This window comes from Marmota flaviventris, chromosome 13 (assembly GCF_047511675.1).
Source record: "Marmota flaviventris isolate mMarFla1 chromosome 13, mMarFla1.hap1, whole genome shotgun sequence".
NCBI classification, from domain to species: domain Eukaryota; kingdom Metazoa; phylum Chordata; class Mammalia; order Rodentia; family Sciuridae; genus Marmota; species Marmota flaviventris.
The window spans coordinates 77,151,630-77,439,987 of NC_092510.1; the positions used below are offsets into that span (position 1 = coordinate 77,151,630).

General features: G+C 38.9%; 5 protein-coding genes, 2 long non-coding RNA genes and 1 pseudogene across 10 annotated transcripts; 6 read left to right on the forward strand and 2 right to left on the reverse strand.

The window, feature by feature from the left end:
- The first annotated feature begins 2,574 nt into the window (after positions 1-2,574).
- Positions 2,575-3,519, forward strand: LOC114098799 (olfactory receptor 13D1). Its single transcript, XM_027943028.3, has one exon. The coding sequence runs from the start codon at positions 2,575-2,577 to the stop codon at positions 3,517-3,519; it is 945 nt and encodes a 314-aa protein (XP_027798829.3).
- Positions 3,520-32,593: 29,074 nt separating this feature from the next.
- Positions 32,594-33,538, forward strand: LOC117794621 (olfactory receptor 13D1-like). The gene has a single exon (XM_027943031.2). The coding sequence runs from the start codon at positions 32,594-32,596 to the stop codon at positions 33,536-33,538; it is 945 nt and encodes a 314-aa protein (XP_027798832.2).
- Positions 33,539-48,493: 14,955 nt separating this feature from the next.
- Positions 48,494-50,392, forward strand: LOC117794622 (WW domain-binding protein 11 pseudogene; annotated as a pseudogene).
- A 4,361-nt stretch (positions 50,393-54,753) lies between these two features.
- Positions 54,754-77,729, forward strand: Nipsnap3a (nipsnap homolog 3A). 2 transcript variants are annotated; one of them, XM_071600800.1, is made up of 6 exons: positions 54,754-54,926; positions 59,773-59,983; positions 61,687-61,845; positions 63,250-63,399; positions 66,720-66,806; positions 77,701-77,729. In XM_071600800.1, the coding sequence occupies exons 1-6, from the start codon at positions 54,867-54,869 to the stop codon at positions 77,712-77,714; spliced, it is 681 nt and encodes a 226-aa protein (XP_071456901.1). In that variant the 5' UTR covers positions 54,754-54,866; the 3' UTR covers positions 77,715-77,729. The 2 variants fall into 2 exon arrangements, with proteins under 2 accessions (XP_071456901.1, XP_027798787.1); XM_027942986.2 differs by lacking the exon at positions 77,701-77,729 and adding an exon at positions 66,897-67,872.
- LOC114098816 (uncharacterized) lies at positions 67,878-83,033 on the reverse strand. Its single transcript, XR_003583789.2, has 4 exons — positions 82,872-83,033; positions 82,583-82,713; positions 74,550-74,620; positions 67,878-72,087 (listed from the first exon to the last, which is right to left on the reverse strand). It is a non-coding gene; the product is annotated as an uncharacterized lncRNA (long non-coding RNA).
- A 20-nt stretch (positions 83,034-83,053) lies between these two features.
- Positions 83,054-93,871, forward strand: LOC114098815 (protein NipSnap homolog 3A). Of its 2 annotated transcripts, none has more exons than XM_071600798.1 (6): positions 83,054-83,254; positions 86,252-86,462; positions 87,755-87,913; positions 90,123-90,272; positions 92,845-92,931; positions 93,021-93,871. In XM_071600798.1, exons 1-6 carry the CDS (start codon positions 83,156-83,158, stop codon positions 93,095-93,097), a joined length of 783 nt encoding a protein of 260 aa, XP_071456899.1. In that variant the 5' UTR covers positions 83,054-83,155; the 3' UTR covers positions 93,098-93,871. The 2 variants fall into 2 exon arrangements, with proteins under 2 accessions (XP_071456899.1, XP_071456900.1); XM_071600799.1 differs by lacking the exon at positions 83,054-83,254 and adding an exon at positions 83,863-84,045.
- A 5,645-nt stretch (positions 93,872-99,516) lies between these two features.
- Positions 99,517-234,313, reverse strand: Abca1 (ATP binding cassette subfamily A member 1). Of its 2 annotated transcripts, none has more exons than XM_071600802.1 (50): positions 234,029-234,313; positions 214,041-214,202; positions 202,607-202,700; positions 198,774-198,915; positions 197,369-197,487; positions 180,252-180,373; positions 178,057-178,233; positions 165,071-165,163; positions 160,369-160,609; positions 157,935-158,074; positions 157,489-157,605; positions 153,547-153,744; positions 152,653-152,858; positions 151,901-152,077; positions 150,295-150,517; positions 148,766-148,987; positions 147,468-147,672; positions 146,287-146,400; positions 143,745-143,916; positions 142,491-142,622; positions 141,346-141,488; positions 140,991-141,128; positions 140,046-140,266; positions 138,685-138,763; positions 137,681-137,883; positions 136,521-136,569; positions 136,172-136,285; positions 134,966-135,114; positions 133,163-133,287; positions 131,870-131,968; positions 123,346-123,535; positions 122,352-122,446; positions 121,191-121,223; positions 120,052-120,157; positions 119,117-119,191; positions 118,428-118,597; positions 116,733-116,910; positions 114,656-114,771; positions 114,402-114,546; positions 112,773-112,896; positions 111,621-111,750; positions 111,241-111,361; positions 110,203-110,265; positions 109,573-109,679; positions 106,816-106,957; positions 106,340-106,474; positions 105,202-105,305; positions 104,473-104,565; positions 103,558-103,801; positions 99,517-102,955 (listed from the first exon to the last, which is right to left on the reverse strand). In XM_071600802.1, exons 2-50 carry the CDS (start codon positions 214,104-214,106, stop codon positions 102,815-102,817), a joined length of 6,792 nt encoding a protein of 2,263 aa, XP_071456903.1. In that variant the 5' UTR covers positions 214,107-214,202; positions 234,029-234,313; the 3' UTR covers positions 99,517-102,814. The 2 variants fall into 2 exon arrangements, with proteins under 2 accessions (XP_071456903.1, XP_027798785.2); XM_027942984.3 differs by lacking the exon at positions 138,685-138,763 and adding an exon at positions 138,791-138,863.
- On the forward strand, positions 109,592-134,976 carry LOC139701618 (uncharacterized). The gene is made up of 3 exons (XR_011704141.1): positions 109,592-109,697; positions 131,488-131,595; positions 134,782-134,976. It is a non-coding gene; the product is annotated as an uncharacterized lncRNA (long non-coding RNA).
- Positions 234,314-288,358: the final 54,045 nt, after the last annotated feature.

The window sequence follows — 288,358 nt, forward strand, 5'->3', positions numbered from 1 at the left end:
CCTTGTAGGAAAACAGCTCTGTCATCTGTGACAAGCCAAGCAGTAAGTCTTTCATCTACATCTTCAAGCTTTTAGAATACAAACAAGCCAAAAGATATGTGTAGTTATCAGTGAGATTGATCAACAATTAGTGTTTTCATTCTATCATGACAACCCAGAGAACACAAGCAGTAATAGTGATGAGATAAAAGAATAAAAGATGAAATCCTTTATATAATAGTTTACACATGTTTGAGCATCTTTAAAAAATAAGTATAAAACTAGTGGAACACAATTAAGTTTTTAATGATATAGGTTAAAGTTATAAGTAGATAAAACTCGGGGCTGGGAATATAGCTCAGTTGGTAGAGTGCTTACCTTGAATGCACAAGGCCCTTGGTTCAATCCCCAGCACCCCCAAAAATTAAAAAATAAAAATAAAAAAATAAGTAGTCAGAACTTCAGAAATTATGAGTTGGGAGGGAAAAGGTAGAAAAGGTCAAACTTTGGCCAAATTATATTGCTATATTGTGCACATGTACAAATGTAACAAATCTCATCATTATGTATGACTATAATGCACCAATAAAAAATGTGAAAAAAGAAAAGAAAAGAAAGTTAATTTGTACCAGATAACTCGAAAGGATTCAAAATTCAAAGACGTTAAAAAAAAAAAAGGCCAAAACTGAAGTATATTTGTTTTTGAGAGGAAAGTCAAAGGCAAAAGATTCCAGGTGTGTGATTGCTAGAGGCAAATAAAGTGGTAAAGGTTCTCAGGCCATTATACCTGATTATGCTAATCTTCATAATTGTGAAATTCCTTCCTACATGTGGAAAATTAAGGAGGCTATGATCCATCCTTCAGAGCTTTCTGTCATAACACTTAAGGTCAGAAATAAAACAAACTGCCTTGATTCCTATATAAGTGTAACACATTTTTCTAATAGTTTTCTGTTGCTTAAAATCAGTATAGGAATCTGTGACATATAGTCTGCTCTGGTGGTTAAGAGGGCTGACTCTAGAACCATGACTAAAATACTCAATTCTAGTTTGATCTTCTATTATATCTGTGGTCTTATGAAAGTTACTTCAATTTTTGTCTTTGATTGCTCCACATAAAATGGGAGTTTAAAATGGTATCTGTATTACAGAGTTTCCCTGTAATTTAAATCAGTAAACATATTGAGTTACATCAGTGTAATGTGGTTACAACAAAGTGCTCAATAAAAATTGGCCAGTATTAGTTTAGTCACTTACAGAAGCTTCATGGCCCAAAATAAAAGTAATTAGGAAGGTCCAGGTATGCATTCCAAGGCATCAAATATTAAAAAATGAAATAATATATATTAATATGAATTTATGAAATGATATGAATATGCCTGGAAAACATGAGGTATGCAAATAAATGGTAGAGAATAGAATGGAGAATTTAGATTGACCGTAATGTGTAAAAGTTAGGAGGAAAGGTAATGTTTGGTGACTTAAACTGAAGAAGGATGAATTATAGGCACTAGAAAAATCTGCATATAGTTTGGTGTGGTGGTGCACACCCGTAGTCCTAGCAGTTCAGGAGGCTGAGGCAGGAGAGTCACAAGTTCAAAGCCAATCTCAGCATTTAGCAAGGCCCTGTGCAAAATAAAAAATAATAAGGGCTGGGGATGTGGCTCAGTGGTTAATCACTAGGTTCAATCTCTTGTTACCACCCCTCCAAAAAAAGAAAGGAAAACATGTGCATAATGACAGCCAGGTCTACTTAGTGACTACAAGTTCCTAGAGACCAAACTCCAATGAGTCTTAGAATCTTAAATGATTACATGTCCCACAGATCAGAAAGTATTCATGTTCATCAGTTATGACTCCCAACATCAATCCTCAGTTCTTAAATCAACTTTCTCCTTCTGAACCAATTGAGTAGACTTAAAAATGGTAGTTTGTGACACTTACGAATATAGAAATACATATTTAATATTGTTATATTTTATTCTATATTTTATTATGCTGTATTCTCACATAGTTTTAGAATGGCATGTTGAAACTGTCTACTGTTTCTGCCACCTAATAGATGTTATCTAATTTAATTCTCACAAAAACCTACGAAAGAATTAATAACATCCCCCCACTTTTCTAGCTGAGACGAGGAGCTTAGTTAGTTAAAACACAAAATAGTTAGGTAACTTAAAATGGATCATACTGAAGGTAAGTGGCATGACACAAAAATTTACATGGAACTTTAAATTAGAATGACCTTTATTAGAATGGTTTCATTTCAAAACATTTGATAATGTGAAGATTTTTATGTGTCCAGATTTGAATGTAGTTTGTCCTAAGATTATATGTAATCAGAAGCCTGGCATTTCTCAGCACAATTTCAAATCTATGCCGCTGTTTGATGCTAGGTAGTATTACCTATCTTTCAGTGCCTCTTTCTTCATTAGCAAAATTAATACACTATCCCTGCTGTTACTGATTCCAGGACATGTTCTAAAAATTTAAAAAATAATAATAATTGAAGAGAAATGAATAGATATAATACAACAAAAATTCAGAATTCCCCAAGTCATGTCCTCATATGAACTTTGTAGATGACAAGGACACATGAAGATGGGAAATTATTCTGCAGTGACTGAATTCCTCCTAGTGGGGCTTTCTCAATACCCAGAACTCCAGCATTTTCTCTTTGTGCTCTGCCTCATCATGTACAAGATAATCCTACTAGGAAACAGTCTCCTCATTATCATCAGCATCCTGGATCCTCGCCTCCATACCCCTATGTACTTCTTTCTTGGAAATCTCTCATTCTTAGACATCTGTTACACATCATCAACTATTCCCCCAATGCTTATTATATTTATGTCAGAGAGAAAATCCATCTCCTTTCTTGGATGTGCTCTGCAGATGGTTATCTCCCTTGGCTTGGGCTCCACAGAATGTATCCTCCTGGCTGTGATGGCCTATGACAGGTATGTAGCCATCTGCAACCCACTGAGGTACCCCATCATCATGAACAAGGTGTTATATATACACTTGGCTGTGTGGTCCTGGACTATAGGCTGCATGACCTCCTTAGTGCAAACAGCCATGGCAATGGTGTTGCCTTTCTGTGGTAACAATGTTATTGATCATCTCACCTGTGAGATCCTGGCTCTTCTAAAACTTGTGTGCTCAGATATATCAATGAATGTGCTTATTATGGCAGTAGGAAGTATTATTTTATTGGTGATTCCTCTGCTGTTAATTTTTGTATCCTATATTTTCATTCTCTCTTCCATCCTAAGAATTAATTCTGCTGAGGGGAGAAAAAAAGCCTTTTCTACCTGTTCAGCCCACCTGACTGTGGTGATCTTATTCTATGGGACAGCCCTTTTTATGTACATGAAACCCAAGTCAAAGAACACCAAAGTATCTGATGATATCATTGGACTGTCCTATGGAGTGATAACCCCAATGTTGAATCCCATCATCTATAGCCTGAGGAATAAGGAAGTAAAAGAGGCTGTGAAAAAAGTTTTGAAAAGACACTTGCATCTAACAAAAATATGAAAGGCCTTGAAACATGTGATTCTCTCAACACAGGATCAGATTAGGTGTTTTATAGTCACAGAAAAAGTCTGCTTATAAGGCCATACATGGGACTCTGTTCTTTTCAACATGGAATGCTCATATAAAGCTTCTGAACATTGTCTTATCTGCATTCCCTGTATGTGCACAGCTCCTCTAATTAGTCCCTATACACCTTTCTATCATATAAATCTTATCCTCTCTGCCCTCTGCTATTTTTCAGCCTCATTTTTTACTCTCTCCTATTTATCCTTTTTGTCCATCCTCTCCTCTCTCCATCACCTATTTCATTTCTCTTCCTCCCTTTTGTCCTCTTAGTCTCCTTTCTCAGTCATTTTTAAATGGAACATGTATTGTTTGGGGTATTTATCTATTTATCTATTTATTTATTTATTTATTTTGTCTTGCACAGTCTCTTCCGGTGAAAGTATTCTTCTTTGGTGAGCCAACAATCCCTCCATTTAAGTTTGTGTGGTTCTACATAGGATTGATCCAATCGTTTGCAAATAGTGGTAAGCCATGAACATTGGCCTAGTCAATTAAAAATAAAATTCTTCTTGTCAAAGTCAGCATGGTGAGAAAATCCAAGAAAATCGAATTCAATCCAAGATTCCTGTCTCTTAATGAGAAAAAAGGGGAACACTTCCTGCTAGAGTTGCTAAATAGGTAGAGTATGTGTCTGGAGCCAGTCTTTGCCTTTACATGGAGAAATCCTAAATGAAAGATAAAAGATGTGAGAAGGAGGGGGAGAGGATGTCTGATGCAGTTATTTTTAACTTCTTGATTAACTTGTAAAGAAAATCAAATTCACAAATATTCTTTAGGTTATATGAGTAAATAAATTATATTTCTATTAAAAACTAACTTTCAATTGGATTCTTAATTACTTACAATCATATAGTCATAATTAATGTATTCCTTCTCCCCCTCTCCATTCTTATTTTTGAAGTAGAAATTACAAAGATAGATAATTTAATAGTCCAGTGTTCTATAGCACTCAGGGGTCCTCCTTTTTCTTTCATTAACCTAAATTATGATCATATGATTTTCTGTTCTGTATGCAAGTAAATACTCTAGTCACCTCCCTGATAATTCCTAAGCAGTGTTTATATTTTCCTACATTCTGGTTTTCATTTTTGCCCCAGATTAATATTCTAAACTTTACCACTATTCCTCTGGTAATCTTATATGCCTCTTTGTTTTAAAACTCTCAACAGTACATTTTACCCAGAAAGAATAGGCATACTCTCCTAAATACCCATATCTAAAGATCACTATATTTAACATCTCTCTTTAGGTTGAAAAATGAGATCAATGACACAGCAAGCAAAAGTAGAAATATTAAATATCACTATTTTTAAAAAATTTCTTAGCCAAGCCAATGCCCATGGCCCCTCTCGAGTCTATTTTCCTCTTTATCGTCTTTCCTGCTACCAGATGGATAGTGTCTATTCATTTTTAAAAGAACAATACGTACTCACCAGGAAATTGGGCCTTAATGATTTTAAAATATTGAAGTCCAATCTACAAGAACCTTGAATGATGAGTTCTGTTTGAAAATGTATCAAGCTGCACACTTAGGATTTGTCCACTCTCAAAAAAGATCCAATAAAGAAATATATAACCCATTGCCTGCCTCACATTATGAATATTAGGATAATCATCACAGCCCTTCTAAAACTAGGATCTACATGATTCATTCTTAACAAAGGAAGAACCATGATTGGAATATAGCAATCCAAAGCACTTCTAACATCCTTTATTTGAGTTTCTTTAAGCTCCAATACTACAGCAATATTTTTAAAAATCCCATTGTATTTCAGCTCACAGTTGCCCTGGAGCATCTCCTTCCATCATTTCCTAAGACCCAGCCTTCTTATAGTTTCTACCCTTTCTTTTCCCATCCCACACTTCCTTGATCAGGATATTCTTTTTATGTAAAACAGTGTGGGCTCTGAGGGCAAGGGATTTAAAGCAACATGGATTTTAAAGGAATTGAGCAATTGAGCCGTAAATTGTGGGGAGGGAAGCTATTAAAATTCTCAAGAAGTTTTACCTTCCTATATTTACTTATCAACACAAATCTAGCTTTTTTCACCACACTACACAGATGTTATCTTTTACCACTCTATCAACTTTTTCAAGAAGAAATTATTTCTTTCTCTTCTTTTCTAACATAGGTTTTTAGTGTGCCTCTATTACATTTCTTGTTATATGTTGTAATTTATTCAATGTAGCATAGTTGGAGAAGGGCTTACAAGTCAAGAAGAAATGATTATGAACTACAGTTTACTAGAATTATGAACTGTCATGTATTAAACTCTACCTTTCCCATGAACTAAATGTTGAATTTAGTACCTAGCTGGGGTCAGGGAGGGAGTTGTGAGGACTAAATTTAAAAATGCAAAATGTTTTATTCAATGCTTTTCTAATGTCATGCAAGAAAAATACACATTCCACATAAGTTTGCCCATATACACCTAACTCTTCTAATAAACTGAATTTCCTGAAGGCACGATATTAAAGTAATTTTGTTTAAAAGACCTTTGGTGTCCGGAAAAAAGATACATGCATTTATTGTGAATGTGTATTGAATAAATGAATGAATGTATGACTATCTTTCTTATGCTAGAGGTAAATAAGGATATTTGCAATTGCCCAAATAATCCCTACAAGTGTAATCAGCCTATAACACCTCTAATTGCCACGCTAGGGTTGTGGCTCAGTGGTAGAGCACTTGCCTAGCATGTGTGAGCCACTGGGTTCAATTCTCAGCACCACATATAAATAAATGAATAAAATAACAGTTCATTAACATCTTAAAAAAACTCCATCTGCCTCTCAAAACTGTCTCCTCTGACTTAAAGACTTTTTAAAAATCCTAGCACAACTCTCATCTCTTTCCACTAAGTTAAATTTCTATAGCAAACTATTTAGGCTTTGCAATATTTATTATGTTAAGATTTATACTCTCTTCACAATGAACCTGCTAATTTTTGAAATTTTACTAGGGGAAATGTCTCTGACTTGTTTGATCTTATAATCCCACAATTATTAACAAAGTGGGCTTTGATGAACACATTAACTGTATCATTTTATACTGCCTTTTTTAAAAAAAATTTTAGTTATAGTTGGACACAATACCTTTATTTTATTTATTTATTTTTATGTGGTGCTGAGGATCAAACTTAGCACCTCGCTCATGCTACTTGAGCACTCTACTGCTGAGTCACGACCTAAACCCCTTTATAGTGACTTTTTGTATTAAGTTTATTTACTTGGGAGAATTTCATTTTCATAGAATATGGGAAGTATGACTATGATATATGTAATACATACAACGACTATAGCAAAAATCCTGGTTAAACTAACATGCCTTGTTTTATATATAGTTTTGTTTTTTGTTTGTTTTTTAATTCTGAGCATCAGAAGATTGACTGTTAACAGATTGGTACAGTCTACCTAATCCATTTACACATACATATAATCACTGAACTCATTACAGAGCATTACACATACATAACTTGACAATAACCAAAATAAAAAGACATTAATATGAAGAACAATGAGTCCTATATGTGTACCTCAGCCCTAAGATCTAGCATTATAGGCATTTTAAATATAACCAGTCCAAAACAGAACATTGATTTTCCTATCCTCAAACTATTTCTCAAGTCTTGCTCATCTCAGGAAGTACAGCATCACACAGGAATGCCCATAACCCACCAGCACAATTTAATGTGATCACCTCCATTGCTACCATAGTATTCTAAGCCACATGGTCTTACCTATGCTAATACAAAGGCTTCCCAAATCCCATTACAGACTTTTGTTCTTCCACAATTCCACTTTGGTTTTCCCACAATTTATTCTTTACACAGTAAACAGAGTTTTGTTTTTAGAATGGCACATACTTAAGTCATAGAACAGATACAAACCTAACAATGCTATTTTTAAAATCAAAAGGCATAGGTAGAATTCAAAAGAAGATGTTTTTGAATAGCTAACCTAACTAAAATAAACACAACATTCAAAACATCAGTTAAAACTAAATATGGATTATATATTAATAAAGAAAATGCTCTTTCAGTCTGGAATGTGACTTTACAGTCCAGAGACTCAATGCAGAGATTGTACATATGTTAGAGAATTATTACATTACTAAAGATGATAGCAGGATCCTAGAATCCCTGTTTGAGCAATTCTTAAGAGAGATAAAATTACTGAAAAGGTATGTAGATATAAAGAAAAAATAAAGTATGTAAGTACAATATTCAAAAAAAAACCTAGTTAATAATAAACATGCTGAACTAATTAGATAAAAGTGCAATGATATCTATAGTTTGCTTAGAAATGCACCCAAAATATAACTGGGAAATAATGGAAGGATACAGAGATAGATAATATATAGAATGATATAATTAAATTTAGTGAAATATTCATGGTGGAATCTAGTTGATGGGTATATGATGCTTAAAAAAATTTTCACTTTTTCTTTATGTTTCAAATTTTCATAATATGGTATCCAAAAAATATATCATTAATTTGTCAAGAATATACCTCTTGAAAGAATTTTGTATCCATAAATGAGACAAGGACAGAATTTGGATACTAAATGATATCATTATAAATTCTCTTAAACTTAGTTTAAGAAAAAGTTCTACTATTTTAAAAGGGAAAACTTTTTAATAGGTTATTTACAACTCTTACAAGAGTGAAATTAAAAATAAATTTTATTGGTCCCTTTGAAACTTAATTTCCTATACTGAACTCTTGTCAGAGTTTCAGTTGCTAATCCTTAGGGAATGAGCACAAGGGGAGAAGGAAAGTGAAGAAAAGAAATAGATAAGAAGATTTACTAGAATCAAGTTCTAAGATAATAAGGAAAAGTAAAAACAACAAATTTCTTTGATATGATATGTTGTTGATGGTGGTCATTCCTGTGTCTTTGGCTATTTCTGACAGAACTAGTGATTCCCCAGGCATATCAGACTGTATAGATACTAGCATTTGGCTTTAAAGTTGGCTCTTCCCAGAGCATTTATTTTTTAAATACACTTTTTGAATACAATTAAAGCCAAGAAGTTTTGATGGTACCATTCATATATCAACAAGATATTTGTCTATAACCTTGTAACACTGCTACCTTAAAATAATCAAGTTACAATAGATGAACCCTAGATAGGGCAGAGGGGTGGGAGGGAAAGAGAGGGGGCATGGGGTAATTAATGATGGTTGAATGTGATTATCATTATTATCCAAAGTACATGTATGAAGACACGAATTGGTATGACTATAATATGTATACAACCAGAGGTATGAAAAATTGAGCTCTACATATGTAATAAGAATTGTAATGCATTCCACTGTTATAAATAAATAAATAAATAATATGAAAAAAAAAACCATTAAGGAAACCCCCCCCAAAAAAAATCAAGTTACATAATCACATTTCCTGGAGACTTCTCTGACCTGGAACCTTAATAAAATATAAGTTGAATTTAATTCAAACAAACTATAAGTTAGATGAACTGTTACTATTACATGCTACTCATATTCTCACATTTGTATAAATGTGAGTTACTATTGGGTAAGGCTAACATAAATGAACACTAGTTATATTATAATAATAATTCAGGTGATTACAGAACACAGGTGTTAATATGTAGGCTGTATTACGCATCATTATTTAAAATGGGAAATGAAACTACTCAACGTATTGAACACTAATAGTGTTAGTGATGAAAGGCCTACCGAGTATGAATTTTATGCTCCTGATAAAAGTTAAAATTTCCAAGTGTTGAGAGACAACAAAAATGAAAAAGTCAGTGATTGAATAACAAGTGAAATAAATTACTTAAGACATTAATCAAGACAATTAGGAGTTCATAACCCACTTGAATCAAAGTGTGAAATATGATATATCAAGAACTATGTAATGTTTTGAACAACCAACAATAAAAAATTTAAAAAAAAGACAATTAGATGGCAAAGACTATATAGTATAATTATCTAAATTCAGAAGGAATGATGTCTTCGTGAGAAATGCATGAAGATTTAGGTATCTTAATGTCTTTTACTCTCTCATACAGTGGAATGGTATTCAGGAACAAAAAAGCAAACATAAAACCCCAATGTAAATACCACAATAATTATATAAGAGTCATAAAGCAAAACAGATTTTATTGAACTAAGATAGAAAATTTTGCCATGTTTTTAAACTAGTTGTCTCACTATAATAGTGAAGTCATAAGAATGATTATGTAGAAATACATGATGTGTACAAAACTACAAGTATATGTATATTATGACATTGGTATTTTCCTTACATCTATCTCTTCTTTAAGATACCAATTTATGAAATACAGAATTTAATTATTAGCTTTACAACATAAAAAGTAAAATGATAACACGTTAAGACCCTGTCTGAGAAAAGGCCCAGTGGCCCGCGGCGGGACAGAGCTTCCAATCACTCCTGCAAGGTAGGCGGGCCTGCGACCCACCGGCAGAAGAGGAGCAGCGGCCTGCTGAGAGGCAGAGCCGCCCCCTCCCCCTGCCCTGGCAAGGTAGAGGGAACTGTGACCACCCACAGAGCAGGCCCAGCGGCCTGCTGAGGGGCAGAGCCGCCCCCCACCCCCCGCGCCTGCCAGGTAGGTGGAACTGTGACCACTGACAGAAAAGGCCCAATGGCCCGCGGCGGGACAGAGCTTCCAATCACTCCTGCAAGGTAGGCGGGCCTGCGACCCAAAGGCAGAAGAGGAGCAGCGGCCTGCTGAGAGGCAGAGCCGCCCCCTCCCCCTGCACCGGCAAGGTAGACAGAACTGTGACCACCCACAGAGCAGGCCCAGCAGCCTGCTGAGGGGCAGAGCCGCCCCCCACCCCCCGCGCCTGCCAGGTAGGCGGAACTGTGACCACCAACAGAAAAGGCCCAGTGGCCCGCGGCGTGACAGAGCTTCCAATCACTCCTGCAAGGTAGGCGGGCCTGCGACCCACCGGCAGAAGAGGAGCAGCGGCCTGCTGAGAGGCAGAGCCGCCCCCTCCCCCCGCGCCTGCAAGGTAGACGGAACTGTGACCACCATCAGAACAGGCCAGTCCTGCAACCGACAGACAGAACAGGCCCAGTGGCCTGAGGAAGGGTAGAGCCGCCCCGCCCCCCGCACCTGCAAGGTAGGTGGACCTGCGACCCACTGGCAGAACAGCCCCAGAGGCCTGCAGAGGGGCAGTGCCGCTGCCTGCGCCTGCAAAGTAGGCAGAACTGCGACCACCGACAGAACAAGCCTAGCGGCCCGCAGAGGGACAGAGCCGCCGCCCGCGCCTGCAAGGTAGGCGGACCTGCTACCGACCGGCAGAGCAGGCCCAGTGGCCTGCCGGCGTGGTAGGCACATTGCCCCAATTGGAGGAGGGGCAGAGCCGCCGCCCGCGCCTGCGAGGGAGACTTTGCAACTATACAAGACCAATATAAATATATAGGGGGAAAATTCAATAGCACAACAGTTTCACCAAGTAGAAAGGAAAGTGAACAGTATGAAGAGACAAGGAAAGAAAGGACCACAAGCAATGCAGGTCAACTCAACGTTAGAAGAGGTAATAGCTGCAGCAGATGGAATGTCAGATAAAGAATTCAGGATATACATGCTTCAGATGATCTGGAGTCTCAAGGAAGACATCAGACAGCAAAATCAGACAATGAAAGATCACTTCAACAATGAATTACATAAACAAATCCAAGAAGCAAAAGATCAACTATACAGGGAGATAGAGGTTATAAAAAACAAACAAACAGAAATCCTAGAAATGCAGGAAGCAATAAACCAACTTAAAAACTCAATTGAGAATACTACCAGCAGAGTAGAACACTTAGAAGATAGAACATCAGACAATGAAGATAAAGTATTTCAACTTGAAAAGAACATAGACAGCTCAGCAAGAATGTTAAGAAACCATGAGCAGAACATCCAAGAAATATGGGATAAAATCAAGAGACCAAATTTAAGAGTCATTGGGATACAGGAAGGGACAGAGTTTCAAACCAAAGGAATGAGCAATCTATTCAATGAAATAATACGAGAAAACTTCCCAGACTTGAAGAATGAGACAGAATCCCAAATCCTAGAAGCCTACAGGACGCCGAATGTGCAAAATCATAAGAGACCCACACCTAGACACATTATAATGAAGATGCCCAACATACAGAATAAGGAGAGAATTTTAAAAGCTACAAGAGAAAGGAAGCAGATCACATTTAGGGGTAAGCCAATCAGGATAACAGCTGATCTTTCAACACAGACTCTGAAAGCTAGAAGATCCTGGAATAACATATTTCAAACACTGAAAGAAAATGGGTTCCAACCAAGAATTGTGTTTCCAGCGAAATTAAGCTTCAGGATGGAAGATGAAATTAAAACCTTCCACGATAAACAAAAGTTAAAAGAATTTGCAGCTAGAAAACCATCTCTTCTAAACATCCTTGGCAAAACATTACAGGAAGAGGAAATGGAAAATAACAATGAAAACCAACAGTGGGAGGTAGGACAGTAAAGGGGGGAAAAATAATCAAAGAGGAAAACAAACCATGTTTAGTAACATAAATAAACAAATATGGCTGGAAGAACAACCCATATCTCAATAATAACCCTAAATGTTAATGGCTTAAACTCACCAATCAAGAGACACAGGCTAGTAGAATGGATCACAAAACAAGACCCAACAATATGCTGCCTACAGGAGACGCATTTGATAGGAAAAGACATACATAGGCTGAAGGTGAAAGGTTGGGAAAAATCATATCACTCATATGGACTTCGGAAACAAGCAGGAGTGTCCATACTCATATCAAATAAAATAGATTTCAAGCCAAAGTTAATCAAAAGGGATAAAGAGGGACACTACATACTGCTTAAGGGAACCATACACCAACAAGACATAACAATCATAAATATATATGCCCCAAACAATGGTGCAGCTATGTTCATCAAACAAACTCTTCTCAAGTTCAAGAGTCTAATAGACCACCATACAATAATCATGGGAGACTTCAACACACCTCTCTCGCCACTGGACAGATCTTCCAAACAAAAGTTGAATAAGGAAACTATAGAACTCAATAACACAATTAATAACCTAGACTTAATTGACATATATAGAATATACCACCCAACATCAAGCAGTTACACTTTTTTCTCAGCAGCACATGGATCCTTCTCAAAAATAGATCATATATTATGTCACAGGGAAACTCTTAGACAATACAAAGGAGTAGAGATAATACCATGCATCCTATCTGATCATAATGGAATGAAACTGAAAATCAACGATAAAAGAAGGAAGGAAAAAGCATACATCACTTGGAGAATGAACAATAGGTTACTGAATGATCAATGGGTTATAGAAGACATCAAGAAGGAAATTAAAAAATTCTTAGAGATTAATGAAAACACTGACACAACATATCGGAATCTATGGGACACATTGAAAGCAGTTCTAAGAGGAAAATTCATTGCTTGGAGTTCATTCCTTAAAAAAAGAAAAAACCAACAAATAAATGATCTCATACTTCATCTCAAAATCCTAGAAAAAGAAGAGCAAAACAACAGCAAAAGAAGTAGAAGGCAAGAAATAATTAAAATCAGAGCTGAAATTAATGAAATCGAAACAAAAGAAACAATTGAAAAAATTGACAAAACTAAAAGTTGGTTCTTTGAAAAAATAAACAAAATCGACAGACCCTTAGCCATGCTAGCGAAGAGAAGAAGAGAGAGAACTCAAATCACTAACATACGGGATGAAAGAGGCAATATCACAACAGACACTTCAGAAATACAGAAGATAATCAAAAATTATTTTGAATCCTTATACTCCAATAAATTAGAAGATAGTGAAGGCATAGATAAATTTCTTAAGTCATATGATCTGCCCAGATTGAGTCAGGAGGATATAGACAACCTAAACAGACCAATATCAATTGAGGAAATAGAAGAAACCATCAAAAGACTACCAACTAAGAAAAGCCCAGGACCGGATGGGTATACAGCAGAGTTTTACAAAACCTTTAAAGAGGAACTAATACCAATACTTTTCAAGCTACTTCGGGAAATAGAAAAAGAGGGAGAACTTCCAAATTCATTCTACGAGGCCAACATCACCCTGATACCTAAACCAGACAAAGACACTTCAAAGAAAGAAAACTACAGACCAATATCTCTAATGAACCTAGATGCAAAAATCCTCAATAAAATTCTGGCCACTCGGATACAAAAACATATCAAAAAAATTGTGCACCATGATCAAGTAGGATTCATCCCTGGGATGCAAGGCTGGTTCAATATAAGGAAATCAATAAATGTTATTCACCACATCAATAGACTTAAAAATAAGAACCATATGATCATCTCGATAGATGCGGAAAAAGCATTCGACAAAGTACAGCATCCCTTTATGTTCAAAACTCTAGAAAAACTAGGGATAACAGGAACATACCTCAATATTGTAAAAGCAATCTATGCTAAGCCTCAGGCTAGCATCATTCTGAATGGAGAAAAATTGAAGGCATTCCCTCTAAAATCTGGAACAAGACAGGGATGCCCTCTCTCACCACTTCTGTTCAACATAGTTCTCGAAACACTGGCCAGAGCAATTAGACAGACGAAAGAAATTAAAGGCATCAAAATAGGAAAAGAAGAACTTAAATTATCACTATTTGCAGATGACATGATTCTATACCTAGCAGACCCAAAAGGGTCTACAAAGAAACTATTAGAGCTAATAAATGAATTCAGCAAAGTGGCAGGATATAAAATCAACACGCATAAATCAAAGGCATTCCTGTATATCAGCGACAAATCCTCTGAAATGGAAATGAGGACAACCACTCCATTCACAATATCTTCAAAAAAAAATAAAATACTTGGGAATCAACCTAACAAAAGAGGTGAAAGACTTATACAATGAAAACTACAGAACCCTAAAGAGAGAAATAGAAGAAGATCTTAGAAGATGGAAAAACATACCCTGTTCATGGATAGGCAGAACTAACATCATCAAAATGGCGATATTACCAAAAGTTCTCTATAGGTTTAATGCAATGCCAATCAAAATCCCAACGGCATTTCTTGTAGAAATAGAGAAAGCAATCATGAAATTCATATGGAAAAATAAAAGACCCAGAATAGCAAAAACAATGCTAAGCAGGAAATGTGAATCAGGCGGTATAGCGATACCAGACTTCAAACTATATTACAGAGCAATAGTAACAAAAACAGCATGGTACTGGTACCAAAACAGGCGGGTGGACCAATGGTACAGAATAGAGGACACAGAAACCAATCCACAAAACTACAACTATCTTATATTTGATAAAGGGTCTAAAAGCATGCAATGGAGGAAGGATAGCATCTTCAACAAATGGTGCTGGGAAAACTGGAAATCCATATGCAACAAAATGAAACTGAATCCCTTTCTCTCGCCATGCACAAAAGTTAATTCAAAATGGATCAAGGAGCTTGATATCAAATCAGAGACGCGCCGTCTGATAGAAGAAAAAGTTGGCTACGATCTACAGTCGGTGGGGTCGGGCTCCAAATTCCTCAATAGGACACCCATAGCACAAAAGTTAATAACTAGAATCAACAAATGGGACTTACTCAAACTAAAAAGTTTTTTCTCAGCAAAAGATACAATAAGAGAGGTAAATAGAGAGCCTACATCCTGGGAACAAATCTTTACTCCTCACACTTCAGATAGAGCCCTAATATCCAGAGTATACAAAGAGCTCAAAAAATTAGACAATAAGAGAACAAACAACCCAATCAACAAATGGGCCAAGGACCTGAACAGACACTTCTCAGAGGAGGACATACAGTCAATCAACAAGTACATGAAAAAATGCTCACCATCTCTAGCAGTCAGAGAAATGCAAATCAAAACCACCCTAAGATACCATCTCACTCCAGTTAGATTGGCAGCCATTATGAAGTCAAACAACAACAAGTGCTGGCGAGGATGTGGGGAAAAGGGTACACTTGTACATTGCTGGTGGGACTGCAAATTGGTGCAGCCAATTTGGAAAGCAGTATGGAGATTTCTTGGAAAGCTGGGAATGGAGCCACCATTTGACCCAGCTATTCCCCTTCTCGGTCTATTCCCTAAAGACCTAAAAAGAGCATGCTATAGGGACACTGCTACATCGATGTTCATAGCAGCACAATTCACAATAGCTAGACTGTGGAACCAACCTAGATGCCCTTCAATGGATGAATGGATAAAAAAAAATGTGGCATTTATACACAATGGAGTATTACTCTGCATTAAAAAATGACAAAATCATAGAATTTAGAGGGAAATGGATGGCATTAGAGCAGATTATGCTAAGTGAAGCTAGCCAATCCCTAAAAAACAAATGTCAAATGTCTTCTTTGATATAAGGAGAGTAACTAAGAACAGAGTAGGGTCGAAGAGCATGAGAAGAAGATTAACATTAAACAGGGATGAGAGGTGGGAGGGAAAGGGAGAGAGAAGGGAAAATGCATGGAAATGGAAGGAGACCCTCAGAGTTATACAAAAGTACATACAAGAGGAAGTGAGGGGAAGGGGAAAAATAATACAAGGGGGACAAACGAATGTCAGTAGAGGGGGCAGAGAGAGAAGAGGGGAGGGGAGGGGAGGGGAGGGGGGATAGTAGAGGATAGGAAAGACAGCAGAATACAACAGACACTAGTATGGCAATATGTAAATCAATGGATGTGTAACTGATGTGATTCTGCAATCTGTATATGGGGTAAAAATGGGAGCTCATAACCCACTTGAATCAAAGTGTGAAATATGATATATCAAGAACTATGTAATGTTTTGAACAGCCAACAATAAAAAATTAAAAAAAAAAAAAAAGAAGATATTGAGGGCATCGATAAATTTCTTAAGTCATATGATCTGCCCAGATTGAGTCAGGAGGATATAGACAACCTAAACAGACCAATATCAATTGAGGAAATAGAAGAAACCATCAAAAGACTACCAACTAAGAAAAGCCCAGGACCGGATGGATATACAGCAGAGTTTTACAAAACCTTTAAAGAGGAACCAATACCAATACTTTTCAAGCTACTTTGGGAAATAGAAAAAGAGGGAGAACTTCCAAATTCATTCTACGAGGCCAACATCACCCTGATACCTAAACCAGACAAAGACACTTCAAAGAAAGAAAACTACAGACCAATATCTCTAATGAACCTAGATGCAAAAATCCTCAATAAAATTCTGGCGAATCGGATACAAAAACATATCAAAAAAATTGTGCACCATGATCAAGTAGGATTCATCCCTGGGATGCAAGGCTGGTTCAATATACGGAAATCAATAAATGTTATTCACCACATCAATAGACTTAAAAATAAGAACCATATGATCATCTCGATAGATGCGGAAAAAGCATTCGACAAAGTACAGCATCCCTTTATGTTCAAAACTCTAGAAAAACTAGGGATAACAGGAACATACCTCAATATTGTAAAAGCAATCTATGCTAAGCCTCAGGCTAGCATCATTCTGAATGGAGAAAAATTGAAGGCATTCCCTCTAAAATCTGGAACAAGACAGGGATGCCCTCTCTCACCACTTCTGTTCAACATAGTTCTCGAAACACTGGCCAGAGCAATTAGACAGACGAAAGAAATTAAAGGCATCAAAATAGGAAAAGAAGAACTTAAATTATCACTATTTGCAGATGACATGATTCTATACCTAGCAGACCCAAAAGGGTCTACAAAGAAACTTTTAGAGCTAATAAATGAATTCAGCAAAGTGGCAGGATATAAAATCAACACGCATAAATCAAAGGCATTCCTGTATATCAGCGACAAATCCACTGAAATGGAAATGAGGACAACCACTCCATTCACAATATCTTCAAAAAAAATAAAATACTTGGGAATCAACCTAACAAAAGAGGTGAAAGACTTATACAATGAAAACTACAGAACCCTAAAGAGAGAAATAGAAGAAGATCTTAGAAGATGGAAAAATATACCCTGTTCATGTATAGGCAGAACTAACATCATCAAAATGGCGATATTACCAAAAGTTCTCTATAGGTTTAATGCAATGCCAATCAAAATCCCAACGGCATTTCTTGTAGAAATAGAGAAAGCAATCATGAAATTCATATGGAAAAATAAAAGACCCAGAATAGCAAAAACAACTCTAAGCAGGAAGTGTGAATCAGGCGGTATAGCGATACCAGACTTCAAACTATACTACAGAGCAATAGTAACAAAAACAGCATGGTACTGGTACCAAAACAGGCGGGTGGACCAATGGTACAGAATAGAGGACACAGAAACCAATCCACAAAACTACAACTACCTTATATTTGATAAAGGGGCTAAAAGCATGCAATGGAGGAAGGATAGCATCTTCAACAAATGGTGCTGGGAAAACTGGAAATCCATATGCAACAAAATGAAACTGAATCCCTTTCTCTCGCCATGCACAAAAGTTAATTCAAAATGGATCAAGGAGCTTGATATCAAATCAGAGACACGCCGTCTGATAGAAGAAAAATTTGGCTATGATCTACATACTGTGGGGTCGGGCTCCAAATTCCTCAATAGGACACCCATAGCACAAAAGTTAATAACTAAAATCAACAAATGGGACTTACTCAAACTAAAAAGTTTTTTCTCAGCAAAAGAAACAATAAGAGAGGTAAATAGAGAGCCTTCATCCTGGGAACAAATCTTTACTCCTCACACTTCAGATAGAGCCCTAATATCCAGAGTATACAAAGAACTCAAAAAATTAGACAATAAGAGAACAAACAACCCAATCAACAAATGGGCCAAGGACCTGAACAGACACTTCTCAGAGGAGGACATACAATCAATCAACAAGTACATGAAAAAATGCTCACCATCTCTAGCAGTCAGAGAAATGCAAATCAAAACCACCCTAAGATACCATCTCACTCCAGTTAGATTGGCAGCCATTATGAAGTCAAACAACAACAAGTGCTGGCGAGGATGTGGGGAAAAGGGTACACTTGTACATTGCTGGTGGGACTGCAAATTGGTGCAGCCAATTTGGAAAGCAGTATGGAGATTTCTTGGAAAGCTGGGAATGGAGCCACCATTTGACCCAGCTATTCCCCTTCTCGGTCTATTCCCTAAAGACCTAAAAAGAGCATGCTACAGGGACACTGCTACATCGATGTTCATAGCAGCACAATTCACAATAGCAAGACTGTGGAACCAACCTAGATGCCCTTCAATAGATGAATGGATAAAAAAAATGTGGCATTTATACACAATGGAGTATTACTCTGCATTAAAAAATGACAAAATCATAGAATTTAGAGGGAAATGGATGGCATTAGAGCAGATTATGCTAAGTGAAGCTAGCCAATCCCTAAAAAACAAATGCCAAATGTCTTCTTTGATATAAGGAGAGTAACTAAGAACAGAGTAGGGTCGAAGAGCATGAGAAGAAGATTAATATTAAACAGGGATGAGAGGTGGGAGGGAAAGGGAGAGAGAAGGGAAATTGCATGGAAATGGAAGGAGACCCTCAGAGTTATACAAAAGTACATACAAGAGGAAGTGAGGGGAAAGGGAAAAATAATACAAGGGGGACAAATGAATGTCAGTAGAGGGGGCAGAGAGAGAAAAGGGGAGGGGAGGGGAGGGGAGGCGGGGTAGTAGAGGATAGGAAAGGCAGCAGAACACAACAGACACTAGTATGGCAATATGTAAATCAATGGATGTGTAACTGATGTGATTCTGCAATCTGTATATGGGGTAAAAATGGGAGCTCATAACCCACTTGAATCAAAGTGTGAAATATGATATATCAAGAACTATGTAATGTTTTGAACAGCCAACAATAAAAAATTAAAATAAAATAATAAAAAAATAAAATAGGAAAAAAAAAAAAGACCCTGTTTGAAGAAGATATCTGTGTGTTTTTTTGTATGTGCAATACAGCCTAGGTTTTGTAGTTAAATTTTGCAGGTTCATTTAAATTTTAAAATCTAAAACTTATGAAAGGTGGTTTCAATTCATCATTTTTATAATATGTAACAATGATTACATAATGCTTACAACTAAGTAATTCACTTTTAAAAAGTAAATACAAGTATATAAGCATGTTTATAAATAAGCAAAATGTAATGGTAAAAATAAATGCCTAAAAGGAAACTTGGAAATTGATCTAAGAATGTCATGATGCTTCCCACATAGAATAGTTATTCGAAGCTCAGTCTGCTCTTAAAAGTGAATGATCTTATTATATATTAATATCATATAATAGCATTTATTTTCTCAGATGCTACAAAATAATAAAAAATGTCAGCAATGAATACAAAGCCTCAAGTCAATGGAATAATTTCTTCAAATTATCCAAATAAAATAACTGAAAACTGGGATTTCTATATCAAATTAAACTTTCATGAGGGAAGGCAAAATAAAGACATTTTTAGGGAAAAAAGAAAAAGATTTTTACCATACAGACAGTACTAGAAAAAAAATTCCCTAAGTTAAAAGAATGAAATTAAAATGAAAATACAGTAAACAAGGAAATTGCTAAATACATAGGTGTATCTAAACTGTCACTGGCTTTGTGAAAGAAAGAAAGAAAGAGAGAGAGAGAGAGAAAGAAAAAAGAATGAATGAATGAGGGACTTAAAAACAAGGTCAAAAGAATAGATACAACATGAATGATGATAAGAAAGTTTAAATGTAAACATTTTAGGGCCTTTGTAGTCCCATCTTTAAAAGTTAATGTAATCTTGTGGGGGACGTGCTTGCATAGTAGAAAATGTTTTAAATGCAATAAAATGTTTATAAAACTGAGGATACATTAGGGGGGAAAAAACAAGTTTCAATGAATACCAAAGACATTCAAACCACAACCCATGTTCACAATACAACATACATAATAAATTCATTTCAAAAAGAACCCCTCCCACAAAAATGACTTTTAAATATAGAAATTTATGTGAATTATCAGTAGTATTTGAAAGTTAGAAGCAGCTGCAGATTGTAATTTGGTTTGTTGGATGTGATAGACATTCTAAAATGTAAAACCCAACATGATGAATGGGAAAATGAAAATGCATAAAATTTGCTGTAAGATATATGGAGATTTATTTTATTTATTAAAAATTCTTATAAGAAAACATGCATATTTATAAAAATGGTCTCCTATGTCAAGTATTTGCACAATAAGAGCTATCATATAAACTCTTCTTTTAATAGTTCATTATTTTGAAAGGTTGACATATTGAATTCTGGAGACACGACTAATAAAAGTGTTGAAACATAAAAAAGTGAGAATTAAAAAAAGAACATTGTTAAATAATTCATAGGTTAAAAAGAGGATAATGGAAACTTTAAGATATTTATAAAGTTAATAATAATAAAATTACTCTCAAAATTTGTGTTTATCAGGAATTACGTGGTCAAATACATACACTGGAAAACAAGAAGGATGGAAAATTAATGCTCTAAGAATCCAACTTAAAGATTTCAAAAAATGAGTAAATAAGGAAATCCAATTACAGGTAGAAGACTAATAAGTAGTTGAAAAATTTAGTAAGACACAACAGAAATACAAAAACAAATAAAACGTGGGCAAAGAAGTTTAATAGGCAAATTTTCCAAAGAGGACATGTGAATGACCAAAATGGGCAGGAAAGATGCTGAGTATCACTGATCATTAAAGAAATGCAAATCAAAAATACAATGAGCTACTACTTCACAGCCATAAAGATGACTACTATTAAAATAACAAAAGTATCATATGTCAGAGAGGATGTGGAGATATTGGAACCCATGTACTTTATTAGTAGGAATGTAAAATGACATAGCCACAATGGAAACAGTGTGAGTGTTCCTCAAAAACTTAAAAATGAAATTACCATATAAAGCAGAAATTCCACATCTGAGTACACAAAATAAATAAATAAATAAAGGCATGATCCCCAAGAGATATGTATATATCCATGTTCATAACAGCATTATTACAATAGCTAAAACATGGAAGTAACCCAAGTTCTCTCTAAATGGATACATGAATAGCAAAATGTGGTGTATACCTACAACTTAATATCATTCAGTCTTAAAAGGAAAGAAGTTTTCACAAAGGCTCCATAGATGAACCTTGAAGTTATGCTAGGTGAAGTAAGCTAGTCACAAAAAGTCAAATACTGTATGATTCTACTAATATGAAGTAGCTATTCCAGAAGTAAAAAACCATAGAGAGGAAGTAGAAAGGTGCTTGCCAGAATCAGAGAAATAAAAGGAGGGAGGTTACTGTTTCATAAGTACAAAGTTTTAGCTTTACATGATGAAAAGAGTTATAGAGATGGATACTGGTGATGGTTGCATCACATTATGAATGCATTTAATATCAGTGCACTGTATACTTAAAAATGGTTAGATGATAAATTTTAGGTTATATGTACTTTTACCTCAGTAAAAAAAAAATGATATTTTTTTTCATTATCCAATGATTCTAATCCAACACCTATGATATACAAATTAGTTCATAAAAGATTGCAAAGCAGTTATGGAAAGCTCTCCTACCTTTTATAAGCCTGATATAAACCTGAAGCAAAAACTGATCAGGGATAATATAAGACAGGAAAACTTATGGAACAATCTCACTTATGAACATAGACAGAAAAATACTAAATAAAATCCTAACAAAATCTATAAAGCTACAAAACAACAATACCTAACAATAAAATAGGGTTTCTTCCAAGATGCAAGGATTTCTTAACACTAAAAAATAATATAATGCAATTCATGATAATATTAATTGGAGAATGAAAAACAAATTATAATTTCAGTAAATGCAGAAAAATATTTTAATAACATTCCCTATTCATTCATAATTATAAAATGTAAATAACTTAGCAAACTAAAAACAGAAGATTTCCTTAACCTCATAAAACTTATTTATTGAAAACTTACAATTCACAAATTATTTTAAAGTTCCAAAAAAAGAAGAGAATGCCTGTTTTTACAACTTATATTCAGTGTTACAGAGATCCTACAAAGAAAGGTGAAGAGGGGAAGATAGGATAAGGAGAGTAAGTAAAAGAAGGAAAAATGGAAAGAAAATGAAAAATAGACGATAGAGAGCACACAAGGAAGACAATAAGGAAAGGTATAAAGGAGAAAGGGAGTGACAGGAAGTGTGAAGACTATACAGAGAGAACCACAATTCTCAGTCCTGACTGAAAAGGTTGTCTATGTAGAAAGAAAAAAAAATGTGTAAAAACAAAAAATTTAAACTCAAAAGAGTCTCTGACATGACTGCCAAGCACAAGATCAATATGCAAAACTCAGTAGTAGTTTTTGCAATATGTACAAATGGTTAGAGAACATACTTGGAGAGCATATTAGGAAGCTGGTCACAGTGATATATGCTTGTAACTCCAACTACTCAGGAGGTTGAGGCAGCCTCATAAGTTCAAGGTCAGCCTCAGTGAGAAACTGTCTCAAGATAAAAATAAAAAGGGCTAGGGATAAAGTTCAGGGATAGAGCATCCCAGGGTTCAATATCCAGTATCATGGGGTAGGATGGGGTGGGAAAGAAAAGGAGAGAAGAATGGGGTGGGGGAGAAGGAGAAGGATATCAACAACAAAATCCAACAAAAAGTATAAAGTACCCATGAATAAAAACTGCACAAGGAATTTTTGAAGAAAAATATAAATATTCACTAAAACTAACACTGCACAAAACCTCTCATAAGCTGGGCAAATAAACTTCATTTATGTGAGGAAACTCATATTGTATATTTACTTTGCCAAATGACAAAATCAATAAAAAAGCAACACTAATTCTGATATCTTACCATTGGCATAGTTCAAGACAGATATATCAATGCAGTAGACTACATACAGCAAGCAGGAATAATCTGGCTTTAGGTGGAATTTTGTATTCTAAACTAATGGTATTTGATTTAAGATTTCATTACAAATCAGTAGAGAATGGTCAACTAACTATTTAATAATTTTTGCTTTAGTAATGGCCTTCTAATATTGAAATAAAATCAAATTAAAGCTATACATTACTCTGTGGCCACAGTAAGTTTAAGACAGATTAAATATATAAGGACTGAAAGCAAAACTGTACAATATCTGGTAGAAAATATTAAAGTATCTTCATACACAAGGAAAGGAAAAGTATACCATAAATATGGCCAAAAGAAGCAGAAAATATAAAAGACTACAAAAGTGAAAATAGACAAATGGGATAATAATGCACCAAAAACTTGTGGAATGGTGGAATTCTCTGCATTCTTCTCTTAGGGGCCATGGCATAGCAACAGCTGAAACATAAGACAGGTAAGATGTGAACTAACTTGAGAAAGTGCAACCCTATTTCATTTAATATTGAGACAGAAAGAAATGGTTAAACTGCTACAGGAAGTAATGATATATAGCAATGAGTACCCTTGTGTCCTAAAACTCTTAGAAACTGAAGTCCCAACATCTCTCTTTAAGAGTGAAATAAAGAGGGAAGGCAGTCTTTCTCCCATTGGACAGTAACCATCTTATTTTATGGTTTAGCCTTTTTTATGTATGTGAAAACAAAATAAAAGGACACAAATATGTCTGGTGAGATTATCAGGCTATTTTATGGAGTGATAACACCAACATCCAAAAAGTCTAAGGAATAAGAAGATTAAAGAAGCTATGAAGAGAGTCCTGTAGCAAACACCTGAAAACTATGAAATAGCTTGAGGCATGATATTCTCAATGGGGAAACAGATCTTGTCTTTGTATTCTGATATTGTGATATTATGAGAGCTTGCATGCTTACACAACCAGATAGCAACTCCCATTTATTTTCAACATAAAATGTTCATATAAACCTTCAGAACAGTGTCTTATCTGCTGGATTTACAGTTGTATAGAAGTCTGCCAACTGGTCCCTTAAAGATTCTGATGCTCTTCATCAAGATAATCTCAAGTTCACACACTCCCTCTCTCTCACCACCTCATTCTATGAACATAGCCATCATGTTGTTATGTAGCTACATACAGTTGTTTTAGTTATATCCTAAGACCCCAGCCAATAGCAAACATGCTACTATCAGACCTGTAAGTAAGCCAGCATTCAGATGATTCCAACCTATACAATTCAAGCTGCCACAACTAATACCAAAAGGAAACCTGTCCAACTAAGCCCAGCACAAATTATAAGGTCAATACCAAAATAAATGTTTTCCTTGATCTAACCCACTAAGTTTTGCTGTAGTTGGTTACCTAGAAAAATAATAAAAAAAGAAAGAAAAAAATGAAATCCAGAATTTCTACAATGTTCCATTATAGAAATTTCTACAATGTACCATTCACAATATTCAAGATATATCACAAAATTACTATACACACTCAAGCAAAATGAAGTCTGATTGTGAGATAATTCAAAGGATGCAATAAATAAGAATTTTCAAGTAGACATTATAACTATTTTTAAAATAGATCATATGAATAAATAAGAAGTCTTTGCACAAATAATACTAACTATAAAAAGGACCAAAAGAAAATTCTGGAAGTGAAAACTGAAACATATAATCTTTTAAAAGCACTGGAAGTTTAACAGCAAACTCAAGATGACATTTAAATAGTAGTTACCTAATTTAAAAAGAGCGGTGAAGAGTATATGATCTGTTTCCTACCAGAATGCTAAGTGACATAATTGCCTACACAATAGCAATTTTTTTCTTTCTTGATAACAAAACCTTTTAGTTTATATTTAATTATCAATCATGCTCAGGAATGGTGGGGACAGAAGAACCATGATTATTTCAGGCTAATATGGTAAATCCTACTTCCTTTTGTGACTAATGATATGTATGCCTACCTTTAGATAGGCGTATGACCCAGTTCTGGAAAGTTAGAATGATAATGAACGAGATGGAGCTTCTGAGAATGCTTCTTGCCCTTCAAAAGAGCAATAAGCAGGGACATGCTCTATGTTCCTGATTCTTGGAATATGATTATTTGATTTCTGTCACTTCCAGCACAATAGCAATAACCAAGTCTCTTCCTCTTTTTGTTAAAAAACAAAAAGAGGAAAAGACTTGTGTCCTTGATGACCTCTCTGGATCTTGAAACTATTAAGCTATGGATTTCTTGTTTATTCAGCATTAATAAATGCTCTACTTTATAATACACTTTGAGGTTGCATTTTCCCTAAGTGGCATCTAAAGGAATCTTTGTTGACAGCAAAAACTTTGTACTGAGCCTATTGTATCTCAAATATTTCCTGTTTCTCATTACCAGATAACAATTTCTTCCTTTAAGTCACTACATTTTTCTTTGCACATATGCTGTATTTTATCTTGATTAGTTATGATGTGATTTTATTAACAATATATACTTTTATTCTCAGAAGTGCTACAGATAGAGGTAATATTTAAATCTCCATGTGTACTATGAATCTTCTCATAGGTTCATTTTTTATTATCTTCTGCTTTTTTATGATTCCCTACTAAATTTTATGGCAAGAACTTGTGTTTATCATTTTGTATATCCATACAACAATGAGTATTTGGCATCAAAACTGAGAAAAGGACCTATACATAGGTAGTAGACCCATGAATCTTAAAAGGTGAATAGAAGTGAAATAACAGAAATACACATACCATGCCACTAAACTGTAATTGATTGCTTCTCTTTCAAATTATTTGTTCTAGCCCCGCATTTCATATTGAATTTACTGTAAATGAGCTAAAGTCCTCTAGAGTAACTGTTCTCCTAATTAAGGACTACATGATTGCAGAGGTACAAAAAGACTATAACTGGTATAGAATTAAAATATTAAAGTCTGGAGGTGGCGTAGCATGGGCAGGGTCCAGAAATTTGAAATACGATAAGTAGTAGATGAGGATGCTGCCAGGGAGCCATGACAGGAGTTTATTGTTCATTCCCTAGAGGTTACATATCCACAGCTTTGGTTAATACACCCTTATGGCTATTTCACACCACCAAGATAAAAATGTATAGCACCCTCACTCATTTTACATTCTATAAAAAGGGCATTACAAAAATTTCTGATTGTGGGAATTAGTTTTTATTCACAGAGAGTAAGAATAATACCCTCCAATGTTGCAATTACTTTTAAAATGCTATAGACAAGTAGAAAATACCAAGAAATTCAACAGGAAACTATTTAATTTCTACTCATCCATTACATGTGTTTTCCTCCTCTCTATATTCCATTTTAAAATGATAAGATTCATTAAAACCCTGTTTTAAAATAACATGAGACATATCCCAGCTATTTCAGAGAATAAAGTAGGAGAATCACAAGTTTGACGCCAGCCTTAGCAACTCAGTGAGACCCTATCTCAAAATAAAAAGTAAAAGGGGCTGAGAGAGAGCTCAGTAGTAGGGTGCCCTTATGTTCAATCCTCAGTATCATAAATAAATAAAATCAGAAAATATATAAAATACATGAACTTTAAACAGAAAGTTATAAAATAGCAAGTACAACATACTATCAATTATACTTTATGCTATATAAAGTATATTCATGAAAATATGCAAAAATATCAATATTTACATCTAAAATTATGGATGACTTTCCTTATTTGGGCTTTTCTGAATAAACCAATTTCCACAATGAATTTACATTATTTCTAAAATCAGAGAAAATTAATTCAAAGAAGAAAACAATGTTATTTAATGAATAAGACATGATTAAGTCTTGAGACATTATCCTTAGTGTTTTAAAATTTGTAACCATTAGGAAGATTTAAAGATTCAACTTTAAATCACTTGTGGGATTATAGAGACTCCTAGAAGAAAACAAAGATGGGCTTAAATTAGCTGCCAGAGGCACCAATAGGCCCACTGGAAATACTAGGAACCCAGAAGTGAGAGAGTACTTAGGTGGCACATTGACTTACTACAAACTGAAATTCATGACATGGGTTTTTATTGGTGATGAAAGCTTTATTTTGATTTGTCTCCCACTGACTCCAACTACTAGCATTCATCCGGAGCTGCAGGATCCTGATATATGGATTCTATGGCACGATTACAACACAAAGAGAAGATTGCTAAGTTTATGAAGAGGAACAGTCAAGGTACTTCAATCTTGTCTTTATACTTCACCATGAAGCCATGAAGTATTTTCATACTACAACATGTAAATAGAAAAATTTAGTGATATACTAGAGGAAGTGAATATTAGCAACATCCGTGCTTATGTCTACAATGTCTTACTTGTTTTGAAGATTGTAGTCCCAATAAACCAGGTAATTTATTGTATGTGGAGAATTTGAGAACCCTACATGAATATTTAAATGAGATAGATTAAAACAGAGTTGGGAAGAGCTATTTTCAGAAAGCAAAGAGGATATAGGATTTAAGAATTCGGAATGATTTATTGTATTTGGTCAGTTTTGAATTAAATAGTGAAAAGAACATGGGAAGTAATAGTTCAATAAGGAAATATCTTTAATATTTATGAACATCATTATAAATTAGTTTTTGCTTACCTTGGAAAATTAAAAAATGGCAGTTTAGTGGTTCAGATTAAATTGACATACTATGTATGGTATATTCCGTTTGTGCCAAGATCTTCCAGGCATATTATGTTAATCATCTAAACATTACAATGAGGTTACTATTACCCTATTTTACATGACACTCATGACACGCAAGATTTTTGCAGCTGGTAAATCACAAACCCAGACGGAACTCTAGTTAGGCTGACACTAAGTCAATTGCTTTTTCTATTAAAATAAAGTACTTCTCCATAAAGATATATTACTAACAAAAAGAACAAAGAAGAGGATCAGATCACAGTAGGCTTCCATGGCAGAGCCTTGGAAATAATTGAATGGCTTGCATGTTCTAATCAATCCCAGAGTGAGTTATTGCACAGATAGAAGTTCCTACAAGTAACAGTTTAAAGCTTCCTCTGTATTCCTAATGGGAAAGTGATGCATTTTGTATTCACATGATGATGTTAAAGAAAAAAGAAAGAGAATAATTTTTAAGACTATGTAAAAAAAAAAAAAGGAAATGAGAGCTTAATTCTAACTCACCCATTACTATTTATTATCAACCTCTTTTAGGGCTCCTAGGAAGTCATTTATTTAGATAAGTACTAGAGGCCTCTTGCCAGTGATCTTTCATACTGTGAAGAACAAAGGCACTTTGTAAACATTAGGAAAAACTGGATTAAGCAAGATGACTGTTGTCATATACTGTTCAAACATTCCTTGGGGTAAAATCAGAAAATCTGGGTGAGTATGTATCCTTTACCAACTATTTCTCTTTCTTTTTGATAAACTTACAAAGAAAAAGAGTGAATGCTTCATGATCAACAGTTTGCTTTCTTTCCACAAATGATGCACAATGGTGAGGACAATGACTGGGTATTTGAAGAAATGAATAAAATATGGAGGGCAAAGAGCCAAATTTTTACTGTTTTCTGACAGAAAGATAAAAGAGGTAACAGAAGCCCCAGATCTTTCCACATGCTTCCTTTTGTCCAACAAGTGTCTCTGTGTTTGGTGTGTGAGTGTGTGTGTGTGTGTGGGGGGGGGGGGTGATGCTACAGGATGATTTACAGTGCCTCCTATATACACTGCCAAACTTGATCACATTCATGTGTGTGTATATTATTTGTTCTTTTTAGATACATGACGGTAGACTCTATTTTGACATATTTATGCAAACATGGAGTATATCTTATTCTAATTAGGATCCCAGTCTTCTGGAGGTACATGATGTTAAGATTCTAAATGGTGGATTATGGAATCTTTTTACAATAATTGAGTCTGCGTCAGGCTGTATGCTAATAGTGGGTATCTGTGTGAGATTTACTGTTTGTAACCAGAAAGCTAAATGGCAATGATTTCATCTTTATAATATAAAGCAACAAAAAATTTCTCTCCAATTTCCTGTTTAATGACTGTTTTATTTCCTTCTTGGGTTTTAAAGAAAACTGGTGTGAAAGTTCTGTATGTCCATTCCATTATTCCCTTGCAAGAAAAATTTGGAAATAGCATTTTTTATATTTATAATAATAAAACATGAGCCAATGAAGAATTATTTGGAAAATATGGAGATTACATTGTTAATGCTCCAAGTCCATGTTCCAGAGAAAACATGAAAACACACTGTAATTTCTTTATGGAGTTGTTTTGTAAAAAAACTGCATTCATTTAGGTAGTTTTGGGAAACTTCCTTTCTCAGGAAACACGTTATGAGCATTGTCTTCCATTGTTTTAACACTTCACTAACATTACAGTTTTAATTGGTGATATTACATGTGACTTTATGTCTTTACATTTGTTATACCATGGCCATCATATGCGAGAATTTTAGATAAAAAAATATAGTGGCTACTAAAGCATAATATAATTTGAAATATGATAGTATGTGCAATGTCATTTACTTTTATTTTCTGATCTGATTGCTGGACCTTTATTTAAAAAGTCAAATAATAATAATAATAATAATAATAATAATAATAATAATAAATTTTAGTGGCTTTTAGGAAAATACTTCCAGCATCTCAACACTTGAAATTATATTGACCAACACTTTGAGAGAGATGATTTTATCATCTTAATGATTTATTTTCCTCAGTCTAAATTACCAAAAGTTTGTACCAAGAATGAATACTGTATTCTATCAAATGCTCTTACACATAGAGTTAGATGGCAATGAATCTTATTTTTGTAACCGATTCATTTCATATATTATATTGACAAATTTTCAGACATTAATGTGGAATTCCAAGCATTAATAAAAATAAGTAACTTCACTTAATTGTATAATTGGATGTAACTGTATGCTTCGCATACCCAGTCATAAGTCATAAATTGGATTTATGAAACCTTTATTGGCTGACACATTTGGGTAAAATTGATATTTTAATTTGATAAAATAATTTCCAATAATTTTTCACATTAAAGTGTTAGATAGCATATAAATTATTTGTTTCTTAAAATCCCATTAGTTATTCTGCATCCAATGTCCGTTTGGAAAGTCTCATACTGGACCCTTACTATAAATCACAGTGTATATGGCATAGTTTGTGTCAAATGAATAAGTATGAGAGCAAGAAGCACAGGGTTGTGTGACAGCACATAGAAGGGGCATCACCCTCCCAACAGGAGGTGAGAAAGTTTTCTAGAAAAGATAATATCTGAATTGAAAGAAGTCCTTCTTCCAGTTTAAGAAAACAGCATGTACAAAGGCAGAAAGAAGAAAGACTATAGTGTTTGACGATGACTAATCAAATTATTGCAAATTATCTTATCAAATTAAGGTATCATTTTTATGCAAATGTGTCAGAGCTAATAAAGCTCTGGTCAATCAATTTTATGACTATATATGCAAAGAATACAAGGTACATCCAAGTATACTATTAAGTAATATAAAATTTTTTAATTAATGGTCATTGCAGAGAACTGGAAGTGTCACCAGTGGTTTCAGAATTTCTACCTCAAAGGGACCAAAGAATGACTGGAGGATGGGCCGGAGGTCTTTTAAGCTGTGTTGCATAGGCAGCACATTGTTTCCTTAGACTGTATTCCTCTGTTGGTGTGACTTTTATCAGGGTCCTGATGAAGATTATTCCAGGGCAAACCCACCCAGTAACTCCTTCCTTGATATCATCATGGGAGGAGTAATATTAAAAGTGAGAAGAGGATATAAAACTGAGGGAGTTAAGATAGACTTTTCATGATGGGTTAACTATGTTTTTGGCAACATGACTGGGTTTTCTTTCTCTTATTCATCCTTGATTTCCAAAAAATAATGCAACTTTACCTGCAAGTTTTTTGGATAGAGCAAAAGGAAGCCACTTTTCACTCCTTTCTTTCCAAGAACCCCACCCAGAATACAAATCTTTAGTGCACTTTATTTAACAGTAAATGTTGACTACTTTTCCTTCTTTTCTTCTTCTTTTCCTCTCTGTCCTCCCTCTCTTCTTCCACAAATGTCTTACAACAAATTAAAACTGCTGTCTTAACTCTTTCCTTTGTGGAATAAGTCCATGTGGCCAAAGTGAATAGACAGGAAAGGAAAGATAGGAAGAAGGAAATATTTTTCAATATACTAATACTGGTAGTATCTTTTTTTTTTTTTTTTTTTTTTTAGCCTTACCGAAAATCACTGTCCAAGCGATACTCTCTAAAAGGAAGACAAATGTCCAGGAAAAAAAATGAAGATGAAATTATTTTTCTATCCTGTCTGTCCCGTATAGGAAGACAGTCCTGTCATCTGTGACCAGCCAAGCAGTAAGACTTTCATCTACACCTTCAAGCTTTGGGGATACAAACGAGCCTAAAGAAATGTATAGTAATGTATAATATAAAGATGAGTCCTTTATATAATAAATTTACACACATGATTGAGCATGTTAAAAGAATAAGCATAAAACTAGTGGAACACAACTGAGTTATTAATGATATAGGTTATAAGGTTATATACGTTATAATGACAAAGTTATAAGTAGAAAGAACTTAGAAAAATATGAGTTGGGAGGGAGAAAGTTGAAAAGGCCAAAACTTTGGCCAAATTATATCACTACATTTTTTACATGTACAAATATGAATAAATCTCATAATTATGTATGACTATCATGCATCAATAAAAATGTGGGAAAAGAAAAATAATAAAATTAATCTGTAAAGTATAACTCGAAAGGATAAAATTTAAAAAGGTAAAAAAAGAAAAAAAAGTTCAAAACTCAGACAACTGAAGTTCCTGAAGGAAACACTGATTTTGAGAGGAAAGACAAAGGCTAAAGATTCCAGGTGTGTGATTGTTAAAGGCAAATAACATGGTAAGGGTTCTCATGCATTATTCCTGATAATGCTAATCCTCATAATTGTGAAAATTCTTCCTACATGTAGAAAATTAAGGAGGCTATGTTCCAGTCTTCAGAGCTTTCTGTCCAACACTTAAGGTCAGAAATAAAATAATAATAATAATGGAAGAAAAATGATTAGATATATCTACATCAAAAAGTCAGATTTTCCTGATTCATGTCCTCACATGAACTCTGTAGATGACAAGGACAAATGAAGATGGGGAATTATTCTGCAGTGACTGAATTCCTCCTAGTGGGGCTTTCTCAATACCCAGAACTACAGCATTTTCTCTTTGTGCTCTGCCTCATCATGTACAAGATTATCCTACTAGGAAACAGTCTCCTCATTATCATCAGCATCCTGGATCCTCGCCTCCATACCCCTATGTACTTCTTTCTTGGAAATCTCTCATTCTTAGACATCTGTTACACATCATCAACTATTCCCCAAATGCTTATTATATTTATGTCAGAAATAAAATCCATCTCCTTTCTTGGATGTGCTCTGCAGATGGTTATCTCCCTTGGCTTGGGCTGCACTGAATGTATCCTCCTGGCTGTGATGGCCTATGACAGGTATGTAGCCATCCACAACCCACTGAGGTACCCCATCATCATGAACAAGGTGTTATACATGCACTTGGCTGCATGGTCCTGGGCCATAGGCTGCATGAACTCCTTAGTGCAAACAGTCATGACAATGGTGTTGCCTTTCTGTGGTAACAATGTTATTGATCATCTTACCTGTGAGATCCTGGCTCTTCTAAAACTTGTGTGCTCAGATATATCAATGAATGTGCTTATTCTGACAGTGGCAAGTGTTGTTTTATTAGTGATTCCTCTGCTGTTAATTTTTGTATCCTATATTTTCATTCTCTCTTCCATCCTAAGAATTAATTCTGCTGAGGGGAGAAAAAAAGCCTTTTCTACCTGTTCAGCCCACCTGACTGTGGTGATCTTATTCTATGGGTCAGCCCTTTTTATGTACATGAAACCCAAGTCAAAGAACACCAAAGTATCTGATGAAATCATTGGACTGTCTTATGGAGTGATAACCCCAATGTTGAATCCCATCATCTATAGCCTGAGGAATAAGGAAGTAAAAGAGGCTGTGAAGAAAGTTTTGAAAAGACACTTGCATCTAACAAAAGTATGAAAGGCCTTGAAACATGTGATTCTCTCAACACAGGATCAGATTAGGTGTATTATAGTCACAGAAAAAGTCTGCTTGTAAGGCCATACATAGGACTCCGTTATTTTCAACATGGAATGCTCATATAAAGCTTCTGAATATTGTCTTGTTTGCAGACTCTGTATGTGCACAGCTCCTCTAATTAGTCCCTATACACCTTTCTATCATATGAATCTTATCCTCTCTGCCTTCTGGTATCTCATCTCTCCTATTTTTCTTTCTTCCTTATTTTTCAATCTCTCTGCTCCTTTTCCTTCTCCCTTTTGTCCTTCCTCTCCTCCCTCTGTCACCTATTTACTTTTCCTTCGTCCTCTTAAATCTCCTTTCTCAATGATTTTAAATTGAACATATATATATATATATATATATATGTGTGTGTGTGTGTGTGTGTGTGTGTTTGTCTTGCACAGTCTCTTCTGGTAAAAGTATCCTTCTTTTGATGAGTCAATGGTCCATCCATTTAAGTTTATGTGCTTCTAGACAGGGCTGATCCAATCTTTTGTAAATAGTGGAAAGAACCGAACATTGGCCTAGTCAATTAAAAACAAAATCCTTCTTGCCACAGTGATTCATTCAGCATTTCAATTGAGCCAAGTCAGGCTAACCAAACTCAATCCAAGGTTATTGTCCCTGTAGGAGAAAAAAAAAGGGAACACTTCCGGCTAGAGTTGTTAAACATAGAGAGAATGCTTCTGGAGCCAATCTTTGCCCATACATGGAGAAAGTCTAAATGAAAAATCAGAGTTGTGAGAAGGAGGGGGAGAGGATGTCCAATGCAGTTACTTTAACTCCTTGATCAAGCTGTGTCTAAAATCAAATTCACAAATGTTCTTTTGGTTATATGAGTAACTAAATCACCTTTCTATTAAAAACTAACTTTAAATTAGATTATTAATTACTTAGAATCAAACAGTTGTAACTAATGTATTATTTTCCCGCCTCTCCATATATATTTTTGAAGCAAAAAATTATGGGTATATATAATTTAAGTAGTCCCAAATTCTCCAGCACTCAGCGATCTTCCTTTTTCTTTCATTAACTAATTTATATAATCATATAATTTTGATTCTTCATGCAGATAAATACTCTAGTCACCTCCCCAATAATTTCTAAGCAGTGTTTACTTTTTCCTATATTCTGATTTTCATTTGTATCCCAGATTATTATTCTAAACTTTACTACCATTCCTGTGAGTAATCCGATATGCCTCTTTGTTTTTAAACTCTCAAGAGTATATTTTGCCCACAAATAATAGACATAACTATCCTAAATATCCAAATATCCAATTCTAAAGATCACAATATTTAACATCTTTCTTTAGACTGAAAAATAAGATTGATGATACAGCAAGAAAAAGAAAAATATTAAACATCACTGGTTTTGTTATCTCTTAGCCATGCCCAGGGCCCCTCTCAAGTCTATTTTCCTCTTTATCACTTTCCTGCTACCAGGTTGATAGTGTCTATTCATTTTTAAAAGAGCACTGCTTAATCACCAGGAAATTGGGCCTTAATGATTTTAAAATATTGAAGTCCAATCTATAAGAACCTGAATGATGAGTTCTGTTTGAAAAATGTATCAAGCTGCACACTTAGGATTTGTCCACTCTCAAAAAAGATCCAATAAAGAAATATACAACCCATTGCCTGCCTCACATTATGAATATTAGGATAATCATCAAAGCCCTTCTAAAACTAGGATCTACATGATTCATTCTTAACAAAGGAAGAACCATGATTGGAATCCAGCAATCCAAAGTCCTTTTAACATCCTTTATTTGAGTCTTTTAGAAGCTCCAATACTACAGCAATATTTTTAAAAATCCCCTTGTATTTCAGCTCACAGCTGCTCTGGAGCATCTATTTCCACCATTTACTAAGACCAGTCTTCTTACAGTTTCCACCTTTTCTTTTTCCATTCCATCCTTCCTTAATAAGAATAGTCTTTTTTATTTAAAATAGTGTGCCCTCTGAGAGCAAAAAAAAAAAAAAAAAAAATAGAGAATCATGGATTTTAAAAGAATTGAGCAATTTAACCCTTAAATTCTGGGGTGAAAGATGTTAAAATTCTTGATAAGTTTTATTTTACTATATTATTTATCAACATAAACTTAGCTTTTTTTGCCACACTTCACAGATGTTATCTTTTTACAACTCTACCAACTTTTTCAAGAAGAAATTATTTCTTTCTCTTCTATTCTAACATAGGTTTTATAATTTGCCTCCATTACATTTCTTGTTACATGTTTTATAGTTATTCAGTGTAGCACAGTTGGAGGAAGGGCTTAGAAGTCAAGAAGAAATGATTATGAACTACAGTTAACTAGAATTATGAACTTTTATTTATTAGATTCTATATTTCCCATAAACTAAAATGTTGAATTTAATACCTAGCTCGGGGTGGTGGGGAGTGTTATGATTGAATAAAAAAATGCAAAATATTTTATTCAGTACTTTTTAATGTCATGCAATGAAACATGCACATTCCTTATACTTGTACGCATATACAACTATCTCTTCTAATAGCCTCTGAATTTCTTAAAGGCAAGATATGAAAGTAATATTTATTTAAAAGACCTTGTTATCCAGAAAAAAAACAGGCATTTATTGTGAATGTGTGTTGAATAAATGTGACTGCCTTTCTTATGCTATAGGTAAATAAGGATATTTGCCATTGCTTAAATAATCCCTACAATTGCCATTCACTTACACTAAAATTGCCCTCCCTGTAATCTACCTATAAAAACTCAAACTGCCTCTCAAAACTATCTCCTCTGACTTAAAAGACTTCTTAAAAACCCTAGCACAACTCTTATTTCTTCTTCCACTATTAAATTTCTATAGCAAACTATTTAGTTTTTGGTATATTTATCTGGTTAAGATTTATATTCTCTTCATGATAAACCTGCTATTCATTGAAATTTTACTAGGAGAAAAGCCTCCAACTTGTCTGGTCTTGAAATCCCACAATTATTAACAAAGTGGGCTTCAATGAATACATTAACTGTACCATTATATAGTGTCTTTTTTATGAAATTTATTCACTTAAGGGAATTTCATTAACACAGAATATGGGAAGTATGACTGTGATAAATGTAATACAACTACTATAGCAAAAATCCTGGTTAAACTAACATGTCCTGTTTTACATGTTTTTGTTTTTGTTTTTAATTCTGGTCATCATAAAATTGATAACAGGTTGGCTTAGTCTACCTAATCCATTTACAAGTACATATAATCACTGAGCTAGTTATAGAGTGTATTATAACTGACAATAACCAAAACAAAAAGACATTAATATGAAGAACAATGTGTGCCTCAGCCCTGAGATCTAGCATAATAGGTATTTTAAATATAACCAGTCCAAAACAGAACGTTGATTCTCCTATCCTCAAACTATTCCTCAAGTCTTGCTCATCTCAGGAAGTATAACACCACACAGGAATGCCCATCCAACCCACTACCACAATATTCTGTGATCACCTCCATTGCTACCATACTATTCCAAGCTACATGGTCTCACCTATGCTAATGCAAAGGCTTCCCAAATCCCTTTACAGACTTTTGTTGTCCACAACTTCACTTTTGTTCTCCCACAATTCATTCTTTGCACAGCAGACAGAGTGTTGTTTTTAGAATAGTACATATTTAGCCCATAGAACAAATAAAAACCTATCAATGGTATTTTTAAAATCAGAATAGTGGCTGTCATTGTGGGGGAGGGATGATTTCAGGTATCAACTGGGCTGGGGCATGAGGGAACTTTTCTGAGGTTATGTTAATATTCTATAACTTGATATGCATTTCAGTGAAACAGGCATGCATTTGTCAGAATGTTGTTACATTCATATTTGTTGAATACAATTGATTAAATGAAAAACTAATATTAAACTCTAGTTAATAATAAACATGCTAAACTATTTAAAGAAAAGTACAATGATATCTATAGTTACAAATACACTCAAAAAATTACTTGAATTAATGGAGGGATACAGAGATGGATAAATACACAGAATGATATAAGAAAATCTGGTAAAATATTGATGGTAGATGTAAGTTGATGGGTATATAATGTTTAACAAATATTTTTTCAGTTTTTCTTTATGTATCAAATTTTCATAATATGGTAAACAAAAAAATATATCATTAATCTGTCAGGAATACACCTCTTGAATGAATTTGGTATCCATGATGACACAAGGACAGAATTTGGATCCTAAATGATATCATTATAAATTCTTTTAAACTTAGTTTAAGAAAAATTTCTACTATTTTAAAAGGGAAAACTTTTTAATGGATTATTTACAACTTTTACAGGAGAGAAATTAAAAATAAATTTTAGTGGTACCTGTGAAACTTAATTTCCTATACTGAACTCTTGTCAGGGTTTTAGTCACTAATCCTAGGGGAATGAGCACAAGGGGAGAAGAAAAGTGAAGAAAAGAAGAAGATCAGATGATTTACCAGAATCAAATTGTAATAACATAAGAAAAAGAGAAAACAATAAATTTCTTTGAAATGATGGAAGTTTGATGGTGGTCATTCATGTGTCTTTGGCTATTTCTGATGGAACTAATGATTCCCCGGGCATATCAGACTGTATAGACTTTAGCAGTTGGCTTTAAAGTTGGCTCTTCCTACAGTATTTACTTTTTAAGTATACATTTTCAATACAATTAAAGCCAAGAAATTTTGATGATGCCATTCATGTTTACACAAGATATTTGCCTATACACCTTGTAACACTGCTACCCTTAAAACAATCAAGTTACAAGATCACATTTCCCAGAGTTTTTTCTGACTTGGAATCTCTATAAAAAATAAGTTGAAGTTTATTTCAAGCAATTAATATATAATCTGGCTGAATTATTTCTATCCCATGCTACTCACATTCTCACACAAGATAGGTGACAAAAATTATTATAAATATGAGTTACTATTGGGTGAGGCTAACATAAATGGACAGTGGTTATATTATAATAATAATTCGGGTGATTACAGAACACAGGTGTTAATATATAGGCTGTACTCTATATCATTATATAAAATGGGAGATGAGACTACTCTACATAATGAATACTAATGATATTGGTGATGAAAGGCCTACCGAGTATAAATTTTATGCTCTGGGTTCAGAAGGAATGATGTCTTTGTGAGAAATTCATGAAGATTTAGGTATCTTAATGTCTTATACTCTCTCATATAGTGGAATGATATTCAGGAACAAAAAAGCAAACAAACAACCCCTGGCAAATACCAAATTAATTATGTAAGATTCATAAAGCAAAACAGATCTCAAGAGAGTGACCTATATTTTCTAGCTTTGAACAAGGCTAGGAAATTTTATTATGTTTTTAAACAGCTGTCTTATTACAATAGTGAAGTCATAGAGTGATTATGTATAAGTATATAATGTGTACAAAACTACATAATGTTTTGATATGTACATTATGACATTGGTATTTGCCTTACATCTCTTCTTTAAGATGTTTAAGATGCCAAGTTATGAAATATAGAATTGACTTTTTAGCTTTGCAACATAAAGAGTAAAATGATAACACCTAGAATAAGATTCTGTCTGAAGAAGACACCTTTCTGGTTTTTTGTATGTGCAATGCAGTCTAGATTTGTAGTAAAATTTTGTAGGCTCATTTAAATTTTAAAATCTAAACTTATGAAAGGTGGTTTCAATTCATCATTTTTATAATATGTAACAATGATTACATAATGCTTACAACTAAGTAATTCACTTTTAAAAAGTAAATACAAGTGTATAAGCATGTTTATAAATAAGCAAAATGTAATGGTAAAAATAAATGCCTAAAAGGAAACCTGGAAATTGGTCTAAGAAAGTCATGATGCTTCCCACATAGAATACTATTCCAGCTTCTTGATAACTGAAACTCAGTTTGCTCTTAATAATGAATGATATTATCATATCTTAATATCATATAGCAGCATTTATTTTCTGAGATGCTTCAAAATAGGGCCTCAGGTCAATGGAATAATTTCTTTAGATTATCCAAATAAATAACTGAAAACTGGGAATTCTATATCAAATTAAACTTTCATGAGAGAAGGCAAAATAAAGACATTTTTAGGGAAAAAATAAAAAAGATTTTTACCACCCAGACAATACTAGCAACAAGAATTTCCTTAACTTAAAGAAATGAAAATACAGTAAACAAAAAAATTACTAAATACCTATCTAAACTGTCACTAGTTTTGTAAGAGAAAGAAAGAAATGAAAGATGTACTTAAAAACAAGGTAAAAAAAGAATAGACACAATATGAAAGATGATAAGAGAGGTTAAATGTGAACATTTTAAGGCCCTGTATACCCATCTTTAAAAGTTAGGGCAATTGTGTGTGGGAGGTGGGGGTGGAGAATGTGCTTGCATAGTAGAAAATGTTTTAAAATGCAATAAAATGTTTATGAAATTGAGGATACATTAGGAAAGAAAGCAAGTTTCAATGATTACCAAAGACATTCAAACCACAATCCATGGTTACAATGTAACACACATTATAAATTCACATCAACAATACCTAACAATAAAACAGGGTTTCTCCCAAGATGCAGGGAAATCTTTACTTTAAAAAATACAATAGCACAATTCACCATAATATTAATTGAAGAATTAAAAACAAATTATAATTTCAGTAAACGCAGAAAAATATTTTGATAACATTCCCTATTCATTCATAATTATAAAAGGTAAATAACTTAGCAAACTAGAAAGAGAAGATTTCCTTAATAACCTCATAAAAGATATTTAACGAAAACTTACAATTAACAAAATTTTTTAAAGTTCCAAACAAGATGAGGATGCCTGTTTTTACATCCTATATTCAACGTTGCAGAGGTCCTACAGCACCATAGAGAAAGGGGGATGAGGAGGGTAAAATAGGAAGAGGAGAGTAAGTGAAAGAAGGAAAAATGGAGAGAAAAATGAAAAAGAGAATGATAGGGAGGACATAAGGAAGAAAATAAGGAAAGGCAAGAAGAAGAAAGGAAGTGACAGGAAGTGTGAAGACTGGAAAGACAGAAACAAAACTGTCATTACTGGCTGAAAATAAGTCTGTCTACATAGAAAGTCAGAAAATAAAAATCTGTAAAAAGAAAAAATTTAAACTCATAAGAGTCTCTGGCATGGCTGCCAAGCACAAGATCAATGTATAAAATTCAGTAGTAATTATGCAACATTTACAAATGGTTAGAAAACATACTTGGAGAGCATATTAGGAAACTGAGCACAGTGGTAAATTCCTATAATCCCAACTACTCAGGAGGCTAAGGCAGCTTCACAAGTTCAAGGTCTGCCTCAGTGTCTCAAGGTAAAAAATAAAAGGGCTGGGGATAAAGCTCAGGGGTAGAGCACTCCTGGTTTCAATATCCGTACCATGGGGTAGGATGGGGTGCGAAAGAAAAGATGAGGGGAGGGGTGGAGGAGAAAGAAAGGATATCAAAACCAAAAACTTACAAAAAGTATAAAGTGCCCCTGAACAAAACTGCACAAAGAATTTTTTAAGAAAAATATTAATTTTCATTAAAAAACACTACACAAAACCTCTCGTAAGCTGGGTGAAGAAACCCAAAAATAAATTTGCAAATTCATCCCAATTTTCTCTATATTCAATTAACACAATTTCAATCAAAATACACTTGAGAGATTTTTAATTTCTTAAGTTTAACAAGTAATTGTTTACAAATAATTGATTGTGAAGTAGGATCAATCAAGAATAGCCAAGACAATGTTGTAATAATAAATGAATATATACTCTGCCAAAAGACAAGATGGATAAAAAGCAACAGTAATTCTGGTTTCTTACCTCTGGCACAGTTCAACAGGAATATAACAATGTAACAGACTACAGCCAGCAGAAATAATCTGCGTTTAGGTGGAATTTTGTATCCTAAACCAATGGTATTTGATTTAAGTTGACATTACAAATCAGTAGGGAATGATCAACTATTTAATAACTTTTGCTTTAATAATGGCCTACTAATATTGAAAAAAATCAAATTAAATCTATACATTACACTGTGACCACAGTAAGTGTAAGACAGATTAAATATTTAAGGACTGAAAGCAAAACTGTACAACATCTGGTAGAAAATATTAAAGTATCTTCATACACAAGGAATGTAAATGTATAACATAATAGGGCCAAAAAGAAGCAGAAAATATAAAAGACTAATAAATTTAGAAACTTTTATATGGCAAAATAAACTCCTAAAAAATTTAAATAATAACCACAAATAAAAGCCTAGATCAATAACACGTAGATATTAGAATCCATATTTTTTTGTTTTGTTGTTTGTTAATTTTTAGTGCTGGAGACTGACCTCAAGGCCTTGCGCATCTTAAGCATATGCTCTGCTACTAAGCTGACCTACCAAACTTCAGAACATTAAAAAAAAAAAATTCAAATCAATATGAAAAACATGACCAGCAAAACGAATGTGGGAGAAGAATATAAACAGGGACCTCAACAAAAAGGAAAATAACGTGGCCTATAAATGTGTGAAAAGATGCTTGATCACAGGAAATCCGAGAAATAGATATTATACCAATAAGACATTTCTAACCCCTATGGTGTGCAAATATGAAAGTCTTACAAGAATTGGCAAAAATGTGCAGAAAGAGGAAATTCTCTTTACTGCCTGTGGAAATATGAATAGAAACTATGAACAGAAATTGACAAAATAATTCTACTTACATCAGTGTTGCCAAGAATATATCTATGAAGTTTCTCATTAAAACACTATTTACAAAATAAATATACAAGATCACTTAACAGAAAAGGGGAAGAAATAAATAAGAACCAGCTCACACACTCAAGCACTAAATTATAGGAGCACAATGAAAATGCCTGAGCCAATTCTAAACTATTTTGCTGTCCCCAGCAAGCTACTTAATATCTTTGAGCCTGTTTGCTGTTTGTGGGTTAAATCTGTAAGATATAAACAGCAACATCACGAAGTGAAATGAACAAGAGTATGAAAGGATTAAGTAAAAGACTCGTTAACAGATCTATAAAATATTACGTATAATAGAATCTAATTTTCTCATCTGTGAAATAGGTATAAGTGATATTCTATGAAAGAAAAGGGGACAGATATATATGCTTATAAAATATATTTTTATTACAACCACTGTTAAAAAATGAGAAGGGCAGCTAAATAGGTCTGAGGATTAACCAATCAAATGAGGGTTCAGCACATGTTAAACACGTAATTATGAAAGAGCCTCTATAACATGGATTGTCAGAAATACCTCTTTCCAAGAAACAAAGGCTTAGAAACAACTGATTTCCAATTAAAAGGGGTATAAAACAGGAATTATACCGAAGTAGCCTTTAAAGTTATGACTTTCACTTTCCTTCTTTTTGGTTTTTAATTTATGCTAAGTGAGAGAAGCCTCCAAAATCTCTAAAGGAATAGGAAAATTGGGAAATATATATTTTTCTCTTTTTAATTTATTTGTTCTTTTAAAATATACATAACAGTAGAGTGCATTTTGACATATTACACATATATGGAGTATAACTTCCCATTCTTGTGGTTGTATATGATAAGGAGTTATACTGATCATGTATTCATATATGAACTAGGAAAGTTATTTTTAACAATAATTGTCCAGATATGTGAAGAAATTCATTTTGAATATGAAGCCTACTGTTAAGAGCCCTATTACACTACTTTGAAAACATAATTTGAAATGTTTTTCAGTCAAAATTTTTATCTAAAGCATTCTGATTTTCCACAAATTATGTCTGTCAACCTTCATAAGAGATAGAACATCTGAACTTAGATCATAGAGTGTATGGACACATCCCAGGCAGTATCCTTAAACACCTAATGAGTCCCACAAGCACATGAATTGATGCTCCATTCCTCAACACAATATTGAGACTAGGTAAAACAGAACAAATTATAAAAATGTAAAAGTGTTCATGAGGGCCAAGAGAAGCTAAAAGAAGTTAAAAATTGAATTACTAGCCCAGGCACGGCGGCACACGCTTATAATCCCAGTGGTTTGGGATGCTAAAGCAGGAAGATCTTAGAGTTCAAAGCCAGCCTCGGCAAAAGTGAGGCACTAAGCAACTCAGTGAGACTCTATCTCTAAATAAAATACAAAACTTGGCTGGGGATGTGGCTTAGTGGTCAAATGCCCCTGAGTTCAAACCCTGGTACAATTAAAAAAAAAAGAAACAAGAATAAAAAAGTTAATTTCTCAGCTATTAGGTACCTAGGACAACTTGTGGAGGTAAAGAGAAATATATACTTTGGAGAGTATTGGATACAGGTGTTTTGGGGGGTGTTCATGAAAAAATGTTCCAGGCTGTGTACAAGTGCATAAAGACAGAAGGAATCTCAACTTATACCTAGGAAAGAAACAAGCCATATTTAATTAAATAAAAATCTAAAAAAAAATAACAAAAGATCTAGTCACAGATTATTCAAAGCAAAAGATGTGCAAAGCCATATTTGGAAAATGTTTGCATTTATTGATAACAAGTTTTAAAATGTCATTGGCACTAAAATTCACTTTCCAAAGCAACACCTAAAGAAAGTTAATTCATTTTTAATATTTAAAAATGATACAATGCATATCCATTCAATGCATGTTTTAGTAATAAAAAATACTTTGTTGTAATAATAAAAACATTAGAAATTTTACAATTCAATATTTAAATTTTTCTATCACTTATTCTAATAATAGCAACAAAGAAACTGACAAAGACATACCAAGACTTGTTGACAAACTCAAGAACAGGGATACATGTATGAATACATCACAATGAATTCCACTTTTAATCTAAAAATATCTGTAAATAAATGAAGGAAGACCTGAAAAGTAAAGCAAGGATTACGGGGTTTGGAAGGAGCACTAGGAAATGTATTGGAGCAAATGATGTAACGTACATTTCTGAATATGTCACAATGAACCCCACTGCTATGTATAATTATAGTACACTAGTAAAATACATTTTTAAAAAGAAGAGGAGGGATGCAGTGGCTAGTTTTATTTTCCTCCCAAAAACATTTAATTCAATATTCAACACACAACAGTTACCTAACAAATATCTAGTGATTCGAGTAAGATTCTGTAAGGAAAAGTGAATGTAAGATTTTATTTTTTTAATACCAATTACTGTTAATAATAATAATGCAACTTCTAACTTTAGTGCAGTTTTTTAATATAATCCAGCATTACACACACACACACACACCTGAAAGTAAAATACCCAGTCAATATCTGTAGCTTTTATCAAGGAAAATTAAAAGACACAAACATATACACACACATACACCAAAAATAGATACACATGCTCAAAAGCCTAATGAAGGAAGGGTTGGTCTATGTCTCCATCTACTGACTACATAATAACACTAAAACCAAGAAGGTACTTACCTAGGGATATAGCTCCAGAACATAAACACCTAGAGTTGGACTGTGGCTGCTGCCCACCTACTCAGTTGGGCAAGGATTGAATCCACTCTCCTGCTTCCTTCTGTACAGTTGTATAAGTCCAGCCTTTGGATGAAACCAAGCAGGAACATCATCAAGTAGACTACACCCTGCACCACCTTATAATTTACACCACTTTGCAATTCATACCTATTTGTAGTAACAGGTGTAAAATGTATCTTCACACTTATAAGACCAAATTGGCAAAAATAAAAAATTAGTCAGATAAACCTCATACACTGCTATTAAGAGTATAAATTTCTAAAATATTTTGTCACTACTTGGTAAATATTAATGTGAATATAATTTATGACCCAGGATTTCCACTGCAAGGTATATTCTAGAGCAGTAGTTTGTAATCTCTAGTACATACAGAGCCAAAGGGAGTCTATTGAAGACTCTCTAGATCTAGTAACTTGCATAGTTAATGGTTGTGTATTTATTGTCACTTACTTCTAATTGAAATGGAGCATTTCCTTTGTTAATAAAGGGAGGTAATAAACCATAATATTATTAGCAGAACTTCTTTCTTAGTCAATAAAATCATAGATATTGTCAAACTTCATTTACAGGTCCTGCAAATACAACAACATTTTTAGGCTCATCATACTTCAAAATTATGTCTCTTACACCCACCACTAGATCTTTTTATTTAGTGCCCTGATAAAGATACATGTCCATTTCTTCTTGAAAAATTTAATGTTATATTTTAATTATTCTAGTTCAATTTTTTAAGTATTTGTTTTCTTTGTAACCTATGCATTTTCCATATACTTAGAAACCTAGACATGCATAGGCTCACAAGTTTGACAAAGGGTTTTATTACACAAGAAAAGATTAGGAATACCTACTCTAGAGAAATACTTAATGAGTATGTAATAAATTACAATGCAACAGAAAAGTAAATGAATTACTGCAACTGCACTAATGTGCACAGTTTTCAAAAGCCTAAAGTTAAAATAAAGAATCATGCAACAAATAATAAAAGCAGTCTGATTAGATTTGAAGAACAATCTAAGATAAACAAAATAATATAATGTTCAAAGTTATATACCTATGTATTTGAATTTTAAGGAAAATCAATGTAATGATTAATTCAAAATTCAGGTAGGGTGTGGTAGGGAGAATTGACCAGAAAAGAGAACTGACCAGAATTGAACTTCTAAGTTGCTGGCAATATCTCCTATTTCTAATAATGGCAGGAACACAAGCATTCACAATGACTCAGTAAGAAAGAGATATTGAATCCATGAAACAAAAGTAGGATAATATTTCTGATGACAGTCAAAATAGGGGGAAAAAGAGAGATATTCTGGAGAAAGAAGTTTAAAAAAGGAACTACTGAAAATAAATATTATAAGACTAGAGGTTTAAAATTTTTGCAAATAAACTAGAAGGAAAAAAAGTGGGACATTTATGACTCCCAAAATACACACACACACACACACACACACACACACACACACAATTTTTTAAAAAGTTTTTAGTTGTTAATTGGCCTTTATTTACTTTATTTATTTATATGTGGTGCCAAGAATCATGCCTCTCTACCACTGAACTACAACTCCAACCTCTCCACATGCAATTTAAAAAAAAAAAAAAAGGAAAAAAAATAGAGGATCAAGTAACAACCTAGTGTTTGAATATCAGAAATTCCAGAGACAAGGCAGGGGGGAATCCAAGATCCAAATAAGAAAATAAGTTTTTCAGAATTTAAGATTTACAGATTGAGAGGATCTATTATACAAGGAATGATGGATTTTTAAAAAATCCTATTCTGAAGAACATGATTGTGAAATTCTAGATAATGGACAAAGAAAAAATCATAATAGCTTACAGAATGAGGAACAAATCATATACAAAGAATTAGGAAGCAAAATGACATGAATTTGTCACCACAACTTATAATACAATATACATTGCCTTCATAAATATGAGGAAAAATGATTTTCAATATAGAATTTATGCCCACTGAAACTATAAATTAAGGAGTTGGTAATGTATTATTATTATTATTATTATTATTATTATTATTATTTAGAGATACAACTCTGTAAAGTTTCATCTCCTTTTCCTAAAATTAGAAGTTAAAAAAAAAATTCCAAGATCTTGGAAACAAAAGGTCCAGCATAATGCAAATGAGATTCCCAGTAATGCTAGTGAAAGGACATCCCAGAATCCCTGTGGGACCTCTTAGAGAACAAGAAGCTGACACCTGCGCAAGAGAACTAGGAGACCTGAGATGTTGACACTGATAAACTGATTAATCATATTGAAAGGAAATTTATGCTTTTGGCAAAGAATTTGGTGATTAATGTCAGAAGTAGAGCTAGGGATATAACTCATTGGCAGAGAGCTTGCCTAGCATGTGCGACACCTTGAGTTTGATCCCTGGTACCACAAAAAATAAATAAATAAAATGAATGTCAGAAGTAAGGAAAACAATACAAACAAAATCAGACAGAGACAGAAACATACACAGAGACAGAGAAGGAGACAGAAAAATAGCCTCCTCCTATTTATTTATAGTCATATAGAAGATGATTTATTTTTATTATTATTAATACATGTTAATTATACTGGGTTTCACTGTGGCATTTCCTTACTTGGATATACAGTACCTTGATCAGGACTGTCCTCTCTTCTACCCTCTCCTTCTCCCCTCTCTCCTACTACCTCTTACCCACTTATTCTGATTTTTTCCCTAATAGCCCCTCTTCTACTCTGAGGACATCTTTTTGTTTGTTTGTTTTTGTTGTTGTTTTAGTTTCCACATATGAGAGAAAACATGCAATACTTGTCTTTATGCAACTGGCTTATTTCACTTAACATGATGTACTCCAGTTCCTTGCATTTTCCTAGCAGATGATTTCTCATATAAAACAAATCCAGAGAAGGGCAGTCAGGGCTCCTAGTAGAGTTCTCCAGGGCATCAGAAACCTAAGCTTCACCCCTTATTCCACTGTCAAGAGCATGTGCCTTCCACCTCATAGACCAAAGACCAAGCCACTACATCCACATTTCAGCAAGCAGAAATGAGGAAGAAATGAAAAAGGAAACAACACCTTCCTTCTTCCCCCATCCCTCTAGACCACTTACAGATCATTAATGCACTGATATTTCTCACTAGCCAGGACTATCACATGACCACACCAAACTAAGGGTTCAATTACTCATTTAAGAAAAGATTCAAACTATACAAAGAACTAAAAAACAAAACAAAAAATGATGAATGAGCAAAAGAACTGGCATTTCACAAAAGAAGAAATACAAATGTCCAACAAAAATGTATGCAAAAAGGAGGTGAAGGCCCCTACGAAGTGAAAAGGGCCCAGAATCGCCCCCTCCCCGCTTCTTGCAATCCTGGGAGCCCAGCAGTACTGTTGTTTTTTGTTTGTTTGTTTTTTTAAGTGAATAAGTGAACCATACATATTGTCAACATGAGACGGAGATCAACATCATCCACCAAAAGTGGAAAATGTATGAACCCTACAGACCAAGCCCAAAGGGAAGCCCGGAAGAGAGAATTTAAAAAGAACAAAAAACAGCATATGATGGTACAGCTGCAGTTTTGAAGATGAAAGATCTCAAACAGATTATCCGGGACATGGAGAAATTGGATGAAATGGAGTTTAACCCAGTGCAACAACCACAGTTAAATGAGAAAGTACTGAAAGACAAATGTAAAAAGCTGAGTGAAACTTTTCAACGTATTCTGACTTTATGAAAAAGAGAATCCAGATATTTACAAAGAATTGAGAAAGCTAGAAGTAGAATATGAACAGAAGAGGGCTCAACTTAGCCAATATTTTGATGCTGTCAAGAATGCTCAGCATGTGGAAGAAGAGAGTATTACTTTGCCAGATATGCCATATGCTCCTTCTAATATCTTGATCCAGGACATTCCACTTCCTGGTGCCCAGCCACCCTCCATCCTAAAGAAGACCTCAACCTATGGAACCCCAACTCATGCAGTTTCTATCCTTCCTCTTCTTGGACATGGTGTTCCATGTTTGCCCCCTGGCAGAAAACCTCGGCCCTCTACCTGGTCCACCTCCTCCCCAAGTCATGCAGATGTATGGCAGTAAAGTGGGCTTTGCTCTAGATCTTCCCCCTCGTAGGTGAGATGAAGACATGTTGTATAGTCCAGAACTTGCTCAACGGGGCATGATGATGACGTGTCCAGTACTAGTGAAGATGATGGCTATCCTGAGGACATGGATCAGGATAAGCCGATGACAGTAGTGATGACAGTGACACTGGCAGATCAGATGGAGAAAGTGAGGGGGATGAATTTGTGCACGGTGATGATAGTGAGAGAGACAATAATGAAGAAAAAATGTCAGGTCTGAGTGTACGATTTGAAGATATGCCTGGAAAATCAAGGAAGAAAAAGAAGAACATGAAGGAGCTGACTCCTCTTCAAGCCATGATGCTTCGAATGGCGGGTCAGGAAATCCCAAAGGAAGGACAGGAAGTAGAGAAATTTTCAAAGGATGATGATGAAGATGGTTCTGATGATTCTGAAGCAGAAAAACAATCACAAAAACAGCATAAAGAGGACCCTCATACTGATGGCACGTCTACTGCTTCTTCACAGCAGCAGGCTCCCCCGCAGTCTGTTCCTCCTTCTCAGATACAAGCACCTCCCATGCCAGGACCACCTCCTCCTGGACCACCACCTGCTCCACCTTTACAACCTCCTGGGCCACCCACGGGCCTTCCTCCTGGACCACCTCCAGGGGTTCCTCCATTTTTGAGACCTCCTGGAATGCCAGGACTCCAAGGGCCTTTACCATGAATTTTACCTCCAGGACCACCACCAGGCCGACCCCCTGGCCCTCCCCCAGGTCCACCTCCAGGTCTGCCTCCTGGCCCTCCTCCTCGGGGACCCCCACCAAGGGTACCTCCCCCTGCACCTCCAGGCATCCCTCCTCCTCTCCCTGGCATGATGTGCCCACCTTTGGTGCCTCCACTTGAACCTGCCCCACCTGGGCTTTTCCACCGGCTCCCTTGCCGAATCCGGGGGTGTTGAGTGCCCCACCCAACTTGATTCAGCGATCCAAGGCGGATGATACAAGTGCAGCCACCACTGAGAAGAAAGCCACAGCAACTATCAGTGCCAAGCCACAGATCACTAATCCCAAGGCAGAGATTACTCGATTTGTACATCGGGAGAAAAAAGGGGCTACTGCTACTCCCAAAGAAAGTCAGAGGATGATTCTGCTGTGCCTCTTGCCAAAGCAGTCCCCAAATCTGGTCCTTCTGTCCCTATCTCAGTACAAACTAAGGATGATGTTTATGAAGCTTTCATGAAAGAAATAGAAAGGCTGCTATGACAGCTTTTGATGTCAGAACAGGCTTCTGTTCACCACAGTGGTTTGTGGAGCAAGAGGCTCTTATTAAACTTAGGTGAAAGAGCTACTTCCACTGTCAGGTTACTTTCTAATTTCAGTTCAGAATTTACTGCACATAAGAGGTTATTTCACTCAGAATAGATTGGCTATTGCAGCAGTGCTGCTAACATCCATTTCCTTTCACACTACCATCTTCGTCCAGTTTTTTCCCCTTCTCCAGTTCTTTGGAAATTTGTGATCAGGGGAGTCTTAGTTACTTATTTGTTTTGACTCTCTTCTTGTGTGCTGTGGGCACTGGAGTAGAGATTTCTGAAAACCCAGTTTATTTCATCTTGCCTTTTGTGTTTGGGTTATTTTTAATATTTTCCTGTAAATATTTTGTAATAATTTTACTTGTAGTGAAATGGATCACAATGTCATTTCCTAATACAAAGCAGGATATGTGGGAAGAAAATGTACAATTCTTTGATTAAAATTATTTCCCACAGATCTGAACTTTTGAGTGTTTCATGGAAAAAAATAAAATAAATGTTCTACACCAAGAAAAAAAAATGTATGAAAAAAAGTTCAACATCCCTGACAATCAGGAAAATACAAAACAAAACTACACTGAGAGTTCACCCTGAACTAGGTAATAACAAATTCTGGCAAGGACGTAGAAAGAAAGGTACACTCATACACTGTGGGTGAGGTTATAAGTTAGTACAATCACTTTGGAAAGCAGTTTGGAGATTCCTCAAAAGACTAGAAATAGAACCATCATATGATCCACCCATCCAATTCCTAAATATTTATCCAACAGAACTAAAATCAGCATACTACAGTGATATAGGCACATCAATGTTTATAGTAGCACAATTCACAATAGCCAACTTATGAGACCAGCCCAGGTGCCCAACAACAAATGAACTGATTAAGAAAATGTGGTATATATACACAAAGGAGTTTTATCAGCCATAAAGAAGAATGAAATTATGGTACTTAATGGTAAATGGATGGAAATGGAGAACATCATGCTAAGCGAAATAAGCCAAACTCAGTCAATGGTCAAATGTTTTCTCTCATATGCAGAATACAGAGCAAAGTAAGGGGGGAAAGTGGTCGGGGTGGTGAGTTCCATGAAAATAGAGGGAATATCAGTGGAGGAGAAGAAGGAGATTGAGAGGTGGGGATGAGGAACCAGAAAGTAGAAGAAATGTGGAATGAAACTGACAAAATTATGCTATGTACATATATGAGTGTACCACCGTGAATTCCACCTATATGTGTATCTAAAAATTTCACCAGTATGTGTATCAATTTTTAAAGACAATAATTTAACAGAAGGAAGCCCAGCAGAGTAGAGGAAGGGAAATGGAGGGTAAAAGGGAAGGAAAGAGGAAGCACTGAGAACTAAAATGGAGAAAATTATATTCCATGCAGGTATGATTGTGTCAAAATGAACCCCACTATTTTGTATAACTATAATGCACTAATACAAACATTTAATAAAGAAAATAAAAGGTGAAAGGAAAGAATATATATTGAGAAATAGCCAGGAGTCTCTCTTATCTCCTCCAGTACTTTCTGCTCTTCATATTCTACTGTATTTTCTTCACACTATTTATTAAACTCTGATAGACAGCTGACCCACAGTATCTGTAAGTTACTGGATTCAGGATACAAAGAGGATAACAAAATTCACAGATGGCCAAATTCTTTTTTGGGGGGTTAGGGGGAGTGTACCAGGGATTGAATTCAGGGGCACGAGACCGCTGAGCCACATCCCCAGCCCTATTTTGTATTTTATTTACAGGTAAGGTTTCACTGAGTTGCTTAGCACCTCACTTTTGCTGAGGCTGGTTTTGAACTCCTGATCCTCCTGTCTCAGCCTCCCAAGCTGCTTGGATTACAGGTATGTGCCATCTCACCCAGCCCAGATCCTTTATATAAAATGCAAACAACATTACACTTATCTTCCTGAATGCTTTCAATCATCTTTAGATGATTGTTAAACTATATCGTTTAGTTAATAATGTCCAGGGGGAAAAAATCTGTATATATTCAGTACAGACACAACATTTTTACCAATATTCTCCTTCCCTCTTTGGTTGAGTCCACCAATTCTGGACTTGTGAATATGAGAAGTGACTGTATTTCTGTTTTGTGCTAGCTGAAAGTTTCAAGAGGAAATGAATTATGTCTTATGTAAAGTTCTGGATCCATTTCTGGAAAAGTACCTAGAGAATAGAAGGAATTTTTAAAATATTTTATCAATGAGAAAATGAATTGTTAATTTCAGGATGAAAGAAGGCTAAGAAAATGAACTTACTTATAAAATCCATTCTAAAACATCCTGAAGCACCTCCACCAGAATTACTACTTTTAAAAAGTCTTTTTTTTTAAAGAGAGAGAGAATTTTTTAATATTTATTTTTTAGATTTCGGTGGCACAACATCTTTATTTTATTTTTATGTGGTGCTGAGGATCAAACCCAGCGCCCTGCGCATGCCAGGCGAGCACACTACCGCTTGAGCCACATCCCCGGCCCTAAAGAAGTCTTAACAATCAATTACATGAAGAGAGAGCCTACAGAATGGAAGATTACCACTCCAATCTCATATACAGCAGTGATATCCAGGATATATAAAGAATTCAAAAAACTTAACACCAAAAAAAAAAAAAAAAAGCCCAAATAACCCAATCAATAAATGGGCTAAGAAACTGAGCAGGCACTTCACAGAAGAAGATATACAATTGATCAACAAATATATGAAAAAAAATTCAACATGTTTAGCAAAGAGAAATACAATTTAAAACTACTCTAAGATTTCATCTCATTACAATCAGAATGGCAAATATTAAGAATATAAGCAACAATAAGTGTTGGCAAGGATGTAGGGGAAAAGGTACACTCATACATTGCTGGTGGGACTGCAAATTGGTGCAACCACTCTAGAAAACAGTATGGAGATTCCTTAGAAACTTGGAACAGAACCAGCACTTGGCCCAGCTATCCCACTCTTCAGTTTATACCCAAAGGACTTAAAATCAGCATACTACAGTGATGCAGCCACATCCATGTTTATAGAAGCTCAATTCATAATAGCTAGACTATGGAACCAACCTAGATGTCTTTCAACAGATGAATGGACAAACAAACTGTAGAATATTACTCAGCCTTAAAGAAGAATAAAATTATGGCATTTGCAGGTAAATGGATGAAGTTGGAGAATATCATGCTAAGTGAAATAATCCAAAAATCCACAAAAATCCAAAGGCCAAATGTTTTCTGATTATGTGGATGCTGATCCATAATGGAGGAGTAGAGCTAGGGAAAAATGGAGGAACTTTGGATTGGGCAGAAGCGAGTGAGGGGAGGAGAGGGAGTGTAAGGGTGGGAAGAATGGTAGAAGGAGAGGGACATCATTACCTTGTGTATATGTATGATTGCAGCACCGGTGTGACTGCATCATGTACAGCCAGAGAAATTAGAAATTGTGCTCCATTTGCATACAACGTATTGAAACGAATTCTGCTGTAATGTGTAACTAATTAGAACAAATAAATTTTTTTAAAAAGTCTTCCTTTCATAAGCACAGGTGGTAAGGTTGTAATAATTACAGCTTCATGATGTAAACAATGTTGCTTAAACATGTGCATAAAGTGACTACTAGCAAGAGTAATGTAAATATTAATATAATGTATACTAATATAAGTTAACAAGAAAATTAATTTTAATATGAACATTAATGAGAATAACAGCTTTAAAATTGTTAAACCAAGATGGGGGGAGACCAATAATCAGAGGACCACCTGAGAAGTCAGCAGTTCTATTTCAAGTATTATAGAAATATTTTATTTCAATCTATGCAAGTTTAAATTTGAGTTTCATATGTCAGGTTCAGTGCACCCATTCTTTTGGCTCTTGGAAAGTTTAATTCAAACCTTTGGGAGCCTTCAAAGCCATGCTGGGCTGGCAAGTGGGATGGAGAATACCTTCAGTGAAGACAAGTTAAGACTCCCAGCTCTGCTCTCAGTCAAAAAAAAAAAAAAAAAAAAAAAAATGATTAAATGCAAAGCCCGCACATGCAGGCATCCATACAGCACCTTCCTGCTCATAGACACGCGCTCTACCCGGAACGTTTACACAACAGCGCCCTGAGGAGGCGATACACCAGAAGGTGAAACAAGCATGAACTCAGCTTTCAGCTACTCCAACATCAACTCTGACGTCTGGGGCACAAACCATCGAGGAAACAAAGGGGAAACCCTGAGTCAGGGCTGGCACCACACTCCTGCACACTGGCCCCAGGGATGCGCCTCAGGGCAGGGGCGGAGCTGACCCGCCGAGTCCCGCCCCCGCCCACGTCCTCTAACTGTCCCCTCGCTGCGCCTTTCCAGTCAGGAAGCCGTAGGAGGAGAGCGTCACGTCGGACGCCAGCTGGCTGCCTTCCTCAGCGGCCCACGCTGCGCCATGCTGCCCCTCCGAAGCGTCCTGGCCCGGGCTCTGACCTCGCGAACGCTCGCGCTTCAGGTATCGGCCTCCGGATGGGCGCGCCCTTTGCCAGGCGCAGGGCTGGGAGGGCGTGAGCCCTGCGCATGCGTGCCACGCGGTCAGCTCTGTCGGCTGAGGGTCCGCGCCCGTGGAGGAGGGGTCCTGGCGGGGCAGGGTCGTTTACCCACCGGAGCGAGGCTTTCTCTGGCTTGGGAGCCTGACCGCCCCGAGGTCGCTCCCGAAGCGCTAGCGGTTGCGGCTTTGCCGCCAGCACTTTGGCAGCTGTGGCTCCGGGAGCACTCGCCACTTCGTGGCGGGGCCCAGGCGCCGTTGGCCTCGCGTAGGTGTGGGTTTGAAGAGCCTTCGCTCCGTCCACACTGAAGGTGCTGGAAGAGGACCACCAACAAGGAGTGGCGACCCGACCGGCCTTCTCCTTTGTAACGAAGTGCACAGCTTGCGAGCATTTTGCCGAGAACCTTGGTGTAGGCCAGGGTCCCAGTGTGGGGCATCTTGCCCGCCCTCCCCGTGTCCTGCGGTGATCCCCAAGCCCAGCAGGGACCTGAGCCTGAAGACCCTAAACGTGACCTGCTTCAGCCTTAGATGAGAAAGGTCCAAAATGGAGCCAGGGATCAAGCCTGAACTGTGGGCACCTGCTTGTTCCGATTCATCCTAGGGAGTCTCTCCTTTCCATCTTGAGGCTTTTACTCCTTTCTCAGCCAGCAAGATGCTGGGTGTGGGCTTAGCCGCTTCTGGAGACAGACTTTCAGGAGAAGAGTAAGGAAGAGCCATTAATGGCCTTTCACCCCGTGTTAACAATGCAGTCTGTTCTGCTCTCTCTAGTGGGGCAGGGCCAAGAATTATTTCTTTGCGACTTTTCTATTCTAGCAGCATTCTCGTATAAGTGAATTCTTAGTAATTGCTCACAAAAATTAATCCTAACTTGGTGATAAGGGAAGGTCAAATGGTGAAGATTTCTGCCCCAGCATATTTCTAACTAGCTTTGCAACAAAAACCTACAAAATCTCTTCACTTCCTCACACATACACCTGGTATCACTACGGTGTCCCTTCTGTGTATCGTCTCATTGAAAAATAATACAAATGCCCATTAGTCTACAGCTGATATATCTTACTTGTAATTTTTAGATTGTACATATTAGGTTATTGTTTATTCTACTAACATTATTATAATCTGGTTAAAATGCACAAAAAAAGAATATCTACCTGTGGCAGAGACTGCTGCGGTTGTTTTTGATAGAAAGCTTTGTCCTTTGGGCAATAGGAAAATAACTTAAGAGTTATGACAGTCATGAGTGGAATAAACTCAATTGAAATGATTATATTAAGTCTATACTCAACAATATAAGAATATATAAGAACAAAGCCTCCTGTTTCTCTAAACATGCAAGGTGGTCAGTGTAAGCACTAATTTGTCCATAGTTTTGTAGGGACCAAGTCTTCTTTAACAGATTTTTCTGGTATAATTACTTTGGAAATAGGCACCTACACCTACTAATCACACTTCATGAGTTTGTAAAGTGGAATGCTATATAAGTATCTGTATGTGTGCATTTTTAATATACACATATACGTACACAGATGATAATTCTGGCAAGTTATGATAATTCTGCCTAGTAAAAATTAAGTTCACTCAGAAATAGATTTAGAAATTTATATAGTGAGCATATAAACATTTTAACAAGTTAACGGTTCTTAAAAAAAATAATTCCCATCAAACCAATATAACTGGATGCATTAAATGCACTTTACATTGCATCTGTCTTAAGAACCTAATGATGATTCTGAAAATCCTGACTCCTTGAATTAAATCTTTTTCAGCATTCATAAAGTCTATCACTATATTACAATGGAGTTAGCACATAGTTTCCTAATGCTTACTTAAAATTCCAGTCTTATTTTTGGCCACTGGTTTACTTCATTTAATGTAGGAAATACTTTGACTTGAAGAGAAATTTCCATTTTTTAAGAAAATAAAAGTGGAATTTTCTATTAGTACTATATTTTAAAATAATTTTGCCTGCCAAAAGCATGCATACTGAATTTATAAAGTTCTTTCAGATGCATAACTCTACACATATGCTATCAACTAAAAATCAAATATTGGCTGAATAAAGGAAAGCTCTTTCTAAATTTATGGGAATTCTAATTATAGTTCTCCAGTACAGGAATATCATCAAGACACCAATGCCTTCATATGAGCAACTTCTCATGAAACAAATGACTAAAGGTTGTAAACCCTTTCCAGTAAAGCAGCAGATATATATTCTGTGTGATTTTTATCTTTTTTAAATTTATTTTTTCTAACTCGTTATACATGACAACAAAATGCATTTTGATTCTTAGTACACAAATGGTGCACAATTGCACAATTTTTCATTTCTCTGGTTGTACACAAAATAGAATCACACCATTTGTGTATTCATACATGTACCCAGGGTAATGATGTCCATCTCATTCTACCATCTTTCCTACCCTTATGCCTCCTCCCTTCCCTACCACTCCTTTGCCTTATTCAAAGTTCTTCCATTCCTCCCATCCTGCCGCCTCCCCCACCCCACACACACCACGCATTATGGATCAGCATCCACTTATCAGAGAAAACATTGGTTTTGTGGGCTTGGCTTCACTTAGCATGATATTCTTCAACTCCATCCATTTACCTGCAAATGCCATGGTTTTATTCTCTCTTAACACTGAGTAGTATTCCATTGTGTATATATACCAACTTTCTTAATCCATTTATCTATTGAAGGGCATCTAGGTTGGTTCCACAATTTAGTTATTGTGAATTGTGCTGTTATAAACATTGATGTGGCTACGTCACTGTAGTATGTTGATTTTCAGTCCTTTGGGTATAAACCCAGGAGTGGGATAGCTGGGTCAAATGATGGTTCCATTCTAAGTTTTCTAAGGAATCTCCATACTGCTTCCCAGATTGGTTGCAATACTTTGCAGTCTCACCAGCAATGTACGAGTGTGCCTTTTCCCCCACATCCTTACCAACACTTATTGTTACCTGTATTCTTAATAACTGGCTTTCTGACTGGAGTGAGATGAAATCTTAGTTTTGATTTGCATTTCACTAATTGCTAGAGATGTTGAACATTTTTCATATGTTTGTTAACTGACAGTATATCTTCTGAGAAATGTCTGTTCAGTTTCTTAGCCCATTTATTGATTGGGTTATTTATGTTTTTGGTGCTAAGTTTTTTGAGTTCTTTATATACCTGGAGATTAGTGCTCTCTCTGATGTTTGTGTGGTAAAAATTTCCTCCTATTCTGTAGGCTCTCTCTTCACCTCACTGATTGTTTCTTTTGCTGACAAGAAGCTTTTTAGTTTGAATCCATCCCATTTATTGATTCTTGATTTTATTTCTTGCACTTTAGGAGTCTTATTCAGGAACTCATGGCCTAATCCAACATGATGAAGATTTGGGCCTACTTTTTCTTCTTTTGGGCATAGGGTTTCTGGTCTAATTCCTAGGTCCTTTGTCCACTTTGAGTTGAATTTTGTGCATGGTGAGAAATAGGGGCTTAATTTCATTTTGATGCATATGAATTTCCAGTTTTCCCAGCACCATTTGTTGAAGAGGCTATCTTTTCTCCAGTATATGTTTTTGGTGCCTTTGTCTAGTATGAGATAACTGTTTTTATGTGGGTTTGTCTCTGTGTCCTCTATCTGTACCATTTGGTATACCAATCTATTTTGGTGCCAATACAATGATGTTTTTGTTACTATTGCTCTGTAGTATAGTTTAAGGTCTGGTATTGTGATGCCACCTGCTTCACTCACTAAGTATTGCTTTGGCTATTCTGGTCTCTTATTTTTCCAGATGAATTACATGATAGCTTTTTCTATGAGGAATGTCATTGGAATTTTGATTGAAATTGCATTAAATCTGCATAGTGTTTTTGGTACTATGGTCACTTTACAATATTAATTCTGCCTATCCAAGAACAAGGTAGATCTTTCCATCTTGTAAGGTTTTCTTTAATTTCTTTCTGTAGCATTCTATAGTTTTCATTATAGAGTTCTTTCACCTCTTTCATTAAGTTGATTCCCAAGTTTGTTTTTTTTTTTTGAGGCTATTGTAAATGGAGTAGTTTTCCTAATTTCTGTTTAAAAAAAAATAGTGTACCACAATTAAGTGAGGTTCATCTGAGAGATGCAAGGTTGGTTCGACATAGAGAAATCATTAAATGTAATTCATCATCCCATCAATAGACTTAAAGGTAAGAATCATATCATCATAACAGATGCAGAAAAAGCATTTGACAAAATACAGCACCCCTTCATTTCAAAACACTAGAAAAACTAGGGAAAATGGAAACATCTCAACATTGTAAAAGTTATCTATGCTAAGGCCAAGGCCAACATCATTCTAAATGGAGAAAAATTGAAAGCATTCCCTCTAAAAACTGGAACACGACAGGATTGCCGTCTTTCACCACTTACATTTAACATAGTTTTTGAAACTCTAGCCAGAGCAATTAGAAAGACAAAAGAAATTAAAGGGATACAAATAGGAAAAGAAGAACTCAAACTATCACTTTTGGCTGATGACATGATTCTATACTTAGAGGATCTGAAAAATTCCACCAGAAACCTTCTAGTACTTCTGTAAAGTAGGATATAAAATCAACACCCATAAATCAAATGCATTTCTGTACATCAGTATTGAATCCTCTGAAAGAGAAATTAGGAAAACTACTCTTTTTACAATAGCCTCAAAAAATGATTTTTATTTTTAATCTCTGCATAACAAAAAGTCTATAGAGAATTGACAAGTACAAACATAGATTTGGTTATAACATAATAAATTCTCTCTCTCTAAAATCTTTAAATTTGTCTTATCTTTCTTCAGGTATGCTCATCTTTTGCTACAGGCCCCAGACAAAATGATGGAACATTCTATGAGTTTCATACCTATTCACTTAAACCCTCGAAGATGAATGAGTTCCTGGAAAACATCAAGAAAAACATGCATCTTCGGACAGCTCACTCTGAATTGGTTGGATGTTGGAGTGTAGAATTTGGAGGCAGAATGAATAAAGTGTTTCACATTTGGAAGTATGGTAGGAGTCATTCCACTTAAGTGTTTGTTATAGATTTTCATTCTGTTCCATGTTTCATGAAATTTAGTTCTTAAATCTATATTTATAAACTATATTTATAAATCTATATATTTATAGATATGTACAGGTTAAGTAAAATCTTAATTTAAAAAGGAATACAGTACCAAAAAAGTAAATTCAGTGATTACTCTCACCAATGGTCTACTTCTAACAATTCCTTGCTCAAAGTCTTATATTACCATAACTTGGAAAACATTAATTCTCATATATGAAATGATAAAATTATAAACTAGCTTTAACACTCAGAAAATTTAGAATGGTTTATTACAAAGATGGTTGATAAAAATTTTAAGGTGGTGTTTGAAAAAGCCCAAACGTGTTAAGATCACAAAAGGAAAGAGGAAGTCTAATAATTTAAAAATTTAGGGCCATTAAGTAAATTGAGATTTAGAGAGGATCACAGATTTTAAACTTCATTCAACCATGAGATTTAATATTTCCATTATGTTTAGAAACCAATTTTTTGTTTCATTTCTTACACCCCAGAGTTTCAAGGAATTTACTTTCATACTACTCAAAAGGAAAAGGAATCAGTTCTTCCCATGTCACACTGACCTACCCCTGAGGAAGGAAAAGAAGTTTCAAGAGTCACCAGAATGTTTGTTTCTCCACAATCTAGTCTGTTAGGGTCATATCAGGACTTGTGGATATCCAAAGACCTGGTAATAATTTTATTTACAATTTGATCATCAGTGTCCAGATTAATATTCATAAATGTTTTATTATGAAAAATATTCATTCTACACCTAACTATGGGCACAGTGTAGGGTTTTTACCTAGTGTAGTAAAACAAGCCCCATTAAAACACAACTTGTGCTTTAGATGTGCTACAAGTTAAATCATGGCCCACTAAGAAAACTAATGAAGTCCTGATATACCTCACTTAAGCTGTGAGATAGGTGTTATTCATTATCACCATCATAAACCATATAAAACTTTTATCATTAGTCTTATAAGGTCTTCATAGTAAATACAGTGCTAGGCCCATATATGGGTAAATGTCGATACCTGTTGGAATAACTCAGAAGAAAAATAAGTGCTGGGGGGAAAATGGCTGGTAATAAGTAAGAGAATCAACACTATTTTTTGAAGGCTCTTTGTTCAAAGGAGAAGAGACTCACCAAATACATTTTAATTTCATTTATTGTAATTTGATTCAAGGTTTATCTTGACCTGGGCACCTGCCACCACCAAAGAAAGATCTTTCTCTGAACTAGCACTATCAGTTAAATGCCTCAACTGAATTAATTAGTCCACAAATGTTGATACTAACTGGGTGCTAAACATTGTTCTAGGCTCTTTTTGTGTATTAATTCAGTTAACCTTCACAACAATGTTATATTCTCTCCATTATACAGACTGAAAAACAGAATGCAGAAAGATACAGTAACTTACCTAATTCACACAAGTTTCTGCAAAGTCATAGAACCCATGAAGCCAATTCTGTGACATTTTGTATTTCTATTCCCCTTAAGCCCAAGAACAACTTGAGGACAGATGTCACATCTTTTCGTGTTGATATCTCCAAAGGCATAACAATGTTCCTCTATGCTGCAGGTGAATGTTGTTTGGATGAAATCCAGAGAAGCATAGGAGATTTTAAGTTGTAAATGTTTCTTTTTCTTAATTCTTTTCTCCCATAGAGAATTTTGCTCATCGAACTGCAGTTCAGAAAGCCTTGGCTAAAGATAAGGAATGGCAAGAACAATTCCTCATTCCAAATTTGGCTCTCATTGATAAGCAAGAGAGTGAGATTACTTACCTGGTGCCATGGTGCAAATTAGAAAAGCCTCCAAAAGAGGGTAAGTCACTTTCCTTCTTCACCACTTAGAATTTAGATGAATGAAATACTAAAGATCTTAAGTGATAAAAGGTGAAGTTCCACTGGCAAACAAGGAAATTAATCCTTTGTTTTATGGGAACATACTGTGGTTATTAAGATAAAACGAAGTTGAATCTTCCAGCTTATGCTTAAAATGAGAATTAAATAATGAGGAATTTTTCCAAATTGAAATTTTACACATTGCTAAGTTTAGCTGTTACAGAAAAAGTCTACATAGTCAGTTAAAGATGAGAAATTGCACATTAGAAATAGGGACCACATGTGGGAAAATAAAGAATAATTTTAAGATAACATAAATATTTAAATAAGAATATTTTCCACAAAATATAATTAATCTTAAGTCATTAGTACACCTTTGCTTATAAAATTAACTATTTGAGGGGGGTGAATTAACTGAATCTACCAAGCTATATCACTATAGTTTTTGTGTCTAACTTTTGTGTCTTCCTCTTTCTTCTCAGTTTGAAAATAATTCCTTAAGATATATCTTCTTGCTGATTTCACTTCTTGATGATTTAAAGAAACTATTGCTTCAATCCAGTATTAAACCAAGGTCAGAATAGAAAAATCAATTTAGATTTATTTTATTTCCAACTCTGTTTTTAGACTACACTACAAAGAAACTTGACAAGAATTATTTAGATCCTACTTAGATCTCTTTCTCTGTCAGCACTATCTAGATAAAATAGTTGACTTCTCAGTGTCTAACTTTGATCCTCTTCCTCTTTTTTATTAACCTGAGTAATCTTTGCATGTTTTCCTGTACCTTTCAAATCTACTTGTCTCTAGTTTCTTTCTACCAGTCCTTTATTTCTGTCCAGAAGATAAGATACATTTCAACTACATACTTGGATATTTAGGGACAATAAAATCTCATTAGGTTTGTTTGGGTTTTTTTCCTCCAAAACTTAGAGACATTTCTTTATTTTCATTGTTTTCTATGTTCTTCCTGTTAGAAAAAGAAACTTAAGGAGAGAGAAATATAAATGGAAAAAAGTACAAATTGGAAAGAAGAATGAAAATATAGGAGACATTGGAAAATTATTTTATTCTTTTCTGAAAGTATAGACTTGGCTCAAAAATCCAATTTCATTATAAATTCTTAATATCTGTTTTATTAATAGATTTTTATATTAAAATATTTCAGATCATAGTTTATATATTTATAACTCCAGACTTTTTATCATCTGCATGATAACCAAAGCAAAGAAAAATAATGCAAATACAATAAATATGTCTATGTAACCATATATGATCCTCTAAATCTGTATTTGTAGATTAGTTTTCCATGGAAACAAGACAGACATGATTAGAAAATGCTGGAATGTCTTCTGTAAAATAGTCCTTTTTCTTTCTATTTTAGGAGTCTATGAATTGGCTTCTTTTCAGATGAAACCTGGCGGCCCAGCTCTGTGGGGTGATGCATTTAAAAGGGCAGTTCATGCCCATGTAAATCTAGGCTATACAAAATTAGTTGGTGTTTTCCATGCAGAATATGGAGCACTCAACACAGGTATAGTTATCTGTTTCATCTATAAAATTTCAGTGGTGATCTACTAATAAGTTCCTTGGATACGTTTCTCTCTCTCATACTGTACATTTTATTTTTTATTGCCAAATTTTTGTATTTTTGTCAATTTTAAGGGTTGAAAAAAACCTGTGTCACATCTTTTTATTTAGAATGTTAACATCTTTATGAAGCCTTTTCAAACACAAAACTGCTATTTTCCTGATTATCAAAATGATTAAATTTTAATAGGTGCCAGAATCTCAAGAAATAACCTATTCCTTTTAAATATTTTTTCTTCTGAATTTTTTTATTGATTTTTGAAACAACATTTCTGGGGAGATTGTTTCTGAGTAAAAACATAATTTATTTATTCATTCCTGTATTAATTAATTTATTTATACTAAAGTCGCCCCATAAAAATTCACCCATTTTTATTTGGGGCATGTATTTATATACATGTATGTACATATCCATTGGTAAATTTGTAAATATAAATTTCTTTAATAAAATACGTATTTGGAGTATTTAACTTTTAAATGTATTTTTTTGTGTGCATAGCCCTGGTGATTGAACTCAGGACGATGCACATGCTAGGCAATGCTCTACCACTGGACTGTATCCCCAGCCCAGAGTATTTTAACTTTTAAATCTGAAAGATATTACCATCAGAATTTCAAGATTTTTTTTGACAAATTCTGAAAATACTTGTAAAGCTTATCTGAAAGGACAGATGACAAAGAATAGCTAGTAAATATTTGAAAGACTGATAATACACAGTTACCTTTTATCTTCTCTACTTTATGTACAATGGAAATCTGAAACCTAATATAGTCAGTGCTGAGCTTCCAACTCAACACAGAAAATTCATCTCTTTTCTGAAATGCATGGACCAGAAGTATGTCAGATTTTTGATTTTTGGATTAGGGATATTCAGCCTGTTTATCATAAGAAAATGGTCATATATACAAAAACAGATGTATATTTACGTTGGAAAATAATGGAGGAGAAAAATTATTATAAAAATTATCTCATACTATATGCTAAAATAAAACCAAGACTTTAATAGATTTCAATGAGAAAATTTAATTCATAGAGTTGCTAAAACTTTATGTAGATGAACTTACTTAAAAATATGAATGGGGACTATATTCCTAAGCTAAAAATGGAAACAAAAATGAAGAAAAAAATTGATGACTTTATTATAAAAAGGCTCAAACTCTCTATATGTGGAACAAATCATCATAAGTTAAATTCAAAAGGAAATGAAAATTTTGACATATGACTGTCAAATATAAAAGAAGAGGCAGATTAAAAATAGTAAGCAGATATCACTTTTTACTTAATGTAGACTTGCTTACATGGGTATAATGTTAGATCAGGAGTAAATAAGTACTCATATAATATATAGGGTTCACATTATTCTTTCCTTCCCAAATTGGGCCATATAAATAAAAAATTATTTTCATTGTCTTTGGCAGTATTCTAGAAAATATGCAGGAGTGCATATATTTATAAGGGCTTTCAGTTATATACGAAAGAAATTTGAAAGTATGTAAAGTAGTCATATTTGAGTGATGAGATTAAAGATTACTGAAAGTCTGTCTTTTAATCTCTGATATTGTGTATGTATGATTTTTATAACTTTTTTATTCTTAAATTCATTTTCAGTATCCTAAGAAAATGTGGCATGATGAGTATAAATCAGTACAGCTTCTTTTTATATTTATCTTCCATTTTAGGAAGACAGTGTATAATACATACAATATATAGACAGTATAATATATACACTATTTGAAAATTTAAAATATATATGTATATAAGATATACTCCTTGGATCTCTCACTTTACATTTTAGGAGATTTTGTTAAGGAAATAAACAGATATAAACAGCCTGGATTTAATCCCAGCACCATTGCTTAGTAATTTTATGACCTTGGGTAAGTTAACCTCACTGGGCCTTAGTTTCCTCATCTATACAATGATGATAGTAATAACCTACCATCTAGATTATTATGAGGACTAAATGAGTTAACACATGAAAAATGTTTAAAATCAAGCAAGGTATTACACATGTGAAATCCTAGCTATCAGGAGACTGAGGCATGAGGATTACAACTTCAAGGCCAGTCTGGGCAACTTAGCAAGATTCTATCTAAAAATAAAAATAAAAAGCACTACAAATATAATTCAGTGGTAGAGCACATACTTAGCATGCCCAAGGCCCGACAGGTTCCATCACTAGAGACAAAACACATTCCAGGCAATTAAATGTTAGCAGTAGTAGTCACCATCATCATTATTATAGATACATACATAGGTGTGTTCAAATGAAATTTATGTAAATATTGTTTATATAATAAATAATGTTGTATGACCTTCTTTATGTAATATATTTTGTGATATAGAAATATGCTATATATATTTGTAGTATAAAATGTATGCATAGATATAAATATATGTATAGATATGTCTATAAATATTCATATATTTCATACACATAACAACGTATATATAATATGTATTAGTATGGAAAGACATAAACCAAATATAAAACTAGTTATTTCTGGGAAGTACAGAAATGATTCCTAGCTTCTCTTTGTGTTTATCTGTATTTTTCTATACCTCTACTTTGTATTACATTGCAATTATAAAAAAATGTATAAATAATTATATACAAGAATATTTATTCCAGAATTTTATAGAATAGTGAAATATTGGAAATAATCTAAATGGCCAACAATAAAGATTAGTATAAAAAGTTGCTGTGTATTATGAAGGAATCCATATCATCATTAAAAAATAATATTATTGCCACAGAAGATAATCACTGTTAATTTTAAAGAATCTGTTAGTAAGCATAATATACAATAGACCCTAAGTTAACTTTTAAAGGAAATGCCCTAGGGGTTTTCTCTAGGTAGTTAACATTATGCTATTTTTTGTTTTCCTGTTTGTTTCATATAAATTTTCTATAATAAACACAATTTTTTATAACCTTGGTTTTTTGCAATAAAGTCAACTGTAGTGGGAAGTCATGAAATTTGAGTGTGTCTTTAACTGTCTTACCTTACTTTCCTTTTCCAGCTTTCTGTTTTTACACCTAAAAAAAGAGAGAGAGAGAGAGAGTTTGATTAATTCATGTATAAATTTCTTTCTCAAGTCTCTGATTCCTCTGAAATCTTATCATCTAAATATTTATTTACTGACATTTTAATTTAAAATAATAGGATTTTTTTACTCACTCTCACTTTAAGAATTATTCTTTTGCCCATGGCAATGGCAATGTCATACTCTTTAGAAACAATTTTGGTTTATTTCTGCAGTTCATGTTCTTTGGTGGAATGAGAGTGCAGATAGTCGTGCAGCTGGGAGGCATCATTCCCATGAGGATCCCAGAGTCGTGGCAGCTGGTAAGCTATTTCACTAGGCATGGGTTATTTTTACAATAAACTTGATTTGCTCAATAACTTTATATGCCTTCTTATGAAATGTTTTTCCAGTTCGGGAAAGTGTCAACTACCTAGTGTCTCAGCAGAATATGCTTCTGATTCCTGCATCATTTTCACCATTGAAATAGTGTTCTACTGAAACACAAAAGATTTCATTAATTGGTATAAAATGTGTCTGCTAATGGTGTTTAAGTTCTCCCAAGAGAATTATTCTCACTTTTATTTTAAGGAGGTGATAAATTAATTTACTATGTCCCTTGCATTTTATAAAGCTCTCCCTTGTTTGTCACCACCACTTTAGGAAGTAAAAAGTTCATTTTTCCCAAGGCATTTCAATATCTATCACACATTAAAAATATCTACCATTTGGAAAATAATGTTATTCAGTCCTGAGATTAAAAATCTTTGAGGACTCTTTGGTTAACATGCTGAAATGCCTTCATTTATAATTAATTGTACTAATATTTACTTCATTTTGCATTCTACTTAACAAAGATACTTGCCACTATTTCAAGATCTTGATTTTTCATTCATTTCAGAGGATGTCTTCTGTATGTTGACAAACCTTTATTCAAATACTAATGTTATATTTCCATGATTGAAACAATAGTTTTAAATTATTAATATACATTGTCAAACTTTTAATCGTGTCTGTTTTCCTGATTTTCCAAATTTTTGTCAAGTAAAGTTTATTTTGTAATATCAAATGGTATTCATGAGAATATTAAACATATTTATTTGTCATGGAAAAGTACATTATCATTTGTGTCATCTGTGTTAATTATGGTCACACATTAGCTCTATTGTCACTGAACTGGAAAATAGAATTATTAGGTCCTGGTATTTAAAGTCTTTGAAGACTCTTTGGTTTGTATGCTGAAATGTCTTCATTTATAATTAATTTTACAAATATTTACTTTATTTTGGATCCTACTTAACATAAGATGCTTGAGATATCTTTGTTTGAATGTGATCTTCATGGATATGGAAATGTTTGACCTAATAAAAGCCTACCTGTATATTCTGATTATTTTTCTAAGTTTTATATTTTTATCATCTCTGAAGCTGTTGCTTTAACAGTATGCTACCAAACTCAGGATGAGACTTCTTTAGTACTTCCACAGATGTGCTACAAATTTAGTTTTTGTTTTGAGTGCTTCCAACTTAAAAGAGATTTCATACTTCCAAGTTTCCTCATAGCTGTATTTACAACTATATTATTTTAATTTTTTATTGATTTTATTATGTTAATTCTTAACATGTATTGAAAATATAACATAATGAATTATGTCTGAGATAAAATTGAAAAACAAGAAGTATGTCACTTCTCACTTATTGAGCCCTCAGAAATCCAAAGGACAGATTAATTTCATAGTAAGGCAAAGAATACTTTTGACTCTGGAGGTAAAAACCTATCAAAGACATTAGAGCCATTAGCTCTGATTTATATTTAAGAGTTTTTTTCTTGATGTTCCTTTGAAAAGATTTCACATAGGAAACTGGGTGGTGGAGGTAGTATTAATTGCAGTCACTGTGGACAGACTTTCTCTCTAGTATGAGACAAGCTTCTATATCCAAACCATTGGGGTCATGGAAGTGTACAACTGCCTCTGCCTTTCCCTTTTCCATACATCTTGTGTTCAGTTTGAACACTTGCTGGTAAGAGCCAGTCATTCTTTGCTTATACACACCAATTTATGGCCTTGATGGAGATTTATAGACAGGCAGTGTTATTAACATACAGACAAAATAGGAAGCTAGCAGGCTTCACTCCATTGATGAACTTCAATCATCCCTGGCATGAGAGTAACTATAAGGGTCTGCTTCTGTTCTGCTCAAGAGTTCTATGGGTCCTGGACCTTGGGGAAATGGCACAAAGGAAAGCTGAGAAGCAATAATAGAGATAATTTTTGAGGCAGCCATGTAAGGTACTTCGTTTTCCAGTGGTATAAATTGACTTTAAGAATTATTCTTTTCCCTAGTCTTCCTTAGTTCCTGATGGTCCTTCAAAACCCAGAAGGAAAAGAAAGGAATATAGGCAGTTTTGATACCTCTATTATTCCAGTCCTGCTTGGGCCCATGCCAAAGGCCTGAATACTTCTTGAGTCCCTATGATCAACTGGAAATCTGACTTTGGGGAAAGAGTAAGTAGGAGATGAAAAACATTCCTTGAATGAGCCAAATTTTAAAAACCACCTTACAGATCAAAGTTTGACCAACTAGAAGCTTTTTCATTTCAAAGTAATATTTGCATTATACATGACATATTTGTACATCATGCCTCTTTCTCTGAAATTCATGCTCATTATCACTCCAGCACATTCTTACCATCTGAAGTCATTGAGAACTACTAACCTAGAGACTCAGCTGACCAAGGTGTTGGGAAGAAAATTTAAAAAAGCATTCTAGAGCATCAGCTAAGTATTCAACAGTGTACTATGATGTCTGAAAACTATAAGGCTGTTAAAAAAAAATTCCACAGTCAAAATAGGCTCAGTTGTCCCAGGGCTCTACTCATGATTCCATGTATTAGAGTCCATCTGTGAGAAAGGATCTAAAACACTTTATGTACATCATTTCACTTAATCCTAACAACAAAGTTTTATGAGTAACATTAACATTATATTTTATATAAACAAGAACTTTAAAAGGATAATGGGTTGTCTCTGATCAAGCAACTAGTAAGTGGCAGAAGTCAAATTTGAATCCATACTTTGTTTCATTCTAGACCAGCCTGCCTCAAACTTTTAGCTGAAAATTGAATATTCACCGATAGCTCTCGCCATCATGTCTAGTTAGGGATAACATCCTAACTTTGCAGTAGAAACATCAAGCCATAATCTGACAATCCCCCCAGGGGGTGCACTATTTGTAGGCCTTCATCTCCTCTAATCAATGATGATAAAGCATGGACTACAATTAGTAAAGAGTTACCTTTTGGCTATGATCTGCACATACATTTTCACTAGGTAATCTGAGATGTTCCTTCCCATCAGATTCTGAAGGATGTCTGCAGTGTTTTGTTTTCTCTGTCACCACATAAAAATCAAGCATGTGTGTCTTCTTAGACAAGAATTGGCACAAAAAACATATCAAGGGCTACAGTGACACATGTTCTTCCAACACATGCCATTATATGACTGGAGCCCTAACCACAGGGCCCAGGCATCACCCTCCACCAACCACCACCAAGATCTGGTCCATGCTGCCCTCAGTACTGGTCGTTCATATATAGCATGCCAAGATCTTCCCTGGGGAATTACTCTAAATAGCTAAACAATAAGCACTGAGATGTGATTTTTCTTCACCACAAGAGATGTTAAGGAGCAAAATTGTAAACTATGCCTATTGAGTTTTTGTGTTCATTGGGGTTATACTGATGTCTGGATTAGCAGTTATTTTAGGGTGGTAACCATGACTTCCCACATCCACTTAAAATCGATTGTCCTTACCTTGCAACCTATATGCTGATAAAATTGCAGAGAGCCATCACAATCAATACCCCATTCCTGAAATTGTCAGGAAAAAAAATGGCTCAGATGTCCTTCCCAAAGTTAGAATATCAGAGAATGACAGAATTGATAAGGCCTACAAAAGTTTTCAGATTCAGCCTCCCTAATCCAGAAGTGAAGAAAGAGGCCTACGTGGGCTGGGGATATAGCTCAGTTGGCAAACTGCTTGCCCTGCATGCACAAGGCCCTGGGTTCAATCCCCAGCACCACAAAAAAAAAAAAAGAGAAAGAGGCCTATGTGTTAATTTCACCTGTAGAAGGCCCATAGCTAACTTGTGGCAGTTAGATGTTAGATCTGTGACAGTCTCCTATGGCTCCACCACTTTGGAACAGGCCATAGCATGTCTTCCATAGCCCATTCATCCAGAGTATTTTGCTCTGATTTTAACTAAAACAAACCTATGCTGATCTCAAGAAGAGAAAAAAGCTAAGTTCCCTCACACAGAGACACAATGTGGTCCAAAACTCCTCCCCTCGAAGCTCATATGCTTTTTAAGATCACAGCTCAAACATGACATATTTCATTCATTCCTGATCACAAACAGAAACTACCAGCCCACCCCTCCATTTGCTCAGTTATACACTAAAGCACTACAACCAAAGTCAACAAAAGCATAGGTACAAATATCCTCAGAAAGAATGAGTTTTTATATACAAGGAACAACAGGGGATGCAGTAGGGCTAGAAGGTGATGAACTAAAAGGAGGAATAATGGGAAATGAGGAAGAGGGAAACAGAGGAGTCAGATGACACAGGCCTGTTCAATGTGCTAAAAATCTTCTGGAGAATGACAAGACTCACTTCAGTTTTGAAAATGAGTACAGAACTGGAGGAAGAGAGGGAATGAGAGTGAGCTGTAGTCTGAATGTCTGAATCTTAACCCCCAAGGTTGTGGGACTAGGAGGTGGGATCTGTGGGGAGGTGATTAGGTCTTAACAGGATTAGTGCCCTTATAAGAAGGACCCAGAGAGTGCCTTGCCCATTACAACATGTAAGGATACAGTAAAGCAGCAAATATATAAAGAGCAGATCTTTACACCAGACACCAAATCTGCCAGCATCCTGATCTTGAAATCTGCAGCCTCCAGAAGTATGAGAATAAATGTTTGTTGTTTATAAACCACTCATCTTGTTGTGTGTTGTTAAAATAGCAGCCTGAGTGGAATAAGACACAGTGCTTGGTATAGGAAAGCTAGGTTGTTTAAAATACCCCAGGAGATTTTATCTCAGACTTAAGCTCTGAATTACTGAGAAAACATCAGCAAGTCACTTGCCCTCTCTGTAGGATTATTTTCTTCACTAGTAAAATTAAAATATGAGTTGTTTCATTGAGTTGTACCTATGTCTCTTCCAGTTCCAGAATTCTATAAAGAGCCACAATATTTATGTTATTTTCATATGTATTGAATAATCCATCAAATGAATAATTTTGAGGTTTGTTATCTTTAACGTTCCTTAAATAAATAGAAAAGCCAAACTAGTAACAGTACCCTCTTGTAGTGCAAACTTTCAAAAGATGACTGGTGAGAAAAATTTAAATACCCATGGGCATGTCCTAGTCAGATTTCCCTCAATCCCAACATAGATTCAAACACTTTAACATTTGAATTTCATTCAAAGTTGTCAGGGCAGAGTCTCTTCCTTCATTTAGTCTCCAACACACATCAGTGGTGTTCTTCACTAACACAGAACTCTTCGCATCAGGTGCAGTGTCTCTTTTGTCTTTGTACCTAGGGAGTTGAAAACATGCCATCACTGGACTCATAATTGCCTACCTATTCTCATGGTCTTTACTCAGTGATCTGACTTACATTCCCCCACCAACATAGTTGGAATCCTGAGTCATCACTGAATTTATATAGGCCTTAAAAAGGGATTCTGATGGACAGTATAATAAAAATATGAAACTCTTAAGAAGAAATTGATTATTATAAAAAGTTAATGTATGATATTTTCAGGTTTCATGGGAAGAATTCAACAAAACTTCAGATTATATATAATGAAAGCTTGTTGTAACAGGTAGGTGAAAGACTTGGGAAAAGTGGAAGAAGGAGAAAGCATTTGACAAGTAAATATGAAGTGCTACATAAATCTTAATGTTCTAAAGCAGTGAAAAAAGGTCTATAATGATTTGCTTCCCAGGATGTTAGACTCTCCAAATGTTTACTCCCAGATGTTCTGAGTAAGTTACTATAGTTACTCTCTTTAAAATAAAAAATAACTCAAAGGGCAAATGATGATGATAATGTGGCATGTAGCTGATAAATTTAGTGTATCAGAAATCAAAGCAGGTGACAAGCATAAGAAGCCAGCCATGGAGAATCTCGTGGCCAACATGGCATTCTCCATACTTTAGGTCCCAAAGCAAGGGTGTTCTGGAGAGGGTATTCAAGAGTTCCTGGGAGCCTATGTCTTCAGAAGCATTATTACTGTAACTACAAGCAAATTCAGTAATTCATTCAAATCAGGAATTGGGAGGAAGAAATGTTTTTCTACAAAGAATAATCTACTAAGCACTTTCTGGGAGCCAGGTTTTAAAATCAAAATGAATAAAATATAGAAACCACCTATGAAAAACTGAGACTCTGCCCAAATATTTGGCATCAAGGTAATATAGAATACTCCAAATTAGAGGTTTTATAAATATGTATGAAGGTATGTGTATATGTGTGTGTATTAAATGTCAGTATATTAAAAATCAGTATTTAGAAGGGGCTTTCACAATTATCCATTATCGACATACATCAGGATTTTCCTGGAAAAGGTATACAGATTTTATTGACCAAGTAGTTGCATTGAAAATAGAAAGCACAAACAATAATGGGTATAGGTAACAAACACAAAATAAACTGTGTTCTATAGCTCTGGGAAACACAACCTAAGCTTGGAAAACAGAGTTCGAAGAAAGCAAATGAGCTAATAAATACATGAGTGCATGCGTGTGTGCGTGTGTGTAGGAATTTTGTTTAAAAAAGCTTCCTTTCTCTTCTGTATTACTGGCATACTTCCCTGTCAGCAGAGCCATTAATCTTACAGGACTAAAAATAAAAAGCTTGCCTAACAACATTCATATAATTCGTTTGTTCTTAATTAAAGCACTAGATTGCTATGGAGTTAAAGATATTTTTGTCTAAAGAATACAAACTAGCTAATAAGTACAGCTTAACAGATAGCAATTATGAGAATCACACTGTACAGAAATCAAGTTTGTGGAAATTTATGCAGTGTAGGAAAGCCCTGTGATGAACATGAAATTAAAGCACATTTCTAAAAATTTAATAATCATAGATTTTTATTGAGGGCAGATTACTTTACCTAAAGCACATATGGTTGTTCCCCACAACAGTATTAAACCACGACGGAAAGAAAAGACCACTGACTCCAACTTTCAATTTAAAGCAAGCTTATATTTGTGTACACAGTAGCTAGCCAGGAATGTCTCTCCCAAAACCCTGGACTAGAAATCAGTACCCCAGCTCTCTAGGAACGTAGTTTTATAGCACAAAAAGTTGCAAAGAGGGGTTGTTAACTTACAGATAAAAGGATTTCGACAAGCATAATACAAAGGCATATAGTAGGTTAATGATCTACCTGGCTTAACATTTCAAGGTAAGGAAAAAATTTAGATCCCAACATCAAAATTTATAAGGTGCCACTGAGGTTTCAGAGAGGGTTGTTATCTGGTCATGGGGAGCCAGGATTTACGAGGTGCCACTAAGGTTTTAGAGAGGGTTGTTATCTGGTCAGGGAAAGCCAGGCATGAGTAAGTTCAAGGCATGGGCAGAAATTCCAAACAAGTTTAGAAATCGCAGTAATTTATAGTAAAACAGAAATTAACTTTCCATGACTTTGTGATGAGATGGCTCCTAATCTTAAAATGGAATTAGGCTGGGTTCATCAAACAGCAGTTAGAGATATTGACTGAAGTACTCACCAGAAAACTAGACTGTTATTTCAGTAGTTCTCTATTCTTTGCATGCAGTAGTAGCTTGCATAGGGGCCTGAGCCACAGCTGGTAAAACCCCTTCCACTGTGCAATTCTTGACTCTATTCTTTTGACCCTCAGCACAGTGATCACCCTTGATCTACCTGAACCCTCCTCTCCCCTGGGCCCAGAAGACAAACACGTACCTGACAAACGTACACTGCTCATTGTACATCCAGGGCTAAAGTTCCAGGCTAGGGTACTTACCAAAGGGTGGCACAATCAGGCTGAACACCAGGGCAATGCAGACAAACACAACTGGCAGGACAATCTGTAACCTAGCAGTGGAGGGGGGTAGGGGGATGGCAGGAAAAGATAAGGTTAGAAAGAAGTCCAAGGAGCAAATCCCTGCAAGTCCAGCCAGGTTCCCAGACCAGGCAGCACAGGAAGGAGGGTGACAGGGCCCATGGCTGGCCCAAGACCTTGTGGGCAGAGTGAAAGCAATGGATCCTGAACACTAAACCTCTTCCCTCCAGGACTTTCTAGAAGCTGGCAGTACAATGCCAGAGTCTCTAGTCACCTGGCAGAAGCACTAGGCTAGGAACTTCACAGAGTAAAGAGCAACCCCACGTTAGGGTGACTCAGAATGCTGGGTCCTGCATTTCTTCCCCTGAAGACTGAGAAAGACCACACTAGGCCATGAGCCCAGTTCAGCTCAGAAGAAAACTGAGTGAACAAGCCCTGGACTAGGAGCCACAAGTCCTGAATCCGGGGTCTAACTGTACTACAAGTGTACTCACATGAAATCACTTCTCCATAAGGCCTCACTATTCTCACTTGTAATCTGAGGACTGAGAAGAAATTCTAATTCCACAGTCCTGAAACCAACTCTATAGCAGTGACTCCAATCACAGACAATAGCAGCCATTGCCTGCCATGATCACATCAAAAAGCATAAACATGTAACTCCTTGAAATTCCTCAAATTTTTTATACAAACCTTCTCTGAAAATAATACTTGCACATACTTTGCAAGTAAATTCAAAGGTTGTTCCATCTGTTGCTGAGAAATTTATTCTTTACAAACTTAAGATTCAAATGAAGTCCTTGGTTCTAGTGTTGTGAGGTTTCAATATAGGCAATTATCCTTTAATGAATACAGTCATACTGCATGTCTTGCTAATTATGGACTGCATAAACAGCAGTGATCCCATAAGATTGTATTGCCTAGTGACATCACAGCAGTCTTAGTTTTTGTAAGTACACTCTACTATGGTATTCACACAAGAACAAAAAAATCACCTACTATGCATTTCTCAGAATGTATTTTTGTTTTTAAATGACACATTACTGCAATGCTATGGGAAAATACTATATGAAAACATTTCATTGTCATTACTACCCTAAATAGTAGTATCATTTTCAGCAATCAATAAACAATGTAACTGGACTCAGAGATACTAAGTAACCTGCCCAAGGACACATAGCTAATAATTTACAGAACCAGTATTCAAAACTAAGACTGTGTGCTAGGTTTTTTGCATCTACTAGGGAAGATTCTCTGCAGACCATTATCTATATGTTTTAATTTTATAGAGTGAAATAACTTTTTCCCTCCTAATCAAGAAAGTTAGCATGCAAAATTGACTTGTGGGCAATGGTGTAATGAGTATTCTCTGTTGGCCAATTATTTTCTAATCTCCCTAACTTTTCTATCAGCTTGAGTTAAACATAAACTTTGGAAAGAAAATCAATGTTCCAATAGGTCATATGCTGAGTGCATCTAGCTAGCATAACATCTCTCATATTATGAAAGTTTAAAGAAAAAGTCCTCATTAGTATCAGTCCCCACTCTAAGAACTTACTCATTTTTCCCTCATAACAATGCTGTAACATAGGTAACACTGTTAGCCCCATTTTACAGATTAGGAGACTAAGGTGCAGAGAAGTAAATTACCAGCAGATACACAAATGGCAAGAAGTAGAACTGCAAATGAAATACAAAAAAAGAAAATCTGGTTCCAGAATTAAACTATGACCATATTCTGACTTCAGTGGTCCAACCTACAGCCCAATCATGAACCCAGATTGCTTAGCCTGGAACAACAGATCTTGTTTGAGCAAAAAGTCCTTTCCAACTCCATCTGGGAATCAGAAGCCTCTTCCATGAAAGGGCTATAACTTGTTGCTGTGTGAGTTTCTAGCTCTTCACTGGTAAGAGACTTTGCCATTCATCTACTGAGCAGGTATGTCTCTCAGGCTTCTGCAAGAAGCCAACACTAAAAGTCATTTTTGGTATTTCTAACAGTTGTTTGTTCCTCCCTCCAGTATCTTCAGTAAACCTTCAAGTCAATAAGAAAAAATATGAACTGAAAACTGAACAAATGCAATAAACTAGGACTTTAAAAAATAAAAATGCAAAAAGATGATTAATTTGCCAGAAATCAGAGAATTTATTAACAGTGAGTTACTGCAATTTAAATAGCAAATCAAGGCAAATAGTAGTCTCACATAGTAGGAAAAAAAAATGGCAAAGATGAAAAGAAAGGAAATCCTATTCACTGCCTGTCAGAATATGAGTTGATACTTAAAATAAGCAGGATCTAGTGGAATTGAGTCAGTAATTCTATTTACAGGTATGCCCAGGGAGATAGAAACAAAGTTTTTAAGTGAAGCAGTATTTGTACAATAAATATATGGAAACATGTAAATATAAGTAGAAAAGGAATAACAAAATTTTGGTATACTCATCCCCTGGAAGAGTGGAGAGTAATGAATGAACCAGCTCTAAACTGCTTATTACCTTTGGCAAGTACTTAACCTCTTTGAATGAATGTTTTCTATATGTTTAACTCCATAAAATAAAAATCTAGATTTCACAATGAAATGAGAGTAACCAAAAAAAAAAAAAAAAGAATCTTGAAAGGATGTAATGAATATATCAAATGGATATATAAATGTGTTTTAGTGCTAAAGATACTTTGTTTTATTAATAGAAACAATAACAAATAAATGTATATATAGTTAAATATTAAGATGCTCATGACTCTTTCCTACCACTGATTCTAATAAGGATATCAGCAAATAGGCTGAGACAGAAATAAAAACAGGTATTGGCAAATTCAAGAGGAAAGATTTGGTCTTTATCCTTCTACACAGCATTTCATTCAATATTCAACACCCCAAAGACACTTAGAAAATATTTGGTAACAGGAGTAGGACAGTTATTGAGGAATCCTGAATGAAACTGAGTTTTATTATAAGTGCCTTTTAATAATAATAATAATAAAAAAGCAACCCATAAACATTATGATAGTAACTCAACCTTTACTGAAATTTCTTCTCTGATACATGTGTAAGTATCATAAAACTATTAAATTATCTCCACTAAATTTAAATAAATATTGTTTAAATTACAGGAACTCAAAAATAGATGTGTGCAGTTTAACACCTAGTGGAAGGAACAATGGTCTATGCCACCATTTGGTAGCTGCAGAATAGAGAAGTGGGGGAGAGGGGACAAATCCCCAGGAATGCAGCACCAGATGCAGCATCTATAATTGACCTGTAGCTTCTACCTTCCTACTCAGCTGGGCCAGCATTGGATCTACCTCTCCTGCTTTCTTCTGCACAGCTTCATGAGCCCAGTCTTTGGACAAAACCAAGCAGGAGCACTATCACCACCCTAAGCCACCTCACAATTTCCGTCACCTTGCAAGTCATACCTATTTGTAATGAGACATAAAAATGTATCTTCACATTCATCAGCCCAGATGGGCAATAAAGTTTGTTCTTATTATAAAATAATAATAACTTCAGGGCTGGGGCTGGGGCTCAGTGATAGAGCGTTTGCCTAGTATGCGTGAAGCACTGGTTTCTATTCCCAGTACCACATAAAAAAAATAAATAAATGAACAAGATAAATGTGGAAAAAGACAACATTCTTTAAAAAAAAATAATAACTTCATCACTGCCAATAAGAGTATAAATTTACAAAACATATTGTCACTATTTGGTAAAGATGAATATGCACATAACTTATTGTCCAGGATTTCCACTGCTGCATATGTACTCTAGTGAAGAGATTTATAATCTCCAGTACACAGAACTCAAGGGACAGTACTGACAGAACTCAAAGGGACTGTTAACCTCGACAGTTAAAAATTGCATCTTTATTGTCACCGACTTCTATCTGAAATTAAGCATTTCCTTTATATACGAAGAGAGGCAATGAGCTACAAGACCTGTGACATTTTAGCCAATAAAAATCATAGATATTGTCAAATTCTAACTTGTAGTTGTAACAAGTACACTTGAATTCCTTTTATGCTCATCATGACTTCATAATTGTATCTCTTACACCCACTGTTAGATTTGTCAGTTAGTACCTTAAGGAAAAAAATAAACCTCCTCCAAGGCACATCAACTCCCATAGAGAATAAGAAACAATTTCATTTAATGCTAAGTGAAGTCAAGCCCCCAAAAACAAATGCCAAATGTTTTCTCTGATATAAGGAGGCTGATTCATAGTGGGGTTGGGAGGGGGAGCATCGGAAGATTAGATGAACTCTAGATAGGGCAAAGGGGAGGGAGGGCAAGGGAAGGGACAAGGGGGTAAAAAAAGATGGTGGAATGAGATGGATATCATTGCCCTAAGTACATGTATGAAGACATGAATGGTGTGACTCTACTTGGCATACAATCAGAAATATGAAAAACTATGCTCTATATGTGTAATATGAATTGTAATGCATTCTGCTATCATATATAACAATTAAAATTTAAAAATAAATTTAAAAAATTATTTTAAAAAGAAACAATTTCATGAATTTCTCACTAGAATCTATCAATGAAGCATTGCCTTAAAAATATGAGGACAAAAGATTTCTAGTATAGAATTTCCAAACCATGAATAAATTTGGCAGAATAAAGATAATTTTAGAGATGCAAGTTTCAAAAGTTTAATTGCTATGTACCCTCCCCTAAAATTTGGACATAGGGAAATATAAGAGTCTGAAATTGCCGCAGTCTGGCTGGGCACAAAATAACCGAGCCACCACACAGCCTTGTAGATTCAAACAGCAACTCTTTATTCCTGAACTCTCACTGGGGCTGTACACACTACCTGGAAAATACACTGCCTCTCTCTGGCTCCGCACACCAATTCTCTCAGAACCCCTCGAGAACTCAACTCAACGGGAACTCCAAAAAGCGAGCGCCTGAGGCAGCAGGATACGCCCTAATCCTGGAGCCGCCCTATTCCCAGCAGGATCCACCCTAAACCCAGGGCTACCCTAAGCATGGTCACCTTTCAACCCAAAAATGCCATGCGTCATTCCTACTTGGCTATGGCTCTTAGCATCTCCCCCCTTCTGTTTAAATAAACAACAAGCAATGTGGCTTAGGGACCGTGCCTGTTAGGTTGTCCAATTCAACATATGGTCCTTACCCATCATTGGATGAGCTGACCCAAATGCCGCAGTCTGGGTGGGCACAAAATAACTAAGCCACCACAAAGCCTTGTAGATTCAAACAGCAACTCTTTATTCCCGAACTCTCACCGGCACTCTACACGCACGTTCTGGGAAAAATATACTCCCTGCACCAGGCTCTGCGTACCAATTCTCTCAGAACCCTGCGAGAACTCAATGGGAACTCAAGGAGTGGGTGCCTGAGGCAGCAGGATATGCCCTATTCCAGCAGGATCCACCCTAAACCTGGAGCCACCCTATTCCAGCAGGATCCACCCTAAACCCGGAGCCACCCTAATCCCTGAGCAGGGTCACCTTTCAACCCAAAAATGCCATGCGTCATTCCTACTTGGCTATGGCTCTCAGCATGAAATGGTGGTACAACACAAGGAAAATTAAATTCCCTGGGACATCAGTAAAAGGAGATCCCTGAATCTCTGTTATACCATCTTAAATAACTAGTCCACCCTGAAGCAAGAGAAGTAGGAGTCCTGGGATGTTAATTTCAGAGTATCAAAATGATAAACTGATGAATGGGTTTAATCATGGTGAGAGAAAATTTATGACTTTAGCACAGAATTTAGTGATTAATAAATGATAGGTATAAAAAAAGAATATAAGCAAATAAGTAAAAGAGAAAAAGAAGAAACATTCACCCTCTCATTTAAAGTACATGGATGAACAAGGATGGTGGAATGTGATGGACATCATTATACAAAGTACACGTATGAATACTTAAATTGGATGTCAACATACTTTATATACAAACAGAAATACAAAAAGTGTGGTATTTATGTGTATTAAGAATTGTAATGCAAAAAATCAAATAATTTTAACTTAAATTAGGTAGAGGGAAATGAAAGGAGGAGAAGGCAGGGGATGTGGGATAAGAAAAATAGTAGAATGAAACAGACATTATTACTGTATGTATGTATGTGACTGTATGACCAATATGATTCTACAATATGTATACTCAGAAAAACGAGAAATTATATCCCATCTATGTAATATACATCAAAGTATATAAGTGCATTCTACTGTCATGTATAACTAATTAAAACAAATAATAAAAAATTTTAAAAAAAATAAAGTACATGTTTAAGACATACAACAGTGGCTTAAACTAGAAGGCGATTTTCTTGTAAAAGAAATCCAAAGGAGAGAAGTTCAGGATTCCTAATGCTTCATGGTATAAGAAACCTAAACTGCTCCTCTCTTATTCCATCATCAACAGCATGTGCCTTCTATCTTGTAGGCCAAGGACTCAAGCCATTATGCCTATATAGTAGCAAAAAAAAAAAAAAGGAAGGAACAAAGACAGGAACAACTCTTTTCTCCTGCACCCCTTTAGATCACTTACAGGTCATTAATGCACTAACACTTCCCACTGATCAGGATTCTATCACACAGCCTCAGTAAGCTAAGTATTCTATTACTCATCTTTTTAAAAGTGTGAGGGAAGAGTGGATATTGAGAAATAGTTGGCAGTCTCTGCTATCTTCCTCTGGTACTTTCTATTCTCCATATCCGACTGAATTAATTGCCCTATATCCTACTATACTGGATATTTATTAATCCCTGATATATTTTCTCTTCTCCTACCCTATATGCCCCCAAAGTACTAGAACTTTGACTTTTGTTTCCCTCAGTACCACAGTATCTGGAAAAAGGCCTGAAGCACAGAAGGAATTTATTAACTATTCATTGAATTAGTGAGTGATTAGTTAATCAAATTGCTAATTGGAAATAAATTTAATCATCTAGATCCAGTTCTGACAAACAATGCATTATTTAGTCTTGCTTGGTTAAAAATGGATCTTCTCTTCCGGGAAAACTGAGGCAACACATCCAGAATTAATAATTTTATAAAGGATCCTTTCCACTAAAGAGATGACTCAAAAGCCCTTCCCAAAAAACACAACTTATACAATGAGATCTCTGTAATTCTGTAGTCCTAATGACATAAACAATATTATTAAACATGTGTACTATATAACTGTTAGAAAATATAAACAGACTTAAGTACATTAATGTGACAATCAAAGAATTACTTTTAATGTAAACATTAGTAAACATGGGAAAAGAAGTGTATTTTGGGGAGTGGGATGAAGAAATCTAAATCTTTATCTTACAAATCAATAGATACTATAGATATGGAACAGACATATGTGAGTGGTGGGCCCACTATGCTGACCCCCACATGCTTCCCAAGAAAAAATTTACCTGCAACCCTGCCTGGTAAGGTAGAGGGGAAAGCTTTTGTGACTCTTAAACAAACCAGTCAGCATGAGCCAAAGTAATCTAGAGTTGTCATGTGCAATGGAGACTTGAAAGTCTGATGTCATCCTGCTGTCAGTCAAAAGTCAAGAGGTGAACCTAGGCCAGGCTTTCTGAAAACTTCCCTAGGACCCCCCCAATAAAACCAGAAGGCTGGAAGAGCAAGCCATCCTTCTTCTCTCTGAGAGGACCCACTCTCTTCCTTGAGAGTATCCCCTTTTCCTAGCCCTTCTCATAAACTCATGCTGATCACTCAGAGTGACAGGTCTCTTTATGGCTTGAATGCAAGAATCCAGAGGTGTTCCCAGCTGACAGTCTCTCAGCAGGCAGGTGCCTTGTAACATTATTTACAACTGAAAAATTATGAAGCACTACAATATGCCTGTTTGATAAAGACAGAAACACGAATTAGAGGAAACAGCTTTAAAACATAAAATAGTTACTATAGGAACCAATAATTACATAGACAGGACCACATGAGAGGTTGACTGTATTGAGTCCTACTGAATTATTTAATCTCAATCTATGTATGCTGAAATTTGAATTTTCATACCAGTTTCAGTGCCCCCATTCCTCTAAGTGCATAAAAAAACGAATCTGAATCTCTTCAAAGCCATGCTGGCCTGGCAAGTGGGATGGAGAATATCTGCAGTGAAGACAAGTGAAGGCTCCCAGCTCTGCTCTCTGTCAACAAAAGAAAAAAAAAAAAAAAAAAACACACACATCATGATTTTAAATGCAAAGCCTGCACACGCAGGCATCCATACAGCACCTTCCTGCTCATAGACACACGCGCTCTACCCGGAACATTTGCACAACAGGGCTCTGAGGAGGCGACAGACCAGAAGGTGGAACAGTACGAACTCCGCTTTCAGCTACTGCAACATCAACTCTGACGTCTGGGGCAAGAACTGTCGTGGAAACAAAGGGGAAATGGCACCACACTCCTGCACACTGCGCCCCGGGGTGCACCTCCAGGGCGGGGGCGGAGCTGACGCGCCAGTCCCGCCCCAGCCCACGTCCTCTAACTGTCCCTTCACTGCGCCTTTCCAGTCAGGAAGCCGTACGAGGAGAGTCTCACGTCGGACGCCAGCTGGCTGCCTTCCTGGGCGCCCCACGCTGCGCCATGCTGCTCCTCCGAAGTGTCCTGGCCCCACGCTGCGCCATGCTGCCCCTCCGAAGCGTCCTGGCCCGGGCTCTGACCGCACGCATGCTCGCGCCCCAGGTACCGGCCGCCGGGGGGCGCGCCCGAGCTGCAGAGTGGGGCGGGGTGGGGCCAGGGCGGAAGCGGGGCTGGTAAGCGAGTCCCACGCACGCGCGCGCCGGACGCGGCTCTGCCTAGTGGATATGGGGCGGCGGCCACGGAGGAAAAGGGATCCCTTGGGTCAGAGTCGTGTACCCGGTGGACAGAAGTCTTTTCTGGCATGGGAGCCAAGCAGCCAGCCCCAAAGTCGTTCCCAAAGCACTGGCGGTTGCGATTTTGCCGCCAGCACCGTGGCGGCTGCGGCTCCGGGAGCTCGCGCTGCTTCGAGGCGGGGCCTTGTAGCCGTCGGCCTCGCGTAGGTGTGGGTTTGACAAGTCTTCGCTCCGTCCACACTAAAGGTGCGGGAGAGGACCACCGACGACTGGCGACCCCACCAGCCTTCACCTTTGAAAGGAAGGCGCAGCTTGCGAGCATTTTGCCGAGAACCTTGGAGAGTCGGCCAGGGTCCCAGTGTGGGGCACCTTGCCGCCCTCCCTGTGTCCTGCGGTGGTCCCCAAGCCCAGCGGGGGCCTGAGCCTGAAGACCCTAAACGTGACCTGCTTCAGCCTTAGATGAGAAAGGTCCAAAAAGGAGCCAGGGATTGGATCTGAACCGTGGGAATCGGCTTGTTGTGTGTGGTCCAGTGGATTTATCGTCGAGATTGTATTCCTTTCCATGTTTAGGCTTAAAATTCCTTTCCAAAAACAATGGAAAAGGAGAAGCAGATTTTTGTTTTGTTTGTACTGTGGATTGAACCCACGGTCGCTTTACCGGTGAGGTACATCCCCAGCCCTTTTAATTTTTTGTTTTGAGACAGGGTCCCATATAGTTGCTGAGGCTGGCCTGGATCTTTCTATCCTCCTGCCTCAGAATATGGAGTCGCAGGGATTACAGGCATGGGCCACCTTGCCTGGCTAACAATGCAGTCTCTATCCTATTGGTTCTCTTCAGGTGGAGCAGGGCCAACATTTATTTCCTTACAACTTTTCTGTAAACTTTACATTTCTACAAAGGTACTCAATGAATTGTTAGTCATTGCTCGCAAGAATGAGTCCTAACTTAAAGGGAGTATGAAGCACTGATGATTTCTGCCCCAGCAAGGTTTTAGTCCTGCAGCAAAAATCAGGAAATGACGTCATTCCCCAGCCAAGCCCCTTACCCTCAATGCAGGTTCTCTACTCTGTGTGTGTATATGTGTGTATAAATACGTATATGTGCACAGACACACACACACACACATACACATTCTCCTGAGAAAGATTATACTTTAGTGTGTGTGTTTGAATAACTTTCCAAATAGAAATTCATTAACCAACCTAAAATGTGCAGTTCCTTATGTACTATTGGTTCATTTTTGACATATTTTATTTATCATATTTTTTAAACTGTGGACAAAAGTTGTTTGTTCCACTAACATTCTGTTATTATAATTTGGTTTAAAAGTACAGAATTTCCACCAAACAAGACCAGCTGCAGTTGTGATTGATGGCAAACAGTCATTTTAGGCATATGACTATAACTCCTAATAGACATGAGTGGAATGAATTCAAGTGAGATGTTGATATTAACCTTATATACAATTAAATGAAACCCATATGCTATTGTGTTTTCTAAATAAATGTATCAGAGCAGGGGCTGGGGTTGTGGCTCAGTGGTAGAGTATTTGCCTAGCATCTGTGAGGCACTGGTTCGACTTTCAGCACCATATAATAAAGTTTTTAAAAAAATCAGAGCAAAAAAAAGGGATATACAAAGTTATAAATGTCAATCCTAATTTGTAGATTTGTGGGTACCAAAACTGTTTTAAAATATTTTTCTGGTGTACATAGTTCAGGCTAGTGAAACCTACATAACATGTATTTGTAAACTAGAATGCCATATGAATGTGCATATATATGTGTGTGCGTGTGTGTATGTATATATGTGTATATATTATATACATATATATAATATATGTGTATAATATACATATATACATGTATATACACATGTACATATATGTGCCATATGAATGTGCATATATATATATATATATACACACATACACACATATGTATGTATATAGACATATACATATACAGGATAATTTATGGCAAGATGTGCCCTAATGAATATTAAGTTCACTGACAACACGAATTAGAGATTTTCATACTGAGCATATTACTATTACAAAAGGAACTACTGGCTCTTAGAGGATGTGTCCATCAAACTGGTATGACTGATGCATTAAATGTGCTTCATTTTGCATCTGTCATTAGAAACTAATAATGAGTCATACAATTCATCTTGAATTTTTCTTCTTCAGCATTCATACAGCCCACCACTATATTACCATTAATTGAATAACACATAGCACCTTCTACATTTTTGACCAATGGTTTAATTCACTGAATGTAGCAAATACTTTGACCTAAATAGCAATTTTTTTTTTTTTTTTTTTGGTGGGGGTTACCAGGGATTGAACTCAGGAGCACTCAACCATTGAGCCACATCCCCAGCCCTATTTTGTATTATTTACAGACAGGGTCTCATTGAGTTGCTTAGCACCTCACTTGCTGAGTCTGGTTTTGAACTCACCATCTTCCTGCCTCAGCTTCCCCAAGCTACTGGGATTACAGACGTGTGGCAGTTTCCACTTTTTAAAAGGTCTTCTAGTAAACATTTCATTGTGCCTGCCAAATGACATACATACTGAATTTACAAAGTTCTTTCAGATGCATAACTAGCACATATACTACCAAGTAAAAATTGAATATTGGCCAAGTAAGGAAAACTGTAAATTTATGCGAATTTCAATTGTAGTTCTCCAGTACAGAAGTATCATTGATACCAATGCCTTCATATAAGCAATTTCTCATGGAAAAGTGGCTAAGTTTGTGAACTCTTGCCAGGAAAGAGTAGCTGTATGTTCTGCTTGTTTTGTAACATGATACATCCTACCTTTCCCAAAATCTTTAAATTTGCCTTATCTTTCTTCAGGTGTGCTCATCTTTTGCTACAGGCCCCAGACAAAATGATGGAATGTTCTATGAATTTCGTACCTATGCCCTTAAACCCTCAAAGGTGAATGAGTTCCTAGAAAACTTCAAGAAAAATGTGCATCTTCGGACAGCTCACTCTGAATTGGTTGGATATTGGAGTGTAGAATTTGGAGGCAGAATAAATAAAGTGTTTCACATTTGGAAGTATGGTATGAATCATCCTGGTTAAGTGTTCAGTACAGATTTTCATTGCATTCCATGTTACATGAGTATAAGACTTAGTTCTTGGATTTATATTACTAGCGATACATACAGGTTAAGTAAATCTTTTAAAATATATGACACCTTTATGTGTGTGTGTGTGTGTGTGTGTGTATTTAGTGATTAATTCTTCCATTGGTCCATCTCTAACAACCTTTGGCTCAAATTCTTCAGTTATTATAAATGAGAACTTGTTGTGTCATAAATCATAATATGGTAAACTTCTATTCTCATAAGAAATGGAATGGTTTATTTGATCAGTGCCCAAATTAATATTCATAAAATATTTTATTATAAAAATATATTCATTCTACACTTATCATGGGCACAGTATAGGATTTTTACCTATTGTAATAGAACAAGCCCCATTAAAACACAACTTGTGCTTTAGATGTGCTACAAGTTAAATCATGGTCCACTAAGAAAACTAATGAAGTCCTGATCTACCTCACTTAAGCTGTGAGATAGATGTTATTTCTTATCACCATCATAAACCATATAAAACTCTTATCATTAGTCTTATAAGGTTTTCATAGTAAATACAGTACTAGGCCCATATGTGGGTAAACGTCGATACCTGTTGGAATAACTCAGAAGAAAAATAAGTGCTGGCGGGGGGAGGAAATGGCTGGTAATAAGTAAGAGAATCAACACTATTTCTTTGAAGGCTCTTTGTTCAAAGGAGAAGAGACTCACCAAATACATTTTAATTTCATTTATTGTAATTTGATTCAAGGTGTACCTTGACCTGAGCACCTGCCACCAAGAAAGAAAAATCTTCTTTCTCTGAACTAGCACTATCAGTTAAATGCCTCAGTTGAATTAATAAGAATATTCCACAAATATTGAAATTAACTAGATGCTAAACATTGTTCTAAGCTCTTTTTGTGTATTAATTCAGTTAACCTTCATAACAAGCCTGGAGAACAATGTTGCATTCTCTCCATTACACAGACTAAGAAACTGAATGCAGAAGGATACAAAAACTTCCTCCTGCAAAGTCATAGAACCTATGAAGTCAATTCTGTGACATTACACTAGTCATTTGCAATTCTATTCCCCGTAAGCCCATGAGCAATTTGAGTACAGATGTCACATCTCCTCATGTTAGTATATCCAAAAGCATAACAGTGTTCCTCTATGCTACAGGTGAATGTTTGAAGATTTGGATGAAATCCAGAGAAGCATAGGAGATTTTAAGTTGTAAATGTTTCTTTTTCTTAATTCTTGTCTCCCCTAGATAATTTTGCTCATCGAACTGCAGTTCGGAAAGCCTTGGCTAAAGATAAGGAATGGCAAGAACAATTCCTCATTCCAAATTTGGCTCTCATTGATAAGCAAGAGAGTGAGATTACTTACCTGGTGCCATGGTGCAAATTAGAAAAGCCTCCAAAAGAGGGTAAGTCATCTTCCTTCTTCACCACTTAGAATTTAGATGAATGAAATACTAAAGATCTTAAGTGATAAAAGGTGAAGTTCCATTAGCAAACAAGGAAGCTAATTCTTTATTTTATGGTAACATACTTTGATTGTTGAGATAAAATTAAATTATGCCTTTTTGTTTATTCTTAAAATATGAGTATTAAGATTTTTTTCCAAATTGAGATTTTTGTTGATTGGTAAATTTAGTTACACTGTAGAAGATTGCTGTAGCTGCTAAAGTTTAAGAAATTTCACTTTGGGGGCAGGTAATAAGGAATAGTGTATGAAGTTTTGTTATAATTTCAAAGTAATAAAACATTTAAATATAAAAAAAAATATATTCAATAGCTGGGAATGGTGGTGCACAACCAATAATCCTTAGCTACTTGAGAGGCTGAGGTAGGAGGATCCCAAATTGAAATCCAGCCTGGCAATTTGACTGTCACTGTCTCATAGTAAAATTTAGAAAGGGCTGGGCTATATATAGCTCAGTGGGATAGCACTTGCCTATCATGTGTGAGGCCCCAGATGGAATCCCAGTATTGCAAAAAATATTTTTTTTCACAAATTACAACTAATCTTAAATCATTAAGTATATCTTTGTTCATAAAATTGACTGGGGAGAATATATTTACTGAAACTGCCAAGCTGTATTAGTGTAGTCTAACTTTTGTGTCAAGAAAGTTTCTCAGCCAGTCCCTAAAAAACAAATGCCAAATGTCTTCTCTGATATAAGGGAGATGACTCAAAATGGGGTTGGGAGGAAGAGCATGAGAAGAAAATTACCTCTAGATAAGGAAGAGAGGTAGGAGGGAAAGGGAGGGAGAAGGGGAATTGCACGGAAGATGGAAGGAGACCCTCATCGTTATACAAAATACATGTATGGTGATGTGAGGGGTAAAAAAAAAAGAAGTGTGTCACATTAGATTGGGTAGACAGAAGTGATGGGAGGGGAGGGGAAGGGAAAGGGGATAGGAAGGGCAGCAGAATAAAATAGACACTAGTATTGCTGTATGTATATACGTGTCTGTATAACCAATGTGATTCTGCAACCTATACACTCAGAAAAATGAGAAATTGTATCCCATTTGATTCAAATGTATGATATGTCAAGATCATTGTATTGTCATGTGCAACTAATAAAAAAAGAAAAAAAAAGAAAGTTTCTCAGTTTGAAAATAATTCCTTAAGATGTCTTCATGCTGCTTTTACTTCTTACTGATTTAAAGAAACTATTACCTCAATCTACTTTTAAACAAAGGTCAGATTAGAAAAGCATAAACTAACTTAAATTTCTTATTATTTTCTATATTATTGCCAACTTGTAGTGTATTTTATATTATAAGAAATTTAAAACATCTATTGGGATTCTTATTCACTTATATTTCCCCTCTGGTTTCAGTACTATCTAAAAATAGTTGTCTTCTGTAGTACTGTCAAATTTTAGTTAACTTTCTCTGTATTGTTCATAATTCTTTAGTAACTCTGGAATTTTTTTCCTTTTATTGTCTGATCTTCTCATTCCCTATTTTCTTTGTCTCTACCCTCTCTATACTTGTGACTATAGGTATAAAACTTTTCAATATTATATGGATATTTAGGAATCATAAAATCCTCTTTCAGACTTTTTCTCCCCCCAATCCCTAAAAAACAAATGCCGAATGTCTTCTCTGATATGACTTCAGATCAACCATTTGCTTGCTAATTCCTGTTAAAATGGAATTCTGTAATGGAAAAATATACAAAGAATAAAATATCTGCTCTCCAAATTAAAAAGAGGGAAACATAGGAGATCACAAAATACTTCTTTTGTCAATTTATTTTCTTATAGACTTGAGAAACTCAAAATTTGACTTCATTATAAATTCTCAATATCTGTTGCATCAACAAAGTTTTATAGATTAAAAATATTTTAGATAATAGCTTTGTATATAGTTTCTGGTCTTTTTTTCCTTTTCTTCTCTTTGATTAAACTTAACAAGTGGCCCTTAAACATGGACAAGAACTTTCTAAACATGAAAGCAAGGAAAAATAATGCAAAGAATTAATTAATATGACATAAATATATGTTTATATAGGTTATGTAGATGTATATATATTAGTCCTTCACTACTGGAATCAAGCACAACTGATTAAAAATTATTTCAAGATCCTCTGTAAAATAATTATTTTTTTCCCTATTTTAGGAGTCTATGAGCTGGCTACTTTTCAGATGAAACCTGGTGGCCCAGCTCTGTGGGGTGATGCATTTAAAAGGGCAATTAATGCCCATGTTGATAGAGGCTACACAAGACTAGTTGGTGTTTTCCACACAGAATATGGAACACTCAACAGAGGTACATGTCTTCTATGGAGATGTAATGTACATTGGTGATCTATGTTTCTTCTGTTGGTTTAAAATTTATAAACTGGAAGGATCCTTAAGAAAATACTATTTTTGTCTTTTTTTCTCAAAATATATTTTTCTTGATTTTTTTTCAAAATAACATTACTTAGTTTAGAGAGATTTTTTTGAATGAAAATTTAATAAATACGTTTACAAATGCTAAACACATGGAGAAGCCCAAAGGAAAAAATTACTCATTTCCCATTATTTCAAAATAATGCATACATATCAGGAATGTAAAAACCAAAATGTTATCAGATATAAGAAGGATAGAAACAATGTATATCTATGACTGGTAATAACTTCATAACATTGTAGCATGGATGGATAGATAAATAGATAGAAAAATAGATATAAAGAAACAAATTTTAATAAAGCATATCTGGAGCATTTAACTCTTAAAGCTGAATATAATTTCAGTGAAAATTTCAGAGAGGTTTTTCTGTGGCTAACTCTAAAATATCTGTGTAAAGTTCACCCATTGGATAGAAGATTAAGAAGAGCTAATAAAATATTTGAAAGATCCATTGTATCCAATTGCCTTCTCTACTTTTCACTTGAATGTTCAATAGATATCTCAGGCCTACCCCAATCAAAGCTGAGCTCCTGATCTTTACCCAGAAATTGACTAGTCATATGTCCAAAGAAACTAACCAGAATATATTTTTAAAAATGTATTTTTAAGATGAGGAATATATGAAGAAGATAAGAATTGTGAATATTATTAGATTTCTATCTCCCACCATGTATTAAAATGGAATGTAGATTCAATGTAAAAGTCAGAATTGTTAAAATAAAATATCAATTAATTTTGGTAATAATACGGATGGAGACTATATTTCTAAGCCAAAACGTAAATGAAAAAACTATGTAAGAGGAAAAATATCAACTTGATGCCTTTATTATACAAAGGCCTAAACTTTCCACATGCTCCATATCAGCATGAGTAAAATTCAAAAGCAAAAAGGAAAATAAAAATTTACATCAAGGTAGACATACAAGTAACAACCACCTATATGTTAAAGAAAATGCAGATTAAGACATACTGAGATGTCACATTTTAATTAATGTGCTTATATGGATATACTATTTGGTCAGGAAAAAATAAGTATTCATATTTTGTACAAATTCATATTAATCATAATTAATCTTAATGACATTTGTATTATAGATATACATGTAGGTACTGCTCTAATGAGGTTTATGCCAGCTTTGTTTATAGTAGAAAAATACTGGAAATAACACGGTTTGACCCTGTTTATGTAATAAATAAACTCATAATTCTTAACTAGAAATATATATAAATTCTGTATATATATATGGTGTAGATACAGAAACATAAATATTAAGTGCATACATACATATAAATATGTAAAGAATATGCCAAATAGAAAAGTGGTTGTTTCAGAGTGGTAGGATTAAATATGTTTGTTATTATCTTCTTTTATTTTCCAAAAGCTATATAACTATTATAGTAAATTTTAATGATAAAAGCAGGCATGATGATGCACGCCTGTAATCCTAACAACTCTGGAGGCTGAAACAGGAAGATTACAAGTTCAAAGCCAGCCTCAGCAATGGCAGGGCATTAAGCAACTCATTGTAAAGTTCATCCACCATTTCTCTAAATAAAATAAAAAATAGGGCTGGGGATGTGGCTCAGTGGTCAAGTGCCTCTGAGTTCAATCCCGAGTAGCAAAGAAAAAAGAAATTTTTAATTATACAAAACTATAAGTAATAATGTACAAAAAAAACATTTATTTTAGCATTTTGTAGAATACTACAATGTTGAGAATAATTTAAATCAACAATAAGAAGTTGGGAGAAAAGATTGTATAGAATACTGCAATATTGAGAATAATCTAAATAATCAACAATTGAAATTGGAGTAAAAAAAGATGTTATAAGAAGAAATTTATATAGTCATTGAAAATAATATTAACATTACATGGTATGCCATTAATGTATACATTTTCATGTTTTTATGTAGCAGGCAAAATTGATTTTTTTAAATTAATATCATTGACAGAAAGTTATATTATTGCTGGTTATGGTGACACAGACTTATAATCTCAGTGATTTTGAGGAGGCTTAGGCAGGAATATTGAAGTTTGAGGACAGAATCAGCAACTTAGGGAGATCCTGTCTTAAAAAAAAAAAAAAGTGGGACTGGGGCTGTAGCTCAGCAGTAGAGCGCCTGCCTTGCACGTGTGAGGCACTGGGTTTGATCCTCAGCACCATATAAAAATAAATAAAGATATAAAAAAAATTTTCAACAATTAAAAAAAATTAAAAAGGGTTAGGGATATAGCTCATGGGTTCAATTCCCAGTACCACCATTTTTTAAAAGGAATTTCACTATATATTAACAGAGGTTTATCTAGATAGTTAAGATGATTCTAGTTTTTAGTTTTCTTCTTTGTATATAAATTTTCTACAGCATGCACAATTGTCTATGATCTATTATTTAGAACTATTATAGAGAAACTAATGTAAAACTACTGTGTGGTTTATTTCTGCAGTTCATGTTCTGTGGTGGAATGAGAGTGCAGATAGTCGTGCAGCTGGGAGGCATCAGTCTCATGAGGATCCCAGGGTCGTGGCAGCTGGTAAGCTATTTCACTAGGCATGGGTTATTTTTACAACAAACTTGATTTGCTCAATAACTTTATATGCCTTCTTATGAAATGTTTTCCAGTTCGGGAAAGTGTCAACTACCTAGTGTCTCAGCAGAATATGCTTCTGATTCCTGCATCATTTTCACCATTGAAATAGTTTTCTACTGAAACACAAAAGATTTCATTAATTGGCCTAAGATGTGTCTGCTAATGGTGCTTAAGTTCTTCCAAGAGAATTATTCTCACTTTTATTTTAATGAGGTGGTAAGTTAATTTATTATGTTCCTTGCATTTTTTTAAAGCCAACTCTGTCATCTATTTATCACCACTTAAGGAAATAGTTCTATTCATTTTCTCCATGATGTGTCGGTGTTTGTTATATGTGAGACATAGTTGTCACTACTTCATGATCTTGATTTTTCATTTGATTCAGAATATCTTCTGTATTTTGAAAGCCCTTTGCTTTATAATATTTTCTCAAATTCAAATAATGATTTACATTTCCTCGTCTGACAATATTTTTAAATTAAGTACATATAATATATCTATCTTTTCATGTTTGTTTTTTCTGATATCTAAAACTATATTTTTACCCAGTAAAGTTTACTTTGTGATATTAAATGGGATTGACAAAAATATTAAATTAAATATATTTCTTTACTTTGGAAAAGTACAGTATCATATGTGTCATCTGTATTAACTGTGGGCTTCACATTAATTATTAGGTCATTCTAGAAAATAATATAATTAGCTCACATTATTACAGTTTCAAGGAAGACTTGGTTTATATGCTGAAATATGTTCATTTATAATTAATTTTACTAATTTTGACTTACCTTGTGTCACAAAGATCTTAAGACCTTTTTTTTAAAGAAATATTTATGATTATAGACATGTTTACTGTAATAAAATATATATATATTCATTCTGATTTTTTTGACTTTGTGTTTTATAGTTATATCCTCTCTCTGGAGCCCTTACTATTGCTATAGTAACATAGTAATACTTTACCATAAATACTAAGTTACATCATGAAAACACCATTCTGACAACCCCCAGAAGCAGAGGTTCCTTTAGTACTACCATACTGCATTTTCTTTGAAACCTCTTTAATTTCCATTTTACTTAATGCCACTACATTCTAAACCAGGTTTAGTACTCCAAGGCTCTCTTGATATTCTGTATTTATAGCTATGTTATTTTATGTTTCTAAAATATTTTGAAACTTAAATAGTAAATAATTAATTAGCTTTTTAAGGAAAATGGAGAGTAGAGTTTCCTCTCATCTGTCATGCTCCATGTGCTCTGTAGTTTATCTGAACTATTATGCAAGGTGATATTATTCAGGAAAGGTAGGCCGTGGCAGTTTACATAGACTGCCTCAGTATTCTGTCCATGATGGTGTTACTGCTGTTGACTGGTGACAAGTCCTTGCTTCCCCAATGTTGAAGAATAACACCAGAGAAGCACGCAGAGGCAAGGTCAGAGTGGAAAATTATAAGTTTATTAAAGGACACCAGAAAAGACTTCTCCTAGAGGAAGAAGGGGACCCAAGAGATGGAAGTGCGGTTGTCTCTCCATTTTATAGTTTCTTTCAGTGATGGAATGTAGGTGGGAAGGCCCGAGGGGTGGGACACAGGTGGGCCAAAGAAGTAATCTGGTTAGGAAGGACTTCTGAGTTAGCACCTTCAAGTTTGCTGGGGGCTGTTCATTAATACTTCTTTGGAATAGGCTATCTTCATGTTTGCTGGGGGCTGTTCATTAACACCTCTTTGGGATGGGCTCTGGCCTTGGGCTTTTTCTTGGACTTCATTAACATTCCATGAGTTGTTTCAGGAATTCATTCTCAACATGGCCTCCATTTTAGATCTTACTGGATATTAGACCCGATTTACCTAACTACACTGACTACCTAACTTTAAATCTGGCTTCAGTGGTACTTGGAGATGGGGCCATTGGGAGGTAACTATGTTTCTGTGAGGAATTGGAACCTCCAAGATAGAATTGATGCCCTAACTTATAAGGGAATGATAAGTCCTGAGTTCTTTTTCCTTTGTGCCATGTGAAGAAACTAGAAAAAGGGACCTCATTGGAACTCAATCATGCTGGTACTGTTATCTCAGACTTCCTAGACTCTGGAACTGTGAAAAATGTTTGTTGTTTAAACTACAGTCTATGTTCTTCTGTTATGGCAGCCTAAAGTAAGACATTGTCTATCACCCCTGCCTTATTTTTGTCACTTATCATAATTAATATATTGCATATTTATGATTTGTTATTATATGTCTTCTTCTACTAGAAACTAAATTCCATGACAGTGGGGGTTATTGTTTTAATCTTTGTAGTGTCATCACTGCCTGGAACATGGTAAGCCCTCACTATTTGTTGATTGAATTAACACATGGAATGTGCTGTGGTTTAAATATGGTTTGAGTATGTCCTCCTAAGATTCATGTCCTGGAAGCTGGTTTCCCATTGTGGTGGTGGTGTTGATTCTGCCTGTTATCGATGATGAATCCTGCTTCCCCACATGTTGAAGTTTGAACATTAGAGAAGCACGCCAAGGCAAGCATATGAAGCAGGGTTTATTTTAAAAGGGGTAACATAGACTTCTCCCGCAAGGGAGAAAGGGGCCATAGCTGGTATCCTGGTATCCCCAGAGTGGAGATGTTCTGACCTTTTTATATGTCCTAGGCTTTCTTTGTTCTCCTGCCTTTTCCTCTTTATCTTTCTCCTTCCTGCATAGGTGACTAGGCCCAGGAATGCTCAGTGGGAGGGCCAAAAGGTGGGTAACAGATGGGCTGAAGCGGGGGAGAGCTGGATGGAGTAGCCAAGACACATTAACAACCTTATAGCTCACTGTAGGAAGGGGAAAATCCTGGGAAAGATTACCTGGGAAAGTTTACCTGGGAAGCAGGTTGGATCAGGAACAGATTCTTGATAAGGGTGGAGGAAGGGCTCTGAAGGAATTAACATTTTAATCCCTCAGGGGACAGTCTCCAATTTCTTAGACTCAAAATTGGCCTTCTTGATCCTACCTGACTCAATTTACCTATCTACACTGACTGCCCATCTAATTCTGGCTTCAGTGTGATGGTGGAGCATTTAAACTATGAGGCCTAGTGTAAGGTAGTTAGGTCATGGGGTATACATAAGATGACTAACGTAGTTTTCTTGGGACCTTTGTTCTCTTGAGAGTAAGTTGTTATAAAAAGAGCAAGCCTACCTCTCAATCTCTCTGGGTTCCTGTCTTGTGTGATCTCTCCCTCTTTCACATACTTCCACCATAATGCCATTTTCTATGAGGCCTTTTAACAGGGGCTTGATCAGGGGCCGCCTGATCTTGGACTTTCATCCTCTAAAACTATGAGCTTTATATATTACCCAGCTTCAGATATTTTGCTGTAACAATAGAAAACAGACTAATACAAGATGTTTGAGTTTAAAAAAAAAAAAAGTTCATCATCCTCCACACACTTTATGTTGCCCACCATCAACAGTGGTTTACCTGACTGATATTGGAGGTGCCTTACCAACCTCTGGAAAGTATTCCTGAAACACACAGTGAATGATCGATTCAATGAAAGTTCTTGCTGTAGGTGCAAAAATAATACTAATTGCCTGCTGGTTATAAGTTATTATCCCAGACTGTGGAGGAAGAGAAACAGATTATGTGACCCATCTGATCTGGTTCCACACCCACCACATAACTCCCAGAGGAAAAGTAAATGCTGTTTATAGACTCACCCTCTGAACTTCATTCTCAGCACTAGCTCCTTACCAACTGAGCAAATCCTACACAGCTGACTGTTATGGCAACTGAAATCGCAGTTGATTCAGTCTTCAAAGGAGTGTGAACCTGCAGTATGTTAGAAGAAGCATAACGCTCCTTAGAGAGACATTTTTTCATAACTTCCATCACCTAGAATGCTATTTTTCTGGGTATCATCTTAAAAGAAGCACACATTATTCCAGGAGACCATGGTTTGGTTTCTTGTTTGAGGTAGTGGCCCAAGACCCTAAGGTAAAGTGAATCATAATGTGTGTAAAGCTTCTGATGAAAAAAAATGTATATATCCTAAAGGACTAAAAACAAAGCTAAAAAAAATCCATAAAGGAAAGAAGAGATGATGCCAGCTGTAGCCTATACTATTAACAGACAAGTAAATAATCCAAATAAAAGTTTTTGTAACTCAACTATTGTCCTGTTTTTCTGCTTCTCTTCAAAACCCCCTGCAGATTTGTGTATATTCACTGTATCCTCATCTCTTGTTCTTCCTGAATCCATTCTAGATAGGTCTGCATCCTGTCAATCTGTTGCAGTGATTTACAAAAGAGACTTCTTATCAAGTGTAGTGGTCATTCTTAGCCTTTACCTTACTCATCTTCTCAGAAGTTTTTGGACATAATTTACAACTGCCTTCCCCAAACATAATGTTTTGAATTTCAATGTATGGCATCATACTCCAATTTTCCTCCTCCTCTGTGGCCAGTCCTTCTCCATTACCTTGCTGGCTTTTCTTATAAATCTCAGGCTCAAGAACATTCCCTATTTTTTGCTCACTTTACCTAAGTTCATTCAGTCTCATGACTTAAAACTCATATGTACATATGGTTGATTTGCACATTTTTATCTTCTGTCATTGTCTCATGAGCTCCATAGTGAAATCCAAATACCTTGGTGGCAAAATCCTATGAGACTTGGTTCCTGCCCTCTCTAGGATTCCATCTCCTATGACTTCTCTCCTTGCTAACTCTGCACCAGGAACATTGGAATATTCCCTCTCTTTTAATCTCCCTCAACTTGCAAAGCTTTTTTCCCCTTAGAGTTTTGTATTAGGTGTTCTTTCTTCCAGGAGTATTCTTGTCACCCACCTTCAAATGTTGCTCCTGCTTATTAAACTTGGATCTAAACTTAAAGGCCACTCCTCAGGCTGTTTCTGACTCCTTACCATCATTAACCCATCACCACATTTTTTTTTTTTGTAGCACTTATTGCATCAGATTTGTTTGTCTACACATACATTGTGCTTCTCCACCAATATATTACTTTAGTAAAGCCAGAATTCTGTTTTCAACGTTGTAGCCCCAGAATCTAGAAGAGTGATTGACACATAAAACTAGATATTATTTAAATTATGAACAATGATGGTGAAAGCAGATTTTACAAGGACAAATCTGGTATCTAACTTAAACAAAAAGAACCTATATCATTTAGCCCTATAACTTTGTACAAATTCCTTATTCTCTGAGTTACAAATTATTCACATGTAAAATGATACTACTTAACTCACAGAACAGGATCAGTTGAAGATCAAAGAAAGTGTCTGACAACACAGTAAAAACTTGAAAAAAGTTGCTGGTTTTCTTAGACTTTTCCATTCTTAATATATGCATTCCAAAGGGTCTAGAATTCTTGGAATCTAGAAAAAGTCCATATAGGCTTTTGTCTAGGTTTTGGACAGTACTGATAGGTAACCTTTATTTTCATCTACATTAACTGCTGTTTTGTTTTTCTATAGTTTTTTGTTTGTTTCCCTCTCTATTGGGATTTTTTGCAAACAGTGTTTTCTATCATTTTGTTAAAGTCACTTGATGGGAACATTGCAGGGGAGGGTGAAGTTGTGATGCAGATACAGAGGAGGCATCTAAGCTACTCAATAGCCAAGAAACTTCTGTACACAAAGTTCAGATCTGTGCCTCAGCAGAAGGACCACTTAACCATGTGTCATTGCAGCTATTCCAAAGAGATCACAGTGGAACCAGGACTCATGTGCTGCCAGAAAAAGGACTGTTTGACAGAAGTTCTTCAAGTATCAACATAAGCATACATCGGTTTATGAGACTGGTTCTTAATGAGCTATCAAAAGTACATCCGCATTGTCTCATCATAACACCCACTTGTGTATAGACTGCACAGCACTTATTTCAGGTGAAGGCATCTTGATGTTGGTATTTCTCTTCCCACATTGCCACTCTTGCTGTGTGCTCACCTTTTTCATCACTGCACCTTGCCAGTAGACATGCCATACTATGTTCTTGTATTTTTTGTTAAACAGAAGCACAACAAAGGCTGCCTTTGTAACTGCCTCAAAACCAAAGTGAAATTTTTATTAAAGAAGCTTAGCTACAGAGTATTTTCAGACATCTCTGCAGCTTAGCTCATTTTATTCCATCATCCCAGATGTGGAACACCTATAAAAACTTAAATTAAGCAACAAATATGCCTCTTTGATAACCTTGAAATAATATTTGAGTATTAAGTTATCAGAATTGAAAGCTTGAGACTTAATGGGTTAACAATCATTGCACAGAATAAGTTCATCTACAAACCTCTTAAACTTTCTTAATATCAGTTATTCTTATCTCAACTGAATCATGAAAGAGCATAACACCACTTTCTATTCAAGTGGTCCCGAGTTCTGTTTTGATTAATAAGATATTTGAACCTTTTCTAAAATTTTTACTTTTGATCCAAATAGCATCCCCAGATCTATGTGGGACATTTCTTCTTACTTTTGCAAGGCTTTATTAACACTTCAACAGCAGGTGGTGCTGTGAATCCACAAAAGTAAATTTGCATAGACAACAGAACTGTCACAGCTTTATTTCGTGACTCAATACAACATAGAAATAAGCCTTTTTAATACATCATATAAAGTTATTGACAATACAAATTTTTTTTGTTTTTTTTTCCTTTTAATGAAAATGATTTAACTTAGAAATCTATTGTGAAACTTTTGTCTAGTTTTGCAATTCTCAGATATTCCAGTGCAAAAATAGATCCATTACAGATAGCATAAAGTGCTTGGAATGAAGGGCCAATGATAAAGAAAAAGCACAAAAACAGCTTTACCCAAGGGTATAAGAAGGAATAATAGCATACCTAATCCTTATGGAAATATAAACATTCTATAAAAAGGGATGCAACAATTTTGAAAAGAATTAGAGCAGTATTAACTATGGTATTACATTATTACTAGTAAATACAAATTAATATCTCAGTATCAAAGTGGTTCATTATTACATAACACATGGCTCTTTGGAAAAAATTTTACCTGATATATACAACCATGAGAAGAAAACATAGACAAATCCCTTTAGTCAATGATTACTATACAGTGAATGAATGATGTGCAACATTTAATAGTCACAAAGAAATGCTTTCAGTACAGATATCAAAATACAGTAGTTGAGGTTTGGTTGTTTGTTTTATAACAATGAATAGTGCTGGGTATTTATATAGAGAGGACTTGTTATTTTCTTTTGTATTTTTTATATTCACAGTTAGTAAGTTTTCCAAGGTATCCAAAAGATGCAAGAGCAGAAATCTTTGAACACTTTTTGAGAATTTATGAAACTCACATAGTTACATTTCCACAGTTAATATACAGAAATTTTATTTAAGGATAGAGTTGGTAAAAATTTCTACCATAATTAAGTTTACACAGGGAACTTTAAGATTACTATTTGGATAGTCTAAAAGGTAACACAATAATAATGAAGTTAATGTAGAACTGTATATTATTTCTAGCTTCAGAAAGACTCTTTTAAATCTACATTTAATTTTTTTTTCTCAAAATAGTTCACAGTGCCTTTGAAGTTTTAAAATGTGACCTTGAAGTCAGAGTAATTAGAAGCAAAGAGTCACTCATGGATTTAATATCATGAATGAGAGTGATTCATGGTGAAATGAGAAAACCACCAGATTTTGATTTTATTTTTAAAATTAATGAGAAACTAAATTATTCTTAAAAACTAAATTATTCTTATATCTTTGAAAATGTCATGAATGTAGTAATCTCATGCTAATAGTTATTGAAAATATGCTTTATCATTTTAGAAAATAATGACATTAATTTTTTGAAAATCATTTTTCTTTTAAAGCAAGGAGTTACTTAACAGTCTATGAATCTAAATATATATGTATATATATTCACATATATATACATACACATTTGAAATATATCTGAAATTGTATACCTTTAGAGTTAATATTTAAATTTTAGAAATAGTTAAAATAAATTAATGATGATATTGAAAGTTCACTTGAACTTTGCCAAATAGCAATTCCCTCATATTTTTGTTTTGTCTCAAGAAAGATGACACTGAGCATTAGTGAAATAATATTTTTAATTTAAAAATTAAAATAAGATTAAGTCTGAAAACTATTCTTTGTGGAAGCATTTGCTGTTTTTATTTTTTTCAGGATAGTTTAATGATTAAAGAGATGCAAAATTTGAGATTGTCAGAGATTTAATGGGGTGTCTAACATTTCTGCAGAACCAATTATGTGGAGGTACTAAATGTCATAAGTACAAGTTGTATTCAACAAGTTCCCAAGCTAGCTGATTTCTCTTTGAAAGAATCCATTGTTCAGCCTTGTGACCTTTTCTGGCTTTTGCACTGTTGCTATTAAAAGAAAAAAAAAGTCTAGCCAATATTCTTTAAGTGGGCTTCCATAATCACAATAAAACAACCTATCTTTTGTAAACCAGTTAGCTGAATAACATGGCATGGGAAATCTACTGAGACTTAATTTCTCTTCTTAATTTCTCCTCTCTATCCATCCATCTATACGTACACATTCAGCTATAGCATATACTCAAAAAATACTTGATTGATGAACTGATTTAAGAGTATTCTACGTGATTTTAAATTCAACAACAATATCATGAGATCTTGACCACCATGTTGTTTTCTAGTCACTAGGCACTAGTCAGACATTCTATCTGCAAATTTGTACAGGAAAAATAAAGCTAGTGAGGCAGTGTGACCATTCTCCTCTATACCACAGGTCCTAAAAGAGGTCATTCTAAGGTTTCAGAAATCACTGATATAACTGAAAATTCCAAATGACATAATAGTACAAAGATTTTTGTCAAAATATAACTCAATCTTTTCCTTTCTAGATTAATTCAAAAAGCCAGAAATAATACTACACCTGTGTCAAATAACAAAATTTTTGAGATGCAGTGTACCGTGTTAGCAATCAGGACAAATGGGCACTAGGTTTGAATACACCATCTCTTTAATCCCATGCCTTGACTTCAGCAGCTTACAGTTCCAACAGTTTGGCTGCTGAGCCTTTGCTTCTTACCAGGATCTAAGTAGATTTAAACAGTCCCAGAAAGACCCTAGAAACCCATGGCTCCCAAGCATGGGGCAACATAACAATGGAACCAAGTTTCCTGTGTGTAGAGATATCCATACTTTACATATTACAGCCACCAAAGCAGCTCATCAAAAAGGGACTCAAAGAAGGACGTTAGCCGTACATGGCACCATTTTGTCACCTGATATTTAATGATGTTGATAGACTCTGAGAAGAGCAGCTTTACAAAGGTGTATGTTACACACTATGGTGTTTCAGACTTTCTGAGCAACTTGGCACTAGTAATTCTGGCACACTCATTGCCAGCAATGGTTGTGTCACCAGGAAACCGGTCTCCTGGAATGGGATGGCTTAATGGATGAGGATGTACGCCTTTGATTTTGATAATCACTGGCCATGGTTATTTGATGAATTGTTGCTGCAATCCCAGTGAGGATACACAGGAACAAAAAAGTATGACTTCAAACCCAAATGTCCACTGGGTTCCATACTAGAGTTTCACATAGGTAAAGGTAATAAACTAAATTCAAGTCTTTTTCACATAGAGCCATACAAGACATAGGCTACAAAGGCACTGCCCCTGTAATGGAATTTTGTTTTCATTGCATTGAATTGCATTGCATTGAATAGTATCAGTACAGTATCCAGTTTACTTCTTCCCACAAAAACTTCCAGCCTGTTCCTCTGGAACACTTCACACAGTGTAAAGGAAGATCTCGTTCTTCCTTATGTTCAGCCATCCAGTATGAACGACATTCTTCATACATAACTTTCTTTCACTTTCTCGTCCTGTAGAAAAGATGTGAGAACTGAAACATCCACTACTGTCTGGTTTTTGTGTAATGACAAGTCCTTTAAGTGGTCATCATCACTTTGGTCCTTGGCAAAGTTCACAAATACCTGTCAAAACAAAGAAGGGCTTTATAAGTACCTCTTGACTTGTTCTTTCTTTATTCTAGCTGCAGTTTTATTCTAATTGCATTGTCCTCATGTTGAAATTAGGTCAGGTAGGAGAATACAGAATTGCATAAGTAGATTAACTAGAAAACTGTGTGAGGGAAGATAAGATACTTGAAAAACATTAATAATCATTTAAAAATTCATATTCTGTGTTAATCCCACATCACCAACTTCCATTGATTAAAGGGAAGAGTGAAGAGAACATTTACTGAAAACCTATCAAATGCCAGGATCTGTTTAGTAGTTTTTGTTATCTAAATGGGACAAGGCACATAGCAAAATGCCCTATCTATGATAGGTACTCAATAAATTATAGTTGTTTGGAGTATTAATTCAGTAAATTCTCATAATAATTCTGTCAGGTAGAAAGCATTATCTTCCTTTTTGGTTCACAGAGGTTTAGTAAAATGCATTGCTAGTAATCATAGATGAGGAATTCAAGCACAGATAGTCTGAATTGTGCTCAGGCTTGTGGTGAAGGTGTGAGTAGGCAGGAATCATCAACCTGGGAAGAAAATCTATTTTTGACACTAAAAGCTTACTTGGTCAAGTGTTGTCTGAGAAACAGAGTAGTCTTCTATGTGGAGTCGCTTTTTGCTCTGGGAGAGGATACTGAATATCCTGGCCAGAGAAGATAACGAAGAGGGAAGCTGGTACTGTAGCATGTTCCGGTGTTTCTCTTTTAGGACGCTTCCTGGGAAGGCAAGTCCAAAGAATTCCTGGACAGGCTTCAGGTCAGGATTGGATCCTGCTATTCGTACAACTATTGTATAACCATCTCCAAACCTGAAAGCAGGAAAAAAAAAAAAAAAAAAAACACCCAAATGAAGTATCCCCAGGAAACTTCTCAGAAGAATATTTACCTCTGAGAAACCAACTTGTGCCATGAAAATGGGAGGTCCCTGAAAAACCCAGAGATCAGTTTCAGAGAGAAGGAACCAGTTATCATTTATTGAGAATCTATGAGCAGTGCCAGATGCTCAGTGCCCTGATGCTGAGTGCCCTGTTTCTCAGTGTCTTTAATCCTCACCTGGATCCATGAAGTCTGACAGATGTTACTTAAGCCCAGGGAGTTAGTCACTTGCCCATGATACAAAGTTCCTAAGTGGTAGAGGGGAAGCAAACCCATTTGCATAGACGCCAAAACTTGTGCTGTTAATCACACTGTCATGTGAGTTTTTTAATTTCATAAATAAAGCAACGCCAGGAAGTATTATTCTTGGGAAATAGACTCTCAGAAAGGCTAAGTAACTTGCTTATGAGTCAAACAACCAGTATATAATAAAGACAGAATTTGACTATGGTTCAGTTTGACTTCAAAGCCCTGATTCTTTGCACCATACTATTTTTCCCAGTTTAATTTCTCTTTATTTTTAAGCTACCATTTATACACCAATGAAAGAATAATCATCAAGGTTTCTAAATAGGTGCTATCCTAAAGAAATAGTCTCTTTTACCTATTTTTCAGATGTTGTACACTGCCAAGGCACCTGAACCTCCCATTGACCATAATTGCCATCCTAGTGCAAAGAGCTTCACATTCCTCCATACTGTGGGAAAACAGAACAAAGTTTTAGTTTCAGAGACATGCTCCCATAAACATCACAACATCACCATGACATCTGGCATTTCAAAGAAAAAAGTTTCCCAGCTTCCAGTGCATAATCACATCCTATTCTAAAGACATGTCGATATACAGATGAAGCTCCTCTCTGCAGTGCCATTTAGAATTGTGAATAAGTTGGAAACAATTCAAATGTCTAACAAATGGAAAGAATTAAATAAATTAGGATATATACTAATGGAATACCATTCAGCTATAAGAGATGATGACATACTTAAATTTACTGACTTAGAATAATGTTCACAATAATATTAAGTGAAAAAGATCAGAGTATATATATATATATATATATATATATATATATATATATATATATACTATGCTTGCATTTTTGTTTGTAAAAATACATACACACAAGTACACATAGGTTTGCATAGGAAATCCCTGCAAACATGCATAAGCCAATGAGAACAATAGATGTTTTCAAGTAATACAATTTCAGGTGATAAATGTAACCTTGGCCTTTCTGTACTTTCTAGCTTTTACTAAATGAACATGTATACTATTTAGCAGATTTACAAATAACACAATGTAAAAGCCAAGCCAAGACTTCACTACAGACCTATGAGATGTAAGCACTACTGATCTCCCCTCCTTGACGATGCTTAGGGCACAATTCCACAAGAATCTTCGGGCTTTGGGATCCATGCCTGTGGTTGGTTCATCCTGAAATTAAAGTAAAATAAGTTTTATCATTTGCTATAAATAAAACACCAAAGATAGACTTGTTTTTAAAAGCTGAAGCATTCTTAAACATCATAAGTTTTAACTTACTATTTTAGTTATTTTGAACCAAAATAACAGAATAAATTTCAAACTCACTTAGAACAAGTTCACTTTTATGAATGTCTCATTGAAGCAAGAAACTCAAATATTCTAAGGAAATTTTTTAAAAATTAAACAAATTTCTTCAAATAAATAGGGAAGGAAAAGAGCCATTAGTTTCAATCATCTTTTCATTACTAACAAGTATATACTAAAAATTCTCTTTGTCAGGATAAGGTTTGAGTAAAATTCCTTTTCTTCTTTTTTTATTCTAGTCTACTTCAGCTTATCTGGTTATAGTCTAGACCATTCATATGATCTAGATTATTCTATAACCTTAACCCAAGGTTTCTTCCTATAATAACTTCAGTGTTTTTCTCTAGCAAAGAAAGGAGATCAAAGGCCACTGCTGTCTAATGTATTTTTCATTTATCTCTCTTAAGGAACTATGATCCAGTGAAGAGATCTTTTTTTTTTTATTAATACTGGGGATGAAACCCAGGAATGTTCTACCCCTGAGATACACTGTCAGCCCTTTTTTAATACTTTGAGACAGGGTATCATTAAGTTGCCCAGGCTGACCTCCAGCTTGTGATTTTCCTGCCTCAGTCTTCCATGTAACTGGACTTACAGATGTACACAACCACACCCAGCTACTAAGGGGATCTGAAGCTGTGTCCTCACTCTCCATATTCAGGTTATGAACACATAGATGATCAGAAAGAATGTTCCAGAGAAGGACCAAATCACACATTCAGCCTCACAGACTTACAGGGATTCTCCAAGCCAGGTACGTGGGGTGTCTATTTGACAGTCACCCCTATTTGTGCCAAGAAAGAAACTCCCCTCTTCTTGAAGGTTGCTCTGCCACACAGTCAATGGCCTATTTTCCATTCAGGCCAGACCAGTAGTTTTCCACCCAAAGTCACACTTACCAGAAATACCACAGGTGGCCCACCAATCAAAGCCATGGCTGTTGAAAGCTTGCGCTTGTTGCCTCCACTATAGTTACCAGCATATTTTTCTCCATACTTCACAAGGCCCAGTTTCCGAATTGCCCATTCACCAACCTGGAGAGATAAAGCACCTTGACTTTTGTCTGCCTTGGTAATTTTAGCATGCTTTGTTACACTTATATGTGAAAGTTCTTTGATTAAGACTGTATTCTATAATCATGACCTGCAACTACAGAGGTACCAGAAAAAAGGAGAGGAAATTTATGTGATGGGAGCAGTACTCCCTCTCTGCACACCCCCAACCAATGCATGCCTACCCACCCCTACTCCCCCACCATTATGGGTTCCCACCCATGCATGAGGAAAACAGCCTGAAGTAGTCATATGTGGAAAATCCATAAGGTATGGTGTCAGGATGCCAAAGAGGCAGGTTGGCTTTCTAGTATCCATGGTACCTTGCCAACTTCTTTCTCTGGGACTCCTCTCAAGAGGGCAAAGAACTCTACATGCTCTCTTCCAGTCAGCAGCTCTGTGATAGCATCAAACTGAGGGCAATAGCCCATGTTCTGATGTACTTCATGGATATTTGACAAGATACTGCAAATGAAAATAAAACTTGTTAGGTTTTAATCATTTAGACATATTCTAATCAGACAATCTGGGTTAACATTCCTATAGAGTATGCTTGTGCTTTACAAAGATACCAATATCTGCTGCTTAAAGGAACAGCCTTTCTGTCCCTCGGATGATAGCTGTTCCCATCTGTCAGGGTTTCTGTCTCTACCCTGCCTTATCTTTGCATCTGTATCTCCCAGCATTTCAAACATGCATGCTTGGTCCTGTTTCAAAATCCCTGAGTCCATGCCCACTGCAGCAGTCTTTACCAACAACCTAAATAACACTATCTGGAGCTTTAACATCTTCATCCCAGACTTGCTCCTGTGGTCATATGTACCAAGTGCATTGTCAGCCCAAAGTTGTCTTCATGACCATCTGGACCCAGAAATCCTGGGTGTGAGCTCCCTTCTGCCTTCTGCTGAGCCATACATTGACTCAACCACAGTGTGCATATTCCACATATTCTGGTCCTACCAAATACCTAGCCCAGAAACCCTCCTAGCTTTTAAGGGTTTTTTGCTTGTTCCTTTATCGTAGACCCTCTGAACATGTGGAAACAGAAAAATACACCTACAATCTTACAGGTGGGGGCAATTTTTAGGTTCTTTGATGCCAATAAGGTTAAGAATCCCTAATGTATGAAAATTTCAGTGTCTATATCCCATTTTCATGCCTGCACTTCACACCCTCAATAAGATACATTAACACTCACACATATGATTTAATGAAATGTTTCATAAAATGGTACCTGTTGTTACTACTAATAGTACATTCTGATAATTCTTATTCTATTCTCTAACATGTCATTTGAAAAGTACTGGTTGTGACCTACTTGAACTTGGCCTTTTGGCAGTGGTCATTCATCTCTGCTTATCTATTTAGAACTCCCAGTGTCAGCTTTCTCCAGAATTATGACTGAGTCAGTTCTTATAACCCATTACTATGATAAACCTTAGGTTGAGCCAGTTACTGCTGCCATTGCTAAGTGCCCCAGGAGCATTAGAAATAAGCCTAGGGAACAGTGGTATTCCCAAAAGTTCTGTTCTTTTAAGGTTCTTAAGTTGCTACTGAAATGATTGATAAGGGGGAAAATAGATCAACGAGTACATCAGTTTCCTCACTCTTCAATATTATTGGCTATTCCCCTGTTCAGTGTTTTCAAATTTAGAGTCATCTCCCATTAGTGATTTATAAAATAAATCCACAACCAGCACTTTTTAAATGATATGATATGCCGGGCGCAGTGGCGCACACCTGTAACCCCACAGGCTTTGGAGACTGAAGCAGGAGGATCTTGAGTTCAAAGACAGCCTCAGTAACAGCAAGTCACTAGGCAACTCAGTGAGACCCTGTCTCTAGTCAAAATATAAAATTAGGCTGGGGACGTGGCTCAATGGTTGAGTGCCCCTAAGTTCAATCCCCAGTAACAACAACAACAACAAAATTAAATGACATGATAGAGAATAAAATAAGAGTTATTAGAGTGTATTTTAAGTAGTAACATCAGGTACTATTTATGAAAAATTTCATTAAATCATATGTGTGTTAATGTATCTTGTGTGTATCAGGCTGAAGTATAAAATATTATATCCTACATGGATCATGGTTCAGAAAAGTTTAAAGGTCACTGCCTTTGTACCATGTATCCATATAGAAAGCCTGAAGAAACCCCACATATTTAGAGCATTCAAGGTTAATACTGCCTAACAGGCCTCTAATGTGTTGCTGTACTCCCAAAGATCAGACTGCTTGGTAACTGTACAGTCTCAGAAAACAGCCTAGTGATGGCTTCATCAGTGGGTCCACTCTTTCTAGAAGATGAGCTGGCAGGTAATACCTTGTAGAAACTAATACAAAGAAACAATAAAAGTTGTATACAAGCACATATTTATATAGTAAAAAATAAAAATTAATAAATGCCCAACATTTATAAGGAATTGATTAAACAAATTATAGGTACATGTACACAGAGGAATTTTATGGAGCAATGTATTTTTAACCCACTGGAAAATATTCATAATATAACCATTAACAATAAAAACTAATTTTAAACCTATATGCAGAATAATCTCAATTTTATGATACATTTATATGTGTAGAAAGACAGATTTGGGGTAATAGAAAACATCTAAAACTGGATTGTAGTGATGATGGCACAATTCTGTGAATTCACTAAGAATTACTGAATTGTTCTTTAAAAACAAGTAATTGGGCTGGGGTCGTGGATCAGTGGTAGAGTGCTCGCCTAGCACGCACGAGGCACTGGGTTCGATCCTCAGCACCACATAAATGTAAAATAAAGATATGTGTCCACCTAAAACTAAAAAGTAATTATTTAAAAAAATAAAAACAAGTAATTTACACGTATGAAAAAGCTGATAAAAGTGATGCAGTAAGACTGAAAGAAAATGTAAAGAGTGGTTATCTCCAGGTAGTGAAATTATGGATGATTTTTTTGTTCTTCTTTAAACTTTACTATATTTAAACATTTTTATGAAATCTAAAGTGTACTATTATAATCAAAAAATAACAATGTGTTTCTTTAAAACTAAAAAAAGTCCTTGTAACAAAATACAGATCACTTCTTTTCTCACCTATTTTTGTTAAGGAAAGCATCCCCTCTGGTAACAGTGGTGTCTCCAGTTAGCATCTTGAAAGTGGATGATTTCCCAGCACCATTAACTCCCAGAAGTCCAAAGCACTGAAAGAATAAGACCAGGTGAGTTGTATAATCAAACTACTAAAACTAAATTTGAACAACCCTAGAAAATAGCCAACTGAGCTTCATTTTTATATGACGTCATCCTGAAACATCATTTTTAAATATCAATGACAAATATCTTTTTGGTTTAGGACATCATACAGATATTAAATATGTATTTTATAATGGGATCATTTTCAGCAAGTCTGTATTTTTAAGTACCATTTGAGTTGTCAGATTAAGACAAAAGTTAATGGATGTGTGAAAAACAGTAATGAAAGCCAGTTAGTCAAATTATACCACCTTATTTGACTAAAGGGCATAAAAGGACACATCAGAAATGAGAAGGAGAAAAATCTATTTGAATTTCCTCATCCTCTGAAATAGATCACAAAAGCACATTTTGGGTGTACATGCTTTTCTTAAAATGCCCGAGATTATCCAAAATCATTCTCTTGATATAAGGGGTCCCCAATCTCTTGATGACTGATTGCTTCACACAATGCAGACAAAGTGTGTTTACCTCACCAGGAGGAATGCCAACACAAATCCTGTCAACAGCAGGCTTCCTCTTCCTCCTATATATCTGCAACAGACAAAATGCAAATTCATGAGCTTCAGTGACTCACAGCTCTTCCAAGCAACTGTGGCAGAGAGGATTATAACCCAAACACGCCATGAAATAAGACTCTATCAATAAGACTAAGTCATATATGATGTGCTAAGAGCCATTTCTCTCTCTGCCAACCAGGTGTAACTTTGAAGCTCAAAATAAAAGTGAATTTCTTTTTAATTTTTAATTTGGGTCTTTTAAAAAATATATCAGTCACTAATATCTACATATTTTTTCCATGTATTATTTATAGTTCATTTTTAATTTTTTTAAAATTTTTTTTAGTTGTAGGGGGACATAATACCTTTACTTCATTTGTTCATTTTTACGTGATGCCAGGGATTAAACCCAGTTCCTCACATGTGCTAGGCAAGCACTCTTCCACTGAGTCACAACCCCAGCCTAAAATTAGATTCTACAGGATAAAATTTTGCAATCAAAGTATTTCAAATATTCTATGTGTTACAAAAAGTGAAATTTGGGATTCTGCCATCTAAGCGGGCATTAGAGACATATCAGCTTTGGTGATTATAAAATTTAAAATCAACAATTTATTCTCCATACCTCAGTTTTGACTAGATATATAATATTAGTATGTTTTTTCTTCATTTTTTATTGGTGCATTATAGTTGTACATATTGATGGGATTTGTTGTTACATATCTGTACATGCATACAACATAACAATATAATGTTTTAATAACTAACACACAAATAAATATAAGTAAAAGAAATAAATTTGAGAATGGAAATTCACATTACAAAAGTATTCTCAGTAGACTCTCTAATTAAGAAGTTTCCATGTATCTTTAAAATAAAATTAAATTGACAGTAGCTTAGTATAGATGCACATTTGGGGAAGCAAGCTTTTTCATTAAGCAACTAGGGTAGTTTCCAGCACATACAACTGAAAAATTAAGCCTGTAATAGCCCCTACTCACTATCTCACCTTAGTCAACTCCTTGATTTCCAAGATATCATTCTGTCCTCCACCATCCAGAATTCTCTGTCTTTCCCGCCTTACATCTTCATCCTCATCATTCAAAGGAGGAAGCTTTGCTTTCACTGGTCTTAGAAGAAAAATTTTAAGAAAAACAACCTTTCAAACTCTTTTTAAAAACAAAATCCAGTCTCTAAAGCAATCTCCTAAAACCTGCTTGCCACAACTTCCAGCCTTGGCAGGGTAGGCATTGCAGGATGCCCATAATAGGAAAATCAATTTGATTTTCTTGAGTTCAAATTCGATCCAACCATCCTTGGCAAGTGTTTCCCTGTGTCCCCTCTGTGACCCTCTACCAAGTGCTCCATGAGTTCTGAGCAAAAGCTTACCTGGGCCTGATGAAGAATCTGTACTGGATCAGAACTGTAATGAGGAAAAATACCACCCCTTCCACAGCCATGGCAAAAAGGTTTCGTCCTACCAAGTCCCAAGAGAGTGGTGACACAAAGCGATTCTCCCCTAGTAAACAAAATTCAGAAATCAAGTCAGAATGAAGGTGTCAAGAACCATGTCCTTCTTCAAACATGGGGTCAAGTTCACCTATTTTCCTAGAAACACCAATGGCTATTACCAAAGAAAAGGAGAAAAAATAATGAGAGTGACTACTTTTCAAATCTGACTTGTGGGAACATACTACTACCCTGTATCAATCAGAATTTTAGAGCCAACATGTCTTAGATCTATAAATTCATGTCAGATAGCTAATATCTTTTGAATGAGATAGGCCAAAAATCCTTTTAGATAAGGCAAACAATCCAGGATAATTTTTAAGGTCAGTATTTTAATGAATTCCAAGTTTTTAGTAATAAGAAATACTAGAAAGCACATTAAAAAGATGACCATTTCAACGGCACATAATGTAACCCAGTGACTCAATTAAGTCACCTGATTTTATCTAACTATTCCTTAAATTCCTTATACATCTCCTTTGTACCTCCAAGTTGAAGAAAGTCCCTCTTCTATGTCCGTCAAATGACATGGCCCATCTAACTACATTAGCCAGTAGATGAATGACAGTCATATGATGATATGAGAAATATTTTTAACCACTCTAAAGGTAGAAAGAGCTGCAGTGAATTATCTTTTTATAGATTGTGTAAAAGATAATATATGACCTCCAGGCCTGTGATTTTCCTAATAGAGTCAAAGTGTACATCTCTCCTTCTGATTCTTGTTCTGTATCTAAGTCCCAATGCTGTGTTACTTTTTCAGTAATTCCAATAAACTCAAGTAGTAGCATGAGGCACTGGGTACAAGCAAATGCCAGCATTTTCCTTACTCCCAAAAATGTCCTTTCACAGATAAATAGCTATGTCACACTACACCAGAACAGCTGTACTGGCATAAACATTCAGGGGGGCAAGAGGAATATGGACATCCAGTGCCCATTCATCAGTCCCTTTCCAAAACAAAAGCTAGGGCCCAAGGCCCATGCAATTGCCATCTCTTCTGAAACCTCTAGCAGCCACTGCTCCACTCACCAAATCTTTCCAGGGCATCAGCCATTGCCTGGTTTTTCACCATATCAATGAGCCCTCGTCCCAAGCAAAAATGTGGGAAGATCAAGAACACAGACTTCAGGATATCATTGATGTTATTCAGCTTCTAAAAAGATAACAGAGAGAGAAAGTATGGATATCAATCATAGTTTAGGCTAAAAATGTATCCAAGTCTGAAATATGGGAGTAAAGAAACAATTTGATTCCCTGAGAATAAAATGAACCTTTGAATTCGGATACCAATAAATAGGAGTAGGCATTTTCCATATTTTTAAAAAACTTTGGAGTAATGCTGTGGGTATAAAGAAATGAACAAAGAATAGCAACAAGGCTATGTTTGACCAGAAGCAAATCCATAACAAAATATTTGCTTAATATTTTAAAAGCAAATTGCTTGTGTCTGGGTCAATATTTGAATTTTAGGATTTTGCTAGAATTTTGTAAAAATCTTCTTAAATACATCAAAAATTATTATGACACCCAGCCAACATTGGCCACATATCCAGGGATTAAGGAAGTTACTGTTTGTAAGATGCATTGTGCTGGGGCATGGGAGAGGTAAAAGCTAATGAATAAATAGTCTCTGTGGTTAGGAAGAGAAACATGGAAATAGGAAATGACTATGTAACTGGATATGTGTGGTACTAGAGGCAGAACGGAGGGCTCTGAGGGCCCAGGGAAAAAGAGAGCACATCCCAAAGGGCAGAGTAGCACAACATCACCTTTGAGCTAAATCTTGAAGGGCAGGGAGAATAGTACCAGGCTCTGCAATACAAGAAGGGCATTTCAAGCCAAGCCTACAGGATTATACTGAGTTTACGGGACAACTCTGCTAAAGTTACAGGGCTTTGAGAAAGGGTGTAGTGGGAAGCGGCCAGGAAAGGTTGTTCATCTATGAAACCCTTGTGTGCTGAGCTAAGGTATTTGGACAAAGGCAGTGACAACAGGAATGGAAGGAGTCTTGTTTATGCGACGTGTAACTGAAAGAACTGATGGGACCAGTCAAACATGTGAAATAAGCAATAGCAAAGCATCAAGGATGATTCCAAGAGAGCTGGGTTAGGCAACTGCATTGGATGGTAATGCCAGCAAGTATGACAGGGATGGCAAGAGAAACACTAGGTTCTAAGGGGAAAGATGACGACATATCCAGTTCTGGGTATCTATAAGTTATTTAAATGAAGCCATCCACCAGGTATGCGAAAATGGGAGAGTAGAGTTCGAGGGAACAATCAAGGCATAAATCTGAGAGAACAATAAGACACTGAGAAAGGCAGTGGTGCACGCCTTGGGATTGAATGGCATTGCCCAGATATGGTGTCTCAAGTGGAAAGCAAAGCTGACAGAGGACTGAGCCTTGGGCAAAGTGACACTGAAATGGAAGCATAAAAGAACTTGACAGAAGAAACTGAAATGTTTGGCCAGGGAAATATAAGGCACAGCAGGAAACAAAGGTATTGTGTAGACCACGGAAGGCTGTATCTGAAAGAGGACGGAGTAGTCAGCAGAGTCAAAGTCACAGAGAAGTGGAATAGGATCATAATTAACCACTGTCCTCTGGCACCCAGAAGTGCCCATCCCAGTAGGAGGTGCTCTTTCTACAGAACTCACATTGTTGGTAAAGAGCTCTAGCACAAAAGTGGCCACACTGCCATTGATGCCGATGAAGAGGTTCACACTGGTGAGCACCACATAGGCTGTGCTGGGGATCTTGAACACAAAGGAGGCTGGGTACATAAGAGGTGTGATTGACCACCTGGTGAGACAAGAAGATAAATGTCCATTGGAGTCCTCTACCCTCCCTATGACATTGGGTACTATATGCCTTACCCACTTTTAGAGTCCTCTACCCAAAAGTGCCTTACCCATATAGCAAAAGAAGAAGGGCTAGCACAGGCAGGTTGGTGGAGGACACATAGGACTTCTGCTGAAAGCAGATGAAGATGATAATGACCAATGTAGCAGGAACCACATAATTGCACTAAAAGAGAAAACAAGGAAATAAAGTTAACTCGTAAGTCAAAAATACAGCACATTCCAAGTCTTTACCATCACCAGACAAGAAAGGGCAGACAAACATATTGGAGAATAATATTGAATTAATGAAGCCACATAAACTATTAATCAAAATACGGACAATACATTGTGACAAGCATTTTACCCTTGGTTGGTTTTATAAACTGCATGCCCTTTCTGTCTTTCTCACAACTAAGCCAAGGTGTCACGCTCAGTAAACTCACTGAACGATGGATCCTCAGTCGGAGGAATTTCAATTTCACAGGAGACAAATAAGCTTCCATTATTCTTCCCAGAGATGATTGTGTCTGTTTCATCATTAATGCTATATTATAGTCTGCCCAAGTTCAATCTCACATGTAATCTATTTGTGAGGTAAGCGCTCATAACATGAATGTCAGAATTGTTTCATCACACTGAGAATAATTTGAAAGTCTGTTCTGACAGTGCTTCAGGCATTAAAATGCAGAAATAAAGACCTGACCATAGAACGATTATGAGATTTCATAGCTGGCAGGGCAAAGCACAGGCAGGGAGGTGACAGTGATTTTTGTCAGCTGTTAAAAGAATTGCAGCTTAAGGCTACCGGACTCTGCATTAGTCCTATCCTATTCAATGTGTTTATCAACAACTTAGATGAAGATATGCTGATAGCAAACTGCAGATTCTAAACCAGGTAGAGGCAGATAATATACAAGAATATAAGTGATGTCCCTGAAGGTAGGGACTCCATCTCATCTCTGAATCTCCTATGCCTGGCATAGTCAGACACAGAGTAAGCACTCAGTATATTTTAAATGAATGAAGTAATTACTGGACCAAGATAAAACAAAAACAAAACACAATAGACACTTAACTAGATGCAGTTTAAAAGGGATAAGTGTAAAGTTTAAGTTCTAAAAAGTTAATTGTATTAGCATAACACAAAAGCTATCCAATTTAACAGTCATTTTTGTGAAGTAAGATTCCAGTTCACTATCAAGTTGCCAATAAGACAGTGCTCTTTCTAAAATGCAGAATAGAAGTATGGAAGAAAGATCAATTCCCTCTAGACTTGTAACCATTCAAACCATCGCCTGAATACAAGGTTAATTCTAGACTTTGATTTTCAAAAGGGACATTAACAATATGGAATATGGCTATGACCGGACAATCAGATCACACAGGGGCCAGTCTTAGAGTCTTGGTATAATAAGTAAAGACATCATCATCATCTCCATCATTATCACATTGTTACAGTGCTTTAGAGATGACTAAGTGTGTTCTCATATATCATCTCATCTGTGGAAGACTTTGGTTAGATGAGAGTTGTCTTTAAATATCTGAGGAGCCATCCAAAGAGGAAAGAACTAGATTTGTTCCTTATGGCTTAGAATTCATGGAATTCATAAGGAAATATAGGTCAACTTCACTTTATTATTAAATTAGAACTTCAAAATTCTTTGAAGGCTTCCATATTGGTCCAAATAGAAGCAATATATTAATTATAGCTGGTACAAAAATACATTTGCAAATGAATGAATAAGTTTATGGTAAAATGTATGGAGTTTTTAAAGAACATATGGCTTTCCTAACAAGATAAAGAATATCTTGACTCTATAGGTCAAAATTTATCAGAGAAGTTAAAAGTACTGGCTTGGGAGAGACTAAGGTCCTTCCATTTCTGTTTCTTGGGAAAGTTTTCAAATAGGAAATTAGGTAATAACTGTCATCAGTATAGTCAGATATTCTTTCCTGTGTGAAGTCAGCTCTGCATCCAGCACCATATTTGGAGTTATGGAAGTGTATAAGTGTCTCTCCCATTCCTTTTCTCATGCACCTTTAGAATAACTGGAACAATTCTCAGTGACAGGTGCTCTATCTTATATATGCCATTTCATGGCCCTGATGGAGATTCATACAAAGATAGTAGGCCTGTGCCCTTACCATATCCCAGACAAAATTGGAAAGCCAGTAGATGACAGGCTTCACTCCACTGATAAACTGTAGGTGCTTGGCTTTGCTGACCCGCTCCTGGATCAGGAACACAACAAAGCTGGCTGGGACAAAGGACATCGCAAAGATGACACATATGGACACAAGTACATCTACTGACGTGGTCATCCTAGAAAGAAAAAAGGCAGTGAAAATCAGAGATGTCTTTGATGCATTTATTGTGGAAATACAACAAATGAGGAGATATACACAGAGAGAGAGACATAAACACACACATCCAAAGAAAGCTTAGGGAAAAACATCTGTTCACCAAATATGTTTTATTCAAGGTTAAATATGATCATTTGCAAGTTTAAAAAAATGACAATTCAAATGCAAACCTGAGCCCGGTATAGTGGTGTACCCTTATGATCCCAGCAACTAGAGAGGCTGAGGCAAGAGATCGCAAGTTCAAGATCAGCCTCAGAAATTTAGTGAGGCCCTAAACAACTTAGTAAGACCCTGTGTCAAAATAAAAAGGGCTAGGGGTGTAACTAAGTGGTAAACTTCCCCTGGATTTAATTCCTGGTATTATTTTTTAAAAATCATATGCAAAGCTGATTTCACTAAGGTTAAAGAGTCCACTGCCATATGAAGCTGTTAAAGGAAGTCTGGGTGTGGTCTAACAATATTCAATTTTATCCATTGTTCTTTCTTAAAAATATTGTATTTGTAGATGGACACAATACCTTTTTTTTTTAATGTGGTGCTAAGGATCAAACACAGTGTCTCACATGTGATAGACAAGTGCTGTGCCACTGAGCTACAACCCCAGCCCCTTGTCCATTGTTCTTAACATTGTAAGAGCAGTAAATAATAAATATCCATACACACAAAAAATAATGGTATGAAACTACTCAAATAAGTTAATATTTATTGCTCTAAGTAAGTTTTAGAACAACACAATGTAGCATATCAATCTAACACATATAACAATTCTATCAGATTCTTTTTATAAGATACTTTACAAGCCAATTAAGAAGGTGTTGGTATAAAGATCCCTAGTGTCCATTATTGATATTCTATAGGAATTAAGTAGAAACTAACTGCACCATGCTCCATTTATAGAAAGGGGATCTGACATATTGAATGTCAACTCTGTGCTGGGAGCTTGGCTTGGCAATTTACATAAATGGCCTCATTTAATATCAGACATCTAGAAAGTTGACAGTCTAGATTTAAACCCAGATCTCTATAATTCCAAAGACTGTACTGGCTTTAAACTTCACACACACACACACACACACACACACACACACAAATTCAAGACAAATTCAAGTCAAACTATTTAAAGCATATTTCACTGGGTTAAAACAGTTTTAAAACAAATGAAACTGACTTTTATGTGTTAATGGTGAATATACTAATTTTAGGATTGTATTAACAATTTTCAACTTGCTTTATATGAATCACCAAATATAATGATTTTTGCATATCTGTGCCATTTTCTTCTACAATTCAAAAAGGCCCTGCTGGTCAATTTGTAAAGTGATCTTTTCTGCCCAGAGTCTGGATGGACCCAGACTTACATACTGTACTTGACTCTGCAACAGCTACCCTACAAGGAGCCTTCTATTTCCCTCTCCTGCTCCAGATTTCCCCAGTACTCTCTCCTCACCCCATTCTTTTAGACACAGCCATACTTACAGAGCCACTTCTGAAAGCTGCTGCTTGGTGAGATTCAGGGGGTGATTGAAAGCAGTAATCCCATACTGGCTAGGGTTCTCTCCCTTCTGCAGGTTGGCCCGGAGAATGGCATTGTTGATGACATTCAGGAAAGAGCTGATAGCATGCCAGCCTTTGTTATTGAACCACACCTGAGATAAAACATAGCAGGTAAAAGATAATGTTCCTAAACACTACTCTCAGAAGTAGGTACATACACACACACACACACACATACACACACACACACACACACACACACACAAAAATCATGCACCTAAATTTTAGAAACTCAAGTCATATACCAATACAAAACACTGCAGAACATGGCAGAGTGATGATAACACAAGGATACAACCACCGACCATGGGGCCCAGGGTTGTACTGAGGACCTTGTATCTTTAATTCATATATTCCCCATAACTATTTGGAGAGAGCCATGATTATTGTCCCCATTTTACAGATGAGAAAACTGAAGGTTAAGTAATTCAAGTCAAAGTCTGGCAACAAAACAAATTCTCTTAATCACTCCACTATACAGCCTCCCTAGTGGATTTAACCATTTGCTCTTTTCTGTCATGAATACCCCTATCAATTTTACTATGGCTGAAAATACTTCAGGGAACAGGATAGGTTACCAAAAAGTTAGTAAAACACAGACAGCATTTTACCTTGACATTATTTTTGGTGTCCAGTCCTGTCATGAACCTTCCCAAGTTGTTGAGAAATCGATCTGCAGAACTGTCCTGTAAACAACAGAAACCCACCTCAATTGTGATGATTCAAACAGGTAAAGGGCAACAGTCAGTCCGGAAGCTGTGGACAACAAGACACCCCTATCAAGAGCAACACCACCACTACCACACTAAAATTAAATTTAAAGCCATTAAATGATTGCTGAGAACCAACTGACCAGAAGCCTACAGCATGAATGTTTCCATAATGCCACAGTCTTAAAAATATCTGAGAAATCCTGTGGCTTGAAGTCCCAAGACTGTTGTCTGTATAACCTGGCAATGAGAATTTCTTCCAAGTGTTCCCCTGGCATCATCCCAAGAACCACAACCACAATTTATGTGCAGATGTGTCAGACATTAGGGCCTGTGTTCCAAAGGCAGAAGTACAGACTGGACTCTAGGACTATCACTGCTGTCCAGGATCACAAAATCCATGTCATATGACTCCCTCAATTCTCAGTTCAAAATGGGAAATCTGAGATACAGAGAAATGAAGTGTGTGCTCACTAGGACCTGAAAACCAGCCAGCCAACTTAAAAATGAAACTCATCCATTTCTGTTTAGTTAGTGATTGTTTTGGAAGTCTGCTTGAAAGCCAGTTTATTTACTACTGGCCAAACTGACAAACAGTTATTCTAAGAACTTTTAAATCTCTGAATCTATTTGTGGTCTACACTTTCAGGATTTTAAGTATACACTGAATAATTCAATCCCGTCTTGTTGAAGTCACAGAATACCAATGATGGCTCAGTAGTCAAAGATAATCTGAACAATGAGCTGCTAGCTGGTCAGATCTATCTGCCCACTATGCTCATGTCCCAGCAGCTCCAAGCCCTTTCTTCCAACATGTCTCAAGATGGATATACTACCTTGGCCAGCTTCAAGTGTTTCTTCATTTGCTTGATGGCATCATTAACTTCTTGACTTGGAGGAAGTGCTTGAGAGTTACTGACACCGAGGGAAAACCCACCATACCTAGAAGAACAGCCTGACATTAAAACCCAGTATGCCACATGTGATTACCAGCAGCAGACACCACATGAGTGTGGACAAGCCTCTTAGAGACCCATTTCTTATTCAACCAAAGTTTGATTCAGACAAGTTATACCTTGGATTCTAGCAAGCTATTAACTGGGTTGCTGCCCAGTAGGGAGGTCCTGGGTCTGATTATAGTTAGATATCTGAGACACTGAGAAAAGTAAGGTCATTTATTTCACATTCACTACTGTCTTTGTAGGCAAGCAGATGGGGTAGAAGGGTAGGTGGTGAGGGACACTGTCCCAAGTGGGCCAGATGGGGATAAGAGACCTTGTATCTTTACTAGCACGAGGGCTACTCTGCTCTGCCCAGAGTTTTCAAAGATCCTGGCCCTTGGGGACAAGGCAAGGAAGAAAAGTGTGAAACAGTAACAGGGAGCCTTTAAGGTCTCCTGAGGAAGTCACACCAGCCATCTCATTTCCATGATTATACAAACTGGATCCAAAGATGCTTCCTTACCCCCTCACATCTTCAAGACCCAGAGGGACAAATGGATTGAAATACAGTGAAAATGTTTTTTATTTTCTCCAAGACCTTCTTTATCTTATGCCAAAGGCCTGAAAAATTGTTCTTGAGTCCCTGGGAACCCGTGGGAATCTGATTGGGTAAAACTGCAACTAGAATAGGTATTTCCCTCATAATGTTACTAGTCCCTGGAGACCCACAAGAGATTTCTAAGTGCCCTTAAGGAAATCAGTGAACCAGATTGTTCAAAGGCCTCTGAAGTGGCAGCTGGACACTGAGTAGAAATGCTCTGGGCAGAAAATCCAAGTCTAATCTAAGCCTGTCTATACCCCACATGCTCCATAGATTCTGCAGGGCCTTTCTCTCCTCACAGTGATGTGGCACCCAGGAGTGTGTGAGGGGCAAACAATCCCGAAACCAACAGCTTCCCTCCATCCAATATGCCTGCATAAAAATCATTCTCCCAAGACTAGAAGCACCAGGGAAAATCTTGAGATCAACTTACCTAAACTCATTCACCCAGATCTTATTCTTTAAGCTGCAGAAATAAAGACAAAAACCAAAAATCAGTTCTAGAAAGACTGATGCTATACCTGATGATGCAAAAGGAGTAAACATCTACCTGAAGACAAAAGAAAGGACCAGAAGTAATCCTATCATCAGGCTGGCACTACAGGACTGTATCAATGGAAAGAAGCCTAATCTCAACATACCTTGTATTCTATCTTAAAAACCTTACATTAAGGTCATACTTGGGTTGAGCCAGTTTTAAAAACCACCTTACAAACCAAGGCATGAATTAACTAGAAGATTTTTCAATTCAAATAATACATCAGTTATAAATGACATATGGAGAAGTTATGTTAATGACTCAAGGTCATACATTTTTTAACAGCTTTATCATTTAAAGATACTGAGCTTCTAACACAGATACCCCTCTTTATCAAGCTGCTGGGAAGGGAACCAGAACACAAATTTTCTGAGCATTAACTAAACATTTGACACTATGCCGCCAGGTTCCAGAAGCTTCAAAGTTCCATAGCCACGAGCTACTGTATCTTCTCAAGGTTCTCCCCATGATATCACATGAGCATCTAAGACACTTCACATAATTCACTTCATTTAGTTCTCACAACAAACTTGTAGGAGCAACAGTAATATCACTTTTATATAAATTAAGACTTTTTTTCCACAATACTGGAGATCGAACCCAGAGTGTCGTGCATAGTAGGCAGGCACTCTACCATGGAGCTATATTCCCAGCCCCCAAATTAGAGTTTTAAAAGGATAACAAAGAGAAAATTTTGATTACTGTCACTCAGAGTTGTCCCCTTAACCTGGAGGTAAACCACCACCACTCCCTTTTTCAGATTAAGGTTCTGCCTGATAATGCTCCTGGTCAAGCAACTAGTTAGTGGTAGAATTCAAATTTGAATGCATACTTACTTTCATTCTAGACAATGCTGCCTCAACCTTTAAGCTAAAAACTGAATGCTCACAGTACCTCTACGCATCATTTCTAGTTTAGGATGACATCCTAAACTTCCAGTAGAAACATCAAGCCATACTCTGGCAATCTCCCCACCATGTGGGTCCACTATTTGTAGGCCTTTAACTCCTCTAATCAGGGATGATAAAACACAGGCCACACTGCGTAAAGAATCACCTTTTGGCTATGATCTGCACATACGTCTTCACCAGGTAATCCGAGATGTTCCTTCCCGTCAGATTCTGAAGGATGTCTGCAGTGTTCTGTTTTCTCTGTCACGACATAAAAATCAAGCATGTGTGTCTTCTTAAACAAGAATTGGCACATAAAACATATCAAGGGCTACAGTGACAGATGTTCCTCCAACACATGCCACTGTGTGACTGGAGCCCTAACCACAGGGCCCAGGCATCACCCTCCACCAACCACCACCAAGATCTGGTCCATGCTGCCCTCAGTACTGGTCATGCACTTATACCACACCAAGGTCTTCCCTAGGGAATTATTTAGAATAGCTAAACAATAAGCACTGAGATGTGATTTTTCTTTACCACAAGAGATATTGGGGCACAGAATCACAAACTTTGCCTAGTGAATTCTTGTGTTCATTGGAGTTCATTGAGTGGATTAGCTACTTAGAGTGGTAACCATGACTTCTTACATCTGCTTAAAATGCCTTATTCTCACCCTTCAACTTGGATGCTGATAAAGCAGCAGAAAGGTAGCACAAACAAGACTTCCTAAAATTGTGAGGAAGAAACAAAAAGGCTCAGATGACTGTCCTAAACTCAGAATCGCAGAAAAATTTCAGAACTGGTAAGGCCCATTGAAAGTTTTCTGGTTCAGCCTCCCTAATCTAGCAGTTAAGAAGGAAGCCCAGAGAATTAAAATGGCCTTTTGGAAGGCCACCAGTTAATTTGTGGCAGAACGAGGGTTAGAAGCCATGCCTACCACTCTCTTTCCTATGACACCAACACTGTGGGACAGGCATAGGTACACTGTGGTCCAAATCCCCTTCCCTCAAAACTCCCTTGCTTTTCCTTATGATAAGCATTAACCTCGAGGCTGAAATAAACTATCCTAATCTCACATCTCACTCATTCCTGCTCCCAGCAGATGCTGGCTGCTGACCCTGCATGAACTATGCAGTCTTACTCTGATGGGGACTCACCTGTGGAGGTGGCATCCCCCCTGCCCCCGGAGGACACACAGGCAGCATCTTTTTGATTTTGTCACTGCTACACTGGCAGGCAGGTGAAGGGTTCTGCATTGTCCAGTTCCCGTTTTGGAAGAGGTCCATGATGGTCTGGGGAACTGGGGCAGTAGTCCACTCCTCCTCCCCTGCCAAGCACGGTGTGTCTCTGCAAAGGAAAAGCATCAAGGGCGGGATTACTGGAGAGGGCCTGGCCTTTCCTATTGCCTTAAGAGCACAGGATCATTCTGTAACAACCACAAACATAAGCCCATTCCTCACCATTTACAAAGAATGGGCATAGCCTTGTTTGATTATCTGATCTCTCAACAGCCTTGCAACACTGTTTTATAGATAAGGAAAATAGAATACAAACAGATCCTAAATGTTCATAAACTGAACTCTATTTGATCCAGCCACCAACATTTGTTGAAACAACACACACACTGAGCATTGGCTATGAGCCAGATGCTTTTGTGCATGTCTGTGAGTCTGCAGTGAGCAAGACAAACTCCCTGCCTTCATGGCATTTGCATGCCAAAAAAGGAGTTAGACAGCAAATAAACAATTTAATTTTATATGACTAAAAATAAAACAAAATAAGGGGAGAGCACATGGGAAGAAGCCTCCTCCTGAAGAAACAATATTTAGCCACAACATCAATGATGAGAGAAAACAAGCCAGGCAAAGATCTGGGGGGGAAAGAATACTCCAAGCAGAGGCAATGAAAAGTCAGGTGGAAGACCCTGAGAAGCAGTGTTTCTGTATTTGAGGAACAACAGGAAGACAGTGTGACTGGAATGTGATAAGCTAAGAAGAAGAGAGATGATAAACAAGGAGAAAAGTGAGGCAGGTGCCAGAAGGAGCCTGGGAAGGGAGTCTGGATTTTATGCTCAATGTGCCGAAAATCCTGTGGAGAGTGGCAAGATCCAATCTATGTTCTAAAATGAGTAGAGAATTCAGGGGGGTGGGGCGAGTAGGGTGAGAATGCTTGGTATAAGAAGAGCTAGTATAAGCATCCCAGGAGACAAAACACATGGCCTTTATTTCTGACTTGAACTCTGAATTCTTATGAAACCATCAGCAACTTCCTTGTCCTCTCAGGGCTTATTTTTTCCACTGGTAAAAGTACAAAATGACTTGTTATTTCTAGCCTCTCTTCCAGTTTCAAAATTCTACAATTTAAAATAGAGCCACAGACTTCATACAATTTTCTTATATATTAAAAGAAATCAAATGAACAGCCTTTCAGATTGATCTCCCACTCTTTAAAGCCTGTTGACTAAATGGAAAAGTCAAACTAAGACGTTGTGTCCTCCTGAAGCTGGCTCCTAAAACCTTCAAAAGACAATTGACTGAGATGAACTTAAAGACCACTGAGAAGTACCCAGTCAAATTTTCTCCAGTCCTACCACCTTCTATAAACCTAAAATTGGAATTTCAGTGGGGGTTGCCAGGATGGTTGCCCTTTCCGGCATGCAACTTAGTTCCAGGAATCTTTGAGCATGAAAAGTTCTAAGGAATTTCTTTCTAAGGAATTTTCTGTTTTGATGGTCTATCTTTCTGGATAACTGGCCTGGAGAGGACATCAGCAACTACAAATCTGATCAGTACTGCAACAACTGTAGAAGAGAAGACACAGGAACAAGAAGCCACCACTGTCTTTACCACATGATCTCCTGACTTGCTTTCCCCTTAACTCAAAGAGTCATTTGCATATGATCACTGAATTTATTTGCCTACTCTTTAAAAAATATTCTGTAGGAAAGTAGGGTAAAAAATATGCAATGGACAGTAGGCCTGGGTCCATTCCGCCATCCGCAGACACCCCCCGGAACTCAGGCTCTGGCACAGGACCACCTCTTCAGACCAATAGAACACCATGGGAGCCCAGGCCTGGCCTAGATCCACCCACATCAACATATGTGGGACAGGCCCAGAGTAGGTCCAAGTTCACCACCCCCACACACACACCTGGATGCCCAAGCCTAACCCACTTTGATCTTGAGACACTGCAGACATCGCCATAGCCTTCCCCACACAGTAGCCCCTACCTTTTGACAACAGTCAGGGCCTAGAAGCAGCTGCATCTCAGAGCAGGCATCCCAAAGACAGTGTAAGGCCCACCCTTTCAGCCCCATCTCTGTAAGACATTGCATCCATCTTGGGGTACCCCCACTATTATCTCATGTTACCTCTGCTATTGCTGCCACCACCTTTAGTTGCAGTAGCATACATTGAGGGACACCAGCAGGGTCTGGAAGCCCAACATCAAGGTGAGGTACAGACAATCTACACGGGTACTATAAGAATATGGGGTAGAAACTGTAATATCTCAGATCCACACTGCAAGAAAGGAAGACACATAGATAAATGGCCTCGAAAGGATATCAGTAACTACAAATCTGATCAGTACTGCAGCAACATGAAAAAAAAAAGGGAGGAAAGTGCCATAAACAAACCAGGATACTACAATAACAGAACCCATGGACAGTGAAGTTGATGAAATGTCAGAGAAGGAGTTCAGAAGGTTCATAATTAAAATGATCTGTGAATTAAAGAATGACCTAAGTGAGCAAATACAGTCAAAAATTGATCACTCCAACAAAGAGATAAGAGAGCAAATACTTCAAGAAAGAGATAGAGACTCTGAAAATAAAACCAATCAGAAATCCTTGAAATGAAGGAAATAATAAACCAAATAAAAAACTCAATGGAAAGTATAACCAACAGACTAGATCACTTGGAAGAAAGAATGTCAGATAATAAAGACAAAGTATACAATCTGGAATATAAAGTTGACCACAAAGTGAAGATAGTAAGAAACCATGAACAGAACATCAAGAATTTTGGTATGGTATCCCATAATTCTTGCTATCCATCAAAAGACTTAATATAAGAGTTATTGGGATAGAGGAAGGTACAGAGTTTCAAACCAAAGGAATGCACAAAATCTTCAATGAGATAATATCAGAAAATTTCCCAAGTATGAAGAATGAATTGGAAAACCAAATAAAGAGGCTTACTGGACACCAAATTTACAAAATTACAACAGATCTACACCAAGGCACATTATAGCATACCGAATAAGGATAGAATCTTAAAGGCCGCAAGAGAGAAGAATCAGATCATGTATACAAGGAGACCAATGCATATCTCAGCAGATTTTTCAACCCAGACCCTCAAAGCCAGGAGATCATGGAACAACATATGCCAAGCTCTAAAAGAAAATGGATGCCAACCAAGAATCTTATATCCAGCAAAATTAAACTTTAGTTTTCAAAATTAAACTTTAGTTTTATTTCATGAAATAAAAATCTTCCATGATAAACAAAAGTTAAAAGAATTCACAACTAGAAAGCCTACACTACAGAACATCCTCGGCAAAATATTCCACGAAGAGGAAATGAAAAACAATGATGAAAATCAGCAGAGGGAGGTATTACACTAAAGGAAAAACTAATCCGAGGAGAAATCAAGTCAAGTTAAATAGCAAAAATTTAAAAATGGCTGGGAATACAAAGCATGCCTCAATAATAACCCTGTATGTTAATGGCCTAAACTCATGGATCAAAAGATATAAACTAGCAGACCCAACAATATGCTGCCTCCAAGAGACTCATCTCATAGGAAAAAACATTCAGACTGAAGGTGAAAGGTTGGGAAAAATCATACCCCTCACATGGAATGCAGAAACAATCAGGGGATTCCATCCTCATATTAAATAAAGTAGACTTCAAGCTAAAGTAAACCAAAAGGGATACAGAAGGACACTACATACTGCTCAAGTAAACCATACATCCACAAGACATAACCATTATAAATATATGTGCTCCAAACAATGGAGTATCTACATTCAACAAACAAACTCTTCTCAAGTTCAAGAATCAAATAGACCACAACACAATAATTTTGGGTGACTTTAAGACACCTCTTTCACCACTAGATAGATCTTCCAAACAAAAGCTGAACAAAGAAACTATAGAACTCAAAAACACAATCAATAACTTAGACTTAAAGGACATATATAGAATATCTCATCCTTCAACAAGAGAATACACTTTCTTCTCAGCAGCACATGGATCCTTTTCTAAAATAGAACATATATTATGCCACAAAGCAACCCTTAGCAAATATAAAAAAGTAAAGATACTACCCTGCATCTATCAGATCATAATGGAATGAAATTAGAAATCAATGTAAGAAATAAAATCCACTCCAACACCTGGAGACTAAATAATATGCTACTGAAGGTACAATGGGTTGCAGAAGACATCAATGAGGAGATTAAAAAAATTTTAGAGATGAATGAGAACACGGACACAACATATCGAAATCTCTGGGACACTATGAAGGCAGTTCTAAGAGGAGAGTTCACTGCATGGAGTTTATTCCTTAAAAGAAGAAAAAGTCAACAGATAAATGACTTTACATTTCAAAGTCCTAGAAAAAAAAACAAATCTATTCCAAAAGCATAGAAGACAGGAAATAACTAAAATCAGAGCTGAAATCAATGAAATTGAAACAAAAGAAACAACTGAAAAAAATGCAAAACAAAAAGTTGGTTCTTTGAAAACATAAATAAAATTGACAGACCCTCAGCCATGCAACAAAGAGAAGGAGAGAAAAAAATCAAATTACTAACATACGTGATGAAAAAGGAAATATCATGAATGACACTACAGAAATACAGAAGATAATTAGAAATTATCTTCAAAATAATTAGAAATTATTTTGAAAACTTGTACTCCAATAAAATAGAAAATATCGAAGGCATCAACAAATTTCTAGAGTCATATGATTTCTCCAAATTGAATCAGGATGATAGACACATTTAAACAGATCAATTTCAAGTGACAAAATAGAAGACGCCATCAGAAGCCTACCAACCAAGAAAAGCCCAGGACCAGATGGATACAGCTGAGTTCTATAAGACCTTTAAAGAAGAACCAACACCAATACTCGTCAATTTATTTCAGGAAATAGAAGAAGAGGGACCACTTCCAAACACATTCTATGAGGTCAATATCTCACTGATTCCAAAACCAGGCAAAGACACATCAGAAAAAGAAAACTTCAGATCAAAATCTCTAATGAACATAGATGCAAAAATTCTCAGTAAAATTCTGGCAAATTGAATACAAAAACATATCAAAAAGATGGTACACCATGATCAAATGGGGTTCATCCCAGGGATGCAAGGTTGCTTCAACATACAGAAATCAATAAATGCAATTCATCACATCAAGAGACTTAAAGGTAAGACATATAATCATATAATAGATGCAGAAATAATAGATGCAGCATAATAGATGCAGAAAAAGCATTCAATAAAATATAGCACGCCTTCTTGTTCAAAACACTAGAAAAACTAGGGATAACAGAAACATGTCCTAACGTCGTAAAAGCTATCTATGCTAAGCCCCAGATCAACATCATTCTAAATGGAGAAAAATTGAAAGCATTCCTTCTAAAAACTGGAACAAGACAGGGATGCCCTCTTTCAACACTTCTATTTAACATAGTTATTGAAACACTAGCCAGAGTAATTAGACAGATGAAAGAAATTAAAGGGATAGATATAGGAAAAGAAGAACTTAAATTAGGACTATTTGCTGACGATATGATTCTATACCTAGAAGACCCAAAAAGCTCCACCAGAAAACTTCTAGAACTAGTAAATGAATTCATCAAAGTAGTAGGATATAAAATCAACAACCATAAATCAAAAGGAATTTCTATGTATCATTAACAAATCCTCTGAAAGGGAAACGAGGAAAACTACCCCATTTATAATAGCACCAAAAAATAAAATAAAATACTTGGGAATCAACTTAACAAAAGAAATGAAAGACCTCTACAATGAAAACTATGGAACGCTAAAGAAAGAAATTAGAGAAGACCTTAAGAGATGGAAAGATCTACCTTATTCTTGGATAGGCAGAATTAATATTGTCAAAATGACCATACTACCAAAAGCACTATACATATTTAATACAATCAAAATCCCAATGACATTCCTCATAGAAATAGAAAAAGCAGTCATTAAATTCATCTGGAAAAATAATAGACCCAGAATAGCTAAAGCAACCCTTAGCAAGAAGAGTGAGATAGGTGGCATCACTATACCAGACCTTAAACTATACTACAGAGCAATAGTAATAAAAAGAACATGGTATTGGTACCAAAATAGACTTGTAGACCAATGATACAGAATAGAGGACATAGAAACTAACTCACATAATTACAGTTATCTTATATTTGACAAAGGTGCCAAAAATGTGCATCGGAGAAAAGATAGCCTCTTCAACATGTGGTTCTGGGAAAACTGGAAATCCATGTGCAACAAATGAAATTAAACCTCTATCTCTCATGATGCACAAAACTCAAAGTGTATGGGGGCGGGGCTAGGGTTGTGGCTCAGTGGCAGAGTGCTCGCCTAGCATGCACAAGGCATGCGAGGCCCTGGGTTCAATCCTCAGCACCACATAAAAATAAATAAATAAATAAAGGTAGTAAAAAAAAAGAAAACTCAAAGTGGATCAAGGACCTAGGAATTAAACCAAGAGACACTGCATCTATTAGAAGAAAAAGTAGGGCCAAATCTCCATCGTGTCAGATTAGGGCCCAACTTCCTCAATAAGACCCCTATAGTGCAAGAACTAATATCAAGAATCAATAAATGGAATAGATTCAAACTAAAAAGTTTTTTTTCAGCAAAAGAAACAATCAATGAGGTAAATAGAGAGCCTATTAATTGGGAACAAATTCTTACCACACACACGTCAGATAGAGCACTAATCTCTAGAATAGATAAAGAACTCAAAAATCTTAACACCAAAAAACCAAATAACCCCAATCAGTAAATGGGCCAAGGAACCAAACAGACACTTCTCAGAAGAGGATATACAATAAATCAACAAATATATGAAAAAATGTTCAACATCTCTAGCAATTAGTGAAATGCAAATCAAAACTAAGATTTTATCTCACTCCAGTCAGAATGGCAACTATCAAGAGTACAAACAGTAAGTGTTGGCGAGGATGTGGGGGAAAAGACACACTCATACATTGCTGGTGGGAATGCAAATTGGTGCAGCCAATATGGAAAGCAGTATGGAGAATCCTTGGAAAACTGGGAATGGAACCACCATTTGACCCAGCTATCTCACTCCTTGGTCTATACCCAAAGGACTTAAAAACAGCATACTACAAGGACACAGCCACATCAATGTTTATAGCAGCACAATTCACAATAGCTAAAACTGTGGAACCAATCTAGATGCCCTTCAGTAGATGAATAGATATAGAATGTGGTATATATACACAATGGAATATTATTAAGCATTCAGCATTAAAAGAGAAAATAAATCATTGCATTTGCAGGTAAATGGATGAAGCTGGAGAATATAATGCTAAGTGAAATTAGCCAATCCCCAAAAAACAAATGCTAAATGATTTCTCTGATTTAAGGATGCTGATTCATAATATGCCGGGGGGGCAGGGTGCAATGGGAGGATTAAATAAACTCTAGATAGGGCAAAAGGGAAAAGGGGAGGGAGGAGAAAGGAGGGAACAGAGGGGTAGGAAAGATGGTGGAATGTGATGGTCATCATTACCCTAAGTAAATGTAAGAAGGCACGAAGGATGTGACTCTACTTTGTGTACAACCAGAGATATGAAAAATTGTACTCTATATGTGTAATATAAATTGTAATGCATTCTGTTGTCATATGTAACAAATCAAAATTTAAAATAAAATAAATACTGCTTCCTATTAAAAGGCACTAAAAATCTTGGATAAATATCTGGTTCCAGATCTAGGGCAGGAAATAAGAAGTAAACCTAATACATTAAGGTCAAATGTTCCTGAATGTTCAAGTACTGTCACTGGTTTAAAGGGACACAGGAGCTAACCTGAAAGGGTTCCCATTTGCTTAATATGGGACTATCTGAGTATTAAGGAAAGACATAACAACTGTGATTATTTGGTACATAACAAATATACACTTATTACACTGAAAGTTGTTTAATAAAAGAATAAAGCATTATCCTGAAGAAAAAATATGCAATGGAACAAGAAAGTGTCCCCTCTTAGAAAAATCTATTTTATCTTTTCAGGTTGTTAAGGTGAAGAAGCTGATGAGCAAAATTGCAAATTATATACAATGGCAGCCTATTGTTGCACTAAAATACAGGAGTTGGGGGCAGAAGTGATAAAAGCATTTAGTAAGTATAAAGTGCTATTTAAATTAAATATTAATGTTCTAAAGAAGTAAACAAATGTCTTTAATGATTTCCTTTGCAGGATGTTAGAAGTCTCTCTAAATGTTCCTAGATGGGTCTGATTAGGTTATTATATTCACTTTTTAAAAATAAAAAGTGATTCAAAAGACAAATAATAGTGGTTACAATGTGGCATGCAATTGATAAATGCAGTATATCAGAAATCAAACCAGATGGCAGGCATGAGAAGACAACTTATGGCGAAAGTGACACTCACGGGATTGGGTTTCCTTCCATACACCGGGTCCCAAAACCAGGGTCTTTGGTGAGGGCTTTCAAGAGTTGCTGGGTGCCAGTGTCCTCAGGAGCATCATTACTGTGAGTACATGGGAAGCAACCATCTCAGTAATTCATTTAAACCAGGAACAGGGAGAAAGAAAAGTTTTCTAAATTAAACACTCTATTAAGTACTTCCTGGATTCTAGGCTCTTAAAAGAAAAATGAATAAAACACAGAAACTAGGTATGAGGAGCTTGGACTCTGGCCATATATTCAGCATCTGGGTAGTATACAGCACCCCAAACTGGAATATGTATGAAGATGTGTGTACCTGTGTGTACCTATGCACACATATACACACATTTACATATATATTGTAATTTGAAGTAATGAGACTCATTAAGGATCAGTATTTCAAAATTACTTTCATGATTACCCATTTGGCCCAGATAACCAGTATTTTCCAGGAAGGACAGGCAGATTTTATTGACTGTGTACACAGACAACTCGAAAGTACAAAAAATAATAGGCACAGGTCACAAACACATGCCATATTTTATAGCTATAGGCAATACAAGGTCAACAGCTAGGAAGGGAAAAAGGCAAGTAAACCTGAATTAAGAAGAAAGCATAGTTTGGAGAAAAAGAGACAAATTCATATGTTTGGTATATGTTATTTTCATTTTTAAACCTCTTCCAGATATCACTTATATATCTCTCCTATCTATACACCTATAAATCCCAGAAAACCTTTGCCAAACAATATCCAGAAATTCCTTTGTCCTTTTATTTCATGCATAGGATTACTATGGAGTAGAAAGTATTTTTGCCAAACGTTAACATTAGCCAAAACCATAAATTTAAAGAGTAGGTAATAATTACATGAATTATACTATATAGAAAATAAGAATGTGAAGCTTCTGTTTTGACATTGTATGGAAGCCCTATGACTAGATAACAAAATTAAAACATAACTCTAAAAATACAAATATTTTAAAACAATTTTAGATTTTATCAAGGGCATATCATCTAAAATATGCAGGGTTGTCCTGACACTCACAGCATAAGGAGAAGGGGTGAAATGTCCGAGAGAGGACTAGCTGCTAAGTCAAGGGTAGCTCACTGATGTTCTTGGCATGCAGTAGTAGCTTACATAGGGGCCTGAGGCACAGCTGGTAAAACCCCTTCCACTGTGCAATTCTTGACTCTATTCTTTTGACCCTCAGCACAGTGATCACCCTTGATCTACTTGAACCCTCCTCTCCCCTGGGCCCAGAAGACAAACACGTACCTGACAAACGTATACTGCTCATTGTACATCCAGGGCTGAAGTTCCAGGCTAGGGTACTTGCCAAAGGGTGGCACAATCAGGCTGAACACCAGGGCAATGCAGACAAACACAGCTGGCAGGACAATCTGTAACCAGGCAATGGAGGGGGTAGGGGGATGGCAGGAAAAGATAAGGTTAGAAAGAAGTCCAAGGAGCAAATCCCTGCAAGTCCAGCCAGGTTCCCAGACCAGGCAGCACAGGAAGGAGGGTGACAGGGCCCATGGCTGGCCCAAGGCCTTGTGGGCAGAGTGAAAGCAATGGATCCTGAACACTAAACATCTTCCCTCCAAGACTTTCTAGAATCTGGCAGCACAACGCCAGAGTCTCTAGTCACCTGGCAGAAGCACTAGGCTAGGAACTTCACAGAGTAAAGAGCAACCCCACGTTAGGGTGACTCAGAATTCTGGGTCCTGCATTTCTTCCCATGAAGATGAGAAAGACCACAATGGGTCATGAGCGCAGTTCAGCTCAGAAGAAAACTGAGTGAACAAGCCCTGGACTAGGAGCCACAAGTCCTGAATCCTGGGTCTGACACTAATACAAGTGTACCCACATGACATCACCACTGTAGGGCCTCAGTATTCTCATTATAATCTGAGGACTGAGAAGAGATCAGATCCCATAATCCTGAAACCAATTCTTAAAAGCAGTGACTCCAGTCACAAGCAATAGCAGCCATTGTCTGCAATGATCACCTCTCAAAGCATAAATACGCAACTCCTTCTTGAAATTCCTCAAACTTTCTACAAACCTACTCTGAAAACAATGACTCATACACACTTTACAAGTAAACTCAAAGGTCTTTCCATTTATTGCTGAGAAACTTATCCTTTAAAAACTTAAGGATTCATATTGACTCTGGCTCTTGGGCTTCAATGCAGAAAATTATCATTAAGTGAGCAATTCTACTGGAAAGTACTCTAATGATAATTATCTTAATTATCATTACTACCCTATGCTGTTATTTGTGGTGTTACTATCATTGCCACTATCCAAAAACTTGGTTATTAAAGATCAGAGAGTCAAGTTACTTGTTCATGGTCACAAAGCCAGCTAGTAACACAACCAGACTTCAAATCCAGGTCTGTATGTCCCAAACTCATACTCTTAGTATCATACATACAGTCTGTAAGGAAGACTCTCTATAAACTTTTCTCCACATTTCTTAATTTTTACAGAGTGAAATAATTTTAACTCTTCTAACTAAGCAAGTGAGCATACAAACTCTGACTTGAAGGGAGTAGTATGAGTCTTCTCTATTTGCCGGTTACATTCTGATCTCTCTGGGTATCTTTTTATCATTTGAGTTAAACATCAACTTAGAGAAAAATCATGTTTCTAATAAGTGCATATGTCAAGTGCATCTGAGCATAACATCACTTATGTTATGATAGCTGAATTTACCTAACAGTTTTTCTAAACTCTTACCCTTTTATGTTGTTCTCTAAAATAAAAGACATACATACATACACACATACATACCCCTAAACCCAAGCATCAGACTCCATTCTAAGCATTTATTCATGTTTATCCTCAGGATAACATGGTGTCATAGGCACATTATTATCTCTATTTTTCAGGTGAGGAGACTGAGGCCTGGAGAAGTCATTTGCTGGCAGACACACAACTGGCAAGAAATAGAACTGGGATGGAAATACAGATAATCTAGCTCCAATATCTATATCTTGACTGCAGCAGCATTCTGCTTTCACTGGTCAGAGAGTGTGTAGCCCACCCATGAAGCCAGAAACCAGCATATTTCACCTGAGCGAAGAATCCTTTTCTACTCCGTCTGGCGATCAGCAGCCTCTTCCACAAAAGAGCCACAAACTGTTGCTGTGTGAGTTTCCAGCCCTTCACCTGATAGGAGCCTTTACCATCCATCCCGCTGAGCAGGTCTGTCTCCCTGGATTCTGCAAGAAGCCAATACTGAAGGTCACCTATTATGTTAGGTGTTTTTGACATGATGTATTCCTTCTTCTAAGATCTTCAGAAACCATTTGGAGGCTTGTGTTTGAAATTGAAAGTATCTCACAGAGGTAAAGGGTTTTAATGATACCTCTATATTCAAGAAAAACTAATGACTCAACATGTCCAACAGGAGCAGTCTCTGCATTTTAGTCCTCGTTTGGTGAGTACAGAGAATGAAGGTGCCTTGAGACTACTGCAGAGATGTTCACACATTCTTACCTAGGTGTTACCGCACATCATTCAGATGAGTGGAGACATTGCTGATTTCTTACAGATTATTCTATGGAACAGGCCATGTATGCAGATGAACACACTTGAGAACACACAATGGCAGTCTCTAATCTTTTATATTTTTGTTAAAAAATGGACACATTTGAAATGATCTAAGTACTAACAATGCATGAAGTCAGGGAGAACATAAGAGCCACATGCTCATGTGCCATGGACTGGGACAGTGAGAAAATTCTCTGTTCATAAAAATTATGTAGAAATTCTTGTCTGAAATGAATGATTCCTAACAGAGACACTCTGACATCAAATTTGTTTGATTTCTTACCTCTCCTTTTCATTTCAAACACACAAGGACACAGTCATCCAAAATACCTACATCTAAGGGCACATTAACTGAAAGCAAATTACCCTCCCTGACTTTCTCAAAATCATTCATCCATTCAATAAATACTTATTCAACAATAAAACACTTAATGTATGCAAGAAACTTGAACCCTACAGAAAAGACAATAAAAGAGCAGTCCTTTTTTAATATGTGCATCTTAAGATCTCAGCTAACTGAAGGAACGATGAGGATGGGCTCTTTCATGTTTGACCTAAACACATGCACAAAGCTGGAAAAAGACAAGCGGCTTTTCTCATTTTTCCACTTCCTTCTGGACCCTCCAGGGAATCTATCATCTTGTTCATCAAAAGAAAACAGCTGAGAAGAACATAAAGGAGAAATTCTTCTTCAAACAATAGAACCTAGATCTTGCCCAAACGAACCTGGGTCTATATCAGAATCATTGGGATCAATAGCATCATCTTCAGTAAATGGGCGAAGGCAGCTCTGCTTGTCTCCAAAGGCCCGTCGGTTTCGTCTCGCTGGCAAAGTACCATCTGAAGGCAAAAGGAAGGAATCCCTCATTTTACTTTATTTGAAACAAAACAAACCTTCTCTACCTGTAACAAACATATACTCTAAAAATGGGACTGTATTAGAACAATGTAAAGGGAAAAAAATCAAAATAAAAAATAAAAAGAACAATATGAAGAGAAAGGTACAACACTGGTGAGTGAAGTTTGCCTGCTCAAGACTCTAGCCAGACTGTATAGTCCCTCTCAAAAGGGTTACCTGAGGTCTCAGCATCCACCCCACTCTCTTCAGCAACTTTGAGGAATATCTGAAAAATTAGAGTTGGTGACAATATAAGTACCAACATTATGAGAATAGCCATCACTATCCTGACTACATTATTGACTTGCATATTACCACCTCTAAGACAAAGAAAGTAGAAGCTACATTTATTAATAACACTTGATCAGAGTTATTTGGGAGGTATTTTTGCCAGAAAACATTCCCTTAGTGGTGAGAACTATCAGTCCAGACAATCATTTTCAAAATACAGCTATGACATCAGGACACTGAGACAAAGGAAATCTGTTAGGAACCTATAAGGAATGAGTAAAGTGGTTTCTTTCAGGCTGTGGCTTCAAATCTTTAAGCAGAACAGCACTGTGCTAAGTTAGTCAAGACAGAATGGTCAGGAAGACATGGACTCCCCATAAGTAGAAATATCATGGCAGAGGTCCAAACATCAGAGGAGAATCTGAATGAGGCCACTGATTTCCAAACTCTTGTCTATAGACCACTGTGTACGACATATGCAGTGGAAGTACAGAGTTAAGGCCTTACTTCCAGAAATCCTAATTCAAAGACACTAGAATTGAGACTTGGAATTTTTATTGTCAGTAATATCCTCACATGGCTACTACACAATCTAGCATGGAATCACCAGGCCAGACAACTTTTATGGCCCTTCCAGCCCTCAAAGTCTGTGATGTGTCTCTAAAGGGAGGAATTACTACTTCATAAAAACAACCTGGGTTTTGAAGCCCAAACTTACCATGCTGAATCCCAACTCAACATCCCTGATTAGTTAATTTTCTTGTCTTGTTATGAGGATTACACAAGATTACAAAGATTTAAAAAAGCAAATCAAAAAGAAACACCAAAAACGTACAGCTTGGTACCTGGCCCTAGTAGACTAAATGTTGGTCATTTCTTATGATGCATTAAGTCCAGTTAACACAACCACACCAGGGGCAATCCTAGTACTTCTTTCCTGCCTGCTATCTCCCACTATGATCTTAATTGGTTCACTGCTGCCAACATTACCTAGATATCAATGACCTAAAATCTCAATGACCAACCCCATGGTGATCCTGTTTCCTTCCTGTCTGACCTTGAGGTGGTTGGGGCTGCTATATTTGACAGTCAGCCACCCAACTTACTTCTTCCAAGGTAGTCTCTGAGATGCCATAACTGGATATGCCCAGGTCTGAGAGCCGGTCATCGATCTCATGGAAGAGTTCCACAAATGCCCCCTCCTTAGCAGCTTCATATGGTAGTATGTAGGTCAACTCATGCCCAATGTCTTCCACTAGCCGGGCTTCAGATACATGCTTCCTGATGAGGTTGGAGATGGCTGAGACATCTGCAAGGACCACAGTGTAAAGATGGTTCAGTCATTTCAGAGGCTCCACAGCAAAGGCCAGTCATCCCCTTTGCCTACTTCTCAGAAGCCTCCTGCTTATACACCATACTGTCCAAGATATTTTAGCCATTCCACATGTTCAACTCTAAGAATTCCAGGGGACAAGAACTGTAACTCATTCACTTTATATCACCACAACTAGGCACACTGTGGGTACTCCATGTGTTATAGATGGATGGATGACTTGCTGAGGTTGAAGATCTGGTATCTACAGCTTATACGCTGGGATTCTTTAGTAGAAAACTTGAGTAAGAAAATCATAGAGATTTTTCAGCCTTTCCTAAGCTTTCTTTCAAAGGGAGCTTCCCTCTATTTACCTCAATAGAGGCTAACCAAACAGTTCATAGAAGCTGAAGTCTTCCTGGAAAAAGCCAGCTGTTAGAACTGAGCAGAGATGGCCAGGTTATGATTTCTGTTCCACATGCTACTGACGACACTGGGTTCCCATATGCACTGCCAAGAAAAGCCTAAAAGGCTGCTTCTTATCTCCTGGGCTCTCACCTTCCTTATATACTAAGCTCAAATCCCTCCCTGCTGGCTTGACACTCAATGGCTCATCCGGTGTCCAGCCAGATCCACTCCCCTAAGGGATTCCCCAAACCCCAGTCATCTCAGTTCTCTGGGACACTGCCCTGCCAGCTCCCAGACCAAGCCCCAGGCCCCCCAGCAAGCATTAGGCCACCACCACCAAGCTGCATCCACTCCCACAGCCACCCAGCCCAGCCCAGCCCAGCAGCAAACCTTGAGTCAGCGCCACCAGCCTCTGCACCTCTCCTCCTCTGCCTCCACTCTGCCCAGCTGGGGGAAGCTCAGGCACCACCTGAATGAGAAACCCCAGAGTCCTTACCGATGGTCAGCGTGTCACTTTCATGGTCGCTGCCCAGGCCAGCATCAGAACTGCTCTGAGAAACACTGTCCTCCTGATGGCAAAGAAGGAGGTGAGAATGGGTCAGGGACCAAGCAAGGTATAGCCACCACCACCTTTGCCAGCGAGGGTTTCCAGAAGCTCTATTGTGTAAGAACTGTAGCAAAAGCTTTTCCTGGTGTGCATGAAGCTGGAAGCCAGGGCTTTAGAGGCCACCGTGTGATGTGTGTGCCAAGTGGACAGCCTCTCTTCCTGGGGTGAGTTATGAGCTATCAACAGAACTGTGGCTTGGCAGGAATCCTGGTGCAACCAGGATTTGCCAATCATTGCAGGCATGGGATTTATCTGGCTACTTGTCTAATTCAATGCAACCTAAGCTTTAACATATGTTAAACTATTCTAGGACCCCATTAAAATGCAGATTCTGACTCAGTAGGTCTGAATTGGACCCAAGTTACTGCATTTCTAATCCTGATGCTGCTGGTCCTCACACCACACTTAAGTAAGGAGGCTTTAGTTAAAAGGTAAGTAAGTGGACAGAGTTCAAGGTTAGGATTAAGATGTATTAGGTGCCACTGGTTTCAATCCATGAATAAATCTCAGGCATGTACTATGATAGAGGAGAGAACATGTCTGGTTTGGAGGTTCTAGTCCCACCTGCTACTTATTTTTTAGATGACCTGAAATAAGCTAACAAATCCCTACAGGTCTCACTTCCCTCATCTAGGATAGTAATCATGTACTGTCTTCCTAGGATTGCTCTGTACTCTGAGATGCCAGATGGGGAAAAAAAAATTGTGACAAAACAATAACTATTATCATTATTTTCTTTTACACCCAGTCTGTGTGGTCTGAAATAAGTGCTTCATAAATATTTGTGTTTTATAGTTTAAAAGTAAAGATCGATGAGATTTAAAGATAATAAGCAGGAATAGCAGGACATTTTGTAGCCAACTCTTACCTCTTAGCTAGTCTCTTTTCTGCGACATAATAAAGTCCTGAAAGGACATTCTCCATTGCTCATTGAATAGGAAAAAGGAAAAATGGGACTCAACAAAACTAGCACTACGAGAACAGAGGGCTCTAGAACTTTCCATATAGGCAGTATGATGTGAAAGGGTACAGAGCAGGGAGACAGTGGCCACAACTTGGGTGAATGGGGCAGAGGTGGACAAGCCATCTGCAGCCAATAAGTCCTGACGGCCCGGCCCAGCCCAGCACTGAGACTGCAGCTCACCTTTTTCAGGTATGACACAGTGCTACTGCTATTTCGGCAGGAACTCAGGGAGGATTCCACATCTTTCTTGACCAGTGTCAGGTAGTAGCCTGTTCCCAGCTGGTTCTTCAAGAACAGGGAGGAGCCCACACAGCACAACTTCCCATGGGAAATGATGGCAATCCTGTCCCCCAGGATGTCTGCTTCATCCATGTGGTGTGTGGAGAGAATAATGGTGCGGCCTGCCAGACACAAATACAAGGATGTGGGACACGTGAGTCCTGTCTTTTCTCATTGATTGTAGTAGCAAGGACTATAGAGACATTGGCAGGGGTGTAGGCAAGAAAGACTGAAAGCTGACTTCAACCCTCTGGCCATGACCCCAAGGCTGGCAACACATTTATTTGGAACTTGCGAGGTGTCAGAAAGCATATTAGGTGGTTTATGTATATTCTTTAATTAATTTTACCCTTCATGAGGTAAGCACCACTCTTATTACAGATAAGGAAATGGGGCCAAGCTAAGTGATTTTTTTTCCCAAAGCATCAGGGCTGCACAAGCTCTAAGCACACGGCCAAACGCGTTCTTGTCCTTTCCCATTCCATTCATTTATTCATCCACTCTTTCAACAAACAAAATTAGTGCAACAAGTTAGGGACAAAACAATGAACAGAGCCTCTGCTCTCAGGAATCTATCTTAGCGTAGTATAATCACGGTACACCCGTGTAAGTCTATACCATTTCTGTTCTTGCAGGCCCCTAGGTAATGAAGCATAAACTTCAAGTATCTTACAACCAGGTCTCCCATATCCATACTAAAAGCAGACACTGAGCTTTAAAAAAAGTTCCATTTTTTTCTTTGAGAAGCAATTCTGTTACCCCCACAAGAGCAGCCATGAGATACAGCCATACTTCTCAAGAACCCTTCTCTCCCCAAATCCGTGACTCAGAGTACACATTGGTTACCTTGTCGGTATTTCAGCAGCAGCTCCCATATTCCCCTGCGGGAGTAGGGATCCACACCAGCTGTGGGCTCATCCAGAATGACAACCTTGGACCCCCCAACAAAGGCCAAGGCCACAGACAACTTTCTCTGCATCCCACCTATAAGACAGAGCAAAAGATAGGCTCCAGAACCAGCCCCAGATGGTGAATGAAGGAGGAGGGGGTGAGAGATGAAGACAGGCACCCATCTGGGGACATAGCCCAGGAAAAGGGTCTGTTACCTTCCACCCTGCCTGGGACCCTGGGCAGCTTTTCCTCTGTGTATGGATAGGGGGAGGAGGAAGGGGAAAGACAGGGAAGGTGCTCAGGGCCTCACCTGACAACTGACTTGTTTTGCTTTTCAGCTTGCTAGGCGGCAGACCGACATCCAGGGCCATCTGTTCCATCTCTGCTTTCACATGCTTCCCGGAAAGCCCCTTCAGGCAGGCATAGAACCAAATGTGCTCTTCCACAGTAAGCCTGGGGACAGAGGGGCAGGTCAGCTCTGGGCCCTACAGGACACACCAGGATATAGTGTCTCCTGACCCAGAACAGAAAACAATGTGCATGTTTTTCTTCTTTCCCACTTCATTCCTACATTTCTTTTTTGACTTATCAATTTCTTTTATTTTTATTTTTAGTGCATCATAGTTATGCATAATAGCAGGTTTTGTTTTGACATATTCATAAATGCATATATCATTTTTATCCATATCAATCCCCAGTACTATCCCCTTAAATTTCTAAAAAATATAATCAAAAGGAAAGATTCAAGGTAGAACAACAGACAACAACAACATGAGCTTCTCAGGAAGTCAAAACTTAGAGGTAACAGATCATTTCCAACCTACTCTTCACAGGGCTGGCCACCAGGCATCAGCAATTGCAATTTATTTTTCAGGTCCTCAAACGTCTCACCCATAGTTCCATCAACCATGCTGGGTCAGCATTAACCTGGAGAAGCGTCCCCTGAATCTCAAAGAACCTCAGACTCTGAGCAAAAGCAGGTTCCTAGGGAGCCAGAAGCTCAAACTGCTCATTTTAGATTTAAAAAAAAAATGGGTCTTCTTTGATCAACTACAAGGGCTCTCTGGGGTCTTACCTGCTGATGGGACAAGCTGAGTGGGAGCAAATGTCATGATCAATGAACACAGGACCATGGTACCAAGTGTCCTTAGGCCCTGCTAGGGGATTGGCGGTGGAGACGGGGGTGGTCAATGAACTAGAACTTTAGGGACAGGTGCAGCAGGGGAAAGGATGGGATGAAAGACCCTCCAGAAGCACATGATGAAGTCCATTGCTTCCCAAGCCCCCATCAGCCATCTGGACTGAAGTGACATCTCCTGCCTAAAACAGATCTCAATGTGTCTAAAGAGATAAGAACTGCTATCTCCAAAGAAGGCAAAATGCCTAACTCCCATTTCACCCATGACTTCTAAATCCAAAAAGGGGCCTCTCTTCTCAATATGCTATGGTACTCACATGTCAAACAGCACATTGTGCTGGGGACAGACCCCCAGGTTCTGCCGGATGGTGCTCATCTCAGAGCGAATATCCTTTCCCAAGATGTAGGCCGTGCCAGAGGTAGGAGGGAACAACCCAGTCAGGATTGACCTGAGGACAAAATTAACAAATGCAGGCATCAGGGCTGGCCCACCCCACCACTGCAGAGCCCATCACGGTGAGCACATGGTACCAACCCCCTGCTTCTATTCCTTTCTGATGGACCCTAATAGATCCCCAACAAAGCAAAATATGAGCATTTGGAAAATGAATCCTCTAATATACAATGGAAAGTGAGCCTTAAAATATGTATTTTGTATGCCTAAGGTTATATCCATGAAAAACAGACAGATCAAAACAAATTATTCAATGATAAAAAGACAATATCTGTTTTAAATTGGGTGTAGTGGTGCATGCCTATAATCCCAGCAGCTCAATAGGCTGAAGCAGGAGGATTGAAAATTTAAAGCCAGCCTCAGCATCTGTCTCAAAATAAAAAATAAAAAGGGCTGGGGATGTGGCTCAGTTTCCCTGGGTTCAATCCCTGATACCAGTAATAATAATAATGTTTGTGTTAGATGGTAAGATTTTCAAGTGTCTTTTAAAAAATATTCAGCAGCTATACCCACAATATATTGATTTTATGTTAAAAAAAAAAAACAAGAAAAGAACATCACCCTCGAAGATCTACCCTTTGGAATGGTTGAGAGGCCATACTGAAAGCCACTGAGGCTAACTAGTGTTTTGGGGCCCTTACCCATTCCGGAAGCTGTCAGGCAGAAGGTCCTCATGGGTGCCAGGGAAGACAATGGGAGCCAACAGCCCACTTCCCACATCTGCTTAGAGACAGAGTTCCTGGAAATTGCCATCTCCCTCCAGTGTCTAATCTTTCTTTCCAGATTTTTGCTTTACAGTTCTGACCAAACCACCTCAGAAGGAGACCCTTTCTCAAAGCTGTCATAGCCTCAGATTCCAAAAACACTGCATAATTCTGAGCCCTACCTGGGAAAGGTCATCAAAACACCCACCCTGCTTTAGGCTGAAGAAAAAAATATCTAGCAAAGACTAACCCTTGGAAAGCACACTCGTGATTATGTGATGTTTTACACTTATCACCCCCTCATGTGCTCTATCCTTGCCCTAGCAACCAACCCCAATTTCCTCAGCTATGAATTTCTAAGTACACTGCAGAACCTTCTAGTGGTAGACTCTACGGCCACTTCCCCTTCTTACATGGTGGTTGTCTTCCCTGCTCCATTGTGGCCCAGAAAGGAGGTGATCTGGCCCTCATAAAAATTCAGTGCCAGGCCATCAACAGCCACCTTCATGCCGTCTCGGTAAATCTTCACCAGGTTCTGAATGGACACACCCAGCTTCAGGTGGGTGGGTTCCTCTTCCATGCAGACTATGAGAAAAGAGAGGAGAAAGGAATGAACCCATAGAATATACTGAAAGTAGAATATAAAGACACAGAGGGCTGCACTTGGACTCTTAGAACAGCTTTTGTCCATAGCCACTCTGGTTTTATAAGCAAGCAGGAAGCTATACATATTTATTTAGGGCCCCTCTTGGCACTGTTGTCAGAATTAAATGGTAAAGCAAACTTTGCAGCCTATTGAGGAAGAAAGACTTGACTGGCAATTAAAATACAGAATGCTAACTGCTGTTTTAAAAAGACATCTGAAAATGCCATGGGACTATGACATGCATACCATGGAATACCACTCAGCAAGTAAAAGGAATGAACTGTTGATACACACCACAATTTGAGTGGATCTCTAGGAAATTCTGCTGGGAGATTTTACATATATATATATATATATATATATATATATATATATATATATACAGACACACACACACACACACACACACACATATATATATATATATATATATAGAGAGAGAGAGAGAGAGAGAGATTGATTTACATTGTATGGTTCCATTTCCATAACATTCTGGAAATTTAAAAAATTGGAGAATTTGGAAACAGATGAGTGGTTAGGTTAACAGGTGTCAGGGAGCCAGAAAGAAGGGAGATGGCTGGGACTATTAAGTGATAACAGGAGAGAGCTTTGTGGTAATGGGATAGTTCTGCTTCTTGACTGAGCTAATGAATGTACACATGATAAAACTATACAGACCTAAAACCACACACGATTGAGTGCATGTCAAAACTAGAGGAATATGAAGGTGTGTGACTTGTATTAGTGTCAATTTCGTGGTTTTGATACTATGCTATAGTTACACCTGGTGCCACCACTGGATGGAGGATTCAAGGGAACCCTTTCACACAGTGAATCTACAATTATTTTAATATGAAAATGTTGAGGATGTGTGTGTGTATGTGTGTGTGTGTGTGTGCGTGTGTGTGCATATGTGTTGTTTTACACGCAACAGAAGCTCAGAGGAAGGAGAATCTAGGAGGGCTGCTCCAGGAAGGAAATACTGACCAGACCTTGAAGAGTTAGGAGTTTAAACAGCAGGAAAGCAGGAGAAAAGGTGCCCCCCCAGAGGAAACAGTACAGACAAAGGTACCAAGACAGAGAACAATGTGTCAGGTTCCAGAAGTGGCTGACAGGAGCTGGGTGCAGAGAGGAGGCAGGGAAGGAGAGTGGGAACAACAGGAGAAGAAGCAGAACAGTGGCATGTGAAGGAGCTTCGTACAATTACCACTGGCCATCAGGGGACAGACACACAAGAGATCAGCTGAAGAGGGACCTACTAACTACTTGGGAAGGATCCACACTGAGCACAAACCTAAACAGAGAACCCAGAAGGCAGAACCTCTGCTGAGCTGTGGACATCTCCACCTGCCGCTGGGAGTGGCAGGCCTCCGAGTAGTGACCAGTGAGAACATTAAGAAAGACCACCAGTGAAACTCCACATCATGTACAACCACAAGAAAGGATCCTAATTAGAATAAGTTACACTCCATGTATGTATATTATGTCAAAATACAAGCTACTGTCATGTATATCTAAAAAGATCCAATAACAAAATAGAAAGAAAAAAAAAAGAAACAGGCTGAGCTCGAGGGTAGCCACTTGGTGCCCACCTACACAGACTCTTACATGGGTTGCCAGGACAAGGCAGGTAGCAAGGCTTCCTTTACCTCTTCCTGCTAGCTTGTTAGGACAGCATGGTAGTAAGAGAGCAATAAGTGAAAGTTCAGTGATCAAAAGACACTTTGCAAGGAGCCAAGAAAACAGGAAATGTTCCCCAGGGACCCATCAAGTTCATAGCTTTGGACATGAATGGTGTGGGACAATTTGGAAGGGATACATTGTGTGAGATTTCTTTGTCTTTAAAGTAATTTCGTTTTTTTATGTGCATTCGTGTATTTATTCGTTTTTTGAATATTTTATTTTTATTGCTTCTTTTTAGTTATATATGACAGCAGAATCCATTCTGACATAATTATAGAAGCATAAAATGCGAATACATCTTATTCTAGTTAGAGTCCCATTCTTATGGATATACATGGTGGTGGGATTCACGGTGTTATTTTCATATACATGTACATGGGAAAACTATTGATTCCACTGTCTTTCCTTTGCTTATCCCCCCCTCCCTTCCCTCCCTTCCCCATTGTCTTATCTATTGCATATGTGTTCTTCCCCTTGTTGTAGCTTCCACCTATCAGAGAAATCATTGGACCTTTGGTTTTTTAGGACTGGCTTATTTAAAGTGACTTCAGCATAAAGTGCAGGATCCATCCATCACTTGCCCCTGTTAGAACTTGGTTGGAGGAGGGCAGGACAGCAATACTTACTTTCTGATACTCCCTTCTGGCTAGAACCAGGGTGGCTCTTCTCATCACTTTCCTCACCAAACCAGTAGGACTTGGTGCAAGGAAAATACCAGGGCCTGGGAATTCCATACTGGCCTGAAAGCAAAGCACAGGTGTGATCCAAGCTGAGCACCATTCCTGTATTCCTCAGGTGTCCCAGCCAGCCCACTCCCTCCTTGACACACCCTTTGGAGAAGGAATAGACTGGACTGGAATGGGGGGAAAGGGAGGTAACCTTCGCTGAAACCTACTAAAAACAGTGTACATTCTGCTTTTCTCTGAGGCCTCCCAACAACTCCCTGAGGGAGGCACCATCCTCATTTTGAGGGGTAAGCAGCCTACACAAGGACACTCAGCCAATGAGTGAAGGACTCAGAATTCAAATCCAGATCTGCATGATGCAGAATTGCATATTTAGTGAAGGAAGTTCAGGAAGGGGTGATAAACATCTCGTGTCTACCTCCTCAGAGGAGAATGAGAAGGTGAACTACATGGAGCAAACCTTCACTCTCCCACAGTTTCATCTTGTATGAAAACATATCCCAAGGCTGGTTCCTCTTGGACTTGATCAAGAGGATTTGTTAATGAAAGTATCAAAATGAGCTTTTATTTAATATTAATTTTATTTTAATCACACGTAAAGGCTTAGAGCCAACAGATTGTATTATTCACAAACTGTAATCAGAGTAAAGTTACCCTCCCTGGAGACATGGAATTACAGAATTGAGTCAGCACAGGGAGGAATCTCCTGGCTTGCTGATCCAGTATAACCCAACTGGGTTCACTTCTGAGCACCAGAACTTAGGAGCTGAGTGACCTCAGGCAGGTTACTTAACTTCTCTGAGTCATAGTTCTCTCATTTGAGAAATAACAGTTATAACAGTAAAACTTCTATGTAGTCTTTTGGGAATTAAATGAACCACAGTATATCAAACACTTCACAGTGCTGAACACACAGTACTCAAGAAATGATTGCCATAGTAGTAGTACTTTTCAGCACTGGTTGCCTCTACTGGAACTATTTGTTTGCCGTAGGTCTAAAGTCCAAACCACTTTCCAGGGAGCCCCATGCCATGAAGAAATTCCAGCACAAAGAAAGGGAAGCTCTGCAGCCAGAATTCTTTCCCTGACAGATGCCAAAGCAGAGAGGAGGCTCAGTGTACCTGGAAAGACAGCCTCAATGTACCAGGTCATCACCCCATAGAGGAAGGTGTCGAACAGCATCATGGAGACTGAAGTGGTGAGATTGAAGCCATCTTCCTCCACAGGGCTCTCAAAGAGGTTGTCCCACTGCACACCAATGCCCTGCTCCTCAAAAAGGGCAAAGTACTCACAGCCAAACCCAAAAGCCACAGGAGATAGCAGGCTCTGAGAGAAAGAGGCAAGAGTCACTTATCTAATTAATCTCATTCCTTGTCTCTCTCATTTTCCCATAACTTATAATATAAATTCCACACTTGGAGAAATTTGAATTTGCAAAATAGATCAATTATAGGATACAGAAGTATTCACCTACAGAGTCCCTTTAGGGGAGTGGGCTTCCTTACAGCATATTAAATTATTCCATTTATAACTACTCATTATGCACACACATTTTATAAATTCATGCAAGATAGCATGTGAAATTTTTGGATTTTATGCTTCCAAGGATGCTCCAAGACTCACCTATCCAGTCCCCTACTCCCACCTCCTACCCATAGTGACATTCATCAAGGTCTTTATGGGTTCCCTGCTCAGCCAGGGAACATTCAGGATCTTGTATAATAGCCTGTTTGGGGCTGCAGATGTCTATGGGGCCCAGACTGAGGCACCTGAAGCTCCTTATGAGTGACAGTCAGTTTCCCTTATAAGTGATTCAGGGGGCAGCTGGCAAGTTGCTCTCACAGGGGCTCTCATGCCCTCAAAGGCTACTCCTACTCTGTTCAAGGAAAGGAAATATCTAACTCAGGGATTTGTGGTGCACTGGCTCCTAAGTCTCCCTCAGTTCATAAAACATTACTCAAGCCAAACACCACACCGGACACGAGGAAGGCAAGAGTCAAGAATGAGCCATCTTTGACCTCAAGAACCTTCATGTCTATTTGTGGCTATGACTTTGCAGCCAGTTTAAACATGGCCAACAAAACTGGGAGGTTGAGGGTGGAGATGGCATCTATTGCCGAAAGCCATTCCCCAATGTACCCCCAACAGGTTTAAGGTTCAGTCTGATCCAGGAAACATTCCATTCAATTCAATCCAACCAGCATTCACGGAGAGAACTAAACATAAACAATTTAATAACCCATAGTCCCTGCCTTCAAAGGAATTAGGATCTAGAACTAAGATTCAACTCCTTTTATAAAACAACTCTCTCATCTTGTATTCACAGCTTGTTGCTTGGATTCATGGGCAACATCAGGGGAGGCCAAACACCTGCTGTGGCTGTGACTACAACTGCTGCAGAAAGGCCAAAGTTACTCACGGCGAAGATCTTGACTGTGAAGCCCACATAGTCCTGCCATGCCACGCACAGGACATAGGGCAGGTACAGCGTGAAGTAAATGATGCCCCCACAGGCTGCTGCCAGGTTGGCTCGGGAGAAGAGTGTGCTAATCAGGAAGCATTGCAGGATGGTCACCACAGCAAACACAGACAGGAAGACAAACACCACGCTGGGGTCGCTGTAGGGCAGCAGGTTTCCTAACTGGAAAGGAAAAGACTCGTTAAATGTGCTGCCTCCACAAGCCCAAGAACTCACTTGCATGATCTGCGGGATCATCATTCTTGACTGAGAGAGAAAGCAATCAAATCTTGATTCTGTAGTCCTGCTGTGGGCCTTGGAGAAGCTTTGACCTTCCTTAGCCTCCTTTCCTTGCATGCTAAATGGGTCATTTAATGAGAAAGTAATAAGGCAGCACATGGAATGTGTTTTAAACAATGTCTGGTGTCAGTAGCTACTTATGCATAACAGACAGTAGTCAGGGTTATAGTGAATGTCAGTTCCTGTCCCGTTGCACTCCCCACTCTTTACAAACATTTAATTTTACATGATATATCCTTATATAAATAAGTATGGAGAAAGAAAACTGGGAAGTACGTTAGTGTATGGGACAAACACAGAACGGCACTGCCTAGTCAGTTTGAAGGGAGGGTTTATTATCTGGCTGTCACAAGGTGGCCTCCAGGTGTCAGCATCTCTGGGTTTGTCACAGCTAGAGAGAGCCACCTGGCCCTGGGGCACAGCCTGCCCAGGGTGGCCCATATCCAATGAGTGACATCATGGGTAAGCTAAAGAACCGGACACTTCGGCTCAGTGCAGGATGCCTGCATCTGGATGCCCCCCCAGAGCGCCCCATGACACTGGCCCCACATCACAGCTCCACTCCTCCCTCTGCCAATTCTTCAGGCTTCATCTCTTCCACAGCTGTTGATCCCTAATGAATTCCCATGTGCCATACTCTGTCTCAGCCTCTGCTTCCAGACAACCTTAACTGCACCAACAGTTGTCCTTCTGATTATTGGTTTTATAAATTCAGTAAGAGTTTAAGTGTTAAGCTAAAGGTGGGCTACTTCAAAGCTAAAAAATAAAATCCCAACTCAATCTCTGACAGAAGTTCAGTATCTCCAAGGTCATCTCACGACTGACTCGCTTAGTTTAATTCTCATCACATTGCAGAGAAGTATTTCCAGTGGCTCAAATCACCACCTAATACATCTAAGGAAAGGCACAGCTACACTGTAAAACAGACAGTGGGTGCGGTTAGATGTTTGCCTGTCCTGGAAAGCCTCAGCCCTGGGTTCTGGTACACCTTAGCTACTAATCGTCTAGGTGGACCCTGGCAAGTCACTGACCCTCTCTGGGCCTCCCTTTCTCTAACACTAAGATGAGAGGATGGCAGGTAAGGCTCCCCCTTCCCTCCTACAGTTTTGGCTTTTATTCTTCCCCTCCTTTAGCTCATACTGGGCTGTTTGGGAGTTCCCTGGCCAGGAAGAGCAGTGAAGCAGCCTCACCTTCAAGATGACCACTAGCAGGCTGGCACTCACGAGTAGAGGGATGAGGCTACTGATGAACCAGCTAAACCAGAGGATGCCATTGTCCAGGCCCATGATCCGCATGGTCTCCTTCAGCCTCGCCTCCTTCTCATACACAATGCCCTTGATGATCACAGCCACAGAGTAGATCCAGGCCAGCGTCATGAAGAGGGGCATTGAGCGGCTCATTACCCGCAGGAAGCTAAAGGTAGCAAGGAGGAGCAGGGAAGAATAAGAGACAGGTGTGAGCCACAGGCCAAGGCCTCTGAGCCTGTATGCTAGAGAAGCACCGCATTTGGACCACTTGGGGCAGGCCCCTAGACTCCAATATATACAGGTTTGACATAGAGATAAAAGCTAGGCTAATGAAGTATTGCCAACCCAAATTTCTTTGGAGACTTGCTTTAGTAACTTGATAGCTGTGAGATGGTGTTAAGCTAAAGCTAAAAAATAAAATCCCAAATCAATCTCTGACAGAGGTTCAGTATCTCCAAGGTCATCTCACGACTGACTTGCTTAGTTTAATTCTCAACACACTGCAGGGAAGCATTTCCAGTGGCTCTTGTCAGTAACATTTCAGATTCCAAACTAGCACAGGAAATACAGTGCTACAAAGTAAGGGGGCACAGATTTTGGATCCCAAAAGCTGAGGCTCAAATCCCCTCTGTACTGCTTATGAACTTACTCATGACCATAGGCAAAGGCCCTTAGTACCTCTGAACTCTAGTACCCTCATCCTAAGACATCCTTCCTAAAGTAAGCCTTGGTGTAGGGCTCTTTGGAAAAGTCTTCCTTTGAAAAATTCTATCAAATCATTTCAGGTTAAAAAAAAAACAAAACAGAATTTCTAGTGGCCTGGAAAAGCTAGAGTTCATTATACAAGGAAATGGGTAGTTCAATGCAAGAGAGAGCAAATGCAGGAGAGGAATACTGCTCCTTCACACACACACACACACACACACACACACACACACACACCACAGAATAAGAAACTATCCAGAATTTGGAGACTTGACATATTTGAGATGCCTGCAATAACTACATCTACCTCTGCCCATTCTTTATGAGAAATCATTAGCTCCCAGGGCACAGTTCCCATAATGAGAACTTGGCTGCTTAGTGACTAAGTGCTAAAAGACTATCTAAAAAGTCTAAGATAAATAGGTTTTGTTCAGTCTCACATGCATTGTTTCAAAATGTGGTGCAACAATCATTCATAGGAAGCAGACAAATTTACAGGAAATCTGCTTTTACAGATCTGCCATTCTGAATTTGGGAGGATGTGCGTATATGTATTTGCATGTGTTTGTCATGACAAATTTTGCAAATTGGGTAAATTTTGACCAAAAGTGTAAAAAAAGAGTGTAAAAAACAGAAGTGCTGGTAACCACAGATGAGAAAGGAAGGAGGATTACTAAGTGTGTGTACATATGTGTCTCTCTGCCATGTGAATGGAATTACTGACCACTTATATCTGGCTAGTTATTTTCACTTTCTCTCTCTCTCTCTCTCTCTCTCTCTCTCTCTACCTGGAACAGAGTTAACTGGATATTCAAATAAAGCTGGTAGTTTGCTGGTAACTTACATGTCATCGACGTAACAGGGGTAAGGCATCTGCTGCACATAGACACCAGTTTTCTTCTCAGTGCCCGTCAGTACCCTGATGATTGCCTGCTCCACCACATCTTGCAAGTAGGCGAAGCCCCCCCAGACGTACCGCATATCCTCAAAGGGGTCAGCCCGAGGACCTGGATCCCAGTACCTAAAACCAAACCACAGGTGATTGAACATTCCTCAGAAACCTCCAATAAGAAAATCCCATCCCCCACAATCCCACCACCTTTGTCAAGCCACTCTTTTTATTTCCATAACTTAATTTCTGGTTTCAGTCAATATGTACACATATTTTTAAATAGACACAAGCAAAATAAACAGACTACTTTCGTTTTTATCCACCTTCCATTTAGTACCTAACACTGCATTGAGTGGATAAGCCAAAATTTACTTAACCATTTCCTTCTATTGGTTGTTTGCTCCTTTTCAGAAAAATGAATACTGTTAGCATGAAGAACCTAAAGGCTTTTTTTTTTTCCTTTTCTTCTGCTATCTTAATTTCTTGAGATTAGTTCTCTTGAGTGGAAATGCTGAATCAAAAGTTACTAATATTTTATGACCTCCGAAATCATAGCCCCCAGCAATGAATGTACCATACTGTAACCAGTGATTTTTTTTCCCTTGAAATTTCTACTAAATTATTAATTCGAATAAAGAAGCTCTAGACATAACAGCTGTCTTGACTTCCCCGAGACTGGGCTGGTGTTATGGGATTCAACTTACCCATCCTTGATTTTGTTTGTTCTCTCCACATTGTCAATGTCCATTCGGATTTTGTACTTGACATGATGGGGCAGCTCGGCACTGCCTGGAGCGATTCCTGTGAACACGATACCAGCCCAGAACTTCCTCTCATCCAGCAGCTCCATGGACTTGTTGATGAGCCGGACCTCTGTGGGTATGGGTTCCAGCTTGTTCAGGTTGACACACTGACGGAAAAACAGGCTTCATGAGAACACTGGTGGCCAGGAAGCAAGCAGTAGCCCAGGCAGACCCCACCCCGAGAGGCAAGAACTGATTGCGTGACTTAAACCCTCACGATCTAACCTCTCTAAAGTACTTTTCCAGTCTTAACCAAGAATGGGTCTTTTCGTTTTTAACTGACATTTAAGAGAAATGCTGGAAGAATCTAGAGAAAAGTTACTTATATTGATTTTTGTGGGGGAACAGAAGTTGAAGCAATCATTATATCTTATTTCCTCTGTTGAGTCATAGTAATAACCAACTAAACAGATCCCCAAAACTCTTTATTCATCCCTACAAAATGCCATAATTTTCAGGATTATATTTTTAATATTTAATCTGTCCCTAATTAAAGCTCAGCTATCTTTCAAAAATAATGATTTTTTTTAAGGAAACATTTTTACTGCCATTACGCATGCCAGGAAACCTAGAAGAAAATGGACGGAAACACTTGAATCCACACAGAATAAAGCTGGACTTAACCAACATTTATAGAATGTCTTTTGTACCCCAAACTGTTAGGCTTGAGGGATACTGCTGGAAATGGGTCTGGACACCAATTCAAAGCTTTCCTCCTGCCTCTGACTTTATTACAACACATCAAAGAAAAGAGCCGTAAGCTTTTTCTAAATGATACACACAACAGATCCTCACCTCCATGAAGCGAGATATGGTCTGGATTGCCCTGTTGGTCTCGTTGAAAGCTTCTCTCCAGGTGTACACAGAGCCATTGGCAGACTGGACATCCTCTGGGTACTTGGCCAGAAATGCCACGATGTCTTGGGCTGTCCAATCTAAGCCGTCCAACTGCTGTTCCCAGAAGCGGTCGTTGCTTCTGCTATCCAACAGCGTCTGCCATTCCAGAGGGAACGTATGAGTGGTGATCTACAACTACATCTGGATGAACACTTACATAATGCACCAAACCCTGGCATATACACTGTCTCTCTGTGTGACTTCAAAAAAATGTTTGAGGTACGTTATGGTGTCCCCATTTTACAGGAGAGAAGATTGAAGTTTAAAAATAATGATCTTAACCACAGCTGGGTCATCATGGTAATAGGCATGGGGCTGACTCAAAGTCAGATCAGTCTGAATTCACAGTCCACATGCTTCCCACTGTACCTAACAGCTCAGGCCTCCAATATTAATTGTAACAATGGAGATAGCAAGACAATGCTGAGTGATTTATATACTTTACATCTCACATAGCTCCATGAAGGAGGTAACTTTTTAATACTCCCCATTTCACACAGGGGAAAGCTCGGGTTCAGGGAAATTGTCTCTCATATAAAGACACAGTTAATAAATAGCAAAGTCCTCTGATTCTAATGCACCCATTTTATTGAATACCTTCTTCTTTTGAGGACTAGTCTGATTACCCAAATAAAACCCCTAAATCTACACTAAGCCCACTTTTATTGCTTAATTTAGTGGATGGGGGGGGGATGATGCTGGTTAAAACAAATGCAGTCTTTTCCAATCTCAGCATATATGGTTCATGATGCGAAGGAGACCCATTTTCCATTCCTTATTCCTCCCTCACCAGTTGGTTGCTTGTGTGGGTCAGTGTGAAGGAGAGGGGTAAGTCAATCTGGTGCTCAGACAGCAGACCCACATCCAAGCAGGGCTGGAGCAGAGGTCTGCAGAGGTCTGCAGAGGTATACAGCCAGGAAAATAAAGCAGTTGTAAGCTTGGCAAAGATTTGCAGCTTTCAACACAGCTTCAAGAGGGAAGAGGAAGCCCTGGCTTGGACTGGACTGGCTCTCCGAGGGTCTGAAAACTACCTTTGAAAGTCAATCTTATTTTCACTAACATTATAAGCTTTTCCTCTGTGGCCCTTCATTTCCAGGCCCTGGTGTCTGTCACATCATAATGATTTTACAGAGTACATATACTGTAATTTCATTAACTATTCCTGAACTTCTGAACATTTAGTCTATTTCTGATTTCTTGCAATAGCAATTATTATAGCAATAACATTTTCTTTCCTATGGTGACGTCTTTAAAATGATTTCTGTAGGATACATCCCTGAGGGTATATGAAATGGAGGTACATGGATGGCATGGTTTTTAAAACCTTCATTCAAAATTGTTTTCAATAAGGAATAACAATTTATGCTGTCATCAGTAAAGATTAGTACTTATTTTTGCAAACAGATACAAAACTGTACCTCCCAGAAGTGCACAGAAGCAATTCTGAAACTACTTTATTTGGATGCATGAGACAAATAAGAGTAGAGTAAAGGGATATGGCATTTTGGGGTGAGGCCTGCCCTATTAGATGTGGCTTCTTAAAGCAGTATGGCCAAGGAGGATGGCAAGAGCAGAGTGATGTGCCCAGTGACATCACTGACCATGTAATAGTTCTGGGAGCTTGAGAGGACCAGGAGACTTAAGAGTGCCCTTGGAGCATAGGCAGAGACATACCAGGGCCTGGAGATGAAATGCCAAGGGCAGCTCAGTAAAGAGCAAATCAGCATCAAAGGTTGCTGGCACTCAACAAAGAGAAGTACCTCCTGATCTACAGGGTGATGTAATAGGAGCAGACAGAGCCAGAGACCACAGAAAGAGAAGAGCTACCCCAGCAGAAGCAGAAGCCTCAGGCATTGACTCATGTACCAGAGGCCAGGCTGCAGGAGGTGCTGAAGACTGAGAATCCCATGCTTGTGAAGTTAAAGAAACACTCCTTAAGTCCAGAGAAGAAAGCCACTGGACAAGGTTCCAGTGATTCCAACCCACAGACTGACAACTTCCAAGTCAGTGTCCATAGTCCAACTGCCCTCCTGCACTGTGATCCCAGCAGCCAGCAGCCTGCTGGACATTCCCACCAGCCTGCCAGAAATCAAGAATCATCCTAGTCCCTCAACCAAGCAGTCAGCAGGCCTCCCTCTCTATCTATGCCTTGGCCACTCACTTGCACAGACACTGCCCTTGTGTTTACCCATCCTCCCATCTTGCCTATTCAATCCATGTCATATCAGAATAATTCATCTATGTCTCTACTTGCTTAAAATCCTTTCATAACTGCCCCCCCCCCCCGCAAGCTTAAAGATCCAGAGCATACCACACAAGGCCCTCCAAGGCATACTATGCCTTTCTCTCCAGCCTCCACTCCCCTGCTTCCTATCACACATCTAGGATTCTCCTGGTCATATTTCTGAAGCTGCCCTTAGAGCTCCTGATCCTCTCAAGTCCCCAGATCTGCTGCTACATGGTAATCTCACTGGGCACATCCCTCTGGTCATGCTGCCCTCTCTGGCCATACTGCCTTAAGAAGCTACACTGGGCAGGGCAGACCTTACCCCAAATGCCAACATGACCACCATCGTGTATACAAGGGTCTTTTGCCTTAAGAACTGGGAGCTTACAAACAGTTGGAGATTCCAAGGCAAACTATCAATTTAAGAGCAGGGAAACATCTACTTACCCCCCAAATTAAAGCTCATGGAATCCCTTCAACTGGGCTCTTTATCATTCTGAGACCAGAGAGAACAAGTCCAACTAATAGAAATATAAATTCCAAGAAGACCAGGGAGAAGAACTCTTGAGACCACGCTTAGCTCTACAGCACTGCTGGTGGATAGATCATGTGACTCCCTTTTAGGAGATGGACTGAAGCCCAACAGAGAGCTATGCTTAAGGGACATGAGCTATTCCTGTTATTCAGTATCAGCCCATATCAATCATTGTTCATGTTTTTCTCACTCGAGTCCCATGTTTTCAAAGGCCCCAATATAAGAATTTTGCACATGTGTGACAGGATTACTGCAGCACAGGAGGTTTGGGTTTCTCCATCACAGGATGCTTCTTCCTTAGTAACCTGCCCTCAAGGGGATAGTTCTAAACTTCAAAGGAGTTCCCTCCAGATGGGTACAGCTTCCAAAACCCCATGCCCCTCGGGTCAATGAGGTGCAAAACAAGCAAACTGGCAAGAGTCTCCTTTGCCTCTTAAAGGCAGCAGAGACAATAAGAAGCATACTCCCTCACCATGGAACAGGAAATAATCCACAGATTCTGACTCAGCCCAAGGCAGGGATGATATGATTAAATGAATCTCAGGCTCAAGCAAAGCAGACATTCTGTTCTTCTTGGGCTGCTCTGCTTTTCAATCTAATTGTCTCCAGAGCACTTATCTCCTTCAAGGGGCTCGGAAGCATTAAGTGCAATTCCTGTTCCACGCAGCAGTGGCAGTTCTGCACTCATGCAGCACCTCAGGGACCAGCATCTCCAGCAAGTCTGCATGTCAGATGACGCTTTTGCTCCCACACCTCCTTCCAAGACCTACCTCCAGTGAATGAAGCCAGAAATGAAAATAGGGTCCCGCAATCACCAAACTACTTCCCAACATCAGTCCTTTCTACATTTTGTAGGAAACAGGTATTTGACCACCCGAGGCATTGATGCTGAAGTGCACAGAGTTATCGCTACACTGTGGCCTCTGCTTCTGGATGGGGGACAGCCCTGTGGATTGAGCTATGCTCACTACATCTCAACCGATGAAATAATTCTCATCTCAGTGGCTTCTGGCAAAATGACCGAAAACTCACCTCTCCAGGATCAAGCCAGGCACAAAGCAATCAGAGGGACACTCACCCGAACAAGGTCCATTTCTTGGCTGTTCTCCATGAAGGTCCAGATCTTGGGGCTGAGTTCTTCCCACATGCCTTCCAGATCATGGAACACAGCCAACTCCTGGAAGGTCTTGTTCACCTGGAGTCAGGTAGGGAGCCAGGGGCCACAGAAGAGGAGAAGCAGAGATGGTGAGGGAGTGCTCACTAAAAAGACATTCCATCATAGCAGCCCCTGCCCAGTCCTCTCTCATCCCCAAGGAGTGCCTGCCTGAAGCTATCATTCAAATACCTAGGCTTGGGGAGCTGGTCCCCACACAGCTGTGGGCTGGATCGGACTTGAGGTTTCCACTATTTAAAAGTCCCAGAGGCCAAGAGCATATGCACACTCCATCTGAACCCACCTTTATTATTTTTGCCCCTAATTCTAACAGAACTCTGGGGAGGGAGTCTTGGGTCTGGGCAGCTTACCTCTGCCATAACCTGCCTCGTGGCCGGAGTGTCAGGTGTATACAGAATCTTCCCAACAAGCAGAGGTTTGAGAGCTTTCCAAATGATGCGGGAAAGAGGACTAGACTCCAAATTCTTCATCAAATCATTGCAATAAGGAGCTACAAAGATGATAGAAGATACTCATTCGTATACCTGGTCATATACTGGTAGGAATTTACAAAGGTTTGGGAATGAGAAAGACAGTCATGGATTCAAATCCCAGCACTACCATGTAACAGTCACATAAATATAATGTTACTTGTCTGAGTCTCAGTTTGATACTCTGTAAAAAAATAGACTTCATAACAGCTACTTGGTAGAGATGTGGGGAGGATTATCTGAGACATTTTCAGTAAAGCCTCTAAAATGATGTTTTGTAAATAATCAGAGCTTCTTGTAACATACAACTGTGCGGATCTAGAAAAATGTTTTTACCATGTACAAGACCTCATAACTCTAGAATCATACTCTCATGCCAGCCCTTGAACTCTATTTTCACTGAAAATAAACAAGATTCCCAACGAGCAACCAGAGGCCTGAATTCAGACTTTAGTTTTCAAAGAAAAGCCAAAATCATCCCTTTAATTAACAGACCTCATCACAAGTATGCTGAGATTTATAAAAACCCCAAACTGAAAAATCCAAAGTTATAACAGACCAATGGGGTTTATCTCTGATATTTTTTTAAAAGTTAATTCTGGGTTTTTCAATTTGTTTTCATTTTCATTTTGGTTTTGTGATACCAAGTAACTTCTATATGCTTCAAAGATAATAGAATTGGTATGCTGGGGATCCATCTCATGGTCACGCACATGCTAAGCAAGTGCTCTACTGCTGAGCTGCATACTCAGCCCCAGAACTTTTTATGGAGAGGATACTCTCCCAATTACAACTATTGCACAAATGAATCCTCTCCTGAGTTGATTTGCAGGCTGGGAGAGAAGAGGCCGTGGTGTTTCATAAAGCAGTTTTAATACCGTTCTTTAGGGCTTGTAAAGCAACTTGCAACTGTCTGGAGTGTTTTACTCCAGAGAAGAATAGAAGGTTCTAGTGTTACAGTAATGCACAAAAAGTTGTCTCACTCACTGTCTGAAAGACACACCAGTGGCTGGAAGAAAGGCTCAGTTGCTTCACGTTTTCAGAGAAAAGGATGCCATTGTTGAAAACTAACACTGGATCCCTGGCTGCCCCTGGTGCAAGACTCACATCCCCATAAAACTGCCCGAGTGTGGCAAGCAGATATGGAGTTACAAAGTTCTTTAACACTGCCTGTGGCTGCGGACGCAAAACAAACAGCAGATCAAACGGCCCAAGTGTGATGGTACACACATGCCAACAGGTATTTTAAAAGCAGTGTGGTTTACAGGAAAAGGCCCAGAGCCAGGAGAGTTTGGGCTTGGATCCCAGCTCTTTTGAATTAGCTATGATGTGGTTTTGACCAAGTCACAACCTCTCTGAGCCTGTGAAATGTAGGGTTATAGAACCTTCCCTGCAGGGTTATTGTGAGGGTGAAATGAGATAATTTACAAAGAAGGCATGATGCATAAGAAATTTTGCCTACATGTTAGATTCTGTATAATTATTGTTATGGCTATTACTGTGGTTGATTTTTTTGGTTTTTACTATAAAGCATAACTCAACAGTAATATTTGTAATAATAATAATAAAAGACCATCATCTCATCCTTTTTAAAAAAATTCTTTTCAGCTTTAACAAAGTATAATTGATTAACAAAAATTGGTATATATTTAAGGCATACAACCTGATATATGAATATATGCATACACTGTGAAGCAATTACCACAATTCAGCTTGTTATCCACACCTCACTTAGTTATCTTGAGTGTGTGTGTGTGTGTGTGTGTGTGTGTGTGTGGTGAGAATATTTAAGATCAATTCTCAAAGTAAATTTTAAGTATACACCACAGTGTTATGAACTATAGTCACCCTACTAGATATTAGTTCTCCAGAATATATTCATCTTGCATAAATTCATCTTGCATAAAACTGAAACTTTGTACCCTTTGGCCAACATTTGCCATTCCTCCACACCCAGGCTCTGGCAGCTTCCATTCTACTCTTTCATGAGTTTGATTTTCAAAGATTCTACAAGTAAGTGAGATCATATTGAATTTTCTTTCTGTCAGTATCTCATCATGATTACTCTGGGAGCCACCTTCCAACATCCTCCAGAAAGCTAGGGAGACTGGTTTTGGGTGGTTTTGATTAACACCACTGTGCACCTAAGATGTGTCAGGCCCCATTCAAAGAACTAGGGGAAATTAGCTGGTTAAGAAAAGATTCCTTCCTGAGCTCATTAGGAGAAACCAGACACGTCAATGTCAAAGGCTGCTACGGAGACCAAGGTAAACGTGAGGAGTGGGGACAGGCTTTGGGTGGCACAGACACTCACTTGTAGAGTTGTCATAGAAAGTGTCAGCATCTTCCTCAGTGCCATTGCCTCCAAAGAGGGCTTTGTAGTTGTTGTCCTCATACCAGTTCAGAGACTTGATCTTCAGCCCCCCACCCTCTGGATGGCCACAGACGATGCGGGACACAGCCTGGTATATCTGAGTGGAAGAGCTGGAGCTGTTCACGTTGGTCAGAAACATCACCTCCTGTCGCATGTCACTCCAGCTCCTCATGCTGAACAGCTGATGTCAGGGACAGGCAGGAAGAGGAGAGGGAAGGGGAAGGCAAGCCAAGGGCACAGCCAGGGTTGGGGACAGAGAAGAGAAAGAAACACTTTATTCTCTTGACCTCTTGAAATCCATGTCCCAGAACATATTTTGTCTGACATCATCTCAAAGCCTTGTGATGGGCTTGCTAGAACTTTCCTACCTTGTCTGTGGCCCTAGAATCAGCAGCATCTGCATTGGACTATTTGAAATGCAGATTACAAGACCCCTCTGCACCGCAGCAGAATTCACACTTGAATTTTTACCAGATACCCAAGCAATGACCCATTAAAATGCCCATTAAAGTTGGAGAAACAGAGAAATTAATGGAGCCCCTAGGATGACTTATAGCAGAAAATGCTTTCTTTAAACAGCTACTCCTGACAGTGGATGAGTCCCATCATTGGCTGAGTCCCGTCGTTGGCTGCTGACTCAGTGAGGAAATGAGGAGCCCTCTTCTGGGAGGGCATGAAGTTCCCTATCCTGGTCTCAGTTACGTGATAGGCAATGGAAAAAGTTTAAGGCGGGGGATCTGAGTCTGAATCCTAGCTACAACCCTCACTGGTTTACAGCCTTAGAAAAGTCATTGCATATCTCTGAGGACCCAACTTCTCATCAAGACAACAAAGATAAAACAGCATGGTAAGGAATAATTGCACAGAAAAGTCCCAAACAGGATGAGTCAGAAGCACTAAGCAGTCAGGGGCTGTGACTGAGACTTAGTCAATAAGCATCAGCGACATAGCCAGTGTCTGGTCTCACATGCAAATATACTCCAGCACCTCATGGGGTTCTTGGCCCAACTGCTATATGGAGTACTTTGTATTTCCATACATTTCACAATAAATCATTAATAAACTCCTAACTCATTGAAAGGTCACTGTATGTTCTCCCCACCTGGGAAGACTGCACTGTGGAGAACAGTGGGAGAGGCTGCAGGATCCCACCCACCCTGAAGAACTCCATTTGTCCAGTTTTTCTACCTTTCTGAGGCTGCTGGTTCCTGTGAGTAATACAGTCTAGGACATGGTAGCTCCTAGACTACCTTCTGCCTCCAGATGGGAACCAGCTTCTCCAGGGTGGGTCAGATGTCACAAAGATTTCTCTCCATAGAGGGAGCATCTAGCATATCCCCCAAGAACACAATTAGGGGAACAGCTATTCCTTGCTTTATCTTTTCATAACCTGTATGGGACACATAGTCAGGGAGAGGCTACCTTTCCCTTTGTCAGTCGATGGACCATCCCTAGGGATTTTTAAAATGACAAGGAATCAAAGCCATTGACTGAGCTTTCCACAGGCTGCCTCACTGCCACCTCCCAACCTCAAGAACAAAAATGCTTCCCACAAAAAGCCAGCACACCTTTGGAGACAAAGATGGAGTAACTATTGAGTTATTCCAAACTGTTGGTTTTTCCCAGCATTGCCTTAGGGGCAGACTCCTGCTCATTCTCCTCTACCTGCTGACTCACAGGGAAGGTGGCCACTCGTCCTCCAGCCCACAGATGGCAATAGTATCTGACAGTGTTTAATAACCATCCCAAGTGAATGAACGAGCCACCAACTTCCTCCTTTCTCAATCCATTGCAAGGTGTTCATTCTTCCTTGCCCCAGCCCCAGTTTCTTCTCAGACCGGCAGTCAGAGTGTAAACAAGTCGATAAACCCCAGGTCACACCACAGCCCCCTCTGCTCCAAACCCTCCACTGGCTTCCCATCTCGAGTGGTGAAAATCCCAACTGCTTCTATCATCTCATCTCTGGTCATGCTCCCACTAGCTCATGTTTTTCTAACCCCACTGATCTCCTTCCTGGTCTTTAAACAGGTCCTTAAGGGCTTAAGCATGCCCTGGAGTCAAGGTACTTAGCATCTGCTCTTCTTCCTGCAGATAGTCCCCCCACCCATCCTCATCACTCCCTTTCAGATGGCACCTCATCGCTCTCTATGCCCCTTACCCTGATTTATCTTCTTGCACATATCCCTGCTGTCACACTGCACACTGACCTGATTATTTCTGTCTCCCACCCCATGCAAACCCCTGAGGACAGAGAAGTTACTGTGTTCACTACTGAGTCCTCAACATCTAGCAATGCCAAGCCCCTGAGTGGTACTGTGCGGGTGTCTCAGACACCACTTCTCTGTCCTGCTTTCTCATTCTTGTCCAGCACACCTTCCCCATCATCCAGGTGTGAAATTCACGTCAGTCCCAACACGTCTCACTCCTAAAGTCCCCCAACTGCCAAGTCTGCTAATGAATATCTTCTTTCTTTGAAGAGTCTCCTTTCCATCTTAGTTACTATCAAGGTTTGTGACAAATTATTGAAATAGAAAGGAACAAATAAGAACATGAGCTTTGGAATCCAACAATCCTGGATTCAAATTTCACTTTTGAAATTAACTCACTGGGCGACTTTGGGAAAGTTGCCTCATTTTTCTGAGCCTCGGTTCCATAACTGTATAATGGGTACAAGAAGATCCACCTGATGCTGCTCGTGGTGGTGCACACTTGTAATCTCAGCAGATCGGGAGGCTGAGGCAGGAGGATTTCGAGTTCAAAGCCCTCCTCAGCAACTTAGCAAGGCCCTATGCAACTCAGTGAGACACAGTCTCTAAATAAAATATAAAAAAGGCTGAGGATGTGGCTCAGTGGCTAAGCGCCCCTGGATTCAATCCCTAGTACCAAAAAAAAAAAAAAAAATCCACCTAACATTTGTCATGCGGATCATCCAGGGAAATAAAGTAAAAATGCCTGAACCAAAGCAGATCTTCAAAATATGCAGGATCCCTTTTTCTTTTTTTTTTTTTCTTTCAAAGCTGGTGTTTTGGTGAAAATAACTAACCTTCTTTCCAAACACTGACCAAACACAGAAGTGCATTTTTTATCTTCTTCCCATTTGTCTCACAGAAATAGCAAGTTAGACAATGAATAACTTGTGATCAAAGTGATTTGAAGGTGTTCTATTAAGAGAAGCAGGTGCCCCTCACTTATCCTAGACCAGAGCAAGCAGAGCCCAGGAAGCAGTTGCCAAGGGAAATGCATATTGTTGGCTGTTGACACCACATCAGCAACGGGAACATTATGTGTTTTCAACTATTTTTTTACCCCAGACAAAAACTAGGGCCAGTGATGTAAATGAAAACAACTGTTAACAAACCCTGAGTTTCGAGGCAGCCTCCCTGTTACTACCCCTGCTCTGCTTTCTCTAAGGACAGGAATGAACAGGGTAGAGGAGGGCTGTGAAGGAACCTGCCAGAGCAAAGCAGGGCATGTCCACGTCCATCAAGAGGGCCCTGGGGAAACAGCTGAGGCTTGCAAAGCAGTTTCTCTTTCTCTTTCTGTCTCCTGGAAGAGCCCCAGATGGCACAGCCTTTCCACCTAGCCAAAGGTCACCAGCCTTCATAACCAAAGTACAAATAACAAGTGGGAAGAGGGGTGCTCCTAAAAGGAGGCTGCTCCGAAAGCCAAGCCTCTGCTGTCAGAGACACATGGGCAGAATTCAAAGAAAGACATACATTAAAGGGTTGGCATGTGGTAACTCGGGGTTTTCTGTATTTTCCACAATGAACATGCAATTCTGCTGTTGTCTGAAAACATAAATCATGATATTTGAAAAAATGGTCCAAGTATTTTTAAAAATGAGTCAAAGACAGCTAAAAACAAGACCGGATCAAGTTTGAAAAAATGTCTCCACATATTACTCTTTTCCTATACATTAAAGCCTACATTGTTGATGACCACTGCCCAGCTCAGCCACTAGGCATGATGGCTCCAAACAGCTCCTCCTTGCCCAATCTAACTTGAACTGAGCCTGGGAGTCAGAAACTGAGAATCAGAAGAAGGGTTAAATATTTTGCAACATCTATAGGCCCTATGGTCCGAGGACAAAGATTACTCTGACACATCTGTCAATGTGTGGACCTAAAAGGCCAAATCAACTAAATGTTCCTTAAGAGACCATATTCCCCAAGTTGAAGCTCAGAGGCCATATTTTATAAGGGAAAGAGCTGGATTAGAGATAGCTCATGATCTCATTATTAGCAAACACATTTTGATAAAATGACTGAAGGATCTTGCTACTGAATACACAGTGTAGAGATAGAGAAGTTTCTGGTCAGACAAAAGCAGGTAGAAGAGAATTCTCTTCACAAGTGTGTGACTATCAGGGACTGAGGGAACGGGGTAGGGGATAAGGGGGTGGGTTCAAGACTAGTTATGGACCCTTTAGCCACTAATTAGTTCTGAGACATCAGTGAGTCTTGGTTTCTTCTTCTCTAAAGTAAGAAGATTAAAACAGATGATGCTTTTTGATCACTTACATTTCTAAAATTGACACTAAGGCATCTAACATGATATTCCAATCTAAAGGACCCTCTTAGCCAAACTTGGAACTGACCACAGTGGATGGTCTACTTGCTGGTGCTAGGAAGGCACGACTTACCTCTTGGGCCAGACTCCCGAGACTATCCAGTAGAGTCCTGGTGGCTTCGGCCAGCTGCTTGCTTGGGAAGGGAGATGTAGAGTTCAGTCCTGTCTGGAATGAAAAACAACGCTTTGTTCCTAAGTTCAAATGGAAGCCTGAAATCTCTATTGAAAATAAACAAGTTAATTAAAACCATGCCCAATCCTGAATTAAAGAATAAGAAACCAACTCCTAATCAAAAAAAAAAAAAAAAAAGGACACAACAATTATTCTAGTTGTATGTCTGTGTGACTTTTTTTTCTTCAGATAAGAATTTCTAATTCTTTGATAAATGGTTGTAAATGCTGCGGGAATATATAGAATAAAAGAGCTATCAAACGTGCAATGGATAAAAATGGCGTGAGTGTGTGTGACCGTGCTCTGATCACAATGTCCCAAGTCACGATTCTACAAGACACACATGTGGGAATGGCCTTGAGAAGCAAGTGTGTGATGTCTCACAGAAAAGGAAGAAAATGTAAAGCTTAAAGCTGTCAAAATGGGGGAAGAAGCAATTGTCTCTTTTTGCTCTCTTCAAGTCAGCACTGTAACGCTGGAAATTCAAAGTAGAACACTTGTTTTATGTCTAGTTTGAGTCAAAGCTTTATGTTTACTAATTCATTTAGTTGCTGTTATCTATGACCAAGGTAAATACAAGAAAATAACTAATTAGGTTCAAGGGAAAGATAAGTCAGAGCAGCAAGCTTATGCTAAAGAAAGAACACAGCCAGGCATGGTGGCACACACACCTGTAATCCCAGAGGCTTGGGAGGCTGAGGCAGTAGGATAACAAGTTCAAGGCCAACCTTAGCAACTCAGCAAGGCCCTAAACAACTTAGCAAGACCTGGTCTCAAAATAAAAAGGGTCGGGATGTGGCTGTTAAGCACACTTGTGTTCAATCCCTGGTACCACAAAAAAGAAAAGAAAAAAGAAAGAACAATAATGCACAGATTCTGAAGCCAGAATAGCTGTAGTTGAGAAGCTTCAGATTGGTTGTGAGTTTTTAGGCATCCAAATAAAAAAAGATATTAGGTCAATTTCATCTTTCTCATTTGTTAAAGAGGAAAGAAAAACTCTCCAGGGAAAACGTACCTCTCCCTGGTGTTTCTATGGGCCTCGTTTTATTTGATATCATATCAGACACCCTCTAGAGAAGGTTGAATCAGGAGGACATTTGTCCTATCAGACATTGCTGTGAACTTATAATGTCGACCACACAGAATATGGCTAGAAGTGGACTATGAGAAAGAGCATCCTGGGTTGTGTTCTTTTAAGAAGATCTCCAAGTGCAGAGGGTTGGGTTACTATCATCTTAATCACCATAATATCCAAGCACAATCCTGACTGTACATTTCTGGAAAAAATGTGCCTAATAGTTCTCTTGTAAGAACTTTTCCAGCCCGATGCAGGGACTCCTGTGGAATGGCTTATTCATGAGAGTCCCAGTGTTCCCAGACTCAGTCCCCAGAGGGCCCTAACATCTCCCACAAATGCTCCACGCAGGGAGGTCTCTCTGCAGCCGCTCGCAGATGGCATCCACGATTGTTCCTTCCAGAGGGAGTAAGTCATGAGCAGAAACAGTGGGGTGTTTTGTTTTCACTTTCCCCCTTTAGGTTCACTTCCTAACTGGAGATTATCACACTGCAAGTTGAACCTCCAAAAAACTTGCAGTGAGGGAAACTCTTACAAATGGAGAAATCTTAATTGGAAGCGACAGGAAGTAAAATGTTTACCAGGAGGTCTACAGGATGATGAATGTTCAGGATTGTAGAGCAAAACCAAAGCAAACCAGGACAAAACAAAATATGCCAAATTCACTTAAGGTAAAAATTTGAGACTTTTAAGTGTAATCTGTAATGTGGTAGGTGATCCATTTCTTTTATCAAGTGTGAATGGAAGTAAGATTCTTATACTTCTTTCTTGTCACTCACCCCTGTCTCCTATTCTCAGGTCATGGGGATCTGGGGTGGCCACAGAACCCTGAGCAAATGACTTGAATTCCCTGTCCTTACATATTCCCAACTGTATAGCAGAGCTAACAATGCTGTGTATGCATCACAGTGTTTTCAGGAACACAGAATTAGAGGATATGTACACAGCACCTTGTACACTGTCTGGCACATATTAAGTCCTCTCAATTATAAACAATTTCATCTCCTGCCTTTTTCTTTCCTTCTTCAAAAGTTTATTGCCGTGGAGCAGGAGTGATGGTGTAGGCCTGTAACTCAGGAGGCTGAAGCAGGAGGATTACAAGTTCAAGGCCAGCCTGGGCAACTTATGAAGGCCCTGTCTCAAAATAAAATTAAAAGGGCTGGGGGTGTGGCTCGGTGGTAGAGAGCCTCTGGATTCAATCTCCCAGTACCTTCCCCCAATAGACAGACAGACAGATACCCACACACACACACAAATTACTGTCAAGACTGGCAGGGTCCTATCTGCAGGCTGACTTTTCCAGTTCTTCAAAAAACAAATCCTTCTTCTGTTTCTTAACTAGGCCTTTTTTCCTGTTAGGATACTCTCCCTACACCATGCAGAGAACAAGAGTTATCATCCCACAGCACATCAAACACATACCAACGTGCTATTTCTAAAATTACAAACACTTCTCACTGCAAAGTTAGATATCCTCACCCTAATTACCACAGGCTGGGGCTAAAATGCCTTCCTCTCTGCTGTAGCCCTTTTCTTTTATTCGGTGTGTGCCAAACTATGAAGAAAAGATGATGTTAACTGGATAAAATATTTCACATTTCATGCACTTAACATTATCTATATGAGTCTCTCTATATAAACACACAGAGATATATACTATATATAATACATACATATATTATATATAACATACATATATATGATATACATATACACATATGTACCATATATATATATACATATATCCCACACACACACTGCCCTGAATTGAAGTCAACATTTCTATTGAAACCCTGACAGACAACTCATTACCTAATCATATATACACGCACAAACACACACCTTCATTTCTGTGTATATCCATGTGCACCACTAACACACAGCATTGGACAATGTTCACAGAGCCTCTCCTTCAGAGTGCTTTTTGCATGACTGTGGGATTTGTGCATTCCACACCACCATCTGCTTTGAACTGTGAAGCAGTAAAGAAAAGGTTGTCAGCCCACCTGGCCCTGAGGAGACTCCAAGATGGTCCCACCATATGTGTCATGCCAATTAGGTGTACAAGTCACCAAACACAAAAGATGTTTGAAAACCTCAGACCCAATACTGGCCCACTATCACCAGTACCAGGCATCTGTCCCCGAAAGGGTATTATCAGTGAGCACTTCCTGTCACTCTCAGACTTTGTTTTCTCCATCTGCATTTACATTTTCATAGGTAATGATTTTTCTTCAAGGATTTTATTTGAATGCCTTAACTTATGCTCATTTTAAAAGTACCATAATTCAGCACACTCCATGCACACAGCAGACCTACTACATGACTGTTCAACCCAGGAGTGTAACTGACCATGGATGTCAACACAAGAACCTCACTAAATCTGCTGTCAACGTCAGACCTTTATGGAAACCATGTCCTATGATACGGTTTTATTGTCACTAGTCTGTATTTTGCTCTGTTGGCTTGTTTGATGGACTGATTTTGATTCTGGCCTCTAAACAAAGGAACTGTCTGAGCCTATCCATAAATAATGAGGTAGAACAGTCAACACCATTATAAGGATCCTTTTACACTAGTTGCTTGTTTAAGAAAAAATGCTCAGTATTCTTCAACAGTAGTGACAATACATGCAAATTTCCATGTTTAAAGGTGTGCTAGTTGGAGCTACCTATAGAGGCATGGGTTGACAAAATTCAAATTTAGCATCAAATTTCAAGCTGGGATTATTCAGATATTTTGCTCAAGACTTCACTTTACTTTTCTGTGCCTGGACACTATAAAATACAGAGAAGAGGCTGATGCAAATCATCAAAATGAATGCTACAAACTGACAGGGCAAGGATAAGCTATTCAATAACTACTGCTGCGTCAACTGGCTATTTGTGCAAGAGAAATTAAAATATTTTTCATCTCACACTCCTATTCAAAAATAAATTCTTGGTTAGATTAAAGAGGTAAAAGTAAAAGTGAAAAGTTCAAAATATATAGGAAAAACTATTAGATAATAAACTTATGAAGTTGGGGAAAGGAAGAATTTCTTAAACAAAATATTAAAAACCCCAACCAAAAAGAAAAAAAAATGAATCCACATTTTAAAAGTAAAAACTGTACATCAAAAGATACCATAAACAATAGATACACAAAAGATACATAAACAAAGACACCTAAGAAAACAAACTGAAGATTAGAAGAATGGATTTATTTTTTTTAGAATAAAAATGGGATACCATGCAACCGATAAGATGAAGCAGATGCTACATCTATCAACACTGATAAATCTCAAAAAGATAATATTTAATAAAAAGGACCAGTGGCAGGGCAGATCAATATCACATTTACCCAATGTGAATGCATGCAAGCCAAAGCTTTATCTACTATAGACAGAATGTAAGTACATATGGAATGAAGTATGAAAACACGCAGCTCAGACAGGGATTCTCTCTGAAGAAAGAGACAGGGATATATACAGGTGGAATCAGCTGAATCTACCATGTTATCTTGAACAGAATCTGAAGCAAGGGTGACAAAATGATGAATGGTAATCTAAGGGTATTCTTTATATCATTCTCTATACTGTTTTATAGGTTTAAAATATTTCCTGATTTTTAATTCAATGAAAGGCTAACAGAAGGAAGATGCTTGGATAGGAACGCAGGAAGGGTAAAGAATATATGTTGGCCTGAGCACACATCAGACCTGAAAGACAGCCGGGCTCCTTGAAGAAAATTTAACCCCAGGAATTAACTCAAGCCTCGAAACTAGATTACAAAACAAAATCCAAGAATCATGTCGGCACCCACTCTTAACTGTGGTCGGTGGCACACACTCCTCCTTGACAAAGGGGACAAAGCATGCCAAATCATATTCTCAAAGTGCTCTGGTCAATAATTCACAACTTGAAATTCCTCCTGTTATTTTTTCCTAACCAAAAACATTCTCTCCGCTATGAACTCATGCATGGGGTCTCACTGTGCACAGGAGGCAAATGATTTTCTTGTATGGAGTAAAGAAAGGGGATTAGGGGGAACAGGACCTTTATGTATGGACTATACTTCCTGTGCTAACAGGAATTCGTATATTATCTAATATATTTACATTATAACTAAACACCATAATATCTTCAGGGGAATAAAACACAAATGCTTATTGTATTACTCAAAAATCCACACCCGCTTCTTCAAAATATGTTCATCACAACAGAATAACATTTACTAATAGGATGACCATGCCCCAGCATGGCAAAGGCCACTGTGCTCCATCCTTCCTGGGTCTCACCGCTGACTTCATTATATTCTTCCTATCCTCACTAGCTTAACAGTTAAGTCATTGAAGATTGAAAAGTGGAAGAAGGCAATAACCTAGCAAAGTCGATTTTGCTTTATATTTTGAGTGGATATTTTATTTTAACACAGCGTCTAGGGCCATTGACACATCACCTAAATATCAGAGCCAGGCACCCAGCAAATGGGGACAGAAGAAAAGTTAAAAGGAAGGGAAGAGTACCTCGATGAGGTGATAGATGGGCTGGTGCCAGTCCTGCTTCAAACTGCCATGCGCCACCTTCCCCTGGCTACAAGCTTTCCCTAGCTACATCTTCTTCACTCTCAGCTATCCGCATCATGTGCAGCTCCCCATGAAAGCCACCTTCTCTCCCCTCTCCCCTCTCCCTCTGGACCTATGTGTATACCAGGTCCTTGCCTGGAACATTCTATTCCCTGTTCCTTACCCAGCTAAGATCTACTCTTCAGGTGCCTAAGTAGAGGATGCTTCTTTCCTGATCTTTGCAACTGGGTTAAGAGGCCCTGTACAGCGCCTAGCTGAGCCCCGGTGGCCCTACACAGCATGGGCTCGTTTCCTAGTCTGTCCCACAGAACAGAAATTCAGAGAGAGCTATATTTCCACACCACTGCCTCCCCGGCCCCATGTACAGCACTGATTAGGACTCAATAAATGTTGGCTGAATGAAGGAACTTGTTTACAGATTACCACTACATAAAATGAAAACTGGAAAAGAATATTGCCAATGCATTAGAAGTCACACAAATATAAATAGAGGACAGAACATCCATGAAATTAAAATGCAATCGAAAACTATTTTCAATTTACAAAATCATATCCACATCCCAATTTTTCAGAAACTCCACTACTAAATAAAGTGAGATGTAAGTGTGCATATATTTGAATCATATTTTCAATACAATTTTGTTTTCCTCCTATAATCGTACATGACAATGTGATCACTGGGACATTTCCAATTTCCCTTAAATACCTTCACAAAATAAATGCAAATCTCTTCTTATTTTTTTCCATATGCAGAAAATCCGACTTAGGGCTAGGATTTAATATGTTTTAGTTCAAAATGAAAATAAGTCAGTCACCTACCAGGTACAAAGACTATCACTGTCTCTTTCCAATGATTTCTATGACAGCAAAATTTCCTTTGAGGGATATCTTAATTTTTTTTTTAGTTAAAGTAGGAAATGATAAAAGTCATGTCTGAGGAAGGTATTAATATTCCAAAAAACAACTCAACAACTTAAATATCAACTTTTACCTTTGTGGTTCTTCATGCATTAAAATATTTCATCTTTGTGCTGCTGCTTCTAAACACGATTAGGTGTATTTACCAGCATGATTCAAGACAAAAATCAAACCTTTATTTTATAAATGATAGGTTTTTTTTTCAAGGACCAAAATAATGTAATTGAGGCAAAAATGTGCAGATGGTGTTGAGTAGTCGTACCAACACAAATGCTGAATTCACCACTTCATCCCTCAGTTCTTTGTTCTCCTTCTCCCGTGGGAATCAGGTGAACACAGAGGCTAAGGAATAAATCCACACTGCATGTTGCTGCACCAGACACCCAATGATGAGGACCGCAATTGCTTCCAGGGTAAAATCCTATTTTGTAAACAGGTGGGCAGTAAAATCAAACAAAGCCGAACAAAATCTGATCCTGTCCACAAGTATCTGAGTTTCAGGAAGGAGGAGAGGAAAAGCAAGTGTTCTCCCCTGCAAGAAGCCATGTAACAAGGTGAGGGATCTGGCCCTGGGCAGCCATGAGACAGAAGGTAACCCAAGCCCCATCTAGATTCCAAGTCCTTGTCTAAGAGTAAAGAAGGGTCTGAACAAAGACCCCTCCAGAAAAGGATGACTATCCATCCCTTACCCATATACCCCTTCAACCTATCCACAGCCCAGCAGTGAGACCACTGGTCCCGGGGCCTCAGGGGACCCTCACTTATGAGACACCTTTTGCCCTGCTGGGGTGGGCTTCTGGCACCAAAGGACACTCTAACAGAACTCTTTGTTCCAAAGAAGCAAAACTCTCCCTTTTAAAAAGGCAGAAGGTACCAACAGAGGTCAAGGCAATCAGTGCATGTAGTTGTGTGTGCAATATCTGAGTTGTTACTGCAATGAAGGACGGTAATCTTTAAATCTGTCCTTCCACCCTCAGGGATCAGACACCATTTTCACATCACGGAGACAATGGCGAGCCAGCACCCAAACCTGGCTAACTCCCATCCCACATTCTTCCCGCTGCATCTCAGTGTCCCATGTTGTCAAAGACTGCCATCAGGGAGTTGGCTGGGAGGTCATCATTGAAAGTAGGGTGAGAGGGCAGTCCTCACAATCACACCCCCAAAACCTGTGAAGAATTCCTCAAATGCCCAGTTGCAGCCTTAAAGCTAGTTCTCAGTGCCTACTAGAGGGTCCATATGTGTGTCACTTGCCTTTCCATGGCTGCACCTTCAGTCCCTAAACAGTGCCTGGTGCAAAGCAGCATCCCAGGAACATTCGTTGGGTTTTGTTGGTTGAAAATCTCCTGCCTGGTTCTCATGCTCTGCTTCCCACCTCTCTTTGTTCTGTGCATTAAAAACCTTACTGGGTAGAATTTGTCACTCTCAGAATATGGGCAAGAAAAAGTAGAGAGCTGACAAGGAATCAGTACAAGTCTAGGACACCGAGGAACACTTCAAAGACATAATGAGATACACCCTCCAATCAAAAGGCCATTGTGACAGTGAATGTTCCTCCAAGGATGTTTGAATCTCTGGAATCTGTGAATGCATGACATTATGGGGCAAAATGTGCTTTGTAGATGTACTTGAAGTGTGTACCTTAAAATAAAGAGAATATCCTGGATTATCTGGATGGGCAGGCTAATCCCATGAAAACTTAGAAGCACAGAACTTCCTCTGACTAGAGGCAGAAAGATTCCGCAGAAGGAGAAGTAAGAGTTAAAGTGTGAGAGGATTCAACCCACCTGCTGAATAGGCGCCACATGAAAAGGACGAGAAGGGACACTGGTGCCTATAGGAGCAAAGCCCAGCCCCCCAGCTGACAGCCAGCAAGGAAACAGGGACTGCTTCCTACAGCTACAAAAAAAAAAAAAACCCAAAAACTGAATTTGGCTGACAGGCTAAATGAGCTCTGAAGCAGATTCATCTTCAGAGTCTCCGAGAAGAGCAGAGCCCTTGAGAACACTTTGATTTCAGTCAGTGAGATCCTAACTGATCGCAGGTGGACCTCCACCGAATCTAGACATCTGGCCTTCAGAATTGTTAGAGAATAAATGCATATAGCTTTAAGCTGCCAAGTGTATGCTAATTTATTATAACAGCAAGAGATAAACCAATACAACCAGCAAGGACCTCAACAAGAGAAACAAATAAATCACTCCTCCTAAAATTTGCTGACCCACTATTATGGCTCCTTCCCGCCATCCAAAACGGAGTGGAGGTGACTGAGGGGCAACATAGGGAGGTCCCCACAAACACTTCTGTCTGCTCTCTGGGAAAGATGTGTGCTGCTTCAGGAAGGACCTCGGGAGAAGGCCACCTGTGGTTGCCAGGTGGCTCTGAGCTCCTACTGCAGGAAAAACACTCGGTGACATGAGCCTTCCTTAGACCCAGAGGTAATATTTCATGTATGAACCCACCCATCAGAAAGCCATCTTTCTTTCTTTTCTTTTCTTTTTCTTTTTCTTTTTTTGGTTCTTTCTAGTTATGCATGACAACAGGATTCATTTTGATGTAATTATAAAAGCATGTAATATAATTTGTTCTAATTCAGCCCCCAGTACTTCCTCTTTCCTTCCCCTCCTCCCTCCTCCTTTCCCTCTCCAATACTGATCTATTTTTTTATAGTTTTTTTTTTTTTTAAATTAGTGCCTTGTGGATGCACATATGGTGAGATGTACTGTGGTACATTCACATAGGTACATAGGAAAGTTAGGATAGATTCATTCCAGTCTTTCCCTATCCCATTCCTTCTCCCTTCCCTTCATTCACTTTTGTCTACTCCACCGATTTTTCTTCTATTCTTTTTTTTAAATCTTCCACCCCCCTTATTTTGGATTAACTTCTGCATATCAGAGAAAACATTCTACCTTGCACTTTTGGGAATGGCTTATTTCACTTAGCATGATAGTCTCCAACTTCAACCATTTACTGGCAAATGTCATAAAATCATTCTTTATGACTGAGTAATACTCCATTGTGCATATATATACCACATTTTCTTTATCCATTCATCTGTTGAAGGGCACTTAGGCTGGCTCCATAGGTTAGCTACTGTGAATTATGTTTCTATAAACATTGATACAGAAAGCCATATTTTTTGAGGATCTCAGCTAATCCAGCTACATAATAAGCAATAAATATCACTCTATGAATGAATATTTTTTAAGTAAAAAATAGAAAAATATTAATTAAAAACATCTCTTAACCGTAGAAAACTTGAAGCACTCCACCATCCAGTATTCATTTTCATGTGAGGTGTGGATTGCAGCACAGATATAAATAAGGCTCTATAGGGTGAGAGGTTTGGGTAATATCTGGACAAAAAATGTGTTTTTCATGGAAATATTCTCCAGGATCACCTTCCTTGGTATAACTATGATTCCCTACACTGATCTATGGAAGGAAATGTCTATCTTACCAGCAATTATTTTCAGCACATAATTAATATTGTGTCAATTAAATGATCAGTTTCTACTTATTGAACACCTATTATGTACCAAGTCCCATTCGAGGCTCTTCATATATGTGGCCGATAATCACAGCAAAGATTAGCATATATTTATCTACAAGTAAAAGGAGTGGAAGCTGAGGCCTACTGAGGTTAAAATAATCTTTTCAAGGTCAATTCCAGGAAACAGCAGAAGCAGCACTTGAGCCCAGGTGAGCTGACCCCAAGCCCACAGCCCTTCCAACTCTGCCACACTTCCCCGTTTTTGTCCCAACACTATTTTTGCAGAAGTCATTCAGAGACTGGAAGAGGCCCAGGAAAAAGACTCAGAATACCCTTGGCTGAAAAATGAGGAAACACCCACATTAAAAAATAATTAAATGAGAAAAAATGTTTCAAAATATGTCCCTCCTGATGATTCCCTTTTGGTACAGAAACACATATCGACAGAAGTTTCCCCCCATGATGCTGTCCCTGGCATCTGGTTGCTGCTTCTGTTGTAGTTCTTGGCATAATTAACTGGCCACGTGCGATGATGTCACGTGTCACATACATCTACCATCACAAATGTTAAAATTGCAACCAAGTGACAGGAGGAAAAGCCTGCTTACTGAAAATCAAATATCAGTCCAGGGACTCCAATTAACACTGGGCTTAATTCAATAAATAACATCCCAAAATGTTAGAAAGTCATTTTATTTCAAAGGCAACCTCTAAAATCATCTTTCCACAGAACAATCCAAACCACTCAGAATAACTCATCACTAACCCATCTTCTGACTTTATGAAGACAGGTTTCTCCGCAAGAGCAGAGGGGCAGAAGCAGAACCCCAGATGTTCTGGACACCCAGGAGATGTGCTGCAAGCATCCTCCAGCCACCTTAGTCAACACCTGTACAGCCACCACACAAGCAGATGGGATGCAACGCGGCTGACAGGTTTGAAGGTCCCTCTCCAGGTACTTGTCGTGTTGCTGATTGTCCCAAATGGAGAGGAATTTCAACTTGAAAGCTGAGCTGTTAATTGTCAGCATTCTTCTCTGAGTGTAATTCAGACATTATGTGATTGGGTGGATTTCTGTACTGGGGTTGTGTATACAACAGGTGTTTAGTGAGTAAACAGAAGTAAAACAGAATGAAGGGGCACCAGAATAAATTACTATGTCTTGTAAAAACACTCATCTTTCTAAAATATGAAGGATGAACATTCCTGTCTTGTAGTGAAGTGAAGAAGCCAAAAGCAGTCCAAGGAAAGGTTTTGTACCCCAACCTTTTGTACCATTTGTAATAACCCTGACTTTCTATGTCTCACAGTGAAAAATGCTAATAAGCTGCAAATCTCTGCACAAGTGAGCTTATCTAAAATTTAGGGATGTTACTTGGGGCTTCAAACATCCCCATAAAGAAATAGATCAAGCCAGGTGCATTGACACACGCCTATAATCCCAATGGCTTGGGAGGCTGAGGCAGGACGATCACAAGTTCAAAGCAATTTAGCAAGAACCTAAGTAACATAGCAAGACCCTATCTACATTTAAAAAAATAATAAAGAGCTGGGGATGTGGCTCAGTGGTTAAGCACCCCTGGGTTCAACCCCCAGTACCAAAAAAGAAAAGAAAAAAATAGATCTTACTTGAAATTATAATATAGAAACATTAGCCAAGAGAATCACAGACTATTGAACAAAGCACTAAGCTTATTTCTTTTTTAACTGAAATAGAATGTACTACCTCTGGAATAAAATAAAAGGTGTTCTTAAGCATCAGGCATAAGCTGGTCATAAAGACTGAGCTGAGTGTCCGCCAAGAGGCACCTAGAACCTCACAGTGTTCCTACAACCTTCTCCTCAGGAAGGGGCTGCAGCACCATAGGGTTGAGCAGTATATAAGAATTTCTCAATGGTCAGTCCAGAGTCCATAACCTGAGATATGTTTCTAAGGTCACATCCAAGGCACAGGGTCCAGAAACTGCATATTCTTAGGACCACCCTCCCCAGGGAAGACCCAACTCTCTATAGAGAAGTCATGGCACACAAAGTCCAAGAGAATTATAATTTCATTTTCTAATAATAAAGAATCTCTCTTTTCAGGCACATTCTTCTTCCAGGGCTCTTTTCCTGGTTTTAAGAGAACTTACTGACAAATCAGCTTACTCTCTGTTAAGTAGGAAACCTGAATCCTGAACATTAAGTGATATCTGGGCATTTCACCAGAACTCTCAGAAAACCCAGAGACATTTTTATTCTTGAATTCCTATCTACAGGCTCATGCTCATCCACATGATTTGGTTAAAAAGGAATGTGTATTCTCATGGAGTGCTTCTCTGAACAATGGATTCCTGAGCTGATCAAATTTTGTTGGGATTTTTTCCTTTGGATGCAATTTTGTCATTGATTAAGCTAATTACTGGGTGTGGTCCCCTCTAATTCCAGGGTTTTACTGTGACAGCCTACTGTATCTCCTTTCTGAGTGTTTTTAAAGCACCTATAAATAGCCATCTTCCCATCAATGGTTTTGAGACTCAAAAAAAAAAAAAAAATCCAGGGAACGCTTTCTTCAAAAGAACTCTGACTCATAGTTATAGTATGAAAAACATGAAAAAGCAGGTCTTCTCTGATTGAAATGGGCACAAGGGACCTTGGGCTTGGACTCAGCCACACCCTGCACATCCTTCCCTCATTCACACTTAAAATACCACTTGGCTAAACAGTATCACAAACTCCCAGCCAGCCCTATGTTTCTACAAAAACAAAGACATGTTGTCCAAGGAAAAAGTTCACATTCCAATAGCATTATTAGCACGTGAAGCTTCTTTTCCACAGAGTAAGTCCACTCACCACGATCGGCTTCAGGATGTCCATGTTGGAACGAAGCACTCGCTCTGCCGCATCCAGTTTCTCCCTTGGTAGACTGCAAAGCTCAGAAACTTCTGCATCACCAAGTCGAATCACTTCTCCTAATTTGGATCCGTTGCACAGATTGGTCAAATGTAACTGGTAACCTTGCAAAAATACCTGGAAATATTCATGCAAAGAGAGACAAGTGAAATGGGATTACAAAGATGGGAAGCAGGGTCCTTGAAGCCCTTGGGGTGCTTCCCACAGGTACAGCTTTGAAGGTCTTAAAAGGAGCACTGCTGATGATAGTTTAAGGCATCGGGTCTTTTTTCTGAATTTCAGAATAAATCATGGCATGATCAGCACATTTTAAACCTGCATGATGTGTTTGACTTAATATCTTCCACATTCTCGTCCCTCTTGCAGAAAGAAATCCAACTCTGAATCCAACTCTTTTTTTCAGTGCTGGGACACATGATTCAGTGAATAGGAATCCAGAATCTGAACTCCTGGAACCACTTTTATTAGAGTAAAACATCCTTGCTATTTTGGAATTTATGATTTCTTAAACTGGGATTGGGGTGGATTCTGAAAAAAAAATATGATTTGTCTACAGGTCTAGATATTTAATCAATGCACAGAACTAAAGGCAGAATTTGGAATTTGGAATTTACTGGAAAATAAATTTACTGGAATTTATTGGAAAGTTGGACCTCCTATCATCTCATTGATAAGAAGGCCTATCTATTCAGAATAGCAAACCCACTAGGAAGCCTCTCCTTGGTCATTTTTTTGTTTACTTAATTAGCTGTCCTAGTCTTGAATAAATTGTGCTTCTTGGTCCTTATTCCCCTGTAGACAGAATGCTTTGTAAAAAGCAGGGCCTTGACTTTCAGTACTGACTTTGTATTCATAGAACTGGAACACTAGAGTCTATAAAGATTTGTTGAATGAATGAATGAATGATACAGGCTCTTTTTTTATATGTAGAGTTACTAACTTCCCTGTTAGTTTAAATAAATGCAGCCTGTCTTGCTAATAGAACAACCTAATGTGAGTGACGGGCCAAAAGCTTCTCAAATAAACTGCAGAGTATTTGGCCTGCCACGGTTTCCAATAAATTTTTACCTATGCCAGATCCTCAAGTGCACTTCTGTTTTACTCCTTTCTTTAACCAATTCTTGCCGCCAGGCTGCCAGTCTACCCTTAGTGTCTGTGTTTAAGAACACCAACAACTCAGAAATACTAACCACCATGTGTGGACCACCTCCATGCTTAGGATGCCCCTTATTCTAAACTGATGGGATGTGACAGATATGGAATTGGCAGGGGACAATGGAAATTGTGCTAAACACAACCATTTTCAAAAGCTTGCTGCCTCTGGCCCACCTCCCAGCCACACAATTGGTAAACACAAGGCATATTTTCCTAGTTTCATAAGGGCAAGCAGTAAGCACATTTTTCTAATTTTAAAAATTCTGGATCTTGTGAAGCAAAGACCTTATTTTCAAACATAAACATTTCCACTACTTCTGCTTATTGTAAAGACAAGATATTACGCAGACATGAGACCGGGTAAGAAAGCAGTTCCCTTCCTGCCAGAGAATGCACTTGAGAAGCATCTCTGAAAACATCGATTCCAGGTCATCTGCGCAGGAGCTCCATGAGAATTAACGATGCCACAGGAAGTTCTTTCTCGAGGAATCTAAGGTTAAAATTCCGTATAAACTCTAATATTACTTCCTGCTTTTATACATTTAAAAAGAAAGCTCTCTTTCAAAGCAGCATTATGCTTTTTAAATCTCCTGTCTTAGACTGTATAGACGGAATCTCTCCAGGTCAATAATCCTTAACCCTGGTTCTTATCTCAGAACTGTGAAATATTTTTTTTTAGAAAGTTTAATTCATCTGAACTTAAAATGTAACTCTTTTGGGAGGAAGTCATCATAAATGCCAACCAATGGACAGTAAATCAGTTTTATTTCAACCAGCCGGCCCTTGACGCCAGGCTGCACATTTTGCTCTCTGGAGGGTTTCATGATGCCCAGCCTCCTCCGGAAGTCACATTAGGTGAAGATGAATTCGAGCTAACTTCTTCCTTCACCATCATTATAAAGAGAGAGGTTTATTCCTTTCTTTCTAGGCAAACAATGTAACTGCCATCAGCCGGCTGAGGAAGTGAAGCGGCCACTTACCTTCTGCAGACTGACATCAGCCCCCAGCATTTTCTCCACAGTTGGCCTTGGTAGAGAGAGATTGTGATTCAGGAATCCAGAGAAGGTTTCATTGTCCACCAGGAAATCCTGAAGCTTCAAGCCTATCAAAAAAAAAAAAAATGGTGTTTTGTTTTCATTTAATAAGTAACTCAAAACAAAACAAAACAAAAAGCACTATGAGGCAGGTGGAGAAAAATATCATACTATTGATTGCCTTGTTTTAAACTGATTGATGAGCACAGGCTTCTGGCTTAAGCACACAGCGAAATGAGCTGGGGGAGCTCTGCCTTATCAGGAGAGACAGGAAGAGACTGCCTTCTGATAGTGGAGTCTCGCTCCCAGACTCACACAGTGCCACAGTGCTGTCACACACACACACATACACAGCCTCTCCTTGCTTTCCAAACAAAAAGCCCAATCTTTTAAATGATCTCATCCTTTCCACCAGAGATTTGAGACATCAACCCCACCACTCCTGTCTCCCCAGGACCATCTCACATAGCGAAAATCTGAGCGATTTAAAGGCTTATTCCATAAGCCATAGGGGCAGATCTCATGGAGCTGGCAATGGTTCTCAAACTTTAATGTGCATCAGAATTACTAGTGGGACAGAACAGATGGCTGGACCCCAGCCCCAGAATTTCTGATTCAGTGGACCTGGGATGGGGCTGGAGAACCTGCATTTCTAACAAGCTTCCAGGGGATATTTGATGCTGCCCGCCAGGGACCACTGGTGTACACATTGTGCATATCAAAGCACTCTCCTGGTCTCATTTTAATTAGAAACAAAACATGTGATGTTAGGCTCTAAAGCCCAGGCTTGCCATGCCTTAGAACAATACATAGGCATATATTTTTAAATCCACCCTACCAAATAATTCACTTGCTAAAGGGTTTCATATAGATTCCTATTAAACAATAAGCTCTCCAGCCAGGTACATTTAGAAAAAGCTTCAATCCAGTGATGCAAATCAGAAAAAGCACTGGTCAGGAACCCGGAATTCTAGAGCCTAGATTTGGAGGCTGTTTCTGATACCACGTCACATGGGTATTTCAGTCCATTGTTCTGAACCTTAGTTTCTTCATCTCCAAAACAAGAGATTTCTAAGCAGATGCCTGGAGGGGCCCTCTGACTCTGAAATAATATCACTTTCCCGGTCTTATTTCATTTGACTGTCTACCTCTTCTCTTTTCACCCCATCCTCCTAATAATCTAAATTCTTGTTTGCAATAAAGATAAAACCAGCTCATCATGACCTCAAGGCAGGCTGGGCAGTCACTTGCCCAGGCCCAGACATAAATTGACCTCTAGGGGGCAAACTTTACAAACACAAATGATTTACCTGAAGAGGTCCAATCTGACCACAGGGTTCCAGTGTGAGGCTTAGTAAGTTAATCCTACACTAAGAGGGTCAAGCCCAGACATAAAGTAGCAGCTAGGACCCTACATATCATGCTGATTTCCATTAGAGCTGTGTGATCCAGGCATGTTCTGCCTTAAGCAAATTTCAGTAATACTGTATGGAGTTCTAGAAAAATAACTAAGAAAGATTCGCATCTCTAGAGAAATGATTCTCCATGACACCTATGTAGCCAGCTCCTAGGGATTCCTCATGACCCCCAGAAGCTTCCTGGGCCTTTTAGTGTCTTTCTCAGAATAGGTTCTCCTGCAAACTGCCGCCAGCCTGGTGTTCCCCCTCACACATGATGCATACTGCACCTAAAACTCACTTAGGGGAGTATGCTAAAATGCAGTTTTGGGGTCCAATCCTTACAGATTCTAAAAATGGATCTGGAGAGGGTGGCCCACAAGTCTACATCTTAATTAACTGCCTTGTACTTCTAAGGAAGGGGGTCGGAGAGCCATGTTTTAAGAAACACTGTTTTACTTACATGCTTCTCCACTAGACCATGCCCATAAGGTCAAAGAATATGTGTTTTATTAGTGTCCCCAATTCCCATTTCAGGGCCCAGCACAGAATTACCGTTCAGTGAATGACAGCTAAATAATAAATACCAGGAGATGGGATTAGGACTGAAAAGATTCACAAGTATCTGAGCAACAGCCCAGATTTCCTTCCATCTCTGAGCAAGCCCAGGATGAGCCTAGGGAAGTCAGGACCATCCCGAAGCCATACCCAAGGACCTTGAGCCACTAGAACAGCCTTCCTAGGGACAGAAAGTGATCCAGGACTTCCTGTTTACCCGTGACAGGGGTAAACAGGAAGGAAAGTGGTAGGTATGTGGCAACTTCAGTTGAGGCCTAGCATGAGAAGGCCAACACCGACTATCCTACAGCAACAGAAAAAAAAAACACCAGCAAGTCAGAAACCTGGGGGGTTCTGCATCTTTGTTTACCAGGTCATTTCACCTAGTTGTGCTTGCACTGCTTTACCCCCAAAATTGAGGGGCCAAAAAGAGTCCCCATAAACCCTTGACAGAACAAAATAAACATGTGAACTAACTCATCAACCGGTTCAGCCACACACTCCTCCCAAGCAGAGCCAGGGCAGCGCACAAGCACTGTGCCAAGGAACTGCAGAACAACCCCCTCCTTCCCACAAAGGGCGGCAGAAATGTGGGAGGCTGACCCAGACTGCACTTTCAATGGGTCTAGGTCATCCACCAACACTCTTGGGACCAGCAAATGTGCTCAGCATGTTTATAAGACTCTTCTGTTATGTCAACAGGCTCTGAGGATGAAAACAGCTGGATGTGATCAAACTCTAACCGCCTATCCCCTGGACGAGGCACAAGAACCAAGAGGCTGGTTAAATAGTCAACAACCTTTGTCAGTGCACGTGCGTGGTGTGGGAGGATGGCCGGGTGGGGAAGCGGCACAGAGGGCCAAAGAGCCCTGGCTATGAAGAACTCACAGTCTGGTCACATGGATATCTACACATGCTGGCTCAGTCTCACATTGCCCCTGACAGCTGCACTCATGTGGACACAGGAAGGCAACGTGGTACTGTAAGCTGATTCTCAGTCTTGGCTGCATGCTAGACTCACCTGGAAGCTTTACAAAAAAAATCCCAAAGCCTAGGCCACACCCCAGAATGCCTAATCAGAACTGCCAGGGGTAAGACTCAGGCATATCAGAATTTTTAAAAAACTTTCTAGGTGACTCTGACCAAGTTTGAAAAACAATAATATTCAGGGGGAAAAAAATCAGGGGTTAGAACTAGAAAAGCCTAAATTTAGTAGTACCCACTCCCATGAATTGGCTATATGACCACAGAAGGTCACTTAGCTTCCTGAGATGGAATTTTCCTGCCTATGAATGAATGTAACAGTCCCCACCTATTGAAGACGTGTGGACTGGAGAGATTCATATGTAAAGCATGAATAATGAGCAGCTGGCTCATGACAGGTGCTTAATAAGTGGTAATATTTTGTTATTGAAGAAACGATTTCCTTCAGGTTTACCACTGTACAACGATGCACTGTAAAGAAGACGAAGACACAGTCCTGCCTTCAAGGAACTTTCTGGGCTGATGAGGAAGACAAAGAGGCACATTTGACTCGAGAGAGCAAAAGAAGAGATAAGAAAGCCCAAGGAAGAGAATTAATAGAAGCATTTGTCCAAGATGAGGTTTATCTGCAAGTGCTTCATGGGAATTGCAGGGGACAAGTTCTAGAAAGAACCCACCAGCCCAAAATCCCCAGAAGCTGCTAAGGAAAGAGTAAGATCTCCCCTGATGGCAAGGATGAAGTCATCCTGTACTCATGTACTCAGAGTGCTGTGCACACAATAGGTGCTCAATAATTGTTTATGAATGAATGAATAAAATAGCAAATAAATTTAAAGAGAAGAGATTCCTCAAAACTTAAGATTTCAGAAGTAGGGAGGAAGAAGATAGGAGATGGGTGTGTGTGTGTGAGGACAGAGCAGGGTGGCTCTGTACCTACTGGAAAACAAGTGGGGAAGCCAAGAATAGTGTGAACACCAGATGTCTGAAGCGGCCATCCTTCTCTCACTCCTTTATGACTGGGCCCATGAGTCACCACCTCCAGGAAGCCTTCCCTGAACTTCCCACCTTCCCACCTTCAAACTAGGTTAGCAACCCTCTTCTGTCTCCTGACAGCAACTTCATTTTCCCAAAATACTGTACAGATCAAGCTTTAGTTGTCTAAAGCTTTAGTTGTGTGTACATCTTTCTCCCAGAACACTAAAAATGTGTTGAAGACCAGGATTTGTAACTCCAAAGCCAGCAATGCCTGGCACAGAGGAGCACTCGGTGAATGAATGAATGAACAAATGAACAAATACAAATGAGTGAATAAATTAATGAATTGATGTGATCTGGGAAACTGCCACTGTGGAGGGTTGGAGGGAAAGCTACCGCAGATGGAACTCAAGTTCCTCTAAGCCCACTGGGTCACATTAGTGCAGGTCAAGAGAAGAAACATCGGGTTAAGTAGTATCTGGGAGCAGAGCAGAGAACAGAACAGAGGGAGGCTGAGTCAATACATGATGAAATGAAAATGTCACTGGCATTTGCCTCACTGGGCTGAGCTTGGGATCGAATGACAGAACATACTTGTAGGCCCAGGATAGTTCCCGACACTGAGTAAGATGCTCCATAAAAGAATGGATGATATTATCAGCCTTTCTAGGAATGACCAATATCATTCCTAAATTCAATCCTAAATTAACCCTAAATGCAGGTTGTTATGGGGGCACAGAACAGGGTCCCTAACCTAGTTTAAGGGTGGGAAGGTCAGGGAAGCATATGCAGAAGAGATGGGAACAGAGAAGTGACTTTGCCAAATATGCTGACATGCTGAATTCACGGTCCAATTACGTTTATACACGTATGTGTGTGCATATGTACGGGCACATTTTGTATTTGCCTGGCTGAGTTCCTGAACTGATAGAACTGACGAATTCTTGCTGGTGATACTGTCTACAAGGCAAAGGAAAGGTTGAAGCAGACTGATTTGTCTATTCAGGACTTTATAAAAGAACAAATAAATCTAGCATTTTACAGAGAATCAACTCCTACCGATCACATCTGCTGGTCTCTGCAAGGATGGAGAAGGGTAGAAGATGACCACCTAGAAAGACCAGCCATTCCCAGCCGACTGGGAATACTTGATGCAAAGGACAGTACTAGGTCACTTAAGTTTGATCAAACATGGACCTGGATTTTGTCGTGTATAAAACTTGTGGGTGGGATCTCTGAGGTATTCTTACTTGTGGTACTGAGAGGAGTACAAGGTCAAATTAAAACTGGAGAGAGCATCAGAAGAGCTGAACTGTAACATGAAACTCTTTTCCCCCTTTTCTTGGTCTTTCTGGGCCTCAGTTTCCTTGGATGTAAACATGAAGCTAATAATATCCACAAATTATTGTGAAAACCAAAAATCAGAAATATGAAAGTGCTTGGCTCTGGGGAAGGGCTGACTGGCTTCACGTATTTACATGGGAAACTGAGAAGGTAGGACCACTGTCACAGACGCAGGGACGGGGAGCCAGGATACTTGCTAAAATAAACCTGAGTCCCTGCTTCCCTCAGGGAAGACTGAAAGTCGCTCTCCAGCAGAGGGCCAAGACAGCTCTCCTACCACAGTGTCTTCAGTACTGACCAAAGTACCACTGAGCTCAGCCCTCTTGGTTTGGTTTTGCCTGGAAGAGCAAATAGGGGCCTACCACTTCCCCAGAAACTTTTGCCTTGAGTGCAGTGTGGCAGAGCAAAGGAAAGGAGCAAGGAAAAGCAAAACCAAAAAGAACTTAGTGTCTACAAAGAACAAACAGGTGAAATGTGTGTGTTGTGGGCTGGGGAAGAGCTAGGCAGAATCCTCAGTTCCTCGCCATCCATAGAGGCCGGGCCTCTCTGCCCACACTAAGGAAGCCCTCCACAGGCAGGCAAAGGGGTGTGGAGAGGCGAGGCCCTTTCCCAGGGGATGCTTTCTTGGCCACTTAGTGTTCTTTCCCTTCTCTCCAGGCAGCCTGCCCAGCCAAGGCCAGCCACCACCTCTGAAACAGAGAGCCAAGAGGGAGAAGGGATGCAGAAAGAGAGGGAGGGAGGAGCAGAGGAGAAGGGACGTCCTCAGGCAGGCGAGCTGGCTGGGGTTACTAGCGGTCAATGCCCTCCAGGACCCAGCTCAGGTTTCAAGATCTCCCCAGCCTTGGGCTCCACGTGAAAAGGAACCACAGCAATCAGCAGCTTGAGAAGAGGGTGGAGAAGGCAAATTTTAAAAAGGAGAAGCAAAGAAAGAGATCACTCAGCACTGGAGGCCCAGATACTGGAGTGGCTGGGTCTCCCAGACCTGGCCATGTCAAATGAGCAGTGACTATGGCCAGGGGAGGGGTGGAAAGGCACAGAGGAGACAGGCTGGCTGTGCCTAAACTTGTCTGGCCTAAAAACCAAGACCTTGGAACATTTCTCTGCTACAAAGAGGCTGGCAACAAATAGGCTCTGCTGTCTTCTAGGGTATCCTTGTGTTCTGTTGGTTTGTTCTCCTGAGGCAGGGGCTCTACTTTCTTCAGGGGGTGAGATGACTGAGCCCTCTCTGGGAAGACCTTGATGTTCCAAGCTAGAGAAGGGGAAAGGCAGTGACAGGCTGCTCCCTGGTGTGACTCCCTAAGGCAGGGGCAGGAGACAGGGAGCACACAGAGATGGGGCACATGGCCTTTAGACCTCCCTGCTGGTCATCTGGGACCTGAATTAGTTTCTTTCTCTACAGTAAAGGCTTGCTGAGGAATCTCAAGGCCTGAGAGAACTCAGGCTTTGGAGTCTGGCTAACCTGGTTCGAATCTCAGTTTCAGAATTTTCCAGTTTCATGGGCTTGGGAAAGTCACTTGTTAGGCTCTCTGAGCCTCTGTATTTGTAAATGAAGGTCTACCTTCCTCCGATTGTGGGTTACGCAAGCATTAATAGCACCCAAGTGTGTTAACTACCCTAAATACTGACTCACAGGTAATGCAAGAGAAAATCAGGCTGAAAATTAAATATGCTCCAAAAAAAAAAGGTTGATAAAGTCATTATGACAATTATGTGAAGAGTTCCCAAGAGAAACCAGACTGTTTGTGGTTATGTGCCCCGAATCTTTGCAGAACGTACTAGGGAAGCCAGAGTCTTCTCTTTAGACCAATGGGAGTGATATAGCCTCAAGAACCATATGTTTCTTAAAGAATTTTACGCATGTGAATGTACACTCATTCAACCAACTCCTAAATAGCTACTGTACCCAGTGCTTTGGTTGAAAGGAATGAGACCTTTTTCAGTGTTGCCCAAAGGCAGGGCCCTGTAACAAAAGAGGTGTCATATGAAGGCACAATCCCTTCCCTTCCAAGAAGAGGTAGGCAGAGGGTAAGCAGAGTGGTGAGCCTCCAGCCCCATCTGCCATTGTAGTCTGTCAGCACTGAAATCAGGGGTAGAAAGTGTCCTCATTTTTTTTCCCCACATTCATCTCCTAAGACAGTAACACACCTGCTATGATTTGAACATTGGAAAGTTCCTCTGTTGAAACTTCACCACCAATGTGATAGTATTAAGAGGTGGGACCTTAAGGAGGTAATAAGTCATAAAGGCAGAACCTTCAATATCAGGGTAGGTTATGTCCCCCTCAGTCCCTTCTGCCATGTGAGGACACAGTGTTTGTCCTTCCCATAGGATGCAGTGACAAGGTGCCATCTTGGAAACAGAAAGCAGCCCTCACCAGACACTGAATCTGCAACACCTTCATTCCGGATTTCCCAGCCTCCAGAGAAATAAATTTCTATTGTGTAAAATTTCTCAGTTTGGGGTATTTTTTGTAATGGCAGTCCAAACTGACTAAGACAATACCCAGGTCTGACTGGTAGGAAAGGTTGTTGGAAGCCACTGGAATAACGACTGATGTCCACTGGTAAGAACCTGAATGGTTATAAGGAGTCTTTATCTGAAAGGCTTAAATCTGACAAATCACACTGGACAGAAGGCTGTGAGCACCCTCAGGCTGGTGGGGGAAGCCCAGGAGGAAAAGAAAGTTAATACTGAGGAGGTCACATGAGCCCAAATGAGTTCTAAACCTAAACAGAAAGACAGGAAGAAACAAGGGTCCAAATCACAATAGCTGAGAAGAGAACTTTACGCAGAGAACCCTTTGGGAAGACCAGAGAGGCAGAGAGAGGGAAGAGGAAGCCCAGAAGATAAAGGGGTGAAGAGAGGGTAAGAGTCTAAAGTAGGAAGAGACGCAGAGTCCAGAAATGAGAAAGGCTGAATCAAACAGAAGGGGGCAGAGAGAAGAGGAGCTGGGGAGAAGAAAGAGTTAGAGGCACTCAGTTCTCACAGGTGAGATGCTCTGACTAAACATGGGGCCAAGAACTCCAAACACCACATAACACAGGGCTAGAATTATCCTGCGAGGACCTGCAAGGTCCAGGGAACAAAAGGAAGGAAAGAAAGATGGGTCTACAAATTAGGGACTGCAATGGAATTTTGTCCAGGGCTGGTCTAGGAAGAATTGTTAATATACATAATGTACAAATAGCTTAATTTTTCCTAATTTCTAAAATTAATAACACTTGTTAAAGACATGGTAGTATTTTGTGGGCAGAGAAAGAAAGGTGATTCATATTTACTAAGCCTTGGACACCTTATATTATTTTCCAGAATCCCTAAAGCAAGCTTATAAGAAAGGTATTATTACTCCCATGTCTCACGCAAGGAAACAGATCTGGAAGTTAACATCTTGCTCAAGGTCACAGAACCAGCGAGTGGCATATTTCAACACAAACAGCTTCAGCTACAAAGCTTTGGTCCCTTCCACTTTATTAGCAATTAAATGAATTTTTCACTCTCTAAAAATGCTTAATTGAAAGCTAGTATTGCTGCCCACATTTCCTGGTGTTGGATGACATGACAGCATAGCAGAAAGAGGCTGAGCTTGGAGTCACACAGACCTGGATTCAATTTACAACTTTACTCTGTAGTCCGGGGTGGCAGACAGAACCCTCTAAAGCCTCAGTTTCATGGTCAATAAAATGGGGATGATACCACCAACCAGCTGTTTTAAGCCTTTAATTAAATAATCCATTTAAGACATAAAACAGCATCATTACCTGGTGCAACCTGGTCTGTTGTACAAAGAGTCACTCTAAGATTGTCTTTTTGGGCCTCAATGCAACAGTGATGGAAGAATGAGAAATGGGGAAGCTCTCAGCAAGAAATAAACTGGACCCCCAGGGGCTCTTTGCCACCTAAGGGGTAAAGAAATCTTACACTGGAAAAGCAGGGGACATGCAACACTGTTTTTGATGTTAACAATTCAAAAAAGTTTTAAAGCAATCTGATATTGGTGGGGTACATGCCGTTCTGTAATTGAATGCAATTGTGTTTTCTATTCTCGTCTGGGTAAAGCTGACCTTTGATTTGATTTAGTTCAAGCAATATTTCAACACTGCAGTGGAGCGCTGCACCCCCCTGCTTACAGCCCAGCTGGGGCCAGACTCCTGCCCTGATGAAAACCAATGGCCTGTACTCAGGGACACAGCCCTGGCTTTGACAGGTCTGGGAAAACCTTCTCATGGTAGGTGGAAAGGTTTCAAACCATGAAATTCTTAAGGCCTCCATCCTAAACTTTTGACAAGTGCACGCAGAATATGAATTGCAACCACCCAAAGATTTCAAGGGATTTCCATTTTGATGACAAATTCTAACACATATGTCATCAGATCTCCCTATAAGATGACACATGGGGTGGGTACCCAAGGACAGAAAATGAAGTTTAGAACTATAACCTCAACTTCAGCCGCTGCTTGAATGGAATGAGGGACTTCAGGCAAGAAAGGAGAAGTGGCTATGAGTCACAGGAAGTTCGTTATAGATGGGCCTTGGGACATGTTACCCGTCCCCGTGCCTGTTACCCATAGAACCAGGAAGGGGAGGAAGTCTGGCCCTCTGTCTCCTTTCTCACCACAGCCTGTTCATACCCAGTGCCCTGTGACCCCTCAGAGAAGTTTCTGGCTCTCCCGGGCAACTCTCTTTAGGATATAATAAACAGCACAGCACTTAAGACTAGAACTCTGTTCCTATTGTGGCCCCTTGCTAGCTGTGCTTTCTTAGGCAAGTTACTTAGCCTTTCTGAACTTCAGCTCCTTCATTTGAGTAGAAAAAAATTAAATCCCCTACATTCCATGATGACTGTGAAAATGCAGTAAATCAAGGCAGAAGCCTAGTAGTAACCATGTACTAAGTGCTTTCCCCTTCTTAATACATTTATTTGCTAAACCATCCCCAAGGAAGGTGCTGTTATCTCATTTTGGGGAAACTGAGATACAGAGAGGTTATGAAATTATCCAAGGGCAAGTAGCTGGTAAGCAGCACCCAGAGGCAGGATTTGAACCCTGGCAGCCTGGTTGCCATGTCAATTCACTAAATTGTACAGCCTAGGGGATATTTACACCATGTTAATTTTATAGCCCTTTCTTCAAATGCTGACCACAGCCAACTACCTTGCCATGTCACCACATCCACTGGCCCTCTGGAACTCATATCTTCTAGGCTTTCAAAGATTAAAGCAGAATCAAAGGCCCATACCATGATTTCTAGGTGTTACCTAGATTGACAGGCAGAAAACTATGACCCTTTTCCCTAAGTCAAGTCCAGCAAAACTTGTACAACAACCTTGAATTGAGCACGATTAGAAAGGTCAAACAAGCCAGATTGTATGCTGAATATATGGAAAATGGCGACCACTCCATTGACTCAACACGAAACCTAGCTGAAGAGATAGAAAAATCAGGATGTTGGGATCCATATGGCGCTGCCCTTCAATAAACACCATTTATTGGATGAAGCTGGAGAATACAATGCTAAGTGAAGTCAGCCAATCCCCCAAAAAACAAATGCTGAATGTTTTCTCTGATATAAGGAGGCTGATTCATAGTGGGGTTGGTAGGGGGAGCATGGGAGGGTTAGACGAACTCTAGATAGGGCAGAGGGGTGGGAGGGGAAGGGAGAAGGCATGGGGTAGAAAAGACGGTGGAATGAAATGGACATCATTACCAAAAACATGAATGGTGTGAATATACATTGTATAGAATCAAAGATATGAAAAATTGTGCTCCATATGTGTAATATGAATTGTAATGCATTCTGCTGTCATGTATAAAAAATTAGAATAAAAAATTAAAAAAAAAAAAAGCCATGTAGAGTACAATTCTCATGGAAAGTGCCATTCACATGCACCATGGGGTACATGCACATCCAGAAATGTATAACTTGCCAGCCTTGGGTATAGCTGGAAAGCATCCTTCAGCTGATGCATCTACCCTCATGGCCAAATTCCACAGGTGCAGAAAATGATCTGCAATCTCACAAAGTAACCAATGGTCTTCTGTAGTTAAAAGGTGTCTGTGTTGCCCTAACTTGGGACAGGGCCAGACACCTGTAAAAACTAAGAGCCAAGATCTTGGCTGAGTCCTACTCATAGGGGAGATTGGCTATCTGGCATCCTGCCATATCACAGAACCCAAGGCCCTATCCATATGGTCACAGCGATAAAAGATGGAAAAACTCCACAGGACCCATAAACTCTCAGGAACTATCCCCAGATCAGCATAAGCAATGGTGAGACTCGTAGAGCCACCATGGGGGACACAGCAATGGACAAGAGCCCAGCTAATTATGGAAACAGGGGGTAGGGGATTTGAGGAACTTCCTAGAGAGACCGAGAGGATGGATGATCCACCCCAGAGAGGCGAGAAGCCTCAGCCCCAGCATATGCATTTTCCAACTTCCAGGGCTAGCAGAAAGCCCTGACCGCTACACAGAGGTACCCACTCAAGTGGGGTCTGTGTCCATGGAGCCACCTGGAGTTGAAGGGGAGCCTGAAGTCAAGATTCCAGGATTTGGGAGAGGAGCAAGCACTGGGACAAATGGATGCCTGAGCAGAAATGCTCAGCAGGAAGCAGGGTAATGAGACCATTAGGCATCACTAAGCAATGCACTTGGAGTCACTGAAAAGGAAAAATAGCAGTAAAGACATTACAGACAAAAGGACACCTCCTTTTCCAGCCCCATCCTGATTCTGGAAGCACCAGCCCCACCAGGAAGGCCTTAGCTTGGGCCAGTTTCTGCTATTAATCCCGCCTGGAAAGGACAGATTCATCGGAGCAGGGACACAGTGAGGCAGGTGGCTGTGGGTGGAGAATGAGGCTGAAGGGCAGGGCCAGGGAGAAGGCTGAGGAAGGAGCCAGTTCTTCCTCCTTCCCAGTGTCCTGGCAGGAGTAGATGCAGGTTTGTGAGGCCCAGAAATGACACAATGTGGGGGCAGACTTTCTGAAAGAATGTGTAAATACATTGCTAAGACTCCTCAGAGCAGGTTGCAAGGGGGCCATGAAAGTGAAACAGTTTCCCAGTAAATGCACGTTATGCCTCTGGGTTCAAGGTAAAGTTCTGAAAAATAAACTTTGTGAAAGAAAGAAAGTTGAGACTGTTTTAAGAATTTCTATTACTAGTATTAACTTTGAGCCCTGCTGACCTGGGTTCATACAAGGGAATCAATTCTACTATTACATGTGCTGGATTTTCTTATTTTTGTAACCAGTTTCACCTGACCCTTTCAACACTGTGTGAAGGAGAAAGGGCAGCTATTTTATTTTCTCTTAGCTTCATCCCATGAAGATGAACTGATTGCCTACCCTACCTGCTATTGTGTTGTGCCTGGGATAAAACCAGAAAAAGGGCCTATGAAGGGGACAGAGTCTAGAGGTCAGGCACACGGTTTGGTCCTGACTGTCCTCCCAAGTTTCCAAGCATCTTTGGGTTGTTTTGCCAAATCTCAATTTTGAGGCAAGGAAACCTGAGGCCCAGAGAAGGTAGTCCAGGCAAAGTGTAGCCAAGGCCAAGGTCAAACAGCCAGGAACAACAGGGAAGTGGAGCAGCTCAGACTTATTATGAGTCAACTACGGGTTAGGAGCTCTCTACCAGATAGCCACAGAAATCACCTCATTTAACGTTCAACCATCCTCAGGATAGCTAATCTCCACATTTTAGGTAAATAGAGCACCAGAAATAATCAAAACTTGCCAAAGGTTCATATTTAATGAGAGATAGAGCTTGAATTTGTTACCAAAACAATCTTTACACAGGGCTCAAAACTCTTTCTCTTTTACCAGTATTTTCCAGTCTTCAATGATTCACAAATTATTCTCGCAAACTTTACCATATCCATGTAAGATGATGTTTTCTTTAATTATCTTTTTTTCCTATTTAACATCCTTTTTAGTAACAATATCTATGAAACAGTCTAAGTTGGAATTAACAGATATCATCCATGCACTGCCTGAAATCATCTCAGCTATCACTCAGAACTCACTCAGAGAAGTGAGTTCTTTGTTGATCTCCATCTCACAGGATCAGAATCTAGACATTTCTAGGGTTTCTGAAAATTAAGCCATTTTTTGTATTTCCTTGGAGCTGCAGTCATGACAGGAATTTAAGAAGAATGAATTCTTCTTACACTGACTCCCAGACATCAATGGTTCACCCCTCAACCTTGTGGTTATTCTCTGGTTCAGAAATAAGATGACCAAAAAGTTCTCATGATAAGAAAACTAGGTTAGCCACCTCGCTTAGCCTCCTTTCTTGGGCTTCTCATGAGTACAACTTCCAGAACAATTAGAAGATTCGTCTATAAATTAATTCTTCAAAACTCGAGGCCTTCCCAAATGGAAGATTACCACAACAGCACATGATAGCACTGTAGAAGGAGAACTGCATGGGCAACAGGGGTGTACAAACTTGGAGAAGTCACCTCACCTTTCAGGATACGATTATTCTCCACAACAGAAGTTTTACATTGTTTTGTACATCTCTCTATCTCAGCATCTTGAACAGCGATTGGCATGGTTGAATGATTGAATCAATCAACCCATTCATCTATGAATGAATTAAACAGTCTCTAAGGTCTCTTTCAAAAGATGGAAATTAAAAGGATGTTCTAGTCCAGGAAACCATGAGATTAGAAGAGAGTATTTGAGGAGAGACTTCCATATCCACAACTTATCTGTGGATAGTCCACTGGATTCAGCAGATGTATGTTGAAGAAAAGGCAAATCCTCCAAAAACAGGACCCAGTGACACCAACACTGGTAACAAGGAAAGCTGGTAGTTCTCTAAGATTCTAGGGGTAGTGTCTGAAGGGTTTGATAACCTCCAGGCAACTGATCCAAGCCTCAAACCTTGGTCCTAGAGTAATCAATGACTTAAATGAGAACAAAGAGAGTTATTCATCATATTCCTAGACAACAGGACACAAGCAGCAACAGATGTAACACGTGGAAAAATCAGAATGTAAAATAGTTGAGGTAGGATTAGATGGCACAGGGAATCTAAAATGGAAATTAGAAAAGATACATATTCTTCCTTTAGTTCAATAAGTCAACTGCACAATTTAGAAAAGGAGAACAAGCCACTTGCAATTCTGTATTTAAAAGAATCTGCCATTTTGGTTGGCCACACATGGGTTATGAGTCAATGGGTACGGTGAATGCCAAAGAGCCTAATGCAATCTCAGATTGCGTGAACAGAAGCAAAGCACTTAGAACAAAGGAGCCAAAAGTCCCTTTCTCTTCCACACCAGAATACTTTTGTAATTTCTGGTAAACTTTAAGAAGAAGATAAACACAATGGAGACATCATCAGAGAACAGGCAGAAATTTGGGAGGAAAAGCATTCCAAAAAAGAATGGAGGACATTTAGCCTAGAAAATTCAAAGGCTCCAGGAAGAAAGGAAAAAACAGTAGAGCCGTCTTCAACTTTCCAAGGAAAATAAAATTGGACTTGTTCCCTTGGAATGATAACATGGTAGTGAATATTTTCTGATAGAGCTGTTGACACCAAAATGCACTTTGTCCTGAGACATAGGTCACTATTTCAGGAAATGATATGTGCGGTAGAGAAGGTGAACCAGGGAAGAGCTCCGGACCAGATCATCTCCAAGGATCTTTCCATTATGCTAGGACCAGGGTGTCAGAGCAGATAAACACACGCCCAAAGGGATCAAAACTGACATTTCCCCAATGCAGATTTTCTCTGAAACAGAGTGCTATTCAAAATCAATACACATTCACTGAATTCCTCTAGGAAGAAAGAAGTAGCAAGACTGTGCATTACCCAGTAGAACGAGATTTGGCTTTTCATTGCAACACAAAGGAAAGAAGATGGTAGGAACTGAAGAAGTATCTGCAGAGCGGTAAAGGGGACAAGCTGGAGAAGAGGGAGGAGCAGGAGACGTTCTCTCTGTACAGCCATGCATTCTCCTCTCCAACCTAACTCATATCTCCTATTGCTCAAAGGAGAAAAATAGTTCCATTTCTAAGATTGTCTCTACTAGATCTGAAAATGCTGGACAACTCAGGCCATCAGACAATTTCAATAGCCCCATGGATTGAGGGGCAGAAGAGCTCAACCAGAAGGTCAAAAGGCATCACTGTCATCTAAGAGTAACACGGGCTCCTGCTTATTGAGCATCTCCAAAGTGCCAGACATTGTATTGGGTTTTACATGTTACATTGCAAGAATAGGTGTTATTTTATAGCTGAAAAAAATTAAGTCTTAAAGAGATCTGTGATCTGAGATGCCAACAATCCAAAACAATCATAGTTCGTATTCACTGAGTACTTCCCAGGTGTCAAATCGTATTTTCAAGCAATAAAATGTTTTATCTCATTTATGCCTCCTAACAATCCTAGATAGGTTATCTGTTATCTCCTTTTTACAGATAAGAAGAAATGTCCCAAAAGGGGCTAACCAACGTATTCGCAAAGTCACATAGCTACAAAGCAAAGTATGTTCACACTCTTTCCTCTGTGACACACTGTCCCTGGGTGGTACAAGAAATAACCCAGCTCTACCCTTGGTCAACCAGATAGGGGCCCTCTAGTACATCAGGAAGGACTGAGGCTTTGACCAGTGGCCTGCAGGTCAAGGAAACAGCACCCAGGGTGATCCATCCATAGAGTCAGCAATGGTCCAGTGGGAAACCACTTATAGCCGACCCAGGGGCCCAAGTACAGCCACATTTCTCCACTGTGGAGCAACACATCCTCTGTACCATCCCCAAGACAGCTTTACTTCCCTTTGTCATCAGGTCCCATTTTGCCCACTGCCTCTTCCTGCCCAAGGAGAATACACCTCTGTCTGCCCAAGAAAAATCTGGTTTAAACTCTATACCATTTTTTTCTTTTGCAAAATGAATCACAAACTGGGAGCCCCTCAGCAAAAGCCAACTTACTCCATTCTCTCCTCGGACACCAAAAAAAAAAAAAAAAGTAAAAAGTACCTCCCTGGAACAGAGGCAAGCGGTTGGCCCATGCTGGCCAGGACTGTTCATCCCTGACACGGTTTGGAACCACTGTCCATGGTGATAACAAAAAGCCAACCCGCTTTCACTAGACTTCATTATTGCTTCTGAATCCTCTAGATCATCATGCCTTTCTTGCCTGCCCTCAGTGGACTGTTCTCACTGGCCTCTGTCCCTTGGCAGGCCACAGACTGGGAGGTTGCACTGTGACTTCTTCGGCCAATGCCTGGGTCAGCAGACCGCCTGCTCCTCGGACACTTCAGTAGCATGCAATAAACCGCCTGGGCACTTACCAGATCAGAGGGAAAGATTTCACTTTTTAAAGATCAGAGTTCAAATGCCTAACAGACTAAATCAAATGACTACAGGGAAGATAAATTGCGTTTTCCTTTAAGAAGTAAACACTCAACTTTCCCTTACCTGTATCAAGTTGCAACTCTCACTGCTTATATACACAGAAGCATCCCCTGTCTGTAAATATGTCCATTCACAGCAACCATATGACTGGCCCAACTCAAAAAAAAAAATGCAGTTGGCAGCAACCTGCACCCCTAACTCCCTCTCACCAAGCCTGTGCTGTCCTGTCTAGGGATTTCTCTTCCCAGAGAAGGCCAGTCCATTCACTGTGGCAACCAGCTTCCCTAGTTTTGTTTCTAGTGCCTCCCTCAGCTCAGAGAAGCCCTAGCTCCCAGCCAGTGATGAGAAAAACCTCTTAAAGAAGAGCTAAAAGGAACAAGCCCCAGGCCACCACGGCAGGCCAATGTCCAATTCCAAAGGCTACGCAGGAAGGCTCTGCTTACTTGGACTGGAATTCTTGATCTGCTGTAATGTCCTCAGAACTTTGTGTATGTCTTTCATGCTGGTGTCTCTCCGGCTGTATAAAAGAAGCCTCCGAGCGTCTGAGAACAGGCGAGATACACTGTAAAGAGTACAAGAAAAGTGGAAAAGCCCTGATTAGGTTAGCTGCTGCTTCGAGAAAGTGACTACCATCCACCTGCCCCAGCCTGGTTTCCAGGCCCTCTACAGGCCAATCCCATCCTCTCCCCTTGCCTGGCCTCACTAACAACCTGTGCTCCCACCCACCATCCCTGCCTCAAGATGCCCTTCCTATGACCCAAATCAACCTCAAAGGCCCAGCCCATCTCTCTCTCTCTCTCTCTCTCTCTCTTTCATACACACACACACACACACACACACACACACACACACCAGCGTGCCCCCAGGGCAGACTTATCTACAAGGCACAGTGAGCTCACGATAATCTTAAAGGATCATGAAAATGGTTTCGCTTTTTATAAAAATCAAAATTTAAAATGAATATAATAAGGAAGCACATTTGGTAATGAATCTACCCTGGATTATATTTGCTTTTATGCCAACAGTCATAAAATCGAATTTTTAATATTTTTTTCACAGAAGAAAGGGCCCGTGAAGGCCCCAAAGCCTGTGGTCCATGATCTTTATAATGTGGCTCTGCCTGCCCCAGCTGCTGCTCCCTCAGAATTGTCTTCAAATGGGTCCTTAGCACACTCTAACTCATGTCAAGGTTCCAGATATCTCAAGAATCTTCAATGGCTCATTTGTTAGATGCTTTATTAATTTCATACTTATGTCCACATTGAAGCCAGGAGCCAGGAATATAAACCCAAGGTAGAATCCTGTGCTCAGGATCTCCCACCCAGGAGAGAAAGACCTGCAGACACAGTGACACTGAGGACTGAGACGCAGTGAAAGAGGTAAGAGCATGGATCTGAGAACATAGAAAAGGGCTCTGCCAGTCTGGATCCTTGGAGGTCACAACCCATCCAGGGGGCACCTTGGTGCCTGCCCCTGCACCCTAAATCTAGAACCAGCCATTTGAGATGTGCAGTAAATACTGCTGAGTGAGGCAGATTAACTATGAGATGGCGCCAGTGCACTGTGTGTACCTTCACTACTTACCAGTCTTTGTGCAGAAGAACAGCCTCCAACCAGACAGCTTAGGTTACATATTACTGTTACTCCAAAAAGACATCAAAGTAAGGTCCCACAGTCTTAAATCCTGGCAGTGAGCCTCCCTTCCCTCATTCTGCAGACTTTTCCACACAAACCTTTACAGAAGCAACTTTGCTCAAATCCAGCCATTCATAACTCTCCAGAGAGCAAGAAGGGAAGGATAAGTATTCACTGACAAGTCTGAGAAAGAAAACCTGATCTGGTACTTACATGGACTTGTTAAAGTTTCCAACAACCCCTGGAGCCTCACCAGGGGTTGGATAACGGAAACAGGGGTTGTTGGCATTACAGATAATCCCCTGAACCCAAGGAAGTGTTCCTGCAGAGGGCATGGCTTTATTTGGAAAGTGACCTGTTGAAATCAAGGAGAAGAAAAAACACACGGAGAAATATTAATTCCTTGAAGCCATTTTGAGACTCCCCCCACCCAATACTTTGTCCCATATTCTGTGTGTCCCATTCCCCTCATCCCAGAGACCTGCCCCCTCTGGATTAATCTGACCCTGAGCTGGAAACCTGGTATCAGATAATGGTTCTTGATCTACATGGCATGTCTGTAGAGTGGGATTCACAACATCAGCCTTGGAGAAGTAATGAGAGGAGTAGATTAGACCATGCACAGGAAGTGCCGGACAAGTAGCAAGTGTTTTGCCACCATTTGTTCACCTTGGACCACCAGATGGGTCTTGGGGATGACCTAGTCCAATTTCTTTACACTCTGAGAGGAAGTTATAGAAAGACAGACAGCCAATGAAGAACCCTCAAGGAGCACAACTAGGAGCGGAACCTGCATCTCCATGATCCCAGGCCCAGCCCCCTCCTCACACTGTGGCCTTCTTTGTAATCTACTCCACAGTTCCCTCTGGTACTCTCCTTGGTTGCCAGATGTCTGTCAGTTTGCTCCTCTGCCAGCTCCAAAGCTTCTCAAGGGCACCTCGAAAACGTGCTGACTTGGGGGCAGATGTCATCCATGAAGCTACTTTTGTTTCGCTGCTATTGTTTTGTCACTTGCAAAATAAGGAAGCCCCATCCACCAGGTGAGCTCCTCACCTGCCTCTCCCCTCATCGTGGGAGCTTCTTACAAACAGGATGAATGGGCATGTCTGGGCTGGCTCCGAGGTCTTGAAGGCCCAGGTTGGCATGTGGCAGTCACCCACGGGTACTGCTTATGGGGATCAAGATAAATGTGCCCTGGATCGGGGACTCTTAACCCAAGGGCCTATTTATGTTTGAACAAAAAGGCCAGGGCTGCAGCTATCCTCAGATTCTCAGGATTAACTGTGACCCTCAAAGAGTTGGCAGCCATTAAGAACCACAGCTTTAGGTAGTGAAGAGCTTGTAGTTTCACAGACTTCTGGGTCAGACCAACTGGGCTTCACATTGGGTCCCTGCAACTTGCTAAGCAACAACTTTGGTCAAGTCCCTGACAGACCCCCTAATCCTCTGTTTTCTCATCTGTAAAATGGTGATAAAAATGCATGTGTTAAGTATTATATGAGCTCTTCTAGGTAGAGCACTTTGGCAAAGTGCCTAGCACAGAACAAAAGCTCAACAAATAGGTCTGTGCAGACTCTGGAGGCCCTGTGGTGTGAGCCTGCAGTAGTAGTTCCTCTGCTGTTGCCAAACCAGAATACTCCTTCAGTCTCACAGCTACCTTCTTCCTCCAAAGTAGGACCCTCCTTTTATTCATCCTTCTATTTTCATGCAAATGGGCTAACAGAGGCTTCCCAGAAGTTAACCCAAAGCCAGAGCTTGCTGCACTTGGCATGTTCGAATCAGGGGCCTTCTATCTTTCTTCTCTCCATACTCCAACCAGAGACAACATCCAAAGCAAGGATCCAATCCCTGCAGTCACTCTCTGCAGGGACTCTGGCCTGTTGAACATTTACTTAGTTAATCTCTTTATCTCCCTGTTAACAGTTCAAGGAAAATCAAACAAAGCCCCTTGCCTAAGTCAGCTGCTCCTCATTCAGAGATTTATGTAATCCAGTCAAATACTCCAAGGACCCAGGGATTCTCCCCTTTCAACTCCGGAAGATACTGGAACTAAGAACAGATAGGTTCAGCCAAAGGCAGCACAAGGCCCTGAGGTATTTGGGGCTGTCCTTCCGTGGGGGAAGCAAAGGCCCTTTCTGGCATGTTGTCTTCTATCTCATTTGCAAACAAAGCAAGATGAGGACTAGGCACTGGGTGCACAGGATGACAGCATAAGGGACTCCTAGGACCCAGGGAAGTTAATGGGACCTTGATGACTAGGGCTGAATGGAGGTTTATGGGGAAGAATTGTATCACCAGCCCTTTGTTCCCAAGGAGGGAGTCTTCTCAGGAGAATGAGAAGCGCACTGTCCTGGGCTCCCCTAGTAAGTAACCCAAGCACACTCCTCCCACTGCAAAGACAAGACACGTCCATGCACTTCACTTTAGCTTTCAACCTGCCCTTCTAACTAGGTCCCTAGGAAGGTAGTGAGAACAGGAAGGACATGGATGGATGGGCAAAGTCTCATCTGTCTTCCATATGTTCAAGAATTTCACAGATTTCCAAAATTCTATGGTCTGGGGTCAGAGGGCTTTGGGTCAGAATTCAACGACTTACTCAAGATTACAACCCCACTGCACAGCAGAGGCAGCATCCACACAAACCCCATTTGTCAGGTGCCAAAGTCTGTGCCAATTCCATTACACTACCTTCCCTCTTTGTGATCATTCCAGAAAGAGAACTGCCCAGGGGATGAAAATGCTGAGCACGCCCTGAAACATACTTCTGTGGGGCTCAGGGTAATGTTTAAATAAAACCAAATATCCATTTGCTAATCAATCAACCTCTCTTTGAGATTGTAAAAGAGAAAGCAGAATTACCTCACAGGCCCATAAATTGAGTATAGATTTCATTAGATGTTCCATTCCTTTCTGGTGAAGTAAGAAAATCATGCCTGAGGGAGAGTTCTTCAGTTGTGTGTGTGTGTGTGTGTGTGTGTATGTATGTGTGTGTAACTTGAATATGTATGATGGTGTATTAGCAAATTAGCATGTAAATAACTTCTGCTCTGTGCTGTGAGAGATGAGGCCAGACCAAGAGAAAAAATTAAAAGTAGCCTTGGCCTCCACAGCTTTCCTAGGAGAACAGAGTCCTATAAATTTATGGGTCTGGTGGGAGACATAGATACAGTTGGCTAGTGGCAAGAAAAGTCCCTAGAACAGTGGAGCTGAGGACTCAGCTAAACGCCTACATAAATGTCGGTCCTTTAGACTTGGACTGCTCTGCCATGTCAATCTACCCATTGAGCCATGCCACAGAGAAAGACTATGGCTGTGGGTGACAACACAGACAACAATAATATGACAGGGGTATTATTATTGCCTCCTTTACAAGAAAGTAAAGTTACTCGCCCACCATGTAAGCCTAGTGAATGCTGTGCCAGGATTCAAACCCAGAAAACCATGCATTCTTCATCACTTCTCACTGTAAAGGGCTGTCCTTCAAAACACATGACTGAGAGACGACCTGAACTGATTCCATCTCTATCCTTATTACCAAGTCCCTGCATCTGTGTGAGCCCTAACTTACTTAGCAAGAAATTAAAACAAATGATAATAAAGTCTAGGAGGTTGTGACTGAATCAAATGAAATAATATCGGTCAAATAATATCAGTCAGATGTTCTGCACAAAGGCTACTTAAAAATATATGTTCTATAATTTCAACTGCATGTTTAAGACATTAATACAGTGGTAAAGACCAGCAGGACCAAAGAGAGCAGTGCCTTAAGGATGCTTTTTAGTGGCCACTGTCTGAACTCTATTTAAAGTAAAGTTACTTTATTTTCATGATTTAAAAATGTATGAAACAGATGGTAGCGATTGTTGTCATTACTCTTATCACTATTCACTAGGGATCAAAATCAAACTATTAGAAGACTAGATGTTCTGTGCCAAGCTATTTGTGTTGTTTCCTGGAGTCTTTGGGAAAGGTAAACTCAGCCCATGTTTATTGCCTGAATTTTGCATGGGAGAAGTGAGTCTCAGGCATGACCCACAGATACTCACATTCATGTTGTTCGTAGGGTGGGTAGCTCAGCCGAACAGAGATTAGGATCAGGAAGATAAACAGAGGCCAGGCCACTTCCAGCAAGAGCTGACACTGAGTAGGAAATAAGACAGAGCAATGTGAATTCAAAAAGTAGTGATACCCAACACTACTGGGTTCTGAAAAATCCACAGAGAAATTCATTAACAATTGACCATCTTCTGCAGCCTCTCCTTCCATGAGCTTTGATAACACTGAACTGTCTGCAGGTCTCACCTTGTAACATTCCATTCCACACCTTTGTGCATGGCTTAAGTCAGGAAAGATGCTTCCCTGCCAGCTTCATCAGGCTCATTTCTACTTAGTCTTCAAGACTCAACCATGGTGTCCTTTACTAATTCTCAGTTTGAGAAGCCCAGTCTCCTGGGCTCCCCCCAGTAACCCAGGCACACTCCTCCCAGTGCATCTCCATGAGCCCTTGAAGTCACCTGTTTGCATCACTGGCTTCCCCACCATAGCCTTAACATCACACTGGGAACATTTTCCATTGCAGAAAATATTCTCTTAAAATATGGCTCTTAATGGCCACTTCATATTTCCATTCTATGACAAGATCATAATTTAACCTTTCTGCTACTGCTGGTACTTCAGAGTGTTTAATGGAGGGTTTGTTTTGTTGATTATTTGTTGTTGGATTTTTTGCTGTTTCAAATAATTGACTTTTAATTTCCCAAGAACTTTGATATGGTTTCCATTAAACTCATCATTAAATCTTCTTTGGGGAAGGAAATACAAGATGATAACCATGTATGTTCTAGGGTGATAAGAACACGTGTGACTTTTTTTAAAAAATGCCTTCTTATTGTTCTAAATTTTCCACAATAACCCTGTATTAGTTCTCTAATCGGAAAAAAAAAAAAAAAAAACACTATCACCATAAAACTATAAAGGCAAGTGGATCCATCTCTGGAAGAAAACATACTGACTATGGGGTTACCAAGACCAAGATAGGGTTGGCCTTGCTAAATATTTCTGTAAATAATCCCCCAAAGACAAAACACACTGAAATGTCCAAGCTTGAAAATGACATTCAGCTTCTTCCCTTTTATTTCATACTAATTTTTATTAATGTCCCTTTATTTCATACTAATTCTAAGTCAATATATATGTATATCACAATATCACATTGCCCCCCTTAAATATATACAACTTTTATCTGTCAATTACACCTCAATAAAGCTGGAGGGAATAAAGAAAACTATTTTCTTTCTGCCAGAACAAAGCCGTGACACTCAAAATAAATGTCTCTACCAACTGAGCTGGAAGTCCCTCCTCTGGATGGTACTCAGATCCCCAGGTACTCTGTGCCTTTATCAGCTCTTGGCATAGCAGGGCTATAGTCATATAGGAGCTTCTACTCCAGTGTCACTTGCTGCTCACTAAGTCTGCCCCATGATAAAGGCTTAAAAGTGTTTCTTGGGTGAGAGAATGAACTGAAGTTTATAAAATAATGAAGATGAAAACATAAATCAAGTGGGCCCTTTGGGAAAGCAATGTGGCAATATGTATTTAAAAGTTATGTTTATCCCCTTTGACCAAATAATATTCCTGGGAATTCATTCTAGGGAACTAAATTTAAAATGCCAAAAAGCTATATCCATCAAGTTATTCATTGAAACATTATAATTGCAAAATATTGGAAACAACTTAATTGCACAGCAATAGGGAAATGATTAAATTATGGTACATCTACTTGGCAATGGATTATGCAGTCATTATAACAATGTTTATGAAACACAGATACCATTAACCAAAAATAAAATTTAAAGAAAAGGACACAAAGTCATAAGCATTCCAAGCTCACAGCTAAATAAACGCACTTACAAATATTAACAAAGACAGGAATGAAATTTTTAAAAAAATGATCAGACAAAAATGAATTCAGAAAAGAATAATGAACCTTGAAGAAAATAAAAGTAAAGAGAGTATGCATAAGATAAATAGTCATCAACCCTGAAGCTCTGAAGCTACCATTTGCACTGGTAGGATAAACAGTAGCTACTATTCACTTAGAGTCTAATATGTACTGGGCATATTTTCTATGGCTTATTTCATTTAATCCTCAGAACAACCCTGGGAGGTAGGAACCATTACTGTCCTCACTTTATACATGAAAAGGCTAAGGCTCAAGGACAGTGAATCACAGAACCTGTGAGCAACAGGGCTGAGATTAGTGGCCAGTTCTGTCCCATCTCTAGGGCACATCGAATCCTATTTGATACTGCAGGTGTCTCAAGTAGGAAATGGCCCCACTAGGTGGCAGGGACTAAAAACAGCAGTAGGTTCCACAGACACAAGATGAACTCACAGCTTGCAGATTTATAAAAGGTACAGCCAATACTGAGCACCTACTGTGCACTCAGGGATTTTTGTACATTTCATCTCCAATATTTAATCCATAACAAGACTGAGGGGTAGATTGTATCATTTCTATTTAAAAGTGAAAAACTAAGGTTCAGATAAACCACGAGTTAAAGCCTGAAAATAGACTGCACCAACGTTTGAACTCAGATCTACTGACCCCTAAATTTCTGCTCTGGTCATGCTGTCATGCTGCCTCTCACTGAACAATGTTGGGGACATATCCATTTTAAGATCTGCCCCTTAAGTGGAACCCTGTACTTGCCAGCCCTGCTGAGAACTGATCTGACCCAATGAATCAGGCCTTATGTTTCTGGACATCTCTGCAGATCCACATCTAGAACCCTGTAGAGCAGCAGATGCTCAAAATATGTTGGTTACTTGAAAAAAATGAATGGATCTTCCCCATGATACTGGTAGCAAAAGGCACAAGGAAAATCTTACAAACCACTGTTAGCAGCTGAAGCTAGCATGGGTAAGCAGACCAGGGAAAGAAGCCACATTGAAGATAGCAGTAATAACAGCTAATACTTAAAATAGGTCTTTCTATGTAACAATATGCTAAATGCTTTGCAAATATTGACTCATTTAACCTTCAAACAATTCAATTAGTAGTAGTAGTATTATAATATCCACTTTATAGATGAGGAAACTGAGGGACAAGAAGTTAATGAATTGCCCAAGAGTACAAGATTAGTAAATAGCAGAGCTGATATTCAAAGTCAATTGAGTCCCTGCTCATAGCCACTATCACATCAACCTCCTTAGGTCCTCTGCCCTCCTATGACCAGAATATGTAGACCCCTGATCTTTCAAAGCCTCTGCTAAGCAGAGACACTAACATGTACTGATGAGTGAAGACACTGCCACCAATATTCACACCACCCAAATGAGGGAACTCATGAGACAAAACGTAATCATGTCCCTTTCTCCTATACCTCTAAAAACACTTCTACCATTGAACATAGAATTCACCTTCCAAGATCAGGGGGATGTTCTAGGTATTTCTTTTCCTAATAGCCTCACTCTAGTGGGAAGGGCTGCAGGGATACTGCCACATCGATGTTCATAGCAGCACAATTCACAATAGCTAGACTGTGGAACCAACCCAGATGCCCTTCAATAGATGAATGGATAAAAAAAAAATGTGGCATTTATACACAATGGAGTATTACACAGCACTAAAAAATGACAAAATCATGGAATTTGCAGGGAAATGGATGGCACTAGAGCAGATTATGCTAAGTGAAGCTAGCCAATCCCTAAAAAACAAATGCCAAATGTCTTCTTTGATAAAATGAGAGCAACTAAGAACAGAGCAGGGAGGAAGAGCAGGAGGAAAAGATTAACATTAAACAGAGACATGAGGTGGGAGGGAAAGGTAGAGAAAAGGGAAATTGCATGGAAATGGAAGGAGACCCTCATTGTTATACAAAATTACATATAAGAGGTTATGAGGGGAATGGGGAAAAAAACAAGGAGAGAAATGAATTACAGTAGATGGGGTAGAGAGAGAAGATGGGAGGGGAGGGGGGATAGTAGAGGATAGGAAAGGTAGCAGAATACAACAGTTACTAATATGGCTTTATGTAAAAATGTGGATGTGTAACCGATGTGATTCTGCAATCTGTATTTGGGGTAAAAATGGGAGTTCATAACCCACTTGAATCTAATGTATGAAATATGATATGTCAAGAGTTTTGTAATGTTTTGAACAACCAATAAAAAAAAATAAAAAAGAAAAGAAATGCAGTTCTTGCTCCACTCATCAAAATCAGATTTCTCCTCCACCACTAAGCTTAGTACTTTTATTAAGCACAGGCTTTCAGAAATAACTTATAAATAAAAGCGGACCCTTTACCATAACCCTTTACCATAATACACTTCTGTAGAAAACTTAAGTCTTGCTTTGGTACACCACCAAACTCCACACCTCCCCACCATGGCGTTGGGAAGATGAGGAACACTGCTTCCAAAAAAGTGTTTTTCACCAAAGTCTAAGGCGCTCTGGGGAGAGCCAGAGCACTACTGTGTACTTCCCATTGATATTCCTCATCATCATGAGGGCCTGATTTCTCAACAGTGGTGCCACCAACATTTTGAGCCTGATAACTGTGTGGGAGACTCTCCTACTAACTGTAGAGTGTTTAGCAGAATCCCTGGCCTCCACCCATTCATACCAGCAGCACACACATGCCCAGGATTGTGCCAACCAAAAACTTCTCCAGATACTACCAAAAGCCCCAGGGTCAGGGAGGGAGATTGCCCCTAGATAAGAATCACTGCTCTAGAGTAACTGTGAAAATTAAATATCATTTCCTGTAAAGGATTGAGGACACAGTCCAGCTCGTCATGGCTATTATGATCATCATGTTATTCAATATGCATCAAGCCATTTTTGAATCCTCATTCAGAACTGTGCCAAGACCTCACACACTATGCATGTTCACTGTCCCCTGAGTGTTCATTGCTGCTGGTTGCAAAAGTTCATATACCACAATCCAGTCACTCTGCGAAAGCATTTAGCTACCTAGCCTGAGGACAGTCATGGAACTCCTGAATTCTCAAGATTTATGCATATTAATTCAAAGTTGGGCACAGCAAGGACCATGTTTAAAGAACACAGAAACCAGTGAAATAAAGTTTGGCCTTAGGCAAAGGTCTCCTGAATAATGGAAGCCCAAAAAATTCCCTTCATGCGGAAAAAAGAAATCACTGTTTCTTAGTACTGAGTTAAAAAATGCTTGAGATTTCAATGGGGCATGAAACAAGAAACAAAAAGAATATACATCAGAAATGCAGAGATGAAAATGCCCTTTCCATTTACAGCATGGTCACAAATCTAGGAAAGCCCACAAAATCTATTAAAAAGCTGAAATTGAAAATAGGGGTAAATTAATCAGAACCAAGGTAAATCTAAATAATGGTATTTCTGGAGGCCTGTGATAATCAGCTAAATTAGTAATATGTGATAGGAGGAAAAAAATTAGTATTCACAGCAGGAACAGACACATAAACAGAAAAGTTAGATATTCTCTTAATGTTAAATATTCCTGAACTTTGGTGAGGTAAATAAAGGAAGATGGGAATTAAGGAGAGCTAAGCCATGCTTCTTGATGGGAACATTTAATATCCAAATTTTCCAAACCAATTTATAGATTTAACATAATTTCACTTGAAATAGTGATACTTTTTAGAACTTCATATGGAAATAAGATTCAATGAGAAAAAGAAATGGATGGAAACAACAAAGGATATCCTAAGAGGTCAAATCAAAGGAACCTATAACACAAGCTCCCCCAGGTATCAGAATGGTCACCAAAGTAAGGACACTCCTGGGGCTATATTAACACACAGGTAACCAACACCTGTCAACCAAACAAAAAACTCCAGAATAGACCCCCACAGACATAAGGTCTTATGAATGTCCCCAAAATAACTAGGCTACAAAAGCTACAGGGATAACATTATATGAATGTAAAGAAAAATTAATTTTAGACCCATTCCTAACACCGTGTATGTTTCAATGAGGTGTGGGAAAACTGAAGTGAAATCTGAAAGATTAAATCAGATCAATGCTAGAGGGAAATACAATTTTTAAAACCAGGCTGCCCTCCTGGAACTACTGAGCCTGATACATTGATAATGGCTTTTTAAATTGGGTCTATCCTTTAGAAGGACATCTGGTCCTATACTTCAAGGACCATTTCCCTTTGTCCCGGTAATCCTAGTCCTGAGATTTTAGCCTGAGGAAACAATACAAAAGTAAGAAAAGTCTAAGTCTATAAAATCTTTACAGTAATTTAATTGTAACAGCAAATGCTGAGAGCAAATTAAATGTTGTCAATAGGGTTTGAGCTTATAAAATGAAAACTGCATGGATGGCTTACTAGAGAACATAAATGGTGTCATCCTATGGTTGGAGCCAAAGGTCCAGCCTTTCCTCCTACTAACTTACTAACAGTACTTTCTTCACCTGTGGAACAGAAGTTGCAATGCACAGCTCTCAGCATCACTGTGAAAACTGAGTTATAATAGGTATAAAAGCACTTCCACTACTACCAAACACAGCCTACCCTCAGGTATCCTTATTATAAATATAAAGATTATTTGGAAACATGGGATTATACACAATAAATACTGTTAAACTAAAGAAGAAAACAGCATAAGATGGTACACATGTATGTAATGATTATAATTACCCCCTGGGGCTCTTCTCACTCAAGTTCCTTAGGTGTCAAGAACCACAAGACTGATCCTAGAGATCACAGCCCACCATCAAAGATTCCTTGTGAACATAAAATCACAGCTACAAGGCATTGTATGATCTGGCCCTGCCTCTTTCCATCCATTCCCCAGCCAGTTTTCCTTAATTCCATCAGTGCCATTGGCTTCTTTTTGTTCCTTGATCCAAGAACATATACCCCTAGTCTCTTGGCCTGGAATGCAGGGCCTCTGATCTCAGAACCCCTGATCATTGGTCAACACTGCTGCTCAAATTTCAGGGCTCTATCTAAGTTAAATGTTATGACCTTCCATTCTAACTCAAGTCCCTACTCCTGTTAGTACCATCGTTCGGTTGTGTCTTTCATAACACTTATCATAGTTTATGATTATATTTTTTATTTTTGTGCAATGTGTTTCATATCTGCCTCCCTCATTAAACTGTGAGTTCTGCAAGGACAGGGACCATGACTATCTGGTTTATCAATATATACCCAGCATAATCTCCCAAAAGTAATAGATGTTAAATAAATATTTATCCAAATGAAACAATAATTAGCTATTTGTTCTGATTTTCTTCATTCCATAGAAGAGAGAACTAAAGCTTGGAAGAAATGACCCAGTGAGGCACACAGTGGCTAAGGTAAGTTTAGATCATGGCCACGGGAGCTGGGCTAAGACTAAAGTCAGGGGAAAAAAATGTGTCAATGAAACTAGAAGTCGGGAGGGGGTACAGATTATTCATCCACTGTAAAATTCTCCAATGGCTCAGAAAGGAGGAATTTTATTTATTGATTGATAATTTATTCCTTAATATTAAAGAGTACCCAAATAGTAGTACTTCTAAGTTATAAAAAAAAAATTATCTCTTTTCTTAGCCACATGATTGAAAAAGTGAACTAACTGAAAAAAAGTAATGGTAAAGGAAAAAGGAAAGAGGCCACATGGTCACCCTCACTCTGTCCCACCTGTTCCACGGAGACCTTGGCCTCTGGCTCAGCCTAACACCAGATGAAGAGCCTAAAAGCTCTGAAGGCCCTCCCCCTTCCTGTCCCAAAACCTGTTTGCACTGAATGACTGCCACCTACACAAGCTAACTGTTACTTTGAACCCAAACTGAGCTTTGCACCCAACTTTCGCAACTCAATTCAGTGAACTCTTTGCCCAACAGAAATAGTGGAAAACTAACCCTGACTGATGGTCCTCATGAGTCTGCACAATGAAGGCCCAGGACAGGGGTCCTTGGGACACATCAGCAAACAAGGACACCAAGAAGGGTAAAGCCACCTTTCAACAAGGTTGCTCTGGGATGTACTACTCAGTTCTGGGCTTTGACATGATCTCTCTATTCCTCCTGGAAGCAACAAACAAGACCCCTGACCCAGACCCCTGACCTCCTCAAGATCCACACTAACGAACCAGGAATACATTGACCGCTCATTCAGCAAACTCTCATTAATCATGTCCCAAGTTCCAGGTTCTGTGCTGGGCTTCAGGACCAAGTATATGCATTCCTGGATCTCAGGAGCAAGGAAACATGCAATATGGGCATTTATTGTGGGCAAGAGCTATCATGCAGATATCATGGTCATATCATGGTCATGCAGGTATCATAGTCAGGGCTGGCTCTGACTATGTGAGCTAACAAAGTGGCACCAAAACCTTTAGCAGGTTCCAACGTCTACACAATATAATGTAAAAACTCAAGCCAGGATTAAGAGGTATCCACCAGTCAGAATCTCAGATTCAAGAATATAAAACCTTTCATGCCGATAAAATAAACCCTGCTAAGAAGGATCCAGCCTTATTATTTGTACCCAACTGAGGCCACCAGGAGATTAGTTCTGGTGCTGCTTTCATGATGGACCCTCTCTGGACCCCTCCATCCCTCCAAACCCTAATCCCATCAAATATACAAGAGGCAAGTCAGATATTTCCAGCTCCAGCCCCATCTGACAATCTGAGCATCTGTGACTTAAACCACCTTTCTTTCTGATTCAACAAAATGGCATTTCTTTAGAAATCTTGAAGAGAAGTAACTCAAACAGGCTAGCAGGTAATGGCACAGCATCTAAAAAAGGCCTTTTGTGTCAGGGGACCGTGTTCCTACTTCCTTCTTCAACAAGAACTCTGCACAAATTGCCTTTAACTAAGCCTCCCTATCTCTCTAATCCCAACCCTTGTAAAGACATAAGTAATATTGAGCAAAAAGCTCAAAACAAGCTCAAAACCAGTGTAGACTGGCCCAGACGGGAGGATCCAGCCCACATCCTGTTCTACTCTTTTCTCTGATTCCTTTCCTGGTCAAGCACAGAAAACCTTTTCCCTGCCATTTAATCCTCTCCCAGGCTGGGCACTGCTAGGCAGCTGCTAAACATTTGGAAGACACAAGGAAAGAACTGTGATGGACGGAATGAGAAAATCACAGCCTCTGGTCCTAGCTCAGGTGCTACTTGATGACTGGGGGGATCCCTCCCATGCTCTGTGCCTCAGCTTTCTCATCTGTAAAACCACAAGTTTGAACTGGACTGTCCTTGACTCCCCGCCCCCTTTCACTGTTAATATGTTTCTTTCCATGACTCACTAATGGACACACCATGGCAAAGATAATTTCCCACTAAGAAGGCGGCTGCCACTAGGTTGAAAAGAAGTGGGGAACATGGACCACATAGTAGCTAAGAAATGAAGAGATAAGGACAAACCTACTAGAAAATGGAAATATCAGAGACTGGGAACAACTGCAAGAGGCAGGAGTTAAGGCAAGGAAGAAGTCAGAAACTTCAAGATTTTCGATGGAGGATAGAAAAATAATGATGCTACTAATCATTACTAAAATAATGATGTTACTAATAATGATGGCACAGTGGTGTAGAATATCAACTCTGGAATGAGATTATCTGGATTTGAACCTTACCTGTGTTCCTTGTCAGCAATGTGGAACTCTGTCTATCAAATCCCTCTCTTAACATCTCTATCAAATCCCTCATAACATGAGAAATGACAGCTATGAGAAAAAACAGCACTTTATGAGGCCTTAAAAGGAATAATCCAGTTAATAATCCACTTCATGCCTGAAACATGGATGCTTATGTTTGTTTTTATATTAATATTATGCATTATGTTTCCTACTATTTTGACTAAAACAGACAGGATACATTTAGAGAGCTAGTCCCTGCTCTCTTACTAGTGACCTTGGGATTCAGGTTCCCCATTTGTAACATGAGAGGCTGGACAAAATCAGTGTTTCTCAATCTCGAAGCAGTATGCATACTTTGGAAGCATTATACGTGAGTTCTCTGCAAGGATTTTAAACATTTTGTGTTTTCATTTCAATGATCATCTAAACAAATCCTGATAAAAGTATCTGGATTTTCTGAATGCTTACTTTAGAATCAAGTGCTGGCACAAGACTTCAAAGCCCAAGTTTATATTCGTGCATGCGTTTGTGTTGGCATCAGAATTACTGTAGAGGACTGAGAAAGGAACAGATGAAACTCGATTTATGAATGATGGGAATGAACCAAATGACATCAAATGAAACTTGTTCAAGCAGGAAAATGTACAGAGATTTGAATAATTAGCACACAGAAATACAGACTTGCCAAACTCAAAAGGAACAGTCCTGTACCACCCACTACTATATTCACGTTGCAGCTTAAAATATGCATTTTAGCTAAACAGAGTCAGTTGTTTTATCACATTTATTGTGTTAAATTTTAATTGTATTTTTTTTTGCAATTTTGTTTGCATTTAATTTGTAAAAATACACATGGGTCATATAGTTATATCACAGCCTATAAAAGATATATATCTAGTTATATATATGAGCAGACTTAAGTAACACTAAAATCAAAATTACATGAACAAAAGGGTATCCTGACATTTTTTGTTCTTTTAAGGAAGGTCCAAGCATCACTCTACTTTGAGAAACACTGAAATAAATTCTCTCCAAGGTTATTTACTGCTATTTGTGTTTCTGAAAGATGAACATTTTTTGGATCCAGATAAGTTGAGCTTCATTAAGACAGTGAAGTGGGGATGCAGGCTTGGAATTCGGGAAATAGGAAGAACAGGAAAGAGAGATTTAGAAACCAACTACAGAGAGATGTAGCTAAGCCAGGAGGACTAGATAGAATCACTAAGGAGGGGTAGCCAGAGGTAAAGCAGCAAAGAATTGACGCCTGAGCTTCAGGGAGATCACCCTGCCTTTTAGCCCTCCTGTTCCTTTGGAAAAATACCAAGCACCTGTGCATTAAAGATGACCTCCTCAGGATTACTCAAGGCATTACTGACCTATCTGGGAGGTGAAAGGCATAGAATCCTCCACAGAAATAAGACAGGCCTTGCTTATCATATTCCTCCAGGCCTACAAAGTTGGAAGGACAGAGCACAGTCTGACACCAAGAGATCCAGGAATTGATCTCTAAAGCTGTGCCATTATCTCACTGCACTCCCAATTCCCAGAAATACAGGGGCCCATGTGTTGCTCTTAGAAAGCCAGGAAGCTCCCAGGGCTATAGCAAAAGGAAATACTGGTGTGAGGTGGCCAGTGGCAATTATCTATTAGGTTTCAGAAGTCAGAACTCATGGGTCTAGGGGCTAGCACAAACCAAAGACAATATTCCTGCCTGGTTGCAAATCCTCCCTCTATGCCAAGCCACAAGGCCACATCAGGATCGCAGAGTCCTGGGTCCACAAGTGCCAGATCCATTCAATCTCTCTGGAAATCCAGAATACTCCCTTCCCTCCCTCCTCTAACCCGCTATGGAGGAAAGCATGAGAGAGTCCCGCAGAGAAACCCACACTTACTGTTTGTCTTCTTCTGAAAGTGAGGTTCTTCCACAGCAGCAACCTCAACTGAGGCCAATAAGCCATGTTACCTCAGCCGGCACCCAAAGCAACCTGTGTGTGGCTCAGGAGCCCTGGAGGCACTGGCCGAAGCTCACAGCAGACGCTGTGGCTGGTCATTAACTGAAAGATAAAGCAGAAGAGGAGACAGCCGTCAGTTACTGATGCAAAGTCATACACCAATGAGGGCCGTGGCTCCAGCCCTCTCACCTGAGACCGCCAAAACCCAAGTCTACGTCCTAACTGCTCCTCCATGGTCAGGTATCCTGGACTCCAGCCAGCCTCAGGATACTCCAGCAAACAGGGCTTCAAACTGCTGCTTTCTGGCAGCAGACTGGGAGCTAATCATTATAGTCCTAATCATTTGAACTCCATTGGTATGATCATTTGGGAACGAAAAATGCACTTAGAAAAACAGATTCAAGGGAGCAAACTTAGGTGATCAAAACACCGAGGACAGAAACGGCACATTGGAATCCCAGACCTGTTTCCCTTCTCTAAGAAAGTAGCTCCCCTTACATAAAGTGTCAGCAGCACTGATAAATTTTGCCTCAAGCCTGGCGTGACTATTATGCTATTTCCTAAAATTCACTGCAGACAAAATTTTCATGTGGCCACAAAGTTGGGTCCTTCAAATGATAAATGGCACCATCAATAAAGCAGTTTCCCTGTCTGGAAAGCCTCAACGTGACTTTGATGACTGTGAATAAGCACCAAAGAAATGCCACAATATCTGGCTCCCGGGTGATAAATACAACCCGAGAGCTGTGTCTCTGTGGAAAGAAAACAACATCCCATAGAGAACCAAGGGCTGCTGAGGCAGACACAGCACAGCGTCTGTGAAACTGACAAGCTCCCACGGCCCAGGCATATGCACACTTCTGGCCCTGTTCAACCTGCACCTGGGTGCACAACTGACTACTCCTTGTCAGGTGTCACAGCTGCCTCCTTTGGAGAAGGGTTTCACCACGCTGGGACAAGGAGTTCTCATAAACTGGAGATACAAGATTCTGTGTGTTCCAGCTGTCCACCCAATAGCTGTATTTATTGAATGCTGAAATAATCCCAAGGAATTATGCTAAAGTTAAAGTTGAGAAAGAGGCAAAAAAAATGAAAAGTGAAAAGAGAGAGAGAGAAGAGTGTGGCACACACAGGTTAAAGTCGTACCCTGTCAGTACTTGGTAGTCATGAACCCTCAACAGAACCAGAAACTTTATTGATATAAATAAATAAATAAATGACGATTGTGGCTTCTAGTGGCACAGGGTGGGACATTAGGCCTAAGGAACCAACAGCAAAAGGAGCTAAGGATGTAGAAACCATTTATGGATAAGAAACCAAAAACTGGACCAAAAATCCTTGAATCCAGAGGAGCTCTCAGTGTGCAAAGGTCACCCTGCAGTAGAATATTATCCTTTGTTCCCCACTCTACAAAGACTCTGATTAAAATCTTCTAGGAAAGCAAAGAGACTGGAGGAAATTTCCAGTGTCTGAGAAGAAAGGATGACCTATCATAAGTTATTCTATTTCGTTCTTTAGCAATTCAATAAAACAGGAATTCTTTCGAGATAGTCAAGATCTTTCTTTTCTTTATTATTTGTTCAGCAAACTGCTAATAGACACAAACCTCCAAAGTTTCTCATGCCACAAAGAGAAAGACTTAAACCAGAACTATCACACTGGTTTGCAGTTCCTTGTTTAAAGATGTCAACTGGACTCGTGGCATGAGAACCAGAAAGGCATCGGGAGGCCCGCGTTTATAATCTCAAATTGTTTTGTAAATGGCTAAGGATTAGGACAGGGTTTGTACTCCAGAACTGCCAAAAAAATAAATGATTAACTAGATTTTTCTCCTGCAGAAAGCTTCTCTCAGGGAATCACTTAGTTGATTTATATACTACCGGAACCTTTTCAGATCCCCAAGGTAACATTGAGGAATCTAGAACAAAGTTTGCTATTAAAAAAGGAAAAACTAACCAACAGAAAGCAGAATTAGCCCCAGTTTCCCAAGCATGTGTCCATGGCCAAGGCTTCAGGGCCGCTGAAGGGGGTGATAATACCTGCCTGCCGTGGCAATCCGAGGACTAAATGAGATAAAATAAGTTCCCAAAACAGTCCAAGGCAAAACCTAAGTTGCCAAAGAAATATGAGTTCCCATCTTCCTACTTATATTTCTCTGTTTTAGTATAACCCAGATAAATGGTTCCAACCTGTTCAAACTGGTCATTCTGTTATTTCTAGCAAATCCATTGTGAGTTCCTGGAAAGGAAGGAGAGATCAAGTAAGAAGGATGAAATCTGAGTGGCCTAGAGCCAGGGTCTCCAGGGCTGAACCCAAGTATAGAATTTCCTTCCCTCAACTATGCACGGAGAAGCTCAGAGGAAGAGAAGAACCACCAGAATGCTCATGAGAAAAGGAGGAAAGGAAAACCAGGACGGCATTTATATAAAATTGCATTTTTAGGTCTTCAAACATGGGTGCGGACCCCACAGACCCTCAAGAGACAAACGGATGGTTAGCAAGAAGTAGCCCAGGGCAGCAGGAGAAAGTTCTACTCTGGCTTCACTGTGTGCAAACAGGCAGGCTTCCTGCCCCAATTCCTCCCGCCCACCTTGGCATTTCCTGGCCTCCTACACAATCCCCCACCTCCGCCCCCCATCTCAGAGCACAATGATCAAGGCTGGGAGCAAGTCTCTCCAAAGAGAAGGGTTTGTCAATGCCTGAACCCTTCTGCCCAGGTAACAAAGCCAAAGGGGGACATTACCACATCAGTTTTCCAAGGAAGTGAACAAACAAAACCAGAAACCATAAAAAAAAAAAAAAGCCAGTACTACGTAATGTACTGGATTTCTCAATGTTTCAAAGCATAGCAGGCTCACTCCTGCCCTTCTACACATTTCCAGTTACTGGCTGGAAAGGATCCCACTTCACAATCATCACCAGTCAATAGGCTACTCTCATCTTGCTCCTGGAGAACCACAACAGCCACTTTACTGGCCTCCCTTCCTCCAGTCTTGCCCCACATCCATCCCTTTGACCCACAGCACCTAAGTTCTTTGACCAAACCAAATATGCCATTCCACCATCCTTTCCAGCTCCTCACCGCCCTGAGGATGAGGTCCAATCCTCCACAAGGTTCACCAGCCTCTGGCCTCCTGGCTGGGACTCCAGCCTACTCGCTCACCATTCCCCACCTGCTCAGCAATGCCTGGAGCTCTGAATCACAGGCTCCGGCTGTGGTACACTCAAGGACCGCTGGGAATTCTCGGGTGTGTCCCCTTGTCCTTTCTCCAGCACTGTCACCCTGGCCAAGTCTTCCTCCACCTTGGGTCTCCACTTAGTCATCACTTCCTCAGATTCCTTTCCTGATCACCTCCTTCCTAGGTGGCCCCAGGGAGACCTCTGTTTTCCCTTATATGAGTATTCCTCTTCTGGGTCCCGGTTCCTTCATGACTATTTTCAAAGACAATACAGGCAAAACTCAGGGGATGTTGACTTAATTAATTAAGAAAATGATAGACATGAGAAATAGGGTCTCAGCATTCAAGGGTGGTGACATTCACGGGCCTGTGGTAACTGATTTCACAAGCTTTACTAACTGATTCAGACAAATTGTCCCCAGAGAGGAAGCTCTGTGTACAGCAGCCTTCCACCTCACACTGAAGAGGGTCACAAAGGACTGCTGAGCTTGCCAGGTGGCTCCTGGGGCATCCTGGAAACTGTAATTGAATCTAAATCTGCTTCCCTTAAACATCAGGCTTAGCTACGGACTGAGCAACCCTCCCGAAGCCACAGGGACCGCTGAAATCCGTTTCTGCCAATCCTCAGACTCAAGTCCTAGTGGCGGGCTCTCTAGGTCTTGTCATCAGTCACTCAGGTGGGTCACTCCTGGCCAGAATTTGGTAATTTCCATATCTCAAACTTGTTTGGGGCATCATGGATCTGGAAGAAGTAACTACTCAAATGTGACAAATGTTTTTCTGAAATTTTCACTTCAAATGCCACTGATATTCTGAAGCTATTCATATCTACAGAATACCAAAGATTGCTAAAAAATAGAATCATCCCAACAAGCAAAGATGCATAACATCACACATCGCAGAGAAATGCAAGTTAAAACCACACTGAGATATCACTACATATCCACTGAAAGTTAAAAAAAAAAAAAGTGCTAGGGAATATGTGGAGTAATTGGAGCTCAGGACACTGATTGTGGTAATACACGATGAAAGAGACACTTTAAAAAGTCTGGCAGTTTCTTGTTAAGGTTTACATATACTCGGGACATCACCCACCGATCCCAGCCTAGGTATTTACCCTTCAAAAAATGAGAGTATATGTCCACACAAAGACATAAATATAAATGTTTACAGAAGTATTATACAGAGTAGCCCTAAACTGCAAACCATCAAAATGTGCATCAACAGGAGAATAAATAAAAATGAAATACTACTTAGCAACACAAAGGAACCAACTACTGATAGATGCAACATCATGCATAAATCTCAATTACCTTATGCTAGGAGAAATAAGCCATTTATTTGGCATTCTGGAAAAGGTGAAACAAAAGAGATGAAAATCAGGACAATGGTTGCCAGGGGTTATGGCAGGGGAAGAGGATAGAATGTGTAGGGGCATAGAAATGTTCTCTATTAGAAGAGTGGTGGTAGTACATCTGTGAAAACGCATCACACTGCATAGTTTACAGGGGTGAATTTTACTGTATTTAAATTATATATCAATAAATCCAACACCAAAAAAAAATCTGCCTTCTGTTATAATAATTAACATGCCTAAAGGTCAAATTACACCTTGGAAGATCTAAGAACCACAGAGTAGAAAGCCTGATTATTGTGTGATCCCCTCAGAAAAGAAAAAGTAGATAAACATTCATAACTACTTATTAATTCCACACACAACTGCAGCCTTAACTCGAAAGGCTCCCATTAGCCACAACAAATATTTGTCGAGCATCTATCATGTGCCAGGTGCTTGCAAGACCCTAGAGATTCAGCAAGGAACAAGAGACACAAGCTTCCAGCCTTCATTGGATCTCTGTTCTAGCAGAAAAGATGGAAAGTAGACAATAACTGTGGGTTGCCAAGACAGTGGGTGAAGAGGAGGAAGAGGAAGGACACAGAGCATAACAGGGAAAGGAAAATAACTCCTCTGAGGAAGCATCTTGAGGATAATGAAGTGACAGTGGCCCAGTCATATGTTACCCACAAAGAGGTCATTGAAATAACAGCCAGTATCAGACATTCTTTTTACTTTCCCTAGACCAGAACTTGGAATGTCAGTCAGGCCCAGTGATACTGCAAAAGGAAAAAATTTAAAAAATAAAATATAAAAATAATTTTAAAATAATAATAATAAGAAGAAGAATAGCTCACAAGAAGCTTGGTAAGACAGGAGAAATGATGACCCTGGGCTCCAAGCTATTCTCCTCACCTCCCTTTCTCACCAAAACATTTTTCCCTTTTGAACTTGACATGTCCAGTTCCAAGAGAGACGAAAGAAGAGTTTAAAAAAAAAAATTTTAACTTAAAAAAGAAGAAAGGAAGAGTTAAAAAGTCAAGGTGGGAGGAGGATTTATTTTCCCCCAATTTGGCACAGCAGAAAGAAAAACAGGAACTCCTTCCTGTGAGCTCTACCCTCTGTAGCACGCAGTCTATGGAAAAGGAGGAAGGGAACTTGTGCAGGAATGCCCTGCTACCAGAAGCCGTCCTCACATGTAACAAAAGGCTGATCTGGTCTTGCTCTTTCTTGCAAGAAATGGCCAGCATGAGAGCTCTGGCACCGGGCTCCTCTTGAAGGGTGGCAGTCAGTATACGTGCCTTAATCAGGCATGTTCCCAGGAACAAGATCTCCAGGCAGGGACCACATCAATGTCAGGTCCCAAGGAGACAGAAGCCACCCCTTCTGGGCAGGAGAGAAGGGCCTTCCCAAGCTGATACTCTGTCGGATTGCTGTATTAGTAGTAGATGGAGGGCCTTGGGATTTTGGAGACCCAATCCTACCACATGTCATGTAGTCATGTAGATAGAGAAGCTAAGAACCCAGAAGCAAGTGACTTAGAGCTGCTCCAAGGGAGCTCAGGAGATCACTTTTTCAATGACTCTCACTACTCCTTCCCACCAAGCTATTTTTCCTATGACTGTTTATTCCTCTGAACACATTTCTCTTATGAGTTCTATCCAAACAGTTCACATATCCAGAATGTACAGGCAGCAGTTAATTTCACTCTTCAAAACCAGTGATTATATGATAGCTATTTCTCTAAACTAAAAGTAAAAAAGAGAGAGAGAGAAATGTATATGTGAATATTGTGCTTTAAGACAAGTTTCCACATCATTACCAGAAGTGAGACAGAAGTTGCAATTTCTGACAACAGCTCAGTATCTCTCTTGATGAAACTGTTCATAAATATCCTTTTCTTACTTGAGGTAAGAAATGGACAAAGAGTGTACATATTTATAGTGTTCTAGATGTTTTATGTTAATAAACAACTAGCCAGTAAACTACAAAGCAAGAGTTTAATGTAAATGACATTAGACATGAACAGAAAGATGCTGGTGCTAAGGCTCAGCTGACCATCTATTTATGAAATGTTGATGCAAAAGCAAGAATCACAGATGTGAATCATGTGCCCAGGCTCCAGAGAGATGTACAAGGTCCTGTAATATTAGGATATGAAACTTGTAAGCCCAGCAGAGCATGCCTGCTTTGGAAAAGGCCTGTTCTCTAATTGCCTCTCTGAATTGGCCATCTCTGGATCAGTAGCCATCTTCAGGGAAAAGTCTAATGAGGTTACTAAAGGCCAGAAGATCTGGCTCAAACAGGCTCAGCACCCATGATTGAAGACAGAATGTGGCTGCCAAGGGGGCAGGAGAGGATTTTGAGTCATCCCTGATTTCTCCCTTCAGCTTTAGCAAGCCTTAGGCTACTTTGACTGCCTCCGTTTAACTCTTCTGGCCTCCAGAAGCTAATGGGCTCTCTGTCCTTAAAGACATACTTGCTAGTACCCCTAAAATTGCACCCCTACACACACACACACACACACACACACACACACACCCTATAAACTCTACAACCATCCCATGGACCATCAATTCCAATGACATCACCCTGAATTAAAAAGAGAGCTACCAAAGGGCCATGGTATAAAGGGTTGATACTCAGTCCCCCTGAAATTGTGTCCCTAAATTGTGATTTTAATACTCAAATTTGAGAAAACAAGGGCTAAGAAATCATCCAAGGTAAATGTCAAGGATAAAATGAAGTCATTCTACCATTCCAGAAGAATTCCATCATTCTAGAAGAAGCTCTACTAACACACAGCCCATTTTAAAAATACATAGATCCAATGAATTTTATTAATTCTAACTGTCTGTAACATGAGGTGGGGGGTTAAAAGTACCAAATTCATCATGCATATTTGATTATTAGTAACAATAAGATATGATAACTGCACACCCTTCTTTCACTCAGGAATACATATCCAATTCTCCAGACAAAATTATTTGTTAATAGCCAATTTTCTATGAAGTGTCTATGAAGTGAATATACAAAAAAAGAAAGAAGAAATCCAAGAATAGTGCATAAATCTATAACTAGCCTTTCTTTTGGGGGTACTGGAGATTGAACCCAGGGCAATTTACCGCTGAGCTATATCTCCAGCCCTTTTTATTTTTTATTTTTTTTATTTTGAGACAGGGTCTCACTAAGTTGCTGGAGCTAACCTAGAAATTGCAATCCTCCTGCCTCAGCCTTTCAGGTTGCTGGGATTACAGACATGTGTCACCGTGCCCGGCTGTAACTAGTGCTTGAGAGGCATAATTTCTCATGTTATCAACAATTCTGTTTTAAAGGAGATCCTGAAAGTTTAAAGCTGTTTCTATCATGCCATTGACAGTTAGACAACCAATGATTCTATGCATTACTCTCAAAAATCCAGATGCTACCAGCTAAATGGTCTTAGGACCTACAAATCTTTGAAGAGTCAGGCTTTGTGGAAGAAGGCCTGTTTTAAACCCACATCCTTGTTTCATTGTAGTAGAATTATGGAGAATTCTTAAGAGAGCCCCCTTTCCCCTACTAGTTTCCACAGAACGACCTTCAAAGGAAGATTTCAGCAAACAAAACAACTATTTGCTTTTTCTTTGGTGAGTCTATGTAGCACATAAGAAAATGAAATTTTCTCTTAGAAAAGGAACAACTATCAGCATTTTAGGTCATAAGAAAAAAAAAAATCACATTTTCCAACCATAATGATAATGCCAGAATAAAGGCAACCTAAAGAACAGGGACTCTCGCATTTACAAACACCGTGAGCTATAGAAACACCAGCAAACAAGCCCCACTCAGCAATCTGTGAGCTGCAGAAAGACTTGATGGCTTAATATTCCCTGTTGTATGGTTTTCCAAGAGTATTTTAGGAAAATGATTTTTAGCAAAAATTATTTGTTTGGCTTAATCTCTGAAAGGTCTTTAGACATCCAGCATTCCCCAAGCCTAAAGAGCGTATATTTTAAAAAATGCTCAAAGATATGAGGGATAGGAAAACCCAAATCTTTCACTCTTTCCTTTCCTTTGGATTTATTCTGCTATGCAGCAAACTCCCCCAATCCTTAATTCTTCTGTTTTCCTGAATCAACTGGTCCAGTAGGAAGAAAGACAGTTCTGGAGTCAGAGAAACTACCTTTGAATCACGACACTCCTATTCACTGGCTCTGGGCCTAGCGACTCTGAGTCCCTGTATCCTCTCCATAAAGTTGAGCTAATAATGTATAAAGCATTTATCCAGTTCCTGTAACAGAGTAAGTACAGCACACAGTAGCTATTACCGTGATGAGAAAGGCCGACCTGCAAAGTGAAGCTGTCATCAGGGTGGGGCCCAGCGAGGGTGGGGCATTAAGTAAAGGAATCTCTCTTCTTTGTCTTCACAGGATATCATTTCCCTTAAAGGCCTTTCCAGAGCAAACTGGCACTGGAAGAAGTGACAGTGTTATCTGGATATCCTGGAATCACTTTTGGCCATTGTTTTACCATAAAATTCCCTTTCAGGGGTCCCCACTCACCTGTACTGTTCTCTCCACACTTTCATGGCGTTCAGCTCCTGCTTTTTTTATACACATATTTATCTATTTGTTTTTGGTAATAGGTAGACACAATACCTTTATTTTATTTGTATGTGGTGCTGAGGATTGAACCTGGTGCCTCATGCATGCTAGGCAAGGGCTCTTCCTCTGAGCCACAACCCAGCCCTCAGCTCCTGTTTTCCTAACCCACAGCTGCTTTCCTCCAAATCTTCAGCAAATACTTCAGTTTTCCACTCCTTATATTAGAAATCTGAGCCTTGGAATTCCTACAACTTTTTTAAAGATATCTATAATAATCTTCAACAGATCAAATTATCAGATGGGCCGTACTAAATTATAAGCTGTATGCAGCAAGCTAGTGTGTCTCCATATGTTATTCTCTGCCATCCTGAGCCCAAGGATGACCTGGTGCTACATAAACATTTGTAGAATGAGGCCCTTGGGAAAAAAACCTCAGGGATGAGAAAACAGTCAGGGTAGATTTACTACAGCAACAAGCCAGAAATTTCACTGAAAGAAAAGGTTCAGGTACCCAAAACCACGAAATATTTCCAGTTGTGTTCAAAGAACAAGTTTAAACAGAAGAACATTTCTTTCAATTTCCCTCAAAAGTGTCTGTGGTTTGTTTGGAAAGTCATTCATCTTCATTAACTTTGTAAGAATAAGAGAGAATATGGAATTGGCCAGGCAGAAGCTCTGGAACCCTTGTGAACATGACATCGGACAGAGACCCCTTCCCTAGGTGCTCACCCTAAAGTACAAGACTTTCAGTCTTGCTCAAGAGCTTGAACTCTAAACCCACAGGCTCAAGTCAAGAACTCACTCAAAAGCTGTTGACACCTGTATAAGATTTTTCCGTAATAATACTTTATTCCCTCCACTTTGGCCAAACTGAGTCATCTAATCTCCAGGCTCACATCTAGTTCTAGCTCAGAGAGTGTGTGACCACTACCAGGACCCTTCTCCAGAAGGTTCTTTCACCAGCCCACTCTTGAGGCAGTGCAGGATGTCATGTGTCCCAGGCACCTCTGTTTTCACAGTCCAGTGAGAGCCAGCTGACGAGATAAGTGAGGATTTCATCAAGGTGCCAGGCAGGGCACAGAGGAACAGGTCCTGCCCTCCAAGCCTAATAACTGAAGTCCTCCTCTAAAGTAAACCAAAACAAGCCACTTTGTTGGCAGCCTAAGTTAAGAGAAGAAAGAGGAATCAGATCATAAGTTTAAATCCACATTCTACTTGTGATTCTGAAAAACAAGAACTTATAAGGCTTTCAGCTTTAAAAAAAAAAATTGCAACATGAACACTATTATTTGAGATCTGGGAGGATCCCACAAAAGGAAATACACCTGTATTACTCCAGTATTATCAAAGATTCTGTTTATTCCTTGTAAAAAGTGCCAATGTGGTTAAGATTTTCACAAGTCAAATATTCCATATATCAAAGAAAATGTTCTCAAGGAAAAATGGAACTAAATTATTAGGCGGAACTTCTGCTAGTCTCCTGTTTTTCAACTGTGGTTTTATGGTGGCATTTAAGTAACAGTGTGCTAAGTGTCTACTTCAGGAGACCGCCAACTTCCCCAGATGCAGCTCCGCCTGAGGACAAGAACTCTGTTCCTCTCTGCAGGCTCCTGGGGCAATCTACTCCCCTTAATGGAAGCCATTTGAACCAAGTGTCAGACAACCCTCCATTTGCTCCCCAGAGGAGAAAGCCATGCTGTGACCATGTGAAATGTTACTGGCACTATAAACTGGAAAATGACACTAATTCCATTAAATTTGCAAATCCTGCAGCAAGACTGACAACTGAATAAATACTACTTGACCAAAAGCTTTCTTTATTTTGAACTCAAGGTCCTTTACTACAATTAACACAGTCATCAAAATTATTATACACACACACACACACACACACACACATATCTGGCCTCAAATCACAACTAATCTTAACCAGGCAAAATTAGCACAGGATTTTATACTTTTGCATAAAGAAACAGTGCCTGGAAATTCTCAACATTCAGGATTTCTACAAATATTCCCTTCTCATTCAAATTGGCCCAACAGATAGAATAAAAAAAAATGAGACCAGCCTGATATTTAAGATTTCAGTGTCAATTTAAGCTGACAAGGACAGGATTTATAGATACAAATTCTTTTTTCTCTCCCACATGGCACTGTAAAGAATACTTTATGGGTACAGTAGAAAGAAGCCTGGACTAAAGACACAAAATACTTAAGAGACTTCCTCTTTCTCTTTTGCTCCCTAGCCATGAGGTGAGTGATTTCATTTGCCACTATCACCATGACGTGTTGCCTCGCCACAGGGCCAATTGAGGTACTTGAATCCACAAAGCAGTGAGCCACAATAAGCCTTCTCTCTTTACAAGTAGATTGTCTCTGGTATTTTGTCATAGTGATAGAAAACTAACACAAATGCAGCAAGTTAAACAGTACAAACTCAGGAATCAGCAAGACTTGAATTTGAATCCCTGGCTCTGCCATTAGCCAGATACAGGAACCATGAACTTCTCTCTGTCAGGTGCATCATGTGGAAAATGGGACTAAAACAGACAACCTCAACATTTCCTCAAATGTGAAAGAATCACACAAGACAGATTAAAGTAATACTCAGAGGGGTTTAAAAGATGGACAGGCACGGTACTAAACACTGAATCACAAAATGGGAAAATATTGTTGCTTCGCACTTCTTTAGCTCAAAACTTAATTACATAAAGGAGACAGTTTTTGTTTAGTCTTTTCTTCGGCACCTCTTTTTTCTTGATAATTTCCCTTTTTAAGAAAATGAGAACAAGTTTCTGAGTTAATTAGTGCTTTTGGAAAGCAATATTTTATAGACAGACGTCAACAAAAGTGATTCCATTTCATTCTAATTATTTTTAAATTACCTTCTATTTACAACAACATTTTTTAAATTGCAGGCTTAATGGAATGTTAATTTTTAAAATATATTGATGATTACAAAAATGTAAGCCAATTTAAATAACTTGAGCCATCTTGAATGCTACCTGTCCCGGGTGAATATTAAATGAGATAAAAAGATGATGTGCAGGAAGCCCCAACTCACAGTGGGCTTTCATTAGCCATGTGGTGTGGCTGATGGGTCAAATTTCAGTAGGCAAATATATGAGTTTAGGACACAGTGAAAACAAAGGCAAACACGAAAGATGGATGTGAGATTCTAGAACAACAAGGAGGGAGAAGTTCTCAAAGCAGAAGTCAGAGAAAAGATAAAAACTGTAGAGGGAGATTCATTTAACAGTTACTGAGCGATACAATACGTCAGTCACTCACCAGGTAGTTCCTTCTAATACACTTCTTATAATCTGGGACAAAGTTGTCAAAATAGATCTGAAGCTTGTTTTAAAGAGCCTTGAATGCCAAGCTAAAGAAGTCATTTACAGTGACAGATCCTTACACGTCTTGATGTTTGCTCAGAGCCTAGTATTTTATATGGTACGTGGTGTTTAATAAACATTTGCTGAACAAATGAATTTCAGTTTAACAATACTGTTTGGATATTAGCACATTTAATTTCAAAATACGTAAATATTTTGTAGTTGTTGTTGTGACTGTCAATCGTGTAATTCCTCTTACATCCTTTTCCCAGCAGCAGAGATCAACCACACTCCAGCTAAAGTAAACTGCCACCTCCATTCCAATGCCCTGTGTCTGAAAGTGAAGAAAGGTCTGCAGGTCATCTGAGCTCATCAGTTTGGGCCTTTGCTTTCTCTCTGCATTCCCAATAATGCTGCTTTCATCAGTATTGCCTTTATGTCAAATCTGGATCATCTAAATACCAGATCCAATCGATTTCAAACTGCCACCTCCAGAGACTCGTTTCTTTAAGAAAACAAGCTTAGTTTGACTTGTGGAGAAAAATTAAAATTAAAAATAAAAATAAATTATTCCAATCCTGGTCCCCAAAAGGAACTTCGCAAAACGAGAACAAGCAAGGATTTGACACCCAAGCAACCTCTTAGCAGCTCCTTCCCCTATCCCCTAACCCTGTCAAGAACCTTTTGTTCTTCCTCCCAGTCCTAATATGATTTCTGAAGCAACAAATTCAGGAAATATTTTAGGAAGTAATGGGTCTTATCCACCTACTCACAATGAAGTTCTTCCAAGCTCTTTAGAAATATCCCTATAAAGTTAGCCCAATTGTCATACAGCACAAGCACCTGTGCTATTTTCTTGGAGGCTGAATGAGTCTTAGCAGTCTTTTATTTTTTTCCTTTGACCTGGCTTAAGTATAAAAAGCAAAACCTATGCCCAAATTGGAGCTGTCCAAGATGGAAACATACTTTCTTTTGGAGGGGTTTTCCAAATGGTCAATCAGAGGGAAAACAAGAGTCTTCATTCAACCAAGTTTGCTCTATTGAAATTTATTAAAACTGAACCAACTTTCTTTCTTTGCATTTCAGATAAGAACCTCATTCTGAGACTTTGATCCAACTCTCTGTCCCCTCAATACAGATAAATAGGCAAATTCAACAGCTTTCTCTCCTCCACCTTCCTCTTCCATTATTTTCCTTTCTTTCATCCTCACTTCCTCAGAAATGCTCTGAAGCATTTCTGGGGTGCTTTTCCCCACCACTCCAAATCACACGAGGCATTACAATAATGCTGAATATGTCCCTTAGAACACATCTCTGGATGTCCAAAATCAAAAGACTGCCCCTTCTCCTATGTACAGGCCTGGAGTCAGAGGACCTAAAAGCTTGAAGGGCTTTTTAAAAGTCATGAAGTTTCATATCATAGGCCCACAATCTAAATCTCAGAAAAGTAAAATGACTTTCCCAGAGCCTCATGGTTTCTTAGTGATTTTGGAGTAGTTTCTGAATATACTGTAATTAAACATAGAATCTGGAGTATATGAGCCCATGCACGTTTCTTCTTAAGAGAGAATCCATAAATTTCAACACATCCTAAGGAAATTATCTAAGGAGCCCCTGTCCCCCAAAATGATAATCATTAGTAAGATTAAAACCTAATTCAATAATTATCATCTACTTTTTCCATGTGTGAGATATCAATGCAAGTAACATGCAATAAAACAGTCTGAGGTGGAAGTAAACTAAAAATCAAGTTTTTAAAAATCAGTGTAAAATGAATAGCAATATTTCAAGCATCATATCATATGCTTAACACTGTATAAACGCGTACCCCGCCCCCTGCACACACAAAAAAAAATACATATTTAACAGGTTAAATATGTATTATGAGGTAAAGAGAGACTGGCAACTTGCCTAATGCATATATTCACTGATAGGACCAGAATTCCAATATATGTTAATTTGAGTTTAATATCCATGCTCATTTTCATAATATCTGCACTGTAGTTCAAGATACCCTGAAACAATATGTCTGTTTTCTTGTTTAGAAAGAACTAAATAAATATTCTAAAGATAGCCTCAAAAGAGTATTTTATAAATGGATCACTAACAGCAAGTTCTACCTAGAAAATGGCATATAATAAATACCAGTTATGATAAAACATCTTGATTTTAAGACTAGCCAGATAAAATTCTTTGACTTCCAAATGCTTCTTGGAAGTTGTATTTGGCATAGAAAACATTGCACAGTTCAGCAAACACCAAAAAACAGAAACAAAAACAAAAGTATAAAGGAATAGATCCGATGCACACCAGGTTATTTTGTTTTTTAAAAAAGTGCTTAAATCTCTGAATTACTTGGTGAGTTATCTCCTTCTTCTCCATAAAAATAAATCAATGTACAACTCAAAGTATTTAAATGTGGAATGTCACAGACTTGCACATTTTCTCAAATCACAGCTGCCTCCAAAAGGGAAATGAAACTGAGCAAAACAGAATTGTTTGTTGTACAAGAAGTAATCTTGCCTAAATAATTTAAATACGCACTAAACTTTATCTATCATAAACCTAGCTTAAACTACAGTTGTTTGTCCTATAATTTTATTGTTAATGCTTTTCAGTGGTTATCCCATCAACTCAAAAAACTTTAAGAAAACAGGAAACAAGCATGAGGTTCCATTCCCTGTTGCATTTGTGCAAGTCACCACTTATTATTAAACCCCTTCCGTATAACTGGGAATGATTAAGGACAGGGGAGAGTGAGTCAAAGACCTTTTTTAGAGAAGCATGCGTGCAAAAGAAAGACAAATAAATGTTAACTATAATTTTAAAAAATACTAAATACAGGACATGAAGAGTACAGCGGGGCAAGAAGGGGATAACTAATTTTAACTCAGTGTTGGAAGGGAAGTGTGAACCCAGGTGAGGATGGTGATGTTCAAATCAGGTCTTACAGCAGGTTTGCAAAAACTTCTCAGGGTTTTGAATCCAAGTTCCTCTTCAGAATGGAAAAAATATAGAACTTCTAACTGTAGTTTGTCTTGGGAACCAAATGTGATGCTCCTGCATGGTTAACAGTAAAAGCTCTTTGCTTTAATAGTTTATGGTCTTAATGGGATGCAGAGTAACTGAAGGCCCTGGTTTGAAAACACTTATATATGAGATTTGCATCCACTAGCTTCATGTATTTCTAAAGTGTAGCTCTAATAACATCGGTGCTGGTAACTCAGGACACTATCTTCAAGTGAAAATACTCAAAAGGAAGATCCATATTTTTTTTCCTTTTGCTAGTACTTCATTTATCAAAACTTTTTTATATTTTAACAAAGTTTTTAACCCCAAGATTGGTAAACTCATGCAAGCGGAACTAGTTAGGAGATAACTTGGGACCATAACCAGGCTAGTTAACTCAGTTTCCCAATCTATAAAGATAATGATAGGACCCATCTCATGTGGTTCACATGAGCATGAACTGAGTTATCACATGTAAAACCCTTGAAAGGACATTCAGCACACACTAAGTCAAGAGTAAATACAAGCTGCTTTACCGAGAAGGGTTTTCAAAGAGTTTATTTCTAATTTGCTACACCAATTGAGAAGAAATGCAGTGTTCTGTTCTATTTCACTTTTATAAGGCGGACTCTGAAACTGTACTTACTTCTAGAGAATAAACCTAAGAAAAAGCTGATTTCATTTCTAGACGATAATAGCAGTAACAGAAATAGCTTACTTCAAAAGGTTCACAACCCATTTAGGGGGTAAGTGAAGTAAGAATCACACAGTATAATATCCAATTTTTTAAAAATTCACCAAAGCTAGGATTAACAGCTAAGCTAACATTTCTCTTCCCTTTTTCTTTGTTCCTTACATTTGCAGCCAAATACTCCACCATTCCATTTTCTATACTGTATATCACACAGAAAAACACTTTTGAGATTACAGATTATTCACAAATAATTGGCTAAAGCAATCATATCATTTTTAGTTTAAACCAAGTTTAAAAAATTAGAGTTGAGTAAATGTCACTGTGTGTCACGCAGTGTCACAATCCCTCTGAAACCAAGGTCTCAACAAGCTGAAGAGAATTTGGCTGGCCCACTAAAGGCAGCCAAGGAAATATATAATAAATGTTGTAGATTCTGATAAGGACTATAGCAGATGGATATACAAAGAGACCACACTGGGCATCTTTCAAAGTTCCCTTCTCATAGAAGCTGAAATTGGTCTACTTAATGTAGGAGTTAAGAACTCTGGAACTGAGTTCAAATATAAGCTTTGCCACCGGCAAGCTGTATGGCCAGGGACAATTTAGCCTCTGAGCTTCTTAATCTGCAAAATTAAGATAATGAGTTTGTTGTAAAGATTAAATTAGTATTTGAGAAGCATTTAGAGCAGTACTTGACACAGTGCTATATAAAGTGTCTACTACATAAACACTGCAATAACTTGGGCATTCATGCTAGTTTCACTTGCAGATGTGAAGATGGCTTCAGTTTTTAGTGTAGGCCCTCTCTCAGCACAGTTACATAAAACAAGCATTCAGAATGATCTTTTAAAAGTTGATGCTGGCCAGGAGAAGTGGTGCATGCCTGTAATTCCAGTGACTTGGGAGGCTGAGACAGGAGGATCACAGGTTCGAAGCCAGCCTCAGCAACAGTGAGGTGCTAAGTAACTCACTGAGACCCTGTCTCTAAATAAAATACAAAATAGGGCTGGGGATGTGACTCAGTGGTTGAGTGTCCCTGAGTTCAAGCACTAGTACTCCTCCCCGCCAAAAAATTTGATGCTGGAGTAATTACCATATGGGACATTATAATTTTGTTCTTTAATATTAGACTTAGAGTGTTTCAGAAATTTAAAAACAACATGCATTTTGGTATTTTCTAGATAGCCAAAGGTTCATGATTATAAAGAATTTGAGACCAGTGTCCATTTAACTATTTTAATAGCTAAAATTTGAAATAGCAAAGATCTAATAATTTGCCTCTACAAATATAGTAAGCACATGCATCCTGGCTTATGAAGAAGAAGATACCCTCCCCTCAAATAGTTTAAATGTAAAAATATCCAACCCCCTCTCCTATAAGGTAGGTACTACAAAGGATAATAAAAAGCTTGAGTTGCTGAGTTTCATTCATTTTTAATAATGTTTGGATTGGAACTTTTCCTGAGCAGAGGTTGGAAACAACCAAGCCCTAAGTATTCTTTTCCAATTCCAGACTAATGCATTGTCTCACATGAATTGTAAATACCCTCTAAGCCAAAATGTGCCCAAGGTCCATTATAAGCCTGCATTTAGATGCCAATCAAAATACTTGTAAGAATTGAGATTTCAAATGCTCATCTATAGGCAAGACATATATATCTTGGGTCATAGTCAGATATGTCATTTTGGGAAAACGCTGTTTTGCAAAGGGACTCTTTAATTACTTTGACTATAGTAGCAATTCTTGTCCCATAAAGGGACTGTGGTCATCATGAAGGCCAGAGACCCTCTTCCCTGGTTCCTCTGATTCTACTGCTTGTTTTCAAATAAATACTGATTCACTCTGTGAAACCAGGGTTTTCCAAAAATTCCTCATCGTGAATTATTTTAATGGGTTATGGGAACATATGGGAAACAGTCTAAAAAATGGAAATTTCGTACTTAAAAATTACTTTAGTAACTGAAGATGTTCTATTAAGGAATATTCTCCAAATATTTATTTAATGTGGGAAGAGTTTCTTAAAAGAATGCTACAAACAACAGAAAGCCTCCATTATTTTTGTGGTAAGTTTGAGAAAAGCAGGCTGAAATAAAAGGCGAGATGAGAAACTAAGTACTTTTTTTAGTAGGCATTTAAATTTTGTCTGAAAAGAAAATCAGAACTTGGTTGTAAAAGAGTCAAACTCTGCTCTTGGGGAGAAAACTTTCAGATGTTTGTAGGAGATAAGGACTGAGCCAAAATAGTGATATGGTGATTCCCATCACCAAAGAAATTTTTTTAAAAATACCAAAGCTGTCCTCTACTATATGAATACATATACCATCCACTTCTTATGTGCAGTATTATTGAAAAATCTGAGGATTTAAAAGCTGGTGATATCCATGGAAATAGAGGAAGGCCAATTACATCTAGTGCCAGATATTTGTTTCTTTCTTCTTTAACTTTAATCTTATTTCTTTCCTTCTTTCTGATAAGTGCTGATAAAAACAGGCATCTACACACAACCCGGATCCAGGCAACTCTCCAAAAACCTCTGGTTTAGCAATGGCCTGGGAGTCGAGAAATAGGCGAACACACACACACACACACACACACACACACACACACTCTCTCTCTCTCTCTCTCTCTCTCTCTCTCTCTCTCTCTCTCTGTCTCCTCTCTCTCAGATGGGCTTTCTTTCTCCTGAGCCTCCGGGTTCCTCCAGTCTGCAACCACCGGTCTTCACCAGATTCACAGTCTGAATTCGGGAGTGAAGCCCACCACTGTGGAGGCCGCCCTGCTCCAGCCACGGGCCAATACCTGGACCACCCGGCCAGGAGGCGCTGCGGGCCATTCTCCAGGGGCCACTGGCAGCCGGCGCCCAGCCCCCATCTCCTCGCGCAGAGCCCAGCCCAGCCGCCAGCTCCGAGTTCTGCGCCGCCCGCCGGGGTTACTCGCGGTCATTTCACTGCACCACCTCGCCCCAGCTTCGCCACCCGCGCCCGTCCTCAAGCTGTCCCAAGGGACGAGCAGCAAAGGGCAGAAGATGGGGCAGAAGGTGAAGCAAAATGGGTCCCCCAGCTCTGGTTTCCGCAGGCTCTTCTAAGTCTTGAAAGGAACAAAACTCATTCCCCCACCCCCACCCTCTGTGCCAGGGACAACAGCTCCGCGAGCGCACGGAAACTGCAGGCAGGACCCCCAGGTCTAACAAAGCCCCCGGGCCTCAAGCGAGCCATATCACATCCGACTCCGTTTGGGACACAACTACTCCAGTTCTGTGGATACAACGACGAGCCTCTCCAGTCCTGGGGCGCTGAGCTGATCCCGAGCTCAGAGCTCAACACCGACCAGTTTCTTAAGAAAGGAGTGAGGACTCAAAGCTGGCATTTGTCCCCGTGGGCGCCGGCTCACTCGCAGCTAGAGGGGTTTCCAGCCGGCCCCAGCGCTTCCAAACAAAGGGAAGCGCTTTGCGTCCAATCTGCCACTCTCCCCACCTCAGTAGCAGCGCCCCCAGCATGCCCAGGAAACCCCGACCTCACTGCGCCCAAGGTACTGCTCCCGGTTCTCCATGCCCAAAGATGCTCTCCGGACACCCTGACAGGGCGAGCCCCGAGGGTAGCAGCAGTGCAGCGACCCGGGGTCTGCACAGCAGGCATCCTCTCCCCCTTTACGCCGCTCCTACCCCATTTGTATTGCAAGGAGTGGGAATGTGGGGGCCGGGAACAGAGTCCCCGAAACCGGGTACTTCCCAAAGCCTCTTCCGCCCCAAAGCAAAACAATAATGTCCGAGTCTCTAGAAAGCCTCTTACCTGTTTTCCACTTTTGTGTTTGTGTCTCTTTCCCCCACCCCTTGACCAACCGTTCCGGTGAAGGGCAGAGAAAGAAGTGTGGGAAAACGGGGAGCAAAGCGCCCCTGGAAATGGGCTTCGGCTGCGCGGTCCTGCGGAGCTCCCTGCCCTGCCCACGCGCGTAGGGGAAGAGAGGTGTGGGCTCGGCTCGGCCGGTCCCGGCCCCACTCACTCTCCCTCGGAATTACTGGGTTTTGCCGCGACTAGTTCCTTTTATAGATTCGGCTGCGCCGAGCGCAGGGGTTACTATCGGTCAAAGCCTGTTCTCTCCCTCCTCCCCCGCCCCCTTCCCGGCCTCTGTTTATGTAGTTCAGTCACTCAGCAAGAAAGCACGTGGAGCTGCGGCCCGCCCCTTAAACCGGCGACGCAGACCCGGCCGGCAGCGCTAGGCTGGGGTGGAGAGTGCTCCAGACCCAAAGGGTCCGCGGTCGGTGTTCCGCACCCACTGCCCCGGCCCTGACCTGCCAGCCTCAGACGAGCGGGAAACTGGGCTTCAGCTGCGACCAACTGGGCTTCAGCTGCGACCAAGACTCGAATCTGTGTTCTGGGCAGCCAAAGGCGCTGGTGGAATCGCTTCCTCTAAACTGAATCTATCTCATTTCCCCCCACCCCGCTTTGTTAGTTTACTCAACCATGGGATTGAGGGAGAGAACTGGAGGTCAGCATCCCTCTAGGCGGGCGACCCTTTAGTCTCTCTTCCTTTCAAAGACCTAGAATGTGGGCAAATGTGGACAGTCTCTAAATAAACTTTTTTTTTTTTTTTTTTTTTTTACCCCAAACCTTGACTCTGGTTTTCAGTAGGAGACCTACTACTGCTTTTGAGATTCTCTGCTTGAGTCCCCCAGGTTCCTTGGAGTACCAATAAAGAAATCTTGCTTCTTGTCTTCCTAAATAGGGAGGAGGGACACATGGATGGGTGGGAGCAGAGGAACAGTGTGGGCCAGACTCCTTTTTACCTTCATTATATTGGCTAAGGTCCCTGTGGTAAATACCCAGGGCTTGTGTTTTAGCTTGTTTAGATTTACAAAGTTCAGGTAGAGAATCACCATCTCTAAGCATGTAAAGTTATATAACCACTCCAATTTTCCAGCCTCTTCCTTGGCTTTGGCTTTGGCAGTCAGGTACAAGATTGCCCCCAAACATATGAGGGGCAGAGGCAAGAGTATGAACGGAGGTCTACATGCTATATGTTTAAGTACTGAGGTCTTAAGTCAACAATAAATGTCTCCTACCATGAAAAAGATAACTTTGCAGAAGCCTTGAAAGCAAGATCACATTTAGACCCCCTCACCGCTTGATGTGCTTTTGGACACTAATATAGTGGAATGGGAAAGCTGTTCCCTGTCCCCTTCTCTTTACACCCTGAGTTTCATCATATTACAGAACTTTACTGCTTGCAGGTGCACCCCCAACTGCACACACGCCCTGCACAATTAACAGGCACTTTTGAGGCACAGCAAATATGAGTGGTTCTGTCAACATTCAGGATAGACCCATAGAAAAAGCCCAAGCAGTCCTCGGAAGTGCACTGGGGAGCCAGAGGGCAAGGAATTCTTGGGTCCCAGATACACAATTCAGGGTAGCTAGGTCCATTTATTCTGTAGGCTGCTTGCCCTTAAGCTGTAATGGAATTTAAGGAAGGCCAAAAGCAACCCTTCTAAAGTTGGGGCCCAGGAAAGGGACACCTTAAACCTCAATCAAAGGACAACCTGGTGAAGAGAGTGGATGCTAGCATCAAACTGGGAAAAAAAAAAAACTACATAAACCAAAATTTAAGTAATCTTTCTACCTATGCTCTTACTGTCTCAGGAGTTTTCTGAAAATGAGTTTTGTTGAAAACTTAGAGCTCCTTAGAGGAAAGCACTATAAACAGAGAAGGACACATTAGCTATTAATGTCATTTTCAGTTGCCACCTATGGCCTATAAAGTTTTTCTCCTGCCAGAGTTTTACAACACCAGTACTAGCAAAGAGTGACAATGAATCTCTCTGAATCTCTGTATATAAAGGACAACTCCTACAGGAGGAGCTACCACCCCTAGCATGATTTTAGGGAGTGATTAGATCTCCCTGAGTCTCTGTCTCCTTCTACCCTCCCCCACACATTACAGTTTAAAATCCCACCACAAAAATCATTCATTTTGGAATTTTAAAGGATATGGTTCCTAAGAACATTCCTTTAGATTGCTCTAATGGGGAATGGGAGGCGATAAGTTCTATAGGAATAAGATAAAGATAGGATGCCGGAGAAAGGAATGGAGCCCAAGAAAAAAGTGAAACCCCAGAGTGAGGACAACCATTGATTATAAATATGTAAGTCTATGGCCCATAGCCAAACTTGATTGCATTTAACTAAGACCACCTGTGGTACAAAACATCTGCTCATCCCCACAATGCACGCATCAACACCCTGCAGCGTTTGAAACATGTTTATTCGTCTTATTGATGTCTACTGTCAAAAGAGCCCAAACCCCTAAAGAGGCTCAGTGTGCGTTTCTGCCAAGTTACACAGGACATAAGTGGCATACTCTCCGAGTGTGACAGCTTCATATGATAAAAATACTGAATTTCAAAAGTTAGAACCAAAGAGAATTTACTGTCATTACAGTATTTTTAATGTAGAAATTACAGAGAAAAATATCTCAAGTTCAGAAAGACTGCTTGATTGGTAAGGCTGATGACCTCTTTTAAGTCCACCCCAAGGGCTATTTGATCTCTCCGGTATTTGACACTATTGACCACACCTTCCTTTCTGAAAACTAGTTCTTCTCTTGAATCTGGTTCTCTTCTGACTCTGCCTCGTTAGCCATGTTTTCTCTTCCTGTTTGTTTGTTTTAATATGTCCTCTAATATTGATTTTCCTCTTTTTATTTCTACATGTTCCCCAAGCACCACACTGGCTTTGTTTAAGCCCTGTATGGCCAGCACTCATGTTGCCCAGCTACCTAACACACTGGAGAACACACAGCAGGACCAGTGGTGTGCTGGAGCCTGCTCACACCAGCTCTGGGCTGCATGGCTTGTTTTCCCAGCTCCTAAGTAACCTCCCTGGGGCCACCTTAACATTACCAACAGTGTGAGTATTCACACCATTAGAAATTATACATCAAAGAATTCTTTCTTTCCTTTTATTTTGGTTTGGTTTTATTTTTCTAAAGACACTTGTTAACACCAGCACATAATTTATCAAGACATTGTACAAGTAACCCCCCCTACACACACACACACACATACACACACAAGAAGGAAAACCCCAAGTTTCTTATCTTCCCTTTAAAACTCCCTCATTCATTTGCCTTTTACAAAACTTCTTCCAATGACATCATCATCCAGATATTGTCTATGGGAAATGATACTCTATAGTCGTTCTTGCTTAACTTTTTTCCTCTTTGTCTCAATCTTCTCATTTGAAAAAACACCGAGGTCAGGTCAATTGTACCTCCCAAAATCTTTTAAAACTGTCCCTTCCTGTATTACAGTCCCCTCCAAACTCCTTTCCTGTGTCCAGTTTTTCCCCTTCCTATTTATCTTCCTAACTGTAGTGGAGTAATTTTTACTCAGGGAGGGTGGGATGGGAAGCTAAGCAAGTCAACACAAAAGCAACAACAATCTAATCCTATCTTTCCCCACTCAAAACTTCCTATGCTGTCCTTTGCTTACAAAGAAAAAACACAAAGTTCCTTAAGATGACCTTTGAAAACATGACATTTGAAAGCCTCTGAAGCCTAATTGTGTGCACATCCTTCCCTATTTCACCCTTACCCACCCCCATCCCACAAATTTACCATTTACTTTCCTGCGGCTTAGAAACTCCTCCCCCATCACCTCTGTTCTGTTCTGTCACTCTAAAGCGTGAGATAAGAGGGACAGAAATTATAAGGCCTACAGAATCCATTTCTTTCATTAAATGAGAAGTTGTGGGACAAAGGGTGGGATCTATAAAGTGTCCAAATTAATAGACAAATATTGCCCCATGCACAGTCAGATCTATTAGCAAGCACAGCAGTAGATTCACAGTGGGTAGTCAGTAGCCTTACTTTTGAGAAGAAAATATTTGGACTCAGGATTAAAAGAAATGAAGCATTTACTTATTATAGAAATGAAGTATCCATCTCTTCTCTTATTCAGAGTATTTTTCTGGCACTTAAGAATCCATATTCCTGGCTATGATTTCTTAGCCAAAAGCTTTCCTTCCCTTTGACATATTAATAAGAGAGTAAGTCATTTAAGAAAACAAAGAAATCCTAAAAAATGTTTCAGATTCCCTTGCCTATTATGCCCCTGGAGAGACAAGCCTCTTTTCCTCCCTGGACATTTGGGGACAATTCCTCCAGTAATGCATGGCATTCCCTTTGTTGTTCTTAATTGTCCTGTTTTGTTTTGACCTATCCTGTGGACCCTTCATCATGTCTCAAAAATTGTCTGAACAAAACAAATATTCATGCCTCCTCAAAGAGCAAATGACCCAAAGTTTCTTCCACCCCTGAAATGAGTTGATTATCAAATAACTTACAACTTCTTAAGCTAAATGGCATTTTATTTTTCTCCAACCTTTCCAATAAACATGATCATCAAGATGAGGGGAAGGGTAGGAATGTCCACATGTGCTGTGACTACACCACACTGGAGGGGCAGGCTTTGATTTCCCTTCCTTGTGGCCCTTCTCTGGTGACTGATGTTGCCCAGTGAATTCTAAGCCATTTCTTAGAATTCTGGCTACTTATCCCGGTATGTTAGTGGGTAATAGGCTCCCAGTTTAGCCCACCCTAAAGCAGGTTTCTACTTAATCAGCTCTTGATCAGCTCCTTCAGCCTTCAAAGTGCCCCAGGAAGTCCCCGCAGCTGCCTCCTTACCACTGGGATTGGGCAGCCCTGGATACACTTCCTAAATGGGAAAAGAAACCTAATGGGGGTGGGGGGCAGAGTGCAAAGTGGCCTAATACTCTGACAGTTTTACAACATGCATCAAGAATCTTTGATCCACTAACTTCACTTGGAGAGAAATAATCAAAAATATGATTAAAGACTTATGTTGAAGAATATTTTTCACTAAATTGTTTATGAGGGATCATTATCAAAATATGTAATTATCTAACTGTGGAAATTCTAAAATAAGTGCTGGTAAACTCATATGATAGAATATTATTGTTATGGTTTGGGTATGAGGTAGCCCCCACCAACTCATATGCTACGCAGGAATATTTGGAGCTAAAATGATTAGAATATGAGAGATGTAACCTAACCAGTTCATCGTAATTCGAATAGACTAACTTGGTGGTAATGGTAGGCAGGTGGAGCATGGTTGGAGAGGTGGGTCACTGGGGGCCTTCCCTGGAAGAGTTCAGCTTTCTTGCAGCCTCTTCCGCACCCCACCCTCCCTCCCTCTCTCTCTCTCTCTCTCTCTCTCTCTCTCTCTCTCTCTCTCTCTCTCTCTGCTTGCTGGCCACCATGAATGGAACAGCTTCCCTCCACCATGTCCTTCTGCCATGATGTTCTGTCTCTTCTTAGGCTCCTAGCAATAGTCAGCCAACCATAGACTGAACCACTGAAATCATGAGTTCAAAATAATGTTTTCTTCCTCTAAGTTGTTCTTATCAGATATTTTGGTCTCAGTAACCAAAACTGACCAACACAATGATACAGCCATGAAAACTAAAATATTTTCAAAGAGTTGTGGTACAGAAAACTACTCATGGTAAATGTTAATAGAAAAAATAAGAAACCAAAGCTATACTTATGTGTATATATGATTTATATTTAGTAAAAATAATTTTAATATACTTGTAGTCATTTCATTGTACAGAAAAGACTAGGAAGAATCCCACCTAGATGCTAATAGCAATTTTCTGTGGGTGGTGGAATTATGAGTAATTTTTTGTACATCTATAGTTTTCAAAATTTCTAGGATAAACGTATGCTATTTTTAACTATAAAAATACATAAAAAACAGTTTGTACATATGCAGTGGGAGGAGAGAATTTGCAACTTCAGAAAGCAAACCATAAAATGAAAACAGCACGTTAAACATTTCAAAAACATGAGTTCACAGTAACAGAACAGAAGAGAATTTGGAGAAATAAATTGTTAAGACAGCTAGAACTCTTTGGCAGGTGGATTTCTGAACTATAAAAGACAACAAAGAGAGAAGATTTCAAACCAATCCTAAGAACTCACTACTGAGTGAAAAGTCCTATATATTTCAACCTTCTTACTTATGTGCTCTTCTGACTTATCCCTCATATCTGTAGAACATGTATGTTTCTTTGCATCTCTGTGCTTCTGTTTAGTCATTGGTCAAATGGAAGGAATAGTAGAAGCTACCTTATGGGGTTTGCATGGGTACTAGATGAGTTAGTACATATGAAGTGCTTTGTACTGGGCTTGCCATGTGGTAAATGCACATGTTAAATAGGAACTGTTGCTATTATTGCCATTTGTCATCATTAACATCATTATCTCAAATAATATAATATGATTTATTCACAATCCAATAATAGCTTGTTAAATGTGACTCCTTTTCAAAACATCAATCTATGGATTTTTTTTTTTTTTTTTTTTTGGTACTGGAGATTGAACTCAGGAGCACTCAACCACTGAGCCACCTCGCCGTTGCTGAGGCTGGCTTTGAACTTGTGATCCTCCTATCTCAGCCTCCCAAGCTGCTGGGATTACAGATATGTAATTACAGGTATGTAATCCCACCTTACCTGGCTGGATTTTTAAATTGATGTTCTCAATTAAATTAATCAGTGTGAAATGACTCATCAGCCCGAATATCAAATATGTTCATATCTCTTTTAAAATTGTGTTTAATTATGCAAATACTTCCCATATAGTAGGAGGAAGTTCAGAATCTCTTTTTTAAGACATCCTTTCCTCCCCACAACCCCGAATTGCCTAAAATTTCTGAGGTTCTATACATCTAGAGCAGTCAATCTGTTCACCATCAAGCTGCATATTTTTAGTGACCAATGACATGGTCACAAACACATAGCAGTTTAGCAAAAGACTGGATCACAAAGTCCCATCTGCTTTATCCACTGCTGAAACCATGGCCGTGCTGGGCAGAACAGCCTCACCATTACGTGCCCTCAGTCTCCCAAAGTTAATATACTTTAGCTTCTATCAGAAGTTGCACACTAGGGGCCCTCTGTCCACATCCGGCTCTTTGACATGTGGTTTGGGCTGAAGAATGTGTTGATATTTTATTTGAAGTAGTCAACAAGACTAGAAATGTCACACAAAAATCTTTAGAGGTGGAAAATTTGACCACACATGCTTATTCCCAGATAGCAACAAATGGCTGATACTCTTTAAAAGGTGCATGCTCCTTCCACTCTGCCAAAGACCTCTCTAATCCCTGTTTTTCTTCAACATTTTACCTGATTCATTTGTACTACATGCCGGATCTCTGTAGTCTTCTGGACTGGTAGCCCTTTGGCCTAAAAGCTCTTGAAGGGCTGTGACAAGGGTAGAGGAGGCAGTTTGGGATGCAGTAGTACCTCCTGCACTCCAACAATTTATTGGAGAAGTGTCTCAGCTTATGAGTATAGTAGGCAGTGAATTAACCTAAACCTTGGTGAAGTTAAACCTAGCTGAGAATCCTTTTATAAATATAGCCAGATTTTTGTGTCTACATTAGTAATAAGAATCCCATCTTTCCTCGAAGATCTTACAGAAACCTGAGTTTCTACTTTTGCCACTTTGAGCTTGACTTCTGTAGGCACACATTTATGAACACTACTTGAGTCAAAAAGCAATAAAAGGCTTTACTACCTCTAACAAAAGCAACAGCACTGCCTCAAAAATCTCACCCCTCTCCAGAATCAAAGGCCTAGTAAAATCAGCAGGGGAGAGTCAAGGAGGTCAGAGGCAGGCCTCTCCTTTGGTGAGTAAAAATGAGACCAAAGCACACATCAAACCCATAAGAGTCCAAAGTTTGATACAAGCCACTTTGTTTATTGAACTGAACCCTGAAGATAAACAAAAGAAAGCAAGATGAAAAACAGCACTCCACTGGGGGTGCACAATAAGGCCATAGATCAGAAAAACATGTGGGCTGCTGGGGAGACAAAAGCATTCCCAAATGAGTCTTCAGCATGTGGCAAGAGAATTTTCAGTGGCCTGAGATTCAACAAGATAACAGCAATTATATCTTCTGTGAGTGATTTGTTAGTCACCTTACATGTCTAAGAAATGACCAAAGTATCATTTAAAATGCAATACAATGAAAACTAAATTTGCAGTTTTGCATTCTTCATTTTCTTAAAACCAGGCTAAAGCAAACAGAAATGTGAGACTGAGATTTCAAGGAAACTGTAGAGTCATAGTAATTTGATTCTAAAAACAAATGCTGGACAAGAAGTTATATTTAAATCAACCATCAATCCATCAGGACACAATTTCTAAATTTAGTCATAGATAATCTTTCCATTTCACTGTCCCCATCATCCTATACATAAAATGATACTTCTTACTAAATAAAGTATATTATTTGATTTTTAAGCTCATAAATATTTGGAGGTTATTTTCTTCAGCCCAAGAATTTGCATTTTAAACATCAAAAACAACTTCTCAAAAGTGTAGAAGAGTGTTTATAATGTACACATATTGAAAGTGAAAAGTTAAACAGGGAAAATAGTATTATTGGGCTCAGCAGTCTCCTAAAAATGCAGCTAAATGCTTTCTTTTGTGGTATATAGTTCAGCAGGACACTTTGGGTTGTGGTACATAATCTTTGAATAAGCCTGTGTTGATGGCAAAATTTTAACATGGTCTCAAACTCAAACCCTCAAACTTTGCGTGGATTTTAGTAAAAAATGAAAATAAATTTTAAGAACACATAAGTAATATACATGCTCATAATCAAGTGTTCAGACTACAACAAAATATAAAAATAAAATGATTACTAAAAAGGCAGAAGGAAGAAAACAAGAATAATTATAGGACCCCCGCCAAGGAGATGACTTCTGTTAATGTGTCATTAATAGTCTTTCAAAATTATTTTCTACAGCGAGGCACGGTGGTGCACACCTGTAATCCCAGCAGTTAAGGAGGCTGAGACAAAAGAACCAGCCTCAGCAACAGCAAGGCGCTAAGCAACTCGGTGAGACCCTGTCTCTAACTAAAATACAAAATAGACTGGGGATGTGGCTCAATGGTCGAGTGCCCCTGAGTTCAATCCCCAGTACCAAAAAAAAAAAAGCACTGTGGTATATATAAAATATTTTTCTACAAATAAATATATTTGGATATGTATATTTTGGGTATTATGGTATATACATTGTTGGTGAACTATTTTCACTACATAATATATCTTGGACATTTTTTTCATGCAAACTGTAGATTCTATCAGTTTAAAAGGATACATAATATTCACCAACCTATCATAAAATGAAAGCAAATCCCTACTGATAGACATTTCATTTTTCTCTCTTTTTTTTAATAGTCATTAGAAAATACAGCCCAAATCACCTTTGTTTCTACACATGCTCCAAGATCCCTTAGAATAATTTTTCAAGTTAGGAATAGCAGAATAAACAACTGGACATTTTGATACATATAGCTAAATTGTCCTCCATAATAATTGGTATCAATCTGTACTCTCATGAACATGAGAAAGCCTAGTTTTGTTTGAATTATCATAAAATAAAATTTCCCTTTTGATGTACTATTCTATAAATCTTAACACATACATAGATTTATGTTACCACCATCATAATCAGTTTTCTCTATCAAAACAACAACAACAACAACAAACCTCCCTTGTGCTCTATTCCTTTATGATCATATCCCCCCACACACCTTAACCCTTGGCAACCACTGATCTATTCTCCATCCCCATAATTTTGTCTCTTCAAGAATGTCATATAAATGGAATGAAATGTATGAAAAGTTTGAGACTGACTTCTTTCACTTAGCAGAATGCTTTTGAATTTATCCACATTGTTATAAACATCAATATTTCTAATTTTTAAAAATTCATTATAGGGATACACCAATTTATTTCTCCATTCACCCATCAAAGGACTTTTTTCCCCAAAAATAGAACTACTAGTAACACTCACAAGTTTTTTTGTGCATGAATATAAATTTTCATTTTTCTAGTGTAGATACTGAGGAGGGTGATGACTGGGTCATATGGTAAGTGTATGTTGAACTTTACCAGAAATAACCAAACTGTTTTCCAGGTGGTTGTACCATTCTGTATTCTCACCAGCTATGAGAGAGCTCCAACCGCTACACATCCTTCTCATAACTTAATATTTTCAATATCTTTTAGTTCGGACATTGTAATAGATATATATGTATGAGTATGCCTAGTTTTTCATCCCTTTATTAATATTCTTCTCAGTCTTTAAGTTATACCCAATTTATTAATATAAATTTTGATTTATATTTTCTTTGATTGAACATCTTTTCATGTGTACAGACTTCTTAAATCCAGTGCTTAACTTTTTCTTATTTATTTGTTAAAGCTCTGGTTAAACCAGATATTTCTCTCTTGATTGTTACATATGTTGCAAACATTTTTTCCCAGATTGCCATTTTTCATTCATCTCTACATATTTTCCTTTAGAGTTTCTGGCTTTGATGTTTGAGGACTCTATCTCCATTTTAAGTTTATAGAAATATTGAACCACATTTCCTTGAGCACTTGCATAAGTAATTAAACATCTGACTTTATCTCCAGTTTCTTTCACCCCCATCCAGTGCTGAGAGACTCAGAAATGGGCTAAGGGTCAGGGCACACAGCTGCATCATTGTCTGAAAAAAAAAAAAAAAGAATTCAAACCATGTTTCCTATCAGCAGGGATCATTCTATGCACCTCCTCAAAATTATATGTAAAATGGTCTGCAGAGATGGGAAGGGAAAGCCAAGCCAAGCTATAGTCCAAGTAGGGAAATTATTCTGATGCTTTGTGGGGAGTGTAAAGGTCGGGTAGGTCCAGACTGGTGAGAATTCTCTCTCTTTTCCTCAAAGAGAAAGACAATGGCCTCTCCAAAAAGCAAGAGCTAATTACTAGAGATCCTGATTTAGAAGCTATGCACCCCAAACAACAGTTTTAGTGAGTAAATGACTGAGCTAAGCAGAGGCCACCCCTCAAAAGAGATCTTCATGATGCATGTAGAAGCAGGGTCTCCTTCCATGTTGAAGAGAACCAGGGAAACGAACTACAGAAGAGAACAGAAAATGTTTATATGCAGGAGGATAAATGGCACCAGGAGAAAGAACACAGTAGGAAAACACCCTGAGAAAAGCATCTGCAAGAATGTGCAAAAAAGCAAATGACTGGCCCCATGAGGGGGAAGGAGAAAAGAAAACAGTAGCTGAGAACCTACGGCACCTGGGTAGGTATCCTTGACTGGGTTAGCAACGGTTTAGGGAGACATGAAAGCTATATCCATAGCAAAGGCATAAGTTCTAATGAGTTGTTGATTGTAACTCTTTAGTAAAATCAACTAATGGGTTGTCTATATATTATATATAAATTATTCTCAAATGTGTCCCTTTTTTCAAGGGCTTGTTTAATAACCCCAAATGCTCATTAATTCTGTTAAAAATTCCAACTTCTGTCATACCCAGGAAAGGAATGCAAACATATCCTCTTTCAGCAATACCTGCTCACCTGCTGACCTGGAAAAGGAGGATTCCATGATTGGGCCTGAAAATAAGTGTGTTACCTGTGCATACATTTTATCTTCAGCATCATTATCTTCAGAGTGATTCCTTACTTCATAGTTTAGTGTCTTCATTGTCAAATAGTGAAATATTTACAAACTGTCAGCGATCTATGCAAACAGGAAAAAATAAATGAAAAGTTTGAGAAAATTGTCAGGATCCTTAGAGCCAAAAATAAAGTTCTTTGCATAATTTTGAAGAAAGAATTTCTGAATGTCCACAATTATCTAGTGATGGTAACAACTGCTTTAGGCATTCTTTTTTTCTAGTAAACATTTATGTGACACCAGCTATAACCTGTATACATTGTGCTATACCCAACCCATATTGTAAAGGAGCTCACAGCTTAGAGGAGAGAGAAAAAGAACAAGAAATCAATATTCTACAACACAATCTATGATTAAAGTGTAAGCCAGATGTTGAGGAAGCACAAATGAGTTAAGAGCCCAGTCTGAAAGGTCTGAGAAAATTTCAAAAAGGAGCTGACAACTGAGCAGAGTCTAGAAGTCTGAGGATTTCCCTACAGTTAGTAGAGCTTTCCAGGAAGGATGTGTGAAATATAAAAGCACAAGCAACCAAGTAAAACAAGGTGAGTGTGAACAAAGCTGCTTACTACAGCTGGAGCTCAGGAAAGCCACTCAGTGGGAAGTGGAGACTAGCAACGTTGTCCAAGGCCAAGTCAGGAAGGTCCAAAGAGCCAGGCTGGTGGCTTGGATTCCCTGTGACCTCTCCACTTCTATCTTAGCCTGAAATATCCTAGTAATTAAAGAGGCCCCTATCCTCATTGTTATGTGAATGGAAGCATCCTTCTTCTTAAGGCCATAGAGGGATGGTTCAATGTGAGCCCTGAAACCAAATCGTCACCCAGCTTTGACCCTTGAATAGCTGAATACCCGGGACAAATTATTTGCCATCTCCGTGTCTTGGACAAATTATTTTCCATCTCTGTGTCTTGTTTTTTTTTTTTTTTTTTTTCATTTATAATTCAGGGAAAATAATAGTACTTGCCCCATAGGTTCAAAATTAGGATTTATGAGTCAATACATGTAGAAGTACTTGGGACATAGCTGATAAATAGTCGACAATAATTAGTTCTTCTTTTATTAGAAGGTCATAGAGTTTTCTGAAGTTAATAATATGCTCTTCAAAAGTTTCTTTTCATCATGTGCTTTCCCACTGGCTCTCTGATTTGGCCACATGTGATTTTTGTTTTCTTTCCTCCGTTCTGCCCACCCCCCTCTGAGGACAACATCCTTCCTTAAAAATTGTTTTTGAAGCACAGCAGTGTGTTGCTATTGTCAGGCTGGACTGTGTGATCCCCATCCAGCCTGGCTGCTAATCAGAAATGAGTGTACAGTTTACAGCCAGATTGGCTGTGCCACCCAGAGCACAGCCCCAGGAGGAGAAGTCTCCACCCCAGACTCCCAGATTATAGCAGCATATAGGTAGACTTTCCATTCTAGAAAGCGGGACACCATGCTATCACACGCCCACTGGAGGCATTCCATTTAATTTTCTGAAACAGCAATCTGCCAGCTCTGTGGGTAGTAAAAATAATAAAAAGGTGTCAGTTATAAAGACTGGGAGAGAAACCAGAGACCAGGCAGGGAATAAGTAGACAGCTGCGAGGATACTGTCACGTTTCTTCCAAACTAACCACAAATGGGTGTGGTTAGTTGCCAGTTTGGCAGACTGTTGCATAATCTGATTCATGATTTAGGATGGACTCAACAGGGTATGGGTTTCAAGCACCATTAAACTGCAACTTAAGAGTTATCTTTTTGCACATTATTGACAAAGTCCCTGTATGGACGTTCATGCAAAAGTTGTGACTAATACTCCTTTTTCAATTACACAGTGTCTGATGCAACTGGGCATTTCATCCAGGAGCATGAGCATCATTGAAAAAACAAAGAGAAAAAAAAAGGTGATCCCAGTACTATGGGACACTTCAGAACTTGGAGGGCAAGAAACAAAAAGACACATTTTCTAAGGCCTCAGCATTTCCCAAAGCATTTTATGGTTAACTCAGTATTAAAAAAAAAAAAACAAAAAAAAAAAACCTAGGTCTCATCTTGCCCAATGAGAGCATATACAAATGAAGGAAACTGAGGCACATGGAAGCCAAATGGCTTTCCTGGAGCTATTTTTAATAAAGAAGGTAGAGCTGGGGATATTTGACTGCCAGGCTTTCTGCAAAACAGGATGATTAAGTCACCGGGATACCAGCAAGCTTATAGCAAACATTGCCTTGCTGACAAGTCCAGGTTTCACTTGTCTATGGTTACAGATTAGGTCACATTATCAAAATTTCCTAAAAGCACTGTGCCTCTACCCACTTTGGAGATATCTCCCCTTTCCAAAGTCTTTCCTACTTTTGGTCTGCTTTGCCCTGTTCAGGAACTGTCTGCAGCCCCCAGCCCCTTGTTGGGAGATGAGGTTCTCCATTAGCCCAGCTGCCATGCCCTACAGAGAGTGTGGCATGGTTGGTCTTCCCTAATGCACCATCTAGGTCTGAATATTTCTGCTCACCAGTCTCTGAACCAGAATGTGCAAAATGTATTCTGGGAATAGGGGCAGGGTTTGGGGCCGGGGTAGGAAGGACCACAGAGCGCTTGTCTCATTAACAGAGAGCTGTCTTTGGCCACCTTGGTCTGCAGCAGGACCCGTGTATGCCACGCCTCTTCAGACCTTGAGCCATAAGACTGAAGTGAGTAAAAGTCTTGGAGCTCTTCAGTCAATCCCTGCCGTCCTATCCTTTGGGGGATGTTTACGTCATGAGCGCTCTGCTATTTTATCAATGAATCAATGCCAGAGGGAATCCTTTCCCTTTTCACTCCTTTTGTTTCTTCTGCCAGGTGAGGACACAGTGTCCCTCCCCTCCAGAGAATGCAATAACAAGGCACCATTTTGGAAGCAAAGAGTAGCCCTTTCCAGACAACTAAACCTACTGATGCCTTGATCTTGGACTTGTCAGCCTCTATGATGTGAGAGATAAAGTTCTATTCTTCATAAATGACCAAGACTCAAGTATTTTGTTATTGGCGGTACAGACAGACTACATACAAGTAGATATGTTAATAAACAGGCTATTCACTATGGGCTATTGGGCTCCGTCCTGCTGTGGATCTTCTCAGAAACTATAGAGGATTTTGCCTCGGAATCAGAGCCAGAACTAGAGTGGAATGAATGAGTCACCTTGTGAACCAAATTTAAGGGGACACTTTCTCTCATGGTCAGTCAAGCTCAGGTTGTGCAAAAGCAGAGTTAGCCCTGTTCAGAGTCATCCCAAGGGAGGATGGGAAGAAGGGAGAATTTATCCACTGACTTTATCTCCCATTGGTCAAAAACTGTTTCCTGTTCCAGGAATGCTAAAGTCCCTGAATTTGTTGGGTGAGCCTGTTTGTGGCTCTGCCAATTTCTCATAGTGTCAAGAAAGCCCCTAGACAAAGAAAAACAGAGATGCAGATATTTGAGGTAGGAAGCTATCTACTCTCTAAAAATTGTTTATCATAGCTTCCAGTGAGCATGGATGAACAGAGGTGATAGAAGCATCCACTATAGGGCAACCACTGTAGGTGCTACTACTCTACAAGTACCAACAGCATCTCAAAGACATGTCAAAATTATGAAACCCATGTGAAGACCCCAGATTGCTAAGTACTTGGGCCTCCTATAACTCAGATATTCTCTAAAAATTCAAAACAGTTAGTTTTAGGGCAAAAAAAATCATGTTATCCTTGTAGGTGCAGAAGAAAAATTATAAAGCTAAGATTTAAGATATATGAACTTTAGGAAATTAATAAGTCACAGATCTTCAAAATTTTTCTAAAAGAAAGAGATGTCGAGCCAATGTCACTCACTGGAGAAATCATGAGTCTCACAGTCATGGACTTGCATTAAGATCCTCACCATGCACTGTCAGAAACAGTCCATAGGAAGTACAGCCTAAGCAAAATGTAGAGATGAATCTAGAGGTGCCAGAGTCATGCTCCTTAGAGCAGGAGATCTGAAGAGCACAGTTTCATGGAAACCTCATTAGCAAGGTTGAAAGAGACTACGGCAATGCATATATATGTTGAATCCAATGTTAAGCAAGAAATGTCACTCATTCTCAACAACTGTAACCTGCCCTGCTATCCCACAGCTATACTAAAACTGTTCTTGGCCTTGTTAGTGATGAACCCCCAGTTATCAAATACAACCATTATTATAAATAAATAAAATTATTTGTTAACAGACCCTTAGAGCAAAGTGCAAAGGGGAGAGGAAATAAATAAGAGACAAAAGATTGGAGGAGGGTTGTATTAAGGAAGTTGGGGGAAAGGCTTATGTATAAAGAATAGAGGGAAAGAGATAAAGGAAGGGAAAATTTTGGAGGAAAAAGAGAGGAGTATAAAGATTTTCATCAAGTTTTACTAGGTTGTATGCACTTACACCTCCATCTCCCCACAAAATCTTTAGCAAAACTTCATATTACTCAATAATGATATTAAAATTGATTTTGACAGTTATTTGGGACACCCATATCCCTGATATCAACCTCTTACAGGGGTCAGGAGAGAACAGAGAAGGCCAGGAACCTAATTGTCTCAGCTACCCTAGATTCTCTTCAGTTCTCCATAGTCTGTATTCCTGTTCACCTTTCTTTCCTTCAAACAGCCTTCACTTAGCCTCCATGATACCACACTATTTTGTTTTCTGAAGAACTCCCTAATTTACTTTACCATGCAGTTTGTGTATTCCTGTTCATCTTTCCCATTCTTTAAATAGTTGTGAAACTCGTGGTTCCTTCTTAGCTTTCATTTTACTCTGTTCACCAAAAACTTCAATTGCCATTTCTATATTGTCACACAGAGATGACAACACACCTATTGCCATCAATGTGTTTATGACCCTTAAATACTTTTTTTTAAAGACAGGCATCCTAGATGAGTCCTCAATACTTACGTCCAAGAGGCTGCTGTCCAGTTCCATTGACTGCCCCACAAACACTCCAAACTCAAAATAGGATCCATCAGAATTTCATCATCCATCACCAAAAGTGTTCCTCTTCTCGTGTTCCCTATGAGACTGAATGATGCCACCTGGTAACTCAAGGCAGAAATTGTGTTCTTGCCCTTGATTCCTTTATCTCCCTCCCGTAAGTAACAACTCCAAGTCCAGCCAATCCTAACTGTTCAGATCTCCTGACTTTTGTCAGTGTCCACTCTCTCACTGCCTTACCCCACTTCACCATCCGCTCTCATTTGGGTTACTCTAACAGCCTTGGTACTGGCTGTTGTCCGTCTAACCCCCATACCTCCTGCATATTAAATTCTTTACACTACTCTCACAATATTTTTTATCAAATACAAATCCTATCTGTTGATTCCTGCTTAAAATACTTCAATGACTCCCCCATGGCCTGCAGATTAAAGTCCAGACCTCTATAATAGTTAACAAGTCCTTTCATAGACCCCTTCTCCAATGTCACACCTTTCTATGCTTTCTTATACACTGTATTTGACTTTATCAAATTAACTGTACTTCTATCACCTGGCCCTTTGTTCTACATGCACAGTTCTTCTCATCATGCTGCCCTCATGCTCCTGGCTAATCCCAACTCACCTCACAGGACTTATTGGAGTTGTCTATTTTAAACGTGTCTGCATATTGGCACTTGCCCAGTGAAGAAGTGGTGTCTAATTCTCCTCCCTTGAATGTGAGTGGATAGTCACTTCTCCAGGTATGGAATGCCATGGACGTGGTGCTAGGTAACTTTTTAAAGAAGGTCAGAGAAGGCCAAGTGACTTTTGCTGGTTTCTCTTGAGAAACTCATTTTTGGAACCTAGTCACCATGCAGTGGTGAAGTAGAAAGACTTACAGACCAGCCATATTTTGGTATTGTGGCCCCAGCCCCAGGAAATGTCTCAGCCAGCATCAGCTTCCAGACACAGTGTAGAGAGCAGCTTCTAGGTGATTCCACCAGCCTCCATCCTGAGAACCTTCTCAGAAGATGTGGGGCAGAGATGAGCTGGTACTCTGAGCCTTCCCTAATTAGAGATCTGTGAGCAAAATAAATTGTTGCTTGTTTTCAGCAGAAAGTTTGGGTGGTTTTGAGCACAGCAATGCATAACAGGAACACTTGTCTCTTTTCCCAGTATATCTTCTTTCTTTGACAGGGTCTCTCTTTGTTGCCTGTGCTGTTCTTGAACTCATGATGCTCCCTTCTTAGCCTCCAGAGTAGCTGGGATTACAAGTATGTGCCACTGTATCTGACCCCAGTATACTCTTGAAGGTGCGGACAATGGCAGTATCTCTAGCACCCAGAATACAATAGATTCTTTATGTGCATTGAATGTATTCTTTATATGTATTAAATGAAATATAGTTTCAGCTTTGAAAAGCAAGTTCAGAGGATGAATGAGCTGTACTGAAAAGATGGAGGCCATCTTGAGATTTGGGAAAGGAATTTGAAGAAAATAGATAATATCCACATAGGCTCCATAACTGGCATTGGGTTCTCTTCCTGCATCATTTGACATTTATGGGAGAAGAAATAATAATATGCCCACTCTTCATTGGACTAAAGGTTTATCCCAGTGTCCTTAGTTATAGAAGTCAGTTGTCCAGAATGACAAAAATCATATCCTCCTTTAAATTCATGACCTCGGAATGCACAGATGTGAGTCTGAGGAACCATTTGTAATGTTTACTTTGTACAATTTACTCTAGGTAAAGGGGATGGCCCCAAAGACTATAAAACTTAAGAGCTATGGATTGCTATCAAAAGTGGGATACTTAACCTTTCCCATAGCTTTCCAGGGACTTTCTTTGCTTTCTTGAGTTAACTAATAGCATTTCCTATCAAGTCTCCTGCAGGAACACCTGTCACTTTCTGTGGTCCATAATATTTTGGCTTCCATTTTTCACTAACGACTGTTTCCCATGAGTATGTCAGTGTTTGCTGGAGTATGTGTGCTGGTAGCAACAAGTTACAAGTTAATGCTGTGGGTAAAACTAGAAAAAGCACTCTCCCCAGGCACTATCTCTAATCCTGTTATCTTTATCTCACATTCAAGAATACCTTCTCTGGGAATCCACAATGTCTGACTTTTGATCTGGCCATGCCCAAGTCAGACAATCATGGATCGGTTAGTTATTGAGAGCTTCTGGGAGTGTCCACACCCCCTGGCATTTGAGATTTGTCTGAAAATCTGACCAGAAAGAAGAAATGTTGCTAATTGGGATTCACAAGGGTAGCTCTTCAATGAGCCAGAGCATTGCAGCAAAGGGTTTATGTATTCCTCTCTGAGGAATGTCTTTGGTGGAATTCTGTCCTTGTTTATCACTTAGATTCCGGGATTCATTTCACTAAGGAGGGCTGGGAGACTGAATGTTTGCAGAAGGAAGAAATCACACTGCTTCAGAGCCAAATGTTCAGTTCATCAGCACAGATCAATATATGATTTGATTGCTATAGTTAGTGCTATTTCTTATTTGGTGACAACCTAGGAAAGGTTCCACTTAAAGAAAGTATACATAGCTTTTATATGACTGGCAGAGCAGTAGGTTGGTTAACCACTACATCACCACCAATGTGGTGGTCATGCCTTGCCTGTGACTTAACAACAGCCATGGTATCACTACGTCATAGGAATTTTCCAGCTTCATTGTAATTTTATAGGACCAACAACATATATGCTTCGGCATAGGAGATATATATATATATATATATATATCTATCTCCTGGAAAATTCCTATGGCCTAGAGATGCCATGATCATTGTTAAGTCACAGGGCAAGGCATAATTCCCACATTGGTGGTGATATGGTGGTTAACCAACTACGACACTGCTAGTCATAGAAAAGCCTAACACAATTATGTAACAACATGATACTTAATAAAGATAACAAATGTCTCTGTTCCTGGCTCATGTACTTATGCTATGTGTTGTTTCGCTGGTTTAGAGTTTCTCCTTCTACATATTAAAAAATCTTACTCTAAAACCGAATGCCATATAACCAATGTCTTATTTGTGCCCGCAGCCGCAGCCTCATGGGTTTGTCTTGTATTGATCACATCTCTAGATTGCCTCTAGAGGCCACATCGACTGATAGACGTATACCATCTAGGTCTGTGTGAGCGCACTCTGTGATGTCCACACAACCACCAAATTGCCTAAAGGTGCATTTCTTACCACATGTCTCCATCAGTGAGAGATACATGACTGGAAATGTATCTATATAGTATTTATTTTCAGCTTATTAGGTTAATGAGATTTTTTCATTTTCCATAATCAATCAGAAGATCTGTTTTGGGTTCTGTAGCATGCTATTTTAATTCCTCCCTTGTATACTTAGCAATCATTTGGAAAGTGTGTGCATTTCAGGCACTGTGTTAGACCCTTGTTAAATAAAAATGAGTTGGGCAAAATTCATGCCATTGGAAAGTTTGAAAAGTTATACATCTGAGGGAAAATCAAAAAATTATTTTCAAAGAGGATCATTGGGCATTTCAATATGTCACTTCAGGAATAGCTTTCATACTCTTTGAAAGACCACATTAGAGGTAAACAACAAAAATCTTTCTTTAATACATCAGGGAAATCACAGCACCTTTGAGCCAATGTTCTCACTATCCTCTAAATGGGTGTGGGGCTTGGTCAAATGCTAAACAGTAGCAGTACCACCTTCTTCAAGTTACTTCTCATAGGAAGAAGGGGAAAATAAAACAAAAGTGAAGCTGCTCTTCGGGAAGTGTGAACAGAGGACCCCAGACACCTTCTGATCTGATCTTGCCTCTCACACATCGCAGTCCCTGAGAGAGCTTTGCAAATACCCTGGGTTTGCACAAGGCACTGTTTGAAAATCACATGCTGAGCAGTGTCCAAAATTCCCCCCAGCTCTGAGAGTCATTGAAGTTGATGTTTGATCACTTTGTTGATCACTGAGTAACTCCGGATCATCACTTCACCTCTCAGGTCTCAGTGGGCAGATCTGCAGACACAGTGCCCATTTGTCCCCCTAGACTGTTGTTTGTGTACTGCCTGGGCTTATTTCTACTTCGAACCTCCAGTTTTGACACACGGACTGTCCCAAAGTAGGTGACAAAAATGGACACAGAATGAGTAAAACAATGTGCCCAAGAACAAAGATCTGCTTTAATGCTACTGGGAGAAGCTACTCTGAGAGTAGTGGAAGCGGAAATGTACTTTCTGATCAACTTTTTTTTTTTTTTGGCCTACTTCCCTGGACACATAAATGCACCTGTGTGCAAGTATGCACACTCATGCGGGCACATGCGAACCACACACATGCATGCCTTAACCTTATTCTGGGCAAGAGCAGTGGCTGTAATGTAGATTACCCTGCCTGTCTCTCTGTCCTTGAAATCCTATGATCTGGGGCTCCTTCCTATGATGTTTACTTATTACTCAAACCCCAAGGAAGCTGACCTCTATTCACTTCATCTTCCTCTCTACTTCCAGCCCTTTGTCCTTCTTGTGTTTGAAGTAGACACTTGATGCATGTCGGTGTCTTCCCCTATTCTCATGATGGGGTCCTTAGTTGCTCACTGACTTGGTCCAGCTCCCCTGGATCTTCTCCAATTCACTAGTGTCTTTCCTAAACTCAGACTCGTGGTTCTGTAAACAGTGATGCTGAGAGTGTGGCTATTAGAAAGCAGAAAGATTGGTGTTTCCATCTGATAAGGATATTATTCTCCTATTATTCAGGAAGAGTTTTATACCGTTGATTCACTTAAATATGAAATTGATTAAAATGTCCTCATCTTGTATTCACAAACCAACAGGAAGTCAGTCCTCCCCCATCCTATACTTTTTATGTTTAAAAAAGTTTTTTAGTACCAGGGATTGAACCCAGGGATGCTTAACCACTGAATCACATCCCCAGCCCTTTCTATTTTTTATTTTGAAACAGGTCTCTCTAAATTGCTTAGAGCCTTGCTAAGTTACTGAGGTTGACTTTGAACTTGTGATCCTTCTGCCTAAGTCTCTGGAGCTGCTGCATCCTATACTTTTATGTATTTAAAAGTACAGTCTTCAGATTTACTTTTATCTTTACTAAAAATCATTTGTAATTTTTGAATAGTGTTCCAACTTACTATTTTTTTGTTCTTAAAAAAATCTTTATTTCAATATACATTGCATTCAGTATCTCACAACATATGTAAAGAGACCTATACATTTCATTCAAATTATGGATAAACCTGTGGCCCATTTACCACTTGTTTAAGTAGCAATAAATCTATCACATTACATTCAGTTGAGTTTTCTGCATTTTGCACCCCTAGGGAAATATTTTAATCTGACTGAAATCAAGATGCACTGATTTTTAAGAAATTTTCCTTTTCTGTCAGTGTCAACCCTAATATAAAAGGAAACGAGGTTAGTTCGGCATGGCTTGCTTTTAGTAAACCCACACTGTTTTCTTTGCTGTGTGCTGACAAACCATCTGTTCATCATCAGATGCCAAGGACTGAACGTTAAACTCACAAGTTCCATGAATTTACTTTCACTAGAAGTTAGATTGATTGCACATAGAACTAAATTTGTTTTGTTTTTATTAATAAAGCATAGCATATTGGGGCACAATTTTGAATACAATGCATTCACAAATAAAAATACAAATTTCTGTTTTGTCGGGGCCTCGATTCTACCACAAGTTGAGAACTGAGAAAACATGGGAATCTCACTCTGACAGTGTCTCCAGGGTCACTAGGCCACTATATTCTCTGTGTTTATGTGGTGTTTATCTCAGTCCCCTTTGCTGCTCCCAAACCAACTGCTTACTCATTGGTCTGATGCAAATGGTTTAATAATTGGTAGGAAAAGCAAGGTGAGTTCAGTGGTTTGAATGTGTTGCCCAAAGCCCATTGCTGGAAACTTAATCCCCAGTGCCATGCTCAGAGGTAGGACCGATAAGAGTGATTAGGTCACAAGAGTTCTTCCCTCATGAACTGATTAATGCCATTATCAGGGAGCCTTAGTTATCACAGGCTCCTGATAAAAGGAGAAGTTCAGCCCAAATTTCCTCTACTCACTTGTCCTTCTGCCTTGTTAAGATGAAGCACAAACGACCTGGCCAAATGCTGGCACCATGCTTCCTAACTTCCATAACTGGGGGGCTAATAAAATTCATTGTTTGTAAATTACCCAGACTGTGGTATTCTGCTGCAGCAGAAAATGAACCAACACAGTGACATACTAGAAAGAAAATAACTCCGCTGGGATAGCACCAGCTCAACAACAACAACCCCAGGCCAGTGTGGATGCACAATCAATAGGGCCAGGAGGATGGAGCGTGCAACCTGCATTTTACCCCCTCCGCACCCCCAGTGTGTAGTGTGGTCGAAATACATAGTTCATACAATGGAACAAAATAAGCCCATACCCCCAAGTCCCTTAAAGAAATAAAAGTAATAGCCAAGGAAAATTTGAGGTAAAATCTATCTGTTATACCATATATTTTTATATTCAATATGCTCCAAAGATAAGCACAGATAGAGTGATGGAAAGAAGCAACTAACTCATGGTGTGCCTCATGCTAGTCCGTCTGCCTCACAGAAGCAGGCCACTGAGATTGTGTGTGAATCCCAACAGTTTGATAAGCACTGTGTTTTTGTTTTTCTTTTTGCATGCCTTGTGATTTGATGTTTCAGGAATTTTAGGTCCTTTATGTAGGAAGCTGGCCCTTAGAGTTTCTTTTCTGATTTGTATGTGTCTAGCTATTCTTCCCACATGCCCCTTTTGTTTGACATCTTTCAGAAAAATCCTGATGAAATCCCCATGGAATGAGTTTTCTTCTTTGGTCCAGATTATATTTATAAAAATTGCTAGAAAAACACAACATTGCCTTCCTCTCAGAGACAGACTTGCAAGGCAAGTCTCAGTACAGACAAAATCACTATCACGGCCACACAGGAAGCAACTTAGTTACCCCCCTCAATTTCTTAAGCAATCAAGGGTGAGCACAAAAACAAAACAAAACAAACAAAAACTAAATTTTTTTTTTGATTAGGAAATATATTTTGGAATGCATTAGTAACAGGTGAGGTATCCCATATAGTAAATTTTACTTGACTAAAATATTTACAGAATGGAGCAATGTTTTTTGTTGTTGCTGTTTGTTTTCTTCTTTTTATTTTAAATTCTTAACTAAAAAGTTGCTATGTTGCAAAACAATTCCATTTTCATGTTACTGTTGGAAAGGCAAAGGTAAGGGCACAGAGATCAATGGTTTCCAGGGGTTAAAGGTAAGACGCAGGGCTGACTACTTTTTTAGGGGGCAATGGGATTATTCTACTTCTTAATTTTTGTAGTGGTTTTGTGACTCTAGGTATTTTTCAAAATGGAACTTTACATTAAGAAGAGTGAATTTTCCTATAGTAAGTTGAAAAATAAAGTAAAATTTTAAGTTGCTATATGATACATGAGAAAAAGAATCACTGCACTAGGATTCAGGTGATCTAGGGCCCCTTCTGCCAGCTCCATTCCCCTTCCTAGAACTAATGGGCAAATATTTTTTTTTTTTTTTTTTTTTTTTTGATGAAGAAAGTTATCAATTATTTAATGCCTGCAAATATTATGTTTGCTTTTATTTTTATTAATAGAAATCTTTGTAAAATTACTTCAGGACATGTGCCTGCCTTAGGAAGCAGAACAAGCAGGCAGGGAATGTCAGCTGTCTTTGGTGTTCCAGTGTCTTTAGGACCTCAGTATATTATTCCAGGACACAGGAGGTCTCTGCCAACATGACACCACGGCTCTTCCCATCTGAAGGCTTCCCCTTTCCCGTCCTCCCTAGGTACTTTGCACCTCCCAACCCATCATATGTTAATATATTTTACTAAACTCTTAATGCATTTATTCATACGTTTCATTATAAGCAAAATTAACAATTATGTTCTTAGATGCCCTTAATGTATTCAATAATCAGGCTCTTGAGAGAGCAACATATGGTTCTGTGATTGGATTCAGCAACATAGAGCTATCTATCATGAGTTGTCCTCCTGTGCATATCCTCTACAGCTCTCAGCTCTGCCTCTGTCCACTATAAACAGCTCTTGTGATAAAGTGGGTGTCTCCAACAGTAGTAGGTCAATGGAAATCCTCTGGTCTTGGCAGTCATAAATTGTTAATTATCATGCATTGAAGCTCTCTTTGTTATAAAACATATTTATTCTTATTATGCTTTTCCAGGTTGGTTAATGATTTATCATCAGCATTTGTATCTGATTGGTCCCAGGGTATTTGTACACTTCTCATATCCAATTCCTTTTCTCTTTTGTTTTGTTTTCTATTTGCTATAGTGTGGATCTAGAACATCACCCAAAGGCCTATGTGTTAAAAGGCTTGGTTCCCAGCTAGTGGTGCTATCAGGAGGAGAGGTGCTAACAAGAGTTACAGGATCAGGGAGGCTTCCACCAAGATTTCAAAGGAAGGCCTCAGAAGCCAGGCAGTCCCTGGCAAGGTGACATGTAGAACCATAGGAGTGAAGCCAAAGCTGCAGTGAAAACCCCAAGAAGTCAGAGATGCTGGGAAAATGGAATGAATTGCTGAGGGAAGCATTAGGCGGCATATCAAATCTGCCCAAGAGAGTGGCCATGTGCGTTGCAACTGGAAAAGCCCTTGGTGTGGGGCTTCCCAAGCCCTTAAAAGCCTACATCCTCCACAATGTATCCCAGATCTAGACATGGAGCTGTAGGATTAAATGTTTGCTTTGCTGGGTTTTGGTTTTGCTTTTGTCTGACCTCCTCTCAATATTTTCCTTTCGCCCCTGTTTTTGGAATAGGTGGCCTGTTCCACCACTGTATCTTGAAAGACATTACTTTTTTATTTTCCCCTTACAGAGGCTTACAGCTCTATAAGTGCCTCATATCCCAGAGGAGACTCTGGACTTGGACTTCAAATCAATGCTGGAACAGTTAAGACTGTGGGACTCTGGGAGATGGACTGAATGTCCTTTTCACTGTGAGAAGAACACGAGCTTTTGGGGACCTGGGACAGAATATTATAGTTTGCATCTGAAATGTCCTCCAAAGGCCAAAATGTTAAAGGCTTGGTCCCCAGAGAGGCACAATTGGGAGGTAGTAGAAACTTTAAGTGGTGGGGTCCAGTGAGAGGTCTGTCAGTCATTGTGTTCTTGAAGGGGATTGTGGGCCTGGTCTCTTTCTCTCTCTCTTTTGCTGCCCACCATGCTGTGCTGCCTCACCACAGGCCCAAAGCAATGACATGGACTGAAGCCTCCGAAACCATGAGCCATGATAAACCTTCCAGTTCCAGAGTTTTCCTACACAAGAACAGGGGAAAGTTCTCCCATCAGGAGTTACTCTTGGCTCCTCCTTCTCCACCATCCTTCACTTCCCATTGTTTGCTGCCTCTTATACTCTCTCAGTTCTCTCCTCTACCCTAGTCACACCGTCCCTGCCCTGTTGAATAGGGTTCCTGTCTGCATTTCTGGACCACAGCCACTGGTCTAAAGGGCTTGGCTATGGAAAATACTCAGTGAATATTGATAGATGGATAGATGGAGGATAGGTGGGCTGGATAAAAAAGGAAGGAGGGAGGGAGGGAAAGAGAAGAGAGGAAAATGGAACAAGGAAAGAAGTAAAAGAAAGAAACAGTTCTTTCTGTTATCCTGTGAATAGAGTCCTTGCAAATCAGAAATGACCATGCTCTGAAGCATTTCAATTCCCAACTCAAAATAAACTTTTCTACATAGATAACCAGCATCTGATGACTAACAATGCCTTACATTATGCCGACAAAAAAATAGAGAAACATACTGAAGTCTCACATGGTCCTCTGGGAAGGTGGTGAGCCATGAGGTGACAGACACCACACCACCTCCCATAACCATGGCTTCCTGTGCAAGCCTCATACCTATGGCCACAGGAGTCCTTGGGACCCTCCATAACAAGTTCCTGATTTTCTGTTTTTTGAAATTAGATAGCCCAACCTAATCAATTCTTCAAGAGAAGGGAATCCTTTTCCTCTCCTGCCCAAAGTCGGAAACCCCCACCTTGGAAAGCATACTTGCCCAAGAAAGAGGCAGCCTGGTCTGTAAATTGATAAAGAAACTAAAGTAATGAGCTTGAAGACAGACACACACTTTTAAAACCATCACCCTTTTCCTTTTCTTTTATAAAAATGGAACTTTTCATATTAAATTGTGTTGATCCTAGTTCTATGAACCAAGACATGTTTTTCTGAACCGAGTTATTTATTCCAGCCGTATGATACTGAGCTTTATCATGTTTACACTGGTGAATGTTTTTTGGCTTTCCTTCTTATGGGAATAAGCCCCATAAAATGAACCCAAGTGTATATGTGGGTGGGGGTGATTAGCTGCTGGTGATAACTGCCCTGGTGACTTTGGTTGCTGGAGCTCTTCACTGTGGTCCAAACATGGACTACTTTCCCTTCTGTGGTGCAACTCAATTGAAATTGCCTGTGTCTGGCTTTGCCTCATAGAAAACTGCATGTTTAAACCAGCAGAGAGAGTTGCTGATGGCAAAAGCTTAGCAGTCTGTCCCCAAGAACAGAGAAACTTTTTCCTACCGTCTTCAGGCAAAGCATTTAGTGACTACCCATGACATGGAGACAAGGGTCCTGGCTCTAACAGTTCCAAAGCTCTGGAGATTATAAAGGACGGGCAATGATAGTGTAGCCAAGGAGGAAGACTAAAAAGCCCATACAACAAGTTCTATAGCCCGTATTGGCCAAAGATAGTGTCTTTTTAAACCCCTTCTATTAGGTACTTAGTATTGTGCAAACGTGGGTGTCTAATTAATAAACTTTGTTTGTGATAAATGGAAAAGCATTCCAAAGCCAGAGAATCCAGGAAGACCTGTGATTCAAGGTGTAAAGTTGAACATGGCAACAAGTCAACAAGTCCCGTAGCCAATTACAACAGTGACAGTAAGCTACTCAAATAGTAAGAAAACAGAGTATAACTTTCAGCAGAATTAGATTTTTCACAATCAAGTTACCTTTAATCAAGCAAAATACGTTCTCTGCAGGTGAATCTCTTGCTGTGCCAATCCTTAAATAATTAATTAGTTAATTAAAAAAATAAAAACATGTTTTCTGAAACTGAAAAGTGATTGCATCAGGGAGAAAAAAAAATACCCTTATTCGAGAATTTGTATCAACTATCAACCCACTGACATCTGGAACTCCAATATAACAGCCTGCTCATTTTGATTGAAAGGTGCCAACCAAGAGAGGAGGTGTATAAGTGCTTAAAAGGGTATCTTCTAATGAGTTTGTTGGGACAAACCCAAGTACTGTGTATAACTATAAAGCTCTAATAATAATAATAATTATTATTATTATTATTTTGTAAAGTGAATCTTCTCTCTGCAACCACCACAGAAAGCCACACTTTCAGCCTGTACCTGACCTGCTGCTAGGTAAAGATCCTTGGCCAGATTAGGCTCCTTAGTGCCAGCTAGCCATGTTATCTGCACTCATCCCACTGGGTTTCAGGGTTATGGAGACAGAAAGCTGGGCAGATGGCAGTCAGCAAGCTTCTACGTGTCTTAGTCCTTTGTGCCAAGGAGGATCTATAGAGGGCGATGGCTTATTGGATTAATTATAAGAGAAACTCAGAAAGTTATTTAAAAATGTAAATGTTGCCTTGTTTCCCTAAATAGTTCAATGAACAATTTCAAGAAATCAAGAAATAAAATATTACAAGCACATTTGAATACTGGATCTGGCCTTTATTAAACCTATGTATGTTTTTATGCATTCGCCACATAGGAAATTATTTAAAGTCAACAACTAGTATCAATTTGAATGCTTAAAACTTCATAGAGCTGGGTGCGGTGACTCACGCCTGTAATCCCAGAAGCTCAGGAGGCAGAGACAGGAAGATCCCAAGTTCAAGGCCAGCCTCAGAAATTTATGAGGTCCTAAGCAACTTAGTGAGACTCTGTCTCAAAATAAAAAAACAAAAAGGGTGGGAGTATAGCTCAGTAGTAAATTCCCAGTACCAATAAATAAATCTATAAAAAATCTTTATGTAAGTGATACAATACTGGCATTACACACATGAACTATAACTTTCTCTTCTTACACCAATTATTTTTTAGTTTTATACATGCTGATAATGTGGTTCTTATTCATTCATTTTCACTGAATCAATTGTCCATTCTTCTCTTGAGGGGGTATTTTCATGATTTTCTATTCTGCCTACCATCACCTATGACTGTTTTGACATATCCCTTTATGCATATATACAAGAGTTTTCTGGAATATATGCCCAGAGTAGACTTGCTCCATAATCTTGACTTTCATAGTGTTGACAAACTGAGCTGATTTACACCAACATCAGCACTGGGGAAGTATCTATTGCTCAACATTTTGACAACACTTAATATTTTTGTGCTTTAAATTTTTCTAATTAGATAAATGTGAAACAGTATTATTGCTTTAATTAGTATTCTCTGATTACTAGTGAAGTAGAGTATTTTCCTTGTATCTCTTAGCCATTCAATTTTCCTCTTCTAGGATTTGGTACATCACGTTGGTTCATTTATAATGTATTATTACATTGCATCATTTGTTTTTCTTTTATTGATTTGTAGTATTTAAATGTTCTGGATACTAATTCTTGGTCTCTCCGAGTTGTCAATGCCTTTCTAGTCTGTGCCTTGCCTTCTCACTCCTGTTTTCTACTTTCTAAGGTACAGAAGTTTCATTTAAGTGTTTGCTTGTTTTTTAATTTATTTTTTAAATTTTAATTTGTTATATTTGAGAGCAAAATGCATTATAATTCATATTACACATATAGAGCACATGTTTCATATCTCTGGTTATACATAAAGTAGAATCACGCCATTTGTGTCTTCATACATGTATTTAGGGTAATGACGTCCATCTCATTCCACCATCTTTCCTACCCCCATGCCCCCTCCCTTTCCCTCCCTCCTCTTTGCCCTAACTAGAGTTCATCTAATTCTCCCATGCCCCCCCACCCCCAACCTCATTATGAATCAGCATCCTTAAATCAGAGAAAACATTTGGCATTTGGGTTTTTGGGATTGGCTAATTTCACTTAACATTGTATTCTCCAGCCATTTACCTGAAATGCCATGATTTTATTCCCTTTTATTGCTGAGTAATATTCCATTGTGTATATATACCACATTTTTTTTACCCATTCATCTATTGAAGGGCATGTAGGTTGGTTCCACAGTTTAGCTATTGTGAATTGTGCTGCTATAAACATTGATGTGGCTGTGTCCTTGTAGTATGCTGTTTTTAAGTCCTTTGGGTATAGACTAAGGAGTGGGATAGCTGTGTCAAATGGTAGTTCACTTGTTTTTAATGCAGTTGAATGCACCACTCTTTTCCTTTTTAGTTTGAACTCCCTGTAATCTGTTTAATAAATGATTTCTTGTATCAAGTTCATAAACACATATAGGAAAAAAGCTAAAAGTTTTAAAGTGTAAAACTTATTACTTTATTACTAAAGTGTTATGTCTCCAAATAAATTTAAAAATAAATCTGTCAACACACACACATACTACTATTAATAATTTGATTCTGGTTGCATGAAATGTATAAACTTGAGGAGAACTGATAATTCATCCTTGAACATGATGTTCTATCCATTTATTTAAATATTTACTTCATGGTTTTTTAATTTTTTTTTTTTAGTTGTTGATGGACCTTTATTTTATTTCCTTATTTATATAGGGTGCTGGGAATTGAATCCAGTGCCTCACATGTACAAGGCAAGCACTCTACCACTGAGCTACAACTCCAGCCCCTTCTTAATGATTTTCAATGAAGTTTTATACTTCCCTCTATAAAGATGTTGTACATCTTCTCTTTTTAAATTTTTTTTTTTTTAGTTGTAGACGGACACAATCACTTTAGTTATTTATTTTTAAGCAGTGTTGTAGATCTAACCCAGCGCCTCACGCATGCAAGGCAAGTGCTCTACCACTGAGCTACAACCCCAGCCCTGTACTTCTTTTTAAAAAAGATTTGTTCTAGGTTACCAATATTTTTGGTACTTCTGTAAGTGGTATCTTTTGTCAAATAAATGCTTGTCCTTTGCTGCTCATGATACCAAAAAAAAAAAAAAAAAAAAAGATTTTTGAATCTTGTACTTATTTCTAGCTGTTCTCCCTTAAAAGTATTGCTGATTTTAAGTTCTCATGAAAATTTCTTATACACAATGACATTGTCTTTTATGCATTCTTGTTTTGTGCTGGCTGGGACTTGATAAATTGAATATTTAATAGAAAAGTTGGAATCCAGAAAACTTGTTCTGTTTATGACTATAAGGAGAACACTTTTGGAAAAATCTAAACATTACCAAATGTCACGAGTACTGTTCTCCCCATTTGAGGTTTCAGAATGTATGGAGGGATTTGTTCCCAGCACAATAGCTGTTTTAGTCATCTCTAAAATCACTATACATCAACTATTATTTCCATTTTCCAGCACGCCTATTGCTGGTCTGCCCTACACAAAGAACAAATAAAAAATTCTACATCTTATTAATTTTTGGCACAGTTGGCCAGTTTCATATCATCCACAAATGCCACACTAAGACTGAATGCACACATAGTCATAAAACTCAGCAGACTGAAACAGAGTCCAAAAACAAAGGGAAAAACCCAACTCTAAAATGATTCTGCCTTCGAGTTCTGAATTGATTCCCTTTGAGGCTCTTAAAATTTACATTTGCAAAAAACCAAAGGAGTTCACTGCTAGTATGTAGAGGTTGTTTATTAATGGTTGTAATAAATCAGGGTTAGGAGCTGGGGAAGAGAATATAAAAGTTCTTAAATATTTTAGTGCCTCAAGCCAATAAAATCTCAAGACAGTTCTAATCACAGTAACCACCCTATTCAAGAGAACCACTGTAGCTGTAAGAACTAATAGCACTATTCTAGAAGGTAGCTATCCCTTCTAGAATATGCCACCTAAGAACTATCATTGTTTTGCCTCCGGATAGCAAGAAGCAAAGAATAGCAATTTTAAACCCCATTCTGCCACATCCTATTCAAAGATAAGGTTACATTTAAAATAGATTTTAAAATCTTCAGTTCCCAAAAAGGCTTTCAAATGTGTTGTATTTTAAAGATATTTCATTACATAAGTTAGAACTTAGAAAATTAAAGCATGAATTTTATCAAACAAGCAAGTTTTATTTTATCAAGATGATTCCCTTTAAGATGTCTTTAAAAGGTTTCCCTCTTACAAATTGTGCTGAGTCTTTAAAGAAAATACAATGATGCTAGACATCGTCCACTGACACCTGCAAACGAGAAAAAAATGTTTTTCATTGACATGGTGGGAAAAATAATTTATTTTACAGAAATTTAACATATAGATGATTTTTCAGGTCCTCATTTGTAAAATCGACAATTCAAAGCAGGGGGAATAAGCGGCTCTGCCTGAGAAGCCTCTAAATGCACTAAAGTATCGTTTATTTTTATTGTGCTGTTGGCTAACTCAAGCACAACAGGCAAACACAGAAGAACACCACCTCGTAGCCACCTTCCGCATTGAAACAGTGCACGCCTCTGCGCCTGGCAGTCGGGGCGCCCAGCCGGTCTCGCCGCTTTAAGCACCGGGGCCTCGGGCGCGTAGGCGGGAAGGCGGGGCCAGCGCGGTGTCTGCTGGGAGTTGTAGTTCCACGCCCATGCACTTCTAGACTCCCTTTGGCCAGCCCCCTCACTGTGGCCCAGTAGCCTGCGCACTCTGAAGCTGCAGTGGATTGATTATCGTGCAGTCCCCGGCATAAATAGAGAGGAGCCTTCTTTAACCCGGATAGGGGTGCTACTCAGAAGTTTAGAAAGTGGGGACAGTGTGAACGGCGCGCATGCGTAGGCGTGGGGTGGGGGTGGCTGCTCCGCCCGCGCCCCTCCTGCGCAGAGGGAAAGGGGACAGATAGATGTAGGGTCTGCGGCTAAAGTTTGTGATAGTACTGCTGTGGGCTTTGGTTGTTGGCGCAGAGACTAGGGTAGACGTACATAATCAGGGATATTTCTTGTTGCCCATCCTGCCTTTTGAATCATCCCACCTGTTATCTCTTCCCAATTTGTAGAATTGCCGATTTCCCCACCCCCCACTCCCTGTCTCTCCGTGGGAAGTCTTTTTCCCTGCTGTGTTGTGAAATCCGCTGGAGCTTCTCAGCCAAGGCCTTTTAGCCTGCCTGGAATTCAAGCTGTCCCCTCTTTGCCAAATCCAGGTCATGTGAGGCAGCAAAAGGCTTGAGGCATAGGCCATACAAAGTCAGCACCCGTGTCACTTCTCCTAAATTTATGATTAAACTGCCGCCTTCTGCAGTACTGGGACCAGCTAGACAATAGATTAAAGATAAATGATGGATAGACAGACAGGCAGATAGAGATAGAACCAGCTACACAATAGTTTAGAGATAGACAGATGGACAGAAATATTCTTTCAGTTTGCAAAGAACTGTCATAGCTTCCTTTGCTGTGGGAGGTGGCATCATAGAAAAGGACAAGTGAAAACCCATAAATGGAGTCAGTGGCAGAACCCTAGGAATGAAATCTACAGAAGTTCTAGGGTCTGCTGCTTTTTCTGCCACTTTAGATGTCTCAGAAAGAGCTAAAAGAGGTAACCAGGTGCATCCTACCTGCTTTTTGGCCCTGGCCCTACCTACTCTTAAATTAGTGAGCAATTGCCCTTCTAAGAGACCCCTCTAGCTAACAACACAGAGAATTTACATTGAGCTGGGCCCTGGAAAGATAGATGTACATTGGATCTTAGCTGAAGGAGTAGCCCTTTCCGAAAAAATACCACATTATATTGTAAAGTGTTCTGCATTTTCCAAAGGATAGGTTAGTCACATTTTGCTGTGTGATTACTTGTTTGTCTGGCTTTCCTGAGAGACTGCAGCACTGTTTTGTTCTCCATTGTCTCAAGAGTGAGAACATAAATGTCAAATAGGCATATAAATAATGAAATGCAGAAATACTGTTTCAGCCCTTCAGGTCTGTACCCAATGTCTGTTGGGAGAGGTGGGAATGAAAACAGAGGTGGTGATACAGGTTTATAGAAAGCTTGGGAACAAGAAGGAAGAAGGACATATTACAGCCTGGAGAGGTCTGAGAAACCTTCATGGAAAAGCAGTATCTGCTAAGAGGGAGTCTCTGCTGCAGTTGGAATTGTGCCTCATTGCATGAGGAGATAGAAGTTACAGCACCAAAGCCTCCACATGAGCTTCCCCTGAGAGGAAAAAGGGCTCATTATTTAACAGCAGCCCAGACCCAGGCACACAGATGCCCCTCTTCCAGGTCATCTGCAGAAGTTGCACTGTGCAGGGACCCCAGCTTTCTTTAAACATCTTTGGAATGTTCTTTGTGGAAATTCCTTTTAAGTCTACAGCGCATTCTTTTGAACCTCTTCAGCACTGGAACATCTTGTTCCTCAAAGGATTTGAAATTTGGGAACAGCCAGAAGTCATTTGGATACAGGTCTGGAGGATGAGAAAGACAATCGGGCAACAGAATTGTCGCTGCAGAAATTTGGGGAAAGGTGTTGTTGTTGTTGTTGTTAACACAAGGCAGGAGTTCTCCATCCCGTGGAAGCTTCCAGTGTATGTATACTTTCTAAAGCATCATACCTTTTGCTTTTATTAGATTAAAAATAAATAAATAAATAAACAAATAAATAGATAAAGATTAACAACCACTGCTAGATACTTAGGAGATACTTAGGAGATGATTTATTCTGTGACTTGTAGATTGGTTATGGGGGAAGGTCATGTGTTAGTAGAGTAGAGGGCAGGTTTTCATCTTTGCTTGAAATTGGATATGTGGTCCCGGTGGGTTCCAGAGCTCCCAGAGCCTCATGTCCCCACATACAAAGTAGAGGGTACAACTGGGTGGGTAGTGTCTGTGGTGCTGTTTTGTCTGTGACTCTGAAATTTCAACAGGAATTTCAGAAATGTTTTTGAAAAAATAGCAGCATCACTGGAGCAGGCATATAATGCCACCTTCCTAAGTGACTTTTTCAAGTCTTAATTTGGATGTGTGTAAGTGCTAGTGTACTTGTTCAAAGATACCAGCTTCCTGGTGTCAGAACCAGGAATCTGTCTAACAGGCCAAATCAGAGAAGGAAGGCAGAGGCTTCAAAAACAGAAACTTGCTCAGAGTAGTACATGAGTTTGGAAAACAAAAGAGAGTCTGGAAAGAGGCAAGAGAGTGCTGGAGTATCCTACTGCCAGGGGCAGAACCATCAGCAGCTCAGACAGGCAGTAAAGAAGGCCAGACACAGGGGTTCCGCCTGAAGAGTGAAAATTCTTATAGAGGATTCATTCTCCAAAATGAGCCAATTTTAAACAGAATTCAAGCAAAGGAATTATTTTGCTGGTACTGAATCCCAGGCAGCAAAAGTTCCATTCCAGGGTGACTTGAGACTAGGTCAGAAGTCATGCCATCAGGATTAAACTGAGATCCTGCAGCTGACTCCAACTATGAATCCGGGAGACTCTCAGGGCCATCCAGGGAAAAGCTGAGCAGCTAGTCATGGAGAGTCACCACCAGCTGTGGGTCCATTCTTTCCTCTATCCCATCTTCCTTAAGAGTTGAACAATTTATCTAATGATAGACAACATACATTAACATATGGATTCTGTTGTTAACCAAAGTGAATTTTTAAAAATTATATTTTAGCATGTGCTTTTGAAAATGACTTAGGAAATACCAATAGGCACTGAGTTAAAATTAGATAGGAACAAGTAGTTCTGGTGTGCTATTGCACAATAGGGTGATTATAGATAATAGTTACTGTGCATTTCAAAAACCTAGAAGAATGGAGTTTGAAAGTTTGCACCATAAAGAAAGGATAAATATTTGAGCAGGTAAATATGTTTAACATGATTTAAACATTATGCAGTGTGTACATGTATCAAAATATAACATGAACTCTGTTCATAAGTACACTTTTTAAGTATCAACTTAGAAAAAAGAAAAAGAATGGAATGGTTTACATCATTTATATTTGTGTGTCTTCTGCTTTTGTTCTTACTTCCATTCATGTCTCTCTATATTTTCTATTTATATTAGTGATTTTCCTAAAGATAATGCCAATGCCAATATATTTTTCTTCAGCCTTCTTCAGCATCAACCACTGCGTTTTGGGCATAAAAACTTTTATGAATGATACACAATATTTTTTTAAAAATCTGTGCAACATAGGATACACCACCACATCATGGGCTATATTTTCATATCTGAGTCTGTCAGCATGAAAAATGGTTTGTGAACCAATAATTAACATAAACTTTTAAATTTTTCAGGGCTACTTGGGTTAAATGCCTCCCTGTGCTCTTTGTCCCTTTTTCTTTCCTTTTCTTTCTTTCCCTTCCCCCTCCCTAGTCTGTGTGAGAGAAGAAAGAGAAAACAAACAAAATGATACTTTCCAACCTTAAGAAGCTTGCAAACTAAAGATTTCCCACTTATGGAATTAAATTATTAAGTATTTAGTGGCTAGAAAATAAAATCCTACAAAGAAAAGGAGGTAAGTTAGTTCAGGGTAGGGGAGATAGGCTATTTTTCATGTTCCACGGGGAGAAAAGAATCTCCACTCACCTGAAAGGCAAAAGTATAGAGCTTTTCCTCACTGCAGGGGTGGGGTCACTGACCAGCCCTGTGATCTCATCTCTGCCTCCTCTTGGTGTCCTTCAGGAGGCCACCTGCATTCTTTTGGCCCTGTGCTGAGAGTAGCTGAGCTACCTTTGCCTTGTACCAGGAAGCCAGCACTTTGCTAGCTTGAGAAAGGCTTTCAGAAAACCCATTTGGCTACAGGTCAGGCCCTGCGGTCCAGATCAGCTTATCAATAAGTAAAGCAGATGTTTTGATCTCCATTGGTCCGCCTCTTAGCCTTCTTTCTCAGTTGGTTCCAAACTCAGAAGGAGAAAACAGGGGTGTTCCTTTTTGGCCTCTCCAGCCCTCACCATAGGGCAGAGTCCTGGGTGTGGATCAGTCTAGAAGGAGGGACTGGGGCTGGTGGTCACTAGTATATCAGCCACTATTGATCTGGAGGCCTTAAACAAGTTGGAGTTCCTAAACTTGAAAACCTCCAGGGAAGGGGAAGGGGCAGGGGGTTAGCAATGATGGTGGAATGTGATGGGCATCAATATCCAAAGTACATGTTTGAAGACATGAATTGGTGTGAACATACTTTATATACAAATAGAGATGGAAAATTGTTCTATATGGGTAATAAGAATTGTGATGCATTCTGCTGTCATGTATTTAAAAAATAAAACCAATTAAAAAAAAAAAAAAAGAAAACCTCTGAATACCCAAGACCTCCACACTCCTATTGAAGAGAAGAAAGGGATGACTAGAGGACACCTCTGCTAGTTTAATTTGTCCAATCCATAAAGTCCGGGCTGGACACATGGAGTTCACTGAGATTGGAGACTCAAGAATAACTGGGTCCACTACCTCCTGATTATGCGTATACGGGTTTGCTGCCTGTTTTGGCTCAAGCTCTTTTTCCTCTCTGGAATCCCTTTTCTCCACTGTTTTCCCCTACAAAATCCAAAAAGGGGACAATTTCCCTGAGAAATGCCATTTCTTCTAAATCAGGTGCTTTTATTTTCCTTTCTCCTAGTAAGTCCCTCGACATCATTTAAGACACTTGGACACTTACTGCACTGTGCGTTTCCCCCTGACCTTCCCTCCATGCTTCTTGTGCTCAGCTGTTCACCTGCTCCTCTGAATGGTCTTTGCACCTTGACCTTCCCATCCTTTCAGCTCCAGGGCTTAAAAGCCCTCCACCTGTGGCCTCTGTCTCTGACACCTCTCTATTATTCCAGCTACATGCCACTGGCCTCAAATACTCTTCTTTCACCTCTTAGAGTTTCTGGGAAACTTCATTTTCTCACACTGCCTCTACCGTGTGCCCTGGAGAAGAAGCCTTCCTGACCCCAGAATGAGTTCATTGTCTTCGTGACTTTGCAATTTTTTGACCTAGCTATCATGGCATCTAAGACACTGAACTGAAATTTTGGGTTTACTTCTTGAACTTGACTACAGGTTCTTTTCCCACAGAGACATTTTTTATCTTTTCACCCTTCAACTTGGATACTACTATATAACCAATAGATGTTGAAGAAGTGAATGAATTATATGATTTGTTTACATGTCCCCCTCCCACTTTATTATTAAGTCAGTATTAGGAATATTGCCTCGTGTATATCTTATTCTGAATATCTAGTGTAGTGTCTGGCATATAGCAGGCATCCAACAAATATTTTTATTAAATGAACAAATGGATAAATAAATTAAAAAATAAAGCCTTTTGTGATATCTCTGACCTGACATTATGCTTTCCCTCCTTTGGAAGCCTGAGGACCTTTCTTGTGTTTCTCCTGTGGCATTTTCTTTAGCTTATACTTATTGACTCATTCCCCTTTTTGACATCAGCGCCTGGAGGACATGTGTTGGGCCTTATTTCCCTTGGTGTCCCCTGAGGCTCTGCCACAGTGCCAGACTTATCACGGGTGCTCAAAGTTGAATTTTTCTGAGAAAGCTGAAAGTCTCCATCACTCAGAGCCTCTGCTTCAACGATGAGTGTCCACATGCAGGAACTACTGAAGCAGGCCAGAGACCCCCACTCAGAAGACCCTGGCCATAATTAAGCTTCTCTTCTCCTCAGAAAGATTTTTAAAAAGAGTATCAGCAGGTGGGATGTCTGTGGAGGGACTTGTGGTTGGTAGTTTCCCCTTTCTGTAAATGCCAGGTTTGCACACAAAAGCTGTCACAGAGAGTCTGGAAGCTTGTTGTGCAAAAAGATATTATCTCTGTTTTCTTGGTAAAGACTTATAAGACCTATGTCTGGCCTAAAAAGCACTTTCTGGGAACTCAAAGGAAAAAAAAAAATTTTCTGTAAACCTCCAAGCCCCTCCTCCCACTGGGTATAAAATTCAAAGAATTTCTAGACTTATTGTCCAGAGAATGTTTTAGGCTATCCAATAGCCCTCTGGACCGACTGCAGTCAATAAACCTGCTTCCTGAAAATTCCTCGGGTGTCCAGCCTCTTCTGTGCCACAGCCCTCCATGTGTTGATTCTCCACACACTACTTCACCTCGTGCATGCTCAATGCTGCCAACGCCCAGATGAAGGGAAGGCAGAGTGGAAAAGACCCTTTTATGTCATACGTGTGTTCGCTGTAGTGCTCTGAGGTAGCCAATGCCCAGTAAATGTCATTTTCAAATTAATAAAGGCTATGAAATCCACTAAAAAATGGATGAGTCCAAAGATACCGAAGAACAGCAGAAAGATGAAAACCACATTAGCCCCTGAGGAGAAATAGAAAGGCAGCTCAGCAAATTCCCCTTTAGGAATTGAAAAATGTGTTTTCCTCCATAAAAGATCAAGTGTAAACATATACTTTCAGCTTCAGAATGTGAAGGTCCCATCTCTTATCAGCTGTGGGGATTTTTCATGCTTGTTTTTTGCCTGAGTAAACATTACTCCATTTTCTTTCTCTCTTCCATTTTCTTTTTCCTTTCTTCTTTGTTTATTTTTTTCTTCCACGCAGTACATCTTCCTTGAGCATTAACTACAACTATGTGCTTGATACTTATTTTTCTAAGTGCTTCACACATCACCCTTGCAACAATGCTGGTATAGATACTAGCATCTTTACTTACAGTGTGCCACAATGGGGGCTCAGATTCAAAAGGATGCTGAAGCCACAGCCACCCAGTGCTAGCATCATATCTGAACCCAGTTCTCACAAACTCCAAAGTTTGTTTATTGTGACTTACATTATAATGCCTCACTATACAGATCAATGGTTTTTCTTTTATACAACTTACAGGGAGTTGGAATAAACAAGTGTGTCAGGGGTTACCAAAGGATGCACCAGGCAAGGTCTTTTATGTTAGGGGGAGGTTAAGGATCTCTTGAATTGAAGTTCAAAGGATGAATAGGAGTTTTCTGGATCTAGACAGGAACCTCATCTGGACAGAGGTGCAGTGAGTACAAAGCCTTGGGGGTTGGAAGAAGCCCAACATATTCAAGGAACAGTAAGTATTTCTTTGGGTAAAAATCTTAGTCATTCTGTGTATTAGCTTTTTATGCCCATAACAAAATACCTGAGATAATCAACTTAATATGGGAAAAGGTTTATTTTGGCTCACAGTTTCAAAGTTTTCAGTCCATGGTCTCTTGGCCCTAATTCTTTGGCCCTGTGGCAGAGGAAGCCTGTTCACCTCATGGTGGGCAGAAAGCAAAAGAGAGAGAAAGAGGAGGGGTCAGGTCCCAATATCCTCTTCCAGGGCATTTCCCAAATTACCTAACTTCCTTCCACTATGTCCCACCTCCTAAAGATTTCACCACCTCCCAGTGGCAGCATGGCCTGGGGTCCAAGCCTTCAACACATTTGCTTTTGGAGGGACATTAAAGATCTGACTATAGTATTCTGTTTTCAAATCTTTTATTTATTTATTTACTTTTATAGCTTACCCTGGCCAACTGTCTTTACTTTTGTCCCAAAGTGCTGAAGTGTAAGGATGGGATAGTCATTGAAGTGAATTAGGGTCTTTCGTGATGATTCTGAATGCTCTTGAAGGGACAGTGCATTTTAATATCCAAATAACATGGTGAAGTGGCCAACACCACATGTCCTGTTGTTTGGAGTTCAGATAGCTGTGAAAACACACTAGGATCTTTTAGAGACTGGAAAGTACAAAATTGCGTAGGCTTATATTGTTCTTCTTTTAAAAAGGAGTCATCATTACCATTTCCATAAGATATATTAAATATAAGTCATTTTATTAGGATGATATCAGTCATGAAAGATGAAGTTAATTTAAAGAGGAATGGTTTCACTGGTCATCCCAAACACCCAAATTATATTAAAATCTATAAGGTGGTGGTTCCATGGGGATTCATTACACTATTTTTCTCTAATTTTGTATAAGTTTAAAATTCTCCATAATTATTCTCTTTTATTTTAACATACCTTATTTTTAAGAGCATCTTTGGATTCACAGCAAAATTGAGCAGGAGATACGGAAAGCTCTTATAAGCCTGATTCTCAGACATGCATGGCCTCCCTCACTATCAGCATCTAGTACCATAATAGGTTTCTTTGTAAATCTAGTCTTTAAATCAGATATAGGTTGGTTCTACAGATTCAGTGCCGTCTTTATCAAAATACCAAGGATATTCACAGAACTAGAAAAAACAAACCTAAAGTTCATATAGAAGGAACAAAAAACTCAGATAGCCAAAGCAATTCTGAGCAAAAAGAGCAATCCTGGAGGCATCACATTACCTGGTTTCAAATTACTACAGAGCTAAAGTAACTAAAACAGCATGATATTGGCATTAAAACAGAAGACACAAAGACAACCCCACACAGCTATAGTCATCTGTTTCTTAACAAAAGTTCCAGTAAAGTACATTGGAGAAAAGATAGCCTCCTTAACAAATGGTGCTGGGAAAACTGGATATCCATATATAGGGAATTGCAACAAGATCTTTATCTCTTACCCTACATGAAAGTAAACTCAAAATGGATCAAAAACCTAACTAGAAGACCAGAAACTTTGCAACTGTTAGAAGAAAAAATAGGGGAAACACTTCAACATTTATGTGCAGCTAAAGACTTCTGGAATAACACTCCTATAGCTCAAGAAATAAATTATCAATAAATTGTATTGAATTAAAAAGCTTCTGCATAGCAAAGGAAATAATTGACATACTGAAGAGATAATGGAGAGAAAGGGAGAAAGTCTTTGTGAGTTAGTCTTCCAACAGAGGACTAATAGCCATAATATAAAAAGAACTCAAAACACTCAACATTAAAGAAACCAAATAACCCAATCAATAAATGGGAAAATGAACTGAACAGATGCTTTTCAAAATAAGTATAAATAAGCACAATTATTTGAAAAAAGTGTTTAGTATCTTTAGCCATCAGGGAAATGCAAATCAAAACAATGATGAGATTCCATCTCATTCCAGTCAGAATGACAATCATCAAGAATACAAATAACAATAAATGCTGGCAAGATGTGGAGAAAAAGAAATTCCTACACTCTGTTGATTGGAATGTAAATTAGCGCAGCCACCATGGAAATCAATATGAAGATTCCTCAAGAAGCTAAAAATATGATCCAGCTATTCCATTTCTTAGTGTTTATCCAAAATAAGTAAGATCAACATAGACTCTAAAGAGATACATGTATTCCCATGTTGATGGCAACACAATCCACAATAGCCAAGTTAAGGAATCGGCCTAGGTGTCCATCAACAGATAAATGGGTAAAAACAACAACAACAAAAAAAATGTACACACACACACACACACACACACTGGAGTTTAATTCAGCCATAAAGAAGAAAATTATGTCATTTTGAGGAAAATAGGTGGAAAAGGAGATCATAATTTTGAGGACCAACATCAACAACAACAACAAATAGGGGTGTGTGTAGATTCGTGAAATTAGATTGGAATATAGTGAGGTGGAGGAAGAGGATGGGGGAGGGAAGAAAAGAGGGTGGAGAGTTTCTGGCAAACAAAATTGATCAAATTATGTTTTATCTATGCATGAATATGCCACAATAAAACACACCATTCTGTATGATTAATATGCACCAATAAAATAAATAAATAAATCAGATATAGGTTATATATATATATTTTTTTATTTCTATTAGTTATTGATGTACCTTTATTCATTTATTTGTTTATATGTGGTGCTGAGAATCGAACTCAGTGCCTTACACACTCTAGGCAAGTGTTCTACCACTGAGCCACAACCCCAGCCCCCCCCCCATATATCTTTTTTATACCTAACAAATATATAGTATTTCACAATTTGCCTGGCATTTTCATAGGGCTTAGGGCCATAACAGTGAGCAAAATGAACCTGGTTCATACCCTTATGTTGTTTATAGTCTAACAGTAGAGAGATCCAATAAAGAAAGAATTAACCAACAACAAAAAAAAATTACTTACAAACTGTGATGAAGGAAAGCAGAATTATAATGGATTAGAATGGTCAGGAAAGTAACTGCCAAAGAAAACCATCAGGTAAACTGAGATCTAAGGATAAGTAGGAATTAACTGGGCAAAGATGTCAAGAGAACATGTTTAGGCAGATGAAATAGTGCATGCAAGACCTGAGGTGGGAAGGAGGCCGGCATATTTTAGGAGCCCAAAGATAGCAGACAAAGACAGAAAAAGAGGCTGGAGCATCACGTGAAGGCTGGAGCCCATGAATGCTGTAGATAGGCTGTGTTGAGGTGTTCTCTTTGTCTTTACCCAAAGTGCTGGGAAATAGCAAATGGGTTTTACATAGGAAGTGACATCAATGGATTTCATTTTAAAACAATGGTCCTGAATGCATGAAGAGCATTAGATGTGAGTGTGGTGGGAGTCGAATTGAGAAGACTTGTTAAGAAATGATTGGAATAGACCCAGAAATGACTGAAGTATAATGAAGTGGTGATATTGGAGAGGCAGAGAAGTGAAAGGGTGCCATAAACACTTACGAGGTGGAATAACAAGAGCTGATGTTTGTTTCAAAAATTAGGAGAATGACAAGTTTCTAGGCTTGCAGAAATGGATAGATTATGGTCTGTTTACTAAAAAAGGAGTAGAGGTGAAGGTAGATTAGAAATGTACAAATAATTATAGCTATTTATGTTTAAAATAATAACTACCCTGTGCAATAAGGTAACATACTAGATAATTCACATCCAATATCATAGACATCCTCTTCTCTGATACTACAGAAACTGGCTGTTGATTCCCATCTTACCAAATAACAACTTAAAAGATCATATTTAATATCCTGTTATAATTTCAAGAGCATGTTGTTTATGACCTAGGTACAACCCATAGGTATATGGACACCTCAAGCTCTTAAGTATTGCTTCCAGCTCCCCTTACAATTATCTTTTTATGACTCACTGGGCTACTCCTACAGGGTTTTTCTTCTCTCTCTAACAGGTTTAACAGGTATACCTAGGCATATTCCCCCAAACACTGTGGGCAGTTCAAAGTCAGATTGATTAGGTCAGGTGGTCACTGGTCAAGAATGTTCTCAAACCATTCATAGTGAACATTCATCTTCTTTGATTCATTATCCCTAGTCCTCCTTCCCACTAAACATTATAGTTCCATTGTTTCCTGGCCTCACTTACCTTCCTGAAGTGCTGTAGTAGTTTGTCCACTGTTATTCCTATAACATCTCCAGATTCTCACCTTGCATTTCAGAGATCTTATCAGAACAGACTATGGCATTATTTCCATCTTCTCTTTCTAAACTGCCTCCTGTATTTCTCTGATGCTCTTGTGTTATTGGTTCTCTTTCATACAAATCAAGAGGGTCCTAAGTGTTTTCATATATGATGTCCAACTTAATATTCACCTCGTCTCCCTAGCTCCTTTCTCCATGCTTGGCATATAGTAGTTATCTAAATATTTGCTAATTAATAAATTAACTGAAGAGCTGGGTAGGTAAAGGATGCCTTGGAGAAAAAAAATTGCTCTCTAATTCTTGTTTTATTTTGTTTTGTTTTGAGATAAATCTTAATTTTTAAGAAGTTTTCATAAATAACAGCCCACTTATGAATTAGACTAATTTTAACTGTTTGTTTTTAATAGCGTAGTTGATTCTATATGGATGTACTACTGAGTGTGAATCTGCCATTCCCCAGTGAATTATTGTTTAAATTAGAGATAATGTTATGCTAAACACAAGAAAAATTAAAATGAAAAATTAAAATTATTTATTATCTGATGGTGTCTCAAAAGACTAGATCCAGTTTTTAGCTTTGGCTGTACACTGAACATAGCTAGATGGCTATGCTTCAGTACTTCTTCTAGAGTTGCCTTGGACAGCATGTTTTAGCCTAGGTGGTGCCATATTATTGTTCTGTGCATTTTTGTAGTACTTTATATTTGAAAAAATGCATAACAATCATATTCATTGGTATTTCTGCAAAGCTCTCCTGTGAGGTAGCTCAGCATTACTGAAGCCAAGCATAAAAATCAGTGTGCACTTATCAAGAAGATGCTGATAGCATCTAAATGAAATGTCAATGAACTAATGTGCAATATTCAGAGGAGGGGTTTCTCCACATACATTTCAGCAAAGCTTTCTGTTTCATTTGACTTTCCAACCTTATAAATGAATCCTGATTTTCAAAGAAATAAGTAATTATTATATGAGATCTTACTTTTGGTGTCAGGGTTCATGCTACCATTTAAAACTTAAGTACACAGAAGTCTAAGTCTATAAAAGGCAAAATGTTTTAATCAGGATTTCATATTTAGCCAGGAAGTTTTTCTAAAAGTCAGATTAAAGTAAAAATTAGATTCTCTTATAGCAGAGAACCAGAATCACACCATTAAATGGACTTGGTATGGCCTCAAATTGCCTGGACTTTATTATATTTAAGCTCAAATTTTAGTTAGCCAGCCAAAGACACTCACCTAAGTGTAGACCAACACAGCCTAAGATTCTGTTCTAATGGAAGAGAGATCTCCAGTTCATAGAAAACTCCAAGAAAGATACAAACAAGCAGAAGTAACTGAAGTGACATTCTTACTATCAATTTGGGACTGAATTTAGCTGCATAGAACAGAAACTCAACTACAAAGGCGTATTCAAATGCCTGCTTCTTCCTCTCACATAGCCAGGGACTGCGTGGGCCCTTGGGTTGGGATGGAGGATCCGTGATGCCACCAAATGCTCAGGTTCTCCCTCTGTTTTCAGAGGCTATTATGGTCCCTGATCAACCCCTGACTGCTGTCCTTATAAGAAGAGGAAACTTGGACCCTGACAGACACCAGGGGAAAGCACATAAAGAGGAAAGACCATGGGAGGACACAGCAAGCAGGAGGTCATCTTCAAGGTGGCCTCTGAAGGGATCAAGCCTACGGACACATCCATCTTGGATTTTAGAACTATGAGAAAATAGATTACTGTTATTTAAGCCACCCTCTCTGTGGTATTTGTTATGGTAGCCTTAGCAAACAAATACCTCCTGTCTTTTTGCTTTGACATACTCCACAGTTATACTCAGTCTCATGTTTAAGATGAGGGCTCTACCTCTAGCTTCCCATCCTTATTTCAGAGAGAAAAAAAGAAAATATATTAAGAAGAAAAGCCAACTCACAGGGTATGAGGAAAAGAAAACTTTTCAGGCTCTCCCCAGCAGAATTCTATGTAGCTTCACCTGCAAAGCTCCAAGTCCCCCCACTCAGAAACAGAAAAGGGGGAGTAATGTGTTTCTTTCTATATTTTTTCTTTCTTTTTTTCTTTTTTTAAAACTGAACATATTGCTATCCCAAGCAAAACTAAAATTCTGGTAATAATGAAAAAAGGGTGAATGGATATTATATAGACAAGTACAGTATCTACTATGCCAGTTGTTGAAATGTGAATTATGGAGACACACGAAGGTGTGGTAAGAGAAAGAACATGCCAATTGGTGAGAAGAACAATGGGAGGAAGAAGAGCTGATGCTGGGGAGGTTTGGTGGAGGTTACTCCCCTTGATGCAGCATAGGCTGTGGGAGGGCAAAACACTCAGACCCCAGAATCCTGGCTTCAAATTCTTCCATTTCCCTGTTGATTGACTTTGGCACTTGACATTTTTTAGCCTCTATTTACTTTCTTGAAAAAATGGGAGTAAACAGACCTTCTCTGAGTTGATAATCAAGGTTGCAATAAGACTTCCAGATGGAAGTATGTATATAACATGCCTGATGTGATGGCACACACATCACGTTTACCTCCTTTATGTAAAGTGTATTTAAAATGCTTCAAGTCTGCACAGGGAACTATATGTTCATTCTGACATTATTCACAAGTTGTTAAAATCCAGGAGCAAAACCAGGAAAACCATCAATGGAAGAACAGATACATTTTGGTTTATTCGTTTGCTGTGGAATATTTGGTAACAGGTAAAATAAGTGAAAATTGACAAAGCTAGGGGTAAGTACCAAAGAATTTGTTATGCTACTCTCATTTTATTTTTCTCTAGGATCAAAATATGTTGTAAATTTACATATTAGGTGGGGGAGAAGAAAGCAAGCTTTGGGCAGTGTTTCTCAATATTTGGTCCACAGACCACCTGCATCAAAATCAGTCAGATGAATACATGTTAAAATGCAGATTCTGAGCACTCCTCTCAGACCTAGATCAGACAGACTGTGATCTATATTTGAAACAAAGCCACCAGTGATGCCTACTGACACAGAGTCGGGCCTGAGAAAGAAGTTCAGTGGAAAACAAAATGATAACACTTCTGAGTTGGGGAAACAACTAATGTGGAGCCCTGGGTAAGGTGGACACTGTCATACCCCTCCAATACTGGGTGGAACATATGACCAGCTGCCACTCAACACAGACATGGACAGGAATCCGTCAGGGAGCAGCATCTATTAGGATTAAACCAGGAGAAACGAAGAACTCCAAATATCAGTGGCTTAAACAATCAAGACTTGCATTTACCACTCACATGAAAGAAGTCTGGAAGTAGTCAGGGCTATGATTTAAATGTCCCCACCAAAACTGATGTTGAAACTTAATCTCCATTGTGAGGTATTAAGAGACTAGAAGTTTGATCTGTCTATGATATTTTGAGGCTGGGCCTTTAGGAGGTAATTGGAATCAATGAGGCCATAAAGGTGGGTCCCCAAGCTGATGGGACTGTGGCTTCATTAAAAGGAGAGAGTTGAGCTAGGATGCTTAGTTTCTCTTGCTACCTGATGCCCTGTGCTGCCTTGGGACTCAGTAGAGTCCCCATCAGCAAGAAAAGACCTCACCAGATACTGTAATCTGATCTTGCCTTGCTGGCCATCTGAACCAGGAGTTCAATAAACCTTTATTCTTTATAAATTACTCAGTCTGGAGTGTTAAGTTATAGCAACAGAAGACAGAGTAAGCCATCAGGCTTGTTCCACATTGTTGTTCTGCATGCCTTGCCTGCCTCATGGCCTGAAATGACTTTTGAGAATCAGCCACCATATTTTGGTTTCAAACAATAGGAAGAAGGAAAGGGAAATAAAAGTTCTCTCCTCTCCCTTAAGGGTACTTCCTGAAAGCATTGCAAATCACTTCTGCTTATATCCATAATGCAGTCACATGACCATAGCTAGCCAGAATGGAGATTAGGACATTTTATTTTTATTCCAGAGGGTTGGGTGGCTATCTAGAAATGGGGGAAGGAGAGGTTCTATCACCATGGAGAATAAACTAGAATCAGGAGGCAGGGAGTAGTTTCTGTCACACTGGACAGGGGGGCTTGAGGGTTGTAAAGGTCTGTGAAACTGCTTTGAAGACTACAGGATCAGCACAGCGCAGGCCAGATGATTTCTGGAGTAACACACAGGCTAGATTCTCAGTTCCATGGGCCGGCAACAGCATCACCTTGGAAGCTGGTTAGAAATGAAAAATATGGCCCAAACCCATGGCTGTTAAATCAGAAACTGCATTTTAACAAAAATCTTCAGCTTAGATCCCCTGTGGAAATGGACGCAGATTGGGCCACAGAGCCGAGTGTTCGGACGTGACTCAGGGATATGTGGAAGACACTAACAGTAAAGGAGAACTAGGAACAGGAGGAAGAGAGGCACTTGAAAAACTTGCAGAGAACATGGCCTTGAATACAAAATTTGAAAGAGTATCAGTGAAATAAAGATTCAACTACCCTTCATTGTGAACCAAGGGGCCCTTAATCTTCACATACCCTTGAGTGGTAGGAACTAGGAGTCCTCTCCAGGTGATGAAACTAAACTTCAGAATTGGTGGTTTGCCAAGATCACATGTTAAATATTGACATAGCTCACAATCATACCTCCCAGTGATACAACCCCTTTCTGAATCACTATTCTATGCATTATCTGATTTAAACCTCACAATCACACTGTGAAGCAAACAGAATGTTGCTATTATTTTAATTTTGCATGTTAGGAATTCCAGGACTTTTGAGTGTCTCTACAATATTTTATTTACTTCATTTTTGTTTCCCAATTTCCTGTCATAGGATGATAATGAAGAAGGAATGGGGGTGTGGGGCTCAATCAAACCTGAACTTAACCATGAGAAACCAGCCCAGCAAAAGACACATAATAAATACTGCAGTGGTAACTGATATTGTTGTATGATTACAACTATGGGTCTTGTTCAAGAAAGCAATAAAAATAATTTATTAGAGTAAGTAGTATAGAAGCCAAATATGGAGGGGAAGTGTGAACATACTGTGTTATAAACAGGGAGAAGCTCTAAACAATACTTCAGAGCATCCAAGTAGACTTGCTGGTCCTGCTACTTACTAGAGTGTGGTGTCAGACAAGGTGGTTAACATTCCTCTTGCCTCCACTTCCTCATCTTCAAGGTTAGGACTTCACTGGATAATATTATGAGGACTACATGAGGACAAGTATATAAGATGCTACATAAATGCTCAAAATAAAATAAATGTTCAATAACTGTATCTATCATTAAATGTGGTTATGAATGAAAGGATGGAGTTGGTCGAAGTCAAAGCAGCAGAAATATCAGGAAGCAAATAACCAACATTCACTGCTTCAAGGGTTTATTAGTTTATCTGGGCATGGTGCTACACACCTGTAATCCCAGTGACTCCTGAGACTGAAGCAGGAGGATCAGGAGTTCAAAGCCAGCCTCAGCAAAAGCAAGGCGCTAAGCAACTCAATGAGACCCTGTCTCTAAATAAAATACAAAATAAGGCTGGGGATGTGGCTCAGTGGTTGAGTGCCCCTGAGTTCAATCCCCAGTACCTGCTCCCTCCCAAAAAAAGAGTTTGTTAGTTTACATTCTTTATTGATGTTGTATCAGCTTTAAATTTAAGAAGAATCATCCCTCCTCTTAAGCCCCACAGTCTTTACACGCTAATGATGCCTTTGGACGATGCTATATTAGTGGCTGATGTTTCCGAGTTATGGACTTTTAAAATCTTATCTTTCTCATAAATGTATTTGGTCACTCTGAATCTAGCAAATGAATACAAAACAATGCCCTTTATCTTTAATGTTTATGAAGTGAAAGAGATCATAAACTGATGGACTCTTATTGTCTCATTTATGAGAAGCTTTGGCACCATTTATGAAGGTGACAGATGATCTGCTTCCTAGAACCTTTTTGTTCCACCCCGAAAAAAATCTATATTTTCCTTTAGCACATTGATTTCTTGTTATAGAGCAGGAACGACTCTTAAATATCTTTATTTGGGAGCTTAGGGGTACCAAAATATGAGAGGAAAAATTCGTCAATACCTAAAGAGAGTTGATTGGGCTGGTGGAGGGGGCCCAGGAGAAGGTAATCTGTATCCGGGAAATGATATGCAATCTGACCCAAGGACAGAGAGACTTGCCAGAGGAGGAAAAGGGGAGCAAATGAGAAAAGCATCCAATGGCGGGTAAGGCCTGTGATGGATGAGGGAGATGTGCTAATGGATGAGAAGGCACTTTCCCCTGTGGCCAGCTGGCTCGTCTCATTTCTCTTTTTGGCTTATAGAGCAGTGGAAAGATTCAGTGTGACAAATTATGGAATATCTGCTAGCGAGCAAGCTAATGCAAACTAATAACAAATTGAAGTTTTCTTTTTTGTTGTTTTGATGAGGGGACACTGATTTCTCTTTGGGGGTTGGATTTTTCACTACAAAATGTAGCTGGAAATGGAGTGGACTGATCATGAACAATGTTCCAAACACCATTTTTTCTCAGCAATGCAAATGACATTCCTGTAGTGTATTTATAGTTTCAAAGCATGCTCACCTGCATCATCTCATTTTATATTATAAATACCTCTGTGACATAGGTGTCATTTGCCTCATTTTGTACTTGAGAAAACTGAGGCTTAGAGAAGTTCATTTACAACAGCATCCAAACCTGCATCTGTTTTACCTTACCGCATTTGGGGGTTCTTCCAGTAAATGTCAATCTATGGCCACAGCTCCCACAAAGGATTTGGCATGAATAATAATGCCAATTGTTGCGAGGTAGAATGCAGATTTGCCTGGCTATACCACTTGTTTGTTGAGGTACTTTCTTTGGGACTCAGGGTACACATCTTTGAAATAGGGTAATAATAATGAATATACATACTGGTTAGGAGGATTAAAAGTGCTTTATAAGTATATAAAGAACTTAGAACGGTTTCTAGCACACAGAAAAAGCTACATAATGATTGGATACATTGAATTTGAAAAATCATCAACATTTAAAATTTAGATCTACATTTAAAGCCTCATATATAGAAACTATATGCCAGCCTCTTGACATCTGAAGCTGGGATGTCAGATGGAGCTGTCCTAACTCTTTAGATGGACATAGGAAGAAGTTTAGACTTCCCTTTCCATGGAGACTAGAAAAACCTAATAACCTCCCCCAAGAGTTCTTTGAATTCCAAAGATAGTCTTGCATTTCTGGATAGCTCAGTCTTCAAATTTTTCAGAATTATTCTGTTTAGAGATCATTTTTCCCTTCCCCAGAGTGTCTTATAGATGTTTAAGATCAATAACCACACCAAACTTGCAGAGACTTTCATGTGTGTAGCAACCTTTACTGGGCTTTTTGGTAAAGAGAGGGTCTATGTTACAACAACCCAATATTGATTTAAGTTCAATATCAGTCATACCTATTCTTTACAAGGCCTTTTCCCATGTCTCCATCTCCTGCTGGGTTCCTTAGTTCTCCCCTTACTTCCTTTTCCTTACTGTCTCTGGTCATTTGGAATACTACCACAAAATACCTTAGGCTAGCTAACTTATAAACAATAGGAATATATTTCTAACAATTCTGGAAGCTGGGAAGTCCAAGATCAAGGTACCAGCAGGTGTCTGGTGAGAATTCTTTGCTCTAGATGGTGCTTTCTATGAGTTGTCTCATGGCAGAAGGGGAAAGTGAGCTTCCCCAAGTCTTCTTATAAGGGCACTAATTTTTACGACAGAATCCACATGACCTAATCACCTCTGTATTAATCACTATCTGCTTTTTCATTGCTGTGACAATTACCTGAGAAAAACTTAAAGGAGAAAGGAATTTTTGTGGCTCAGTTTCAGAGGTTTCAATCCACTGATGAGGTAGAGCCCTTGTGATAGATCATTTTCTAAAAGCCCCACTTCTGAACTTTGCTGCTTTGGGGACCAAACCTTCAACACCTGAGCTTTGGAGGAACATTCCAGATCCAAACCATATCACTTTTCAAAGGTGTTACTTCTTAATACTACTGCACTGGGAATAAGTTTCATGGATTTCAACATATGAATTGGGGAGGGGGGTACACATTGAGACTATAGAATCTACTATCTCTCCTCAAGATTTTATTCTCCGATTGGCTGGGACTCCAAACTCCTCTTGTTCTAGTACATATGAATCCTTTATGTTCTAGGAAGCCCACAACTGTTTAAAAACCTAGCTCAACTCTTAAAGGCCACCACTTCAGGCACACAACAACCTTGCTGAAGATTTGAAATGATACTTCTTAAATTATTAGCCAAAGCTTAAACTGGTTCTCCCACGCTGTTTGTAGGGAATGGGAGGGATAGGAAACAGGAAAAGGAAGATTATTAAACATACCTTATTTTAATTAGTTCTCATAGTAATGCTACAAGGTAGATCTGATTCTTCTCGTTTTAAACTGGGAAAACAGGTTGAAGGAAGTTCAGGACTATACCCAAGATGATCTAGTTGGGAAAGGGTGAGAAGAGTCAAGGCCAGAGACCACATCAGTCTGAATTTAAGTCCCTCACAATTTTCACTACAGCACACTGACTCATTTTGTTATACTTAATCTTGGGAACCTAAAGTGTCCCGAGGTAGTTGCAGGGATCTGAGAAGGCAAATGCAGCTGCTCCCTAGATCCTTCATCTAGGACAATGCTCAATTGTGCTCCTGGCTGCCATCTAAGTGTCCATGTCTTCATTTGTGGTAAGCAGACCTGAGTCCAATCTTCCAGGTGGGATCTGGCCAGCACACAAGAGAGAAGGGCCCTGCTCTCTTCATTCTTAACTCTGGATTTCTAGTCACCCAACCCAAGGCCCCTTTGGCTCTTTGAACCCAAATTGCACTTCTGATTTATCCCCGGTCTTCAGTCAACAGAAATCCTAAAAAACAAAGCTCTTCCCTGAGTTCTAGAGTCAGTCCCAAGGTGAATCCTTGCTTCACCAGTTCTAGTGAGAATGTGGACAACTCATGCCTTTTAAAAGTCCCAGTCGCCTTGGTTGCTCTAAAAGAGACACTATTGTCTACTTCATAAAGCTGTTAGAACAATTAAATGAATTAATGCATACAAGATGCTACCTGTACTAGCAACATTATAAAGTTCAATAAATATTAGCTGTAATAATAACAAATGCCCATTCTCTCCCTCGCCTCCAGATAAATCTGATCTCTCTACTGTGCCACTCTATACCCCAAACCTATTATTGGAAAGTGATCTCCTACAACAGAGGCCTGGCCTAAGAAACTCTGGATTCAGTTCTAGCCTGCCCAATTGTTACCTGGAGCAAGATGCTCATAGCCAGTTTCTTCTTCCATAAAATGGAAACCATAATTTTTTATTCACCTAACTCACAGCATTATCATGAAGATTACACAAGATAGAAATGCAAATAAGTCCCATTTCCATTCCCTTCATAAAGGTGCTCATGAATTTTTTAAAGTGCAGGACTTCTTACCAATCTGTGCTAAAATGCATAGATTTATTTAGTATTTATCAGATTAAGGTTGCTCCCAAATGCTTCTCTGTTCAGGTTTCTCACTTTTTTCCTCAAGAGACATATTTATCTGTTCATGTGTTTTTAAAAAATCTTTAAAATGAAAACACAAGACTCCTTCCCTTGCTAGTCACAAATTTTTCTTTATTCATTAAAGAGTGAATCCACACCAGGTGGCTGCATTATACATTGTACTGGGACAACAATAAAGTCAAAAAATATAAGGCTGTATGTCCTGAGTCTGTAAGTCCTTTGGGAAAATGACCTACATACTTAACCCTAATTGTAAATGTTTTGAAACAGTTATGTAACCTTTCAAAGAATCCTACAAAAACCTCACAATGTCCACCCATGGAACCCACTTTTAACTTTGATAGTAATTCTCCTTAACGACATTCCTTGCGAACCTGTCTGTAATGAAGGAGACCTGACATTTTGGAACTGGAAAATCTTAGGGGTTCTCACCTAACTTTAATGCTGAAGGGCCAGGGCATCATCCTGACTAATCCTCTCCATTTTACAGTTGGTGGAGTGGGAAAAGAACTTATCTAAATCCCCAATCTGTGGCAGAAGCCCGGATCAATCCAGTCATCCTGCCTTCACTCGTTTGGAATTATTGCTGGACGTCTGGGATCTGAAGCAGGTGGAGAGGGAGACAGGCCATTGCAAGAAAAGGTATTTTGCAGGAGCCTGGTTCTGAATGATCCCTCCCCCAATGGGGGGGGGGGGGACATCAAGAGAGGAAGGATCCCTGAAGCAGAAGGGCTAACAGGGACTCCTGAAAATCATCATTGAGGATGTTGTGGCTGGGAACTTAAAACCTCTGCAGACTGTTAGAAGCGTTTCTGCGACTGTGGTCTCCGAGACCGAGGAAGTCCTTCCC

What these genes read in the sequence shown, in the direction of transcription:
- LOC114098799 (XM_027943028.3), top strand. Translation starts at nt 2,575, where the DNA reads ATGAAGATGGGAAATTATTCTGCAGTGACTGAATTCCTCCTAGTGGGG.
- LOC117794621 (XM_027943031.2), top strand. Translation starts at nt 32,594, where the DNA reads ATGAAGATGGGGAATTATTCTGCAGTGACTGAATTCCTCCTAGTGGGG.
- Nipsnap3a (XM_027942986.2), top strand. Translation starts at nt 54,867, where the DNA reads ATGCTGCCCCTCCGAAGCGTCCTGGCCCGGGCTCTGACCTCGCGAACG. An exon ending in CGCGAACGCTCGCGCTTCAG is followed by an intron (nt 54,927 to 59,772) that starts GTATCGGCCTCC and finishes ATCTTTCTTCAG; the next exon opens with GTATGCTCATCTTTTGCTAC. An exon ending in GTTTCACATTTGGAAGTATG is followed by an intron (nt 59,984 to 61,686) that starts GTAGGAGTCATT and finishes TTTCTCCCATAG; the next exon opens with AGAATTTTGCTCATCGAACT.
- LOC114098815 (XM_071600798.1), top strand. Translation starts at nt 83,156, where the DNA reads ATGCTGCTCCTCCGAAGTGTCCTGGCCCCACGCTGCGCCATGCTGCCC. An exon ending in AGAAAAGCCTCCAAAAGAGG is followed by an intron (nt 87,914 to 90,122) that starts GTAAGTCATCTT and finishes TCCCTATTTTAG; the next exon opens with GAGTCTATGAGCTGGCTACT. An exon ending in ATATGGAACACTCAACAGAG is followed by an intron (nt 90,273 to 92,844) that starts GTACATGTCTTC and finishes TTATTTCTGCAG; the next exon opens with TTCATGTTCTGTGGTGGAAT.
- Abca1 (XM_071600802.1), bottom strand. Translation starts at nt 214,106, where the DNA reads ATGGCTTATTGGCCTCAGTTGAGGTTGCTGCTGTGGAAGAACCTCACT. An exon ending in CTGTGTCATACCTGAAAAAG is followed by an intron (nt 138,764 to 140,045) that starts GTGAGCTGCAGT and finishes TTTCTCATTCAG; the next exon opens with GTGGTGCCTGAGCTTCCCCC. An exon ending in GCTGGTGGCGCTGACTCAAG is followed by an intron (nt 137,884 to 138,684) that starts GTTTGCTGCTGG and finishes TGGTCCTTGCAG; the next exon opens with ATGTCTCAGCCATCTCCAAC.